Below are 261303 nucleotides of genomic sequence, written 5' to 3'. Positions count from 1 at the left end.
CCTTGGCCACCATTCTGGAGGTGTAAATGGCCACCATTTTGGAGGTGTAAATGATTGAATTTCTTATTTGACTAAACAAATGGAAACATGTAAAAACAAGTCTGATGAGAGATCTTTATTTGATCTAAGTGATGAATTAAGCAATTCTTAAAGAAATTAAAATTGTTCAGAAAGCTACTTTTTCTGAAGTCTATTGGTCAGTATAACTAGTTTAATTTGGCTGATCAATGATGAAATTAGTGCATGTAGACCTCATGGGAAATAAGTCTGGCTCAAATTGTGTCAGTCAAAAACTATCTATACAACATATAATGTTCCAAGTGTTGAACTAGTCAGAATAATATAGTTCAACCAAAAAAGTAAAAGATGTTCATTGAGGAATATTTCAGCAGTCTTTTCCTCTTTTAATATTGGACAATACACAATTGTCTTCAGATACTTGATATCTAATATGATAATCTATTCAGGTATTTCTATGTAGTACAATTCAAAGTTGTATATTTCTGAACTCTTTTTCATCACACAGTTACAAATGGGAGAGCATTTAAGATTACAATTTACAGGTTACTTGTTACTTGGATAATTATCAAATGTTATAGTTTGATGATAACTCTTCAGAAGGTTTTCAAATTTATGTTGATTATTAGATGGCCCCTATTTAGACAGAATAGTTAACTATTTAGATATGGATCACTAACTCTTGACCTTTCCTGTACAATTCAATAGCTTTCAGCTCACCTGTCCTTTGCCATTTTTTATGACATTACATCAATGGTCCATCATCCATTTGCCAGGTTTTATACTGATTTTCAAATCTCTAATTATACAAATCTTTTCCTCTAAAGCCACAATCAGGGGCGGATTCAGGCGGGGGCGTGCGGGCGTGCGCCCCACTAAAATTTGCAAAGCACGGGTTGTCCTCAGCTTAATAAAGAATATTTCGATAATTTTACCTCAAAAATATTTTCGCCTCGCTCCGCTCTGCCAAAATTTAAGTTTGCGCCCCCCTAACCTAAAATCCTGGATCCGCCCCTGACAATCATCATTCAGTATCTAGCTCCAAAATTATTTTCAATGAAACCAAAATTCACGATGGTCCTATTGTAAATAGAACATTATGAGTAAAAGAGGTATGTATGTGTTAATCATACTCCTATACAACAATAATAAATAGACACGCCTATTATAGTAATCTCAGATGACTCCAAAAGGGTATTTTCTCAGGATTTCAAATTGAAAAAAAAAAAATTAAATGTCAGTTTCTAATTCTCTTTGCCTCTTTTATGTCAGGAACCATCAATATTCAGATTAATAAAGGATTTTAAAAACACATTTTTTGTCTCGCCTGCAAATTTTCGTGGCAGGCTGCAAGACATAGGGATTACTATCCGGTGGCAACGACAGGGTAAACTATTTGTTTAAAGCTTTTTATTTCATAAGGTAGAAGACCTTTATTCTTCATTCCTTGTATGCAGATGCCTTATGTTACAAAATTTTTCCTTGACATCATTTTCAAGGTTCAACTTTTTTTCAGTTTCAATTTTCTTAGAAACCCAGGATCCCAGGTAGTTTATCTGGGTTTCCAAGAAAATTGAAATTGGAAACACTAAACCTTGATCCAGAACTTATGTAAACTAAATGTTCACATAATTTATTAAAGTAGTTTCAGCAACAAGGTCTGTGTAAACCAAAGGACCAATCCCATTATAGTATTAATAGATATGCAAATCATATAAAAATTATACCTAAATGGAAAATGCAGACACACAATTTCAAGAGGAATAAAGAAACCAGTGTTCTCCCCAGGCCGATATGACGCTGCGGTGCCGCAGCGCCTTCATAATATTTTTGTAAATCCCGCAGCGTCTTAATTGGCCGCTGTCCCTTGATACTTGATCCCGCAGCGTGTTAATTTTCACATTTTCATTATAAATGTTGGTTAAAATTGTCAAGTTACTGATCACCGCTGATGGGTCGGTCAGTGTTACGCAATAACTGATAATTAGTTTTACCTGAGCCACGCTTATCTCAGCCTTATCGGACTATGTTATCAGGTAATAGCTTAAATGATCATCAAGAAGATAGATATTTTTTGAAGAAAATTAAAAATTTTAAAAACTTCAGTGCAGAAATTGAAGAAATAGATCGCAAATACATTGTATTTACGCATCGTGTGTGTGATCACTTGACCATTTACATAACGAATTTTTTCATTGGTCTAGAAGAAGAATCTATTTAAACACGACCAATGAACGTGTTGAATACACATGATAAATTTGAATACACATTGCTAAAGATATTTACGATGAAAACTATGAATGACAGTATTAGTAGTTGAAAAAATTAAAATAAAGTTTGATTAAAGATAACGAGGAGTGATTTACTTTAATAGAAAGTGAAAAAATGTTGCTTGCAAGGTAAATTCGTCTGAAACTTGTCATATTTTTAGAAATAAAATGATCATTGAACATCGATCGTGAATCCGTGCGTCGGGAAATATGTGACAATCAACACGGGTACAGAATCGCCGCAGCTTCTGTATAATGTCACTGGTAAATAATTTCAATGGTTTTAACTTTAACGAATTTGTAAAGTTTCGTTTATATCTATCTGCCAAAGATAGGATTAAACAATAATACGCACGGAAGCGTAATGTGAAACTACGGAAACTGGTCAGCTGTTCATTTATAAAAAAAATTTGTTTTAAAAAGTTGTATACCAAATATCTTAACCATATTCGATTTTATTAATTCTGAATGAACATGTTCTCTGCAAATAACAAAGGGGTGAATTATAAGCAAAAGGTAGATGATGGAAGTAGAAGTTTTTTTCCACACCAATGACTTCTAATGAAAAGTGGAATACACCTCCGTCTACACTGTCAGTATAAGCAGATTTCATTGCTTCTCCTAATCCCAACCAAGCTCAAGTTTTAGCAATTGATAAAAGCAAGCACCATGTTTCTGGTTTCAATGACAAGTGGCTGACTGAGTTTTCATGGCTTAGAAATGTTAAAGGGGGGTATAAGCAAAAGTTATTGTGAGTGGGGGTTTAATTTTTAACCCTGAAGAGGATAAAGACAAAGTTGGGGAACAGACTGTCCAACAAAATAACACTATCTTGAAACAATATCCCTAGAAGGAGCAGAGAGTAGAGATGAATATTTATATTTTGACTTCTTTAATTGACTGAATATAAATAACTTTTGTGTTTAAAATCAATTTATTTCATATATATATTCTTGTAATTCATTAATACTCTGCATTATTAAACACATAACACAAAGCATTATAATTCATATTGCATGTCATGATTTATGACTTATTGCTTCAGATCACAAACGTTCACTCTAAAAAAAGAGTTACGCGCCCTTGAATTTTGCGCCTTAAAAAAATCCTGGGGAGAACACTGGAAACAATATGCATACAAACTGAGGCTACTATAACACACATAGTAGTTTCAGATACAAATAAGACTAACAAGTCAGGAAGCTGCAGTTTTAGCTCTTTGCCAAGAGACATCTGTATATACAAGATATTAAATATCCAGATCTTTAGTATGAGATTGCTCACATGTCTGGTGGCCATTTGTAGGACTTGTGGGAGTTAGGAATCCTTGTATACACATGTCTTATGATGTGATGTTTCCATATGTCAGTTGTCCACAATTGCTTAAAAACTAAATAGTTTTAGTCTCACCAGGCCTGAAGAATCATTGATGTCAATTAACTTTTAAAATCTTCAGCTGTAATCTACTTAGGTAATTGGAACAAAACTTGGCAACAATCATCCTAAGGGTATGTCGTTGTGTTTGATCATCCCACCTGACAACTTAGATGGCACCAATGGATAAACATAAACGATTGGGGTAATACAAATAATTGGCTTTACCTTAAAAAAAGAGTGACAGAAAGAGAAATTCTTGCAAATTGTTGAGAATGTTATGATCTACCATCTGTTAGTTTCAACCATTCTAGTAGTTGTCAGACTTACATGGACCTTAAATGAATTTTTAACAATTTTCTTTTAGCTTTTTGGTTTTTATCATGAAAGTTACAAATAAAAGAGAGAAACATTGAATAGTGAAATGATCAGTACGGTAGATATAAAAATATGTCAACATGGCTAAAATTGTCAGTCTACTCCTTTAAGGAAGTTATTGCCTTTAAATGCTGATTTTCACTCTTTTCCGAGCTTTTAAATATAAGAAACAGAACTTAACTTTGAACTATGAGGTGTGGATTTATTCAAACTTATTATATTTCAGGACCTCTATAATTTGTATTCAAGTTATCCATAAATCATTTTTGACTGAGGACCTCCTGAAATATAAGTTGACCTCCATAATTCTAATTTAGGATATCGTGAGTTCTAGTAATTTCATTGCCTCCATAATTCGATTTCAGGATCTCAACAAATAATCTGTCAAAATATCTTTATTTCAGAAGGTCCTTATATTTTTCAGGATTTTCTTTATATTTATGGAGATCCATTATTATATATCTCTGGACCAACACAATTCAATTTCCGGATATCCTTAAATATTTATGAAGGACTGCAATTATTTCAGGACCTCCACAATTCGATTCAAGAAAATCCATAAATTTCAACCTTGACATCACTTTCATGTTTCATGGGTCAATGAGTAGTTTTTAGTGATTGGGTCTGTTTCTTAGATACTATCAGTAATAGGTCAACTATTTTCTGTGTATAGAATGATTGTTAGTTGTGGATAGCGTGACAGGGTTTATCTGACCTTGACCCTATTTTCAATGGTCATTGAGGACTGTTTCTCATAGATTAAATATTTTGAGTGTAAAGAATGATTGTAAGGCGTACATATCTGTCAATGAGAGGGTTCATCTGAACTTGACCTGGTTTTAATGGCTCTTAAGTCTAAGTATTGTGATAATCGGTTTTGTCCATTTCTCAGATACAATATGTAACGAAGTTTCAGTCTGGCAAACGGCTGTTGTCCTTGACCTCATTTTCATGATTCAACGACTCCTTAAACAAACTTTGATTTGGGTTTTTTGTTCTCACCGTGTGATTTTTCTTAATTATTATGATTGTTAGGATAGCTATACTTGGTATATATATATACAGAGACATATAATACAAGAGATTCGCAACTCGGCGAAATCCCGTAATAACACGCGGCCACTAGTTAAACCTCGCGAGATCTCCTTAGGTAATAAAGTCATTAATAAAAGTATTAAAAGTACTCGAAGTAAGGACGAATGTTTAAGCATAACATAAACTGTTTCAGTGTTAAATTTATCATAATTAATTAAATTTAATTTGAGTACATATATAATTATTTATTTTAATGTAATTTTGATTTTAGATTTGTATTATTGAAAAAGAGACATAATTTGATATTGTATAAAAAAAAAACCTGATATTTAATAATTAACACTTGATAAATTGTGTCAGAGTTCATTTTATTTGATAGTTACATAATGGGTTTCTATTAAATATACACCTGTCTCAGAGACATAATTTCACAGTGTGACATGTATATTAGGTTTGAATTATTCGATGACCAGGTAAATCACGAACGTGTTATAAATAATGAGTTTTAATTGACACCTTGTAAACAAGAAGTTAATTTTGTCACACCACAGGTGTCCACACTCTTTCCAAAAATACAAGTCACAAAATGTATAATTAATTAATATGGAAAAAAACTTAATTTATTTGTTAATTAATTGTTAATCATGATAGGCTTTGTTTTTTATTCTTGATATTTATAAATTATTAAAATTTTATTTATTTTTATATTCCTCATTTATTGGGCTTTCATTGAGTTTTTTTTCTGTAGGATTGTCGGTAAATGTTTGATTTCTAAGTGTTGTTTGACAGTTTTATCATATAGGCTTGCATTGAGTTGTTTTTTTAAATGATTGTCGGTAAATTTATGGTTTCTTCATGTTCGAAGTGTGTATTGAGAATTAATATTTAAGAAAATTACAATTAATTTCTCATTTGAATAAAGCTTCATTCATGTGCACGCAATATGGAAAATTCCGATTTTATTTCGTGGGATGACAATCTTTATTTCGTGGGATGACAATCTTAATTTCGTGGGATGACAATCTTAATAGTTACGACTTAGATATACTCCTAGTTGAATAAACTGATAACGAACTCTTTGTTGATAGTGAAAAGGACGAAAACATAAGCGAGAGACCCACCAACCAAAAACAATTGACAATACTGCATACATAGATGGATATGTGTGTCCTCGAAGCAACAAAAAATCTATAAAAAAACACAGGTCATACATCAAAGCAACACGGAAGACACTATTTAAAAAGTATTTTATAACCTTGTTTCCACGAGACAATCATTTGTAGTGGTTTTTGTCTTTTAATCATTTGTTGCGGTTTTTGTCTTTTTATTCTGGGGTAAAGAGATGGCAATTTAAAAGTAAGATTGTTTATGTGTATACATATACAAATCCTTGGTGTAAATAAAATCTTTTATTATCAAATATATATATATATATATATCTTTTGCAGTCACCATTGAAATGTCCTCAATACGATTTTAATTTAAAAATGAATTAGGTTCATGTTTTGAACGAGAAGCGTAGTCTGAAACGACAACAGATGCATATGAAGCTCATTCATAATATTACGACCAGCAGAAGGTTTCCTTTACTAGGAAAATTTTACTCCTTTTGTAAATTTACTGCATTCGTTCATCTTTTGCACCCTAAAAAGAAGAAAAAATACAATGACTTCAGAAGAGGAGAAAATAAACAACTTTGCTATAAACAGAATGAAAAATGAATAAAATGTCTAACAAAATGCAGGCTATAAATTTCATAGTGCACAAAAAAGAAGGACTGATTTAAGGAAATTTGTCCATGAACAATTTCTATATTTAGCCAGTTTAAAAAAAAAATTTCGGGTATCAATCAGAAAAAATCGCCACATTGTTGGATCAAATTTTACGAAAATAGTCTTATTTTCACGAAACAACATTTGGGAGTACTATTGCCCATAAAATTATATATTTATTAGCATATTTTCAAGTTTTAAGAAAAAAATTGGGAGATCAAATGGTTTCTACGGCAATAGGTGAAGTAAAATGGGCCGAGTTTTAACTTTGTTTGTATTTGATTAATCTCATCATTAGAACACATTTTATCAATAACAAATTATTAGAATTAGTTTTTTGTAACTTTTAAATATACTTGCATGCTTTATCTGTGAAAGGTATCGGCATTATCCATTAGAAAAATCGTGAGGCGTAGAACCTTTTACACAACAATACGGGTTATTACCCATAAATCCATCGGATTAATCGGCTTTCCGGTGGCCACGTCATTTCATTGGCTGTTATATAGACTCTACTAGAGTTGCGAATCTCTTGTATTATATGTCTCTGATATATATAACCATTGCAAGGTCTTTATATCTTTCTAGCAGGGTTATATCGACATTGACCTCATTTAATGAGTGGATCAGTGATAAAAGTTAATTTGTCATGGTCAAGATCGTATCCTAGATACTAAAAGCGATAACGATTACCTTTATTTGATGAATGGAATGATTGTATGGTCAAAGTTAAATGTCAGTTTGATATGTTTCATCTGACTTTGACCTCATTTCCACGGGTCATTGGTAAACGTTTAGTTTTTGTGGTAAAGTCAGTTTCTCAGATTTTGTAAGTAATATATCAATTATTTGGTGTATGGAAAGATGTACGATGTACTGGGTTCATACGACCTTTTCCTCATTTTCATGGTTATTTGGTCAGCGTTAAATTTTTATTGTTTTGTCCTTTTCTCAGATACTAGTAGTATTATGAAATAGATATACTATATTTGGTGTATGGTTTTAATGTGTGCATGTTCGTCTGCCAGGGTTCATCTGACCTTCACTTCATTTTCATAGACCATTAATAGTGTTAAGTTTAGGACGTACCTGCAGTAGAACCTTTACCTTAAAGACTTTCAAAAATAATTACTTTAGTGTGTGCACACTTGTTCACGCTTTGACGCTTTTGTTTTGACGTGGTTAGATCAAACGTTGACAAGGATCATTATGCTTAAGCAAAATTCTTGTATGTCTCGTTAATATTCAATTTGTTTGACAATTAGTCTACCCAAGGAATTTAACCTTACAGAACAACAGTCAGCCCATACAAAAATAAACGTAAATATAATCTTGTATACGGACGGACAAGCAATTTACAACGATGACACCATTACCATACCTTTAAACAAGACGGAAATTTGAGGTTGTATAAAAAAAAGTGTAATCAATTTATATGAATAACTCAACACAATTTTTTTTCCCTTCAAAATATGAATAATTAACCAGCTCAACCCTGTCTCATGTGTGTTTAAACTATATAGTGTTAGGTGCTTTCATGGTTCTCTGTCATTGATTGTGTTTCTAAATTGTCTGTTGTTGCTATTGCTTTGTCATTTGACGAGTAAATTGGTATAGAATTCCTATCAACCTTTAAATAAGCATACTATAGAGTCAAAAGAACGATGGACAATTTATCATACTTTTGTATATATTACCAAGGGAGCACTATATTGATAATATATTAGCTCAAAATGAAAATAACAGTTAATAAATTTAGCGCATCCAAAGCGCTTTTTCTAGATTTACCTTCATCAGGAAAGCTCAAAGCAGAAAATTTAAATGCTATAGTGATGCATATGCACTTGCACGCGTGATGAGTTATCTGACTAAAAGTGGCCTAAAATGAAAAGCCAAACTGATCTAATGTCAACTTAGCTTTGCCTGATGGAAAGTACTATATATACTTGTTTATTTCATATGGTACATACTCTATCTGGGAATGAAGCCATGCACAAGGGAGTCTCAACATGCGATTTTGGGTACAGACGTGCTGGGATTTGAAAAAAATCCCCTTCATTTGTTGAAATCTGGTGAAAACCACGACCCATAAAATTAATATATATAATATTTCATTGCAAAGTCATAACCTATTCATATATTTCTCAGTTATCACTTGTACATTTTTTTAATTCTTGATTTGGTTTAAAAGTATAAAGCAGGATATATACAAATATCTAATATTGCTGACCCATTGACATTTTACATTGGTGAAAATGAAACCATTGATAATCTTTGTAATGAAATTATGTTTTGTTTTTCCTCCCCAATAAAAGTGACATCTGTATTCCTGTCGTAAAAATAACAGAAACATTTAAGTCTTGTATTAGAAGTTTTATATTAGAAAGTTGATGTTCAAGCCCCCCACCCACCCACCCACCCGGAAAACTAGAAATACATCTTAATTATAACATTTATCCATAAATCTAGTAAAGAAAATATAAATATTAAATGCAGGTAATTATAAATAATATTGCCATATACATAGCTGCACCCTTGTGAAATAAGACTTTTTTTTTTTGACTACTGATTTCCTGGACGAGAAATTATAGTTCCGTAAACCTCTATGTTTTGTGACAGAATTTAGTAACAGTTTTGACCAAGTTATGATGTATCCTGTATCACAAATCTAGTAATGGACATGTAATGTAAGAGCAAACACAAATCAAAAGAGTAGATACATTTTATAGATTCAGATACAAATCGAAAATTGCAGTTACGTTTTATCACGGAAAAACTCCCAAAAAACCCAGAGAAGAAAATTTCAAAGCAGTGTATGTCGTGTATTTTGCGGTTACCAATTTCCCCATACCCATTCAAAAGAACAATGCAATATATATGTATTATATATCGTAGATCTGTTGTAAAAATAGCAGTTAATATAACTATAAACTTTAACAAAAAACGGGTTTGATAAAACGGATTTGATTTCACTCGATTCAGTAAATTTTGTTCGAAACAATGCAATCTTGATCAAGGTGTAACCCTATCGACCATTATAGGCTGGCTATAAACAATACAAGAGTTTAAGTATACATTTAATATGGAAAGTGGCGAAAACAAGTAAGTTTTTTTCAGCAAGTTCTATCATTTCTAATAAGAATTAGATTTCATTATCGGCCATCGACTGATTAAGTTAGAAATAAGGAGATGTGGTCTATTGCAAATGAGGCAACTTTCAACCAGAGACGTAAATGGCGTTGATGTGTTCACGTGAAAAAGATTAAACAAAATATTTACCGATTAAAATTCGATTTATAACCCCAATGTTATTATCATTTTTAAAGTATTTTATAAAATGCGCCGAAATGCATATTATTTTACAAGTTACATAATTTATCCAGAGAAAAATGTATTAGAAGCATTTTACAAAGATGTTTCCAAAGAGGTTCTCTTTGAAATTGATAAAAACAGATTAACATCAAATTTCAGGGTGAAGCCGTATAAGCATAAAACATTTTCCCAGAAACCATGTCAATATTCAAAATCTAAGCTTTAGTCAGATCTATATTTCTAATATTGAAGAGGAAATTGGTATTAACATTATATGATAACTCTTTTTCATTATAACTATTTTCCTTCAAACGTAGTTTGTGAACTTGTATTCGATAGCGTCCTTGCGTAGACCATGTCAAATACTGAAGCGTTACTTTTGGAAGGGAAACAAATTTTGTCACAAGTTTCTACAGCATGGATCGAATCCGTAACGTACGATTTTATGTAAATCTTCAAGGCCTTATGTATTCAAGGCCTTTTTTTAATTAAAATCCTTGATGCATTAATTTTTTTATTTGGAATCCCATGTTTACAGTTTACGGATGCATGCATCAAATAACGTACTCTAATGCAAGCTACACTTTGATCCTTAAAAAGTATACATTTTTTTCTTCAAAATTTCAGAAACAGGAGACGAACAGGACTACGAATCAGTCGATAAAACAGATGATGAACATTTAAAAAACGGTCAATCTGACGAGGAAACAAAAGAAAATGCGGGAGCTGATAATAAGTATTCTATTGCAAGTACTAGAAATCAAGATAACGTGTTTAATACTGAGGCATTTAATGATACCCAGTTTAAGTTAATCCATGTTTTCCAAGTCGAGACAGAAGACAGGGAACCATGGATAAGACACATAGAAATTTTGTCGGATGGTAATATTTTACTCGGAGACCGTTATAACAAACAGCTATTGCTGTATGACTGTAATGGCATTCGGTTAAAACATGTGAAGATGACGAGTGGACCTTGGAGCATGGCAATGACTAACAATAATTTGGTAGCAATCACACTTCCGGACGACAAAACTGTGGCTTTTGTTTTTACAGAAACCCTACGAGGCAGTCATAAATTTCTAGTAAGAGACGACTGCCGTGGAATTGCTTGTATTGGTAATAAACTATTTGTAAACTGCGTAACAAATGGTCTTAAGCTTTTAACGATGAAAGGCAGAACTCTGAAAGTTCTCCCACAATACGTAGGCTATATGAGTTTAGCTAAGGGTCCAAACGAAAGGTTGTTGGCTACACTGTTCGCCGAGGATCGGGTTATTTGTTTGGACCTAAAAGGGAAACTCAGATACGAATTTACTGACAAATCTGTCAGCGGTCCTTCTGGTTTTGCCACTGATTTGGTTAACGAGTATTTATATATCGTTGGTCATCATGGAAACAACATTCATATGATCGGAGACAAAGGAAAGAAGAGTAAAATCCTGCTGTCGAAGAAAGATGGCATTGACCGACCTTGGGCTGTGAGTTATGATTCATGTGTCAAGAAATTATTCATTTCTACGTTCGGGGGAAAGAACATAATGGTTCTGCAGAAAGTGGAAGCAAAGCCAGACTTTGAATTTAAAAGTTTATCACAGAAGAAAGAAGAAAGATGACAATAAAAATACTAAGGAAGTCTAGTTTGTTTCTGGGTTTTTTTCTCTCTTGTGTCTTATTTTATTATTTTTACCATAATGGTCAAGTCTTGTAAATTAAATATACATTACTTGTACAGATAATGATAGAAAATGAAGGAACTGTACACCTTGCATAATCGCAAGATACAATATCTTCAGAAGATTGATTTGTGCGTTTTCTATCCCACTGAAGTAATTCCTTATTTTATCTACAGACTGAGACAACAAGCAGTCCACAAAAACAAAAAACAAAGAGGCCATGCCAAGGTGCAAAGTTAGGAACCAAGACACAGTTGGCCGATCGTAGTGTGATTTGAGATTTCAAAAAATTTTAAGTGGCTTTCATTTTTTTTATAAAGCTGGGTTAAAAAGGTGCATACCTAGCTTATAACTTCGTCCTGTAAATTATAGAACAAGAGTGCACACGCTGAAATGTCTCGCCTTCTTTACTAATCATTGATATTATGTTGATAGTCCTAAATATAAAGCTTTATTTCAACTGTCTCATAAACTTAACATTAACTAAGTAAACTAAACATTGCCCAATGAACCATGAAAATGAGGTCAAGGTCAGATGAACCATGCCAGGCAGGCATGTACAGCTAACCATTCTTCCATACAACAAATATAGTTGACCTATTGCTTATAGTTTAAGAAAAACAGACCAAAACACAAAAACTTAACACTGAGCAATGAACTGTGAAAATGAGGTCAAGGTCAAATAAAACCTGCGCGACTGACATATAGATCATAAAATATTTCCATACACCAAATATAGTTGACCTATTGCATATAGTGTTAGAAAAAAAGACCAAAACTCAAAATCTTAACTTTGACCACTGAACCATGAAAATTAGGTCAAGGTCAAATGACACCTGCCAGCTAGACATGTACACCTTACAATCATTCCATACACCAAATATAGTAGACCTATTGCATACAGTATAAGAAAAACAGATCAAAACACAAAAACTTAACTATAACCACTGAACCATGAAAATGAGGTCAAGGTCAGATGACACCTGCCAGTTGGACATGTGCACCTTACAGTCCTTCCATACACCGAATATACTTGACCTATTGCTTATAGTATCTGAGATATGGACTTGACCACCAAAACTTAACCTTGTTCACTGATCCATGAAATGAGGTCAAGGTCAAGTGAAAACTGTCTGACGGGCATGAGGACCTTGCAAGGTACGCACATACCAAATATAGTTATCCTACTACTTATAATAAGAGAGAAATTAACATTACAAAAAATGTTAACTTTTTTTTCAAGTAGTCACTGAACCATGAAAATGAGGTCAAGGACATTGGACATGTGACTGACGGAAACTTCGTAACATGAGGCATCCATATACAAAGTATGAAGCATCCAGGTCTTCCACCTTCTAAAATATAAAGCTTTTAAGAAGTTAGCTAACACCGCCGCCGCCGCCGCCGCCGCCGGATCACTATCCCTATGTCGAGCTTTCTGCGACAAAAGTCGCAGGCTCGACAAAAATTAAAACTGTATAATGCCGATTGAGATTACAATTTTTGAAATCTTAGAAGAAAGGCGTCAAGAATATTCAATTGAAGGCGAAATTTGAATGTGACGTCAACAAGAGATAATTGCTAATGTTAAGCAAAAGGTAAATAATGCTTTAGTCGAGAATTGTGCTTGGTGTATATTATTTGTAAGCTTATTTTTTTTTAAATAATGTGCAATTCCGCCATTTTTTCTCTTATCTAGACTGTCATTTCATTACTATTCAACCTGTGAAAAGAAAAAGATCCTTAAAATAATTTATAATTAAGGAATATATCTCCCTCGTGCATATCTCTATTTCTTGACCGGGTTTGCCTTTACTTGTTGTTTCTTATCGGTGATCCCATCTCTTCAAAGTTTGTATGAAGGTTTACATTTTCTATAATATGTTGTCCTCGAGGATCAATGAAGAGACATTAATTGTCTAAATGCGCACCTGATTCAGTAAACTTGGTACCGTTAATGTAATTTCATACAGAATTGTGGGTTTCAGTCTTAAAATACAAGATTTAGTTCTTAAGAATGAGAACATTCTAAATTACATTTAATTTAAACCAATTAAGCCCCAAGTGTACCCTTTCCCGGTTACACGAAACCGTATTACTGTATTCCTTTAAGATACGTTCCGATATATGTTTAACATATGTCCACACTGAATTTTTCCTAATTGTGTTTCAATATGTGATGCAGGTGTAAGTATTTATCTTTTAATTGTCACTTTGACTCATTGTCTTTTTCTGAGTGGCGGATTTAGTCAACATTGTTGTATTTAAGGAGCTCCGGAAATAGTTCATGATCTCCATAATTCGAATTTAGGATATCCATAAACCATTAAATTTCAAGACCTCAACAATTCGATTTTAGGATCCGATTTTAGGACATCCTGAAATATTTCAGGACCTCCACAATCCGATTGAAGGATAAAAACTATCTAGGAAATGCATGCTGGCATTTTTAAAGAGGTTAGATAAGTTTTCATTGGTGTTTTTTATACATCATAATATTGTTTAAACTTCTGTAGATAAATGGATAATTTTAGTTGTTCACTTTTCAACATAACAGATGGACATGAAGTGACACTAGGGATTACAGAATGAGCATACGAGACTCCAAGGAGCATGTATCGCTCAGCTGGCATGTTTGTATAAAAATTGATATACTAAGATTATTTCTGTTAAATGGTAACTGTGTTGGTAAAAGTCTTGTTGTGTTTGCTGATAATTTTTGCTGTTCAAAGTTTCAATGTACCTGTAATATCTTTCATGATATATAATGTTAAAACCCTAAATTTTGTCAAATATCATTATTTAAGGACAATGACTATAAGGAGTCCACTTTAAGTATCAACCATTTGAATTATTTTTTTTTTATCTTTTAGTGCTTAAAAGTTTCTATATAAAAACTTTTAAAAGTTTCATCAATAATCACAAACTTATACAATGTAAACTAAGTGAAAGTTTCAAAGTCAGTAGACCATGACTGAGGGGGTCGGGCCAAACAATCTCCATGGCAATGAGATATGCCAATGTTGATACAACTGCATACCAAATATCATTGACCTACCACTAGTGGTTCCCCATAAACTTACATTGTAACACATCACAAACTAATACATGTAAACTCATAAAAAGTTTCAAAGTCAATAGACCATGACTGAGGGGGCGGAACCAAAAAATCTCCATGGAAATGAGATGTGCTAATGCTAATACAACTGCACACGAAATATCATAGGCCTTACACTAGTGGTTCCCCAAAAACTGACCTAATCACAAACTAATACAATTGTTGACGCTGCTAGAAACAGCATACCTATGTCTAGCGTTTTGACTTCGTCAAGCCGGGTGAGACAAAAAATGATAAGAGGGTAACAATCGCCAAAGAAGGTCAATAACTCCCAGAAGTGGCTTACTGAATAATTAAAATATAGATTCTGATTTCGATATGCTCATCGAACAAGCGAGTTACGATAGATCTGAATTTTTATCAGATTGCGGTTTACTGATGATTTCTGTTCTGTCAATGGTAGATCTTGTCTAGGTGATAATTATTGGCTGTCTTTTGTTTCTCTCTATTATAGTTCCCCAACCCCACGCACACTAAAACAAATGGGGTAAAAATTGTCATTGAATGGGAATTATACTCATTTAAAGAGTCAACAACAATTTCGATCATATTGATTTATTTGTAGATCTCATTTTGGTGATCACTTTTTCTGGTACAATATCTCGAACCAGAAACACAATTATATTACATGTATTATATTGTCTCTGTTCAAACTATTATAATAGTTTCTGCCGTAAAAAAACATATGGTAAAAGCTGTCATGACAGGGCATTAATAATAACTCCTATAAGGATTTGATTGTTGATTTATACCATTTGACTTATTTGATTGATTGAGGTTTGATCGATGTTTTCTTAATGCCCAGTGGCAAATAGCTCATTATTGTTTAGGACAACACATAAATAATACTTACTATAGAAAGATCCTGTAATAGGAGACGAACGGGATGAAGGACAGGACTATGGCAAGCCGTTTTACTATTTATTCTAACTTCAAGATATCTAATAAACTTTATAAGATATCTCATATAGTTTATAAGATATCTTATATACTTTATAAGATATCTTATATAGTTTACAAGATATCTTTTATAGTTTATAAGATATCTCATAAAATTTTCTTTATAAGATATCTTATAAAGTTTATAAGATATCTTATAAAAACTGCTTCGCTGAGCGCAGCTGGATACCCCCGCAGAGGTCCAACCCTGAACAGTGGGGGCAAAAATGGACACAATATTCAAGCTTGATACAGGTCTGAATTTGGATTGTAATTAAATATTTGATATATTATAGGTTTCTGAATAAATGTAGTAAAAGAACTTGAAATTGGTTATATGAAAGATTTCTTGCTGTTGTGCAATACACTGTGCTGTTGCGTAATACTTAGTAAATCTGTTGTCAGACTATAAACAAATAAAATCTTATAACTCGGAAACATAAAATCGAAAATTTATAAAAATCAAAAGGGAGCTTACAAAAATAGATATAAACAATTTACCAAAGTTTCATAAAAAATGCTGAAAGCATTTTTGAGTTATTGACCGAAAACTGAAAAATCCCCCTTTTTGTAATGAATAAAACCCCATAAATCGGAAACGTATAGTCTTAAATTTATAAAACTCAAAAGGGAGCTCACGTCAATGGATATGAACAATTCACAAAAGTTTCATGCAAATTGTTGTTTTTGAGTTATTGTCCGAAAACTGGAAATTCCCCCCTTTTTTAATGAATAAAACCCCAAAACTCGGAAACGGTAAATCTGAAATTTATAAAAAACCAAAGGGAGCTCATGTCAATAGATATTAACAATTCACAAAAGTTTCATGCAAATTGGTGAAATTGTTTTCAAGTTATTGTCCGAAAACTGGAAAATCCCCCCCTTTTTAATGAATAAAACCCCAAAACTCGGAAACGGTAAATCCGAAATTTATAAAAAACGAAAGGGAGCTCACATCAATAGATATAAACAATTTACTAAAGTTTCATGCATATTGGTTAAAGCGTTTTTGAATAAATGTCTGACATGTTGACGACGGACGGACGGACAGACGGACGGACAACGGTATACCATAAAACGTCCCTGAAACGGACGTATAAAAACTAGATTATATAAGATATCTGATATATTATATGAGATATCTTGAACTTAGAATAAATAGTAAAACGGCTTGCCATACAAGACATTCAGACTGCCCCTGGAAACAAGGGTAAATTGGAAAGGGACAGAAATTAAGCCTTGCAGCAGGCCACCTACAAACCCCTCAAAGAGTTGTTGCAATGGTTCATAACGTGCAGAGAGCATTGCACTCTATTTAAGGATTTTTCTTGTTGATCAATTTTACTCAATCTTTTATATTTACCAAGATTAAAGCCAAAAAAAAGGGTAAAAATTATCACGAAAGGGGAATTACTGCTGTAAGGAGTCAACTGATGGCATTGGCCATGTTGACTATTTTTGTAGAGATCTTGTCTTTTTAATCTTGTTTTGCTATTCAATCTTCTCTCTATCTGTTATAGTTTTCAAAATAATGGTTAGAAACTCCAAAATTGGTAAAAAAAATATTTTGAAGGGCAAAAACTCCTATAACGAGTTGTTTGACAATTTTTGTCAAATAGGAAAGTAGTTGATTTAAATTGACAGTCTTCCCATTTTTGCTGTTGACAGATTTCCTCTTTCTATAAAAGATTTCCAGATATAAGCAATAACTTGCATCTTACCTCTATGTTTTATTTTGAGCATTGATGGCCATGAAATTATTATGCATATCTTTTTTAACTAGATACTGCAAGGAATATTGTGACCAAATTTGATTGCATATAGTCCAGTAGTTTTAGAAATGAATATTATTTGTAGAGTAAACAGACAACAGACAATGACAGACACCAAGTGATGGCATAAGCTCATACTGGCCCTTAAGGCCATGTCAGATAAAAACTTGCAGTTCTGTATAGATACATTCTTACAGTAGAACACATTCATACTGCAGTTCTCTATAGATACTTCCTCATAGTATAATTTATACTGACCTTTCATATTAGGGATGGTAATTGGTGAAATATACTAATCAGTAACCTTTCATTATTCATCTAGTAACTGGTTGTTCAGAAAGTATCAACTGTGATATAAAAATGTAATAGGCTTGGAAAGAGGTAGAGAGTATATCAGTACAAAAGAATGGGAAGCTTACAATAGGAAAACTGAAAACATAGTCCTGTGTATTTTTGTCATAGATCCTTTGTTTTGAGTCATCAATTTATGTAAATTTCTTGACAAATATCTATTAAAAGAGCAGGCTCTTTGGTCCCTATAGTAACTGTTAATTTCAAGTACAGAAATAAAGATTACTAAGTGCAGGGAATTTTACTTATTTTTGGTATTGTATAAGGAAATGTATAAATTCCTTTCCATAGAGTTTAAAATAGAATAAATTACTACAGAATTTCAAATTAAAATAAATGAAGAATGTGTCCATGGGACAGATGCCTCTGCTTGGAAATATATGGCAAATTCTGCAATTTTTCAATTTACAAAGGACATAACTCAAGAACAGCGAAATTATGCCACACAAATTCTACCTTGAACTGTGCTTGGTTGTTATAAGCATTGTATGACCTATAGTTGTTAACTTTTATGTCATTTGGTCTCTGGTGGAGAGTTGTCTCATTGGCAAACATACCACATCTCCTTACTTTTATATAGTGTATAAGTTTCAAAAAATTTGGTTGAGGCAAATTAAAGTTAGAAGGCGGAGACGGTAAATTATTAATCTTTCCATATTAAAGGGACATAACTCATTAACAGTGAAAGTGAAGTCACGCAAATTCGAACTTGATCTGTGTTTGGTGATAAGCATTATGTAAAAGTTTGTAACATTTGGTTGAGGCAAACTAAAGTTAAAGAACGGAAACTAATTTTGGGACATACGGTCAGACGGACGTACAGACAGATAAGGGTAAAACTTAATGCCCCCTCCGTATAACATACTTCCTCTCAAATTTAGCTCAGTAAGTGTAAGATCTGTTACCACAAATAATAGTCCTACCCTCAAGGGGCTTTGAACCTATGCTTCTTTGATATCTTAGAAACTCTGCCTGCACTGTGTCCAATGACCTAGACTACTAGGCCAACTAGGCTTTAAAAAATGTAGCTTTTGTTAATCAAGTGATGCATTTCCTTGACAGCTTTTTCTCGGTCTGTAATCCAGTACATGTATGACCTTGATATTTTTGTCAATTGTAAAGGTTGGCATATACTTACCAGTTGATATTGATTCAATGTATAATGAATACTGATTTCCAATCTTTAAATTTATTATTCAAACTTCACACATAAATATTATAAATAAGTCAAGATATTTAAAAAAAAAAATAACATGAGTATAATAACAAATAAAGTAAAATTCAGAAACCAATAACTTCATTTATAAAGTCAAATTTCTAAAAACTGACATAAATGTATGTAACTGTGTGTACTAAAATATTGTGATTGACTCATATTTTACCATGATACAATAGAAAAGGAATAAAACAACTTTTATACACAATGAAGCAAGTCTGTCAACTTCTAGGATATAACAAAATATAATTTGGAGTGATATTTTTTGCCTCTTCACCATAGCTGCCAAAATAAACCAAAAATATGAAAATGGTGAAAATATCCTAATATACTACAAGACATTAAAAAAAATAGTTTGTGGAATGAAAATAAAATAAATGGAGAATGTGTCCATGGGACACAGATGATGCCCCGCTTGCATATAACAATATAAAGGGACATAACTGAAGAACAGTAAAAGTGACACTACCCAAATTTGTACTTGATCTGAGTTTTGTGGTAATAAGCATTGTGTATAAGTTTCATAACATATGGTTGAGGCAAACTTAAGTTAGAGAACGGAAACAAAAAATTCAGCAATTTTTTCGTTTGTAAAGGGACACAACTCTAGAAAAATATAAGTGGCGCCACCCAAATTTAAACGTGATCTGTATTTTGTGGTAATAAGCATTATGTATAAGTTTCATAACATTTGGTTGAGGCAAACTAAAGAACGAAAACCAATTTCCAGACATACGGATGTGCGGACGGATGAGGATAAAACTTACTGTCCCTTCCCCTACAGCGGGGACATAAAAATTATTAAAGAGAAAAAAGTAGTCAGTGCAAATGAACTAATAAAGTTAGGAAATGATTTTTCCTTTAAAAGAAGATAGCTCTTTTTTTCAGGGGAGGCAATAAGCAGCTAATTTTTTTTTTGAAACACTCTATAAGGATTGACAATGGATAAATGCTTTTTTTTCACAAATAATAAATTAATGGTTTGGACAAAAAAAGGAATACTTTTATCAAAATTCACCTTTCTTATATTTAGTATCCTTAATTTCATAAAATATTATTCAACAGAATTAAAATACGTAGTAATTAACATCTTGTTTCTTTTATTTTTACTTATGAATTAGATTTCAGAATAATTCATTATTTAGTACCTAAGGAATCAAACTTATAGAATTTTTCAGCATTAGCATTAAGAACCTGTGCAAGACTGATAGGAGATTTATTTAAACATGAGGCTAAAAGTTCTAATACTATTGAAAGTCCTGCAGGTTGAACATGTTTCAACTTGAAATCTTCTTCTTTATTACTAGTATCAAATAAATTTATACACTCTTTATTTACTTTTTTGAAATCATCACATTTTTTAACCTCTGATAAGAAATCTGCATCTTCATCTTTTTTCCAGCATGATAAATATGGTGCATTACTGCAAAGAATTATTCTATCAGTTGGAACTGTTTTTATTAATTCTGGAATCCAGAAATTCCTTTCGTTAAAAGCCCACACAGCACCTGAAACATTAAACAGGGTTATTTAAATACAGTCAACTTTAACATCATCTCACTAAAAGGTTACATTAATTGTAACCAAAGATTGTGTTCCTGGTATCTATTGATGGAGAAAGGCCTTCAATTCTCATCAACACTAAGGTTTTACTGTGACGTAATGAATATCTAAGTTTGCTTGTGCTTTTATTATTGTAAATGAATGTGAATGAAATGAGATGAGGAACATCAATTAGTGAGACTGCAGCCAAACAATACATATATCAAAAGACATTTAAAGGTCAAAATACTGTCTTCAACTGTAGAACACCAGAGTAACTGAGGCTGAATTTTAAATATAAAATCTATTTTGAATTATCATTATTCTGCAAGTCAAATTTATATTTTCTCGTGAAAAAGGTTTTGTTTGTAGAATTTAATGTTTTCCAGTTATTCTTTAATCAAACATCAAATTTGCAATAACAGTTTGTGTACTTTTGAATTTTAAAAGTAGTTTCTTGTTTGTTCATAGAATGTCATATTATCTCAATTAAAGTAATACAATTCACTGTACTAATGCTGAAAGCTTACAGAATAGTGGCTGTTACTGAGGAATTTTTAAATGGAAATGTTCACACAACAGTAACCAGCATGAAAATAAAAGGTTTTATCTATTTACCAGTAACTCCTAAGTAATGTCCTTTTTTGATCCATTTTGAAATAGCTGTATCTTCTGGTATTTCATAGCCAATTGTTAAACAAGCTAATACATCTGGGAAATCTTTTAAAATATCAAGCATTTCATCTACACCTCTCCTGGACCTTACCAGTAAAGGTTTTTTAAAATGATTCGCAAGCTTTACCTACAATGACAGAAAATTAATTAAATTATATTATTCATTTCCTCTGTTCTTGTTTCAATAAAGTATAAATTACTTCATTTCTATCAACAGTTATACAAGATGTGAACTTGTAAAGTATTTTTTCTCTTTTGCAGCCAGTCCAATTTTTATACAGACACTGTTTGTGTTCATATATTGCTTTTATCCTGCAATTTAATATTCATGGTTTAATGTTTAGCTCTATAACTCCCTGAGGTGTTTATTTTTATAGTCCTGCCACAAAGTGGTCGGGGCCATATAGTTTTACCCTTATCCGTCATTCTGTCATTCCGTAACGAACAGTTATACTTTTTTTCTAAACTCCTTCACATATTGAGCTGATTTTTAGTATGTGAGTCTACTATGATGAGTTACAGATCGAGTTTACATTTGGTTCTGCTCCGCTGATTTTTGCCGAAATTACAGCTCTGGACTTTGAAAATTTCATGAAAATAACAGTTATAAGGATTTTCATTCTCAAATTTTCACTCCTAAAAATGGATTCAAGCTTTTTTTTGCAAGCAGGGCCATTCGTGTTGTTCCGACACATCTAGTTTTTAAAGAAATAAACATTACTTGAAAACAAACTAATATGAAGAGGAAACCAATATGAACCATCACCTAGATTGTAATTTGAATATTACCGTTCACTTAGATAGAAGCAAACCACTGCTCTTTGTATATCTTACAAATATTCCATAAGTATATATTTGGTTACTTTTATTTGTCTAATAAAAAGGCAGATTGCAGGATAAAGCAAAATTCTATTGTTGCAACAATAATGAAAATAATGAAACATCAAAATTAGCCTGGCAAAACTTTGATGACCAATATGAACAGATGATGACAAACCAACTTTGTATTTCAGTCATAACAATCTATGGTGGTTAAAATTAGACCATTTAACAAAAGAAAACTGTTTTTTTTTTTTTTGTATTTATTTATAATTTCAATGAATATTCCATATATAACAAAATAATTACCATATCTTTAAAAAGACTGATTTGTTTTTCAAGTGATGGTAGATCTACGTTTGCCTGTATTGGCTTGGAAATACCACATTCACCAATGGCTACTATATATTTACTGTTGTTTTGATGTTCTAACTGATTGAACAGGGCTGTGTATGTATCAGGCTTATAACGAGCTGCCATCTGTGCAGAGCCACCACCTAAAACAAAAGTAAACATTTAACATTGATATCTTGGTAATTTTGGTTTCAGTTTAATTAGATGCCCCGTATTTATTTCACTGTAAGTTAAACCAATTGAAACAGATCTCTATTCCATTTAATTTCTATTTTTGTACTGAATTTAATTTCAATTTTACACCTTAGGATCTTTCATTTAAATGGAAATTTCAGATTTTTTTCTTCTGTTTTAAATAACAAGTTTTGATTATGATTTTACTATCTGTTCGGGGCTTATAATCAAAAACTAGAACCAATAAACCATAATTTGTAAAACATAAGTACTTACATTTTTTTTGGGGGGAGGGGGGGGGGGGGGGCATTTTCAAGTAATTTACTCTATCAAGACAACTTTGGAAATGTTAATTCAAACTAAACCTTGTTCAGTGTACACCAAAATATTTCAAAATTCTTCAAAGATTTTTAGAAATACCCCATTACCTAATGTAGTATACAGATAGCCAGGGTAGGTCTTACACAATTCTATTTCTGATGTTAACATATTGTCTGGATTTCTCATCTTCATTACAATTCTATCAACACCTGAAAGTAATTCAAGATCAAGATTATTTTACCATTAAAACTAATAAACAAAACTTTTGATTCATATACATGTAGCACTTCCTGTTTTCCCTATAGCTATAAATGTAAACAAATAAGCTGTTAAAATTCTATTTTGTATCTTTTTTGTTGATATATTATTTGAATTTAAGTTGAAGTTATAACTAATTGTTTAAAGAATCCCAAGAATAATAATTAATTAATGATAATTCCATCTTACACTCTGTCTTGGATTATTGTAATTGTAGTCATTAATCAGCTGTAATCAATTACAATTTTTCAAGTAATCATTGTTATAATTAATGAAAAGCTAGAACAATTGGACAATCATCAATGGTGTGAAGACATTTTCAACGACCGTGGTACATTAAACGGAAACAAACTCCGTACATACAGACTATACAAACAAACTGTAAACGTTGAGTCATATGTAAAAATGAACATTCCACTTAACCAAAGGAGATATATGGCTATGTTTCGAGCCGGCTCGTTACCTCTGGCCTTGGAGACAGGTCGCTACTCCAGGCCGCAAGTTCCAATTGAAGATAGACTTTGTATATATTGCGATCTCGGACATGTAGAGACTGAAAAACATTTTCTGATGGAGTGCCCTTTATATGCAGACATAAGATATGATTTATTTTGTGAATGTAATTATTTAATTGAGAATTTTGATACAATGCATATGGACGATAAGTTTATATTTATAATGAGATCCGAGCAAATTCAGAAATGTCTATGTAAAATTTTACAGAAATGTTTTATGAGAAGGAAATTATTTACATTTGATTGAAGATATATACAATGTTTTATTTTGATAGCCTAGTTTTTGTCTAAGTTTTAAACATTAAGCATATTTGTTTTTCTCAAATCTTTAAAATAAGGCAATTTTAGTCATTGAGATTTATATTTTTATTATATTTATTTCTATTTTAGAAAACAACTGATAACTTTTTTTTAATAAGAACTCTAATAGTGTATTTTATATAATTAATAATAACATTTTATATTTGATTGTATTTGGAAAGCGATTTTAAAAAAAAATAATTTATTAGATTTTTAATTCTAGAAATATTTTACAAATTAACATGCAGTTTATTGTATATATGTACATGTATGTTTTTAAAGTGTCTCATAAGTCAAATGTTTGGCTGGGCATTGATTGAATTTTAAAGATATTACTTAAATTCATTTGTATATATGTACTGTATCAATCAATGTGTGACACTCAAATAAAATATATTTATCGTTATCATTAATCAGCCAAAAATCTGATTACATGTAATTTATTTAATCCATTACTTTTCAAAATACCTTTTAATCCTAATTTCTTTTTGATTACATTCTGATTAAAATGAACAAAATTGTCAAAGTGTGTTTAATATTTAATTTAATCATACAATTGACTAAGTAATTGTAATTTAATCAAGTACATTGAAAGTAATCCGACCCATCTCTATTTACAGTTTTGGGTGCATGTGGCAATTTTTGCAGTCTTTTGACAATTATCATCCATAAACAGGAACCCAAAATTAACTGATGATGAGTCAGTTTATACAAAGTTTATAACAAGAGACATTATTCTTAAATTTCCTATTTAAAGCATTAACAAACACTCCATTAAACATATTTAATCTCTTCCAACATTGCTGATTGACATTTTGTTTTCTGGAATCATCAATGCAATTGGTCATGTATATTATTAAGCAATTAGGAAATACTAAATGCATGTCAAAACTCAAATTTCATCAAACAAATATTCTCCACAAGCTGAATTTGTTACTGAAGATTATGGTGACTGATTGATGTTTGTTTAATGCCCAGCAGCAAATATATCATGCATATTCGGGTCAAATATTATAATATAGTAAGGTTGGTGTGTGTTGAGTAGTTTTAAAGTAGTCTTAGATAAAAGCAAGTGTGAAGATTTTGCAGACAAGAAGATAGTAACTGAGGATACTGAACATTATACAAGTGTATGTTAACCCTGATATGCAGGCAACACAATAAACCATATTTATATTGGTATTACCTGCTGCAGTAGCTAATTCAACAACATCATGAGCGTCACAAAATTGTATGTAAGACCCTCCATCTATCAGATAATAGCCATACTGTGTTGTCACATCCTGGAGAAGATTGTTGTATACCTGGAAACGTCCACGGAAACCTACATGGCTGTAATTATCTGATGATAACCAGTTCATTTGCTTTTTCAGAAGTATTTTTCTGTTCTTCACTTCTCTTACTTTAATAACATTGCCATTGTAAACACTACAAAGACAAAAACAACATACTTATGTTACATAAAAGATATATATCTAACATGAAATCAAAATATCCAAAGAAACAACCAGAGTTCCAATGTCCCCCGCGTTACACATATTTTATCTATCCAAGATACAAGCGCAATAAGTAAATAAATAGGGAATGTGTCCATAGGACACAGAAGATGCCCCCGCTTGCATATATATTAATAAAATGCTCCGCAGGGCGCAGCTTGATACGATCGCAGAGGTCGAACCCTGCATAGGTTTCTGACACAGAATGAATGTGGTCTAAGAACTTAAAAATTTTAAATTGGACATTCACCTATTATAGTCCAATATCCAAAATCTAAATACATGGTTAGATTCAGCATATCAAAGAACCCCATATATTCAATTTTTGTTGAAATCTAACAAAATTTAATTTTGGACCCCGATTTGGACCCACTTGAAAACTGGGCCCATAATCAAAAATCTAAATACATGTTTAGATTCAGCATATCAAAGAACCCTAAGAATTCAATTTTTGTTAAAATCAAACTAAGTTTAATTTTGGACCCTTTGGACCTTAATGTAGACCAATTTGAAAACGGAATCAAAAATTAAGAATCTAAATACACAGTTAGATTCGGCATATCAAAGAACCCCAATAATTCAATTTTTGATGAAATCAAACAAAGTTTAATTTTGGACCCTTTGGACCTCAATGTGGACCAATTTAAAAACGGGGCCCAAAATCCAAAAACTAAATACACGGTTAGATTCAGCATATTAAAGAACCCCAAGAATTCAAGAATAAAACCCCATTGAAATTGGTCAAGAAATAAGCAATTTATAGGAAATATCTTCTTTTGCACAATACTGTGCAATTAAATATTTCTTGCTTTTGCGCAATACTGTACAATTGACAATTTCTTGCTATTGCGCAATATTGTGCTATTGGATATTTCTTGCTATTGCGCAATACTGTGCAATTGAAGATTTCTTGCTATTGCGCAATACTGTGCAATTGAAGATTTCTTGCTATTGTGCAATTGAAAATTTCTTGCTACTGCACAATACTTATTATATAATAATTTACACATCCTGTTTGGTGTGTATCTCCTACCATATCATTATTATTTGCTTTTTTAATATAAATCAGAAATAACCAACTTAAAATGGAAAATTTTAAAAGAAAAAAAAAAAGGAAAAAAAAAAAAATCCCCCCCCCAAATTTTTTGAACCCCCTTATGATTCATCACCCCCAAACTCAATCCCAGCCTTCCCTTTGTGGTATGGTACCTTGCAGTACAATTTCAGAGAGATCCATACACTTGAACACAAGTTATTATCTGGAAACTAGAAAAATGCTTATTTTTGCCCCCATTATGGCCCCAAATTCCTAAACGTTTCGGGCAATTACCCCCAAACTCAAACCCAGCTTTCCCTTTGTGATATGGAACCTTGTAGTACAATTTCAGAAAGATCCATACACTTACACACAAGTTATTGTCCTGAAACTAGAAAAATGCTTGTTTTTTGCCCCTTTTTGGCCCCTAATTCCTAAAATATTGCGGCAAATACCCCCATCATCAATCCCAGCTTTCCCTTTGTGGTATGGTACCTTGCAGTACAATTTCAGAGAGATCAATACACTTGAACACAAGTTATTGTCTGGAAACTAGAAAATGCTTATTTTTGGCCCCTTTTTGGCCCCCAATTCCTAAACGTTTTGGCAATTACCCCCAAACTCAATTCCAGCTTTCCCTTTGTGATATGGAACCTTGTAGTACAATTTCAGAAAGATCCATACACTTACACACAAGTTATTGTCATGAAACTAGAAAAATGCTTTTTTTTTTTGCCCCTTTTTTTGGCCCCTAATTCCTAAAATTTTGAGGCAATTACCCCCAAAATCAATCCCAGCATTCCTTTTGTGATATGGAACCTTGTGGTACAATGTCAGAGAGATCCATACACTAACACACAAGTAATGTCTGGAAGTTACAAAAATGCTTATTTTTGGCCCCTAATTCCTTTACTGTTGGTACCATAACCCCCAAAATCAATCCCAGCCTTCCCTTTGTGGTATGGTACCTTGCAGTACAATTTCAGAGAGATCCATACACTTGAACACAAGTTATTGTCTGGAAACTAGAAAAATGCTTATTTTTGCCCCCATTATGGCCCCAAATTCCTAAACGTTTCGGGCAATTACCCCCAAACTCAAACCCAGCTTTCCCTTTGTGATATGGAACCTTGTAGTACAATTTCAGAAAGATCCATACACTTACACACAAGTTATTGTCCTGAAACTAGAAAAATGCTTGTTTTTTGCCCCTTTTTGGCCCCTAATTCCTAAAATATTGCGGCAAATACCCCCATCATCAATCCCAGCTTTCCCTTTGTGGTATGGTACCTTGCAGTACAATTTCAGAGAGATCAATACACTTGAACACAAGTTATTGTCTGGAAACTAGAAAATGCTTATTTTTGGCCCCTTTTTGGCCCCCAATTCCTAAACGTTTTGGCAATTACCCCCAAACTCAATTCCAGCTTTCCCTTTGTGATATGGAACCTTGTAGTACAATTTCAGAAAGATCCATACACTTACACACAAGTTATTGTCATGAAACTAGAAAAATGCTTTTTTTTTTGCCCCTTTTTTTGGCCCCTAATTCCTAAAATTTTGAGGCAATTACCCCCAAAATCAATCCCAGCATTCCTTTTGTGATATGGAACCTTGTGGTACAATGTCAGAGAGATCCATACACTAACACACAAGTAATGTCTGGAAGTTACAAAAATGCTTATTTTTGGCCCCTAATTCCTTTACTGTTGGTACCATAACCCCCAAAATCAATCCCAACCTACCTTTTGTGGTATTGAACCTTGTGGTAAAATTTCATAGAGATCCATTCACTTAAACTAAAGTTAGAGTGCGAAAAACCAATGTGTCTTCGGACGACGCCGGACAACAACGACGCCAACGTCATACCAATATACGACCACAAAAATTTTTTTGCAATTGTATGAAAAGGGACATAACTCAAGAAGGGTAAAAGTGACGCTACCAAAATTTGTACTTGATCTGAGTTTTGTGGCAATAAGCATTGTGTATAAGTTTCATAACATTTGGTTGAGGCAAACTAAAGTTAGAGAACGGAAACGAAAATGAAAAGTTCAGCAATTTTTAACCGGATTTTCGAAGTAAAAATTGGTTATTGATTTAGGGATGTACGGCGGGCGGGTGGATGGGCGGGCGGTTGCCAAACAGTGTCTGTTCATTTACATGAAAATACTTTGAAGAATTTTTTTCAAATTTAGATCTGTTGTTTCCTGTGACTAAATGAAGGTCAAGTTCAATTTTCACGATTATAGCTTTTCTTGTTGTTCAGTTATAGCCCTTTCCCAAAAATTCAATTTTTGATACATTGTATTAATGATAAATGACATTTTGGATTTTTTTTTTCTTTTCTTTGGTAAATTGTTTGAAGAATTTTGTGGTAGGTTTGTTGGTTATTCTGTATAAACTAATTTTCTGAATGCTATATATATTTTTTTTTTATGAAGTGAACTCCTTTAATTAGATAATAATCTATTTTTATTATAGGATATATTTCATTACATTTAATGTTGTTGACATTGATCACAGATAAGTTGCAGATCTGTATTAGTTTGTGACAAATGAAAGAATAAATATTAAATGGGGAATGTGTCCATGGGACACAGATGATGCCACCACTTGCATATAACGTTAATAAAATGCTTCGCTGGGGCGCAGCTTGATACGACCGCAGAGGTCGAACCCTGAACAGTTGGGGCAAGTATGGACACAAAATTCAAGCTTGATACAGCTATGACTTTGGATTGTCATTAAATATTTGACACAGCATAGGTTTCTGACACAGGATGAATGTGGTGTAAGAACTGGAAAAAATTTAATTTACCTATTATGGTGGAATATCCCTAAAATAAATTGTTTGTTAATTTCAATATATCAAAGAATATGTAGAATTCAATGTTTGATGTAATGTAATAAAGTTGAAATTTGGACCGTTTTTGTTCAATGTGGACCAATTTGGTAACATGTATAAATAATCAAAAATCTAAATACATGGGAGCCCATTTAAATACATCATAAAGGTATTAAAATAGAAAGTGACATCATAGTCATGGCTAAAAATAAACAAAAATCCTTAATCAGCAACATTTAAAGTAATATCTAAAAATAAAATTCCTTTGTAACCATACAAGCCCATTTAAATACATCATAAAGATATTAAAATAGAAAATGACATCATAGTCATGGCTAAACATAGCAAAAAACCCTTAATCAGCATCATTTAACAGTAATATCTAAAAATGGAAATTACATCATAAAGGTATTAAAATAGAAAATGACATCATAGTCATGGCTAAAAATAAACAAAATCCTTAATCAGCATCAGCAACATTTTATAGTAATATCTAAAAATAAAATTCCTTTGTAACCATAAAAGCCCATTTAAATACATCATAACAGATATTAAAATAGAAAATGACATCATAGTCATGGCTAAACATAGCAAAAACCTTAATCAGCATCATTTAACAGTAATATCTAAAAATAAAAATTTCTTTGCAACCATAAAAGTAAAATAGAAAATGACATCATAATCATAGCTAAAAATAAACAAAATTTTTTTTTATTGGCAAATTTTAAATGGAGTTTATTATACTAAAACAATAAATTTGCAACCATAAACATGATAAAACCCCATTTAAACACATCATAAAAGTATTAAATAATTCAACTATATCATAAGGCTATAAAAATAGAAAATGACTTCATAGTCAAGGCTAAAGGTAAACAAAAAACCTTCATCAGCAAAATTTTATATTGGCAAATTTCCAATGAAGTTTATTACACTAAAATTGTTGGCAAATTTCCAATGCATTTATTAACAATAAAGTTATTGGCAAATTTCCAATTTACATAATTTAAAAGCAGTGTAGATGAGATATTTAAATGAGTTTGAATTACCAACCTTACACTGCTTTTAAATAATGTTCTTTACTCAATTATTTGTCTATTAAAATGGAAACCCTTGTTTTTTAACCTTTTTTCCCCTTATTCCTTAAACATTAGAGCCATAACCACCCCCCACACATTTTTTCAACCCCCTTTTGATTCACCATCCCCTACCTCAATCACAACCTTCAATTTGTGGTATGGTACATTGCAATACAATTTCACAGAGATCCATACACTTGAACACAAGTTTTTGTTGCAAACTAAAAAAATCCTTATTTTCGACCAATATTTGGCCCCTTATTCATAAATGTTTGAGCAATTAACCCCAAAACTCAATTCCTACTTTCTCTTCGTGATAAAAAATAACTAACTTAAAATGTAAATTTTAAACAAAAAAAAAAGGAAAAAAAAAATTACCCCTTTTTTCACCCCCGCCCCCTTATGATTCATCACCCCCACCCCCTTTCCCCCCAAACCAAGCTCAATAACAGCCTTGCCTTTGTGGTATGGTACCTTGTAATAAAATTTTAGAGAGATCCATACACTTGAACACAAGTTATTGTCTAGAAACTAAAAAATGCTTATTTTAAACCCCTTTTTAGGCCCCTTATCACTAAACATTTTGGGCAATTACCACAACACTCAATTCCAGCTTTCCCTTTGTGAAATGGAACCTTGTAGTAAAATTTCAGAAAGATCCATACACTTACACACAAGTTATTGTCATGAAACTAGAAAAATGCTAGTTTTTTGCCCCCTTTTGGCCCCTTATTCCTAAAATTTTGAGGCAATTAACCCCAAAATCAATCCCAGCATTGACCCTTTGTGATATGGAATCTTGTGGTACAATGTCAAAGAGATCCATATGCTAACACACAAGTTATGTCTGGAAGTTACAAAAATGCTTATTTTCGGCCCCTTTTTGGCCCCTAATTCCTTAACTGTTGGTACCATAACCCCTAAAATCAATCCCCACCTTCCTATTGTGGTACTGAACCTTATGGTAAAATTTCATAGAGATCCGTTCACTTAAACTAAAGTTAGAGTGCGAAAACCATTGTGTATTCGGACGACGACGCCGGACGACGACGACGACGACGACGACGACGACGACGACGACGACGACGCCAACGTCATACCAATATACGACCTCAAAATTTTTTTGCGGTCGTATAAAAAGGGCCATAACTCAAGAACTGTAAAAGTGACACCACCAAAATTTTGAAAATAGATATACATTGTGTTACATCATATCTAATTTTAGAGAACTATGTTAAACCATATTTCTGTTCAAAGGGAAATAACTCAAACTTATTCCATGAACACATGATAACATCAAAATTTCTTTATAACTATTTTATTTTCAGTCATGTGTGTTATGAAGGTAGATGTCACAGTTGTTATGTGGTATTTTATTTTTGTTGTGTGTGTTAATGTTTAATTTTTACATGATCCTGTTTGGGGTTCAGATTTGCAAATATCATTTTGATTATTAATTAGATAATAATCTATTTTAAATATTCAATCACAATCCAAATTCAGAGCTGTTTTTAGCTTAAATGTTGTGTCCATACTTGCTCAACTGTTCAGGGTTCAACCTCTGCAGGAAAATCCGGTTTGCTGTCACTCGACAGCCTCTTGTTCCATTTGCAATAGGGCATAACTCTAGAACAGTAAAAGTGACGCCACCAAAATTAAAACTTGATCTGTATTTTGTGGTGATAAGCATTGTGTACAAGTTTCATAACATTTGGTTGAGGCAAACTAAAGTAAAGAACGGAAACGAAAAATTCAGCAATTTTTCCATTTGTAAAGGGGCTTAACTCTAGAACAGTAGAAGTGACGCCACCAAAATTCAATCTTTATCTGTGTTTTGTGGTAATTAGCATTGTGCATAAGTTTCATAACATTTGGTTGAGGCAAACTAAAGTTAAAGAACAGAAACAAATATTTCAGCAATTTTTCCATATGTAAAGGGGCATAATTCTAGAACGGTAAAAGTGACGCCCAAGAAATTCAAACTTGATCTGTGTATTGTGGTAATTAGCATTGTGCATAAGTTTCATAACATTTGGTTGTGGCAAACTAATGTTAGAGACGCAAAATTCAGCAATTTTTCCATTTGTAAAGGAGCATAACTCTAGAACATTTAAAGTGACAACACCAAAATTCAAACTTGATCTGTATTTTGTGGTGATAAGCATTGTGTATAAGTTTCATAACATTTGGTTGAGGCAAACTAAAGTTAGAGAACGGAAACGAAAAATTCAGCAATTTTTCATTTGTAAAGAACATAACTCTAGAACAGTAAGAGTGACGCCACCAAAATTCAAACTCGATCTGTGTTTTGTGGTAATAAGCTTTGTGGATAAGTTTCATAACATTTGGTTGAGGCAAACTAAAGTTAGAGAATGGAAACCAAACCTCTGCTACGGGGGGGCATAAAAAAACACTTTTTTTTTTCTTTAAAACTTTTTATAAATATCATAGAGAAATGAAGGCTTCAGAGCAAATGCAATGTGATTTCCGTTATAATTAATATTTCCAAGGAGCATAACTCGTTAAAAATATTTGAGCAGCACATATTTTCAAAAGTGTCAAAGACATTGCTGATATGAACCTATGATATAAGTTTCATAAAATTCTGGCAAGAATTGTAAACATGAGAGCCCTAAGAATACAATTCTCCATATAATTAATATTTCCAAGGGGCATAACTCTTAAAAATAATTGATCGGCACTGATTTTCTAACTCGTCAAAGACATTGCTGAATTAAACCTATGAGATAAGTTTTATAAAATTCTGGCAAGAATTGTACACATGAGAGTCTTAACAATTCAATTTTCCATACAATTAATAGTTCCAAGAGGCATATATATATATATAATAGCTCTTTTAAAAATAATTGATCAGCACTGATTTTAAAACTAGCCCAAGACATTGCTGATATAAACCTATGATATAAGTTTCATAAAAATCTGGCAAGAATTGTACACATGAGAGCGCTAACGATGCAATTTTCAATATAATCAATGTTTCAAAGGGGCTTAACTCTTTTTTTAAAATAATTGATTGGCACTGATTTTCAAACTCGTTCAAGACATTACTAATAGAAACCTATGATATAAGTTTCATAAAATTCTGGCAAGAAATGTTCATACGAGAGCGCTAATGATACATTTTCCTAACCCGAATAATTCTGTTCCTCCCCGTAATCGATCTCTCCTACTTGCGAGGACCTGAATTCCTAACACACTAAAAACTCTTCACGAATCCTGGATTTTGATTGGTGTCCTGTAGAAGAGGTGACCAATCAGCAATCAGCTCTATTTCATCGAGATAGGTGAATCCTGAGCAAATTCTGAATGATTGATTGATTTTTCATGGTCCATGCATTTAGACGTTAATGTAGTAATCGTAGATCAGCGGAATATAACGACTGAATTATTCGGGTTACAATTTTACATATAATAAATGTTTCCAAGGGGGATAACTCTTTTAAAAACAATTGATCGGCACTGATTTTCAAATTCGTTCAAGACATTACTAATAGAAACCTATGATAGAAGTTTCATAAAATTCTGGCAAGAAATGTTCATACGAGAGCGCTAATGATACATTTTCCTAACCCGAATAATTCTGTTCCTCCCCGTAATCGATCTCTCCTACTTGCAAGGACCTGAATTCCTAACACACAAAAAACTCTTCACGAATCCTGGATTTTCATTGGTGCCCTGTAGAAGAGGTGACCAATTAGCTCTATTTCATCGAGATAGGTGAATCCTGAGCAAATTCCAAATGATTGATTGATTTTCCATTGTCCATGCATTCAGACTTTAATGTAGTAATCGTAGATCAGCGGAATATAACGACTGAATTATTCGGGTTTCAATTTTATATATAATTAATGTTTCCAAGGGGGATAACTCTTTTAAAAATAATTGATCGGCACTGATTTTCAAACTAAACCAAGATATTGCTGATATAAACCTATGATATAAATTTCATAAAAATCTGGCAAGAATTGTATACTTGAGAACGCTAACAAGACCGGACAGATGGATGGACGCCCGGTATTTCTATGTCCCCTGCAACGCATTGCGCGGGTGACAGAAATAGATTTTCACATACAAAAAATAATTTAAACCTTCAAGTCTTAATAAGTTGTACCGGAAAATGAAAATTGTAAAATCATAGATTTTTCATGGTTTTTAGAAGTGAACATTATGAACAATGTGTTATCTCTGTTACTAAATTGTTACCTTATATGTCAGTCATGTGATCATCATGATAACTGTAGGACATCACTTATTCATTATGATTAGTATTAAATTTTTAAGTAATATCTGGAAAATGTGTATTGAAAGAATAACAGTACTGTAGCTGAAGAGTTGCTGCTGCACAACTAACAGGATAACCTCCAGCTTAAAATTTTCATTTGAATGATGTCATGTATTGCTGTGACATTCACGCATCAAATTTATTCATGAAATTTAACGGAATATTATTTTATCTAATTTGATAAATTTTTTCAAGTTCCAATGTATTATTTCTTTTTTATATGCATTGGAATCAGAATAACAATAACAATAATACTGTAGTTGAAGAGTTGTCACCGTCAATTGTGGATTTGTTGGTCACAGATGCAGTTTTACTGGCATTGCGTAGCATAGACATCTGTGATTGTGACAATATCTGGGCAGAAAAAGTACCTGTTATGTTTTGTGAGAATACCACTATGATTGAGACAATATCTGGGCAGAACAGCTACAGCTAAACCTGCACAGGCTCCTTTCTTGTCTGCAGCCACTGAAAGTTGCATTATTTTTTTTGCATACACCATTTCTCTTAATTGAAGACATTTTACAAGATCTTTGGCTGTGGTAACTTTAGGTAAATTTTCTGAAATAAAAAATAAAAAGTTGTAAGCCTTAGTATACATGTGTGCCTATAGAAATTAGAGGCTGATCAGTCATCACAACATAAGCATCATTTCATTACTAACGTCCATAAGGCCAAATCCTGTTTAGGTTCAGTTTTAACTTTATAAAGCACTATAATGTATATGTTGACACAAGTTATCAAAATGTGTGTACAAAGCACATGTAGCCTAACTTGTATACACTAGGGCATGTATAAAAGATAATTTCTTTTCCCTTTTGATAACAAAACAAGAATGTGTCCATAGTACACGGATGCCCCACTCACACTATCATTTTCTATGTTCAGTTACCCTGAAAATGTGGTTAAAACTCTAATTTGGCATTAAAATTAGAAAGATCATATCATAGGGAATATGTGTACTAAGTTTCAAGTTGATTGGACTTCAACTTCATCAAAAACTGCCTTGACCAAAAACTTTAACCTGAGGCTGGACAGACGGACGAACGAATGGAAGCACAGACCAAAAAAAAACATTATGCCCCTAGGTGGGGCATAAAAATTTCTTACATAGCCATGAGTGCTAGATATTTAGTTGGTAGTTTCTGACAAGTAGAACAAATATAATTGTGTAACTATAAATGACAATTTAAGACATAAACTGAGACAACTGTTACTTAAATTGTATGGTCGGGTATGATTTTAATAGTACGAAAAAGAATTTAATAAATAGGATACATATGGCCCTTTATATTAAATAATTGTTGTCTTTAATAAAATGCTCCGCTGTGCTCAGCTTGATACGTGTGTGGAATAAACTAAGTAAGTCAAATATGTACTTTGCGTTGTGTTTACTTTGCGTATAATATTTACAATGGCGAAGCCCATACAAGGTGAAAGTAACGTCACAAACATGTGAACGTAAATACGAGAAACGTAACGTTATTACTTCGTACTATTCTCAACAATACGACCGCAGAGGTCGAACCCTAAACAGTTGGGGCAAGTATGGATACAACATTCAAGTTTGATACAGCTCTGAATTTGGATTGTGATTAAATATTTGACACAGCATAGGTTTCTGACACAGAATGAATGTGGTCTAAGAACTTAAAATTTTTCAATTTACCTATTATGGTCCAATATCCAAAATCTAAATACATGGTTAGATTCAGCATATCAAAGAATCCAAAGAATTCAATTTTTGATGAAATCAAACAAAGTTTAATTTTGGACCCTTTTGACCTCAATGTGGACCAATTTGATAACGGGGCCCAAAAATCAAAATACATGGTTAGATTCAGCATATCAAAGAACCCCAATAATTCAATTTTTGTTGAAATCAAACAAAGTTTAATTTTGGACCCCAACTTGGACCAACTTGAAAACTGGGCCCATAATCAAAAATATGAACACATGTTTCGATTCAGCATATCAAAGAACTCCAAGAATTCAATTTTTGTTAAAATCAAACTAAGTTTAATTTTGGACCCTTTGGACCTTAATGTAGACCAATTTAAAAAACAGGACCCAAAATTAAAAAATACATGGTTAGAATCAGCATATCAAAGAACCCCAATAATTCAATTTTTGATGAAATAAAACAAAGTTTAATTTTGGACCCCAACTTGGACCAACTTGAAAACTGGGCCCATAATCAAAAATATGAACACATGTTTCAATTCAGCACATCAAAGAACTCCAAGAATTCAATTTTTGTTAAAATCAAACTAAGTTTAATTTTGGACCCTTTGGACCTTAATGTAGACCAATTTAAAAAACAGGACCCAAAATTAAAAATCTAAATACATGGTTAGAATCAGCATATCAATGAACCCCAATAATTCAATTTTTGATGAAATAAAACAAAGTTTAATTTTGGACCCCAATTTGGACCAACTTGAAAACTGGGCCCGAAATCAAAAATCTAAATACATGTTTAGATACAGCATATCAAAGAACCCCAAATATTCAATTTTTGTTAAAATCAAACTAAGTTTAATTTTGGACCCTTTGGACCTTAATGTAGACCAATTTGAAAACTGGACCCAAAATTAAAAATCTAAATACACGGTCAGATTTGGCATAACAAATAAATAAATGTGGTCAAAGATTTTACAAATCTAATGCGCCATACTGTGCAATTAAAGATTACCTCTTGAAATTTTTCAATATTTGAAATTTGAAAAAAAAATAATATTTGAAGAATAATTCTTTTTAATTTCTGAAATTGACCCCCCACAATTTCTTTTTACCCCCCCCCCCCCCCCCCCCCCCACTTTTTCCCACAAAAAATTCTTTCCCTCAAGATATGGTCATAATCTCAATTCAAATTTCCAATGGAATTTGCAACCATAATTACCCATTTAAATTTACCATAGTGCTAACTTAATCTATTTTATAATAGAATTTAAAATATGGTGTCAAATCTTTCATTAGGATTTTTTTGTAAAAAAAAAAAAGATGCAACATTTGCAGATATTTTTACTGGTCTTCCTTTATAAATATGCATTTCTTTAAACATAATTTAAAAGCAGTGTAAGGGAAGTAATCAAAACGTTGTATGTGGATTACCTCCCTTACACTGTTTTAAATTGTCTGAATTGTTCATTAACCATTACTTTATACATAATTTAAAAGCAGTGTAAGGGAGGTAATTCAAATGATGTATTTGATTTATCTCCCTTACACTGCTTTAAATTATGTTTTGTACTAAAGTATTTGTCCATATAAAAATGCTTGGTTTTTGCCCCTTTTTTGGCCCCTAATTCCTAAAATTTTAAGGCAATTACCCCCAAAATCAATCCCAGCATTCCCTTTGTGATATGGAACCTTGTGGTACAATGTCAGAGAGATCCATACACTAACACACAAGTTATGTCTGGAAGTTACAAAAATGCTTATTTTTGGCCCCTAATTCCTTAACTGTTGGTACCATAACCCCCAAAATCAATCCCCACCTTCCTTTTGTGGTATTGAACCTTATGGTAAAATTTCATAGAGATCCATTCACTTAAACTAAAGTAAGAGTGCGAAAACTAATGTGTCTTCGGACGACGATGACGACGACAACGACGCCAACGTCATACCAATATACGATCGCAAAATTTTTTTGCAGTCGTATAAAAAACAGTGTAGCGCCACAAGCAAATGAGCACTTCTCTTTACAGTCGAACCACTTCTCCCTAGATCAGTTTCAAAAAGCGGTCCGTTTTCCCTCTTATTCTGAAATAGTGTGAGCCCTGTAAATAATTATATAAAATATTGGCATTTTTGTTTTCTGACTTTATCAGCAAGAATATCAAGTGAGGCCACTTCATATTAGTAATTTAAAGCCCACTCTCCAATTCTGTTGAATAAAATGTTTAAATATTGCAAATTTTACATAATGAACTAATTTGTGTATAAAAGACAATAAAAAAAATATAAAAAAAAAAAATAAATAAAATATAAAAAATATTTAAATTAAAATCACAATTATAGGTTTCCCTTTCCATTAAATTTTAGTTTCCGTTTCCTACAAATTAATTACGTTGATGCAAAATAAAAATATACTGTCAGTCTTGAACACTCTTCACTCAATCAATCTTCATTTAGCCATCAGAATGCCCAACATGATCATACTGAGAATTAACACACAAAAATCCAGATCTTGGAAATTTTATCAACAAAGATCACCTGTAAAGTGGCACTTGCCGTATTTTAGTAATTTTATAACAGTATCTTTTGCTTTGTGACATAAAATATTTCATGTGACATCAAAAGTTTATATCCTCGATGATTGGAAGTTCGTTACCCTAACTTGAAACTGAAGAAAAAAATCACAACCTTGTAGCAAATTTTATCCACTGTGGATGTAAATATTCTTTACTTATTTGCCATCAGTCTGATACATTCAATTGATGAATAGCTTCAGAAACATGGTCAATCTTTCTATGTTTCGTATTGTGACCCGATTCCGTAAAATAAGTAGACATGCTTGTAACTTCGTGACCTTTGTCTTGGACGGTGGCTTTTGGGCATGTGCAACAATATATAGGCCAGGCCTTTGTATTATGTATTTGAACATTACAGAATAAATTTGAGATCAAATAACAAATGAATGTCTCAAAAAAAAAGAGAAATTGGGACATACTTTTTATTCTCCCTACAAAGATTATTCTAATTTTTACACGTGACTTTCAATGGTCAATTGGAAAGTCCAGAATTTATATAATACACTTTAAACATGTTTAAGATAACTATTAAGATGTTACAATGTCATTAATGCATCAAAGTATTTTTTCATTCAATGGCATAGGATTAAATTACTTTTACGAGCCAATATTCGGCAGGTTTTGTTTTATCAAAATATATCAAATCATTTTCTGATCTTAAAAAATCCGCTCACATACAGACTTTAAAAAATAATACTCTTGGCCTTAAAAAAAGCAATAAGAGGCCACATAACCTACAAAATAGATGATGACTCATTGTTGAGATGTCAATAACATTGCTGAAAGGATTTTCCCAAGAATGCAACGAAATTCTAGGAGAGGAATAAAACATACAGTACTAGTGGAAATAGACGTTTAAACAAATAATATGCTAGAACATACACAACTTCTCTTTATCAAGCCAATATTAGTGAAAATGCAATGAAAAATATTTTTTTTGAAGTAGCACGTTGCCGATGATAAATACTTTTGCATGACGTCACGAATAAAGTGGAAATCCCCAAATGTCACGAACTTGCTAGCATAACGAACTTGCAATCATCGACGACAGTGGAATGTCTGTGCATGATCTGGGACTATTACATTGAGCATATGTATCTATCAGTCCCCAGCAGTGATGCTAAAAATGTGCAGATAAATTTTACAATGTGGTACCGTATTAGTTGCAAGAAATTTATTTGATTTAATAATTTTTGTACTGAAACTTACCGATCACAACAACAGCTTGACAGTTTACTTTTGGTGTTATTGAAACAGTCTCCGACAAAATTTCTACAGGTTTAAAATATGGAAACCATTTTCTTAATATTCTAGAAATATGTTGCTTAACTATCCAACGTCTGTCATATACTGATACCAACATAGATTTTACATATAAAAACAGTGTCTTGGGTCCCACAATAATTACAGCAAATATCAACATTCCTATCACAACCGTAGCAAACCAAGTAACACTAAAACGTTCGACTATAAAGACTCTTGTATCTGTACCCATTTTGTTGTTTTTTTACGATATCGAAGTAATAGAAAACTTCCCTATTTATAATAAATTGATTTGTTTAGACTTGCTTACCAACCTGTTGTGAAATACGGAAACTGTCATATGAACTAAATTTAGAACAGACGTCGGGACGAACTTGCTAAATCTCGGATTTTTCTCTCCTATTTCAAAAAAAAAACTGTCGAATTGAATAAAATTTACCCCTGTTTATACTATCCTTATTCTTTCTATACGAATATCAAAACAAACATTACTTCCTGAACAACATAAAAAACAGATCATATGTTTTCGTACGTCATATGAATATTCGTACTATGCATGCTTTTTTCAATGGAAATCATGACGTCACAATGCATTCTTAATAGCACGAAAACCCATGAGACGAGGATATGTATTGTAGTAATCGCAGATCCTGTTTTCATTTTCAAACACCGAACATTTTGCATTGTTAGATTGTTTGTCAATTCCCATGTTGAACAGAAAAATGCCTCAAAAAAATTACCACCAGCAACGTTAGTATAAGTCACCAAAATTCATAATATTCAGCAATTGTTTCTCTTTCTTATAAGTCAAACATCAAATACTACGCTCGCGTATTATTTTACTTGTAATTTTGTTGTTGGGATATCCCATTATATATCAGCAAATTTAGGTCTATCCTCGGTTACTCAGTCGTCACGGATGATTGTCCGCTATCCTGTAATCAATAGCAGTATTGCATTTTGTGTGTGCTTAATACTGTCGACATCGCGATATTAACAGCGTTAACATGATATCATGCCAACATCGTTAATATTGTTAGAACTCTTTTTTTTTTTTTTACCTCGTTTACACCGTTAACATCGCGATGGATACAATGTAGTCACGATATCGTGTGAACATCGCGATATTAACAATGTTTACACGATAGTGTGTTAACGTCGTTAAGTTGCGTTTTAAGACACTAACGTGCGATTTTATAAGTCGGGTTGTTGAGAAGTAAGTCAGCAACTCGTTATATTTAACTCGTGAAACGGAGAAAATAACTCACAAAGACACGGCACATATACGCTTCCGTACTCCTACATACAGTTTTATACATTGTTGCCATTGTTAACATCACAATGTTTACAATGTGGTAACGATATCGTGTTAATATAGCGATATTAATATCGTTTACATTTTAACAACTCTTGTATACTGTTTAAATCGCTAACATAACGATGTATGCAATGTATTATCAATATCGTGTTTAAATCGTTTACATTGCAGTGTTTGCGATATCGTGTCAACATCATTTATTTATATTGTACGAAAACTTATATATTGTTTACATAGTTTACATCGTTAAGTTCGAGATATTTAGAATGTATTAACGATATCGTCTTTACGTCGTTTACATTTATGACTAATTATAGGAGTTATTGCAAATTAAAGTCGACTTTCCTCGTTAATTTTTCAATTATTGCTTATCAAAAAATTATATCAAATTTTTAAAATTATTATTTTTGGTAATAATATTGCGGTAAAAATGCCTTAAGAACATAACTATTTCAAGAATTTGAGTATTTCAATTAAATGAATTTTTTTTTTTATTTTCGTACGCACAATACTTTTACAGATAAATAGCAAATGAACACAATCAATTTCATAAGTATTACATAATGATCGAAATTATTATTAATTTAAACCATTGAATTAATTATTATTGAAAATATCGTCATTACATAAGTTTAGCTAGGGGACTAACACAAAAGTAAAAAAATAAAATTATATTATTAATATACAACTAGAACACACCCGCGACATCGCGGGTCCATGACTGAATTAAAGTATCTTTGAAGAAATGAATTTATAACAAGCGATAAGGAATGTAAGTTTGCACTTGGTGATGTCTACGTATTCATCATGTTTATAGATCGGTTAAAAACCCAAAACGAATGTTACGTAATGGAAATCTAGGCGATAGCAATACATCGGAATGCCCTCACGGTCATCCGCTGTAAAAATCCAAAAATGACAAAATTCAATTGAGTTGTCATATGATAAGATATCGTCTCTGTACACAATATAAACACGATGTTGAAACGATATTGTTAACATCGCGACTTTGAAGAGGTTAATGATGTAAACACAAAACTAAAGACTCGTTTTACATTATAATATAAAAATAAGAAGATGTGGTATAATTGCCAATGAGACTGACAACTCTACACACGGTTTCGACACGATATTGTTAACATTGCGAAGTTGACGAGGTGGAAGATGTAAACACACATATATAGTCTCGGTATACGATATTAGTCAACAAAGCGATGTTTACAATGTCTATCATCCCTAGTGAATGGAGTATTGTATAGAATTGTATCATGTATGTACATTATATTCCACCTCACATAGAAACTAAAAACTCGCACTTTGGTTCAGATCATTTCATTTAAATCAACAAATGCTTGAAAGAACCTAAACATGCTCAAAACCCTGGCATTTTATTCTTAGATACATGATGTTTTAGTTGTATTTGGCTTTCAACTAGCTTTCACTTGGTCTTCATTCGACCTACAATAAAACCCTTGCCAAAGTTAGGCGTTCATTTGGCGCGGGATGTATGTATACGCAGTTACGTCTGGTCAGAATGAGGGCGTAAAATACGATGCCTAGTGTAGAGAGAATGCCACGCTCTCTTCACGTTAAGAACTCTTGCAACAACTCTTTTAGGGGTCCGTAGGTGGTCTGCTGAAAGGCAAAATTTCTGTCTCTATCCAATATAAAACCTTCATTTTCCAATGGCATTTCCAATTTCAAAACCTTCATCCTGAACAGGACTCTCGGATCTACTTGTAATGACCATGATTATTCATATTCCTTAGCAGGTAGTAGTTTTACAGTACAGGATAACAGAAAATATGAATTTCTTGAATTTTGTTAGATAGTATGAACAGAACAGAACAGAACCGAACTTCTGGATTAGGCATCGACTGTTTGTGTGGCCGGGGGAGGGTGAAGGTTTAAGAATCAACAGATGAATGGTCGATGCCTAGCCCAAATGATAGTATGTATATATTACATGTAGTCTCAGTATTATTTTAATGAAGGATCGTCAATATGTACTATCAATTGACGTATATATCAATTATATCCTCAATCAGAAAGGAATAGAATTTAGTACCTTTTACTTTAAACAGTTAAAATTATGTTTATTTGACGGAATACAATTATATTTAAAGTATACTTGATTTGGCAAATTTAACTTTCTGTATTAGACTCGTAATTGTTTCATTGATATCTAAATCGTTTTGTAATACCATATAAGACTTAAAATTATAATCTTCAGGTATTTAATGTCTGAGGACCTGATTTTGTGACACACATATGAATTATAATTTTTCTTACACCTTTGCCAAATTGAAACTCCTACACATGTTTCCATATATAGTTACTGGTAATTCGTGACGTCGTTTACCCACAAAAAGTAGTTCTTCTAGTATATTCAAAACTGACTATAATTTAGTCGCTGAATTTAGTATGTACCATATTTTGTATGATAGTTATATGTTTATTTCCAATGTTACATCAGAAACTATATTTAGATATATCGTGTTTGTTTGTCTACCAGTGGCGGATCCAGAACTTTTTATAAGGGGACCACTGACTGACCTAAGGGGGGCCCTCTCCAGTCATGCTTCAGTGATTCCCTATATAATCAACCAAATTTTTCCCACAAAAGGCCCCCCCCCCCCTCCCCCTGGATCCGCCTATGTCTACCTATTAGTATCATACAAAATGTTTTGCTTGACAGACGGAGCGAGTGGGAGTAATAGCCGATACTAATTTCTCAGCGTCACAGATGATCACGAATGATCCTCTTGTCCTCGTGCACAATTTACCAACGAATACGATATCATCAGATTTTTACTTGCCAATACCAACAGTACGGAAAAAGATTTAACCTTTTTTGGTATTTTTGATAGTTTTGATCCTCTTGCTGTTATTATTACCCGAAAACAGATTTTAGGTGAACAGAGACATAAATCAAACAGAACTTATTGTTTTATTTACAAATGTACAACAAAAACCAAAACAAGCCTTATGCGTCAATTTCCAACTAGGTAATATCATATGTCGCACGCATACGTCTCCAAATGGGTCGATTTTTTTACTTGCAAGACAATAATGCATCAATGAAGTTTTAAACTTATTTTGACAACACTGAACCAAACCGACTGCTAAAAGCAAATCATACTGCAGCTTGAACGTTTCCTGTTGTCAACATCTGCCAAAAATAGTAACACAGAGATATTTAGTACAATGTCAATTTCATGTCACATTACATTTATTCACAATATGGAGTTCGTTTAGGAATGAAACATGCTTTTCATTACTTTAACATTCTCATAGCTATTAGATTATAAATATGGCCAGTTTTAGCTGCAGTATAAAAAAAAACTGTAATAGGTCAATGTCAGAAAAATGTCAACTTTTTTTGTATTGCGCGGACACGAAAGGTTGAAGGGTTCGGTATAAACCTCGACCTTCCCCCGATTCTAAGCCTCCTACAAACAAATTGATATTTGTCTGACATTGACATAGTATTGCATATTAAATATTTTAAATTTCGTTCTTCTAAATGTTTAGTGAAAGCTAAAAACAATATCTTTTAGTTTTCTAAGAACCTCTGTTGTACTCCACCATGATTTAAATTCTATAAGCCTTTTTTTTTAATTATACAACCATGAATTTCAGTTGTTATAAATATTGCTGTACTGATACAGAATCAGATAAAAACAAAGTATTTCCTACTTATTCCGACAAAACCGTACATCATGCCGCTTAACAAAGGTTGCCAATTTAATTTATCAGTATACCATTACAGAAATTTTTATGCCAAAAATATGATATGTTGCCATGCGTATATAAAGTTGTTCTTTTTAAAACATGCAGACTGGCACAGATTTCTCTCTCTCTCAAAACGGTAAACTGTGGATATAATATTCAATAAAATGAAAATCTGAATTCCTTATCAATTAATTTAAGATACTATTTGCTTTTATTACTTATCAATTGTGTTTATACGATTTCATCGAAACTTGATAATTTGAATAATTTGCAATGTTTGGATGATTGATATGGAAGGTGTGGCCTTTCTCGGTTTTTTTAAAACGACAATATATGAATGTATGAAAACTAGTGGCAAATAATTTCACTTTCAAACAATAAAATTGAGAATGGAAATGGGGAATGTGTCAAAGAGACAACAACCCGACCATAGAGCAGACAACAGCCGAAGGCCACCAATGGGTCTTCAATGCAGCGAGAAACTCCCGCACCCGGAGGCGTCCTTCAGCTGGCAAACCTGGCCGTTCAATGTTTGACACATTCTTCGCAACACTATCGGGTTTTATAAAAGACTTTTAAAGAAAAAACACAAACGCAAATATCAATTTGCCGACAGCCCGTCGTATTTGATGGACGCCGGATCTAATATCATGATAAGAAATGTAATATTGTTTAAAACAGCAAAAAACAAACATGTCGTATTTCTATGCTTCTGTACATTATAATAGAACATTTTTTCTCTTTAAAGAAAACAAAACCTTTCGAAAATAATTACCTTACTGATGCAGGCCGTCCAGGAAAAAAAATGTTCATTGGAAACCTGTATTCGACGACAATGCGCAAGCCTATCTCAGGAAAAAGGTGTTCGGACCTCACCTACTATTATGAAAGAGATGACGTAAATGCAAAATTCTTGCTACGAAAAATTACTATAAAAGTATATATATGAATTTAAGTGATGCCTGTACCCGGATATAAACAAACCCTCTGATTAGACCATACGCATATTGCTCATAAGGTCAATCCAATATTTTCTCGCTTAATTTCGAATCACAAGACAATATTATTATAAATTCGCATTTGAGTTTTTGTTAATAAAAAATTCGTTATCAAAAATCCAAATTTAATTTTTGTAGTTAATGCCTTTTTTTTTTTATCACAACAGCCATTCCATTGTCACATATTGTATCATTCAAATGCAAATGGCAATCTATTGACCAAGATGAACTTCTTTCATAAATTCTGCTGTCAAAAGTATAAATGTAAATATTATTTTACTTGGTGACAATTATCAAGTGGAAGAGGAATAATTGGTGAGTCGAGAACAAATTACTAGAAAGGTAAATAAAATATTTGAAATATACAGGCAGTACTAATGCATATTGTTTTACTTTCATTATTATATAAGAAGCTTGTTAAACTGGTAATAATTTAATTCTGAATGTAATACGTCTTCTGATTGGCTGAAAGTTTTTTGTCTATCAGCTCATAGACATAATTTTGTCATGTGACCGTGGCGTCATCACATTTTTTTCATAATTTACTCCTTAAAAATGGAATGTAGAATTAAATTATGAGGAATGGTTGTAATATTTTTTTTTGTCTATTCGAAATAACCTCAAAAATGTGGTGCCCACTTTTAAATAACACGCTACGCGGGTTATTCAGTGTGCACCACATGATTTATGTTATTTCTACATAGACAGAAACAATATTACATTCATTCCTTTATTAAAAGTAAATTATATTTCAGTGATGTACATTTTTGTATATTGCGAGGCATATTGATAAAAGAAATAGGAGAAATAATTACATACATAATTTAAAGATCATTCCATGCAGATACCACTTTTCAGATTATTCCTCATAGTCCTGACTGACTTCACTTAATATGCACATTTTCTAAAATAGTTATATAAAAAAAAAACGATACGCCTATTTCTATGTATTGGAAACCCCCTTTTTTTGACGATCAATGCTTTTGAATGGGGATAAATGGTTGGAACCCCTCTTTTTTTTTAAATGGCTGGATCGGTCCCTGGTGGTATGACGTAAATATTACACGGAAGCTAATTAGAATGAAATGTTTAGTTATTCTACATTCAAGTGTGCTCCAGAGTCAAATAATATAGACAATCATGTCTTTACCACATCTTAGTTTTAAGCATCTTCTGAACATTAATGGTTCCTACTATGTTTTGGCTACATTCAATCTTAAACAGAAGTAAAATATAATACATTATACGTTTCTGCATGGTTTCAGATCTTGAGAAATCAAGTCAACTGTGATTTGAAAAAAAAAAATGTTTTGATCCATTTGCAAATGAATTTTGCTGACAAAGCTATCGTCTTGAATTTCAGGATAAGACATTAGTTCTACAGGTAATCTATATAATTGTAGATACGTTTCATTTGAGAAAATAAAATAAATTCTTGCTATTGATATAAAAATAAGAATGTGCGGCATGATTGTCAATGAGACAACCCTTCACCAGAGATCAAATGACGTAAATGAAAGCAACTATAGGTCACCGCATGCCTTCTACAAAGAGCAAAGAGCAAAACACATACCGTATAGTAAGCTATAAAGGGCCCCGATATGACAACATGTAATACAACTCAAACGAGAAAACCAACGGCTTAATTTATGTACAACACAACAAACGGAAAACAAATATGATACTAGTATATTACAGCGATCAACGACAACCACTGCAGAATTGCAGGCTCCTGACTTGGGACATGCACATACAGAATGTGACGAGCGCTTAGACTTGCTACATGTCCACTCCTTATCATATTTTTTTACCCTAATTTTAACCCCTTAAATAAAATAAAATTAAGTACTATAACAAGTGTTTGCCATTATATACCTGCAGATGAATTTCTCCAAGCTTAAGGGTAATCAGGTCTTTGGGGCAATCAGTACCATGCATAAGAAGGAAATACTGTAGCAAGCCTTGAGGGCGCTATTTCCTCCCCTAAACCTGGGAAACATCACGGTCTATGTGCATATTCAACAAAGAACACTATCCAATATTGTGGACTAGAATAGAATACATGACAATAATCTCTTTTTGATGATCTTGTTTTGCTGATATTTTTTTCTGTATACAGTTTCTCTCTATCTTAAGAGGGTAAAACAATCGTTATTTAAGGGCAGCAAACTAACTATATCGGCAAATTTTGACTTGCTTGGAGATCTTTTTTGCTATTAAAGTTTCAATCTATCTATTACAGATTTTAAGAGATTAGGTTTCAATTTATCTATAACAGATTTTAAGAGATTATGCGAAATCGCAAAAAATTGGTAAAATCATCATTAAAGGGCAATAACGTTAAAAAGAAGTCTTCTGACGATTTCGGCCTTGTTTGACTTATTTGTAGATCTTGTCTAGTTGATCATTTATGCTTTTTAAATTTCCCTCTATCTATTATAAATTTCAAGATAATAGGCAAAAATGAAAAAAAAAATCGGTATTTAAGGGCAATAACTCCTATCTAAGAAGTCGTCGGACAGGTTTGAAGTACATGGACAATAGGTAGAGATTCAACATTCTGAACATTTCTGCCCCTATCAGATATTCTCTATTTATAGCGGTTTTCAAAATAATACACAAAACTTGCATTTTATCCCTATAAGCTCTTTTTTTAACCAAGTCGGCCATCTTGTTTTGTAGGCGGGGCCATCGGACACTTTCAAAATTACATGTAAATACCGTAATGATGATTGTGGCTAAGCTTGATTAAATTTGGCCCAATAATTTCAGAGGAGATGCTTGTAAAAGTTAACGGACGACGACAGCGACGACGGACGACATCGGGACAGTCAGTCATTAAGTCGCCGGACACAAAACAAATCGTGACACACACACATGAAACCAACTTAAAAAGACGAAATACACACTGTTCCGACTTAAGAGTACTCGCAGTTACTGAAAGCTTGTTCAAAACCAATAATATATTACAAATCATGTTTTCTGGACTAAAACATCAGTCAGTATACCTCCAATGGCCTGATTTAGTACAGATAAAGACGTCATTATGGCATTCTACTCTTTTCACATATCGGATACAAAGCCATGGGACAACTAACATATGTTAATAATTATGTCCTCGAGATTTATATATCCCATGTTAAAACATAGAGTAAGATGCATTATTCAAGTATGTTGGTCACAGTAAAATCCCATAAATTGCACCAGAGACAAAATAATTATTGTCTCTGCATGATTGGCAATTTGCACCTATGTCCGGTGGAAAGTAAATATAACCCTCTGATTAAAAATTCAGAACAATGGTGATCCCAGAGTTCTGTTCCTCTTTGAAGATTTTCAATACTGTGTAGCCAATCAGATTATTTGGAAAGCCAGAAGTCAATCGATAATGGAACTATATTCTACGCGCAAACACAATGTGTAAAATAATTTATGAATGAGAAGTCATGTGACAGCCCGGAAGTTACTATCATTCATAAACATATATACAGTCGTGTGAATGGCCACAACGAAACACAAACTTTCGTCAAATACACAACGAAATACCATGTTTTCGCGATAGTATTGTATCAGCTGCCAAGTTTTCTTAATGGATAACATTCCTGCGAACTCTGTGGAACCAGAAGAACTGGTAAACCATATAAAAAGCCAACCAGAATGCACTTTGATCTTGGACAGCCGTTCATTCATGTCATACAACGAGAATCACATCGTTCATTCAGAAAATGTCCATTGCCCACCTATAGTAAAGCGGAGATCTGGTGGATTTGTAGCACTAGAAAATATTGTACCATGTGAAGTTAAACGAAAACAGTTAGAAAGTGGTGTATTCAGGAAAATAATTGTGTATGACGGAGACACGTGTGACTTAACCTCAGCATCGAAAGATTCTAATTTATACTCAGTTCTGAAGAGTTTAAGACAACAGTTGGTTGATAAAATTGATTCTGGTGATATATGTTATCTTAAAGGTTTGTATGTGATTGTTGAAAATGTTTTTTTTTACATTTACGTGTAACTATATGTACCTATATATTATATACATGAATGGGTACTATCTGCATTTATGGGTATTATACCCCAAATTGGGTATCAATTTACAATGATAATAATCAATTTTGTATTCCTTCATGTAAATGGCCTCATTTCCCCCTTTAAGACCATAGTTCAAATGAGAACTGAATACAAAGATATACAAATAAAATCCTACTTTTTGGAGGCTGTTAACTTTTCTCCTGATAATATTTCAGTCATGGTGTCTTTAGGTAAAATGTTGTTGAACAATGTTCTTTTATACCCAAATGTTTGCACCATGACAGAAAATATCTGGAAATCCAAAGTTTATATTTTTATCACTAAAAATTGATACCTATTTCATGTATTTTGGGGTATAATATCCATTAATGAGGATCCTCCCCATCCTGTTCAATATAGGTTTACAAATACAAATGTATTAGACATTAGAATTATAAGGTCAGCCTGGAAACAATATCTAATGTACATGTACAAAATGTATCTTTATTATAATCAATGTTTTGTCTCCATAAAATTCCCCCAAAAATGTATCTGAATTTATTAAAATATTGATATTGTATCCTAATCATGCAAATGTTGATTTTGCATATATATATATACATACATTGTACATGTACATGTATATGGAAACAAGGATTTGTATAGTCTCACTATACAAATCCATGATGGAAATTAAAAGAATGCATGGAGTTTTAAAAATAACAATAAATAACCCCCCCCCCCCCCCCCAAAAAAAAATAAGAAAAGTAATCAGTACATTTATGCATACAAGTGAACAGTGAAATCAGAGTGAAAGTCATACATTGTAATATGCAAAGAAGGACCGAAAAATATTAGTCACAGTGGCCAATGGCATTGTAAAAGGTTCATTCAAAATTACTACATTTTATGTTTACATGTGAAATTAATTACCAAGGAATTTACCTTTAGGGCATGTAAGCATGAATGAATGAAACTTAGCTTCCCATGATTTCCTGGATAATATAAACAATAGTAAACACCTTTACATGATGATTAAAACTTACCCCTTACCTTGGTATAGAAAATGTATACATTGTATCATATGTAAGGATGAAAATGATTTGAACTGATAGACAGTGACAGACCAAATACTTATTAGCACATCAATATATTTAATTCACATATTTACTTTAGAACTTTGTTACAATTTAGTTGAAATATTCCTGTGCTTTGAATTAATGATTGTATATATGTATGCATGAAGTCATGACTTATCCCTTTTAACCCTCTTCATGTACACAATGTATACTTATTGCATAAACAGTGTCAGAGGGGGTTCAGAAGGAAGTTTTCCATATTGTAATAATGAAGTTGTAAAAGTGTACAGTCCTCCTCATGTGACATTTAGCATGTACAATGTACATGTATGGAAAAGAGTCTAGAAATATAATAATTAATAATTTACAGCTTAACTTGGGTGAATTAAGAATTATAAATATATTAAATACTTTAGTTCTGTATACAATGTACATTGTAGTTGACTGTAGTTTGAAATTATTTAGATTTTGTTCTATAATCATGATAACTGTGACTTATTATTGAATTGTAAGTGTTCCTCGAGCTCTCTACCGTTTGCAGTTCATTCAAAATTCTGACCTAATTGATTGTAATTTGTTTCTTTAAATCAAACTATTCTACTGGTCTCAAATTTGAACAATCTGCTGTACATGTACCTTATGTACAAACAATTTTTTCAGGATGGAAAATTCATTCTTTTGCTAGTACAATGTACGTCTTTATTTTCCTTCTTGTACATGCATTGTGTATGTATGTCCTGCATTTTGTATTTTGTTGGAGAATACATTCATTTACATTCTGTCTTGGGCAAAGTTACACAAAGTTATTTTCTTTTAGGGATTCTATCATATTAAAGATTTATCAGGTGTTGGTTCACTTGTTTATAAAATTTATTTTCAGATATTCCCAGGCAACAATATTCATTTCCAAAATCCTCCTGGCCTGCAGAGAATATCAAATTGTCATATCCCCTAATATGCATATGAGTTAAATTATTGACTTGCAAGTTAATAATACACCAGTGATGTTGGTTTTTTAGCTTATTTTGACAAACTTGAACCAAACCGACTGTAATAGCAAACAAATATTTCTTTGGGAAAAATTTATAGAGAAACTTGTTTTGGTCAATCATATTCTACTTCAAAAGGAGAACATTTTTTACTGCATTTTTATGATACATTGTATAGTACACATACTTGTATTATGAATTTGGTCCTGTTTGAGATGCTTTAATAACTCTATCTTCAATATACCTCAGGGATTGACTAAGGATTTTTACGGCGAGTCCTGGAGTCCAGGGACTAGTCATTTTTGTCCAACAGTGTGAAGATGAATTAAATTGCTACACAATTTGTTGTTTTGGTCTCTCTGACAACATAGATTAAAAAAATTACATTAAATTTAGATAATATTTTAACTTTTGTTATAAAATGATGATGGTTGTACTTAGTTGATATACATTTAACAATCTTCGTGCATCTTTGGACTCACCAGTTTTGAAAATGATGAGTTCAGGACTCTTGGACTCGCCTTAGTTGTTGATTGCAATTAAGATGTATCAAATTAAAACCATAAACTACATGCACACACATTCAAATCAAAATGGGTGCTAGAGTAGATATACATGTAACCTAGTGCTACATGTAGGACAAAAATCAAGTACAACATACATTTTGTACATGTAGAAGACTTCAGCTTCAACATATTTTGTTTAATGATATATAAAATACATGTAAAAAAATGTAGCACATAAATTTCATTTTAAATAAATATACATGTTTTGATTGTAATTTTTTTTAATATCGATTTAGGTTTCAACTTTTCTACTTTATTTTAAAGTCATATGATCATATGATACATTTTGTACTTCAAATTAAATACAGATTAAAATTGGCATGCATGTATAAAATGTATAATGCTCATGTACAGTATGTTTTTTATACTCAAATAGCTTTTCCTATAAAACATGTGTACTTGAAAATCTTTTATCCTATGAAAATCTTCAGAAATGTACTTAGTCCTTGAGGAAAATGTAAAAACACCTTACTCAAAAAATTTGCTACAATATAAATACTTGACACTGCTTGAGAAAGGCAACTAATTTGCATCCCATAAAAATACAGAATGATAAAATTAATATCATGTGTACGAAAATAAAGAATAATAAAATTGAGAATGGAAATGGGGAATATGTCAAAGAGACAACAACCCAACCAAAGAGCAGACAACAGCCGAAGGCCACCAATGGGTCTTCAATGCAACGAGAAAATTCCGCACCCGGAGGTGATCCTCAGCTGGCCCCTAAATAAAATTGTGTACTAGTTCAGTGAAAATGGACGTCACACTAAACTCCAAAACATATAAATGAACTAAAATTAAAAAAACATATAAGACTAACAAAGGCCAGAGGCTCCTGACTTGGGACAGGCGCAAAAATGCGGCGGGGTTAAACATGTTTTGTGAGATCTCAACCCTCCCCCTATACCTCTAGCCAATGTAAAATATAGAAACACATAGCAATACACACAGTAAAACTCAGTTCAAAAGAAGTCCGAGTCCGATGTCAGAATAGGTAACAAAAGAAACTAAGCAAAATGACAATGAAACATAAATGAACAAAGGACTACTAGCAGTTACTGACATGCCAGCTCCAGACCTCAATCAAACTGATTGAAAGATTATGTCTTCATCATATGAAAATCAAGTACAATCCCTCCCGTTAGGGGTTTAGTATCATACCATCATAAAATATATGAGAAGAACATAACCCGTATCATGCCAATAACTGGTTTTAGAATAAATGTGTTTATTTCCGATGCAAAGACCCTATGAGTGAATCAATATTAATACCAAAATATGCAATCCTTAATGACTTGACAACAGTATCGTAACTATATCCTTCCTGAATAAGTCTGTTTAAAGGTTTGGTTAGCTTTTGAGGGGAATGCCGACATTTTTGTGCTTTGTAAAGAATATTACCATAAAATATTGGATGTGAAATACCCGAACGTATAAGATGTCTGCATGTTGATTTATATTTACGAATGATGTCCTTGTACCGATGATAAAATTTAGTAAATGTTTTGACTAACTACATTGTTACTGATACATATAGATGGATTCTCATCTTTTGACATGAATAAATCAAAAATTCTATTTCAATCTTTAAACAAAACTTATTCACACTAGGTAATTGAAAAGGGACAAGAACAATTTATCTGAACAGGTAAAGTTTTGATGCAGTATGTCATTTACACACCTTTTTTAATCAATAGATAAAATCAGTGCATCTCTCCAGGTAATCCAATTAGAGTGACCACCAGCCCATGGTTTACGACCCCAATAAATGGCCAACATCCCAAGTTTTATTACCCCCAATAAATGGTCACCATTGGATGTTGAACATAGCAGATGGTGAACGTTTTTCAGAGTATGTCACAGGTTGTACTGTATATGTACAGTATGTTTTATTTACTCAAATAGATTTTCCTATAAAACATGTGTACATGAAAATCTTTTATCTTATGAAAATCTTCAGAAATGTACTGCTATTGAATTAAAATCTTCCTGTACCGTAATTCACTGACAGCTTTTATGTATGCAGTGACAGACCTTAACCAGGAGAACTCTAGATAGAAAACACTGTATCTTTGACTTCTTCGCCCCTGGTACATGTAGCTTGGGCTCTGCTGTTAGTGCTCTAGTCCTATAGCGTATTGAATAATATGAAAGCAAACTGGCATTATGAGGCACAGTAGGAACCACATCGGAAGTCTTGTGGTAGAGTTCTCGCATCAAGTGATGAGGGTTGTGGGTTTGAACCCCAGCCAGGTCAAACCAAAGACTTTCAAATTGGTATTTGATGCTTCTTTGCTTAGCACTCAGCATTTATAAGTTACAGCAAAGACTGGTCAGCTTAGAGTCAGAATAGTGTGTCCGGGAAACATGTCTTCTTGCAGACTGTTACCTTGACAATATGTTTCAGAAAGTAAATATGGGAGGTTGTGATGTCAAGAAAAAACTCTTTACAATCTGGTTGCTCAAAGTGACTTTTACATTTTTGCTTAAGCAATATGACTTTTACTATGTACATCCTCTTTGCTTAACACTAGGCATTTAGAAGTTACAGCAAAGGATAGTCAGTTTAGAGTCAGAATAGTGTGTCTGGGTAACATGTCTTCCTGCAGACTGTTACCTTGACAATATGTTTCAGAAAGTAAATATGGGAGGTTGTGATGTCAAGAGAAAATTCTTATATAATCTGGTTGCTGAAAGTGACTTTTACATTTTTGCTTAAGCAATATGACTTTTACTATATACATCCAGACCATTCATGATGATTCAGTACATGAATGTGACAGTCTCTATCACCATCTTGATTTGTGACATACATGAGGGAAATGACATGCTTTGGGATGAGGGATCAGGAAACTAGACCACTTAGGTCTATGTGCATTATATACAACAAATGGAAGTTTTTAACGACCTTGACTGGCTATACAGCCCTTGCACGGTCGGTTGCATTATATAAATCAACAATGGACTCTCTCCAACATTGTAGACAAGAATAGAATTCATGACAAAATTTTTTTTTTTGATAGATTTCTGATATGACATTGAGGAGTTATGGAAATTTATTCTTTGAAAAAGTGACGGGCATATCATGACCTCATGGCACAGCTCTTTATTACCCATGTCAGTCATCTAGGTTGGCAGACGGGTCATCGGACACATTTTTAAAACTAGATACCCATGATGAGCACCCCATAATCACCCCTCATAAATAATAGCATGTCTCAATTCAATAGCTTGATGATGAAAAAACTCAATACTTTCAGAAATGTTGTGGTGTAAAACCCAAAATATTTAGGAGGGTGATGCCAGGTGAAAAGAACGTAATCGAATTGTATTTCTTAAAACTTTGTAATTTGTTTAATTATACACATATATTGCAGATATACAAAAAAAGTTAGGAATGTGGTTAAAGTTTGATATCCATTGAGATATTTCAATGTATACATAATACTGCTTTACAACATAGAAATTTGAACTTGTTTCAGAACCACCTAGTCATTGTAGGTCCTATTACGATTATTAGATTTATAATTAGCAGATATAGTTAAATATGTCTCATGTATATCATTAAATGTGTCAGGAAGCTTAAGTTTGTCAGCGGTTTCCTTTTTCCTTGAATTGTAATTTTTAGAATCTGACCTGTTTTTTAAATTTGTCTCTGTAAGCTCAAAGCAAACTAGAGCTTCCCATTTGGTAAAGACATTAAACTACATATAAATGTTAAAGATTGTAGTGAATAATTCAGTAAGGAACAATTCAAAGGCACTTGATAAAATTCAATATAAAACTTATCATTTCAACTCATTCTTCATAAAGACTGTGATTCACTGGAACCAGCTGGATGAAGGTAAAGTATGTTCGAAGACAGTGGACAGCTTCAAATCAGCTCTCCAACACCGTTAATTGGTGCTCTCTCCTATCGAGTAAAAGCCAGAATTGGTATCTTAGACATACACATACAGATATAGAACATGCATTGGTTGTCTTTTCTTTTTATTGTGTGTTGATTGGTTGCTGTCCTATTATTAAGATTTACTCAAACAAAAATAAAACCTTTTATTCCTAACACTGACTGGTCATATTCAACATGGTACAGTTGTCAACATATATATTCAACATGGTACAGTTGTCAACATATATAAACAGAGTTCCTCTGGAAACTTTGTAATAACAATGCTAAAATATCTGTCCCTGTTGAAACAAACATTCTAGTTACCCGTAATTCTGTTTGGAACAATTACTGTAATATTTTTTGCCATTTGGAACTTAAAATTTTAAAGGAACCATCTTTTCCATGACAAAGTAGCCTGAAATCTGATGTCTTTTTTCTTATTGTATTTTTATTGTCATGTTACATGTACAATGTACATGTATTTATGTTTCACAAAATTTTAGTTATATTAAAAACATATATATATATATACATTGTAATATATGTACAATTGATTAAACAATCACACTGAGTTCCTCATCATGTTTCTTTCAATGTAAGTTAACATGTCTATTTTTAGACTGTTACAGATATTTTTATATCTGTTAGTGTCCTAAATAGCACTTCAGATGAATGTGATGTATATATATATATATGTAATCAAACATTATCTAAATAAATACCCACTCCTTCTGAACATGTGACATGTCTATATTTAGACTTTGAGGATTTCATTACTATTGTGATTTTGTAATAATGTTATAAACAGCCAAACATTATCAAAATAAATACCCACACCCTTCTGTAAATGTGACTTGTGTTTTTTAAATGCTTTTATGATATATGATTTTGTCAGCTTTTTACAGTGGTGATAATGTAGATTTGCAGATGCATGTACATGTAGAACAACAATTCTGCCAATTTGACAGTCATTAGTTTATCAAGGATAAAACTATATTTTTTCTTCTTTAATTTGATTAGAATTAAAAGGAATGGCACTAATGTGACTCGTTTCAAAAGTATGCCTGGGGTATATGAGTGAAGGGTGGGGAGGACATTTCCATAGAACAGCCCTGTCATTGGGGTTCCACCTCATTTAATGGACATGTATATGAATAAAAAGAAATGTGAGGTATATTTAAGTAAATAAGACCTGTTCATGAAAACAAGAACACAAAAACCAAAACAACACACATTTATGTCATTGTATATATGTAGAGGTCAACAAATGGTCTTTAAGTGTCCATGACATTTGGCAAGTTATAAATAGCTCATAAGCCTGGACAAGTTGTGAATAAAATATTCTGCCATCAACTTCTCGAAGCACAAAAAAGTAAGATATAAACTAAAGACTACCACTGAGGCACTTACAATTCCCAGTGCATTTAATTGAGAGTGACACACGGAAGCAATTTAAGCTCCTACATGTTATTATAAGTTGACCCAATCTACAGTTCATGTTCTTTTTGGTTTACTGGAAGCTTTTAACATTGACATATAACAATTTCCTGTCCTATTCATATGAAGAAACAAAAAATATTATAGGACAATGCAAGTAACAGTATTTTAGGTCTAAAATAAGGATAGAAACCTGGTAATTTTTATACATGTATATATTTATTATAGGTACCAGACTGTAATATTTATTAAAGGTACCAGCTTGTATAATATTATAAGCATCAGACATGCTGCTTCATTGAATGATACATATACTGTAAATTCAGAAATTATTGCGAGGTTTTTATTAATGCGAATAATGCGACTCCATAAGTATGGCAATAATAAGAACTCGCATTCTGAAATCTGATACACATATCTGTATGCAGATGTTTCTGAAATCGCAATAATTAATCTCGCATTTTTATTCATTCCTCAAAAATCGCAATAATAAATGCAGCTATAATTTCTGAATTTATAGTATTCATGTTTTGTTTTTGTTCTGACATACTATTACAATGTAATTGGAGAACACTGATGTGTAATAATAATAATTTTCCTAATCTTGGAACACTCTTTGGTGATGTCTGGTGGTGATAGACTATATTACTGTGGTTTTGAACTATGTCTGATTGGTGCAATACCACCTGCACTTATCTGTAAACAAACAGAGGAAATGAGTTACAATCTATTTATACCAGGAGTAAACATCCTCCTACGCACTGTATATCCGTGCATTGTAGTTATTGATAAAAAATCAAGGCTAATCAAAGACGTGGGGGATCATCCTATGACAGATCTTAAGAATGACTTTGTATTGGAAATCACACAGATGTCTTCTCTCAATTCCATGGTCAACTAAAATATATATATCCATCTTTAACATTAATTTAATGTTGCACTAAATTTGATTTTAAATACTTTGAATTTAATGTGGGTGGGAAAATTTCCTTTAAACCACTCTTTCAAATAAGACTAAATTTATTTATAATTTCCCAGTAATCAAATGGAAACAATGAAGTGGGCATAAAGGTAAAATTGATTTTTAAGAAAGAGTGGGAGGATGTGTATAAAATATATGTGGAAGTAGTATCACTGTGCTGTATAATCAAAATGTATATACATGTATACAAAATCACTAAAAACTAGTTTAACAACAACATATATTCATGCGCCTGTCCCTTGTCTGGAACCTCGTCAGCAGTTGTCTTATGTCATATCTTAAAGTTTTTTTATTACATTTGTTATTTGAGAATTGGATGTTGATTGCAACTTTTTATTCATTTTTTTTTTGGTTTAATTTATTCACAACTTAAAAAGACTTGAGACAATTTATAGAGCTTGACATTTTGTATATAGGCAGCTGTGTATTATTGAAGACTGTACATGACCATGTATGTTGACCTTAAAATGTCTTTGGGTAAATTTTGTCATTGGGTTGCTGTCTAATTGATTTATACCCAATATCTCATTTCATTGATACATGAATTATGTGTATTTTTATTGAAGCATACTGTAACTTTTAATACACGGTTTTGGGTACATGTCTATATATAAATGGCAATAAGACAGCAAACCAACAATTAAGAAAAAAACACCAAAAGACATGTATCTTAATTAAGGTTAACAAACAGCTTACAGATTGTGAATCTTTAATGTGTTCCTAGTTTAGAAGTTATGAATAAGATTTAACAGAGAGTCCGAGACAGTCAAAGAAGTGCAATCAGTGCTAACTTATCTAAAGGAAAATAACCACTGACTTTAGAATAGTGAAATTTTAAAAATGTTTATTTTTTTTTTTTTACTGATAAATAGCATTCTTGAAACTTTGGCACATATTTTTATGATTTAGAGATAATGCTTAGCTTGAATCCAAATTTTGAAGTTACCATTGTATATTTTTCAGTCTTCCATATTTTACTGATTATAAAAAAAGTTGAATTAAGTTTTTTTGTAGTTAACATTTACAAACAGTCTGTACATTACATTATTTAAACATGAACAACTGTTTAACCTTCATGAAATGTTTTGTAATTTGGAAATAAGTTTCTTCAAGATCAAGAAATAGCATCTGAAGAAAATTGTCAAGTTTATATGATTTTGTCTTAGCAAGAATTGTGGCGGATGCGTCAACAATTGTTGTTTTCTGCTTAAGTTAGTTTGATAGGAACTACTGGTGATAGATCATTGATATTTTCTATAAAGTTGCATTACTATCAGTTCATATCAGGTTGACAACTATTACGAGGCCCAGCTTCCTAGGTAATAGTCCAGTGACTTTGAATTAATTAGCAATTTTCAATGTTAAGTTTACTGCTTTAGTTTGTTTGAAAGGAACTACTTGTGATAGATCAATGATATTTTCTATATAGTTGCATAACTAGCAGTACATATCAGTTTGACAACTATTATGAGGCCGAGCTTCCTAAGTAATGGTCCAGTGACTTTGAATTAATTAGCAATTTTCAATGTTAAGTTTTCTGCTTTAGTTAGCTTGATAGGAGCTACATGTGATAGATCATTGATATTTTCTCTAAAGTTGAATTACTATCAGTACATATCAGTTTGACAACTATTACAGGCCCAGCTTCTTAGGTAATGGTCCAGTGACTTTGAATTGATTAGCAATTTTCAATGTTAAGTTTTCTGCTTTAGTTAGTTTAATAGGAACTACTTGTGAAAGATCAATGATATTTGTATAAATTTGCATTACTATCAATACATAACAGTTTAAAGACTATGTGGAGACCCTGCTGCCTAGGACATGGTCCAGTTACCTCATTTCATGGATCAGTGATCAATGTTAAAGTTACTTGATTAGGTCCGTTTCTCAGTAGGTCTACTATATGTGGTGTATGGATTGAATGTAAGGGGTACATGTCAGATTGGCAGTTTTCATCTGACCTTGACCTCATTTTCATGGTTCATTGCTCAATGTAAAATTTTACAAGTACTATAAGCAATAGGTAAACCATATTTGGTGTATGGATGATTTTAAGGGATACATGTCAGTCTAGACTATTATCTGACCTTGACTTCATTTTCATGGTTTATTGGTCAATGTTAAGTTTTTGTGTTTTGATCTGTTTTTCAAAAACTAATAGAAACAGGTCAGCTATATTGGGTGTATGGAATAATTGTATATAGTGCAACAGGTCTGTTTGGTAGGTATCATCTGAGTTTGACCTCATTTTCATGGTTCATAATGGTCAATGTTAAGTTTTGGGTTTTGGTCTGTTTATCAATTACCACCAGCAATAATATGTATGATAAGTTTTTCACTAATGCTCTGCAAAAGTTATAGAAAAATAACATAAGATGATTAGTGAATTAATCAGATAACCCAATCCTGCGTCTTCATTGCTTTTTTGCAAGCACAGGTCTAATATTTGTTTTATTATTTCAGGTGGATTTTGTGATTTCCAAAGGGTAGCTCCACAACTCTGTGAGGGACAATCTCATTCTTTCCAAACATCACATTCATTGAAACCAGACCAAAGAGTTATTGACTGGATCACAGTAAGTATACATTTGGCACTGGCCCCTGTCTCACCAAAAGCACAGGGATGCAGTTATTTAAACCAGACCAAAGAGATATTGACTGGATCCCATTTATATAAAAAAGAAAATGTGGTATGATTGCCAATGAGGCAATTCTCTACAAGAGACCAAATGACACAGAAATTAGCAACTATAGGTCACTGTAAGACCTTCAACAATGAGAAAGCCCATACTGGGTAGTCAGCTATAAAAGGCCCAGAAATGACAAACTTAAAACAATGCAAACGAGAAAACTAACGGCCTAGTTTATGTACAAAATGATGAACGAAAAACAAATATGTAACACAGCAACAAACAACAACCACTGAATTACAGGCTCCTGACTTGGGACAGGCACATACAGAATGTGGCGGGGTTAAACATGTTAGTGGGCGCCCAACCCTCCCCTAACCTGGGACAGTGGTGTAACAGTACAACATAAGAACAAACTATAAAAATCAGTTGAAAAAGGCTTAACTCATCAGATGGATACAAATAGAAATAAATCTAACAAAAACACAGAGTAGACGTGGACGGGTACTTGTACATCCCAACAACAAAAAGACACTTAAGTACAGATCTGAGAGTACTCACAGTTACTGACAGCTAGTTCAAAGCCAATATTAACTAATAAAAAAAATCATGCATCTAAGACTAGTATACATTTGCCACTCTCTATTGTCTCACCATGCATCTAAGACTAGTATACATTTGCCACTGTCTATTGTCTCACCATGCATCTAAGACTAGTATACATTTGCCACTCTCTATTGTCTCACCATGCATCTAAGACTAGTATACATTTGCCACTCTCTATTGTCTCACCATGCATCTAAGACTAGTATACATTTGCCACTGTCTATTGTCTCACCATGCATCTAAGACTAGTATACATTTGCCACTGTCTATTGTCTCACCATGCATCTAAGACTAGTATACATTTGCCACTCTCTATTGTCTCACCATGCATCTAAGACTAGTATACATTTGCCACTGTCTATTGTCTCACCATGCATCTAAGACTAGTATACATTTGCCACTGTCTATTGTCTCACCATGACACATGTGTACAATTACATGCAACAGTGATTGATTTGATAATATAATAGTATGTTGTTAGTATAATGTCCAGCAGCAAATATTAAAGGCATATTCCGGACTAGAACAAGTTTACAATAAATCAGATCGATAGGTTCTGTTAGTTGACCAAGATTGAAGAAGAATAGGACATTTTAAATACCAATGTAAAAAAGAATGTGTTGAATAGCACAGGGCAAAAATATTGAGGGCAATAGATTTAATCTCGCCATTATTTTCCTTGGCAACGTTAATGATGTAGGTTCATGATGTCATATATTTTTGCATTTCCTTTCTAGATGACTGAGGAAAAAATGATATCGCTTGAGTAGAGTGATATGAAAAATTATCACAAAAAAAATCCAAGCAAAACTTTAGAAAATAGTGATAAATACCAAATACATGGGCAAAATCATTTGCCCAGTGCACTTGTTCCGTAGCTGACTCTCAAAAATAGATTCATGGCATCTTATACAGAAATGGTTTCGATGAATATTTCTCACTTTTTGAACAGAAATATCAGTTTATAAATACTAAAATGTGAGTGGGCACTGGTACTTTTGCTTAACATATTATTTTTAAATGTCAAAGTGAGAATCAGAATAAGATACAATCAATAAAAGCTCATTCACAAGAATATCAAATATTCTATTGACATGAGAGAAATAGAAAAAAATAGAATACAATTTATGTCAATCATACATGGAACATTTTGGTGTAATTTCAGGACCAACCAGTTGAAATACTACCTCATCTATATCTTGGTAATTTCCAGCATGCATCACAATTAGACATTCTGCAGAGACTTGGTATAACCTCACTGATGAATGTTTCTAAGAGCTGTAAGAATTGTTTTGAGGATATGTATGAGTATATGACAATACCAGTGGATGATAATGATTCTGCTGATTTATCCTCCTGGTTTGACAGTGCTATTGCTTTTATTGGTAAGTATTTGTGTATCCTCCTGGTTTGACAGTGCTATTGCTTTTATTGGTAAGTACTTGTTTATCCTCCTGGTTTGACAGTGCTATTGCTTTTATTGGTAAGTATTTGTGTATCCTCCTGGTTTGACAGTGCTATTGCTTTTATTGGTAAGTACTTGTTTATCCTCCTGGTTTGACAGTGCTATTGCATTGCTTTTATTGGTAAGTACTTGTTTAAGGACAACTGTAAACTCATTTATTTACACAACTTTTGCAAGTAAAAAAAAAAAATTGTCACAAATATATTTCAAACTTCTCTTAAAGGGGCATTAGCTGTCAAATTTATGTTCAATGATTTGATTTAAATTTTCTTATTTGATTTATAACATACTAAAACGTATATCGAAATTAAAAAAAGTCTAAAATAAACAATTAATAATGCATGGACTCGATAATATGTATCAGCATTTCATGTGTAATTTTTGTCCAGACGTCATCTAATTAACCGTCGCAATGACCTCGGAAGACTGCTGATGGTCATATAACCCGATATAAAAATAAATATAAATATAAAAAGATAGCAACCAGGTGCAATTGGATTTTTATAGGTCTGTTTGATTTCAAATTGTAATTTAAAAAGTATGTTTATCATCGTTTTTACTGTATAAGAATGATTTTTTGTGGAACAAATTAGTCACCAAATAGTTCATTCTTGTTTCACTTTCAATGTTGACATTCTTTTCCTTTTAATAGCTGAATACTTGCATAACCCATCTCCAGCTAAGGGGTTAAATGGAAGGTCACATGAATACGGATTCAATGAGGTCGAATTCATCAGCGATGTTTCTTAGCTTATTTTGACAAAACAGAACAAAACCGGCTGATAAAAGCGAATTATTATTTCACTATTTCACTTTCATTAATGATTGAACCAAGAAAAATCATATTTTATTTTTTTTATATCTCGTAGCTAATGCCCCTTTAATATGAATACATCAACAAAATGAGTAAGTCACTAGAATGAATGGTTTGAAGTCAGCTTCATAATTCTAATCGTGAAAAAAAATCATATGCGAAGTAAGTAGGTGTACAATGTATATTCTTTTTTATCTGTAGATGCTGATGTTAACAAGTAGATGTTACTCTTGTACAGTTTGTGATTTTGGATTACTTACATTAATTATAATCCACAGAAAAAAATTGTTGACTGTTGTCCTTCTGTCTGTCAGTCTGTCTGTTTTAATACTTTGTTGTTGCATTGATAGCTATTTCATTTGCTGTCTGACCTGGGTCAACTTTAAATGAATGTTAACTCTTCTTGAAACCATGGATGAATGCAATTTGTTTAAAGTTGTTTCTTTACAAGAATTTTGTATTAACAACATGTGCAGTATGACTAGCTAGTATTATCTAAGGATAACAGTAGAAATCTATTCATTTTGACAGAAGAAAAGTATGGAAATATTCTCTTTACAAGAGAGGGGAAAGATACCAACGGGATATTCAAACTCAGAAGTCTAAAACAAACTGACAATACAATGGCAAAAAACCAAAAACGACAAAAAGACAAACAACAGTAACCAAAACACAACATAGACTGAGCAACAGGAACCCCCCCCCCTATGTAGGCTTGGGGGATTTATTATACCCCACGCAAATTTTTTGTGAAGGGTAAAATGTTTTTGACCCGTCCGTCCGTCCGTCTGTCCGTCAGTCCTGTTTCTTGTTATCACAACTCCTCTCAAACCACACAACAGAATTTCATGAAACCTTATCAGATAATAAGGACATACTATGTAGTTGTGCATATCGACAGGAAATTACGATTTATTTTTTTTTCTAGGAGTTACGCCCCTTTGAACTTATTTGCTTCAATGTACTACTGCAACAGTTTGTCATCGCAACTCCTCTGAAACCACACCACAGAATTTCATGAAACCTTTTCAGATAATAAGGACATACTATGTAGATGTGCATATCGACAGGAAATAACGATTCAATTTTTTTTCTAGGAGTTACGCCCCTTTGAACTTATTTGCTTCAATGTACTACTGCAACAGTTTGTCATTGCAACTCCTCTGAAACCACATCACAGAATTTCATGAAACTTTGTAGATAATAAGGACATACTATGTAGATGTGCATATTGACAGGAAATTATGATTCCATTTTTTTTCTTACACTTATTTTATTTCTCTAATGACAATGTGGGGAGGTGGTTTATGTGAGCAAGCTCACTAAGGTTCTTTAATTTGTGTATATTCAATTTATTTCTTTTTTATGGAGACTTCTGTAGAAACTTTGTTTTAGTTTTTCTTGAGTTTTGAAATTGATGATGATGAATGGATGGTTTTTAATGTCAAGTTATAATTTGTTACATATTCAAAACAAGAATTTGTACATGTTAAATATTGAAATTGACTCTAAAATTATATTAGGAAAAGAGTTTTTCCCCTTGATTGACAAGTACTGGTTCCCAGCAATAAAGAGTCAATGATTAGCCGTTTTTACTCCATCTTAATTTGAATAGAAGATTTTGATTATATGAGAATGCTGGAATACCAAAGTACCCCCTGTAATTAATAAATTTCTGTTTATTTTAGCATTATTTTGTATGGCCACATACAACTACTTTTTTCCCAGTTATAACTGAAAAATGAGTTAAGCAGTTGTTAACATCTCCTTTATAAATGTTCTATTATAGATGATGTAAAAGCTAAAGGTGGTAGAGTATTGGTTCACTGTCGAGCTGGGGTTAGTCGATCTGTCACCATCTGCCTTGCCTATCTGATGTTTACCGCCAAAATACGATTAGAAGCTGCGTTTGAACATGTACGATCAAAGAGGAGTATGATCTCACCTAGTTTAAACTTTATGCGTCAGTTAGAGCAATTTGAAAAAGAACTTGATTCATCTATAAGTTTGAGCACATCATCTTCAGATATCTCCATGGCTAGCTCTATGGACTCGTCCCGTGATATAAGCAGCTCTGACTCATGCTCACATACAGGGTTTGAGTTTACCATGTCTGGTTCTATTACGTCACCTACAACACCTCTGTTACTACCAAGTTAACCAACAAGATTTGTAGATTAATGTTCTGTTGCTGGCAGATCATGTGATATCAGAAAGCATCCTATGTTATTTAGTAACCATAATTTGTTGTCTTCTTGTTTCTGATTAAACAGTTAATCTAAAGGCAATTAAATTTTGTATGTACATTTTCATCCTCCTATCCTAAAAGAATATATTCAAATTTTTATCTTTTTTATTCTACTTCTACCAATACCTAAATCTTTTTTTTTCTCTCTACATTTCAGGACTTTTTGGTTTATTATCAATTTGACACAACATCTTTGATAAGATATACAAACTAACTTAAAGGCTACTCTGTTTTCAGACATGGATATGGTTAATATTCAGAAATTGTAACCTTAGAAATAAAAATAAAATTGGGAGTCAATTTTAAGGTGAGGAGGATAATGTACATACAATTTTAAAGGCTTTAATTTTGTATTTGTTAATAACAATCTTGTTCTCATTATATATATATAGTTGGTAACTGGTAATACATGCCAGTGAAAAAGAAAATATTTTATAAAAAGTAATGTTGAACCTTATATAGAAGTTTATGTTAACATTTTTGTAAATTATATTGGTAAAAATTGTTTTAATCAAAAGTATAATTTTTCAAATTAAAGATTTTTCCACCTGAAAATGCATTGTTACAGATTGTCGATATAACTTTCATAAAAAATCTGAAAAAGAAATCCACCTGGAACAGATTATTATTATTATTACTTTACTTAAATGTATTTTTTTATGTTATTGAAACTCACCTAAAAAGATCTACAATCAAACTGTTTACAATTAATTTTTGTTGTTAAAATTTTTGTTTATTTAGTGTATTTATAGATGTTGATATGTTTATTTATACATTATTTGTATATCTTCAGGTAAAAATACATTTGTATACAAACTTTATTTCAAAACATACCGGTTATTGAGTATTTTATAAATATGCCAAAAAAAATGTGTATTATTGTGCATAGTTTTTTGTATCCCCATATTTAATTCAAAAGGTATTTATTACTGAAGTTTTATTTACCTTATGCAGTAAAGAATACTATTCATTTCATGGAAATCAATACAATGTAAATTAATGCCATTGAAGTAACAAACATTGCAATGTATACTAATGTCATTGGAGTTACAATATTACAATATATTCTAATGTCATTGAAATAACAACATTACAATGTATACTAATGTCATTGCAGTTACAATATTACAATATATTCCAATGTCATTGAAGTAACAACATTACAATGTATACTAATGTCATTGGAGTAACAACATTACAATGTAAACTTATGCCATTGAAGTAACAACATTACAATGTAAACTTATGTAATTGAAGTAACAAACATTACAATGTAAAGTAATGCCATTGAAGTAACAACATTAAAATGCATACTAAATTCATTGTCAGAAACAACATTACAATGTAAAGTAATGTCATTGACACACAACATTAAAGTGCATACATATGTCATTGAAATAACAGCATTAAAATGCATACTACGTAATGTCATTGAAGCAACAAAGTTACAATGTAGACTGGTGAAATAGGAAAAAAGTACTTTCTTACATTTTGTTGAATTTTTGGTGAAAGGATTATTTGGCTCTTTTGTCAAAGACCAAGGATCAATTTGAAATAAATGTGATGGGTCATTTCCAGGATTAATTTAATGTTGTATCTTTTGAAAAGAAATATGTAGATTTTACATTAACATCCAAAGGCATTCCAGTGGCAGAAAAGGATAGCGAAATAAATCAAACATCACATTCCACACAATCAGGTCATCTAAAACAACAATGGAAAGTTTGTCTTTTCAATCAGTTGTGCAATCTTTTTTTTTCTTTAATGTTCATATAGATTTTTCTAAGAAATTGGTATCCTATCATTACCCCATGAGATTTAAATTAAAACGGACTTATTAAGATTCACTAAACATTGTTTTGGTTGTTATTTTATTGACATTTCCTATGTACATTTCATTTACATATACATGTATCATGACAGTTTTCTAAGGAATCAATTACCTTGTACATTTATAACAAAGGATTTTAAAACATTGGTTTAAAGGAGTGGGTATGTTAAGAGTGTTAATTGGCCTATGAAATGGTGTATTAAAAAATCATCTGAATTTTGCATTGTAACTCTTGATAGATGCAGACAATTTGAATTTTTTCTTGAAACAGCAAAATGTCTTATAATTTAGTTTGGCCTATATTTATTTATAATTGAGAAATATCAAACACATGCATAAACCATACAAAACTAAGCAGAGTTGACATATTATAAACAGTCACTACAATTTATGTAATGGTTGGTTCAAGGTTGTACTTTAATTTGAAAAATTAATAGCAGAAGTATTTATTTTTTTGAGAAAATGGTTAAAATGATTACAATTATTTAACCTTAAATACAAGCATAAAATTAATCTAAGATTAGAAGTACAAATTTCAATGAAAAAAATTGGCCAAATAATGCTTTATCACACCTACTTTAAAAAATACATAAGAAATCATGTCATCTCTAATGGAACTATAAGTTTACACATGAATAATGTAGTTAAGTATATGGGTCTTAAGTTCAAATGAAATTTAATGTTTCAATTCTGATCATTATTTGTTGTTGTTGAATGGACACAAATGTTAATAGAATTCAAGTTTGTTGTTAAAAATAAGGTTTGCTTTAAGATAGAACATTCTAGTGCAACTTCAATAATTTAAACAGTTAGTTCTGTTCCTTTGACCTTATCTGAGAGATTAAAACTTTCATAGAATAATCTTAATGTTCGTACATCTAATGTTTATAATTTAAACAGTTCTACTCACAAGTTTTCATTGTATATATTCATGTATATTTCCATGTTCTTTTAACATATATGTACACATATATTACTTTTTTGTAAAATTTCATATTTCACTGTTTCTTGTGGTTACATATCAAAGCATATAAAGAGTTTGTTTATAATGTCTTTACCATAAAAGAAGCTTTATTTGACAAAGGCAGAATACTTATCTTCTTTAAATATTTTTATTTTTTAAGATATTTTTCTTTTATGAAGCTTTACAATCAAATAATGTCTGTATGTGATAAATTATCTGATAATAATACTGTAAAATAAGTGTTTTTTACAGTGTACCAAGTACTGCTATTTTCATGGTACTATGTGTGAAAATAATTCTATATATAAACTGCACTCAAGAGTTGTAATACATGATATTGTATAAAGCCATAAAAATAAATACACACAAATATGCTATGATAAACAAGGATGTAAAATTGGATGTGACAAAAACTGATATGTTTACAATACTATGTGATAATTATTAAAATAAATTGTTAATGTATTAAAATACATTGGGTAAATAAACGGTGGAAGCTATACCTATACTATAACTTATTCTTCATATTTGTCAAAAAGGACAATATGAGAGAAATTAAAAAGAACAATTTTTCATAACTGAAAAAAATTTCAAATCCTAAAAGTTGTAAATATATTGCTTAGATATATAAACAACCACTTTTTTATCATTAAAAATATTAATAAAAACTTTAGAGCACCTTTTCATACATATAAGGTTTTTTCGACTTTTATTTGTCCAATTCTGCTATTATGAATAAACGCAATGCACCTTGGTATCAATATTTTGCTTCAGATCCACATATATTATTTTTACTAAGATTTGCCTTGATAATGTTCCTTGTGGGAATGTTTTTGAGGTCATAGGTCAAAGTTATAGCATCTATAATTAGTCTAATATTTTAGAAACACTGTCCTTTGAAATCTACATGGGGTCTCTTCAGAATGTACCAGATTTATCCTACTGCAAGAAATACAACTACATATATACATATTGAGGTCAACACATGCCTAATGTAACTGAGATACTTTTGGAATATTTTACAATTTATTTTAAATCCGATTGTTGACTTAAAAGAAGCAAAATAGGACTAACATTTTTCTCATGCTCAAAATATTTAAATGATCTCAGAATCCATTATTAGATCTCAAACATTTTTTTTCTATTGTTCCATGACAATATAATAATATTTTCAGACATTTTAAGCCTGAATTATTCATGTTTGTCTTCAGACATTGTAAGATTTTTCTAAAGTAATATTGAAACTTCATACCAAATTCATTTGAATCTGTGTTTTACAGAATGATTTTGAAACAGCTGATGGAATACAATAGAAATGTATGTCCATTTTCAGTCTCGTAATATGATGATAGGTAAATTGCAAAATTTGAAGCAAGAGTTCTTCTTGTATACACCAAAATATTTTCTTTGAAAATTAAAATTTCTCCGTAAACTTTAACTTCATTGATTGATAGTGATACTGTGGATTCATTTATTTTTTGTGGATACAAATTGTTGTTGGTTGAGTGAAAATTGTATTTTCGTGGATATTTGATTTCGTGGTTTTACAAAAGATTGTACACAAGTCTATAGTAAATTTATAGCTGTGTTGGAAATATAAAATTAATGGTTTACCTTTACCAAAGAAATCAACAAAAATTGGCAACCTGCGAATAATAATTGAATCCATAGTAATTGATTTTGTTTTGGGTGTAATGAATTAATTTCTTCTCATTGGATGCAATGAATTACAGCATGTTTGAAAGTTCTTTATCTTAGTGAATAAAAACATAAATTGTTAGGATTGATAAAGTTTTTATTGTCCATGATAGATGTGCCATTCCTCTGGCAATCCAATGATGACAGTAGGAACTTATTCAATCATTGGTATAGATGGTTAAAACCACACACTGTGATCAGATCATGAACTTTCACTGCTATTTTTAAAAGCAGTGTGATTGGTCAATTAGAGTTTGATGTTATGAGAGGATCCATTCTAGCAAATCTTGTGACATAATTTTGATATCAACAGATAATTATATTATGTTATAAGTAAGACAAAATATATAATATATATTGCCTGTTAGAATGTTTAGTTACTATATTTAGTTTGTATGTTGTTTTTGTAAACAACAAAATGAGGCACCTCTTACGTTATATGTAAGTGTATGTGTATTTTATATTTTCTTCACCAATTGAGTTTTGACAACATCATGCAAAGTTCATGATAATTGTATGTGAATTAACATGTGTTAGACTGGTTGCATTTAAAATGTGGAAAATTATTGTGTTTTTTTGTTTAGTTTTGTAAACTGGGTTTTAGTTTATAATAACAATTGTTATATGTGTTTCTATGATAATAGTGGATAATTGTGTATTAGATGGGTACATGATTGCACATAATACCTATGTATCCCATATAAAAGATAGATTTTTGTCACCATTCAATTAGAATAATTTAAAATTGAGAAAAATTGTCAGTGAAAAAAAAGTACATAGTTTTGCATTTCCTGCAAAAGAAATTTTGACTTGAAATATTTTATTCACACATTTAGAACTATTAAAAAAGGATAGTTAAACAATTTTTACATTCACACAAATATGTGACTTTGATGTTTTCTGTTTTGTTTAAAACATTGCTTATTTATAACAATGGAAAAGAACTACTTGTGGGATATTTTTTTCTGCAATAATTTTTTCGTCTAAAAATATTGAGTTTCAGAAGTGTTAGCTATCAATAGCCATACAACATATATACAGTACCGTTACATTCCAGTTTATAAAGACATTAGTTTAAGTCTATTAGTACAGAAAGGCAAATTTCTTTGGACTGAGGCCATTCATATTTAAGGATCTTTTTCTCAGTTATCAAGAATACCTTTCAAAAGTGGACTAAGGGTTCTTCTCAATACCCAAGAATAACAGTTTATAGTGGTCATATAAACATTTTTTTTTATCACATTTGACATTTGGTAATATCCTAGTGTAAAGAAAAATATGTTTTATGTATGCTTAGCAGTCTCATATAATTATCTCTGCAAGAATAATTAAGTTATGGTATATATTTGATGGATCTGTGTGACTGGATACTGTAAAATCAGAAATTATTGCAAGGTTTTTATTAATGCTACTGGGCAAGTTTAGCAGTTATAAGAACATGCATTTTGATATCTGATACATATATTTGTAGGCAGATTTTCTTTGAATTGCAATTATTAATCTCAATTTTTTTCAAATTTTCATAAATTGCCATAATAAATACTTGCAATAATTTTTGAATTAACAGAAGATGGAGGACAGACAATGACAAAATCCTATAATTTCATTATAAACTAAAGGATTCTGGGAAAATAAATTAATGAAATACTCTAATGTTACTGGGTTTTCAAATGAAAAGTAGTCCTTAGATAACATTTTTTTTTTACTTTACACTGCCTAAGTGAGTTGTCATCATGTTTAGGTCTACTGAAGTCCAATAAGATTGTTTTATTGTAAATATTTCCATTTGAGTACTACCTCTAGTTAAACAGACTCACACGAGTTTATAACAAATTCATATCATTGTTACAGCCATGTTATATCTGCTGGTAGATTTTGATTGGCTGGTAAAATATTATAATTAGAGAGAAATAACATATATAAATTTATTTAAATTATTGTTTTGTAAAAAGTGATAAGAGAAGAAAACAGAAGGAAAATGAAAGTATAATATATATTATTGTTTGGAGAAAATTAAATGAAAAAAGATTAAGTTCATATTTATATTTTCTTTTCATAGAAGCTTTATTAAAGAATAAGTTTTTATTTAAAAATTAAAAGTATGGTTTATTTCGATTATCTTAGCTTCACATGAAAAAGAAAGTTGAACAAATAGTAAGAAGAAAAAATATAGTGATTCCATAGAAAAATGGAAATTGATGACAAATTGTTTATAAAGTTGTTGTTTTATACAGTTAGATAATAACAAGTAACAAACTCACACTGAATTATACCAGCTGACAATCTAATACCATGATATTTGTTTATCCATCAACTGGAATTTCTCATACATGTACATAAATATAATCCAAAAGATATTTTAGTAGTTTTAATATACATGGATATTTGTTGAAACAGTTGAGGTATGTTATTAATATTGAAAGCCCAATTGATTTGGAAGCAAGACTTTTTTTGAGTTTATTGTTCCAGGTATTTTTGTCTGTTTTATAAGTATTTATATAATCTTTTGTTTATTTTGATTTATTTGAATCTCTGGATGAGACAGTATTTAAAATTGCCACTTCAAATACATAGTTTACATTATCTAGAGTGATTATCTCCCTTGTAAATCTGTTTGAATTATCTCCAGTTTAGCATAAAAATAAATTTGTAATGATCATTTTCAAACTAAATTCAAAGTATGAAGTTAACATTTAAATCTTAAACTTTTTTTAGCAACTGACTAAGTCACTTTCCATTAAATTGGACATCTTGTAAAGGGAGATAATATTTTATTGTTTATTTGTGGTTACCTTAGTTTTTTTATCAAAAAAAAAAAAAAATCAAAAGAAATAGTATGCCTTACCAAGAAAGGGATATATAAATAAATCAGATCTGAGCCAAAATCACCACAAATACAGACATTTATCAGTATCTCAAAACATAAATTGACAGTTTAGTATGGAGGCTGATAAAAATATTTTCATAAAAATAATTTATGAAACAAAATTATAAAAGATAATGTAAACTATGTTTGTTATAAATATTCTTTATTTTTTTTAAGTGCCATGTTGTACAGAAGTTGTTAGCACTCTTAGTTCTATGATTTATAATTTGGTTTTGTGCCATTATGTATAAAAGTTAATAGTCCTTTGATGCCAAAGAAATGTACTTATTTTGATAAATAACTAATTTTGTCAAGAATATATTGAAGATTGATGACAAATGTTGTTTTGTTATTTATTTAAAGCCTATATTTCAATCAAACTTCACACATATTGATCAAGTATCACGCAAATTGTCAATTTTATATTGATTTTACCAAGGGCTTTGTTAAAAAAGCCACATGTTGAAACCAACATTACTTAGATGGAGCTTGGGCAAAAAGAAGCGCTTCAATATATGCAATCTTACAATTAAATAAACAGGTAAAATTCAATTTAAAATGCCAGATGCAAATAAAACTGTACATACACACATGATTTCATTTGTAACACCACTGTTAAAAGACTGTAAAGAAATAAAGATACCATCAGTTAAATATGACATACAACACCATGGACAAAAAAAGAAAGAAAACCTTCAAATACTATGCAAAAAATAGGTAACAATAGCCAGAACAAGGGCAGATAATGTACTCCAATGCCTTTAAAAGGTATATAATCATATCTGATGTAAATTGGACAATCCAGTAGGAGCTAGTTTTGGGATGAGTGATTGATTGATAGCTGCTTAATGTCCAGTGGCAATTACTACAAGAACATTCATGATAATTACAGATTTCTCTCTTAAGATGATGCACTTCTTTTTACTAGAATAACATGCTGAGCCTGCATTTAAGCATCCTACCCTACTCTAGGGACATTACTCTAACTCATAGTTGATCTATTGTTGTTCTTTAATGCCGAGTTATTGATTGAGAATTAGAAGATACAAATTTTTATACGACTGCAAAAAAATTTTGTGGTCGTATATTGGTATGACGTTGGCGTCGTTATCGTCGTCTTCTTTGTCGTCGTCCGAAGACACATTGGTTTTCGCACTCTAACTTTAGTTCAAGTGAATGGATCTCTATGAAATTTTACCATAAGGTTCAATACCACAAAAGGAAGGTTGGGATTGATTTTGGGGGTTATGGTACCAACAGTTAAGGAATTAGGGGCCAAAAATAAGCATTTTTGTAACTTCCAGACATAACTTGTGTGTTAGTGTATGGATCTCTCTGACATTGTACCACAAGGTTCCATATCTCAAAGGGAATGCTGGGATTGATTTTGGGGGTAATTGCCTTAAAATTTTAGGAATTAGGGGCCAAAAAAGGGGCAAAATACAAGCATTTTTCTAGTTTCATGACAATAACTTGTGCGTAAGTGTATGGATCTTTCTGAAATTGTACTACAAGGTTCCATATCACAAAGGGAAAGCTGGAATTGAGTTTGGGGGTAATTGCCCAAAACGTTTAGGAATAAGGGGCCAAAAATAAGCATTTTTCTAGTTTCCAGACAATAACTTGTGTTCAAGTGAATGGATCTCTCTGACATTGTACCACAAGGTTCTATATCACAAAGGGAATGCTGGGATTGATTTTGGGGGTAATTGCCTCAAAATTTTAGGAATTAGGGGCCAAAAAAGGGGCAAAAAACAAGCATTTTTCTAGTTTCAGGACAATAACTTGTGTGTAAGTGTATGGATCTTTCTGAAATTGTACTACAAGGTTCCATATCACAAAGGGAAAGCTGGAATTGAGTTTGGGGGTAATTGCCCAAAACGTTTAGGAATAAGGGGCCAAAAATAAGCATTTTTCTAGTTTCCAGACAATAACTTGTGTTCAAGTGTTTGGATCTCTCTGAAATTGTACTGCATGGTACCATACCACAAAGGGAAGGCTGGGATTGATTTTGGGGGTAATTGCCTTAGAATTTTGGGAATTAGGGGACAAAAAGGGGCAAAAAACAAGCATTTTTCTAGTTTCAGGACAATAACTTGTGTGTAAGTGTATGGATCTTTATGAAATTGTACTACAAGGTTCCATATCACAAAGGGAAAGCTTGGTTTGAGTTTGGGGTAATTGCCCTAAACGTATAGGAATTTGGGGCCATAAAGGGGCCTAAAAACAAGCATTTTTCTAGTTTCCAGACAATAACTTGTGTTCAAGTGTATGGATCTCTATGAAATTGTACTGCAAGGTACCATACCACAAAGGGAAGGCTGGGATTGAGTTTGGGGGTTCAAAAAATTTGGGGGAGGGATTTTTTTTTTTTCTTTTTTTCCTTTTTTTTTTCTTTAAAATTTTCCATTTTAAATTGGTTATTTCTGATTTATATATAGAAGCAAATAATAATGATATGGTTTGAATAGGTAAATTGAAAATTTTTAAGTTCTTAGACCACATTCATTCTGTGTCAAAAACCTATGCTGTGTCAAATATTTAATCACAATCCAAATTCAGTGCTGTATCAAGCTTGAATGATGTGTCCATACTTGTCCCAACTGTTCAGGGTTCGACCTCTGCGTTCGTATCAAGCTGCGCCCAGCAGGGAGCATTTTATTTCGGTTTAAAATGGCAGGAATGAAACCTACAACCTTTCAAGCATCACCCATCCAGAAGACAACATACAGCCTTTTTGAAAAGTGAGATTCTGTGAAATTTCTTGTATTTTGAAGTTTTCATAGCTTTTAGGCAACTTAATATATTGTAAATGTCCAACAGATTTTTTTTGAAGGCAAAAAAACATATGTTAAAACAAGAAATTGAACTTCTATCCAGATTTTTTATAACACATCACATGAAAATAACTTCTGTTCCTTAAATTTCTTCAAATGATTACTTACTAGTATTATGATGCCTACAACTTTTTGTAGACTAGGTTCAGTCTATTGTTTAGTTCACCCAAATGGCCAATTGAGCTATTCTCACCACTTAGCATCCAGCTTTGTCCATTAACTTTACAAAAGTCTTTTCTGAAACAACTGAGCAAATTGGAACCAAACTTGGCCACAATCATAATTTAAATATTTAATCTAAAAATCTAGTTTTAAAAAATCCCTGCCTGCCAATCTACATGGCTAGAAATAGAACACAGGGGTAAAATGCAAGTTTTGTCTATTATCTTGAAAACCGCTATAGATAGAGAAAATGTGACAGAGGCAGAAATGTTTAGAATGATCACATCTTCCTACTTACATTTCATCAACACTGTCAGACGTCTTCTTATAGGAGTTATTGACCTTCAATAAGTATAGCTTATTACATAGCTTTTTTCATATCAGACCAAGAGCCGAAAGGCAATGAAATAACAGAGGTGGACAGGGTCGACTGGTTGACAGGGTTGACACAAGTTGACAGGAGAAGACAGTGTCAACAGTTTGTTAAGTCAACCTGCCAACCCAGTAAACCCTGATAATTGGCATAGTACTAGTAATCTCATTTAATACTTTGGAACTATTTTCCCCTTTACCCAACTTGAATATAACTTGCCTGAAGTGTCAGGTGAAGACACCTCTCATGGGGGAAATACTCCATAAAGCAGTAAAGTTAGGTCTGTTGAAGTCCTCTATTTCGTTTCCAACATGATCATTCTGGCCAAGTTTAGTAAAATATGACACAGGTCCTTCAAACAAGATAAACTGCTCATGTGACATTCAGGCATATCAATGCTGGGTTATTCCAAATATTCAATAATAAACTGTTGACACAGAGATATGTCTTGCCTGTTGGCATACAATTAAGAAAAAGACAATCTGATGGACAGCAACATTGCTTATTAATTCAAAGTCACTGGACCATGAACTAGTGGACAGGGTCTTGAAATGTTCAACAAACTGAGATGTACAGACAATAACGTAACTTTATAGAAAATATCGTTATCTACACTAGTTTAATTGAAAATCAATGGACCATGACCAATGGTGACAGAAAGTTGAAATAGTCATCAAAAAGATATATACTGATATTAATGCAACTTTATAGAAAATATCATTGATCTATCACAAGTTGTTCCTATAAAAGTGACTTAACTGGAAAACTGAACATTGAATATTGCTAATTAATTCATAGTCACTGGACCGTGACCTAGGGTGCAGGGCTTCAAAATAGTCATCAAACTGATATGTACTGATAGTAATGAAACTTCATACAAAATATCATTGGTCTATCACAAGTAGTACTTATCAAAATAACCGAAGCAGAAAACTAAACAACTGTTGACGACGACGACTTTGTCTTTGCCTAAAAAGAAATACCTATGTCTCGCCTTTTGTGACTTTCTTCACAGGCAAGACAATAATCAAACATAACACTACCATTACAGTACTAAACAATATAAAAAACAAGGCAATGTGATATTATTGATAATGAGACAAATACCCTCCATGGGCAAACGCTTAGGATATGAAAAACTACAGAACACCATACAACCTTTGAAAATTAGCAAAACCCATACTGTTTAGCAAACAATAAATGTTCCAGGATGACAATATGTAAAACTCAAAAGAGAGTGTAGGGCATATTCTTTGAGGTTTCTTGATATTTTTTATCTGTGTCAGTAATAGAGAAAGGAGGTTTAGTAACTGCCTGATTCCATCTGTTGGTCCATTCATCCATCTGTCTGTCTGTCTGTCAGTCCTAAAGACCTTGGGAGAAAAATTAAATCAAATGTTTCTAGGCTTCTATGAAAGGGAATGATTTTATATCTAGTCGGCAGCTTGATATGTTAAGCTGTAGAACGTCAGCCAATTTTTACATCCGTCGTGAAACCACTTCCTATTTGCCAATAGTTTGGAATTTAACAACATTAAGTGTACAAGGAAAAGTTTCATCAAAGCTTTCTTGGTTTCAATGATTTTAGGGAATGATCAGTTATGTTTCAGTATACATGTTAACTCAATAAATTGCATGCAGTCACGCAGTGCCAGACATGGAATTGGTTTTGTTTCTTCTGGTTTGGGGCCAACAAGGGCAAGCAAAAGGAAGCCAACAATTTAAATGAATTTTGTATTTACTTTTTCATTTCATATGCCAAACCATATTAACAACAATCTTTAATTTGCATATCATAAATATTCATAATCTAACAATAACTATTTAAGGATTCACATTTTTACAGAGCTTTGTAAAACTAGATACATCAGGCATAATCATACATTTATTAAATACAATATCCTTTTATAAATCTTAAAAATATTTCTAAGACATAAAAATGATTTTTTTTATAAAAGATTGAAAAGAAAGTTTTTGTCTGTTTAATGTCATGGTGTATATGTGATAAACTAAGAAATCATATACTGTGGATTCAGTTATTTTCTTGGGTACCAATTTTCTTGGATTAAGCTAAATTGTATTTTCATGGATATTCGATTTCATGGTTTTGCCCAAGTCTGCATTCAAGCATATAGAAAACTTGTACTTTGTTAAACATTTATACGTGTGGTTCACGTTTACCCACAAAATCCAAGAAAACTGATACTCCAGGAATAATAATGAATCCACAGTAAACTATAAGGGAAAAACTGGACAGCATTATTTATCAAGTGTAAAATGAACAGCATATTTATCAAGTGTAAAATGAACAGCATATTTATCAAGTGTAAAATGAACAGCATATTTATCAAGTGTAAAAATTCGTAAGGGTTCCGCGGAACCCAGTGTCTCGCCTACTTCTGCTGTTAATCACAGGCTCAACAAAAATGAGGAAAAAAATTAATAAAAATATTCCTCTCTATACTATCTTTTGATTGTAAGTAGCTTCTGTCCAAGTTTGGTAAAAATCCAGGATAGTTTATGAATCTAATAAATGTTTTAAAATAAAAACTTAAACTGCAGACTGTTATGTAATGTTAACTGGAAGAAAAACTAAGTCCATTTATAAGTAAAATACGGAAAAAATGGAACAAAATTTTAACAAAATTTCCTTTTAGATACTAGCTTTTAATCATAAACAAGCTTCTGTCTTAGTTTGGTACAAATCCAGGATAGTTTAAGAAAGTTGTTAAAATTTTAAAAACTTTAACCACAGAGTGAATGTAATGTTAACTGGCAGAAAAACTAAGTCCATTTATAAGTAAAATACGAAAAAAATGGAATTTTTTTTTACAAAATTTACTTCTGGATACTATCTTATGATCACAAACAAGCTTCTTTCCAAGTTTGGTACAAATCCAGGATAGTTTCAGAAAGTTATTAAAATTTCGAAAAACTTTAACCACAGAGTGAATGTAATGTTTCCTGGCAGAAAAACTAAGTCCATTTATAAGTAAAATACGGAAAAAATGGAATTTTTTTTTTACAAAATTTACTTCTGGATACTATCTTATCATCACAAACAAGCTTCTTTCCAAGTTTGGTACAAATCCAGGATAGTTTCAGAAAGTTATTAAAATTTCGAAAAACTTTAACCACAGAGTGAATGTAATGTTAACTGGCAGAAAAACTAAGTCCATTTATAAGTAAAATACGGAAAAAATGGAATTTTTTTTTTACAAAATTTACTTCTGGATACTATCTTATGATCACAAACAAGCTTCTTTCCAAGTTTGGTACAAATCCAGGATAGTTTAAGAAAGTTATTAAAATTTCAAAAACTTTAACCACAGAGTGAATGTAATGTTTCCTGGCAGAAAAACTAAGTCCATTTATAAGTAAAATACGGTAAAAATGGAATTTTTTTTTTACAAAATTTACTTTTGAATATTATCTTATGATCATAAACAAGCTTCTGTCCAAGTTTGGTAGAAATGCAGGGTAGTTTAAGAAAGTTATTAAAATTTCAAAAACTTTAACCACAGAGTGAATATTTGTGGACGCCGCCGACGACGACGACGGAATGTAGGATCGCTATGTCTCGCTTTTTCGACAAAAGTCGAAGGCTCGACAAAAATGGGCAACATATTAATCAACTGTAATCAAACAAAATTTAATATTTTTTTGTAAATTTCATTGTATCCATTGTAACTGATTTTTGCAATAATATAAAGCATTCTTGAATTCTGAATAAAAATTTGGCACAATACTTGAGATTCAGATAATCTTAAAAAAACATGCTAAAAATAAGAAGTCTAAATCTTTCAAATATTTGGACACTTTCTAATACTAGTCCAGGTTAAAATATATAACATTTATCAGGGAATTAACCATTAATTATACAGAGTTCCAGAAGTAATATACTGATCTTTTAATTCACAAAATACTAAAAATAATTCTGTACACAGAAAAATGCATTCAAATTGCTAGTAATGCGTAATTTCTACTGTATAACATCTAAATGGGCTGTTTAGAAAAAATTAGATGGCAGAGTTAGAAGAATTTCCACCTCACATGTTACCTTTGGACTTGCAATGAAAACTGAACACATAACAATTCTGTCTTAAGGAATAAAAATCAAAGTACATTTCTGCATGATTTGATTTGATTTCAATCCATCCACCTGTGTTTGTAAATAAGATAAAAGTCTAACTTCCTTTAGGATTTCAATGTAAACTTTGCCATCTGTTGACAGCTACCTAGAATTTGATTGATTGATTGTTGCTTGTTTAACATTCAGTGGCAATTCCTAGAATTTGCAATTGATATTAGAGTAACAGGATTGGTCAAAGATTTTCAAAAGAACATAATTGTAAAAGACAAATGATACGATTTTCATGAACCCTACATAGCTTCTGGTATAACTTCATCAGACACGCTCCCATAAAGTTTGGTACCAAGTTACATTTCAATGATTCTGTTTTTAGGAAAAGTTTTTCATTAACCAAGTCAATTAACAGGAATAAGCCAAGGCAGCTATGGTTGTTAGCATATCTACACCCAAGTAATAACATTTGGATAGAAACTTGTAAAAAGCATTCTGCAAGTTTTATTTTCATTCTGTTCAATGGTTCTGAAGAAGATCCACACATGAAATGTCCTTGGAAGGATGATGAAAGCCTAGTGATAACTATAGTGTACATGGCATTTAGCCAGGTCACTCAAATGATTGAAAGAGATAAAATAAAAATGACAGAATTTTTTGTTAAGCACTAAAGTTGGTACCAAAAGTCTAAATGAAGCAACTTTTTTTCAGACCATATAAAAGAATGCACATGAATCCACAGAATATGTGTTTATTTAAGGAATGACTGTAATATTTTTTCTGTCTATGAAGAAATAACATAAAAAATGTGGTGTACACTGAATAACCTACGTAGCGGGTTATTTAAAAGTGTGCACCACATTTTTTAGGTTATTTCCAATAGACAGAAAAAATATTACAGCCATTCCTTATAATTTAATTCTAAATTCCATTTTTAAGGAGTTAATCATGTAAAAACACAGTGATGACGTCATGGTCTAATGACAAAATTATGTCTATTAGACGATAGACAAAAAACTTCCAGCCAATCAGAAGACGTGTTACATCCGAAAGTAAATTATACAATAACAGTTATCGTATAAAGAATCAGGTGACATAAAAAAAAATAGTCAAGAAAAGGACTGAGTTGATCAGTCACATGTTAAAATTACAAAAAAAAATGAGAGAAAAAAACAGCAAAAGTTATATCATGAAGCAAGACAGAAACATCCAAAAACAATACAACCTATTGAATGAGGTTTCACATAATCACAATAATACAAAAGGCTATAAATAGGTGGGGAGTTAGGAATTTGGTAATAAGAAACCTTATAATTTACTTTCATATTTAACTGGCTTGTTTAGCAAATCTTAAAGGCAAGTACACTGACGATCTGAATGATTGATACCTAACAGGGTAACACAATACATCCACTTCATTTGAACTCTGGTGGATAGATGTCTCATTGGCAATCATACTACATCTCCTTATTTCATACTGTTTGTATAACTTGTAGTAGACTTTAGCCCTGTTTAGCATTCTTATGTAAGGTCATCAATACATTTAGCAATAACTGTTCTATTTTATATGGTACTTAGACTAGGTCACTCTATTTCTGACAAATACGATTTTTTTAATTTGATTCATAGCTTTTCAAAGTTGAATCCCAATGTATCTTATTTACAACCAGAAATCTTTGCAAATATTGCATTTAATATAGTTCGATTATATTCAACTATTTTTTCTGATGTAATCTGTATCAGGAGGTAAGGGAACAAATATACCCATAAAACAGCTTAAATTTTCTAAAGGATAAAAAAGACAATAAAAGCTTCATTATAAATCACAATAACATATAATATTCACATGTAATTACAACTATTTACATTGTGTATACTTTTAAAATTTTACAAATATAAACAACAAAATGTACATTATAATAAATAAATACATGTAATACAAGTTGAAAATGATTTAATGTACATAAAAGTTTACCTCAAGTCAAACAGCAAGTTTTTTTCATGAAGTGGAAGTTCAAAAATGTGATATTTTGTAGATAAACTTTGTCACTTGTTTAATCCAAGTTCATCCACAAATATTCCTCAATTTAATATTATTGTGTATTAAAAAGTATGAACATGTCTAATAGTGAATTTAACCTTATTCATATAGTGTCAGGGCTCTCATGTATTTAATGCCTTTTAACATACAATTAGGGAATTTACCTATCCCTTGTATTTATCATTGAACATATCAATGATCTGAAACCAAGTCATGAAAACTTACAAGTCAATGTTATCAAATTGGTACAAGATTCATACTTTTGGGAAGTACAGCGTTTTGTATTTTAATGTGAAGACTTAACTGTAATGAAATACAACATTTAACATAACTGTATACATTTGGTTAAACTGAGGTAGATTTTCTTCACTGTGGCCTATGTATGATAATGTTGGTATTTCTGCTGTAATGTTTGACATTCAGGAGTTGCTTCCCTTTAACATGTATGTAACTACCTATGATAACGGCAGTCAATCTCTGTTCAATACAAATATATAAAAGCACAACAATTTACAGGAAATTGTTTACAACTTTGTGTCACAATAATAATAAAAATAAACAATAACAATAACAACAGCCATTTTGTTTGACTTGAAAACAAAAGTATATTTCTGTACCAATAAACAATCAAAGGTTTCAGTTATGACCTTATGACCTTAAAATGTGTCTTCATTCTGACATAACATGTATTCTTCTCTGATATGTTATAATGTCAAGCCAGCAACCCGAAATCTTTGGAGGATCACGCCCTCCTTCCCATTGTCTGACAATCACATTATGTCGTCTGCTGCATTTTTATCTCAATATAAGATACACATATGGCTAACATTTTTTACATCCACACCTTCTAATTACAGGTAAGTTATGTACATACGATGAACCATTTTTACAATATAGTCTCACTTTCCGTGTTTTGATTTTTTTAGGCTTACAACAGTCTTTTCCACAAGATCCTTCACAAACGCGGAATTTTATTTTTGTCCGTGATTGACAGTCTGTTTTTGGATCAACATAAATGTTTTTGAAAACTTTACGTGAACATGATGGTGCTGAAAAAAGAAGAAAACTATATAATTAAATTCATCATATAATCAACTTTTATCATTTGTTTATAGCATCACATAAGGACTTAAAATCATTAAAATGAGATGATTGAAATTGATGAAACAAAAGCAAAAAACAATGCAAGTTGATCTTACTTACCGGTACACAGGTTTCAACCATCCGAGTTCACTTGAACCTCTAGAGTTAACCCCTATTACCCCATTTCCAACCCCCACTGAAGCAAGGTTTAACTCGAGCAACCCTTAAATGACGTCAAACCATTCAGATTTCTTCATTTTTTTATGCTTGGTAGGGGCAGCACCCTAGTTTTACTTAAGAGTTGTTCTGAATAGCAACTCAAGTGTGTTCATGTGATACTCTTGAAACTCTGAAGTCGACTCTATAGTTTCAAGTGAACTCAGCGTAAGTGAATTATTGATGTTGGCAAATCATTAGCTATAAAGTTGTGCTTTGAAATTATATATTTGTACAAATACATCAGAATATAATTTCACTTCTAAATCAGGAATAAACTCTTTTTGAATTAAAAAAAAGAAGCTTATAACAATATTCACTACTCTCTACAACCTGATCAAACCTTGGAAAATAATTGAATAAAAATAATGTCAAAGAAAGACTGAACAATAAATAGTCTTTCATATGTCAATTTAATTTCACCACAAAATCATATTACAAAATACATGATGAGGATAACTATTCTATAATAGAATCAATATTTTACTTTTTAAGTTTAGCACATAGAATTGTTCAATTTAAAATCAATCATTTAGGAATTCTTAAATACTGGGTAACCCTGGTTTTTTTATATAGAAGCATGTGACATGAATACAATTATTAAATAGCTTACCAATATCACAGAATTTTCCTGAATATCCTCTCTTACATTTACACCTGTAACCTCCTCTCTTTTTCCTTGGTTTACAATGTCCCTTTTTACATCGATTGTTATGGCAAACATCAACTTTACATCCTGGCATTACTTTGTGGTTATAAATAGATGCAGTGAAATCTAATACTTTTCCGTTCACAGATACTTCTTGGAAACAACCTAAGAATGTATAACACATGGTTACCACATCATAAAAAAACTAACGATTTCTTAATTCTTTTATGCTTCAATGTTCAATCATTCTATGCAATAATGTCTCAAATATGCAGAACTTAAATGTTAAATAAACTTTTATAAATACTTCAAAAAAAATATTTATTTTTTCACAGGTTTTGGGAGAACTGTTGATGTATCATGTCTGCCTTCTTTTATATGAAAAGCTACTAAAATAATTACTTCACAAGATTGATAAATATGAACTTATAATCTCATGTCTAAATTTGTATGGTGACATATAATTACTTTTATCTTTGTCATTTAAACTCTGGAGGATAGTTGTCTCATTGGAAATCATACCACACCTCCTTATTTCAATAGTCAACTGTTACATGCAATATTTTATTTCTTAATTGAGTCATTTAGAACTATCGAGCTTAAGAACCCTTATAGGTTGTTCTGTCATTGGTTAGTTGTCTCCCTTGATGTATACTGTACATCACCTTTTATTCATGTCATGTACTACTAACCTTTGAAACTTGCAAGATTACGTGTGTGGAATTTATCTTTTGCAGATTGTCCTACATCTTGTGGCATTCCCCCAAGGTAGACATCTTCATCGTGATTTAGAAAATCATTGTTCCCTTGGTTAATAACGCTTTGCGGCTTCCCATCATCAATCCTCATGGTAATATTACGTCTTTGTACCATTAACTGTATTTTATGAATCTTATCATCATCAATGGTAACAAAACTGTAAATATAACTGTACATGGTGGAAGCATGATCATCACCAGTGTAAAAACTTATTTTCACTCGACCACGGAACAATTCCACAGCTAAGTGGGGTTCACTTCCTGTGTAGAAGATAAGTCCTGACTTTGATTCGGTCTTCAGGGAAATAGTGATATTAACTTCTGACTGGAAATCTATCTTGGACATTTGAATATAAGAATCTTGTGCTTTAAATGTCACACTCTTTAACTTCTCACATTTTTTACCTGAAAACCCTGAGAAAAAGAAAAAAGAACTTTATCAAAACTAAAGGTTTTAACATATGGACTGGTAACACAAAAGTTAAATAATAATTAAACAAATGTTATAAAGATATAATTTATATTAATGCAAGTAGATTCATATCTATATATATATATATGAATCAATCAAATACTTCTCTGTTTTCTACAGAACCAAACATTTATGTAGATTAATTCAGGCAAACTTTCTTTCTGAATAATATAAAATATATCTCCATGCAACAAGTATTTATCATTATATATACATGTTACTGTAAATGCAGAAAGTTATGGTGATTTCAGGAAATGGTGCAATCAAAATAAGTTAAAAATATTTAACAAGCATGTTTTTAGTTTTTGTGATACATGTATCTATCCTGCTGTAATTTTAGCAAATCAAGAACATCCCGATTAAAAAAAAAAATCCAGTAATCAGTTTGTCATGTGGATGAAGTAATATTTACCTGACACACATTCACAAGAGTATTCTCTATTGCCTTTCTGTGGATGACATACAGCATTGTTCTGGCAGTCATGATGCTGACAGGGACCAGCAGCAGCATAAAACTGTTTCCTTGCTGGAGGTACGTCACAGTATTTACCCGTATAACCTTTAGAACAGAGACAATTATATGTCCCTACACCATCTATACATCGGCCACTATTCTGACAGATGTGAGTTTTACAATCGTCAATGTTCTCAGTACAATTTTTACCTGACCAGTCTTTGGTACATTGGCACCTGAAATATACACATATATTTATTGAAACGGATGAAAGTATTGCCAGTGATACATTTTGTTTCCATGTATTTGTAAATTTGTATGTGAATTTTTTGTATGAACTATAAAATATGTTTAAATTATGTTAATATGACAAACAAATTTACGGATTCAAGATTGAATGAAAATAAATCCAAACAAATTCGTTTTACATACCTATAATCATGCTCTGTGCTGATACATTTAGCTCCATTTTGACAAAAGTTGTAAACACCTTGACAGAAAGGAATCTTGGATTCACAATGTTTACCTAAAATAGCAAAAAAATCTCATACATTGAGAACAATTACTCACAATATCGCGAAAAAGACCAAAAGCTCTGAGAATTGAAAGGAAATTTGAAATCTTTTTTTCCAAATGCTTATCAAACCAACAATCAAAACTAAGAACTGTTTTTCTGTGATCGGTCAATTCAAACTAAGAAGGTATAATATCTAAGAATTGTATATATCAGAGGTGTTCTAAGAAGGTATAATATCTAAGAATTGTATATATCAGAGATGTTCTAAGAAGGTATAATATCTAAGAATTGTATATATCAGAGATGTTCTAAGAAGGTATAATATCTAAGAATTGTATATATCAGAGATGTTTTAAATGTTTATATTTTCATTGTTATTTACTCTATTTTAACATTGCAATCACTGAAATTATTATGACAGTTAGGTAATATGGGAACACTAGCAAAAGTATACATGCTTACCATTAAATCCTGTGGCACATTTACATGTATATGTCTGTACTCCATCAACACATGTGGCATTGTTCTGACATCTATGTTGAACACAGTCATTTATATTTTCTTCACATCTCTCTCCTCGAAAACCATCAGGGCAGGCACACCTACAAGATTTTTTTTCAATCAAACTTTTTTTCATAAATAACAAAACAGTAACAGAAATGTTCATGGTTATTTACCAAATCACTCATATCATATTACTTATGTATGAAGTTAGAAATTAAAAAAAAAATTCATCTGAACTTCAGTTCACATTTGTCCTGTCAAGGCCTTTTATAGCTGACTATACAGTATACAGTATTGGTTTTTCTCATTTTTGAAGGCCATACAGTGACCTATAATACCCGGTACCTTTTATCTTCGTCATTTGAACTCTGGTGGATAGTTGTATCATTGGCAATCATACTAAATCTCATTATTTTTATCTAGTATATATAATTGGTATAAACATTATCTTAGTTACTTTTCACTGTAACATTACAGTAAAGCCGTGTTTATAAATGAATTTCCTATCCATTAAAACATCAATGACTTACTGAAATCTCCCATGGTGTAACACACTGCACTCTCCATTATTCACACAGGGATTCCCAAAACAAGCATTGATTTCATTTTGACATGTGTTGCCATAGTAACCAGGTGTACACTGGCAAGTAAAGTTTTTGAAGTCTTGAAGTTGGCAGGTTCCATCATGGAGACAGGGGTTTTTGTGGCAGGCATTACATTTACTGAGTAGTCCTGAATCTTCTTTAGCTAGAGAATAATAAAATGAAATGCTTCATAAGTTTAAAAAAAAAGACAATATTTTATAAATCATACACAGATAGCCACTTTGACATGACTATGTAATTAGCTTTAAATATTGTCATGTCTTGTCTTTATATCTATTAGGCAATACTCTAGACATTTGAATAGGAAAATATACCAGATTCATTTATGAGTATATGTCTACTCTGTTTTCCCTGACTGTTACGTAACAATACAGAAGATTACGTATTCAAACTGATTTACAAGGTAATCCATATTAACAGATTTTTTTAAAAGGTCATTTCTATGTGAAATTATAAGAGACTAACATATACTTTATTTTACTATTTTATTATTTCTAATGTGAGAATACTTACTATTACACTGGAATGCTGTAGAATCTGTGGTCAAGATCAGTTTATTGGTCATCTGTAGAGGTCCAGCACAGGAGGCTATACCTGACTCTACGTAGTCTTTCTTGATATAATCTGACAACCATTTTAAATTACAGTCACAATAGAAAGGGTTACCTCCCAAAGCTCTGAATGATAAAAATAGCACATTTAAATGATTTCTATATATACAAAGAAAAACACAGACTTGGGGCAATTTAAAGCTTGAAATAGGGTTCAGACACTTGTCTATTGAAGATGACCTTAAGTTGACCTTTTTATGGCTTTCCTGGTTTGTTTTGTTATGTTTATATAGTTGCTGTCACTTGATCATACACCCCAAATTTCTTTTATTCATATGCAATTTTGAATCTTAATATATTGAAATAGTTAAAAAAAATATATTTTGTTGGTCTTGTATGAAAATTAATTGACGTCAAATAATATTCAGTTATGAATAATAAGTTTTTTTTAATTAAAGAAGGTTAGCTGTGTTCAATTTACAAACATGTCTAGAATTCAGTAATAATTTCAAGTTTGACTATATACTTGAAAAACGTAACATCAAATTATGAATTTAACTCTGAACATGTAACACATAGAATTAATTACAAGAGACATTTTTTTCCAAATATTTCACTATACATTTATACTTACAAATGAGTGAGAGAAATGAGATCTTTGAAGGCTCCATATGGAATGGTTGAGAAATTATTACCATGTAATGATCTGAAAAAAGTACATTGTTCATGGTTTAAGAATATTTATGCAATTCTTATCTTTTATGTAATTTTGTATAGGCAATGAACATTTGGTTTATGGCTGTATCAGAAATGTACCAAAAAAGTAAATGTATAGACTCTTGACTGCAAATTGCAAAATGTTAGATGTGATTTTTACAATTTGTCACTTTTAAAAAACAGTATTGTGACAGTGGTAATACAAGGCTCAACTTATGGATTCCCTACTTTTATACATCATCAATCTTAACAAAAACATATAAATAAGATCATTATTGTATCCTTTGAGAAATATTACGATGAAAACAAATTGCAAAATATTCAAACAGTTACCGGTACATGCTTTCTTTTTCTTTTTTTATAAAATAAATTGGTAAATACTTACAGAACTCTAAGTCTTTTAAGGGAGGATAAAGTTGTATCTGCCATACATTCTAAATGGTTATAACTCAATATTCTGTAACAGATAAATATACATTCTAAATGGTTATAACTCAATATTCTGTAACAGATAAATATACATTCTAAATGGTTATAACTCAATATTCTGTAACAGATAAATATACATTCTAAATGGTTATAACTCAATATTCTGTAACAGATAAATATACATTCTAAATGGTTACACTGTAAAAACAAGTGTAATTTTAAAAACATTTCAAACACTTGTAAGAAAATCGCAAATGTTTTATTTTAGACGCAAGTGTTTTAGAATAAACATGTGTGCTTTTGACAAATTTCTTCTGTTTATCGTTAAACACTCGTGTTTTATTTTAAACAGTTTATAATGACGGTAAAGAAATGGCCCCAATGTATTGTTTAGCGATTTATCAACATAAAGTCGAGTGATCAGCTTCAATAGCAAAGCCGGACACTTTAAATAGTAAAAAACGTCATGTAACTAAAGCTTTAAACCATGCAATTCAGATAAAGAAAAGTAATTCCTGGTCTTTTTTGTATATGATTTCCTATGGATTATAATTGAAATTTGGTTGAAAAAAACTATAAGTACTGAAAAAAGGGTAAAATTAAACAAATACTAGACATGATCATCCGGGGGTGCAGCAATAAATATTGACAGAGGGTCATCGCTCAGATATTGTCAAAACGGATAAGCGTTTTTGACATATGAAAACTAAACACACAGAAAAACACTCGCGTTTTCGTAATATGATACACACGTGACCAGTCTTTAATACCGCCAAAGGTATCCAGTGTCCTAGCTGAAGCTGAGAGGGAAATGTACACAGGGCTAGAAGAATCATGATTACAATCTGGATTAAAAGGTACGTTTAATTGTTATAAAAATTATTGTCATCTAATTCGTGTTTTACTTTTCTTGTTTAATTTCATTGTGGAATTATCCTCGGACAAGCAAATTAGTATTAATATTTTAACCGATGTGGAATGTTTTGGTCGAAAGCCGCATCCCAGATTAATTTGGCGGCCATTTATTTACAAATGCTTTTACACGACTGACATAAGCGTTATAATATTTAATCCTAATATTTAATATAACTCTTTCTTTTGTGATCATTTAAATAAAATTGTTTTAAGTTAGGCTTAACTGCTGGGGTACAGCAAGGATTTTCATAGTAGTAAATTCTTCGTTTAACGAGGATAAACAGTATATCTTCCCATGTGATATAGTGATAAGCCTGACTAGTTTTCGTATGTGTATTCACAAAAGAAAATCTAAGAAACGACTGATTTACGAACGACAATACTCGACAAATTGTATTTTTGTTCATCTGAAAATCACCCCATTTAGGACCCCAATATATTTAGCAAGATAAGTTTTCTCCCTTGAAAGCAATCTTCTGTATTATTTTCCCGTAGTTTTTCAACAGACACACAAGTCACAACAAAGATGTTAGTTAATTTTTGTAAGACTATAATATTAACTATAAGATTACAAAATGTAAATTATGCTTCTTAATTGTTATCTCATAATCAATAGAAAAAATACATGACATCATGTCGGGTTAACTTAAGGTGTTTCACTGTTTTTGTTCCTGTGTAATCAGGGACTTTCTATAGTAAGTACTTAGTATAGAAAGTCCCTGGTGTAATACTAATCATGCTAATAATGTAGTTTGTTGATTTGTGGGTATGTATGTGTATGTGTCTTTTGCATGTAAACTGTTATTAAAATTGAAAGAAAACAAATGAAAATCGAGATATCTACTGACAGTACAGTAGCAAATATAGAAAATTTCAGTGGCGGATCCAGAAATTTTCATAAGGGTGGGGAACTGACTGCCTAAGAGGGGGCCCGCTCCAGTCCTGCTTCAGTGATTCTTAGATAACCAACCAACAAATGGGGGCCCCCTACCTCCCCACCCTAAATCCGCCTCTGTTTTTTACACCTGAGACCTGGGACTATTATACTAACTTTAGTATAATAGTCCCAGCTGAGACTATACATGTACTGTTATAGATTTATATAGTCTCAGTTCATATGTACATTCTGTAGCAAGGACTAGGTCATGCTAGTGATTTAAATATTTATATTGAAAAAAAATCATGATTATGTTGCAACAATTAACCTGTTAACTGAACAAATATAAATTTTTCAGGATAAAATGTACTTCTGTCTTCAGAATTCCATTTTATTTAGTATAAGTTGTTGTACAAATGTAAGACTTTACAAGGAGGTAGAATATCAGGCTAAAGTTAAAGATTGTAAGACAAATTAGGTTTATGGCCTGCAATCATAATTGTGTTGCCTATCCAATTTAACTACCTCATTTGTCTATTATATTGTATCATATTTTATTTTACTGTTTTTCAGCAGTGAGTACATTGGACAGCATTCAAAAGAAAAAAAAATGAAGAACGCAGAAACAGGCAAAAGAAAAAAAAAAGAAAAAGAAGAAACACCTGAAATCATGGTATGTTATTTTTATGCCCCGGCCATAAGTGGCAGGGGCATACGTATAGTGCTACCTATGTCTATCCTTCTGTGACTTCAATATTTCCAAACAAAACAGTTGTCTTGACTTTGTTTTGAATAATGAAACATAAATGTACATATACTGAGTCATGTTAATATACATACATAAGAAAAACAATAGTTTTGAGATATTTGTATTTGTGTGTTGCAGTACATATTATCAGGGTCTACCTTTTAATTTAAAGTCAACATTTTAACCAGAGCATTACATGTAAGCTTAAGGGTCCTCATATGACCATGATTTCATTGAGAAGAAAACAGAAAAAAACATTGAAAATACAAACTTAGATTTATTGGTAGAGTCATGCCAAACAAAATAATATGTGTTTCAGGTTTCAGTCATTTTGTCGGTATTGATTACAAAAATGGGATGTAGGTACATATAAGAATAAAATGTAGTATGATTGCCAATTAGATAACTCTCCATCAGAGACCAAATGATGTAGAAGTAAGCAACTATAGGGTACTGTATGGCCTTCAACAATGAGCAAAACCCATAACCAAAAGTGCAAATGCAAGCTATCAATTCAAACAATGTACATTTTCGTACATTGTACATATAAATTATACGATTGCAGACTAAATATCATAAAAAAAAAATATTTCTGTTCCAGATATTGGATGAATTTTAATTTATCAAGATGCTGAAGTATAAATGAATATGAAGGTTATAGGAAGTAAACCTGAAAAAGTTCTGAGGTGTCTTACCAAAGATAAACAAAAAAAGAATTGAAGGTATGAATAGATTTACATAGTAACATGTATTTTTCAAGCAACTCCTATTTATAAAATCATTTTTATTCGTTTAAGATATTAACAAGATATGATAATTCATTTTTTATGACAGATATCATCAATATTTTGAGTATTATAATGAAAATAAACTGGTGTCATATATATTACCATTAAAAATTCAATATGACATAATATCTGTACATCAACATAGATGTATAAAAAGAAGATGTGGTATGATTGCCAATGAGACAACTCTCCACAATAGACCAAATGACACAGAAATTAACAACTATAGGTCACCGTACGGCCTTCAACAATGAGCAAAGCCCATAACGCATAGTCAGCTATAAAAGCCGGTCTTAGACCCCGAAATGTATCTACTGTGGACTTTATTTATAAGAGTAATATAATTGGTTGCTTATTAATAGAATGGTGTAACTAAAAAGATGTATAATGTTAACCCCATATGAAAGTACAGCTGAATAATTGCTTATCAGTTAACCCTTTTATAATGGAAAAGTGAGGTTTACCACTGATCTGTTAACCATTATTATCAGGGAACAGTGCAGCAATTCTCAGATTTGTTTACTTTCTTTTTTTGCGCACTCAGTCTTAACATTTGTCCATTAGTTTTCAAGGTTAAGGTTTTTTTTTCTCTCCAGAAAATCACTTTGAACACAATAAATTTGGTATCTGTTGATTTTTAATGAACTTTACACATATATCTGCATATGTTTTGTAATTAACTGTGCAATGTATAAATAGATTTTATTTAGAATGACAATATATCAACTCACAATTATTTTCAAGAAAAGGGGCATCTAGATTCAAGTATATTAGGTAGTAAAAATTCACCTTTAAGTTATAATTTAAACTTTATTACCTTCAAAGGCCATACATAAATGAATTGAACAATATTTCAGGAGGCAGAGTACAAATTTCTTCCTGAAACTGGATACTCAAAGGCAAAGGGAAGAAGTCGACTACTTTCATATCCATACATGAAAATGATGTTGAAAACGAAGTGGATAAGTACACAAAAAGCCACCATGAGAAGGGACTCAGATCAGCTTTATATTTGAAAGGAACAAGAACAATTAGAAATGTCAGATATAGCGACTGAAACTTTATATTATTTTACATGTTACATCTATTATACTTTATCAATCTTGGAAAATATTTGTGATTTTATAAAGAATAATTGCAATGAATAAAATTTCATACATTTTTTTTTATTTCTCATTATTTATGATGCCTATACAAAATTTTATATTAGTGTAGGAGATTACTCTTGGTATAACATGTACCTTGTTTTGGAAACAAACAACTGGTTGCACTATGCAGGGTATTTTTTAGTTCGAACATTAATGAGTAAATAATGACAAAATACTCCAGTCATGAAACCTGACAAGTTTAAAATATTTGGGGTATAGGAAACTGCAAAGGACAAATTTTAGTGGTAAGATTTTCTATACAAGCCAATGATACAGATCCTGTCATTTGAAGAGCAAAAGGAACAATACTAATGCTTAGCTAAAACACATTTTAAAAACACACATTTCAAAACATACAATGCAAAAACACTTGCGGTGTACACAAAAAATCACACATGTGTTTAAACAAAAACATATCTCATTTATAAACACTTCAAAGTGTTTTAAAAGTGTGTCTCCTTCATAAACACTTAAAAGTGTTTTATATTAAACGCTGAAGTGTTTTAGGTAAAAACAAGTGTTTCAAAATAAAACACTTTTAAAACACATATCAGACACAGTTTTAAAACACTTTTAAGTGTTTAGTTCTAAGCACTTGTGTTTTATATAAAACGTTTAAAATGTTTTTTACGTTTTAAACGTTTTATATAAAACACAAGTGCTTAGAACTAAACACTTAAAAGTGTTTTAAAACTGTGTCTGATATGTGTTTTAAAAGTGTTTTATTTTGAAACACTTGTTTTTACAGTGTATAACTCAATATTCTGGTCGATGAGTGGCAGGGGCATAAAAAGCAACAAGATAACCACTAAAAACAAAACAAAACAACTTCAGTATATAACAAAAAATTATTATTTTGAAACAACTTTTACATCTTACAGCAACCAAATTTATTATAGCAAGATTGATATGCACTTCAGAAAGTAATCTCTTTTTAAACAAAGCTCAATACATTGTAGTTGTTGTCATAAAGCAGTTCTTGTACACAATTATTCATTAAGTAGATTTATTTCATTTTGTTTTTATGTTGTATTATTTTTGTATACAAATATTTACCAATGATAGATTGTTTATTTTTTATTTTTTATTTTTTTTTTTGTGACATGAATTATGAATGATATCTACTGTCACTGTATACTTACAATGCAGTTAACTGTGTACAGTTACTGAAGATATTCTCAGGCAAGGTTACCAGTAGATTGTTACTCAGATCTCTGTAAATAGAACCAGTTGAACTTAAACATCAGAAAAAAGTTCATTATACAGCCAAATTCACATGCTTTTTTTCCATTCATTAACCAAACAGGATTTTTTTCATTTATTAAACACCAAGCTATGTCCATTTAAATTGGTACAACAAAAAAACATATCTCATTCAATTAAACTTCAGTTATGTGCTAATTGGCTTTAAAAAAGAACTAACAAACTAATTTGATGAAGGTTAAAAGACAAACAAAAATGGTAACTGAAAAAAATCACTTCAAACTAATAATAAAATACAAGCAAGTTACTTACAATCTTCTGAGGTTCGTCAGTGAACCTATTTCAGGAGTCAAGTGAGTTATCTTGTTTACATCCAAGTATCTGTTGAAAATAGGAAAAAAACAGATATCATAAATGTTTTTACAGTAACAGTTTTGTAACACAAAGTTTATAAAACATCTTTCGTCTGCAAATCAGCTTATTTGTAAAAAATAACTTGAAGCATTTAAGATAATGTAAACTTTACATACATCTGTACAATCAGCACATAATTCATAAAACAGAACAATACATAGATTGAGATAAAATATTAAAATCTATGGAAAGCTCTTAAAACCAAATCACATTATTAAATTTCGCACCACATATTTAGAGAAAATTATTTGAATTTTAGAAAAAGCAGTCATCTTCAATAGAAAATTAATGATCAATTTCAGAATTTTACAACCATTTCCTGCAAATTGTGCAATTGGCTCACAATTTTTTTAAAAATTGAAGCCATTTCTATAGACTTTTTGACAATATCGTATTCTAAAGTAATGTCAGCAAAAGATGTCTCACTCAGAGAATTCAGGAAAACAGGAAACAGATTTTTGAAAGAATATTTCTGTTATATAAAGTTTTTAAAAAAAATTAGCATTTACAAAGTAGACCTCTAAGTCTACTTAAATCTCTATGTTCTTGTTGAAATAAGAACTTTCATAACAGTTTTTAGGCAGGGTTTTCTTTTTGCAGTTCAAGTCAAGTTGAGTCTAATTCTGTAAAGTGGCTTAAAAAAAAAGAGACCACTTCAATGGTCTCTTGGTAGCATGTTCCCCTGTGTATAAAGTTGTGTGTTCGAACCTGCAAGTATTCTTGCAGACTGTGAATTAGCATGTTAAAAAATCCGGCTCAGCGTGTAAGTCTGGTACAAAGCAAGGTTAGTACTCATATAACATCGATAGGTCCTCATCCTGAATAAGATTTTAATCAGACATCCATCATCATCATTTAAAAAGAAGATGTTTTTTTTTACATCAAACCAATGAACTATCAGGTAAGGTAAACAATAGAAGTAACTCACAATTCTGTCGTATCTTGTGGTATACCACTTGGAATCGTACTCAAGTTCTTTCTGCTACATCTAACTACAGTACCAGTACAGGTACAGCTCTGTGGACAAAAGGCTCTAGGGTGACAACTGTCAACTGATTCTGCAAATATAAAACTACATTTAACTTTCACTGTACAGCTGCACTTGAAGGCAAACAACTCTATTATAGGGCAGCAGATGTGTCTTGGCAGTTAAATTTTAAAAAGTGAATACCTAACAAAAATGAAATCTTGGTTGTTGGAGTAGGCATATTTTATGTAGCTTTCCAAAACTACCGAGAAATATCTGTAGATGCAGTTAAAAATAAAGTAAAAACATAAGTGTTTCAAGAGTCAACTAGTAAAAGCTGAGAATCTCATATCTTTCAATACAAATTATTAAGTAAATTACAATGATTATAACATGAAATTTTACATGAAGTGTTTTGAAAATATTCTTTGTAATTCATGGACCTTCTAAGCACAGGTGTTAATGAATTTTTGGAGGATCACTTATCTTAGCCAGCAATAAACCATTAACAAAAAAGTATGATAATTACACACAATAGGATAATGTCTAACATACAAAAGAATATTGCTAATATAACAATAATTATAATGGATACTTTAATTACTTTCTCTAACAGCCTCACTCAATGAAGAATTATAAATGGACCATTGCAATGCTTAATTACAGACTGCAACAACAAGCTCTGCCTATACAGTTTACGTGTTTGACAATAAATTTTAGATAAATGGAGAATTCATGACAAAATTCAGTTTAGTATCACATTTCTGTTAGTCTTTTGCACATGCTTCTTGGAAATATATAGAAAATAAAGCAATAACCCTACAACAGCTGGATACACTCCCATTCTTTAATACAATGGTACAACACAGGGTTAAAACATTTTGTTGTCTTAGTTCAGTTCATGTGTGAATGCTTCAGTTTTAAAACTCTAAATAAAATTACAATAAAATTCAACCATGCCAGTAAACTTTAATTATAATACTGTGCTCATATATAAATGGAAATGACCACTCCCTAGAGAATCTGATTAACATATGTATGGAATATGGTGTTACACATTTTGACAATTACTTACCGAGTGGACCATCACTACAGCAGGGAGGTATACCAATATTGCATCCTCTATCACTGCTCTCTGTAATAAAGATGAGGCATTAACATTTAAAAGGAATTATATATGTCACTTTCAACATTAAAACTATAGAATTAACTAATTTTTTTTAATTACCAGTATTAAAATGAAAAGTAGGGAACTAAAATGGATAAAATACAGAAAAAAGAGATGATAGGGGAAATTACAAGTAATAATTTGTTTACCTAATTTTTAACTTGTTTTAAGAATTCATTTCAGTCCTTGACTCATATAATTTCATGGATACCAATTCTCGTGGATTGAGGGAAAATTGTATCATTGTGAATGTTTGATTTTGTGGTACTGCATAAGTCTGCAAACAATCATATAGAAAATATGTGCTTTGTTGAACATTTAAATTAACAACACGAAATAAAAAAAAAACTGGTATCCCACGAATAAAAATGAATCTACAGTAAACATTTTTTTTTAACTTATGTACAAAATAAACATGTATGTTACAATATGTGGCTAGTGACTGTGATAACATACACGTTCAGAAAATGTCATAATAATCAACACTCGTAACACATAAAATATTTCACCAAATTAAGTCTTTCAAATGATGATAGCTTAAATTACTAACCTTCACAAATAAAATCTTTTGCCTTTAGATCTGTGATAGCAGAGTCCTTAAACTGATGAGGTGCATTACAAGTTGGATTACCAGTTATAATGTTCCTCATACTTAACCACTCAGGTAACCAACCCAGATGACAGTTACAGTTAAATGGGTTACCTTCCATGTTTCTGAAAACAAAAACACAATGTTCAGGCAATTGTACCATAATACACCCACCAGGGGATCATGAAAAAATACCAGGATGTACTCTAGTTTAATTCAGCTAGCTTAAGAATAAATATTTCAGTAGTATACTGTCCATACATGAAAAGAATTCATTCTTTATGTTGATTTCACATGTAGGATTGTGGGTAGTAATTTGGTAGATTATCTGAATAGGATCCAGTATTTCAGGGACATGATGAGGACAGACTTTTGACTTAGGAGGGGTATTTGTAATCCAAGTGATTTAAGCATGTGAAGAATACTTTAGGTCATACAATGAAATCTTTCTCCTTAAAAATAACTTTAATTTGTGAAAATTTAATCTTTCAATTTTGATTTTAAAAACTATGCACTGGAATCACTATAACAATTTCATAAAAGAACCAGTAAGAAATTTGTTATTGTTGACCACTTAATTTAATAAGTAAACAAAATGTGTATGCTTTTCTATGAAATCCCTTAAAAAATAGTAGTATCAAAGTTACCAATAAACTCATCATAGATACCAGATTAAAAATTATGTATGCGGCAGTATGACACGCACAAAAGACTCATCAGTGATGCCTGAAGTTAAAAAGGCCAAATAAAGTACGAATTAATAACCAAGTAAAATCTATTTGTTAAATATTGTAAAGCTCTAACATAGGATTAAACTGATAATGCAAGTTTTTTTTACTAAAACACTTAGTTCAGAGTTTCATGGCTAGAACAAGTAATCAGCATGAATAGGGTTAGCTACTACTGCAGAGTAACCTATTTGTATACTAGAAATTCTATTGTTTACCAGGACCCTATGCTTAAGAGAGATTTCAATGATATCCCCTTTACGTAACTTCAATGACTTTCAAAGGTACAAATAAAATAGGCAGTACTTAAGTCTAAATTTTGAAGAATGAAATAAGTTTTTATATGACACAATCTAACTTTACATGTTATTGATAAGGTGACAATTTATCACAATAACACTAACACTTTTATACACTTAATTCATCCTGATTAACTTTGATTAATTATGTATTTAAACATTTTGATAAATGTGAAGTATTTTTAAGTATTTCTTTGTAAAGGAAGGATGAACTGGTCTAGACAGTTAAGTATCTATTTATTGACTGATTAATGGACTTAATAAAAATTTGAATTGGAAGTCCTTGAAGTATATCTGAGGACACCTGGTATTCCAAAAAAATCATTGACATATAGAATGAAATCTAATTATTTATAGAATTCACTAGCAGCCAATCAATTCAAAGAGATTCAACGCTATAAACATAAAGTTTTAATACTTGGTGAAAGTAAAAGTATACAGATTCATTGAATTCTATACATGGATGGAGGAGATCGTGAAAATTATATATACTCAATGAAATGCAGATATTCCAATGGCTATGACTTGAATTTACAAGTCAGAAGCAACAATTTCAAACTCCCATCAAACAATGATTTTCCTAACAAAAATAACCATAAAATTTGCATCCATAAACATAAACCAATTCTCATAGTATTTGATATATCTAATATCAATCATGTTAAAATGCAACATTCTACACAATATGTAAATGTTGCAAAGAAAGCATGAATAAGCCTACAGGATGAATAGTTCATTTTAAAAGTAAACTATAAAAAAGATCAAGAGAAAACTTACAAACGTGCTAAATAATGTTGTTTATCAAACACACCCTCCATCACACATCTGATCTGATTATTAAATAATGACCTGAAAATAAAGAGAATATTATAAGTAAATACTTCTAAGGAAATTATATTCTATGAATAAGATAGCAATATGGTCAAATCTTAAAATTCAAACATATCAGAAGTACACAATATGTATGGCATTCTGGGAAATCTATGTATTCAGGAATATCGCTAAATTTGACTTCATATTTTTTATTATAATGATACAAAATGGCAAAAATCATAAATGTTAAGCATTCATTTATTGGATTTTTTTTTTATCTGATAACAAAATGTTCTTCTTGATCTTAATAAGATTTAACCAAATAAAAGAAGCAATGGTATAACCTGTTGAAAAAATATTGATGCTTTAAATAAATATCTGAAGCAATGATTTTGCCTCCAGGAAACAATCAAATATATTTCTTGGCCTCACCAGTAACATAAACACTAACCAGACAGTAGAAACTATGCTATAGCCTCCAGAAAACATTAAAGATTATTTATTAATTTGAATAAAAGATAGATTTATCTTGATACATCAGTAACAACAGCCAGAACATTTACACTGCTTTATATGCAGATAATTATCTAATTTTCCTGTAGCTGCTTCTGATAATTCGAACAAAAACATAAAATCATCACTTTCATACAGCTACATAACATCATCACTTTCATACAGCTTTTAAACTTATTACCTAAATGTATGTATCACCCAAAACTTGTTATTATGCTACGTTATTACTACATGTTATTTCATTAAGTTTTCCATATCACATCACTAGTTTTACATAAAATATGACATGTATCAACCTTGAAATGTAGTTTGTCACGATATCTTGATCAATATTTATGCTATAACAAAATATTGTAAAAAAACAAGAAATTTTAACCCCAAACTTTACATATAAATATTAACATGGGTAAAAATGACTTTCTGGGGAAATAATCAGCAACCATACCCAAGTTTATAAGATAGAAAAGGCACCATCAAAACTAATATAAATAATGTATATAAAGCATCAAAACAAACTGTATATGTATTTGCCTCTTTAAGGACAAGTTACAGTAAATGGGCTATGGCACAGATTTTGGTAAAACTTTGGCTTGTTGAACTATAACTGAAAATGGAAAAAAAAATGCATTTATCTCCTTTTCTTTTTTTTTTTTTTAAATATTACTGATTGAATTCTTTCAAAATAGATTAAAGGGGCATTAGCTACGAGATATAAAAAAAATTAACATATGATTTTTTTTTTTTGTTCAATCATTAATGAATTTCAAAGTGAAATAAAGAAATAATAATTCGCTTTTAGCAGCCAATTTGGTTCAATTTTGTCAAAATAAGCTAAGAAACATTGCTGATGAATTATTCACTTGCAAATGAATAATTCAACCTCATTGAATCCGTATTCATGTGACCTTCAATTAAACCCCATAGCTGGACCTGGGTTATGTATGTATTCAGCTATTAAAAGGAAAATAATGTCAACATTGAAAGTGAAACAAGGCTGAACCATTTGGTTGACTGATTTGATCCACAAAAAATCATTCTTATACAGGTAAAAACGATGATAAACATACTTTTTAACCTACAGTATGAAATCAAACAGACTAAGAAAAAATCCAATTGCACGTGGTCACTATCTGTTTATATTTATATTTATGTTGATATCGGATTGTATGACCATCGGCAGTCTTCGGAGGTCATCTCGATGGTTAATTAGATGACATCTAGACAAAAATACACACGAAATGTTGATACATATTATCGAGTCCATGCATTGTTAATTGTTTATTTAAGACTTTTTGTAATTTGGATATACCTTTTTCTATGTTATAAATCAAATCTGAGAATTTGAGTCAAATCGGTGAACATGAATTTGACAGCTAATGCTCCTTTAACATTTGTATAAAAAGCAAATAGAAATTTATGTATCAACAACAATTATTTTTTAAGAAAAAAATCTATGGAGATTTGATGATTCTTAAATAAATTTAAGAATGTTTTGCACCAATTCTATGTGCTTGAAATACATTATTTTTTCAATTTTCAGTTATAGTTCAACGAGCCAAAGTTGTATGCAAAATTTTACCAAAATCTGTGACATAGCCCATTTACTGTAACTTGACCTTAAGCAGACTTTATATAAGCTTCCATATTCATACTCAAAATTACCCTGCATGTGTTTCCCTTATTTTAAACAAGGTACCATTTAAATATTTTAAAAAAATAATGTATTTCTAATTTTCCCTAAATGTAACAACAAATGTGTGAATCTAAGTGAGATATTTTGAAGCTTACTTAACTGTAAACACTTATACACATTTCATACTTTGATGTATTTTGTATAATGGCTATAAATTCTAAAAGATTAAACAAAATCATTTACAGTTTATAGGAAAGAATTTATCAGCTATTATCAAATTTAATATCAGCTGGAAATAGCTTTATGTTTTCATTTTAAAGTAATACTTAATCCATTTACTTTACAAACATAATTCTTGTAAAATATTCTGTAATATGTAACATTCCACATTAAGGAAATAATAACAAGCATTAGCAGTATGAAAAAATAAAAGAACATTATAGACATTCTTCTTTTGAGTTTATTTCGATACACTTAAATATAGTACAAAAAGATACAGATCTTGCTGTATAGTTTAGTATTGTTCAATCATACTTTGTACAAAGATTTCATCAAATGTAATTGGATATCCTGCATTAATCATGCTTTTACCATAAAATAAGTTCAAAATTCTGAAAGTCTCCCCCTCCTAAATTATTGAAATCTGTCCTTTTCAATTAATCATGATATCTTTGTATAAATTAGATACTGTCAACCAATTTATTTTTGCGGATAGTTTATTTCGCTTTTAACACTTTCTAGTCCACTTCGTGGCTGTTTAATTTTCGCGATTTTCTAATTGAATGGATGTAGTTTAATGAGGAAAGATCCAAGTTTAACATATTCGCGACGATTTATATTCGCGTAATTTTTCTACTCGCGAAAGTCGTGAAAATTAGTTGGTTTACAGTAAACTAAATCGTCCTAACACCCTTAAGGGTGTGTATCTAATAAACAAATGATGTAGAGATCTATTCCAAAATGGTTGAAAGACATTTGACAGGTGACAGGACCATAGATTGACTACGATGGATTCTACTTTATCCTAGATTTACCAATACAACAACCTGTCGCCAAACTACCCCCTAATCCTGACCCTCTGCTATAGGGTAACACTGTATACTTACAAGTGACGGATATTTGGCATCTCTGAGAATGTTGTATTACTTATACATGTTATCTGGTTCTTGTCCAAAGAACTATAAAGAAAATGTTTAAAAGTAAAATGAACACTTCATAAATAAAACATTTACAATTGGATAACAACATATCACTTACTAGACACAGTTTACTATAATCTGTGGCATATAGCAAAGAACTTTAAAGAGGATCAATTAATTTTTAGACAGTAAACTAATTCTTTCTGGGTCTGTTGGATATTAAAGCTGATTCTACCTTGTAGTGAGTGACAAGGTCATAAATGACCATATAGATATTTTTTGGTTGTCTGGCATCATTTGGATGTTGTCTCAACCTTTACACAGCATCTTTTTTTTTAAATCGTAATAAATACTGAATTTTAGCAAAAACATTTTGTCTCGTTCTGCTGCTAAATCAGCAATATGTTTTGATCTGTATCCAAACTACCAATAAACTACCCTGATTTATGATAAATTTGATAAGAAGTTATAATAATAATAATAAAGAGGTCCTTGATTTTGGCAATAGATTTGGTATAAAATCACTAGATTACTGAAGATTCTGGCATTGTCTAACAATAATTTTGGCAATGATTATAATAACAACAATGAGGAAATAGCTGTCAATAGTTTCCATATTAATCTGATTTATATGTCTAGGTTAATATGTAGGAGTATCAATGATAGAAAACAAGTCATTTTGATTCACAGAAGATAAGTCACATGCAAACTATTTTTGGATTTTGTGGTAAATTTGCAGATTTATTTGATGTTATCAAATGATGATTTTTCTGTCAAACATCGATAAAGTTTCTACAATACTGTTGTTTTCTAAATCTTTCTAAACAGTACAGTTGAAATTCTATAATAATTTTACAATTTATACTTGGTGTATCAGAATTGAAATGTGATTTTATCAATACATATTTTAATGTCAAGCTGAAATGGACCAAGTCCAGAATGAGCTCAGTTCATTGGAATTTACTTTGTGTTAACATTTTTTTATATATGCTGAAGCAAAATAACAGAATAAACATTGAAATTGAGTGCTCTGTCTGATTTAACATACTACAGCTGCTCAGTCTGATTTAACATACTACAGCTGCTCTGTCTGATTTAACATACTACAGCTGCTCAGTCTGATTTAACATACTACAGCTGCTCTGTCTGATTTAACATACTACAGCTGCTCAGTCTGATTTAACATACTACAGCTCAGTCTGGTTTAACATACTACAGCTGCTCAGTCTGATTTAACATACTACAGCTGCTCAGTCTGATTTAACATACTACAGCTCAGTCTGGTTTAACATACTACAGCTGCTCAGTCTGATTTAACATACTACAGCTCAGTCTGATTTAACATACTACAGCTCAGTCTGATTTAACATACTACAGCTGCTCAGTCTGGTTTAACATACTACAGCTGCTCAGTCTGATTTAACATACTACAGCTCAGTCTGATTTAACATACTACAGCTCAGTCTGGTTTAACATACTACAGCTGCTCAGTCTGATTTAACATACTACAGCTCAGTCTGATTTAACATACTACAGCTCAGTCTGATTTAACATACTACAGCTCAGTCTGGTTTAACATACTACAGCTGCTCAGTCTGATTTAACATACTACAGCTCAGTCTGATTTAACATACTACAGCTCAGTCTGATTTAACATACTACAGCTGCTCAGTCTGGTTTAACATACTACAGCTGCTCAGTCTGATTTAACATACTACAGCTCAGTCTGATTTAACATACTACAGCTGCTCAGTCTGATTTAACATACTACAGCTGCTCAGTCTGATTTAACATACTACAGCTCAGTTTGATTTAACATACTACAGCTCAGTCTGATTTAACATACAACAGCTCAGTCTGATTTAACATACTACAGCTGCTCAGTCTGATTTAACATACTACAGCTCAGTCTGATTTAACATACTACAGCTCAGTCTGATTTAACATACTACAGCTCAGTCTGGTTTAACATACTACAGCTGCTCAGTCTGATTTAACATACTACAGCTGCTCAGTCTGATTTAACATACTACAGCTGCTCAGTCTGATTTAACATACTACAGCTGCTCAGTCTGATTTAACATACTACAGCTCAGTCTGATTTAACATACTACTGCTCAGTCTGATTTAACATACTACAGCTGCTCAGTCTGATTTAACATACTACAGCTCAGTCTGATTTAACATACTACAGCTCAGTCTGATTTAACATACTACAGCTCAGTCTGATTTAACATACTACAGCTGCTCAGTCTGATTTAACATACTACAGCTCAGTCTGATTTAACATACTACAGCTCAGTCTGGTTTAACATACTACAGCTCAGTCTGGTTTAACATACTACAGCTGCTCAGTCTGGTTTAACATACTACAGCTGCTCAGTCTGATTTAACATACTACAGCTGCTCAGTCTGATTTAACATACTACAGCTCAGTCTGATTTAACATACTACAGCTGCTCAGTCTGATTTAACATACTACAGCTCAGTCTGATTTAACATACTACAGCTCAGTCTGATTTAACATACTACAGCTCAGTCTGGTTTAACATACTACAGCTCAGTCTGGTTTAACATACTACAGCTGCTCAGTCTGATTTAACATACTACAGCTGCTCAGTCTGATTTAACATACTACAGCTGCTCAGTCTGATTTAACATACTACAGCTGCTCAGTCTGATTTAACATACTACAGCTGCTCAGTCTGATTTAACATACTACAGCTGCTCAGTCTGATTTAACATACTACAGCTGCTCAGTCTGGTTTAACATACTACAGCTGCTCAGTCTGATTTAACATACTACAGCTGCTCAGTCTGATTTAACATACTACAGCTGCTCAGTCTGGTTTAACATACTACAGCTATGCTATTGTTCTTTTATTTCATTCTTTGGATTAGTTTGTTTGCATGTGATCGGTTTTTTTTTTTTGGGGTGGGGTGAATATCATAAGAAAAGGAGTAGGTGCAGTATGGACCTGGTCTGGTCTGCATTATTTAAGATTTACATATTTCAAGTTGATGCATAACCATGTGAGTAAATAAAATAGACTGATTTTTGTCTATAGCTTATTTTCATATGACATTGACATTTACAAACAAAATAAATTTTTTAAGTCAGATAGATTTCTTGCAAAAAACATAATGTTAAAGGATTTTTTTTGTCGACATGTGTGATGTTTCTGGTCCTCAATGTCAATGGAAATTGACCTGTTTTTATTTAATTTGGTGGAGAACTGAAATTTATGTCAATTAAGATATCAAAAATAGACCCTGATATTGATGAATTTGTGGAGATTTGAATGTGTCAATAAAAAATGCTGATACCAAACCTACTCCTTCCAGGATAAAACTAATCTTTTTCTGAATACTTTATTTTTTGTTAGATTCAAGGTAACCATTTGGTTTGTTTAATGTTGATAAATACATGATATCATAAATAGAACCATTACTTACATGGTATGTACTGATCTTAATCCATACAACATCTTCATCGAAAGTTTACTAAGTTTGTTGTCGGCTAGATTTCTGGAAAAACAAAAGATTTAATTAAATGATTAATTAAAAAATAACAGGCATGTAAAAGGAAATGTTGGTTATACATCAATGGGACAGAAAACCAACATCACAAAAAAAGCAAAAAGACATCTATCATATATAATAGCTTACTTCTACATCATTTCAACTCCGGAAGATAGTTGTCTCATTGGCAATCATTCCACATGATCCATATCCCTTATATTTTTATTTTGAAATGCAAGACATTAAGACTATTATTAATAGTATACTTTGAACAAATTATCAAGATAAAGCAACATATTTCAAATTAAACAGCATCCTAAAACATGAACAGAACATCCAGACATTGAATTAACAGCCTCCTAAAACTTGCCAAACTCAAAGTAAGATAATTTGTCTAAATATATTCTACATCATCTTATGAAATGCATGCTGGACACACAATGAGCCACTTACAACTGATCGATGATATTTTTTAATGTCATATATAAAGGCTGAAATTATTGCTTTGTAGATGTTTATAATCTCTGATTCAGTTCCACCCTGTCTTCAATTCCATATTATTTTTTATACTTACATTTCTAATAGTTTATCTGCACCATCAAAAGCCATATCTTGTATGAAATCTATCAGATTATTACTGAAATCTCTGAAGGAAAAAAAATTACTGATCAGAAATCAAATGTACAGAAATAAAACCACAGATTTATGAACAAATAACCCACTTACCCCGATGTATGTCATCAATCAGGTCTGATTAGATATAACTACCTGTTTAAAAATACTAAAACTTTATTTTTATGTTTTTTAATAAATGGTATAAAAAGGTGTATATTTTTTTCCCTCACTTAATGGATACCATGTGATCATAGACATTAACTTTTTCGACACTGACAAGATATGATACACATAGTATAGTAGCATCACACACTTAGTAATGTTGAAGATCACCAATATCATATCATAAATCTTGTCTTTTTACTGCAGAGGCCAAAACAAGTGCATTAGTTCTTAAATCCAGTGCTACTGTTGATGTTGATTTGTTTTATTTTATTCAAAAGTCACAGACTTTTTTGTCAATAACTAAGTAGATCTCTGAATTTGTTATTAATATCTATAAAATCTAAGATATGGCATTGATAAGAACACATATAATCATTTCTATTTTATTGCAAAACAGCCAATTTTTTTTCCACGGAGCAAAACAGATTTCTTTTAGCTCAAGGAAGACAGACTTAGGAAAATAACATTTATAAATTGAGATCAGCTTTTTGCTATTTAATGGTCAAAATGAAATTCTGGGAGTACTAAATTACTGTTCTTGGCCATACACTTTGTTTAATCTTAGGTTAATATTCCTTCTTATACTTACATGGATCGTAAGCTATCTAACAGGGTCAACATTTCAGACAGAGAATCTATTCTTGTTAGCTTGTTTTTGTTCAACTTCCTGTTAAAAAAGAAAGTAATTCTATGTACTTCAAGAAACATTACTTAAATTACATGTAAATAGTGAAATGGGCAGTTGTGGTTCCCTGTAGTTAGAAACTTAGAAAGTTGTAGAGGCTAGATATTCTTTATGTTACATCCCGACAGGTAGAAATCCAATGTATCTTTCATGAACATTTAAGTCTTTTAGAAAATGTGTTGGTCAACACTAGAGGTAAAACTAATTTGCTCAAATACAAATATTTAAACCATTTTATGCTTCTTTCTGTTTATTTTTTTTCTGTTACATTTTTTGTTTTTAATGTCACTATCTCATCCATTTATATTTCATTTCCACATTTTGATGAAAAGCCAACTTACAATGAGGTAGTGTAAGTCGGAATGCCTTTGGGTATAGCTGTAAGTCCTCGTCCAGAACAGTCTACTACAGTACCAAGACACACACAGGAGTCAGGACATGCCATGTCTACCATACAATTCCCAGCATTCTCTGTTCTATGATTTTCTGCACCTACAATTATTTACACAAATTTAAATATAATTGAACACTTACAAGATACTTCTATAAAGTTACACTAGTTATTAAAACTGTAAATAAGAGTTCTCTCAAGAGAGTGGATATGTTTCAATAGAACACAGATTTTACTGCATATATACATGTATCCTGCACAATTTCAAGCTGTTCATACAAAAATACAATTATTCTGGGACTTTTTATCCAGAGTTCATAGTCTGAGCAGCTTGGACAACATTGGTTTTAATTTAGTATTTCTGGCTGCATGGGTCATCATTACCCAGCATGAATAGGTAACAATGCAGCTCTTAAAGTAAATAATTAATTTTGTATTACATCTAATGTGTTGAATCAATTCTGAGAGTATACCGTATATGTATAATATATACAGCTAAAAGTTAAGTAACTAATAAAAATAAATAAATGAGCGATGCCAATGTTATTCAGTATCAATGAAAAGATCACATAAAACTTTTCACTGATTGCAATGCAAACCATTCACAAATGAGGAGCCCAATTTGAAAAATGGTAAAACCACAAATAATATATAACCTCTATGTGTTCATTCTGGGAAAAGTTATGGCAAAAAACATTTACATTTACACAGGGTCAACTTAAAACAAACCTCATTTACACAGGGTCAACTTAAAACAAACCTTTACATTTACACAGGGTCAACTTAAAACAAACCTTTACATTTACACAGGGTCAACTTAAAACAAACATTTACATTTACACAGGGTCAACTTACAACAAACCTCATTTACACAGGGTCAACTTAAAACAAACCTTTACATTTACACAGGGTCAACTTAAAACAAACATTTACATTTACACAGGGTCAACTTAAAACAAACATTTACATTTACACAGGGTCAACTTAAAACAAACCTCATTTACACAGGGTCAACTTAAAACAAACCTCATTTACACACGGTCAACTTAAAACAAACCTTTACATTTACACACGGTCAACTTAAAACAAACCTCATTTACACAGGGTCAACTTAAAACAAACCTCATTTACACAGGGTCAACTTAAAACAAACCTCATTTACACAGGGTCAACTTAAAACAAACCTTTACATTTACACACGGTCAACTTAAAACAAACCTTTACATTTAAACTTGCTGACTTTAGCTGTAGCTATTTTCTTTCTCTCCATTCTACGGGGACTTTCACATCGAGCACCACTGGTCTCTATGGGATTCTTAATCAGATACTCAACAAGCCATCCTAGGTTACAATCACAGATAAAGGGGTTTCTTCCAAGGTGCCTAAAAGCATAAATATATTCTATAGGATTCAAATTCACACATAACAAGACCATTATATTGCCTCAATAACAAAATCAATGATCTTCATAATTCTGAATGACTTACTTTTGAATACTCATCTTGGTAATATTTTTAGGTTATGACTAGCAAGTTTTATAGTTTATGGGTCCCTTTCATAAACTTGGGTCAATCTATTGTAAAATCATTTGAATATGGCTGATTTCAATACCAATCAGATTTTTTAAATATCTCTTCATAGAATTTTAATTTAACTGACCAGTTGTATGAAAATTGAAAACACACGAAGGAACTATGGTATAAAAAGTATCCTGATCTTTCTCTAGTTGTAAATACTGTTTTTACATGTTTCACAAATTTTCTGATTTTGTATGTCTTTATATCTCATACAACTATTACTAGGATTTTTGTTTACCACATCAGACAATTTTACCTCAGTTGTGATGTAATTTTTTAATATCTTTTGATTCTTAATTTATCTGTCTTGACATGTGATTGTTTTTACTATATAATGGCTATCACTTTTAAAATATAAAATGATTTATAAAATAATACTTACAGTGTCTGTATATTCTGTAGAGGTTCAAATGTTCCATTGCCAAGTGATTGGATCTGATTATCATATAAAGATCTGAAAAAAAACTACCCAAGTCAAATACAATATTATTTTATTGTCTCCTCAGATGAGAACAGATGAACTTTAAATTGTCATTTTAAATATATATTTTAGTGCCCCTTTAATACAGTTTCATTTTCTGCATATATTTCATCACATCTAATTACAACCTGTAATTTTGCTTTCTTGAAATAGGAACTTAAAATGCCATCTTTAATTATCTAAGATAAATGTGAGTTGTAAACTTTGTTGATCTTTAATAAGTTACAATGTATCAAAATCAGTTTCCAATAAAGCTCGAGATCAGACAAAATCAATTGTCTTACAACACAAAATATAGACATTGTTATTAATACATGTCTGATATCCAGATATGAAAGATAAAACTCACAGAAGATTAAGGTTATATAGGTCTTTGAAAGCATCCTTCCTTATACATTTGATCTTGTTTGCATTTAATAATCTACAAATAAAACATGCTATTATTGCAAAAATAAAAACAATGAATGTCTGCAATAAATGTTAACAAGTATAACCTTTTTTAAAGCAGTTTTCCAGGTAACTAGGTGTTCCAGTTGTTAAGAAGAAAGAAATTCAGTCGCTGAAATAGCTTGGTTAGAATATTTTTATTAACTGTACTTGCTCTTTACTAACAACCTTTCACTTAAGCAATTTACTAACAGTTATCATCAGTGGATTAATTCAAATTGCTACTTTGAAAAAAAATTGACCATTAGGTTTTGTGTAAGTGTAAAGCCTTTGTAAGCATAGTAACACTTGTACAAGTTTGGGTGTATAAGAAGAAGTAATTGTGTATTGCAAGTGTATCTCAATTGCAAAATCTCACTAATATGATTTAAGTGATATACATTTCCCCAATCATTGAATGAAGGTCCATTAAAAACAAAATATAAACATTAAACATTGTATACAACTTACAATAACTGTAGTGACGAAAGACCATTAAATACACCGTGTGGTAGGTCTACTATTTTGTTACCATAAAGTACTCTGAAATGAAAATACAATATATTAAAGGATCTCAGATAACAAATCTTTTCTTTTTGAATGATAAATATAAGAGATTTTTATAATATAGAAAATTCTCATTATGGCAAACTGTAAAGATTAATATTATAACTGCATGTTTAGAACTCCACTCAAATTATCAAAAATTTTGTGTGTATGGAGATCATTCTTGTTCTCTTTTCTAACATTACTTTTTACTAAACAGAATTATGACTTAAACCTACATTTAAAAAAAAGCTTTCTAAATAATTATACTGTTGTAGCTAAATCTATAAACTTACAAAGAATTGAGAAATAACTGTCCAGCAAAAGCATCAGCATGGATCTTGGATATTTGGTTGTTGCTGAGGTCACTGGAAAATAAAGAAAATCTATTTACAATGTCAGTTTACAAACTATAAATACATAAAACTATGGATTCTTAACTACAGTTAGATATATATTTATACCCGTAATGTTTTAATATTTTTCATTATTTGGATAGTTGGACGTGGATGGCAGTTCCCTGATGCTTCTGTAAAATTTTTCAAAGTTTTCATAGAACATTTAGAGCTAGACATATTGTGTGGACACCTGCCTATTGTTGAAGACTATATGTTACCCACTACATGTCTTTTGGTTATTTTTGTTGTCTGGTTGCTGTCTAATTGACATACATCCCACATCTTCTTTTATCTATAACATCCAACAATGGACAATTGGCAACCTTATAAGGCAAGCTCTACATTGTCCTAAATCTTAGACAAGTGCAAACCTTATAAGGCAAGTTCAATATTGCCATAAATCTTAGACAAGTTCCACCTTATAAGGCAAGCTATATATTGTCCCAAACCTTAGACAAGTGCCAACTGTATAAAGCAAGTTCTATATTGCCCTAAATCTTAGACAAGTGCAAACCTTATAAGACAAGCTCTATATTGCCCCAAATCTTAGACAAGTGCAAAACAAATAACCAAATAGCTGACACCAAATTCTCAATATTCAGAAAAGTCATAGAGACAAGGTCAACATTTTCCGTATGTTAAATTGAGGCCTAATTTAAGTTTTTGTGGTAACAATAATACTACAAAACCAAGTATAATGGCAATTCTTCTCAAAAAAGAAAACTAATTTAGAAATAATTCTTTTATGCTAATTTACATCATACTGACATGTAAAAGGTCACTATAAATTGACCTTTCTAGTGTTGCAGAAATTGAGAATTACTTGAAATGAATGGTTGTCATGCAAATATTACGTAATGGATGTACAGAAAAAGGATATCGTTCGTCAATAATAAGACAAGATTGTAATCTTAATTACTCTAAATCCTCTCAAATATGCATTTAAATGAAAATTTCTGCAGATTTCTTATTCAATAGTAAAATGGTCACATTTTACCATAACTTTAAAATTCAAATTCCCACACAAGTACAATTATAAGGTCAATAATGGAAGGTCCAGACTTAGTCCATTTATTGCAACAGACTAAAAAATTAAAATTAGAGATCTATGAATATGTAACAATTAACATATTAAACATTATTGTAATATATACATAAATTATTATTTAAAGTGAATGTTTGTTCCAGAAATATGGCCATGTGTTCATGTAATTTCTAAACGTGCAAAAGATTCAACAAATCACAAAACAGATGCCAAGTCATGAAGAACCACAAATTCTATCCTTTTTTTTCTCTGATGATTTTAACAACACCTTGTTAAAACAATAAACTAATTCATATGTCATAATAATTTTTGTAAACATCATTTTTTATAACTCATACAATGCTTCAAAGAAGTTAATTTGATTTACAGATTATTGGGAGAAATTAGTATAATTTCCAGCCTTCCATACATCAGTTATACTAATAATAAAATGATGAGAATATTTATGACAGATCAGATGTTCTGATACAGGTGTAAACATGAACTTCAGCATAGCAGGTGCTGTGTTTTTATCCATGCATGAGATATGTTTTAGTGCAAGATATAAAGATTGGTCATGAAATGACCCAACTAAATCTTTAACTAAGATTTTAAATATCCTTTCAATTTTAATGGACTAAACATTTAAAACAATTTCATTTCTCTAACTGCCTGTTGGGTTCCTCATAAAAATAAGTAATTAATTTAAACAACTGAAGTTGACTTTTTTCAGTACAATAAGGCATAGACTCCATTTACAAAAAAAATCAAAATTCCCAGCATCACATAGTATTGATACAGTTTAGCTGAGTCAAAGTATGTTCATAGTTATTCATTGTTGTAACCAATAATCAATGGACAGAGTGTACTTATAGTATGCTCTCTGATCTAAATACAGATTTTTTATGGTTTTTTTTCATGCCAACAAAATAGCAATAAACTGATGACATAGAGTAATGTCTCTCCTATATGTATGGCCAAATAATCTCAATGGAAATGAGATATGCACATGCTTTTACAGCTGCATACCAAATATCTTTGACTTAATACTAATAGTTCCTTCAAAAAACGGACCTAATCATAAAATTTTACATGAAAACTATGCATAAGTTTCAAAGTCAATAGAGGAAGGAAGGGCCAAATAAATTTCATGGAAATGATATGTGCCAATGCTAATACAAATGCATACTAAATAGGTTTGTGACTAAGATTTGTCATGTACTTTACAAGCACAGTTTGAGGACGGTCTCTGGCATGAATCAGAAGTCCAATATATCACCTGTGTACTATCTTATCCACAGGTGCACCCTGAATAAACACCCTTCTGACAAAACATGATTCTATAAACCTGGTAAATCATTTCTATGATGGAACCATTGCTTGGGAATCAGTTTAGAGATTGGAACATAGCATGAAAAGTACTTAAATCTCTTCAGGAAACCTCATTATATATCTCCAGGAAATCTCATTACCTATCTCTTGGGTGTCAACATGTTAGACATTAATCATATCAATCATACTTAAAAACTTAGAAATATGCTGCTCAAAAGACTTTTGAAATTTAGACATTAGGTAGGAGTGACTGACCCAGGACACAGGGTAGTATTTTCCATTGTTCTCTAGCTCTTTTAACAAAGATTTAATAGGTCATAAGTTATACTGGATTGTTCATGACTTACAAGAACATTTTTAAAGAAAAATGCTACAGATTGTCAAATGTTTCTTGACCTATAAGGGTACTGTCTAGTGAATCTTTGGAATTTCTCAAAAGACTTTTACTCTCAGAAAAACAGGATCCTTTTTCAGTATCAACATTAACAAATTATCTGTCTTACATTGTTTGATATTTGACAACAAACTGGTAACAGAAACAACTACATTTCAATCTTGAAGATTATATACAATACATACATTGAATTCTTATAATCTTTACAGTATTTAATGAATAAATTAATGTTTCAAAGTATAACCTTTCAAGAGTAAATTAGCATAGACTAAAATCATACAAGAATGTTATATCATATAATTCAAAAAAAAATATGTGTTAGATCAAATTTAAGACTAGATATTGTATCACATTTTAGGAAATATTGTGTTTTCAATTATTTCTAATTGTTTACATTTTCTGAAGAATTAATATAAATGCTGAATTTCATGCAAATAAACATTTCTGGTGGTATAAATCATGTAATTTCATTTGTATGTTACATATTACATGCTGTTATCACCAATCTAATATTTCTAATGGCTTATAAAACTTATATTATATAATGATCAGAGGTACTCAAAATGTTTATCATATTACTTTAAAAATATGAAATTACAATAAATTTTGAATGCATCAAGGCATCACCATTAAATACATAACTAATAGATACCACCAAGATGCACAAAAATTCAACAAATTTAAGTTGAAATATCATCCTTGTTTTCAGGATGTAATTTTCTTGGGAAACAGAGTAATGTAATCGCAACAAAGAAGATGGATCAACAAATCTCTACAATTGAGGACCTTGGTGAGAGGTGGTTGTATAAAAGGTAGAGACTACCGTATGGTTGAAAATCTTCACTATGGCTTTCATTTTGCTAGTTTTTGTGATTGCGATATTATCATTATAAAATCTACTTGCATAAATATGATTTAAAAGATCAATATCAACGACAAGAAAAACATGGAAATAAAACCTTGAAAACAGGTTTAGCCCATGACTAGCCAATATAAAGCTTTTTCTAGGTATATTTTGATATACATACATTCTTCTGAGTCTCTTCATGTCACTAAAGGCTCCTGAAGGGATGTGGACTATATGGTTCTGTTCCATTCGTCTGGAAAAAAAAAGGAATTTGTATACTGTAAAAGTATACTAATTATCAGCATTGATTCAGGTGTATTCATTTTCAAGTTTTATAATGTGAAACATTATTAATACTTTTGTCAAGGATTCATTTCTAATTCTTGAAAGGTTCTGCATATACAAGGATAACCTGAAAACCAATACTTTAACCATTTCCTGATCTCTGTGAGAACGAAACCTACACCTGAACTTATTCTTTTCCTTCTTTTATGAATGGTGTGGTATTTTTCTAACACTTCTGGTTATAATACATATATTAGCATATCACTAAATGCATTTTATACAAATTAATCACATGACAATTTCTTGAACCCTATAATTGCTACCAAGATAAATACATGTTTTTTAAGATGTCATAGTTATATACATTCTCATTTTACTATAATTACACATGTTGAACCACATGTTCCAAATGCATGTTGTCTTTCACAATAAATATTTACACAGTTGCATGTCAGTTTATCTTCTCTGAGGTAGGTAATACATGATAGCAGTGCAGTTTTTACCTGGGATTACACCAAGAAAAACACCAACTTTTTATCATGGTGTTAGACCTCAATGAAGTTTCCTATGTTACGGTTTATTTTGCGTTAATTGTAGGGTTCTCTTTGTAACTGTGTCTCAAATTATAGGTGTCGGCAGGACACAGTAGATTTTCTTACAATAGTTGAATGAAATAGATCAGTTTTCCCAGTGGGTCACTCACTGGTTGGTTAAGAATATATTAACAAGTCAGTAAGCTAGAGAAACATCTGACTTTATAGTATTATTGATGTTTTACTGGAAGTTTGGAATTTATTTATTAATGCAAATTAGTATAAGTTGACTGAAATGCAAGGCAAAAAGATGTTTAACTAAAAAAATATGCAGCAACACAATTGTGAACTTAAATTATCTATTATTTCCCTAAAGACATTAATGTACAAGAATAGCAACATTTAAATAATTCCCATTCATATTCTCATTCAAAATTAAGTATAGAAATAAATTGCTATTGGTAGATTTTTTTCTAACATCCAGGGGTAAATAGTACATGTATTTTCAGGACAAGATTTTAGAGTATAGGAGAGTCATGTAAGATATCTGATTATTTTTTCATGGTTTATCAATACCATTAATGATGTTGAATTCAAAAAGACAAAACTCACATTTCAATGGTGTCTTCTGGTAGATTAGTAGGGATTGCTGTCAGTCCCAAATCTCTACAGTCGACCACACCCTCCATACATCTACATTTACTAGGACACCGGGCCTCCACTCCACATTTTGGCGCTTTGTAACTGTCCATGCCTAAAAAGCAATTATAGAACATTTGTTTGACAGCTTTATCAACATCAGGCTGTTGTCATAATATCCAGATCTCTTTCTTTTCATTGTTGTTAGCTGTTTCATTGACATATATACCACTTCTCCTTTTGTTCACATTGATATTTCTTTAGTTGCTACTGTAAACTTAAATATAAGCCCATAAATTATAAAAGCTGCAGATACTAATTTTTAACAATTAATGAACAGATTCTGCATGAAGTTGCTTTTTCCCACCTATAATTTTTTTTCTAGTCACATAAAAAATTTGAGAAGTTATGTTTATACATCTATGATAATGTCAACCTGCTGAGGCACAGCTACAATCTGAATAGAGGTCAGTGCACTGTATGACCTCTGTTTGACCCCAGAATGGTCTTACCTTGACATCTGAACTGTGACTCTGGAATATCTACCATCTCTATGGACTGAAGTCGAGATGGTGAATCACATTCAGTGTAGAGACCGAGGCCTCGATGTGACCTCAGAAATCTTGGCAACCAAAGTAAATGACAATCACACATGAATTTATTGTTGATCAATCGCCTGAAAAAAAATGGAGAGAATTTAATTCTTCGGCATATTTCTTGCAACCATGCAGAAAGAACTGCAATACCTTCCAACTTAAACATATCCAACACTTGTTCTTAACTAATGGCCAAACACATTTGATATACTGTAAACACAATTTTTTTAATTTTTTTGTGTTTCTATGTAGTTAAGTATGTTTGTAATTTTACATCCTATTATTTCATGTATTGTACTAATAAGACAATTTAAGAATGCCAATATTTTTCACATATTTAATTACAATGAAAACATTGGAAAATTATTCAACCAACAAAATTACATCTCTTACAGTTTCTAGGTTGTATCTTTATCATGTTTTGGTGTATGGCTTTTAATTTTTTTTTTTATATTCTACTCATATAAGAAATGGGAAATAAAGTTAAGCTGGGAAATACAGACAAATGTACTATATCAATAACCTGTGTATCTACACCAGACATTAAATGTCAGAAAGTAAACATTAAAAGTAAAAACTAAATGTTTATACATTCATTAATGGCTTAAACAACTTTAGTTAGAAACATTTAATATGGAAAAAAATCTAGATAACATGTCAATCAAGAAAGTAAACCATATCTAATTTGCTATTTACCTACCAACAGTCAAGACTGGTGCTTAAATCATAGTGATGTCATCATTTTATATCATATGGAGCATTTCCAATGTCATTTCATTAAAACAGATTTACACACACACAAAAAACCTTAAAAAATGGGAGCTAAACTTTTTTTTGGAATTAATCCAAAAAATTTGGTCTATTACATCTATAAAGATAATAGCATTTAAGAATTTACAACTGTACTGTTTTCATACTCTAATTTTGTTTGAAGTTAAAGAATTGTTATTAAACTATCTTTGTATATTTGGTGTATAAAATATATTTTTACTGATAAAATTTCAAAATGAAGTGTTGCAATGATAAGATGATAAGTATACATTCAATCTGTCATACTTGTAAAATGATCTAAAGAATTATTTCACCACATGTATGACTGACTTTTGACCTGTATATATTAGTCTTGTTTATCGTCTATCATTCAAAACTGCTGTATTCTTTTATCTTCATTCCATATGTCAAAATTTAACTCTTCTCAAACCTTAAATTGTACTGTTTCACATTATCCTAATGCCTTCTATGCTTGAAGGCACAGCAGGGACAGAATGACTTTGAAAAATGCAGTCCAAATGTTCATGTTTTTATAAGTTTGCTAACCACTGTTATGGCATTTGACCACAAAGAAGAATAGGGAGTTACCCTCTTAAAATTACAATGGCAAAATATTACAAGATTTTCTTCCAAGCTTAGGCTAACTTTGCTATCATAGATTTTCTTCCAAGCTTAGGCTAACTTTGCTATCATAGATTTTCTTCCAAGCTTAGGCTAACTTTGCTATCATAGATTTTTTAGTGTATTCTCTTAAAGAAGAAATATCTTTAATGAATCAAAAAATTAAAACTCTAGGCTTAAGCCAAATAGAAGATTACCTAGAACATTTGGCACAAAGTTAGTAAATTGTAATAAATGAAATGCAGTCAAAAGCTGCAAAAAAGCAGATAAAAGTCACACAGACAAAATTAATCCCAAAGTTTTACTCAAAGGACTCTTTAACATGGTACAAGTTTGTAAATAAACTTATCAATCAGACTTATGTTTTCTTGGCTTGGAATGTAAAATGACTGATTACAGGGATAAAAAAACCAACTTTTGATAGATGTAAACTTGTACCTGTATACTTAAGTAAATATTGATAAGGAAATACAACACTTCTAATATTACTTGTATAAACATCATTAAAGCTACTTACTCTTCACAATGCAACCAAAATTTTTAATATCATTTTAAAATTTCTGACACGAATATTAAAATAAGACATAAAGAGATAAAATGCATTTTTATAAACAAGTCCTTAACATAGTAAAAATGACAACAAATCAATTGACCCCTATAAAGGTCAAGTACGAGCATGCAAAAACTTTGTTTTTTCTGCAGTGCTTTAAGGTAAAACTTGGTATTTCCTATCAAAAACTTGCAAATATGCAATTGCATAATGACTCAGTTAAAAATATCAAAAATTTGTTTCAAAATGGAATAATAAATATGTGGCTTTGAGCAATGACGTTATATCACTTTATTTTTTCTCCAATGTTATTATAGAATGCTAATAATGAGAGTTAATTAAGGTATATCTTAATAAAATTATCGACCATTAACTAAAATAGATATAACCTCAGATAAAAGTTCAAAGTCTTCTAAAATAATTAGGCATATTCAACATATAATGTTAAAAATACATTGCTTTCTATATATGAGGCTAATCAAACTGGAATGTTAAATGTTTTAACAAAAATGCAGTTATAAAAAAAAAAAGAAGGTATTAACACAGTATTTGTCTGCTGTAGTGTCGATGTTTTCTAACTATGAAAAGAAACTTTTTTATATAGAATAAGGAAATGTGGTATGATTGCCACAACTATCCACCAGAGTCCAAATGACGTAGATTTAAGCAATTATGGGTCACAGTACAGCCTTCAAAAATGAGTAAATCCCATACATCATAGCTATAATAAAAGGACAAGACAAAATGTGAAACAGTTCAAACTCAAAAATCAACAGCCTGATTTATGGCAAAACAATTATTTGGGTTTTTTTTATCTATATTTAATAGGTCTGTTTGTTTTCTTGCCTTTATTAACTTTTATAAAACATCTTATTATAAAATTATAGAAAAAGAGGAAATGATTGCTAAATAATAAAGCTTATGTACTTTATAACCTGGTGATAAAAGATTTTTTTTAAATCACGTAAACCTCATCAAATGTTTAGACCATCATAACATTAAAAGTTGTTAAATTACAGCATTCATTAGGTTACAGTTATAACAATATTGAGACCTTGCTTGTCTGTAAAGTATTAAATTAAAATCTACATTTTAATTTACACATGCAAATGAATCAACCTTAAAAAGTGAAGATCATTGAAAATGTACTTTAAAAAAAATGAAAAACAAAATATCAAAACATAATTAAACTTAATAGATTTCATGAGAAAGACGCAAAAGAATAGAATTATTTGTATATAATAGAACGTGAATGACCGACCTGTAAACAGTATTGTAAACATTATAGAATTATACAAAGGTGTTAGACATCAAATATTTACTGGTTAAATAACAACCATGTAATAATCTATTAGCTTCAGATTTCTCATATTCAAAACCTAACAGGAATTATAATAAAGACCTCTGATGAGGGGCGATGTCCTTTACTTATACTAAAATATGATGAGATTTTACCACCTTAAAAGTTAATATTAGCTAGGTGTGGTGAGAAAAGCTTCAGTTTTTTAATCTTTCTATATTAGCAGATAGAATATTGTATTGTTATTCCTGGGAATCTGTGACACTGCAAACATTTAGTTATAGTACCAAGTAATTATCTTATTTGGAAGTTTTACTAACTCAATATGTAAAACTTTAAAATATTTTCATAATCTACATACAATCATGGAAAAATCACAAATCAATTGATCGTCCTGATCATGCATGAAATATTTGTCACTGGACATTAAGCAACCAACAATCAATCACATTAATTGAAATAAGGAGTTTCACAGATTTTTTCTAGTCCATGATTTCAGAACTCTTAATTTTCCATTTACAAGGTTTTTTGTTTGGTAGTCTTTTCTCCCCCTCTGGCTGACTGTCAACTGTGGAAGATAAAAGCATTCCAACACATTGTACAACAGCTTTAATGAAAGGAACACAGCACAGTCAAATACATTTGTTAATTAGGCCTCGCTGATGTAACCAAAGGTATCAAATGTGTAAAAAACATTTGTACCATTAAGATTTACATGATAGTAATACAGAGGTGTAAACATCTATTCATCATTTTTATCAAAGGTTGTTCTCGAGAGGGGATTTGTTGAACATACATTCAGAAAAAAATTATTCAGCTATATAATGACATTAAATGGAAAAACAATAAAATATTCTGTTTCATCTTAACCTATTTTTCTAAGCACAGATATTCAATCTAAACAATAAATGGTTTGTTATCATTGCTCTCATGGCATTTTAAAGAGGAAGATAGCTTTCTTCTTCAATCCTCAACCACTTATTATGCAGAGTATATTACTATTACCAATTTTAGAATAATGAATTAGGCCTAAATTCAATGACAAACAGGCCAAAATGCTTGGTGTACATAATTTACAAAGAAGTTAGCCTAAAAAGAAGTTATAAAAATTCTAAGTAAACTACCAAACTTTTAATGTTTTTTGTGTCCACAGAATTTCTGTTCTATGACACCTGTCTAGTTCTGTCCAGGTGAGTACCAGAGAAAGCTACTTACAATATTCTGAGATTTTTCATGTGATCAAAGAGTCCTCGTGGTAATGTGGTTAGGTTGTTGTTATTCAAAGTTCTGAAAAAAAAACAAAAAATTATCGTCAAAATTCTTATTATTTTCAATGACACCAATGGTGTCTACAGTAAAGTAAAAAGTAGTATCATGGACTAATTCTTCTGGTCAGTAGGACCCATGATGTATAGATATTCAGCTCTCAAGTTTTGTGTTAGGGCAGTGTAATACTATTTACAGGTTAAAGAACACTTGATATTCCTCTTTGAAGGATCCATAGTGATGTGTTGCAAGGCAAAATTATTTCTCCTTACCAACATTACCTTTGACCTAGATTCTCTTAAAATCCAACTTATTTGAATTGTAAGTTTTATCTATTCTTATCCTTAAAAAAAAAAGTATGCAGAATATTTGAAATGAATGTAAGAATTACAAAAGCATACAATAAGTAATTTTTGAAACAATATATGATAAGATCTAATTGTAGGCTGGGACAGGGGAGTAATTGAACTAGCAGTTCCCACAATAATTTCACGATTGTTTTTTTTTTTGGTTGGGTCTGCTTTTAGAAATTGTGTGTTGATGGTTTTGGTTTCCTTTTGTTTGTATTGTATAAATGTTTCTTTTATTTTTTACACTTATCTGACAACTTAAAAAGACCTTACAGTGCAGTTTGTACTCGACTCTGAAGCAACTGCTTTCTACACAAGATTTCTGTTAAAAAAAGTATGGTTATATTGAATGTTTTACTGTATTTCTAATTTTTATCATAAAAAGAAATTCTAGTACAATAACTTTATTACTTCGGTTGTTTCACAGATGGTCTCCTGGACCTAACCCTGACTTAACTAAACTTTAAACTAAATATCATACTTACAAAATTTCCATCTTTCTCAATGGTTTTAATGACTCTTCAGATATGCAGATTATCTGATTGTGGTCTAATTGTCTGAAATACAACAAAATACACTGACATTGATTGGTAAGTTCATGTTTTATCCATTTTCTACAGTATGACTACAGGGATACTCTTATTAGGTGTTAATTTCAATCCCCTTTTTTTTTATTTCCAGCTTTAGCAGAAAAGATTGATTGTGGAATTCAGAATTGAGCAAATTCAGAACTTTTTTGGTAAGAAAATAAAAAAAAACAATCTGAAGTTATTAAGACTTCAAGCAAGTTGAGGGTATTTTCAGTTAAGGACAATAGAAGATGTAACAAAGATGAAATATTGAATTCAACCACTCTTACTTTCAAAGGTAAGTATTTTGAAAAGATGAAAAACATTAAATTTTAATTTGGGGCAGAGTTTAAATAAATATCATTTGTATATATATGATATTTACTTCAGAATGAGGACCTTATATCTGTTTTGTTATATAAATATTCACTGTCCATTAAAATAACAATAGGACTTTACAAAATAATCTTTCTTTCCTAATGGTGGACAATGTGAGGAATCACCCTAAGAAGCAACTACAAGTGTATCATAAAAATTTTCTAGAGGAAAACATTAACAATTATACAACTAAAAAATACACTTGGTATAGTTTTTATATTATTGACAACAGCCTCACCAAAATGTGCATTAATGTAAGGGTAAGTTAACAGTGACTAATACTGTGTACCGCATGTCAAATAAACATTTGTAGGTACCAGATCTTGTTTCCTTAAAGTAAAAATGCCATGTATGACATTGTATACTAATGCAAACGACAATGATGATATCTTTTCTTATCAAATAATTAATCAACATAGACAATAATTAAAGATAATTAACAACTAATTAACACTAATTTATAGTGACAAATCTCATCAAATAAAATGTGTTGGTCCAGAAAATCAATTATACCTTGCGCTGGGTGTGGTTGTGTTACCAATAAATACTCAATAAAAGGTTGGAGAACCAAGACCCTATTTACATGATGAGAAATTTTCTATTTAGCTTTTAGAATACAATGTTAAAACATATGCTTTACAACTTAAACTCTGATCCAATCTGATCTGTAAATTCTTCTTAAGCTTCCAAATTATAGGATTTACAACATATTTTACGGCCTAGATCTGATTTAAATTCACAACATATCTCATATAACAAGAAGGCCTTTTATTACGGGACTAATTAATAAAGACTTGGTGATCCTTGGGTTTGTTATCTTTTGGTAAAGTGATATGGTGAATGACTTTCTTTCACTTTAATACTCAAAAGCTAAAGATATTCAACTGTCAATTCCTTCATTCAAACTTCTTTATCTTGTCTGTGAAAAAACACCAAATTTAAACAGTCCATTCACAAATCAAATTTTAAGTGTTCAACACTTTCCTTCATTTTTTGGTGGTAGGTCATAATGATTCCAGTTTTTCATCTGGTATAGCAATTTTGGATTTGACAAACTAAAAAAGTAACTACGTTTTAAAAAATTGAGAATTATCACTGCTATTTTTCATTTATTTAAACATATTTCATCAATGCCCAAAACCAACAATATTGTAGGCCTGTTATGGCAATTAAATTAAACAACTGAACAAGCCAACATATTTATTTCAAAATTCAAAACAATTGGTTTATATGAAAGTTTATAATTTCCCAATGTAACAAAAATTGAAAATACAACAATTGTTGATTTAATCGGCAGGCGTTATCAAATATTCTCCAATTATCTGTTCATTGGTTATCAATAGAAAATTAAGGGTGGATTTTATACCTAATTGTTAATAGGACAATAAGACAAAGACTAACAAGTTAATTTTATTATCAGATTTGGCAATAAGTTTGTTTTAATGACATTTACTTTCACGACACAGGATTTTTTGTCGGAGTCAGTTACTTCTACTAAGAGATTCTAAATCATATTTTTTCAAATACTTCAGGTTAAATTTCATTTTATCAGATCTTAGATATACTTGGTTTCAATTGTATTAGTAAAAGTGTGAATAGTTTTTATTGTTGTGTTTAAAACCATATTAATCATAAATCAAACAAACCCAAAATTATATTTCAAAGAAGCCTGATTTTATTGTTTTTTTCTCTATATCCAATTTATCAAACTTGCTTTCTTTCAATTTCAAAAAAGTTTATGTATCAATAATGATAAATATACTGAATTCTTTAAATCTATATTGTATTGAAAAGACAACTACTCATTTTCTTGATTAGCAAATAATTGTCTATACTTATGTTATCAACCTATAATACATTTTTGAAAAAAATAACCCTTATTAAGTGCTTGAAAATAAAACAAATCAAGGCAATATTTTTAGTAATAATAATTCTGAATACAATCACTACAAAATTTGAGAAGATAAAATCATAGATTTACTGTGAGCCAAAACCATTGTAACCAGAGTTTTCACATATACTGTCAGAATAGTAAAATTGGTAACAGTAAAACCAGTGTATCCCAAACTGTGTCTGACCAACAAAATGTCAGACAATAATTCATTTGTTCAGACAGAAATTTTTAGATTTTTTAGTTGAAAATATAGAAGAAAAGGGTCAAATTTCTTTTTCGGTCAGACAAACCCTAAAACAGTTTGGCACAGACAATAAAACCATGATTTATCTTCTCAAATACTCAAACATAAGACATTCCTAACTGTAAATCCCTAAAACAATATATTCTTTTGTAAAATATTAAACTATTGGCATATTATATATATATACTATCACAGCCTTACACCACTAACACTACATAAGCATGCACATCTGAAGCATTCATTGACTATTTTGTAATTATTTTTTTCTGAGTTGACAAATTTCGGCCGCAAACTACAAAAGTCTACATGTGCTGAATGTTTTTTAAAGAAAATGCATAATATAATTTTTTCACATTTGTATATCTGAAAACAACCAATAACACATTATCATGACATAAGTATAGAAGCATGCAAGTTATAATGTATACCTGCTAGTATAAGTCACAGATATCAGAATTTAGAAGAGTTAGTATGAGACGAATATTAGTTTGAAACTTACAAATTTCTTAAACTTAGAGAACCCTGTAGAGATTTTCTGTTGATAGATTCTAGTTTGTTGTAGCTCAAATCTCTGAAAATAAAGTCAAAACTAAAGCAACAACAAAGGAAGTGAAAAGCAACAGAAAACAAAGATGTGCATAAAGTAGAAACTCAGGAGAATGTATACATGAACAAAAGGCACAGAAAATTGTCTCTTATAAAATATTTCTTGGGTGCTTAAAGGCCTTCTTTCTATAGAAATAATGGCCAAATCATAAATTATTAAACTGAAACATTGTCTTTTACTTAAAAATTCATAGGCATGACATAATTAAACATCTATACATGAAAAAAACTTGTGTGCACAAACAATTGTTACTGGTTCATGATAAACATCTCATATCAATCAGTTTTGGTTTGGAGCAACAAGTACATACTGAATTCTTTAGCTCTATTTTTGCTTACAGTTTGTACATAGTTGTCAATCAAAATAAAAAATACAGTCATTTTCTAGTACTAACATTCTATATTTAACTATATTCAAAGTTCACATGTTCTAAAATTATTACAAAATAAAACATCATCCTCTACAATAAAACTGACACCAGTGCTTCAAAAAACAAGTTGGAGTCAATTACAGTGTTCAAGATTTCCCTGAGGTCTGATTTTTCTCGTCCCTATATATGCTACTAGTTTTTTTTTCTTTTTAATTGCTTATGTATAATTTTGAATCAAATTTATTCATTCTTTTAAATTATGACCAGGGCCTTATAAAATACTAAACTGACTTAAGTTTGCTGAAGAAGTGTAACCTTTGAACTACCTAGACAGAGCCTCTACTTCAAACTGTTAATAGAATGTCAAACTTATGTATTTCCTTCTATATCTATACTTTTTGTGTGACCATATTATATACATGTTTTGATTGGACCATTCACCAGTAGATTATTGATTCAAGTTCACTTAGTACAAATTTGTAAGATGACATTTTGACCAAGCATGTTTTTAGGAAGGTGACATATGACCAAGTACCAATGATAAGTTTTTACACCTGTGAGAATTTCATCAAAATAAAGTCATACTGACAGAATTGGTGACATTCTAACCTCTGAAAATAATAGTATCTTATATTATATGTGACAAACAAGTCATCTCTTCATATATATTGTGTTCTTTACTATCATTTCTTGGTTTTTTAAAATCATATTTATGTATATCTCTCAAGATTTATGCCTTATGACATTATATTTATGATAAAACCTCTACGTAATGTTGATAAATGCACAATACGTGACAGATCCAGGATTTCCAAAGAGGGAGGGTGGCATGGCAGTCTAACTAAGAAAAACGTACTAAAAACACAAATATTTGGCCCCGAAAAATGATACTGTTTCCTGTCCAACACGTTCTTCAATATTTTTTATTTTCTATAGACATTTGTATTCCCCAAAATTAATTCTGCAAGTATTTGGGTTAGATATCAATTTTTGTGAATTAGACATTTTAATCACCATGACTATTAAATTAAATAATGATAGACAAATTTCTTTCCATAAAGTATAACTGAAATGGCCAGTGTTGACCTAATATGTCAAATATGACGGGGACATCAAAACTGACAGTTCTGCACTAAAGCAGCTGGACTGCAACATCTCATTCCTTTATCATCAAATTAACAAACTTACAGAGGATTGAAGAAAATCACAATTTTTGTTATTTCAGGGACCAAACATCCTCTTTCCTATTCTTAATCTCTATTGTGATTTATTGTGTTTAAGAACTGGATTTGCTGATTTGATTAATATCATATTATAGATTGCTAGTGCAATTACAGTCAATCTCTCCCAAGAAGCAAAAAACAACCAGACCTTTAAAATATGACTGGTCATTATGAAAAACATAGATACGAAAACTTTAGACAAGAAAACAACGGTCATGAAAATGACACTTTCAATCTGTCAAGATACTAGACACCCACATCTTGTAGGGACTATGAAAAATGAAAGTCATGAACTTAAAACAAGGTTAAATGGATCATTTGACGTAGACTAAAACTGATGACCATTGCATTAAGATGACAAGTTTACGACAATGCCATTACTGTCCATATCTAATTGTTGTGAAAAATATGCAACATGACAAATTTACTCAAAATACGATTAATATCTGACAGTTATTTGTAAGTAAGAAAACAAAATCTCTTAAAACAATTTTCTTTTGCTGAATAAATTCATCATAGTTACCAAGCTTAAAATTATGTATGTCAGACGCACGTTTCATCTACAAAAGACTCATCAGTGTCACTCTTGAATTAAAAAGTTAAAAAGGCCAAATAAAGCACCAAGTTGAAGAGCATTTAGGATCTAAAATTCCATAAAGAACACATTGTAAGTAAACACAAACTGAAATCATTTCATCATAACTGTTGCTGTTCTTTTTCTATGAGGAATTGCAGCATGAAATACTGAGCCCTCAAAACAAAAAAGAACATCACTTAATTTCAAATTAAGGCACAGTTTTGTTGAAGATAGAATTTAAATCTGTTAGCCATAAAAGAGAGGAGAAAGATACCAAAGGGACATTCTAACTTATAAGTCGAAAACAAACTGACAATGCCTTGGTAAAAAATCGAAAAAAAACAAAAATCTTGATTCACTGGTAACTCAATACTATCATTCACCCATGTACTACAAAATCACATTCACCCATGTATCACAAAATCACATTCACCCATGTACTACAAAATCAACAGCTAACATTTTTTGAACAGAATGAAGAATCAAAATAGAATTGGCTACTATATAATAAACACAATGGGTGGTTTATGTTGTAACATTAGTTGTTCTTTATAATTATATCAAATTAGGGGTCAAGCAATAAAGAATTCCCAGTTTTGAAGTTCTTTTTTTAACAACCTCAACAAAATGGTCTATCTTAAGTACAAAGACAATTAAAAGTACATTAGTCAATTAATACAACAATTAAAGCTACTATCAGTAATTAACAAGCAACTTAATATTTTGTTATTTCTTTGATTTGTGAACTTTAGTCCTGCCGTCTCGACAACCGCCATGAATTGCAGTAACACCCTGAAATATCACCTCAGATTGGGCAGCCTATCTGTGACTTGCAAATATCAAACAATTACTTTAAACATTGTTAAAAAAGGGAAAAAGTCTTTTAACTTTTTAATATTTTGTTGATCTGATAATGTAGTATAAAAAGTTATTAATGTAATATTGAACTTCTGATTTACAAATCTGATCAGTGTCCTAACACACGATCTATTAAATATCTAAAGTATCCAATATTAAAGTCTGCGATGAACTTAGGATCTGAAACACTCCTGATAGCCATCCAATCAGATACCATGTAAATCGATACAATTTTCATGTTACTTTTTGTTCGCACCCAGACATTTTCAATATCAATTAAAAATCAACAATCAACAAACATATTAGGTGACTAAATTTACACAAAAAGGTATAAAAATCATTTATCGAATAGATTAATAATAAATAGGACCACAATTTTGTGAAATAATTAATTTCCGCTAATGTGTATATTGATGCAATCACTCATGATCAATCAAATTGTTTCATAAATTGCCTGAAAATGAAACATCTAATAAAACCATGGCTCATTTTTGTGACTATAACAGATTAACAAACTTCTCTTTAACACTGATATTAATTTTGTTTCTACATATTTCGTTGCAATTAATTTACTTCGCCTCTATTTCCATACTCTTTCCTCAAAAATGAATTCCGATAAAAGGGGAGACTAAAAATAAGTGTTAATTTCAGTTAATGACACATATATATACCCCACTAAACCTTGGATAGTAAATTTAGCTTTTTCTGCTTAATTTAATTTACATCAGTTTTAATCAACACATTGCCCAAAAATCTATAAAAAGTCTGTTAATCAATTAACTGGGACTATAGTACCATAGTAAAATTTCTAATTAGCTGTGCATCAAAGCACATGGGCTGCTTGTATATAAAGTAAGCAAAGCATAAAAAACACAAATTCTCTCACAGGGAATTAATTTCATCAATTTCCACTTGATTTTTTACTTTAATATTCAAAATGACTGTTTCTATAGCTTAACAAAAAGTTACCTCATACCATTAATTAAGTGAGAACCTTTATATAAATTAAAAACAGCTACATATTCTATTAACCAGAAACTTTAAACACAGAGACGAAAAATAAAATAAAAGTTAAAAGACGATTTCTGTTTAAACTATAAAAGTGTGCTTTGATAATAAATTGATTGATTGTTGGTTGCTTAACATCCAGTGGCAAATATTTCATGCATGTTCAGGACATTTGATAATAAATAAAACCATGTCAATGATTTGGTTTAATCATAATGGTGCAATCATTATTTTTGGTATAATGTAAAGGCCATTAAGCATAAGGGCCACCCTAAAGGTCTCACGTACTTTTGATAAATAAAAGTTACAAACTTTATCTGATGATACCACTCACTCCCAAAATTCTTTGAAAATATGAAAAGTTCAGTGAATTTTTGCATCTATCACTGACAATTTTGAAATATGTATCTTCATTAGAATGGAGATAATTGTATTATGTATTTTAAACTTTGCAAATATTTGTTGATCATGTTTAGCTAGGTAAACTCAATTTGCAACTGTAAAACCAATGACTTACGTAGGCCAAGCTTTAAATACAATACAGTTATCTCCTAGTTAAAATGAATAAGTATGATTTTGCAATTTAGAATAAAAAAAATGTTACTTTATGACAAAAAAGCTTTCAGTTTGATTGATTGCTATATTAGCTTCTTTAAAATGACACCTTTATAGTACATGCAATACCAAAGGAGGCTGAAATCTTCAAAATAGGATATTTCTTTTGGCAGGAAATTGTGTCAGAAAAGATATGAAATTTAACTATTTTCCAGTATTAATTTAAGAATTTGAGCTACAGGGACTTGTCTCTGAAAAAAAAATAACCTTATAACCCTATAACAGAATTTCAGAGATACTAAGTGCCTGTGATTTTAGCCCCAGTTTCAAAGATGACAGTCCAGCATACAGTAAAATAAGACAATAAGGGGAACTGTACATTGCAGATGAAGATACATTATAAAATGTCATTTTATGGGTGTTCTCCAGTTAATGCAACAGTGACATGGACACGTCAACACTGCAGGTTTACTATGTATAATGTTAATAAACTTCAGTATCACCTTGTCAAATCTGATATCATCACCATTATATTATCATAGAATTGAACCCTGGGATGGTTATCAACTGGAACATTGTAAAGGGATGGGATTTGGTGCTGAATTTTAATAAGACTTGTTGCATGTCTTTGTATCTGAAACGTAGAAAAAGGATTGTTGCTAAATTGTAAAAGTTTACTGAACCATCAAGTTTTAACCAAAATTAAAGTTGGTATTTTAGAAAAAGAATTTTGGCAATATGCACCATAAACACTTTATGTAATTGATCGACAGGACGCATTATTAGCAAGAAAAAGATATGCAGTTCAGACAGTAGACAATTTAACTTCTTGTTGACCCATTAAAGTATTTAAATTGTGTAACTAGGTCCCTCTTGATATGCTACACAATTCAATCTTCCTGTGTACAAAATCTGATTTTAAACATGTCTTAGACAGAAATCATCAAGCATGTTAAGGTCCAAGTTTATCAGCTTTCCGGTATTTTTAGCCTTTGTGTTAAAACCAAATATCAGGGTAGATCTACCCAGTAATTGTATCTTGTCAAAACTTCTATTTATTTATGACAAATCATGGAAAGATCGCATCCTACAGTTCATCGAAAGATTACCCCTTCTCTGTTCAAATGCTATACCCAAGTTTAAAGGTTGAAGACATTTCCCATAATCTTGTCCTACTCTAAAAGCATCAAACAATACATAAATTTTCAAATTCCAACTGTCATTGACAGTTCTAGATGAAGATAAACAGATGTGCAATTGCTAATTGTTAGTGTTAATTGAAAATTATCTGATTAATTAAAAAAAATCAGATACATGATATAGCATATAAGGTTTAATAGATTGCAGATATTTCACATACTGCAATGACAGTTTAATCATGGAAGTATTATATTAATTAAACTGACATAATTAAAATACTGTTAACACATGGGTCTAAATTTGTGGTTCTATTGATACCTATTACAGAACCAAACTTGCTATATTGACTTCTGCTTTACTCAAGTTCATTTTATGATCTATTTTTAGCAAACAAAAACACATGAAGCTTTTTTCAAAACACTATTTCATTGAATTCAAGCTCAAATTACTTATTGACAAAGTTACAGCTATTGAAGGAACTATTTTGTTTAAAATATTTACTACTTTCTTGCATGTTCTTTCTGACCAGGCTAAATTAATGGTTCTATACCTGTAATGTTTTGGATAATGAATTAATATATCCAACCCATTTCTCTTTTTCTCGCTTAAAAATAAAGGTTAAGTAAATCAATGAAGTAGAAAAGAACTGCAATTACAAGAAATTTGTACCTATGTACATTGGACAACATCAAACAATATGGTCAAAATCTGGTCTCCATCTTTAAGGTTAAAAAGAGAAGTTTCTTGCACATGATGTCACACTGCCAGTAAGTATACACTTCTAGTTTATCATTACGTCAGATACAATAGGATCTCTGTTACCAATTGCCATTCAAAACAACTGTTTTAGCTAGAGTGTACAGCAGATTTTTGTCTGCAGCTCCAACTTCTATTGCAATACAACAGATTTCACAATAGTGTACATCGAATTAGCTCTCGCCGCGATATAGCCTTTCTGTGCTAATGCGGCGTAAAGCAAACAACAATCAATCAATCACAATAGTGTACAACATATTTTGTTGTGATCTGTATTACCTGCTGCATATCTGCAGTACAGACAGACAGAAATAGGGTGTGATCAGGCTCCAGAACAAATACAAAATTATACCCTTTTTAAACAAGTCCAGACAACAAAGTGATAGTTCAGTGGGCATAGTTAACTTTTAAACTATCAGCAAACATAAATAGGTGATGGTTTCTAGACTCTAACCTTCAGGTGGAACAATAATAGTGAATTGTATTCCTATATATAATATTTTATGTCTGTTTTAACATTGTTTGTCATTACAGTACCTTAAAATCTGAGTGTTTATGATTGCCAAGAGGAAAGGAGTTTTTCCCTGAATTTTTACGAGAAGGTTAACATCAACAGGTCATTTTGATTATGCTTCACTTGTAAATTTAGTGGACTTCCTTTACCTCCATGAATATAATGTATCTTATACAGTAAGCTTTATAATCTACTTTTTAGTAATGATTTTGTAAAAAGTGCTGTCTAATTGTAAACTGTCAAAAAATCTTGAAAAGAAAAAAAATCACCATACGGATAGTTTTTGCAACATTATTTACTAGAAATTTTTTTTTTATCGATTATCCAGATTCTATCTCCTACATGAAAACTGACTACACTCCTTCCTTGTTATACCTAACAATTTAAGTTTAATGAAGACATAAATAACTATGTAATCTGGTGCATTTATCAACTGCATTTGATGTCATAATCGTTACCTGATCAGGTAAATAATATGGTACAAAACTCAGGTCTTTAATTCATAAGAAATCTGATGCAGATTTGTGCAGATAACTCTAGATCTAAGGAATGTAACCTCATGTTTACATGTTTTCTTCAAAAGTCAGACAGTTTGTTGACATGGAACGAAATTTATATACCATCAAACCCCATAAATAAAAAATAAACCAACTGTATCTGTTTCCAAACAAAACTTTAGTGTTAAATAGTCCTCTTTGTTGCAGTATGGTCTAATACTCATTATGTGTGGTAAGGGAAAAAATAGTTTGGTGGAATGCAAAATGATTTAAAGTGAGAAACAAAAAAAGTGGTTTGGAAGGAAGGTTTAGGTAGGTGGTTTTATATTGGTCAGAGGCAAGTTAAAAGAAATGGAAGTGGAGTTACAGAACAAGTAACTAGATCTGTAATATGTCTTAATACGTAGTCCTCAACAAATCTAAAAGAAAGTCTACAGTTTTACATTGTATTATTAGACACTATTTTGACTTTAAAATGTCTATTTTGTGTTCTTTTTGTGTTGTTAGGTTACTGTAACATTGATGTATACCTCACATCTTTTATTATGAGTGAGCTGAAATCAGATCTCTAATGTACTGCAAGAATCTGATGACAAGCTGTAATTTTTTAAATCCTTATGCACTCCATTGTACCAGTGGATAAGATTTAGACAAACAGCTCCATTTTTTTGTCAAAATCAGTTTCACTATCTTAACAGGTATATTGAATTGTGATTAAACAATATTTATTGACTGATAATACCTATCTGTTCAACAAATGTCAGAGATAAATACATCTAAACAACATTAGGAAGAATTTACACCCTAACATACTCACTTCTCTTATTTAAGGCCAAGTAAAACAGATTTATTTTCAAGATTCTGAATGTTAAATTACAAAAAGTGAAACAAAATTATAGCATACAAGAACGACTAAAAATATATCATAAATTGAACTTTTTGACTTGTTTTTCTTTGATGAAAGTATAGTTAATTTATTTGTAAATGTAGCTAGTTCTTTGGGATAGATTCAGTTTTGTTTACCCAATCAGTTTCCCAGAAATGATTGCCATATTTCATCTCATAGAGACACAACTAAGGAATTTTACCAGTATAAAAACAGTCAGAAGACAGTCAAACAAAAGAATAGAAATACAAACCCAAAATTGCTGAGAAATGGAAAACAAAATGTCAATAACCTAAGTTCTGAAGGGATGCTTTAATTGTTATATGATTTTTCAGGAAACTTCAAAGTAAATAAGGTATAGTTTGAGGTTTAAAGAGCATTTCTATGGGACATTGCATTAATTGTTTCTTACACAAGTGTGACTTTAACTTGATATGCAAATCACAAGGAAATTCTACCTACAATACACTCATTTAATCATGTTTGTTATTTGTATCAGATGTGTAAACAAACAAACAGCATGTTCTAATTAGTACCTACAAATAAACTAAGACATGAGGTCAACTTAAGTGGACATTAATAGTCTTCTATAAGATCATTTCAGGTCAGACAGCAGTGATAAGGATAATTATTGTACAGTTATAGGCTTTCTAAGGTCACAGAAAGGTGTTACATGAATGAAGTCTGCTGGCATCACTTTCAAAAAGCAAAACATGAACATAATATGCAATGACAAGAAGAGTTTATGAACATATATAAGATGCTGGAAATTTGGAACTATAAAAAGCTGATTCTATAGGGGGAAAACTGATAATAGATAAAAAAAAAACCAGTTTTGAACTTTTCACTGAAAAGAACATTTTTTTCGCACATGTATATCCCAAAAACTTTACTGAATATGTATTGGTGAATATTGTTGCTTTCAGAATATTTATAAATATCTACACAATTACCTTTTTTATCTACGCTTTTAGATTTATCAGCCTTTTTAAAGGTAAAGATGAAAGGAAAGAGAATAAAATGTATTTTAAAACCTTCATGATTTCTTTAAGATTATAGTGATCTGGTGGTTTGAATCCTTAAGACTAAAACTTTTTTAAACTAACAGCATAATTTGCTTGTCATTTTTAGCTTTTGACCTATAAATTACTTTTGAAAGTGAAATCATTTTATAGATTAACACAGAAGTAAATCATATTTTTGTTCTGACTTGTATCTGTGTTCATTAAGAAAATGGCCAGATGCCATATATTTTTATCAATAAAACTGAAACTCATCAAATTGGAATAAAATTCATTGATTTCTAAAGAAAAAAAAAGATTTTTATGAACTCTTATTACTTTGATCACTCTATATCAAAAATGTTTAATACTACAATGGTAGTTCAATGCCGTGAAGATTTGCATTAATCAAATGGTACAAGAGATCATAGTATTTCTATTCATTGAATTTACTACTACAATGTTTAAGAGGCTAATTATGAAGAGTTTACTCATTGTAGTATACATTAATATTTTATTTCAAATATGTCAGGCCAAAACATTTTTTTTTCCATTTTACTATGAATTTTGAATACTTAACTACATGTATTGCAATAGGCAAGCTCTATTGTTCATCTGAACAGAGGAAATATATAATATTAATTTTAAGGGGAGGTAACTATATCTAGATTTTAATGCTTAGGAGTCTTGTTGAAAAAGATCATACAAAAAATTTTGTTTAATATTTTAAAAAATTTCAGGAGACCCTGAATATGTTTTTTCACTTGATTCATGCGTTAGGACCAACCATATAGGACTTTCAGAAACTAAGAGAATCTGAAAATAATTTATACTTATTTTCTTCCAATACCCTATAATATTCCTTCTTTTATTTTTTCATTGTCTTAAAATTTTTACATTTACCTATGAAAATGATAATTCATTTCCTATATCCTGATCATAAAATTTAATAATCTATCAAAAATAGGAGATTTGCATCAGATACTAATAATTCATACATAATAAGTTCTTTAAAGTGGCAAATTTACGTAATAACTTTGTTACCTTTACAATTTGTCAACATTAAAACTGTCAGAAAATGAAGTTTTTTTGTTTATGACAAACAACAATGGCCACCAACGCAAGACAAAATGTTATCTGAGGAATGTTAACAGCTTCATTTGTCAAGCACCTGTCACCCAGAATGCACTTCACTTTGTGCAGCCAAAAGTAAACACAATCAGCAAGCTGATCTTTTTAAATTTACTTGTCAACCCTGCAGTGACAATACAAGTGTTGATTATATATCAGATTTCTCTTTTACATAAACCGTTTGCACCTTTTCTACTCTTGTCAAAGTAAATTAACCATATTTATATATTTTACACTAACACGAAAGGGAGATAATTCTTTTATTTAAGAACTTTTGCAATACTAATTAAAAATATAAATTTGATTTTTTAAGTACAAGAATAGAGAAAACTCATCTTAAACCTGTCTTAATAACCTCTAGGATTGAAAAAGTGTAAGGAAACATCAATCAATAAGACAGCATTCCAACAACACTTATTTACCAAATATAAACATCTAAGAGGTAACTAATTATCCATTTAAAGCAAACAAAATTAAAAAATCTTTAAAGGTGTCAATGTACAACCCTAAGGTACTGTAAAGATACAATTTTTGTAGCTGTATTAGAAATACACACAATAATTGTTCCTAAATACCAATTTAGGGTGGTCTTATAACCATGGTAAGTGTACTTGTAATGTCAAGATGTTTTTCAAGTGTTTACAATCTTCACTCAAAAAACTGCTTTTTTTTACAAATGAAGTTCAATTTATATCCATTGATTCCCACATACGAAATTCAATAATATAATAATTTGTGTTATCTGGATTTAAAATGAGTTGTACTGTCATGTCCCAAGACCAGGTGTTAAAGTCTGACATATTGTAATTATAATTTCATTAAAATTCCACTATGGTGTGCAACTCTGTGAAAACAATTTTTCATTTAGAACATTTTTCAAGCTGAATAAGCTGATCCCCTACATCTACAATTTTATCATGTAGGAGAGAAATCTATCTCTTCTTCAAATATTTCAAGGGATACTATGTATACAATGTTAAAATTTATAATTATCAACTTTGACATAGCAAGTTGGTTATAATAAGAACCACTTGGATTGTGATTCATATTTCTTCACATATCGCCTTACACGGCTGAAATAAAGGTTTTATAAATTTCTTGCAATATTTTAGCAATGGCAATGATTTAAAAAATCATTCATCTTTTTTTTTCATCAATGAAACCTTTTTGGACTAACAATTATTTGATATTCAAAACTGATGTTATATTTGATAACAAAGATATAAGTAGTTGATGCTTCTGTTCAAATTTAGGTGGAAAACATGTTCATACAAACACCAGAAAATAAATGTTCAGGGAAATGAAGAGGTGATTATTTTAATACCTTTGAAAAATACATATAAACGAGCTTAGACTAAAGGTGGACTTGATTAATACCTTTAACATTCATTAGTGAGGAGCCATTAATATCAGTAAAGTGTGATTAATTATAGAAGTTGAGACTGCATCCAGGTACCAACAATAGGTAACCAGATATCTATGTCACACACCATCCTGACACATAAATATTCCTCATAACAAATTACTAAGCCTATAATTAGGTGCTAGTAATATTAATACCCCTAGATTAAATACTTATATGATATCTGATACACATGCCTTTCAATTCCTTAATGTCAAAATCTTCTCTACCATAGATCATTGTGACGATTTAGAGTAGGAAAAGTGTGAAGTCATCTGTATGTTTTATGTGATGTGCTATATTCATACTGTTACAAACATTTCATTTAGATGGATAGCAATTAATAATAGATAAATTTTGATGAATGTTTGTGGATTGAATGGAATTAAAATGACATATACCTCCTGTATAAAATGTTCTTGTGACATAAATAATGTGCACAAAAGATGCCGTGACACTTGTCAGGGTGAAAACTTTCACATCGAAATGTGTATTAAAGTCAACAGTGTCAAAACATTCATTCACACAGGTATTTTGTGCAAGAACACCCATATAATAATGAGTAACAGAAAAAATGTATGTAATGAATGCACATTCTTAAGTGAAAATGAATATTCATCTTTAGATGTAATTTAGAGTCTAAAGGCCATAATATCATGTTTGACATCTTTTCTTTATATATATCTGTTTATCTTATACAATTATTCCTCTTTGAAATTCATTTAAAATTAAGTCATCACAGTAAAAATGATTTTTATGCTATTTATAAACCTCTCTCCTAAATTCTACACAGGTATATAAAACATTAAATTTTATGAGTTAAATAAACCACAAAATTTTCAAATAAATTAGCACATGATTATAAATCAGTAATGTGGCTTTTCAATGATGCGCTACTGTTCTGTATCAAACAATGTGAATTTGTGGGTTTCGTCTCATTATATGGATGGCTACCAAAGTTAAAGAGATTGCACTATGATGTATACAAGATACCTAATTAAAGAAAACTTATTACTATTATAAGGGAGATGGTGTTTGGATCGGAACTATAGAGAACAAAGATCTAACCTAAAAATATGTAGGACATTGTAAATGGTAATTAGGTGAATAAGCTGCTATATTATTTTTCCCTCTGTGTATCACACATTTGCATTGTTGCAAACTGTGATAATTCTAGTACCATAAACAACTATTGAAATGGAAACTTTAGGTATAAAGAAAGTCACAAAATTGAGGTCAGTTTGACAAGTCATTCTTTATCAGGTTAGTATATAACACTTTCATTTCTAATCTAATGAAAACCAAAACAGATCAACAAAAAGGAATTTGTTTTGGGTAATATTCTAAAGGTTTCTTGTGTAGATATGCATGGTGACAGTTGAATTCAAATATGAAAATTAAATTTGTATATAGACAACATTGCAGGCTACAATAGACCTTGAGAATGCTGAGTTATCTCTTCTGTAACATGTTACAGTCTATGAATGTGGAGTTAGCAAGTACTGTCTCATTAGAACTAGTGATAAAGTAATAAAATAATTATAGAACTTGATAAAAATACCTCCCTCCCCGACACAAATAACTCCTAGATAGAGAGGAGTAAATCATACCACTATTTTATAAAATTGGTAACAATCTCAGAGTGGGCAGTCATTTCCAGACATTCTTCTCGTTCTTTTGCCAAATTTCTGCCATGACAATATAATACATCATTCTTACTGCATTCATTAAGACTCTAAGTCTCCTAGAACTCATCCTGTACACTGGCTAGTATTTTGTAGCAGCAATATTCTATAATAAAATAACTGTTGCAAATCAATGCCTATAGATAACACAATAAATAAGCAGCTGTACTTCTAGAAGTCACACTACACATAGCAGGTTACCATTACATAAACTTCTTGGATGATAGTACATCTAATATCAATGCTGGGGTTTGAACACTACAAAGTAGATGGAAGCTCCTTGAACTAGGGGAATAGGCTGAAATATTATTTATTATAAAATTGGCCTATTAGAATCAAGGATTGGCTAAGGAATCATGTTTTCATCCAATCAAAAGCAAAAGAGGACTTCTTGTGGGACACCTTCCATCCATCACCTCTAAATATTAGTTCAAATCTGATAAGTGGTAAAAGAGAGGAAACTGAAAATGGGAATATTTTCAGAGATGATGATGAATGCTCAGTGCTGAAATAGCTCACATTTTCTCTCAGGGCTAGGTGTATTAATGGAAACATCACAACCAACTTTTTTTCATAAATTCACTGATAGTTTGGCAACATGTAAAGGGGCTTTCACGCGCCAGAACACAGAACAAAAACAGTTATAGACATTTGCACTACAAGACAAAACACAGATAAAAGTAAAGACAGTTATAGACATTTGCACTACAAGACAAAACACAGATAAAAGTAAAGTGACAATACTATAGAACATATACCTACTTAACTATCTAACATCACAAGATCTATGTGATGTACTTATGTAATATAATGTGAATGAGAAACAAGAGACATTTCCATTATTTCACATGCATACTACATTCCATTAATTTAAATGTAAAGTGCTCATCTTCTGAAGTTTCATAGTTGAATAGTAAAGTGCTCATCCAATAAATTTTTATGACAGACTGAGAAACATTGGTGCATTCTACTAACTATATGTCTCCGTAACTGTCTTATATGCCACATGAAAAACAAAAGAAACAAGAGCTACTTGAGGAAATTAGTGATTAGATATCTTGGTGCTCAAAGCAGGAACACAAGATATTATGTATTGAAGGCATAAACAAGTAATTGAATTACACTAGGCTTTTATCACACATTCACAATATCATATACAGATGAGAAAGAATAAGTCTGTTAGAAAAAATAAAAAGACAACTGATATTCTTTGAAGTTCAAAACAGTGTATACCTTATAAAAATAAGAAAAGGTTGTATGATTGCAAATGAGACAACTCTCAACCAGAGACCAAATGACATAGAAGTTAAAAACTATAGGTCACTGTATGGCCTTTAACAATGAGCAAAACCCATACTGTATAGTCAGCTATAAAAGGCCCTGAAATGACAAATGTAAAACAATTCAAACGAGAAAAACTAACAGCCTGATTTATGAACAAAACAATGAACGAAAAACAAATATGACAGACAGCAACAAACGACAACCACTGAATCAAGTGTTGTTTACCATACATGGATTTACTTGACAAAATATGCAGTTTTCAGATTGGAATGAAATTTTGTTTACTACCAACAAACATAACAATCTACAACATAGAAATAATTCAGAAAACTGGTGTATGACCAGAATTTGAAGAATGCACTTTTACTTTGCATAGGAAATAAAGACTGTCACATTAGTAATACTGGACTAAAAAGAAATTACAAAGTTTAGTTTTCAATTCAAATATCTCACATTTTATATAAAAAATGAATAATAAAACCCCAAACTACTGTCATAACAGGTAGTCTTCAAAGACAAGATCAAAGGTTTGATGATTACATAAAATTACAATACACAAGTAAAAAGACACCTTTAGATGAATAGATAAAATGATAATTTGTAGCAATTTAGATATAAGATCTGTCTTGAGCTAACTGTGGTTTTTCGCTGTACAATTTTAGGGTTAAATCTACTTGATCCTATTTTTATTAGGAAATCTTTATGAAAATTTTATATGTTTATTTCTTTATGCCACACTCATTTTTAAAATCTTGAAGTAAGAGTTTTAACCACAAGTCTGTCTGAATTACCAGTACAATCTGATAATGTAAATATAAAGTTTCAAGAGGTCTTGTTTTATTCATGTACCATTAATTTCTAGCAAGTATTTTCTTACATTCTTCATGACAGATTATTCTGATGTTCTCTCACTAAATAATTCAAAATTTGGTGACTATGTTGAATGCATCTATCCCATCGAACTAGAGATCAAGGATACAACAGATACAGTTAAATCTGCCTCATATCTTGACTTGCATCTAGAAATTGACAATGAGGGTCGTTTGAAAACAAAACTTTACGACAAAAGAGATGATTTCAGCTTCCCAATTGTGAACTTTCCATTTCTATGTAGCAACATTCCCGTAGCGCCTGCATACTAAGTATATATCTCCCAATTGATAGGATATTCCCGGGCTTGTATTTCCTATCATGATTTCCTTGATAGAGGGTTGCTGCTCACAAGGAAGCTATTAAACCAAGAGTTCCAAATGGTGAAGTTGAAATCATCCCTTCGAAAATGTTACGGACACCATCATAAGTTGGTTGACTGTTATGGAATATCTGTTTCACAGATGATAGCAGATATGTTCCTAATGTCGTTACTACAATCCTGTTCCCTTTTCACGAATGTGACCTACCGAAATTAGACTATTTACCAGGTTTGTACTAACATGAGCAACACCACGGGTGCCACATGTGGAGCAGAATCTACTTACCCTTCCCACCTGAGATCACCCCCAGTTTTTGGTGGGGTTCGTGTTGCTTAGTCTTTAGTTTTCTATGTTGTGTTTTGTGTATTATTGTTTGTCTGTTTGTCTTTTTCCTTTTTAGCCATGGCGCTGTCAGTTTATTTTCGATTTATGAGTTTGAATGTCCCTCTGGTATCTTTCCTCCCTCTTTTATACAAGGTACCCCCCAAAAAAAAATCAGTGTCTTATTGCTTAAAGAGGGAAAAACAACTTCTAAGCCTTTTTATGTCAAAGTAATATCAATGCTATTTGTAACTTAGCTGGTATGGTATCATCTTTAAATTCTACAAACATTTTTTTTTGTAAATAGGATTGTTACATTATCTTCTTTCCCTCTTATTGTTCCTTACTATAGAAAAAATATCAAAAAATCAAAGCTTAACTTTCTACAAGTACTGATTAAGTAGAAGATCCATATGTACCACTGTTTGTAATGTTATATTGACAAATATGTAAATTATGTCTGAAAGATACAATACATCAGAAGTCAAAATAAACAAAAGTTCAGCCTTATTTACATGTAATAAATCAGATCTGACAACTTACCAATGATAGATAATTTGAACAGAACCATTTTATTGATAAAGCAGGGAAGTAGTTAGCTTAAATCTTTGTGTACTTTACAATTAGCCCATTAAAACATAAGATGGCACAGTCTAACTAGTTTTCTGGTAAATAATGACTTCTTCAGAATTTTTAGAGTAATTATCTATGACTGAATTACTCCCAGCATCTGCTAATAAAGAGGAGCTTAGTATCCATCTTCAACCAGATGTGTACAGACAGACAGTCTAGGAAAGTAGTAAAACATGGACAGGTCTTCAAACTGTACTTTTCTTTACCCATTCTATTTTCTTAATACATGTACCAGAAAGGGACTTAAATTGCATATAAAAACAGATGAAAAAAGGCAAATATTTACTTTTTGATACTTTTATTTCAAAAAGATATTAATGTAAATTTAAATATAAAAAGTCCATGTATGGTGGAACAATCCATGCCATAACCCAATTTGCTATTTAGTAATGACCAATTCTCTGTGAAACAGCTTAATTTCTTTAGAGGTAAACTTTTCAGCCTTAATGCCAAAGACAGTTTTCTCCACCAGAGATGTTTTTATAATTAGTACATGAGGTTTTCACACCTAGATAGTCTTTCAACACAGTCAGACTTAAATAAGACAGGATAAGCAGATGTGTTGTGTATTAAACATTATGTTTGTTATGTATAGAAGTCACGAACAGTCATAATACACTGTATTGACGATCCAGTTTTCCTAAACAGACAACTGCTGAATTTGTCAACATTAAATTCTGAATTAAACCCTCCTGGTTCAGGCTGCAAACAATTATTGCCCTTAAACTCACAATACAAAATATTGTCAATCTTTATGACTGAAATAACATTTTATCATATCACATAACAATTCATAAAGGTACAGAAACCAAACATGTTACAGACAAAATGAGGTTTTATTGGCAAAACATGTAAATATTTCACATTTTACTTTGAATCTGGTCCAATTTTACTTCAAAAGGACAAGACACATTTAAAATCTTTATGTGGGTTGTCACAAGATTTATATAAAAACAATGCATATGCACTTCTATTGCAAACTGCCTGTTAAGATGACATCAGTTTGATTCAGGACATATTCTAATTTGCTGAGTCAGCATATTTAAATAAACAGTTAGATCTTAACCTGATATATCAAAGTCCATGATTATTTAGTTTGTTTTTTAAGTTACTGGTATGTTCAGCTATTAGGTTTTCAGCAAACAATTAAGAATAAGTCCCAAAATTATTCCAGCACACTTGTTTTCAACTGAAATGAACCTCTTTATGTTTCTCATGTAATATAACTTGGCTATTGTTAAGGGTGTCTGTCCTCCATGAATATGCTTCAAAGCTCTCAGTGTCTTCTAGGCTGTATTGATTTGGTTATGAAGACAAATTCCATAAAAGACATTCAAAATATCACCAAGTCACTAAATACCAGAAAGACATTTCATTAAGACACCATTAATAGTGTGGCATATGCCAACTGAATTTTGAATCATATAAACCACTAGATAAGAATGTTCTATGTTCTCCAGGTGCTCAATGGCCTTACATATTGCCCTTTTTTGCTGGTTTTTCTAAGTTCTTTAGTCAAACAGTCATCGCTCTAATCTTGCTAGCATGTATTTTATGAAATACCTTTGACAAGTAACTATTTGTGGGACTTTTTTCAAGGCTATAGCTCAATTTGTTGTGATTTATTACGTTCACACCTATTGCAAATCATGGAAAAACTGCTGATCTTTGCAAATGCAAAACTTAAAATTCTTGGATTATATTTCACAACATATAAACTATGTATTTTATTTTTTTACCACAGATGTTCAAAATTTTGGAAATAGAATTAAATCTTTCAAAATTGGCATTATCACCAGTATAAATCTGTAGTTAAAGGGAATTTAGATGAATAAACTTATCCGAATATTTACCTTCCCACACCTTTAACCAGCAGATATCTTATCTGTATTTTCTGTGGTTTTTTATTACCCATGTCAGAATCCAATGTCAAGTGCTATACAGATAATCTTGTATGATAAACCTTGTTAATCTGCATCATTCCCCTGATAAAGTTTGTTAATCTTCCCAATTCTTGCTAATAATATGAGTTGTTTATGACCGATTCCCTGGACTGTTACGTAAGACAGGTACTGGGAATGTTACAAAATCTCTCAGGTACATAAGTGCAAAAAAAATCCAAGTACTTATCAGTTAATGTTAAACTAGTAGCTCAACTGATAAAAGGAGCTAACTTAAAGGTTGCTCGAACTTCAACAGAAAAAGATCAAAGTTTACTAACACCCTATTCAGTTTACAGCAAAGTTTTAAGTAAGATCTGCAGGTCAGTGCCTGAAAGCTTATATATATACTAAATTCCTATTTTTTATAAAGACTCAATTAACAGATTTGTTTTTTACAAAAAAAAACAGTAACTCCCTCAGACAAAAATTACCAATAAATGATTTTGATAATTGTTTTTAAGCCCGTTTTGATATACATTCTACTTTTACTGATCTAACAATTAGCTCTGAGCATCCTTGATGAGAAGAGAATCCAGTAAAGTATTGCATTGTAACCAGGATTGAACACAGCAAAAATCTGTACTTTAATTTACAGTTAAAACAAGTCCTGCAAGACAATCTACACAAGTCTGTCCACTAACAGCAAATTTAATGGTATAACAACAACTGATTACTGACCAAGCCAATCTCCAACATCTGCTGGTCAATAGATAAGTGGACACACTGACAGAAAGATGTCATTGATAGTTGGCTGTAGGTCAGTTCAATACACAATGACTGGACAATTCAGGTTATTTGTCTGCATGTATAGGAGAGTGGAACATCCCCTCAGGATTCACTAACAGTTTATGCAAATACAGTATAAATCTGCTGACATGTCCCCCATTTTGTCTACTAAACATTGATTACAAACATTTTATAAAAAGATACAGTAACATTTAGTGTAATGTACATAAGACAGTAACATTAATTTTATGGTCTAACAAATTACTTTCATACTATAACCTCTAAATCTACTTGATGTGTGGCACAAAAACTAAAATATACAATACTTTACTGCTTAAACTATTATAAATCATATGTTTTTTTAGCAACAATTATGGCAAAAAAATTATACTTTTCGTGTAAGTGTTTTATTTTCATGTATCTGAAATTGGCCCTGTTCATGTTACAATGTCTTGTATAACATATCCATCAAACCAAACACCACACACACACCCAAAAATATCTTATTCTAATACATCCTCATTTCCTGGTTTAAATAATGGGTATTATATATTCTATCATGAAAAATCAAACAATATTGGCCCATGCAAAAACATTAATCAGAATGGACCTATATTGATATCTGTTAAACAAAGAAAAAAATATTAATATAAAGGGGACATAACTTATCCTTTCAAGGGGAATACAGAAAATTAATTATTATAAAAATTGAAAAATTGACTCCCATGCTTTATATAAAAAACACTCATGAGTAAATTTAAATTTGCCATTTATTTAGCTTTTGGTATCATTGCTATTTCATTCCCTTTGTCTTAATTTTAAACAAATAACTTAATTTTTATGTGTTATTTTTAAACAATAACTTCAATAACACTCTGTAACAGTAGACAACAGACTTGAAGAAATTTAGCCTTTCACATGGATTTTAACACTGTGCATTGTAAAAATTCACTCACATCAAAAATGTTTAATCTTAGCTATTTGCTGACATAGTTATATAAAACCTTTTTAAAACTTGTAACCCTAAAAGTTCATTCTGAATATCTTAATATGAATGGTCCTTTTTAGTATCTTCAATGAATTAGAAAAAAAAATAAACATCAATGATGGGCCATAAAATTAAATTAAGACTATTGAAACGATAAAATCTGTACATGATCCAATCAAAACTTCATCTGGTATCATTATAAAAATTCATTTATTAACCAAACATTAAAAGCATAATTTAATATAAAAATCTAATCAAAATTTAAACAAGAGTATAGTAAAATATTCAATAATATTTGATATAAGACTTCATGAAGGAGTAAAGTTAACAAAATTTTTGCTGTTTTCTGTCAGTAAAAATCAGATGCCATATTACTGTATTTCCCTATCGAAATCAAAGTAAAGGGATACAGAATTGATGTCAATAAAATGTGTTTTTAATAATTACATCATATTGTTGGCTTGCTTGATATCCTACAAAAGAGATGTGTTTTATGAGGATAGAAAAGATCAAAAGTAGACCTTGATGTGTATCAATACTTCACCATGATGTGATATTTAGGTTAAATATTTATATTGACAATCTAATAAATATTAAAGACTATAAAAATCATCAAATAAAAAATAATTTGAGCAGTTAAAAAGGACAAAAACGGTCTTTAAAATTTCTGAAATTCAGAGCGAAATAGTTTCAAATGAAATGATGTTATCAAAATAAACAATATATCTCAATGTAATGTGTCTCTTAAATATGGTGTTTAAGGTTTTTCTTTTGGATGAGTGACCACAAAACTTCAAGATTTAGGAAATAACTGACCATATTTTGAAGGGTGCTGACCGTTTTATGTTGAAACAACCTATCATGTAGATTCAAAAGTTCAAACTTAAGTAGAATAAGGGTAGGTGAACTTGGACATTTTATCATTTTATTCATCTTAATTTATATTGTATTCAAAATTTATTCTTTTGAACCTTAATCTGTCTTGTATAAAAACACTGGCCTGAGGTAAACTTGCCTTATTTATTCGCCACATGTTTTTTTTCTATACAGTCAAACATAAATTAAAAATTTCATTTATTCTTGGAAGAAAATTCAGCGAAAAACCTAATAAAACAATCTAAAAATAGTTAACCCATACTAAATGTTAAAATGAGAATACGAATTAAATATTAGTTAGTTTCTTTTTCTTCCTGTACTAATCCAATGTAGGCAACAAAACAAAATTTTGCTGGTGGTGATCCTGGCATGACTAACCATTCTAGATCATTCACTACAATTATCTATCTGGTAAAAAACAAGCATTCTGTGAGGATTGCATGGCAATTCATAGTCCCCTACCGGTTAAAAATTCATTGTACTGGAACAAAATTCTAACTTGATCTATAACTTGTGCATGGTGTAAACTATATAGCAAATATCAAGTCAATATCTTCAAGCTTGACGAAAAAAGTGTTAAAAACTGACTATTTAAGTGAATTTTCTAAGTCCAATGACCATAACTCTGCACAAAATCATCAGACCGGACCAAATTTGAACTTGATCTGTAACTTGTCATGATAAAACTATATACCAATTTTCAAATCAATATCTTCAAGCATGACGAAAAAAAAGGGCGGAAAACTGATTATTTGAGTGAATTTTCTAAGTCCAAGGACCATAACTCTGCACAAAATCATCAGACCGGAACAAAATTCAAACTTGGTTTGTAACTTGTCATGATAAAACAATGTACCAATTATTAAATCAATATCTTCAAGAATGACGAAAAAAAGTGCTGAAAACTGAATATTTAAGTGAATTTTCCAAGTCCAAGGACCATAACTCTGCACAAAATCATTAGACCGGAACAAAATTTGAACTTGACCTGTAACTTGTCATGATAAAACAATACACCAAATATCAAATCAATATCTTCAAGCATGAAGAAAAAAAGTGTGGAAAACTGATTTGCTGGACTGACAGACAGACAGACAGACAGACAGAGTGCAAACCTAAAGTCCCCTTCGTCGGTAGGGGACTAAAAACCAGTTGCAGCTTGAAATTGCAGGCCATTCCTGAAAACAATAATCCAATGGTATAGCTAGAGGGAGTAAAATAGCAAACAAACTTTTCAGTTTAAATGGCCCTACCCTTGGTATACAAGTGTCAGGTCGGCCATACCATTGGTATACAAGTGTCAGGTCTGTAAGCAGGAATTTATTTCAAATACCACCAATATTTTGTCTTTACTACATGCACAAAATCCAACAAACTATTGTAGATGTTATATTAACCTTGACAGAGTCAATGTTATGACTCTATAAAATCTAAAGTTATAGTAAATCTTTGGAGTTATTGTCTGTATTGTGTGACACAATACATAATTATAGGTGTTTCTAATATTTTATCTTAATAAATACACTGTACAATTGTGTCAAACTTGATTTCTAAAAACTACAGTACATTTTCACATAACTCGGTAAATATAGGTTTCAAGTTCCGAACTTCAAATAAAATCAAAATATTTACTCTATGTTTTGTGAATAGATGTCTATACTTTGTATATTGACAGTGCATTGTGCAATAAAGAATGAGTACCATATTTCAACCCAATTTTGTTTAGACGAGGACCATTCTTCAATACATTTCTTGTTTAGCCTGTCGTTTTCTCGCATAAGAACCTCCAAGTTGTTGACAGAGCAATTTAAAAGGTTACTGTATGAATGTAATGGTATACAATATAGATCAAATTTTAATACACTGTTTCAGATTCGGCTGGCGACAAATATCCTTGGGCAAGACAAATATCACCCATATTGCTTCTTATTTATCAATGAAACTTAAAGAAATTCAACATTTTTCTCATGATTAAATTAAGTTTGGGAGTAGCTACTGTATAAAATATTGTGTATTATACAATAATCTAATAGAGCTGTGAATTGTTATTAAAAAATAAAATTTCAGAAATCTTCTCAAGCAGATACATTATTAGATACCCCTAATAAGAGTACAGTTGGAAAAAACATTGTTGGGAATTTTTTTTCTTTTTCCTTTAGAAAAGTGATAAATGGAACTCAGCATCTCATAACAATGCCAGGAAATATGTATTTTCAAGTATTGTTTATGTAAAAAAAAATTGCAGTTTTAATTTTAGCAAAGTAAAAATAATTTCTTTTTCCTTAAGTTAACTGCATATACTTGAAGGTTAAACATTTTAATGATAGAAATGAGTAATAAAATAAAGTATATGTTCCAGAAATAATGTACATTAATATACATTAAAAGAAATGTTAAAAACTATAAACAAATGACAAATTATTTTAAAACTTTTATGATGTGATATGATTTAATGTCATGAATCATCATTTAATTCTTCAGGCAATATTTGTACATTTTATATCCCCAATCTTTTTGTAGGACACCTAGGTTAAAAGCTTTCAACAAATTTATGCAAGAATTTTATGCTGAGGATAAGTGCTGGTGGCAGGTGCATAATTGTAGTTGCATTGCCATGAGGTGTTTAGATATGTAACTACTCTGGATTCATTATTATTCGTTGGTTACCAATTTTCGTGGATTTCGTGGGTACAGGTGCACCACGAAATTATATGTTCAACGAATGCCAAATTTTATATAGGCTTGTATGCAGACTTAGGCAAGACCACGAAATTAAATATCCACGAACATGCCAATTTTCCTTAATCCACGAAAATTGGTACCCACGAAAATAAATGAATCCACAGTAAGACCAGGGGCCACTACAGATATGGGATATCAATGACAATATAATGTCAAACAGATGATCAATAATCTCAGATTGCTGCTGGTTCCCTGCCCTAAAGATGATTGGAACCATTAATTCCTATTTTCAACTCTGATTGACAGTGCAACCATGAAAATAAATGTTTGTACAAGGAACAACTCAATGATATGAGTAGAGGAGAGACTGTTAGTATATAAAGCTCAATGTTAATCTTATAACAAAGAACACACTGCTATCTGTTAAAGTCTAAAGAAGGACTGCAACTTGTAACAAAGAACACACTACTATCTGTTAAAGTCTAAAGAAGGATTGCAACTTGTAACAAAGAACACACTGCTATCTGTTAAAGTCTAAAGAAGGATTGCAACTTGTAACAAAGAACACACTGCTATCTGTTAAAGTCTAAAGAAGGATTGCAACTTGTAACAAAGAACACACTGCTATCTGTTAAAGTCTAAAGAAGGATTGCAACTTGTAACAAAGAACACACTACTATCTGTTAAAGTCTAAAGAAGGATTGCAACTTGTAACAAAGAACACACTGCTATCTGTTAAAGTCTAAAGAAGGATTGCAACTTGTAACAAAGAACACACTGCTATCTGGATAAGTCTAAAGAAGGACTGCAACTTGTAACAAAGAACACACTGCTATCTGTTAAAGTCTAAAGAAGGATTGCAACTTGTAACAAAGAAAACACTGCTATCTGGTAAAGTCTAAAGAGGGATTGTAACTTGTAACAAAGAACACACTGCTATCTGTTAAAGTCTAAAGAAGGATTGCAACTTGTAACAAAGAACACACTACTATCTGTTAAAGTCTAAAGAAGGATTGCAACTTGTAACAAAGAACACACTGCTATCTGTTAAAGTCTAAAGAAGGATTGCAACTTGTAACAAAGAAAACACTGCTATCTGGATAAGTCTAAAGAAGGATTGTAACTTATAACAAAGAACACACTGCTATCTGGATAAGTCTAAAGATGGATTGTAACTTATAACAAAGAACACACTGCTATCTTGATAAGTCTAAAGATGGATTGTAACTTGTAACAAAGAACACACTGCTATCTGGTAAAGTCTAAAGAAGGATTGTAACTTGTTACTTATAACAAAGATCACACTGCTATCTGTTAAAGTCCAAAGAAGGACTGCAACTTGTAACAAAGAACACACTGCTATCTGTAAAAGTCTTAAGTAGGGTTGTAACTTATAACGAAGAACACACTACCATCTGTTAAAGTCTAAAGAAGGATTGTAACTTATAACAAAGAACACACTACTATCTGTTAAAGTCTAAAGAAGGATTGCAACTTGTAACAAAGAACACACTGCTATCTGTTAAAGTCTTAAGAAGGATTGCAACTTGTAACAAAGAAAACACTGCTAACTGTTAAAGTCTAAAGAAGGATTGTAACTTGTAACAAAGAACACACTGCTATCTGGATAAGTCTAAAGAAGGATTGTAACTTGTAACAAAGAACACACTGCTATCTGGATAAGTCTAAAGAAGGATTGCAATTTGTAACAAAGAACACATTGCTATCTGTTGAAGTCTAAAGAAGGATTGTAACTTGTAACAAAGAGCACACTACTATCTGGATAAGTCTAAAGAAGGATTGTAACTTGTAACAAAGAACACACTGCTATCTGGATAAGTCTAAAGAAGGATTGCAACTTGTAACAAAGAACACACTCCTATCTGGATAAGTCTAAAGAAGGATTGCAACTTGTAACAAAGAAAACACTGCTATCTGTTAAAGTCTTAAGTAGGGTTGTAACTTATAACGAAGAACACACTACTATCTGTTAAAGTCTAAAGAAGGATTGTAACTTATAACAAAGAACACACTACTATCTGTTAAAGTCTAAAGAAGGATTGTAACTTATAACAAAGAACACACTGCTATCTGTTAAAGTCTAAAGAAGGTTTGTAACTTATAACAAAGAACACACTGCTATCTAATAAAGTTTATGTTACAGAACTACCTTTCAGTACAATATACTTTTTGAACAACAAAGTACATATGACTAACTGAAGATGCTAAATAAGAAGTAGATAGAACCTCATATCTGTATATTCACTTATCCTTCAATCAAGTCTCAATTTATCAAATTTAAACAGAATTTACAATCAGTTTTCACATTTATCTAATAATTTTTAATTTATTTATCAACAGTAATCCTAGATTTCACAGCTTCCCCTCAATCAAACAAGCACCTGCTAAACTCAAAACAACCAATCATAGCTGTATTCAAAAATGATCAATACTGTTGCTCAAGATTCCTTCAATCATACAAGTACTGGCTGAACTAAGAGCATGTCAACAACATTAACTGGTTCCCACGTCAGTCTGACACTCGCAGATATAAAGGCCTGGATTTCACCAAACATTTTTCTTCCTCACTTACCTTTACTCACAACAGGAAACATACCATTAATTTGTTGAATATAATGAGGTAAAATTTTTCATTGCAATCATAGATTTTTATTACACCACATTGGTTCCAAAAGCAATTTCCTTGGAATATCTGTGCAAAATGTGTGCCCAAATGTTTTGTGTCCAAATTCTGACACAAAACACAGGTACTGAAAACCAAACCATTGGCATCAAAGTTACTAAAATGACTAGGGAGAGAAACCAGTAACATTGTTCATATTAATCTGGGCAAATACAACATAAAACAGAAAAACTATCAAGAGTAGCACTGAAACCAGTAAGGAGTTTACAAAGTTAACCAACATGATCTACTGTCTGTTTTAACTTTTAAGTGCTTGGTCATTTATAATTCCAGAGCTGTGTATGTCAAGGGACAAAACACTATATTACACCTTCTATCTTGTATATTAAAGGTAAAACTTGACAAATGTTTAATTCACATTTATTTGTGAGGGGTGTAAATCAAGTACTTTACCACCATGTGAATATTTGGTATTAAATCAGCCAAATTTACATAAAATACATTACAAAGTGACACTAAATCTACTGGTATTAAAGTGGTTTCTCCTTCAATGCAAAGGAAATTTTATTAGTGTGTCCAGATATAATTAATAAAACTGATTTATATGATTTTGATCCCAGAGGGCTTTTCCTTATCATAACTGATGAATGATTCGACCATAAACTACCTGTATTTATTGATGTACAGGTGTGAACTAGTTATGATAATTCATATTTTGATGGATAGATTAGTCTTATTTTATTGTGATGTTTCAAGTGGTAAGCAAAGCTAAGGAATCTCCCAAAAATAATACAGAGGTCAAATATACATTCACGACTCATCGGTTCAAGTCGAATGGTCATAAAAGGGACAAAAATGTGGAAAATTGGATTTAAATTTCACAGATTTATCGAATTTGTAAATTTATAAAAGTTTTAATAGTACAGAAAATCATAGCAACTTCAATGAGGTTGGCAACCCATCAACTATGTGAGGATTTTCATGTATTAACTGCTGGGTAATGGCTATTGAAAAACGTTATAAACCTTAGAAATGATAAAATATTATCACTGGTAAAAGGATACCTAGATAATCATATCACATAGTAGCCTTACATTGGGTACACATTGATAAAAGTCTCATAACTATTCTAAATAATGATAATTTTATCTGTAACATGACAGTTCCATATTCCTTTTGCAGAAAAAGCTACTTATGATAACATTGGTTACTGAAAACTTTTTTTAAATTTAAGTAGAAAATGAATAGACCAAACTGTGAAATGAATTGATGGATATAAAAGTCATTGCACACATGATATGGGGTTACTCCTAAGAAATTACAAGTCTTGATTGACAATTCTAAGTCATTACAGGAATCTATCTAGATTCAATTTAGATTAGTTCCAGAATTTATCAGAGACATAGCAATACTGCAACAGAAATGATTAAAGATGGTAAAATACTGCACACCAGGATGTCCAATAGGACAAAAGTTCACATAAAGTCTATAGATGTTGGCATTATTGTACTCGGTATTGCAGTTTGATAATGCAGTACATTGTAACTTCTGTTGATAATAAATCATATAATCCTTAAAATAAACTCCCATTTTCAATCCAGAAATTGACCAGAATATTGCATGCTCCAACCATATTGCTATTGTAGAAGACAAAATATTGAATGTAGTCAAATATGTCTCAGAATCAGTGAATGATAAAAACAAAGATGAAAACCACAATTTTAATAAATTTAAAATAAATTCAATTAAATAAAACATATTTCACTTTTTATTCTTTTTATGCATTTTAATATTTGTATAGACAGAATCATTAAACAAGGGAAATCATAATTATCTAAATTTCATTTAGATTTACTAACAACATTTTACAGTCAATCATTAGTTGAGTTATTTTTACTAGGCTTATAAAAAAAACTATTTGATTCAGAATAAGGCCACAATACACTGTTCTTGCAAATATTACAAATAAAGCAGGAGGTACAAATGAAAGTATCATGGTTAGACTTTAGAGTACTTCCAGTTCAGAAGACAAAACGTTGATATTTCCACAATTGAAATTAATGAAAATAACAGCCTGTTATAATTTATCAATTAATAACCACTCATGAAAGGAGTTTAAAGTAGAAATACTTGATATCAATAAAGATGACCACTCAAATCTTTACCTATCATGTATTATATCTTAATTCTTGGGAAAGGATGAAACTTTTGAAAGACTGACCACAAGGTCTTTACTTTACCAAAACCCTAATTAGATCACTTATCTTCTTTGAAATGACGGTTTAAATCTTTTTCCTCTTAAATACACATGGAAAACGACCACTTGAATTGAATCATGTCAGGTCAGATAAATACAAATTGTCAAACTTTTGAGAATGTCTTAACTATTTGATTTACTTCAAGAGGACTAAAGTCTTGGTGGCTAAATTTACATGTCATAATAATAATATCTATAAATATTTATTTTCATTTCTAGTTTGATACATTTTAATTGTATATAATACAGGTATTTAACAGTCTGTAAATAAATAGGAACAATCTAAAACATGTAATCTTTCTTGAGAGTAAAGCTTATGTGAAGTCCATTAAGAAATTTAAACAGTAGCAGTTTAGAAATCAAACAAAAATCAAAGCACAAAAGTTCTCTTTCAATCCAAATATTGGTAAAGTCAGCTTAAGAATAGCAAAAAGTTAACATTATCCACAATTCCTTTCGAGCATGAATATAGTTGTTTAACGAAAGTCACTGTATATGAAGCTCAAATTATTAACCATGAAGAGACATTACACAGGGGAAAAATATGGAACGCCACAGCTGTCTTATGTGGAACTCTGATATTACTTTATGTTGTTTTATTATTACTTGATGATATTTTGTCTTTACTTAATATGGTTTTGACATTACGTAATGATGTTTTGATATAACTCAATATGGAATAGTCATTACTTAATGATATTTCGATATTACACGATATGGTTTTGTATTGACTTGATATAGTTTTGTCATTACTCAATATGGTTTTGTCATTACTCAATATGGTTTTGTCATTACTCAATATGGTTTTGTCATTACTCGATGTGGTTTCACCATTATTTAATGTGGTTGTGTCATTAGTCAATGTGGTTTTAACATTACTTGATGTGAATGTGACTTAACGTTATGTAGTTGTTTCATTACATGATGTGGTTTTGTTATTTCGTAATGATGATTTGCCTATTCTTTATATGGTTTTAACATTACGCAATGATGTTTCAACATTTGACGATTTTACACTACATGATGTGTTTGTTTCATTATTTGATGTGATCCTGTCATTCTTTGATGTGGTCCTGTCATTCTTTGATGTGGTTATCCCATTACTTGATGAGGTAAAATCACGTGACCAATTCGGAAAAAAATATGTTCTATTTTTAAACAGATTTCAATATATCGTTTGTTTAATGTGCTTTTGATGGGTATCGCTATCCATTGAGTTAAAGTTCAAATTAAAGTTCGAGTAATTGTTCAGAGTTATTTGGTATGAAAAAAGGGAACGGCAGACAAAAATAAGAAAAAAGAGTATTAAAAAGTTTACAGTATTTCGGACATAATTGGGATATCCCCAAACCACTTGGTCCTGTTGTTTTTATCATAAGGTCTTAAACGGAAGCAGTTTTTTTGTAATAAATTTGTAAAATATTCCACGGAACCCTGTGTCTCGCCTGATATTGCTGCTGTAAGTGTAAAAGCGTCATGTTGATCGGCTGTACATTTATCTATACATTTATCGGTATGATATTCTAAAAGTACAAAACTATGATGGCATACATGTTTAGTAACATGTATAATGAAAGGTTAAACTCAATAGAAATTAAAAAAATGGAGATGGAGACGCCGACGCCACAATCGACGACGAAATATAGGTTTGTTGTGTCTCACTGCCGCTACATTGATGTCGCAGGCTCGACACAAATCAACAGACTTGAACTTTATTGTGAACAAACGAAACACTTCAAATCAACTCACACTAAAGTTACAGGGAAACGGGGGGAGGGGGGCTCGGACTAAGCGACAAAGCATCAATACTATAAAATAAGAATTCTCCGAATTGTTTTTAGCGTAAATGATCATTTGAACTCAATCTTTTATTTGTAATCAATTGAATTCCCTGATCTACCTCGCACTAATTGAAAAATAAACTTTTGGAATATCTGTTTCACTGAAAGTTGGGGGGGGGGGGGGGCATATTGTTTTACCCCTGTCCGTCCGTCCGTCCGTCCGTCTGTCCGTCCCATTATGGGTATATAGTTATTCCGCATAACTCCTCCTACAGTTTGAATCCTAGGAAGTTTTCTCTTTACTGTCTGTTTGTACATATATTGAAGGTGTGCATATGGTCAGGGTTTTTATTTTTATTATCTTTTGCTCTTTTGGGAGATAATCGAACTTTTTTTTGTCAATTTGGGGTATAAGCGGTTAAATGAGTTGAGTGCGGGGGCATCACTTTGTCTAGTTTACATTTTTTTCTCGTGTTGTGCTGTTACACAAATGTAACAGTCCGATGTAAGGTTAGGATTTAGCGCTCACATACATGTTTAACTCCGCCACGTGCACTTTCTTTATGTACCTGCCCCAAGTCAGTAGCATGAAGTTCAATTGTTGTCGTTGTATAAATGTGTGTCTTTTTTTTGTAGATTGTTTATTTATAAATAAGACCGTTTGTTTTTTCGTTTGAATTTTTTCACATGGTGCATGGTGGCCTTTTGTAGCTGATTATACGGGGTGTTGAAGTCTGTACGGTTGCCTATATATGATTTCTTACATCCACTGCATTTAAACTCTGGTGGATAGTTGTCTCATTGTCAATCACACCACATCTAACTTTATTTCAACTTCTATGTTGCGTTTTGTATACTGTAACATTGTTTATCTTTTTTACGCATACCCCGGAGCCTTCTTTTCGGAAGCCCGAGCAAAAGTCCTTGTTCCGCGATAGAAAATTTAATTGCGAACTCATATAAGATAGCTCAAATTTCAACTCAAAATCTTAATTAATCTTAATGAGACTTAAATTCGATTCTTACTCAAACTCTACCTCAAAAAGTGACTCAAATTTAATGTTGTAACTAGAACTCTACCTTTAAATGTGACTCAAACTCGAATTCCAACTCGAAACTCAATGCTAACTAAAACTTTAATTCTAATAATGACTTGAATTCGAAATCGAAGACTAACTCAAAGTTTAACTCAAACAGTAACCCGAACTTTAATTTGAACTCTAATTCGATGGATGGCCACACTCATCCAAGGCACATACAACATGGAAATCTATCTAAAAATAGAACAGGTTTTTCCGAATTGGTCACGTGATTTTACCTCATCAAGTAATGGGATAACCACATCAAAGAATGACAGGACCACATCAAATAATGTAACAAACACATCATGTAGTGTAAAATCGTCAAATTTTGAAACATCATTACGTAATGTTAAAACCATATAAAGAATAGGCAAATCATCATTACAAAATAACAAAACCACATCATGTAATGAAACAACTACATAACGTTAAGTCACATTCACATCAAGTAATGTTAAAACCACATTGACTAATGACACAACCACATTAAATAATGATGAAATCATATCGAGTAATGACAAAACTATATTGAGTAATGACAAAACTATATCAAGTCAATACGAAACTATATCGTGTAATATCGAAATATCATTAAGTAATGACTATTCCATATTGAGTTATATCAAAACATCATTACGTAATGTCAAAACCATATTAAGTAAAGACAAAATATCATCAAGTAATAATAAAACAACATAAAGTAATATCAGAGTTCCACATAAGACAGCTGTGGCGTTCCATAGAAAAAACCTCCAAGAATATCCGGTCATTGCCTTAAAATCATAATTAAAAGGAGTTAATCATCCCAAGCAAGTACACCAAGTATTTATTATTAAGTAAATTATGGTCAAATAAATTTTGTAAGCAGCTGTGGTTTATCATTTATACTTTATGACAAATTAAAAATAATTTATGTACTTCAATACCTATAAGGGATGTAGTACTTATATAAGACATTTAATGACTATGGTTATACTTGAAATACTTTATATTTAAGGAGAAACTTAAGTACTCCCTAACAATTTGTTCAGCACAGTGGGGTACTTTTATACATAACTACCCACAAATTTCATAACCAGCAGTAGGTTAGACATTTAAACTTAACCTGTCATATTCCTCATAAGGTACTCCATTCAGTTTTACCATTCATTTCGTATTTTAATTTACATGTTTTCAGAAGTATCTTAATTCACATTTGTTGCTTTTAACACATGCAAATGAGCAGTAACTTAAAACTGTTAGTTAAACCATATGTTACAGAGAAAACTGGGTCTAAATCAACCAAATAAATCTACATTTGTTCCTTCACTGGTACTACTTAACTGGTGGAGTATTTTTTTCTAGTATTGTCACATTATTTCTATTGATATATTTTTTATTTTTTATAATGTTTTTAAATTTAGCCTTAGATTTCCATCTGTACCCATTTTTACTCGACCATGATGCTTATTACATATACTGTACTACATGTATTAGAAGAGCTATACATAGTGTAGTGTATATTCTTCCAACAAAAATATCCTGATTATCAAAACAGATATAGAATAAAATGGCTGCTCATCATTAAATTAATATCAGGCTGTGGAACAGATTGATTGAAGTAGTGGAAAGTAAAACACTTAAAGAAGGTCATTTCTTAAGAGATGAGAGTTCATTAGTTAATGGATAGTTTGTTTCTGATCTTCTAGTGATAACAAAAATGTTTTATTATATCCCTCTAGGCTCTGTACTGATACCATCTTTATTGGGGATATCAGTATTTTTTAATCTACTGTTTATCCAGTAATTGCTTTTTAAGGATCAGTCACAATGTCCAGCTCAGGCCAAACAAAACTGAATAAAATTCCTTGTTACTTGGCAGCCAATCAAAACAAACTTGTCCTTGCACATCAGAACAATTCCTTTCTTTGTGTCCACACAAAACAATAAATATTAGTTATCCATTTCTTAAAATAAAATTAAAGCCAACATCAAGGTTTAAGATATGGCCTACACATGTTTAAATGAACCATATCTGAAAAGGCCAGACATCCTGATAAAAACTGTACAAACACATCACTTGACCGCCAAACAATGACCATTACAACCTGCTTATTGTATACAAAATGCTTTCTTATATCTTAAATAAAATTCAACTTGCTGTTTTTTTTTTAAATGAACAGGTTTTATAAATTTTGATATCTTTGAGCAGAAACAAAAAAATATATAACTTCGATTTTTCTTTTTAATGTCAATGATGAATTCTAGTTTTCTTTACAAGTTTTTAAAAATACCAATACATCTAAAAGCTAACCTTTAATTCAATTACATATCTATAAGTTTTTGGAGAAAGTTGAATTTTGGTAAATTTGTTGGGTTGCAATTCTCAAAAATACAAATCTACTTTTATTATATGTGAAAAAAAAATGGAAAACACGAATAACCAAGGTTCACATTTTTACTATTAAAACCACATTGTTAGAAATATTTGACTGCTTAAGTGTGTTAAGCAATATACTTCAAGTGGCCTAAAATACAGTAAATATATTATGAATGGTATATGAACATTAACAATGGACTAATGGGCAGCTCTCTGAGGGGCCTGGTGACTATATTAAATACCAAATTAACAGAATGGTTTATTGAATGAATAATTAGGTTTTAATTCAGGGAATAATGTCCAGATAATTGGGGATAACAGTCTCATTGACAAACTTTAATAATAAAGGATATAATAATGTTGTGTAACAGGGAACCAGGTTGTTGTTCAGGATGACTAGGGAAAGTAAAAATTGGTAATGATATTTAAAATTAATGTCCAAATGGTGACATCAATGGTCACTTTATCAGATCAATAGCATAAAATGGACAGATTGACACTGGTGGATGTTCCATTACACCTCTCATTAAAATTAAAATTTTATTTTAATTTCAGTTTTAACTGGGAAAAGTTTTCCAGTGACATATTTGGTTAAATCTTGGTATGTAAACTGCTGAAATAATTATAGTACTAAGTCTTTACTCAGTTAGAATGGACTGTGGTGAGATTAAAATGTATCATCACAGTATACAGTAACACTACATGTATATGATTAATTATGGCATGTTCAACACATACATGTATAATTATACATGTTAATTCATTCACGTTTACACCCACAAGTTTTGATACAAACATATGTATAAACCATCATTCAAAAATCAGGTAATTGCTTCAAAAAATTTCAGTGGAATAAAACCTTACCGGTACTTACAAAACAAATAATTCTTAGTACAAAATTTTATTTTGAGAAATGGATAACTAATTTTCATTTTCATCCGAAATAACTTCTTTTTATATGAACCTAACATGAATGTACTGTGACGTAAAGATTTAATTTTACATTGATTATTCTGATATGAATTGTAAAGCCTCAGTAGATGAGTAACATAGAACTTATTGACAACACTCAGCTTAGGTCTTACACAAAAGTGATACCCTTTTTGTTGAAATCTTCATACCAAGGTTTAGTATTGTTACCTAGTTCTGAAGGTGTATCAAATGAGAGGTGAGGAAAGGGAATCAAAGCAGTTAATTATTGGCTATTTCTACATTCTTTCAACAGTTTGATAAAAAAATGTATCAATTTTCAAAAAAGACTGTTATTGGTACCGGTATGCTGAAAAAAAACCTACTCCTGTATGGAGAAATTATCAGAAACTATTTGATAATTGTACCACTGCTGTTCATTGATACCATATGGACCATTTTAGCCACTTAAGCATTTTCAATAATGTATTGAAGTTTATGCCTTTTAAAATGATACTATTTTCAGTAAACCTTTCGAAACATAAAATGGAGCTATTCACTATGCCAAGTTTACTTGTCTGTAACATTAAAATTGGACTTTTGGAGAGCTCTGTGCAAGGTATTGGTATATTAAGTAAGGATAATTATGTATATTTAGTGCATCTATCCCAAACAATTAGACAAAGTTTCCAGTGATTGTCATAGATTACTTGTTTTACCGGAATTTTGTTTGCTGTTTTTTATGTTAGATTGCATTCAGTTGTCTATATTGAATTTTTCACATTTTATTTGACATTCTGATACTGTATTCATTTCACTTAAAGACTTATGATAAAATATACCTGTAAGTCATCTTTTTATCATAAATAACTACAACTTTCAGTTGCAATATGTTTTGCACAAGAGCTTCTAGTTTTGCTCTTTTTTAGATCTGTATGATAGTTTGTACATGTTCACCAAATACTCTTTTTGAAGGTCTTTTGTGGATAATAGTCCCACATTTGATTTTTATGTTGCAAACTTGCAATCATCAAAAAAGATCACAATTACAAATTAATATTTTCCCCCATACAGTGCCCTCTTGGGTATCACTTCATAAAATATAAAGAAGCCCCAATCTTGGGACTAATACTTATGATTTCCAATAACCTGTATTAAGATTGGGTTTTATTTAATTTTATTAGTTTTGTGGTTAAATTTATCAGTCATTTTATTTGAATACTGTTATAAATCTGTCAATATAAATATGCAACAGCACTATATCAATCAATTGGAGGATAAAATAATTTCTAATTTTTAGACTTATTTGTTTAAATGGACCTAAAATCTTAGCTTTAATCATTTCTGTTTAAACAGAAAGTGAAATGAATTCAGTGAATTAATACAAAATCAACAAATCAGCATTCCAACACTTCAATTATTATAAATAAATTATGGTTTAGCTTAACATATTCAGAGTCATGGATCATCAGTGATCCAAATCGTTCAGTTGCTATATCTTGCAAATTAAGTTTTTTTTTTTATTTTCCAGAAACTTATCATAAAAATATGACAGTCTAGATCACAGTGCTCTATCATTTAAAAATCACTGATTATATCTTCATATAGAAACATTGACCAGAATGTGAGGATATATAAATTTGTCTTTTTATTTAGTAAGACTATATATACCACTTTTCTAGACTTAAGATAATTAAGAGCTTGACATATATTGTATATACACTTGTCTATGGAGAGGACTGTAGTAGTGTATGTTGACACCAAGATCTTTTTTTGTGTGTCATTGAGGTGCTTTCTTGTAAATGTATCTCCCTCATCTGGGCTTATACATATGTACATGTATATTGCTAAGTACAGCAATCTATTTACCTGCATAGAATAAATCATTTTGTAATCAAGAGAAACTGCTTTTTATCTCAGCTAAATTCAAGCAAATAACTCAAAATCTGAAATGTTTATAACCCACAGACATACTGTTTGTGCACACAAGTGAAATAAAAAACATAAAAAGGAAATCAAATGTTCTACTTACAATCTCTCCAAATTTGGCATTTCAGAGAACAGTTCATCAGGGATGTTGTCTAGTTTGTTTCTGTCTATTCTCCTGGGTAAAAATAAATTTTGAATGGAATGACATCTGTCTAAGAAGATGTTTAATATTAATATCCTGGCACTAGAAGTTATATGACAATTATTTAACACAGTAGCATCAGAGACCCAAAGATTAATTGATTTTTATTATCTTTATGTCCAGGGGCAAATATTTCATGCATATTCAGGATGAGAAAACATTATCACTATAGCCAAACTATAGTGGACTAGACATAAATCAGTGTGCTTGACTTTTTGTTAGGAATTGCTTTTTGGACAGAAAAATTAGGTAAATATTTTGAAACAAGTGCCTGTGCTCTATAAATTGTTACTTTCATTGAGCCAGCACTAAATTAATTTGTTTTCTTAATTTAGGGTAAATAGTCCATGCTTACAACATTAAGTAATAATCAGACATCGATGATAGATTGTATAATTAAAGATGACCATAAACCGGTATGAATGGAATGATTATATGTATCTGTTCTGAGATTTATACTATTACACAGTAAAAATAAAATGCTCCGCAGGGCGCAGCTTGATACGACCGCAGAGGTCGAACCCTGAACAGTTGGGGGAAGTATGGACACAACATTCAAGCTTGATACAGCTTTGGATTTGGATTGTGATTAAATATTTGACACAGCATAGGTTTCTAACACAGATTGAATGTGGTCTAAGAACTTAAAAATTTTAAATTGGACATTCACCTATTATGGTCCAATATCCAAAATCTAAATACATGGTTAGATTCAGCATATCAAAGAACCCCAAGAATTCAATTTTTGATGAAATCAAACAAAGTTTAATTTTGGACCCTTTTGACCTCAATGTGGACAAAGTTGATAACGGGGCCCAAAAATCAAAAATCTAAATACATGGTTAGATTCAGCATATCAAAGAACCCCATATATTCAATTTTTGTTGAAATCAAACAAAGTTTAATTTTGGACCCCGATTTGGACCAACTTGAAAACTGGGCCCATAATCAAAAATCTAAATACATGTTTAGATTCAGCATATCAAAGAACCCTAAGAATTCAATTTTTGTTAAAATCAAACTAAGTTTAATTTTGGACCCTTTGGACCTTAATGTAGACCAATTTGAAAACGGAACCAAAAATTAAGAATCTAAATACACAGTTAGATTCGGCATATCAAAGAAACCCAATAATTCAATTTTTGATGAAATCAAACAAAGTTTAATTTTGGACCCTTTTGACCTCAATGTGGACAAAGTTGATAACGGGGCCCAAAAATCAAAAATCTAAATACATGGTTAGATTCAGCATATCAAAGAACCCCATATATTTAATTTTTGTTGAAATCAAACAAAGTTTAATTTTGGACCCCGATTTGGACCAACTTGAAAACTGGGCCCATAATCAAAAATCTAAATACATGTTTAGATTCAGCATATCAAAGAACCCTAAGAATTCAATTTTTGTTAAAATCAAACTAAGTTTAATTTTAGACCCTTTGGACCTTAATGTAGACCAATTTGAAAACGGAACCAAAATTTAAGAATCTAAATACACAGTTAGATTCGGCATATCAAAGAACCCCAATAATTCAATTTTTGATGAAATCAAACAAAGTTTAATTTTGGACCCTTTGGACCTCAATGTGGACCAATTTAAAAACGGGGCCCAAAATCCAAAAACTAAATACACGGTTAGATTCAGCATATTAAAGAACCCCATGAAATCAAGAATAAAACCCCATTGAAATTGGTCAAGAAATAAGCAATTTATAGGAAGTATCTTCTTTTGCACAATCCTGTGCTATTAAATATTTCTTGCTATTGCGCAATACTGTACAATTGACAATTTCTTGCTATTGCGCAATATTGTGCTATTGGATATTTCTTGCTATTGCGCAATACTGTGCAATTGAAGATTTCTTGCTATTGCGCAATACTGTGCAATTGAAGATTTCTTGCTATTGTGCAATACTGTGCAATTGAAAATTTCTTGCTATTGCACAATACTTATTATATAATAATTTACACATCCTGTTTGGTGTGTATCTCCTACCATATCATTATTATTTGATTTTAAATATAAATCAGAAATAACCAACTTAAAATGGAAAATTTTAAAAGAAACAAAAAAGGAAAAAAAGAAAAAAAAGGAAAAAAAAAATAAATTCCCCCCCCAAAATTTTTTGAACCCCCATTATGATTCATCACCCCCAAACTCAATCCCAGCCTTCCCTTTGTGGTATGGTACCTTGCAGTACAATTTCAGAGAGATCCATACACTTGAACACAAGTTATTGTCTGGAAACTAGAAAAAAATGTGTTTTTTGGCCCCTTTTTGGCCCCAAATTCCTAAACGTTTAGGGCAATTACCCCCAAACTCAAACCCAGCTTTCCCTTTGTGATATGGAACCTTGTAGTACAATTTCAGAAAGATCCATACACTTACACACAAGTTATTGTCATGAAACTAGAAAAATGCTTGTTTTTGCCCCTTTTTTGGCCCTTAATTCCTAAAATTTGGAGGCAATTACCCCCAAAATCAATCCCAGCATTCCTTTAGTGATATGGAACCTTGTGGTACAATGTCAGAGAGATCCATACACTAACACACAAGTTATGTCAGGAAGTTACAAAAATGCTTATTTTTGACCCCTTTTTGGCCCCTAATTCCTTTACTGTTATTACCATAACCCCCAAAATCAATCCCAACCTTCCTTTTGTGGTATTGAACCTTGTGGTAAAATTTCATAAAGATCCATTCACTTAAACTAAAGTTAGAGTGCGAAAACCAATGTGTCTTCGGACGACGCCAGACGACGCCGGACGACGACGACGACGACGACGACGACGACGCCGGACGACGACGACGCCAACGTCATACCAATATACGACCACAAAAATTTTTTTGCGGTCGTATAATAAGTAATACAGTAAAAGGGGCATATACCCAATGTCTTACTCACTCAAGATCCCTAAAGTACATGACATGCATATGATCTATATCTGTGTGGATACCGTATGAATATGTTACTAGTTTGGCAAGAAAACCTTAAAGGAAATATCATGATTTACTTAGTACAAGGACTTGTATACAAATCCTTGCTTGCTTTATAATCGAACAGTCAGCTGCAGTAATATTCGAAGACCGGAAGTCATAAAACTAAATGTATTATTAAGTTTGAAAGGACACGAAAGTTTTCCGGGAAAAGACCTCGTTATTGAGATAATTTGTAGCCACACTGTCTGATAATTTATGTTTTGAAATGCCTGTGGAATTTTTATCCAGGTGTCAGATAGATTTAGCACTATATTACGTTGTCTAACCAACCGTTTGATCATAATCTAATTACTTAAAAAAATTAGTGATATGAATAGAAAGCCCCGAGGGTCAGCTATCAGATGTACAAATCAAAGTCGTAAATTTGTCAAAAATCAAATTGTTTAATTTTCAATTATCACGTATTTATCTCTAGCCACCAGCAAAAAGGCTTTCCCATGATGTACAACAGCATATAGAGAAAGGGTCTGTTTTAGTCCGAACCTGAAACTTCAAACGTTATATATTTTTTTAGAATCCAGCTTAGATCATTGAAGTTGTGTTACAGCTGGGAACAGTATATCTAACGTCATATATATATGTTCCTGGTTACAGCTACAATAACTACAAACATAGTGTTGCTTTCATATATTTTTTTTAAGTAAATGCATCTTAAACTTTTTTGTATTTGTCTTATTTCATTTAAAAGTACATACACAGCATTTATTGTACTTACAGTCTTTCCATGAGGACAAGGTCACGGAACGCGCCTCTTTCTATTGTCTGGATTTGATTTTCTAACAATTGCCTACAAAAAATAAAATAAAGGTGCAATGAAATTTTATCCAAGTTCGATTTTAATCTGCATGGGTGGTATATCTGTTAAATATGGAGAAAAAAGAAGAATTTTCTGATATAGATAAAGAAATTGCTTGGCCATGCGAAAGGGAGCGATTTAAACAAAAGCTTTAGAACTTATTGATAAACTTTTTGGTGTACATAATAACGACATAATTTTGAATCAACTCGAAGAACACAACGTGTCTGCAAGTTTTCTTTATAGTGGAATTTGCACATGACATATACAGTACTATATAAAATTCAGAACAGTACACAGTGCTCAACAGCTGATGTCGAATGCTTCAAAGTGGTGGTGATAAAAAAGTCATATTAAGCAGGGAAATTTTAGATCATAAAATAAACATTTTTGTACTACGTTATGCACATTAATGTTAAGACATGATATCCTCGTTATAAAAAATAGAGTTTGTTGATTACAATAAGGTCTGGTAGAATCATTAATATTGTATGCAACCGTGACTTGATATAATTTCTATTCTTAAACAGAATTCCACAACAAGATTATTTTTTTCCTTTTAATTGATATGTAAACATACATTCTGAGTAGAACTGCTTTATCATATATTTATGAACTTCAGCTTAGCGTCCATAATACAATACCGATATATTTATGTACACTTAGCTGACAACTATCATGGAAAAGTTGACGACCTGTTCGTGTCTTGTCTGTTTCATTTTATTCCCATTTGGGGTATCAGTGTTTGAAATTTATTTAATTGCCGCTAATAATCTATATATGTTGGTTTGTTTGTGTTGGAATTAAAGGTTATAAAACGAAGGTGTTAACAACCAAATCTATTTCTTTTGTATAATCACAAATGATGTAAGATTTTTATATAGTATATCACTTCAGAAATTGTCAAATAATCTGTGAAGAAAGACGGATTACAAAATGTAAATATAAATGTTTGTTTAATTCTTATGGCCGAAATATAACCTCTTTTCGATCAATTGTTCTTGGCTTAAGTAGATTTAGATATATAGTGTACACAACTCGAAAGATGCATGTTGGTGTGTGATCGAGCAGAAATGGGAATAAAAGAATTCACAGAATCGTATACTTTGTATGACATATGGTTTTGTTTCGGGTATTGCAAGGATGCTTCTATGAGGATTTCTACAATGTATATATATATTTCTCGACATATTTCAAGGGTCAGATGTATGTGTATAGGACAGATAAGTCACTGATATGAATAACTTAATGTTTAAGTCACATACTAGTACATATTTTATTTATGTCACTCGGATTCTAAACATGAGCCGAAGAATCTCCTGCATTCAGCATACATTTCAACTATACATTAAATGAATTATTCGACCTAAATAAATCGTGATTTTTGTACAGAAAAATAGGGATTGCACATGTCTATTCAACTAATGTATCATAACTTACAAAACTTTTAAATGTCTCAAACCCTGGAGGTCATTCTTCCTCAAAATTGTCAAATTGTTTCCTTGGAGTTCTCTGTAAAAATATAACAAACATTAAAGTATTGTGAAAGCAATAAGTGTTCTGAGTTTGACAAACAATTAAAGCACTTGAGTAAAACTTCGATAAATGTAAATATTATAAATGAAGGTAACATGTCCTGTAAATATTTGCCTGCAGGGATAAACAAAAAAGTTACTTTGTTATTGTTCAGTGTTATACATTGCACTAATATCGGCCAACATTCTACTTGACTAATTATGTTCAGAATAACCCTTATTTTGTTTGACACAAATTTGAAAATAACAAAAATTACCGGATGATGCCAAACACCGTTGACGTCCCTTTTTCTAACTAAATTACACTTTGGTTACGTGCTCTACAGGGAATAAAAATAACAATGAATTGCAGTATATGTGCTAGGCATACGTGCACAATTTGTATTCGTTTATTTCTTTAAAACTTGTGCACTAAATTAGTCGCTGTTAAACACTGAGTGATCTTATTTCATTGATAAACATGCTTCCTTTTGACTATCATTTAGCAATGATTTTATGTGTAATTCCTGCACTTTTAACATGTTCCGTTTTATTCCATTTCAATTATTGCATTTAAATTAAGACAAACAATATTATAAACATATACATATGCAAAAAGAAAAGAAAAACATGTCTTTGGAATGTATTTTGTCAAAAATTAACATCATGTGAAAATTTTACTTCAAATAATGATAATTATTTGTTCTATGTTTGTCCATATATCGTCCACCCTTCCGGGGTTACCAGACAAATGTCCCCGTCCATATAGTTCAATATCTAATTTATCACTTTGAGTATCTATAATCTACAGTATAACATATAGAGGTAACAATAGACTTGTTATGTTTAATCTGAATGTTAGGAAATATTGGCCGTGTACCATTGTGGCAACGTCGTCACGTTAAAGTCGTCCGTCGCCCGTTAGATAATGTGTGAAAACATAGAGTAACAAAATATCTCAATTACTTTATTGACTTAAGATTGTTTTCTTTGTGATACTTACCAGATAAGACAATCACTAAACGAGACTTATGCCTGTTTACTGATATCAATAAATCCAGACGGATTAATTTCTAATAAGCATATACTTTGAAATGTACAGTAATTTAATTTTAATCCGGTGCAGAATTTATGATAGAATTATAATACTTCAAAAGTTTAGATACTTAAAGTTCAATTTAAAACTGTGCACTATAAGCAAATCGTAAGATCAGTCAATCATAAACATAGAACGGAATTCTTCTTCATACAGCTTTTTTTAAATACTTTATATGCATTGCGCTTATTTCCTTGTGTGTGTGTGTGGAAAATGGGGGGGGGGGGGGAGTGTTTTAAAAGAGGCAATAGTCACAGATTACAGATTTGAATTATTTTTAATTTTCGAAATTCGAACAAGTTTGGCAAATGGATACCTGGATATTTTTTTTAGTGACAAAAACATTGCACAACGTACATGTTGACTTTCATGTACATGTACATGTAAATCTGTCATACTATAACAAGGTCTCTATATTAAACTTTTATATCTATTTTTAACAGTTGTTTATTTCTTTGGTAGTAATTTGAACCTTAGGTATCAAAGCTTCAAATGCCTTGTCATTTTATGGTTTCCCCTAATGCATTGAAAAAGAAACATTAAATCGATTCGTTGTCACATAAAAATGTAGACATAAATGTAGCCCCTGGAACTGCATTGTATACAGAGATTTACCCAATACATCACTATTTATCATTTAAAATCAGAATACTTACAACTTTTGAGTGTCTTTTGGAATATTAGTAGGTACATAGGACAGTTTTCTGTAACTACAATCCACATTTTTACCCTGACAAACACATTCCGTAGGACATCCTATAACACTTTCTAAATACACAATTAAACTAATTAAACAAATCCAATGGAATCTGTACTTGAACGGATATCTTCCACCCATTTTACAGTAAATATTTTATATTTTTTTCACAAAAATTTAAAACTCCCAGTATATAACAAAATCAATCACATTGCAAGGCTAGCCCTTTAAACACTCAGGTATTGACTATTAAACTTGGTATTCCTATAAGTTAATTGCTCCACGAGGTATTTGATAAATTTCTTCAATTTTTCAAACCACTTTCACCAATCAAAAATAATCCATTAAACAATCAGAACAAAAACATATTTTTATAATTTTTCACAAAAACTCCCAACTCCAGTGTATACACTAACATAGGTATGATCCATTCCACGAGTCAGGGGTGGGCGGGATTATTTTCTGTTTCGTACACCAATGAAATTAGCCGGTAGCGATTTAGACAGGTGATATACCACATCAAAAACAAATATTGTATTTTTTTTTTATTAATTATGAATTCATACATATGGTGTTATTCTAATGTGAGTCGACCCTAACATTATTGTGTACCAATTAAGCTCAAATACCAAAATGTCTCTGTCTGATTAAGGCGACAGTAACTTTTTTCTTAAAATTCATTACAAGAAAACGAAAAGAAAAAAAAAGAAGAAGAAAATGTATTTGGTGGTTACTTTAGACTGGAACCACCATTACACTGCGTAATTGTAGTCTCAGTTTAATATGATAAAAAAAAAAGAAAACAAAGAAAAAAGAAATGTGGTAAGAGAATGTAGATAAAAAGAGAACAGACAATTTTTCAAGATACGTGTCCTAGTTAAAAAAAAATCATATTGATTGAATCTAAATTTCATTTTCTGTGCATAATACATACAAAAGTAATTATATTGCATATAATAATTAAAATAATAGTAATAATCAAATGGAATTATGTTTTATATTCGAATTAAAATAAAAACCTTTAAGATCAATGTAAAATCTAAAGTATTTCATATTTGGGGCATATTGACGTTGTCTAAAATTTGGAATGCCATTAAATTATTCTATTTTTTTTTTTTTATTTTTAAGTATCGACATTTTCTCGGCATAAAACAGAGAAAAACAGGATTATTATACATAGAAGATCTACATATACTGAAATCTAGAACCCCATGAGACAACAACACTTTATTAATCCACGCTATCCGCAGACTTAGTGTCTCAAATCTGAAAATAAGAAAGATGACAAGAATTAACACCATTTCTCATGAGATATTCTTATATCAAAACTAACCATTGAGACAAAGATTTCTTTGGAATGACGAGAGTATGCTTGCCAAAAAGAAGTTTAAGGAAATAGTCAATAATTATGGTAACTATATAATGTGTGATATATTTGAGACCACGGTGGATTTATAGTGAATTTAGAGTAAAGTTAGTTGTGCATTTTTCATTTAACAAGACTTGGTGTCTTTATAAATTACATAAAACTATTTCAAAAATAGGTGCACACAATGTCAAATCTCTAGATATTACTTGGTCAATTTTCTGACCAAAGACAAAAAAACTGCAGTTGCAACGGTTATCGTATTTTTTCTTATTCGGTTATACAATCAGCATAGTTGCTTATAATTTATTAACGAGGGGGACTCGACTGCCAGAAAAAGACTCATTTACAATACAATGTATGCGGTAATTGACGTGAGAGGAAACAATTAGTCTTAACTGTCCGGGACTAGACACTAACGATGTCAGCGAAAAGACAACAAAATCGTCGGCTCAGTTTGTTATACAATAAAAACACATTGTGAATCGACTAATTAGGAGTAGAAATTGCTTATCTGTCCATTATCGGTATTCTTTAAAATATATGATGGACATACATTAGGTCCGGGTACACAGTTATCGTCCTTTGATTTTCGTTGTCACGAATATAGTCCCTAGTGTGGACAGTGTGTTACTTGTCGATTTTTTTTATACCCCTTCCGAATTTATTTCTCCATGTTTTATGACTCAAATAGTAAGTAGGGGGGTGAAATGACACTGTAAAAAAATTTGGGTCATGAATTTTAAAGTAAAGTAGTGATTTGGTCCAGCTGAAAAATGTTAAAAATTAGCACATCGGAAGCCGTCAAAAGATTTGAAGACCCCCTTAGCATGAAATTGTCCATATTTTGAGTTAGAGCCGATGAAGTTTTCTATAATTTTGATATAATTTGTCCCAAAAGTAGTACAACACACTGTAAAAATATTATTGAGAAAGCGCAGGTGGGATTTTTTTAATTTCCATTTATTGTCTAAAAGAAATGCACTACGAAATAACTGTGTACTCGGACCATTACATTTGGCAATACTATTATTTTGACTAGCTTACAGTACAGACGGGATAAAAAAATAAGTTTCATTTGTCATAGAACTGCTATGGTATCTTCTACAGTGTTTTGTCTGTCTTGCTATGAAACACTGAGATTTCTACTGTGGTAAATTAATGCAAAATTAACAATTCGTACAACGTTTTTAATAGACGTAAAATTGGTAACACATCTTCTTGTTGTGACCAGTTATATTATTCTCTAAGGTCAAAGACAACCGGGTGTTTAGCTTAATTTCAAATTCTTGTTGATAGTGGTGATGATATGTTTTATTTCCTGAAAAGCATGGATTGTCGTAGATATAGAGAATGCGATAAAATAAAAACAAAACAAAAACGAGCAGTCGTAAAATACAATTCCTTTGTTAACATATAACACACAACCTAATGCACTGAACCCATATTATCACAAAATCAGTGTTTTGTACCGATTTGGGTGGGTATGAAACTTCATATATTGAGTAGTGTGACTAGCATGCAATGCAATGTTGGACTTGTACAAGTTTGTTTTTTTTCTATTTATGTAATAAATGAAGAAGAAAAAAGAAAAACAAGTTTAGCTGTAAAGAAAACAAGAGGATCTCAAGAGCCTGAATCGCTCACCTGTAATTTTTTGCTTAAATCTCTCATCAATTATTATTTTTGCTTTTCAATACATATTAATGAGTGGCTTAAAAATGCCATTTCAATGTTCTTTGTATCTGTCATATTTTCTTCAAAAGCAAACAAATGCATTTTACCCCTATGTTCCATTTTAAGTAAGCAAACTAGATGAGATGAACAAATTGTGAAAAATTGTCTTTAAAGGACAATAACTCCTTAAGGGGTCAATTGACAATTTTAGTCATTGAAACTTATTTGTAGATCTTACTTTGCTGAACATTTTTGCTGTTTACAGTTTATCTTTATCTATAATAATATTCAAGATAATAACCAAAAACTGGAAAACTTCCTTATAATCACTAATTTAGTGGCAGCAACCCAACAATGGGTTGTTAGATTCATCTGAAAATTTCAATGCTGATAGAACTTGACCTAATGAACATTTTTAACCTGTCAGGTTTGCTCTAAATGCTTTGATTTTGAGATATAAACCAAAAACTGCATTTTACCCCTATGTTCTATTTCTAGCCATGGCGGCCATGTTTTTTGACGAAACAGAAAATAAAACTCAAACTTTATTCTAGATACCCTAAGGATCATTCAGCTTAAGTTTGGTTGGAATTGGTTTAGTGGTTTCAGAGGAGAAGGTGTTTGAAATAGTTTACACCGGACGGACGGACGACGACGACAGACGACGACGGACGACGCCGGACGACGACGGACGCCAAGTGATGGCAAAAGCTCACAGTTCCTTCTGAACGGTGAGCTAAAAATGGAATTCGGACACTTCCTGTTTATAATCAAAATATCAAAATTTTAGACAGACTAGACTAGATAAATCAATCGGAAATAAAACTTAAACAATTATGATGTAAAGTTTCCCTGAATCGGTAAATTTGTAAGTGCATTTTATTGTTATTCTGTTGTGTTATTTAATTTGTTCTTTGTCTGTTGCTTTACCCCTATGAGTGAAATATGAAAACGAATTAATATAAACTAAAAGTTGTCTTGACACAATGCGACTTTAAAGTAAACGTTTATGATTTCACTACAGAAAGTAGAAGACAACATGGTGCTTCTCATATTCTGAGATCGTCGTATTTACGTATACTGCTGAATAAACGTCTTGAATCTCGAAAATTTTCCAACTTAAACAAAACTAATGCTTCGAGTCATCATTGCTTTTGAAGCTAAAACCTACATTTCAGACAACTTAAATGAGTACCGTCATAAGATATAGAAACCATTTGACCAGACGTCCAATGTACATGCAGCGACTTGTCTGTCTATTAACTTTTTGATAATTGAATACACTTGTCGAACTCCTACAACTCTTACAAGGTGTTGGCCTTTCACACGACAATTATTTTATTGTATCTGTAAATCATTTGTTAATTTGATGAAGATGACCATTATAACTGTCCACTGACCAGTAAAACGTCATTCGTCATGACAAAACTTCACCTACGGTGACAATCGATAATCGTCATCTGTCCTCCAATGTTTATTTTGTTGTTATTTATGTTTATATGCTTGTCACAATACTGTCCTTAATTTGGATTTGATGCTCGTCGCTGTATAGGCAAGGAGACTTACACGTACATATTTACTGTTTGATTTCCCCTGTTACTGAATATGGCGGTCAATCTCACGTTCTTACTAAAACACGATTTCCACCGCACACACCAAGCTTGAACTACCATAGGACTGAACTTCTCGGGTGGGGGGTGCACTTCCTATATACAAGGTGATAGGACGTGCCGCTGGAATAAGTCACATTTTCCAGTTTGAAAATATGTGAATAGGTGGAGAAAACTATCAGAAATATATGATAAGGTCAATAAAATTCCCATTACTTATTATATGAAAAAGCCTGTATTTTTTATCACAGCCGAAAGTATCGCCGTAAGCAAACATTACATAAAGAGTCTGAGCCTCAGATCTGAGTTCCGAGCAAAGGTGATATTTTCTCGATTATGCCGGAATGTGATTTTCGTCCGCTCCTAGACTCATAATAAAAAAATTATCAATTTGGGAAAAGGTAACATTATAACCTACGCAGTATATGAAAAGGTATACATTTTTTAAATTCTAAATTATATGAAAAGGGTGGGATAACAGAACCCTTGCGGCACCCCTATCAATTAAGTATTGAAGTGCCTTATATTATGAATATGGGTTTTAATACATTGTTCTGTTATAATTAGCTTACTGGATATGACAGCCAACCCTGTTAATAACGTGTTCTTTTTTACTGGACGTGGTAATTTCAATTAACATGGCGATTATCACTTATAATTACTGTCCCACTTGGTTTTACGCTCTCAAACGTTTTATGCATGTATTCTGATTCCTTTTTGTATTTTCTCGAAGGTACCTGGTGAAGTTTACCTTCAAACACACGTCGTGCACACTGAACATGGTTTTGTCAAGTAAAACAGAATCTTCGCGTTTAAATTTTCTCTTACAGAAAGTTTATTGCTTAATGTGCATGGTTGTCATCACTGTTAAAGTTCCGTACTCTCAAATGGTATGGTTGCCTTTTTATGTTAATAAAGTCCCTCTAACTACACAAGACCATTAATATACACTGATCCTTACTAAGTCTCAAAGTTTAGTTACCTCCTAACGTTGCAGCGTATTTACACATTCTTGGCTTTCATTTCTTTGGTTTGATCGTTCCTGAAGAAAGTTAATAAAAAAAGCGCGTTGGACACACGGAATTTATAAAGTTTTCATTTCATTTACCACTTTTATATTCGATTCTTATTGGAAATTGCGGTTTCGTCATTCCTAATCTACTCTTACTTGAAACGAAAAAGAAGGGACATGTTGTATTTATTCATAACACAAATATTAACAAAACCAAATGAATATCCCGATGAGACCCTCAGTACAGAGCAGAAACTCACAACTCGCACATCACTGAAAATGTCCTATCACCTATTGATAGGATTTTTTTGATAGATTTGTGTTGCTCTTATTGTTAGAGGCGTATGGTGCAAATGTCCTATCACCTATTGATAGGATTTTTTGATAGATTTGTGTTGCTCTTATTGTAAGAGGCGTATGGTGCAAATGTCCTCACTGTCTTATGGTAGGATGTATATGGAATGTTTTTACAGTACTATTATTTATGCTGATCATCATGTTGATACAATGCTGTTTCTAGATTTTGTTGGTAATCAGTCTGAGTGTATATATTGTAATTTTACTCAGTATAGAAGTAATCACTTTCCCTTTTCGTGTTGGACCGCATTGTTTGATCTGATGACAGCGTTCTTACCCCGAATGCGGGAGGTCGTGTGTTCGATATCGGACTGCTTCATATCAAAGTCTTTTAAATTGGGTTTTTTATCTGCTGCTCCTCCGCCAATTAGGTGACATTTAGGAACAAACGCAGATTTTTTATGTTATCATTCTGAATATGCACTGATATTTACCACTGGACACGAGGCAACCATCAAACAATCAATCAGTAATTCGCAGGGATGATCTTTGGTGTCTACTATGAACTATCATAATTGTAGGTTGATGTTGCTCGTGGTTGAACTGGAAATGAAATGACATCGTCAGTTTGTGTTTATATGACTTCATGCTTTTCAGTGAAAATGATGACACCACAATACTATCTGAATACCACGAAAACACTAAAGTAAATGGTTCTGTTTGTTTTATTATTTGAATGTACTGTGGATTTAAAGGCGGTCCATTAATGCATACATAGCTACAACGAGGTAAAATAAAATTCCCCACACAACTGTCTATACTTTTTTAATTTGGAAGTGAAAAAGTGTAATAAAAAGGTATTTTATACTTCTGTTAAATGGTAACCTTACAAGACCAATGTATATAAACCTCGTCATACAACTCTCTGTCTTCAGTAGGTTTCCCTGCAATGTTGTTTTAACTGGCTTTTATCACCATTATGTAAACTGTAACTGGAAACTATTTGAGTTGTACTGTCTGTGTAATACGGTTCCTTCTAATCGACATGCTATTCACAACAATAGATCCCAATTTGCTTCAATTGAAAAGTTGTTTGAGTACATAACTGTTGCTGAACGGTAATTACTGTATTGTGCTCAAAAGAGAGCCATTGTTTCATTCTTGTTGGACGTATAAATTTAATCAAATAAACTGTATTTAAATAGATACGGTGTTGATTACTGTGTAATTAAAGAAAGAAGATGAACAAAAGACGCGTTTCCTGCAAATTAACGAAAATAACACGCAGGGACCTACTGAAAAACTCAAAAAGGGTTATTTTTCTGACTTGGTACAGGTATTTCGGAGAGAAAACGGGTTTAAGACTTACATTAGATTTTGTTATAGTTCTGAAGCAATTTCTTCACTATAATACAAACACTGATCCCCAAAAGAGATAATTAACGATAGAAATGTTTAAGCTTTTGCTTATCTTTTTGTTCATCAGGTTTTTTTTTATAACAACAGATACGTTACCATCATAAATTCCACTTGCAGCTCACATAAACGGCAAGCACATACTACAAAGGAAAATTTCCCTAAACAGTCTAAACCCAAAGTGGTGTATGCACCCCTTAAACATACATCACCGTTTGTCTTAACAATGAAAAACGTCAATAAGAAGTAATCGTTGGTGGTCAGGTTTACGACAATGTGAAGAGGACGACCACTTTGCATTCTTAGTATAATGCATACAATACAAGAGGTCTTTTGGTTGACCTTATATGTCTTTTGATATTGTTATAAGGTTCCTTTTGACCACAAAGCTCTTAACGTCTCTAATTATTTATACATCCCTGTCTTTTAATTGACTTGAGCATGACCGAGTGTCTTTTGTAGACGAAACGCACGTTTGGCGTACAAAAATTTAAGCCTGGTATCTTTGGTGAGTTTATTTAGATAAATAGGTTTTAGCGTTCCTGGTGAAGGTAAATCAAGAAAAGCCTTTTGGATGAAAGAAATTTATAAAGTCATTTTCATTTTGAAATTTCCATCTTGAATCGGCATTTGATAGTGCCACATTTTAAGACTGAGGCAAACAGATCTACCAGAGGATTCATTTACAAATGAATATGGACTTGCCAGACGCATAATTTCACATCCATACATCTCCCAGTTTCTGCAAATTACTGAGATTCGTACCTGAAGACAAGTCTACCACTTAAAAGATAAGCCTTTCCAGCTTTCTACGGCCTCTGACTTTTCCAGAGTATATCAGGTGATAGTGTTCCAGTTACACTCCAAGTCCATTTTCATGCATTTTTTATCTGGACGATTCCCTTTAAAAGAATATTTCTTGTTCCTTTTATGAGAGTACACACTTAGGAAGCTTTCTGTCTGATTCTTAAGTTAGGTTTCCTTATTTCACGAAAGAATTCAGAGATTGTTCCAAGTCAATACTTTGTTTTTATATGAAAACAGTACCACATAAATCTGCCTTTTGCTTTTTCTCCGGAAGAATGGCTTTCCATATATTGATGGACAGACTAGGTCAAGGATCCTAAGCACTAGCTTGTTAACTTTTATGACTTATGAGGTTTTCCCATATCAATAATGAATATATTTTCCCTGGTACATCTCCATTTTCGACTAAGTCAAAAATACTGAAGTTTGGCATCCAGTGTCTAAAGTGTGTGCGGCTCCAATTCCCTATTGCCGCGTCTGCTGCCTTATCTTTAGCGGTAATAAGAGAGTGCGAACATTCTGACGGGTTTCCCTTTTGGGTTCTCCCGGCCTTACAGTCATAAACTTTTTGTGTACAATTATCGTACTCATATTAAAAAATCAACCAATAAACATGCTGAATTTTGTGTTTCAAGCACAAATTTTGTACTCCGGGTGCTTAGTAAAGTACTGTCTGAAAGAGCTGAAACCAACCTGATACTGTTCAAAGACGCATCCGTTTCCGGATAGGGGTACGAGTATTCAATGAATGCTGGAAAATAGCAGGACGTTTGAGCCTTTCAATGATTTAAAGATGAAAGCAATTTTACTTTCACTGAATCATCTTAAATAAGTAATTCAGGGACAGTCTCAGCTATCAGATATAGCTACCGAAAATACAACCTTTGATGCATTTTAGTACTTACAGAATCATAAGAGAACTCATCCAATTTTCCTAAACCTATCATACAGGGAAATTATTCTGTCGCACACCAGTCTACAGACAGTTTTATCGATGAGAATGTTCCATGGAATCATACTCTGACAGCGGTTACATTTTCTTACTATACATAAGGAATGTGAATCGCATTCAGCTGTTTTTCAGGCTCGGACTTTAAAGTATGATCGTCTCCAGATATATCTGTTTGCAACAAGTCAAAATTACAAGCTGCAGACTGACGTTTCACCAATTCCAGATTCGAAGGCATTGTTAGTAGATGCATTGTTCTTTTCATCGAGGTGTTGAACTACAAGTCTTATCCTTTTCGTCTTCTTCAGAGAATATAACACCTCATTCACAGATTGGTGAAAGACCGTTCTTATTGCGTCAAAATGACAAGAAAGTCTTGGTTTCCGGATTTTCTTTTTTTTGAGTTGCTGTCAGATCTTTTAGATCAAAAAATATTCTGAAAAAGCAATGACGCGTTACAGTATCTCACGGGGCAGCCTGTTACTCAAAATGATCAATTTTCTGTACTTGGTGTTTGCCAATGAAATTGATTCATTCAAAGTTACTGCTCAAGAGTCAGTTAAATTTTTTTTTCAGTTTTCGTTTTAAGATTAGGGGTTACACCTTCTACCATCAAAGGTTACATCTATAACTAGAACCATCCACGTTTCAGGAAGACCAGCATTTTGTGATAATAAATTCTTATCTTTATTGATCAATAATTTCATTCTTGAAAGACATTGACAATGATGTGTACTGCATCATTGGGAGTTGGGTGTAGTTTTTTAAAGCACTACAGCTTTCTCTTTTTAATCCTTAGGATATTTTGTCGTTTAAACAATTATCAGCTTTAGGTCTTGGCCACTAGACGAAGAAGAAGTAGAACTAACACACTTTTTATTTTCTGAGTCTTTTATGTGGGTTTTCAGCAAACAAATCTTCAGTTTACTTCTTGCTAAACATTATTCCTTGTCTAAGAACGAGCTTCATGAAAAAGGTTCCTTACTAATTGTCAATTCTGCATTACCAAAAGAAGTAAAACAAAAATATCGAACTCCAAGTCAAATTCTAAAAGGGAGAGTCCATAAAAACCGACAAAATCAAACGGTATCAATCAACGGAACAAGTGAAAACAACTGCCATATTCCTGACTTAGCACAGCCAAACCTTCCATCTGTATGACTGTTGTTTATAATTCCTTTTTATGACAAAATTGGGTGAGCAACTCAAACAGACATAATAGGTTAATGCCACAATACTTGGGATCCAGCAGCCAAAACCGTGTTAACATAAATAGCAGACACAACTGACTAAAAGTTCAAACACACATACAAATAAATCTAACAAAGACGCCAACAAAAGGATTTGACAATGACGTCAACAAAAAAAGTGTTGGTCGATGGTAGTACATACCGTATAAGTATTCACTTTCTTGATAAAGTAAAAACTAGGTAAATATAAATACAAATACCAAGGCAAACAAATAGAAACAAAACTGTAAAAACCCTTTGAGACCGAATCGCACGTAAGGACCATCCTTCACCAGGAATGACCAAAGTCAAAAAGTCAAAAACATGGAGGTGGGATGCATAAATACCGAGTCATGTCAAAAGTCATACGATCAAAAGAAACATAATAGCACGAAGACATATAACGGGGAAACTAAAATAAAATAAAAAGGATACACAACTTCAGCACCTAGAATCTATGACTCAAGACTTTAATTATTAGGTCTTGGTACCTCCCGATTAACTTTTTAAGGAAAGGGACGAGATTCAGGTAATAAGATCTCTTTCTAGTGAAAAAAATAATTCTTTTTTGTTCAAGTCCTCCATCCTCAAGGTTCAAAAATAATTTTAAATTGATAAGGAACTCTGTCCCGTGAGAGAGCATTAGATTTTTTTGTTCAGGTACTCAAATTTTCAGAAGACAAGGTTTAAAAAGACATTTACTTGTCCCTTTAAAGAAGTTAGTTACATAGCATTTCATTGATATGTTATACAGTTCGTATGGCTAATACGACTGCATATTTGACCTTCCCAAGAATCAAGTTAAAGCTGATGAGTTTGGAGTAACATATTCCACTTGGAACATTTTAAGTTCTGCCTCAAAGTCGGAAATTGTATCAGTTGGTGATTTGAAATCTTAGAATATACATTTTATTTCCATTTCTCAGATCAATGTCTTCTCATGCAGAAAGACTCTACTGTTTAAGACCTTCTTAACCTGCACAGAAAGTTATCGTCCTCTTTGGTAGGACAATTTAGAGCTATAAATTTCGTTATCTAAATTAACTTTTGTTTTGTTTGGTTTGTCTGCCTTTTTAAAAAAAATATTTTTGACCTTGATTGTATTGATTGGGATATATTGAGCATATTGTGAAAGTCAAATTCTTGTGAAGTCAAAGAATTTGGCAACACGTTTTGTTTTTATTGTTCCATATTTAGTAGAAAACTGGAAAAACTAAAGATTAAACTAAAACGAATGAAATACAATAGAAAATAACGCGAATTAAAATACATTTTGCTTCAGCTTTAAGACATCATCAATTATATCAAAGGTTTCCAACATCGAAAGAACAATATCCAGATTGCTTGAGAGCACAGTTAGTATGCACACGTGCAATTTTCCTACAAATATGATTATGTCGCCATTGCAGTGTTTGTATTGATAAATGCGACCAAGATTGAATCAATGTGTTTGATATTGAAGCAAACATCTTTAATCTGATGAAATAAGGCCAAGTTTGTCTAATATCTGTCATCGTACATAAAGGACTACTTGTATTAATGACAAGTAGGAAACCGATTTAATACCAGTCACATCTTTTACAAGATTACTTACTGATATCACTCCGTGACAATTCATAATAATTCTAGATTTTAGTATATCAATCTATGATGAACCATCTCCCCACCTTGGTTATTGGTATTTGTTTGGGAAGTACGAACTATTCAATATTCTATTTACCAGTAAAATGTTCATGCAAATTAACTGTTATTTTGGACTACAAACATCTGCAGGAATCATCTCGTATAATTATTGTAAGGTAATTTTGGACAGATGAAAGAACCGCAAATCATTAGTGCATTTCAAACTGACCTTTTCTTTTCCGATTGATAATAATCCTTTTATTGAAAACAAATTCAACAAAAAGGTTAACTATCAAGAATTGAATAAGATTGAAGTTAGTGTAGCGTCGATTTGATTGGAAAATGTATCAATTTTTTTAGCATAGAATTATCTAAAAACATTTACGCATCGCTAAGCTCGGTGCTACTTCCGTTTTATGGATTTACGCCCCCAATAAAAAATCAAAATCCTGGATCCGTCCCTGACTCCCACCAATACTGTTTATCTGCAAGGTGTGTTTCATTGACTGAATTATCCGCAAGCGAATTGTCTGCACAGTACTGAATTTACCACCGTGGATTATAGGCATGAAAATTGACCGAAAGACTGAATATGCATAAATAATTTATTGCTCAGACTTTTCAGATGATGTTAAGATCAAAATGACCGTTTCAGACTAAAATTTATTTACTAGTAGTGTTGTCTTCTAAGACAAAATTTCAAGGTAGTTTCCCGATATCTAATTAATATATTATTTTTATATATCTAACGTCTATTTGAAATTATGTTTTACTATACTGTATGTTCTTTCAACTGCAAGAACCCTTTTAGTTGTATGTCTGCTGTATGTTTACGCAGTTATGGCTACTGGGTCCCATTTATTGGCACGTTAACGAATTATGTCTGTTTGGGTTGCTCCTTCAATTTTGTCAATATAACGGACCTATAAAAAACTGTTTTACAAGTGGGAGGTTTAGCTAACATTCAAACAGGTTTAATCCACTATTTCCCCCCAAAATGCCTGTACCCATTCAGGAATATGACAGTTGTTTTCCATTCTTTCGTTGCGTTTGATTTTTTGTTCGTAAGGTTTTTTGAAATTATCCCTGTTTGAATTTACCTTAAAGTTCGTTATCCTTTATAAGTTGCTACACCACGGTTTACCTCCGACTTTTTGTTTTTTTTTATTCCCCCTACTTTATTTAGACACGTAAATAAACAAAAATACTTCTTCTAGTTTGCTTGTACCCTTTCGGAGTTGTTTTATTCACAGATTATTGTTCTTTTTTATTAACTCTTATTCTTCGTCACTATTGTCATGTTTATCTCATGTCTTTCCCTTGGACAGAGTATCCTTTTCGTGACAATGTATCAGCCTTTTTCTATGGAAACTACAAGGGAAAAAGTAGACGGAAACAAGCCTTTACAAATTCATCTTTTGGTGTTAAGGACAAATCTAAGAGATCTGAATAACATGGGGTTCCGCTGTATATATTATGTTTTACTAGGCCTGATGGTCTTGTATAAAAACAAACCAACATAGCAAATGATAGCAAAAATATTCAGAAAAGGCTTACGAACATTTTATTTCTAATTTTGTAAAATGTTGACTAACTCGTTAACTACATGTACAGGGAAGTGCATAATACGAAGAACTTGAAACGTATTAGACAATATTTTCAATTTTATGATGTCATGATTACGTCATAAAACTCGTCAAAGATACCAGGTTTATTATTTGGTACGCCAGACGCGCGTTTCGTCTACATAAAACTCATCAGTGGCGCTTGTAAAACAGATGCAAAGTTAAATCGAATATTACGAAGTTGAAGAACATTGACAACCAAACATTCTGAAAAGTTGTGCCAAATAAGACTCAGGCTATCTCGCCATCGATTAAAAAAATCTTAGCGTTTTGAATATTGTAACAATTTATAAACAGTCAATCATATCAGTAATATTTCATGTCAGCACAAAAGTACAGACTTCTGGGCTAGTGATACCTTTGGAGAAGAAAGGTCCACCAGCAATGGCATTGACCCAGTGATGATTTTAAATACTCATCAAGGATGCCAGGCTTATAATTTGGTACGCCAGACGCGAGTTTCGTATAAATAAGACTCACCAGTGGTATTCGAATAAAAACAGTTACCAAGCCAAACCAATCCATAGACATGTTCAAAGCTACAAAGATTGATATCAAACTTATAGAACCAGAGTTCACATATAAAGTTGGCTTTGATTTTATGCTGATGAGAGACCAAGCTACTACAGTCGACTAGGTAGTTCAAAGAGCAGAACAGCTGAGCAAACTGTCGAAAGTAAACAGCTGGTAAAGGACCTACTAGGAGACAGCACAGCCTCAACAGAAGTGGCATTCACTGACGGCTCTTGTCAGGGTAACCCAGGACTCTGTGGGGCGGTAGTATAATCTGGCAATAGCCAAGGCTTCAGCTTAAAGAGGCCAGTAGCTAGCAGAGAATCAATACTACTTGCCGAACTTGTAGCTATCCTAATTATTCTTGAGCACTGCATTACAACAATTAAGGACCAGTTCTCTAAGGTCAAAATACTATCAGATAGCCAGACTGCTGTAGTCATTTTGACTTTAAATTGGAAATCTTCAAACTACATTACACAAAAAACAGATATTAGAGAAAGCATGGGGACACTCTTGAGACAAGGCATACTAATAATCCAATCGTGGTTCCCAGGTCATGCTAATATAGCCGGGAACGAGATAGCGGATTAGTTGGCAAAAGATGCTGCAAAGGAGGCCTCATTACTAAACGACCAATTTAATGTCATAACAATGTCAGATGTAAGGAGTGCAGTCAAGATGTCTACAAAGTTGAAATTGCAAAGTAGATGGACAGTTAGAGACACTGGGAGACAACTTTTCGATCTATTACCTATTGTTGGCAGGGATGTACAACTTGACACACCAAACCCCCAACTAGGAAGAATATTGTCAGAACTGAGAACAGGTCACAGCAGATTAAAGAAATACAGAAACCAAATAGGTCAATACCTCACGCCATATTGTGAATGCGGCGAAGAAGAAACAACAGAACATTTCTTACTATACTGCCCAAGACACACACAGGAAAGAAAAGATTTGCTAAAACAGATGGAAATACTGAACACCCCTACAGACATACGATCAATATTGTCACCACCAAAGAGAGGAACATACGAAGCAACAGCTCAAATCGTAGGGGAATAAAAAGCAAGGTCAGGGCGATTTCAAGAACTGGCAAGCCCTAAACCCCGATCGTGCACCTAAACAAATATTCTAAAGTACCACAAGAAATTACCATGAGCAACAGTGTACCATAAAAGGAAAAAAATAGTACAGAGAGACAAGTTGTGTCAATTTTGACCTTAACCTTAGGGTTATGGTCAGGAAGCCAAATCAAATATTTCACAGTTGGAGAGCATTGATAACCGAAAATTCTGAAAAGTTTTGTCAGAAAAGAGAAAACACACTTGAAAAGCGACTTTACAATGTACATTAAAAGTAATATTCTACAAAGGCTATACATTGTACACAAGAATGCCGTATGGATATAATGTTTACGTAAGGCAAATCGAGTTGTCTTTCTTCTTACAGATAATTGCTTGAACTAGCACGGTAATTTTAGGTAACGTATACATTACGAACGTTCACTTCTATATGCTGAAGACAAATTTATGAAATGAATGCTGATTAAATGCAGTTTTCCACTCATATTCTCTGAGTAAAAATATCGTTCACAGTCAGGAAACTCAGAAAATAATTTTAGAGAAGCTTTGCGGTTGCAATTTACAAAAAAATAAATATAAAAATAAGAAGATGTGGTATGATTGACAACGAGACAACTCTCCACCAGAGACCAAATGACATAGAGGTTAACAACAAAAGGTCACCGTACGGCCTTATACAACGAGCAAAACCCATTTTACATAGTCAGCTATAAAAGGCCCCGAAATGACAAATGTAAAACAATTCAAACGAGAAAACTAACTTATGTACAAGACAATGAACGAAAAACAAATATGATATACAGCAACAAACGACAACCACTGAATTACAGGCTCTTGGTTCGGGACAGGCACATACAGAATGTGGCGGGGTTAAACTAGCTTGCTGGCTTCAAAGCATCCCCTTACTTGGGACCGTGGTGTAACAGTACAACATAAGAACAAACTATAAAAATCAGTTGAAAAAGGTTTAACTCATCAGATCGATACAAACAGAAAAACCAGAGGCGGATTTAGGGGGGAAGGGGGGTGGGGGGGGTGGGGGTGGGGTGGCAGGGTCCCGGGCCCCCTTTTGTGGGAAACATTTGGTTGATTAAGTAGGGAATCACTAAAGCATGACGTGAGCGGGCCCCATCTTAGGCAGTCAGTGGGCCCCCACTTATGAAAATTTCTGGATCCGCCACTGAAAACATCTAACAAAAACACAGACCGGATGTGGCAGAGTATTTATACATCCCCACATCCAAAAACACTAATATAAAAGGAGATGTGGTATGATTGCCAATGAGACAACTATCCACCAAAATTCAAATGAAGTGGATGTAAGCAATTATAGACAACCATACGGCCTTCAACAATGAGAAAAAAACCCATACCGTATAGTCGGCTATAAAAGGTATGAGAGTACTCGCAGTCACTGGCAGCTTGTTCAAAGCCAATAACAACGAATAGAAAAAATATGCATCTTCGTTCTGTCATGAATTTGTGTACATGACTTTTAGATCCAAAGTATTAAGGTGACAGTAAACACGAAACTTTATTCATTACCCCTTTCAAAACTTCATTCTCTGTTCAATTGATGTTTGGAAACCACTGTTACAAACCCTCATTCAAACCAATACAAACTTACAGCTATCATTTCGGATATTGCAAGTCACAGACTTTTCAAACCAGTTCGCATTGGAAAAGATGAAAAAGAGAAAAGATCTTTTCTTAAACTTTCCTTTGCCAACAAAGGTCTCGATGGCGTCAACTTAGGCAATATCCTTCATCATAAATTAGTTCAGTCGAAAATACCTCCTTATTTTAAAGATCAGTCTGTACCAATAATTTCTTATACCTATACCAAACCAATTGCAACTAAAATTTTCAATTACAAATACGTTTTGCAGGATCTCAACATTGACGACTTCAAGTCTAAACCTCCTGATTGCACCTGTGCTAGTTCCCAATTCACATATAATCCGGCATGCCACGTTATTACCGGAGACCTCAACATTGTCAATAACACTTCCCTGCGAAATTTGTTATCCAAAGGTCCGAAATATCGATAGCCTAAATCCATCAATTGGAAATACAACTTCAAAATACTGATGGATTCAGTCGAGGATTATGCCAGGCAATGGGCTAAACACGAGAAAGAAGACGTAGTTACTCTTTCTGAATGGATTAAGGCTGTGAGGTCGTTGACACAAATCCAAATTAAGAAACTAAATGGGTCTATCAATACCTACGCTGCGTCAATTTTTAAAGACCCAAATGTTGCAAAACACTTGTCCTACCTCCATGACAAATATGTTGTTGTTCCCGCAGCTAAAGCCCCAAACAACATCGTTTTTGTGTGTAAATATCATTACATAAACTGCTTGATAAATGAATTAGGTATTGACAATCCATTTGGAAACTCAACATATACCCTCACGACACTTTCCAAAGAGGAAATCCTGGATAATCATAGGTCTGTTCTATGTTCCTTTGGAATTTCAACCAAAGATGAAGAACTGGATCTTCCATCACTGTATTGGATACCTAAACTACATAAGTGTCCTTACAAACAACGGTATATTGCTGGGTCTTCCAAGTGCTCCACGAAACCTCTTTCTAAATTATTAACATCTATTTTATCGGCAATCAAAGCCGGGCTCCAAAGTTATTGTGAAACTGCCTATTCTAGAGGTGGCGTGAATCAGATGTGGATACTAAAAAATTCCAAAGATCTTTTAGAGTACATACAATCTAAGACTCTCTCATCTTGCAATAGTATTAAAACATTTGACTTTTCTACACTTTACACAAGTATTCCCCATTCCAAACTAAAAGACAAATCGAAAGAGTTGGTATTACTTTGTTTCATTAAAAAGAATGGCGAACGTAGATACAAGTATCTTGTCTTGGGGAGGGATAAATCCTACGTTGTAAAGAATCACTCTCATTCAAACAAAAAATTCTCTGAAATTGACATTATCAAGATGCTTGATTTCTTGATTGACAACATATTTGTTACGTTTGGAGGACGTGTTTTTCAAAAGACTGTCGGAATTCCAATGGGAACCAATTGTGCCCCTCTTCTTCCCGACTTGTTTCTTTATTATTATGAGGCTGACTTCACACAGGAACTTTTTAGGTAGAAAGATAAGAAGTATCCTTTAACTTTACGTTCCGCTATATAGATGATGTTCTCTCACTAAATAATACAAAATTTGGTGACTATGTTGAACGAATCTATCCCATCGAACTAGAGACAAAGGATACAGTTAAGTCTGCATCATATCTTGACTTACATCTAGAAATTGACAATGAGGGTCGGTTGAAAACAAAACTTTACGACAAAAGAGATGATTTCAGCTTCCCAATTGTGAACTTTTCATTTCTATGTAGCAACATTCCAGTAGCGCCTGCATACGGAGTATATATCTCCCAATTGATACGATATTCCCGGGCTTGTATTTCCTATCATGATTTCCTTGATAGAGGATTGCTGCTCACAAGGAAGCTATTAAACCAAGAGTTCCAAATGGTGAAGTTGAAATCATCCCTTCGTAAATTTTACGGACGCCAGCACGAGTTGGTTGACCGTTATGGAATAACCGTTTCACATATGATATCGAATGTGTTCCTTATGTCGTAACTACAATACCCTTCCCTTTTCACGAATGTGACCTACCGAATTAGACTATTTACCAGATTTGTAGTAACATAAGCAACACGACGGGTGCCACATGTGGAGCAGGATCTGCTTACCCTTCCGGAGCACCTGAGATCACCCCAGTTTTTGGTGGGGTTCGTGTTGCTTAGTCTTCAGTTTTCTATGTTGTGTCATCTGTACTATTATTTGTCTGTGTGTTTTTTTATTTTTGGCCATGGCGTTGTCAGTTTGTTTTCGATCTATGAGTTTGACTGCACCTCTGGTATCTTTCGTCCCTCTTTTAATTTACCGATGTTTAAATCTCGTCAATCAGAAAAAAACTAACAGAATTGCATGCACTCAAAAAGTAGTGTGACCGGATGCATTGACAGGGTAAGCGCCACAATCAGTCAAAATGTCAAATCTCGTACGGACACAATCGGCAAACTTATGAGTCATAACAATATAATGGTTAAGAAAACATGTAAAACACAAAAAATCAAAACATTTACAAAATGTAAATTTCGTAAGGAGTTGTCACCATGGTAAATTTTACAAAACTCCTAGTACTGATGTCAATTTAGGGCAAATTCAAGATCGCATATAATGTATGTAAGTATGTAAGGGTTATGTCCCTTTAATGCATTGTTACGGACTAATAATCGTGACGTTACGTTACAATTGACTTCATTAGTTACATTATCATCCATGGTTGGAGAAAAATGTAGTGAATTAAAGGACTTTATGAGCATATTGAACTTTGATTTTATATATATATAAAGTGCCTAGAAAATCAACCTAACAATGTGAGAATAGATTTGATTCTTTACTTCCTCCCCGACCGGGACTGGAACCTGTACTTTTCACTTTATACTTCTACGACAACACCGCCTAGCATAATATATATATATACAAGTCTAAATTGAAAACAACGTTCAAACCTATATTTGCGTTGGATAAAAACCGCAATTTTTATACGTGTGCATGCAAAACAAATTTCTTGGTAGAGGGGTCTAAATACAGCACAAACAACATTTTCCAAAAGACCAAAATAGTGAAAAGTATAGTTTAACAAAACGCATTTGACTAGCAGGTCGACCAACTGATGTTCTTAAACCCTGCTGATTGCCATTGGCGATTGCCAAATAAGCGGATCACCAGATGTAACAAAATAGATCTAAACTTTTAAATTAATACCAAACAGAAAACAATAAACTTGCTGAAAAGATGGTATACCGCAAACAAAAGGTGCAAAAATTAGTACACCATATCCGGATTTCGACAATTAATGTCTCTTCAGTGATGTTAGGAATCGAAACGGTATTTGGTAGGCCATATAATTTACCTCAATTTAGGATAGATAGTTATCAAAGGTACCAGGATTATAATTTAATACGCCAGACGCGCGTTTCGTCTACATAAGACCCATCAGTGACGCTCAGATCAAAATAGTTATAAAGCCAAACAAGTACAAAGTTGAAGAGCATTGAGGACCCAAAATTCCAAAATGTTGTGCCAAATACGGCTAAGGTAATCTTTTCCTGGAATAAGAAAATCCTTAGTTTTTCGAAAAAATCAAAGTTTTGTAACAGGAAATTTAGAAAAATGAAAATATAATTGATATTCATGTCAACACCGAAGTGCTGACTACTGGGCTGGTGATACCCTCGGGGACGAAACGTCCACCAGCAGTGGCATCGACCCAGTGGTGTAAATAGTTATCAAAGGTACCAAGATTATAATTTAATACGCCAGACGCGCGTTTCGTCTACATAAAACTCATCAGTGACGCTCAGATCAAAATAGTTTTAAAGCCAAACAAGTACAAAGTTGAAGAGCATTGAGGACCCAAAATTCCAAAAAATAGGATAGACTCTTGAATTTTGAAGAGTCGAAATAGGATGAACGGATCATATAAACCCGAAGGCAAATAAAATACAAGCCGAAACGAAAAAATATAAACAAGTCTAAATTGAAAACAACGTTCAAACCTATATTTGCGTTGGATAAAAACCACAATTTTTATACGTGTGCATGCAAAACAAATTTCTTGGTATAGGGGTCTAAATACAGTGCAAACAATATTTTCCAAAAGACCAAAAACGGTGAAAAAGTATATTTTAACAAAACGCATTTGACTAGCAGGTCGAACAACGGATGTTCTTAAACCCTGCTGACTGCCATTGGCGATTGCCAAATAAACGGATCATCAGATGTAACAAAATAGATCTTAACTATTAATTTAATACCCAACAGAAAACAATTAACTTGATGAAAAGATGGTATACCGCAAAACAAAAGGTTCAAAAATTAGTACACCATATCCCGATTTCGACAATTAATGTTTCATCAGTGATGTTAGGAATCGAAACGGTATTTGGTAGGCCATATAATTTACCTCAATTTAAGATATCCTCTTGAATTTTGAAGAGTCGAAATAGGATGAACGGATCATATAAACCCGAAGGCAAATATAATACAAGCCGAAACGAAAAAATATAAACAAGTCTAATTTGAAAACAACGTTCAAACATATATTTGCGTTGGATAAAAACCACAATTTTTATACGTGTGCATGCAAAACAAATTTCTTGGTAGAGGGGTCTAAGTACAGCACAGACAACATTTTCCAAAAGACCAAAACAGTGAAAAAGTATATTTTAACAAAACGCATTTGACTAGCAGATCGACCAACGGATGTTCTTAAACCCTGCTGACTGCCATTGGCGATTGCGAAATAAACGGATCACCAGATGTAACAAAATGGATCTTAACTATTAATTTAATACCAAACAGAAAATAATAAACTTGCGGAAAAGATGGTATACCGCAAACAAAAGGTGCAAAAATTAGTACACCATATCCGGATTTCGACAATTAATGTCTCTTCAGTGATGTTAGGAATCGAAACAGTATTTGGTAGGCCATATAATTTACCTCAATTTAGGATAGACTCTTGAATTTTGAAGAGTCGAAATAGGATGAACGGATCATATAAACCCGAAGGCAAATATAATACAAGCCCAAACGAAAAAATATAAACAATTCTAAATTGAAAACAACGTTAAAACCTATATTTGCGTTGGATAAAAACCGCATTTGACTAGCAGGTCGAACAACGGATGTTCTTAACCCCTGCTGACTGACATTGGCGATTGCCAAATAAACGGATCACCAGATGTAACAAAATGGATCTTAAATATTAATTTATTAATATATATATCTTAAGATTGTGTCTTAAAATTGTTTTCTATCGGTTCAAAACTTCTTGGATTTTTTGTATCAAAGTGACAAGATGATATCATTCTATGCATGTTTGTTTATAACTGTAATTTTTTTGTTAGCAATCGTTCAAGAATTTCACTTTTTTGCAATCCGTTATAAGATATTAATTAAGGTCGTTGAAACAAAGCAGAATTTAAAAAAAAATACGCAAGGTGTCTATGAATATACGTGCTACATCTATCTTAAAGATCAAGATGTTGTTGAACACCTGTCCAACGGGAATGACACATTTTTTGTGTTTCCTCCGAGTCAAATTCTATATAACATCACTTTTCGTTGTTAGTGACAGTATATAAACTGCTTCAAAATGGAATAAGTTATTGATAAATCTTTTTAAACCCAATGTACATGGGCGTCCTTGTGGACAGCGTTATATTGATATGTCTGACAATTCTCCACAACACTTTTCGAAATGATCAACTTATATCTCATATATGTTATATTCTATATTTCGGCGTCTCAACTCACTAACAACATGTTTCACGATATAAGACCTTATGATACCATTATAGTTGTCTGATCTGTAATTTTACCAATTGAGTCCTATTGCCAGCTGTGACATTTTGACAAAGTGGGATGGCGGTGATACATGCATAGCAGGAAACGTTTACCATGTTGACGCACCCTGTTTCGTTTCGTTTGGATTTCAGGTTTTATTTGTTACCTTGATTTGTCTCTTCTTAATCGATTTACGCGATTAGAATATCAGTTAACTACTGTCGCCTTAATTTGCCCGCTATAAATATCGGGCATCAGACTTTATGAAACCATCTTCTCCAGGGTCGTCGTGAAGTAGATGCGGATAGTAAAAACTCAAAAGATCCCCTCTCCTTGTGTTGTAGTATAAACACGTTTGACTTCGCCACTCTTTACACAAATATTCATTATTCTAAATTTAGATCTAAAGAATTAGTCTGACTTCGTTGAATACAAAAAGATAGACGAACAAAGATACCAATTTCATCTTTTAGGAAGGGACAACTCTTATTTCATAACCTTCTCTGCCCAAACGAAGAGCTATCTGAATATGACTTTTCTAGACAGGTTTTCAAGAAAATAATCTACAGTGCCATTTGAACAAACTATGCTCCTCTCTTTGTCGACTACCTCTTGTATTCTCAGGAAGAATGGAAAAAAAACTAGCTTTGTCTTTTGATTTCAAGGAATCAGAGCTTTGAACGTTCCAATTGAATGTAAATTCAGAAAAGCGCGTTAGACGCATACAATTTATTCGGTGTTATCTGTATGCAACAAATACAAATGCTTCACATCTGGATTTACAACAAGATCAAGATTGCAAACTCAAGCCTTAAAATGAGATATCAATTGGGAAATGCATAAATCTTATATAGGCACTTTTGAAATGTTGCCACACAGAAACGGAAAGGTCACACCACGATAATCATTTCTTTAATCGAGGAACCTAGTTCTCAACTGACCTTAATTGTCATATTTCTAATGTGAATAGATCTCAAAAAGACGCAATTATCTATTGTTCATGACTGCAAGTGTATATCTAGATTGTGTCATAATGAATTTTATCCATAATGTTATTCTATTTATTAACAAAGAAACAAGCAAAAATAATTTTCTATACTTTAATGTGAAAATGCAAAACTACACATCACAAATATTATATCTGAGAGAAATTGAGTTTTTGACAGAAAGTTTTTTTAATTTAGTTTGTTTGGGAGCATTTAAGGCAAGGTAAAACCCTTTCTTAATATATTCTTAATATTCTATAATTTCAAAACAAGTTAATAGAAAGAAACACAAAAAAGTTAGAACATGGAAGATTTAAGTGTGTGCGCTCAATGTATCGTACAGCCACGTCGCTTTTTATCATTTATAAACCAGGAAACAAAATAATTGATGTTCTACGCTTTAGTGTAAAAATTACACTCCTCATACTCAGAGATTAAAAAAATGATGCATTACAGTTGTCTAAACCAAAAAGTTACAAACATATATTTAGAGAACACAATTATTTGCATGTATAAAACCATGCTTGGAAATCAAATGTTATAGGAAGTATGATGAAAAAAGTGAGGTAAAGATTGTTCCGATTGTATCAAAACTATTTCCAACACGAAAAACGTATACTTTCATCAGAAGAGAGATAATCAAAATCTGACTCAACAATTTAACTAACTCTAAGGAGAAGAGAGTCACTTCGATAGTGGGCAGTCGAGAATTCACACACATCACCTTGGACATATACCATTAAACTGTATATAAAGGTCACCCTTGGGACCAGGAAAATCTAACCCTGTAAGATATGTGACCTTTAAATTGAATTTCCAAATGCATAGATATTATTACAGCAGTTTGAAAAGAAGGTCACGTGAAAAGAAAAGTTTTTGCTTGATATAGGTGATCTTCACATTAGGTTTGACTGTACTAGTATTTCATATTTTATTGAATGGGACATTTCCAAGCAATATTAGATATTAAGGCATCATTGAAATTTGACAAGCATAATGATTTTTGTAGACCATACCTCTTCGATTCATAGCTTATAAGTGGCCAACAAAGTTACATCGATGCAGCTTCCAAAAAATATACAAGAGTTGACAAACTTCAAACCTATATATATAGAATGTATTACATTGTTTTATAGTTAATTTCAGAACGAAAAGCCGTTCATAAAAAGTAAAATAACAAAAATACCAAATTCAAAGGAAAATGAAAAACGAAAAGTCCCCTATCAAATGGCAAAATTAAAAGCTCAAACACACCAAACGAATGGAAAACAACTATCATATTCCTGACTTGGTACATTTCCTTATGTAGAAAATGTTCGATTAAACCTTTTTTTTTATACTAGCGAAATCTCTCACTTGTATGACAGTCGCATGGAATTCCATTATATTGACAACAATGTGAAAGCAAAACAAACAGACATAATAGGTAAAAATGTCAAAATTTGGGGTACAGCAGTCAACATTGTGTCATAATCTTAATCACTATAAAAACAAACAACTAAGTCAACAAAGAAAAACAAAATGGCATATAGACAAAGCATATAAGCAAAAATGAAAGACAAGACTACAAAACAAAATGACCATAGCACAATAACACAAAGGCGGGATGTATAAATACCGAGCCAAGCCAAAAGGATATTACAAAAAATGGACTAAACAGTAAAGGTTTAAAATATTCAAAGACAAAGAAAAAGAACCACTGACATTCATTAAAGCAAAAATCTGCAAATAAGCTAATTCAAACTTAAAATAAAAAAGATAATGTTGTAGAATAAGCTTGATATACTGTTAATTTTTGTTTAAAATCTAATTAAGGAAACTTGTTATCACTTTGTAGACATAAAAATACGGAGATGTGGTATGATTGCCAATGAGACAACTATCCATCAGAGATACACTGACGTGGATGTAAATATGTCACCATATTGCTTACAGCAATGAGCAAAACCCATAATCTATAGTAAGCTATAAAAGGCCGCGGCATAAAAAAATGTGAACAATTCAAACTAGAATAACCAATAGCCTGCCTTATGATAAAACAATAAACGGAAAAACAAATATAACAGACAGCAACCCACAATTAAAACGACTAATGACTTGAGAAAGACACAAAACGAATAAAGAGAGGTGACGAGGTTAAACATGGTTGTGGATGCTCAACCTTTCCCAAACCTAGGGCAGTGGTTTGGCAGCATAATATAAGCAAATACTGTAAACATCAGTTGAAAGGGATTAACTCATCAGATCGGCACAGGGCAAAAAAAATAAACCAATAAACAAACAAATCAAAATCAACTAACAAATAGGCAAAAGAACAAAATTCCGATCTAAGAGTACTAACAATTACTGAAAGCTATTTCAAAGCCAATAACAATTTATATATTAATCATGTTTTTTCTAGACTACTATATCATTCCGTATTCATCAAATGGATTTAGCTCAGGGCATCATAAACAGAAAAAAACATGCTCTTGTCCTATGTAAAGATATAAACACATTGTATCGATATGATATAGTACTAAGTGTATATGAAAACAAAATTAGTCACGTTTTAATTTATCAAAACAAAATCAATTTTGGTACTGATAAATATACAATTATATACAATAATGAATTTTGCATATTAATGCAACTCTGCTTGTAAAAATTCTAAAGTCTAAACCTGATGCAGTACTGTGGATATGCTTGTGTGTCATTAAAAATAACAAACTGAACGGGAGGTTTGCAATTATCAGTAGCCGAATCATAGTTCATCATGGTTCCATCTTGTCTCATTGGTAAGTATCGCATTCCGGCTATACCTTGTTTGTGAACACCAGTCAACACCTTACACATATATATTGTACGATCAGTTGTAGAGTTGTCGTCAGTGTCAATCCCTTTTAGAATTGTAAAGCCTGCTTCACTGCTGAAGTATACTCCTTCTCCCCAATTTTCTACAATATAAATTAATTTAAGGGGTAAATTCAGTAAATAAATATACGTCACCAGGGACCGCCCATTTGGGGGAGAGCTTTCTGTACAAAACTGAAGTCCTGTGCTCTTCTGATTGGTAGATAATGTTTGTAATAAATATTTTTTGATAGATGGATCAAAACTAGAGTTAAAAAAAATTAAAAAATGAATGCTGAATGTACTAATTTTTTTTTACTACAGGGTTGAAAAGCAATGGGGGTCAGTAAAGGAATTAAGTGCGAATCTACAGTGTTTGTAAACAAGGCCATGTGAATGCCCAAAAATGCCGCATGACCCTATGTTTTTATTGTTGCAAAAGATAGGGCTACATTTGTACTTTCAAGAATGATATATGAAAGCTTCCAATTTCTAAAGGTAAATCAGGTATAAATTTAATTCAAGACATAGATTAGCATTAAAGTCAATGGGAGATTTTTTACTGAATTTACCCCTATAGGAAAATATGCACTCTGTCACTGTACTTGTTCAAGGCCACACAATAATCACAAAACTCATTTCCTGTAAATATTAATGCAATGGAAGCCTCTTGGAACCAGTTAAAGTTGTTTTTATACAAATTTCTATGTTTAACCGCGGCTATCCAGGATGCTCTGAGTGTACTGTGGGAGGAAGCATGGGTATATGGTAAAAAATCAGTTTTGTGTCCAGATTGAAAGAAACAATAGAAATTACACTTGAGAGTTATGATATTATTAAAAGGCATAAATATTCTCCCCATTTTAAATCACATTTGAACATATTTCTCCTAATAATGTGGAAAATCATATGGAAAATCAGAATTACCTCCCTTTGACATAGTGTATTTTTTTTAGCTGTGTTCCCCATGTTAAGTTGTAGATCATGTTGTAAATAAGCACTTTTCAAGTATTTTAACACTCGAATAATCTGACCGTATGAAGATATTCATTTATTTTTTACATAATTCATTGCGTTTCTTTAAGTAAAAAAAAATACTAGACAACTTTTCATTATTATATACCCTTCATCTATAAAACTAGTGTTGAAATGTTTGTAATTGGATTGCTATGTTGAATAATTGCTTTTTAATATTCTAAATTGTTACTTTTATGTTCCAAATGCAAAGTTTGGTCATACCCAGTCTTATTTTTTTCATATTTGGCACTTTTTTCTACTTCAGTTTTGTCCGTCTAGTTTTGGCGAAGAAACCATCCTGATGTTGGGGTAACAGGAATTTCTGCAGAGTGGTTGTCAATGACATTTTGTGAAATTTACAAGTAATTAAAACACAGATTTAGTAAAATGAAACATAATTGTTGTTTTTTATGGTATGAAACTGCTTAAAAAACCTTTGAAAAGTCTTTTTGTGGTCTTTTTCAGGGTATTTAATTAAAATCTTCCATATAAGGCAAAATTTAACTAAGAGTACATCAAGACTTTAGTTCCTAGATGTACTTGCAATACTGATCAAAGCAAACACAGAAAACAATTCATATTTATTAAGCATAGTATTTTACACCATTCTTTTAAAAACAGTCAATGTGCAACTTTATATACCAAATATACATTGGCCGCAGTATGGGCTTTAGTATAAATTTTCCTCCCTCTTTACAAGTTCAGCCTTTATGAATGTTGTATTGAAACTGGTACTTGAAAATTGGATACATTACATGATTAATACAACAAAAATAGGAAAAGAAGTTAAAAAGTCCCTTATAGGGGTAAATTCAGTAAATAAATATACGTCACCAGGGACCGCCCATTTGGGGGAGAGCTTTCTGTACAAAACTGAAGTCCTGTGCTCTTCTGATTGGTAGATAATGTTTGTAATAAATATTTTTTGATAGATGGATCAAAACTAGAGTTAAAAAAAATTAAAAAATGAATGCTGAATGTACTAATTTTTTTTTACTACAGGGTTGAAAAGCAATGGGGGTCAGTAAAGGAATTAAGTGCGAATCTACAGTGTTTGTAAACAAGGCCATGTGAATGCCCAAAAATGCCGCATGACCCTATGTTTTTATTGTTGCAAAAGATAGGGCTACATTTGTACTTTCAAGAATGATATATGAAAGCTTCCAATTTCTAAAGGTAAATCAGGTATAAATTTAATTCAAGACATAGATTAGCATTAAAGTCAATGGGAGATTTTTTACTGAATTTACCCCTTAAGTAAAAGTACGTGTATTTACAACTATAGGTCATGGTATTACAATAGATCACCATATATATATATATATATATATATCTTCGCCGCAAGTTTATTGTTTTCTTTTTGGTATTAAATTTATAGTTAAGATCCATTTATTACACCTTGTGATCCGTTCATTTGGCAATCGCCAATGGCAGGCAGCAGGATTTAAGAACATTTGTTGTTCGACCAGTTAGTCAAATGCTTTTTGTTAAAGTATACTTTTTCACTTTTTTGGTCTTTTGGAAAATGTTGTTTGTGCTGTATTTAGACCCCTCTAACAAGAAATTTGTTTTGCATGCACACGTATAAAAATTGCGGTTTTTATCCAACGCAATCAGAGGTTTGAACGTTGTTTTCAATTTAGACTTGTATATATATCTATATATATATAGACCCCTCTACCAAGAAATTTGTTTTACATGCACACGTATAAAAATTGCGGTTTTTATCCAACGCAATCATAGGTTTGAACGTTGTTTTCAATTTAGACTTTTATATATTTTTTCGTTTGGGCTTGTATTATATTTTCCTTCGGGTTTATATGATCCGTTCATCCTATTTCGACTCTTTAAAATTCAAGAGTCTATCCTAAATTGAGGTAAATTATATGGCCTTCCAAATACCGTTTCGATCCCTAACATCACTGAAGAGACATTAATTGTCGAAATCCGGATATGGTGTACAAATTTTTGCACCTAATGTTTGTGGTATACCATCTTTTCCACAAGTTTATTGTTTTCTGTTTGGTATTAAATTAATATTAAGATCCATTTCGTTAGATCTGGTGATCAATTTATTTGGCAATCGCCAATGGCAGTCATCAGGGTTTAAGAACATCAGTTGTTCGACCTGTTAGTCAAATGCGTTTTTTTACAATAGACTTTTTCACTTTTTTTGGTCTTTTGGAAATTGTTGTTTGTGCTGTATTTAGACCCCTCTACCAAGACATTTGTTTTACATGCACACGTATAAAAATTGCAGTTTTTATCCAACGCAATCATAGGTTTGAACGTTGTTTTCAATTTAGACTTTTATATATTTTTTCGTTTGGGCTTGTATTATATTTTCCTTCGGGTTTATATGATCCGTTCATCCTATTTCGACTCTTTAAAATTCAAGAGTCTATCCTAAATTGAGGTAAATTATATGGCCTTCCAAATACCGTTTCGATCCCTAACATCACTGAAGAGACATTAATTGTCGAAATCCGGATATGGTGTACAAATTTTTGCACCTAATGTTTGTGGTATACCATCTTTTCCACAAGTTTATTGTTTTCTGTTTGGTATTAAATTAATATTAAGATCCATTTCGGCAGATCTGGTGATCAATTTATTTGGCAATCGCCAATGGCAGTCATCAGGGTTTAAGAACATCAGTTGGTCGACCTGTTAGTCAAATGCGTTTTGTTACAATAGACTTTTTCACTTTTTTTGGTCTTTTGGAAATTGTTGTTTGTGCTGTATTTAGACCCCTCTACCAAGAAATTTGTTTTACATGCACGCGTATAAAAATTGCGGTTTTTATCCAACGCAATCATAGGTTTGAACGTTGTTTTCAATTTAGACTTTTATATATTTATCGTTTGGGCTTGTATTATATTTTCCTTCGGGTTTATATGATCCGTTCATCCTATTTCGACTCTTTAAAATTCAAGAATCTATCCTAAATTGAGGTAAATTATATGGCCTTCCAAATACCGTTTCGATCCCTAAAATCACTGAAGAGACATTAATTGTCGAAATCCGGATATGGTGTACAAATTTTTGCACCTAATGTTTGTGGTATACCATCTTTTCCACAAGTTTATTGTTTTCTGTTTGGTATTAAATTAATATTAAGATCCATTTGGTTAGATCTGGTGATCAATTTATTTGGCAATCGCCAATGGCAGTCATCAGGGTTTAAGAACATCAGTTGTTCGACCTGTTAGTCAAATGCGTTTTTTTACAATAGACTTTTTCACTTTTTTTGGTCTTTTGGAAATTGTTGTTTGTGCTGTATTTAGACCCCTCTACCAAGAAATTTGTTTTACATGCACACGTATAAAAATTGCGGTTTTTATCCAACGCAATCATAGGTTTGAACGTTGTTTTCAATTTAGACTTTTATATATTTTTTCGTATGGGCTTGTATTATATTTTCCTTCGGGTTTATATGATCCGTTCATCCTATTTCGACTCTTTAAAATTCAAGAGTCTATCCTAAATTGAGGTAAATTATATGGCCTTCCAAATACCGTTTCGATCCCTAACATCACTGAAGAGACATTAATTGTCGAAATCCGGATATGGTGTACAAATTTTTGCACCTAATGTTTGTGGTATACCATCTTTTCCACAAGTTTATTGTTTTCTGTTTGGTATTAAATTAATATTAAGATCCATTTCGGCAGATCTGGTGATCAATTTATTTGGCAATCGCCAATGGCAGTCATCAGGGTTTAAGAACATCAGTTGGTCGACCTGTTAGTCAAATGCGTTTTGTTACAATAGACTTTTTCACTTTTTTTGGTCTTTTGGAAATTGTTGTTTGTGCTGTATTTAGACCCCTCTACCAAGAAATTTGTTTTACATGCACACGTATAAAAATTGCGGTTTTTATCCAACGCAATCATAGGTTTGAACGTTGTTTTCAATTTAGACTTTTATATATTTTTTCGTTTGGGCTTGTATTATATTTTCCTTCGGGTTTATATGATCCGTTCATCCTATTTCGACTCTTTAAAATTCAAGAGTCTATCCTAAATTGAGGTAAATTATATGGCCTTCCAAATACCGTTTCGATCCCTAACATCACTGAAGAGACATTAATTGTCGAAATCCGGATATGGTGTACAAATTTTTGCACCTAATGTTTGTGGTATACCATCTTTTCCACAAGTTTATTGTTTTCTGTTTGGTATTAAATTAATATTAAGATCCATTTGGTTAGATCTGGTGATCAATTTATTTGGCAATCGCCAATGGCAGTCATCAGGGTTTAAGAACATCAGTTGTTCGACCTGTTAGTCAAATGCGTTTTGTTACAATAGACTTTTTCACTTTTTTTGGTCTTTTGGAAATTGTTGTTTGTGCTGTATTTAGACCCCTCTACCAAGAAATTTGTTTTACATGCACACGTATAAAAATTGCGGTTTTTATCCAACGCAATCATAGGTTTGAACGTTGTTTTCAATTTAGACTTATATATTTTTTCGTTTGGGCTTGTATTATATTTTCCTTCGGGTTTATATGATCCGTTCATCCTATTTCGACTCTTTAAAATTCAAGAGTCTATCCTAAATTGAGGTAATTTATATGGCCTTCCAAATACCGTTTCGATCCCTAACATCACTGAAGAGACAATAATTGTCGAAATCCGGATATGGAGTACAAATTTTTGCACCTAATGTTTGTGGTATACCATCTTTTCCACAAGTTTATTGTTTTCTGTTTGGTATTAAATTAATATTAAGATCCATTTCGGCAGATCTGGTGATCAATTTATTTGGCAATCGCCAATGGCAGTCATCAGGGTTTAAGAACATCAGTTGTTCGACCTGTTAGTCAAATGCGTTTTGTTACAATAGACTTTTTCACTTTTTTTGGTCTTTTGGAAATTGTTGTTTGTGCTGTATTTAGACCCCTCTACCAAGAAATTTGTTTTACATGCACACGTATAAAAATTGCGGTTTTTATCCAACGCAATCATAGGTTTGAACATTGTTTTCAATTTAGACTTTTCTATATATATATATATAAGTCTATAAGAATCTACCAACCAGTAAACTTAATAGGTATTGGATCATCAAAATTGACAACACTACACAAACAGGGAAAATTATATGAGTCTAAAAGATTGTGTAACAATACCGATAATCGGTATTGTTACACAATCTTTTAGACTCATATATATATATATATATATATATATAACTGAAAAGTAACCATGACTTCTACGCCTAAATCAACATAAACCCTGAATAAGCAACACAAAACCCTACAAAAAAAAAGAAATAAAGAGAATCCGAATATTCTTAATGGACAATGGTAACGTGCGTATTTCCCAAATTATTATGGTAACAAAAAGGAAACAAGAAAACATTCAATATAATAGATATGCATATATGAACCTGATTATGCGTAACATGTCTCTAGTGGATTTAGACACAGACATATCATATCGGTAATTAATTCATGATGTTGACAGTAAACTTGTAAGTTAGTCTCACTCCTTTTGGAATTCATGCCATTTCTCTGGTTTTTTTTTATCATCATTTCTATCTCCTTAAATTATTCATGTGATTTTAGCATCAGTAAAATACTGTTGCCTCTAATTTATTGTTATTTAGTTTGTAACTCGGATTTGTTTTTTTCTCAATCGATTTAAGAATTTCGAATAGCGGTATACTACTGTTGCCTTTATTTATTGTCATAGAAAAGACATAAGTTTTCTCTGAAATTTTCATCATTTGACTGACTTGAGGCGACTGAAAGCTTTACGACCGTATGATCTTTGACTAATGGTAAGGCGATACGGGGAGCTGGAGATGAGTTGAAATTGGCGTTCTTTCATTTTTGTCCTTCGTCTTATTCAAAATTATACTAATTATCCAATGTTCAGTATTGTTCATGGCATTTTCTCATTGATTTTTGACTATTCGCACACCATGAATTACAAATCCACACATAACATCTGCTGTTCAAAGCACAATAAGACACGCAATGAATAGTTTTATCAATTTATACTGTGTAAACAGACATAGAACTTATCCGAAAAATTTCGATTACTAAAAAGGGGAAATGTTTATACAAGGTTCACTGTATCCTAATACAACAGTAAATTAGATTGTGTCTGGAACTATGAAGATATTTTACTCTTCAAAACAATACAATAAAATTAACAAATAATTAGAATAACTTCTTTCTGAATAGAAAAAAAACAGAAATAAAATAAGTTTTGCACATAAAGCAATTGGATCAACACAACAATATACGTTCATAGTTGGAAAGAAGGAAAAACGTACAAGATTTCGAAACAGATAGAAAAAACCTGATTGCCGCTGATTGATATAGTCAAACGTTTGATTTTTGTCAGCTTTTATGGACTTTCTCTTTTTCGAATTTACCTTTGGTTTGGTATTTTTGTAAATACATGTTTTCTCCTATTTCGTAATAGATACAAATAAATTTTACATTCTCTGACAATGAAAATATTGTTTTTTCAAAACTTTGATATACATAAAAGATTAACAGGTTTGAAACGGTATCTTTGAAATAAAGTTTTCTTAATCGATACAAGTAAATAATTGACATCTAGGTATTGAAAAATTCAACGACTCCACAGAATGACGGCGTTGTTGAATTTTGATTTAGGTCACTTTTTATTTTTGATAGTACAATTATGTTGCAATAAAGAATGATAATCTAACTGGTTTCTCGAAAGAATATTTCAGGTACTACTAATATGAGATGTTAAGCTTTTAATATGTAATTAGATAACGCGATCTTACTCTTAACTACTAGTACAAAAATTATACTACCTTCGTATGGGTTGTCTTTTGGATCATTTGACTTTTTATCACTCTTCTTTTTTAATTTAGTTTTTTGGTCTGCAATTCATAAAAAAAATGTAATGCACTAAATTGCAAATGTTATGCAGACCAGTTGTTTTAACCATCTTTATATTTGCAGTAGTTATTTATTTACAATAAAAAAAAAGTTTTTCTGTTGGACATATCACACAAATGACACCAAAGAAACATGTGAGACCATTTATATATGGTATACACTAGAATGCAGCTATCGAGTTTTAATCCGAAAAATGAAACATGTAACATAATTGTTCATCTTGAACATCATTAATCGACATAAATCTCATGAATGCAGATTTTTGGGAGTTTTAAATGATAAGAAATAGATTTATGTGGCATACTATTAAGGAAGAAGTGACTGGAATTTTCATACATTAATGCGTTTCGTTAATATAATTTATTACAATTTCACGATAATGCAAACAGCTATTTGTATGGCATACTAACAAAAGTATCATCGTTCACAGTAATATACCAAAAGAAGTGGCATACATTTTAAAATACATACAAATTCAACCATTTTTACTAGCATGTGTGTATTTCACACCCATTGCAAAAAAGAGGCGAAGTATACCAAAGGGACATAAAAGAGAGGCGAAATATACCAAAAGGGACATTCAAACTCATAAGTCGAAAATAATCTGACAACGCCATGTCAAAAAAAGAAAAAAGAGCAAAAGACAAACAACAATATACAAAACACAACATAGAAAACTAAAGACCATGAGCAACACGAACCCTTAAGCCAGGGGTGAAATGTAAGCACATGTGGCACCCGTCGTGTTACTCATGTAAGAACAAATCCGGTAATTCGGAAGTACACATCCGGGGAAAAGAGGACGGGCTTGTGGTTACGACAATAGGAACGTATCCGTCGTTATCTGTGAAACAGATGTTCCATAACGGTCAACCAACTCGTGATGGCGTCCGTAAAATTTACTTAGGGATGATTTCAACTTCACCATTTGAAACTCTTGGTTTAATAGCTTCCCTGTGAGCAGCAACTTTCTATCAAGGAAATCGAAATTGGAAATGCAAGTACTGGAATATCGTATGTTGTATCCTTTATTTCAAGTCCGATGGGACAGATGCGTTCAACATAGTCACCAAACTTTGAAATATTAAGTGAGAGGACATCCATTCGTTTGATGTGTTTTATCATTTGATTTTGCCATTTGATTAATGACTTTCCGTTTTGAATTTTCCTCGGAGTTCAGTAATTTTTGTGATTTTACTTTTTTCAACATAGCGGAAAGAGAAGTTAAAGAATAAGTCTAGCTTCTTTTCATTATTCCTTAGAAGCTATTGTATGAAGTCAGCCTCATATAAATAAAGGAAAAAGTCGGCAAGAAGAGAAGCATAGCTGGTTCCCATGGGAATGCCGTTTTTTTTTAAAAGACGCCCTCCAAACGGAACAAATATGTTGTCAATCAAGAAACCAAACATCTTGGTTTTTTTTGTTTGAAGTAGAGTGATATTTTACAAAGTACGGTTTATTCCTCCTTGCATCTACGTTGGCTATTATTTTAAACGAAACAAAGCAAGACCAACTCTTTTAATTTGTTTTTTTAGTTTGAAATGGGTAATACTTGTGTAAAGGGTAGAAAAGTGAAATGTTTTAATGCTATTGCATGATGAAAGAGTTTTAGATTGTATGTAACAGATCATTTGCATAAGGTACATGTACTATACAGAATGTTTTGTGAATCGACATTTCATATATACTACGAGAAATTAAGGGAGTTTACCGGTGTTCAAATTTCGTACATCGATACGAACGCGACAAACAAAGGTAAAAAACAAAAACCGAGAGAATCTCATTAATTAAAAAGGAGCGAAACCGGGTGCGTCGATACTCATACTTTAATAATGCAGTGGTGTAAGTGGAAACTCTGGTTTCACTGTGAATTTACATTTCTTTAGTCAGACATTCCAAATAATAATTTTTGCATATGGCAACACAATCTCCTGGAACAACAACATATTTGCCGTGAATTGAGGATTCACAACCTAAGGCTTCTTGAAAGGGTCAGAAACCATTGAGCTCATTGTATATTGTAGATTTTGAATATGCTTCTGAATGCATGTCTGAACAGTTTTGATCAATTCAGATAAATTGTTCAATATTGGTTGATTGGGCTCGCGCTTTACCCATTTTCTGGCATAGTCCTCAACTGCATCCACCAGTAACCTGAACTTCTCCTTCTAGTCGATATTTCGGGTCTTTGATTAAAAAACTATCTAAGTTGTTTATTGTTTACAATGCCAAGGTTTCCATTTATATCATGTTCAACGGGACTATATATGTATGGGATCAATGCATAAGAAGCAATCGTAAGGTTTGGATTTTGGATAAAGGGTAAAGGTCTCTTAAAATCCTCTTAAGGATGAAAATCTTGGAAGCAATAAGTTTGGTGTATCTTAGTTGACAGGTGTAATTTTATCAGTAATCAGGTATTGTTTTCTGCACATATTTTTGTGGAACCTATTGCTAATATTGATGGCATCCAAACCCTAATTATCAAATGAAAAAAATCTAGCCGAAATATTTTTGTTTTGTCGATGGATCTATAGTAAGTTCGAAAGTAAAAAACTTTACATCTTGAACCTGACTTTTGGTTCAGTATAGACCTAAACTTTACGGCAATTAGATGATTTCGAGGTTGCTGCTTTAAAAGAAGCTATCAAACCAATAGTTCCAAACGATTAAGTTGAAGTATTTCCCTTCGACGTTTTACGGACGTCACCATGATTGGTTCAATCTCATAGAATAGCTGTGTTACAGATGACCATGCATCTGTATAACCTGTCATAACCACTACCCATTCCTCTTTTATCCATATATATCTTCACAGAATGCGACCTATCACCAAAATTTGTACTTGCAATGAACAACACGGCGGATATTAGTTTTCAGTGCTGTATTTTGTGCTCTTTATTTTTCAATGTCTGTATTGTATCTACTGGTAAACGTTTTGTTTACATGTTTTATTAAAAATCCTGTTCCCATTTCAAACTTTCACATCTTAAGGCCAGACAATTTACACCTTCCGATGTTTTTTTTTAATTTGATGTTTGACCTGTTGATACTAATTGTATTGCTTTTTTGTTATTTAATGTTATTCAGGGTTATATCTGGTCTATAAACCAGCTTTGATAAGTGTTTGGTATTACTATAAATTTTCACTTCGTACTATGAACATCAAAATTATTTATTTTGTAAAATATTTCCTTTCTCTATTGGTACTGTACACGTATACCTAACAACAAAATTATTTTCATTTACCTGTGTTTAAAGTTATTGCAAATGGCTGATATTTTTGTTCGAGCATCTTGTTTTTCTTTAATTGTTTAACATTTCTTACCGATATAACATGTTACTTTTATTATTCTTCCCTTAGTTCATTTATTTTGTATTTACATTGTATCATACGTCAAATTTATTTGTTCAGTGTATGTTCAATGGTGTTAATATGTCCTTTGATTGAGTTAAGCTATTTCAGTTGATATTTTATAGTGTGTCTTTCTATGTTGTGATGTTACACTATTGTTTCAGAAAAAGGGTGAAGGTTTGGTACCATTAAAACGTTTAAACCCGCTGCATTTGTTTGCACCTGTCCTAAGTCAGGAATCTGATGTTCAGTAGTTGTCGTTTGTTGATGTGGTTCATAAGTGTTTCTCGTTTCTCGTTTTTTATATAGATTAGACCGTTAGTTTTTCCCGTTTGAATGGTTTTACACTAGTAATTTTTGGGGCCCTTTATAGCTTACTGTTCGGTGTGAGCCAAGGCTCCGTGTTGAAGACCGTACTGTGACCTTTAATGGTTTGCTTTTATAAATTTTGACTTGGATGGAGAGTTGTCTCATTGGCACTCATACCACATCTTCTTATATCTATTATCCATCCGCAATTGTCGTTTTTCTCTTGAGGCAATGGTATTATCTTGTATTTCTTTGGTCTAGGTCTACGGTTGTCCCGTAATATTTTCAATCTCTTTTTTTCAGTGAATGTGTAAAATAACAAACTTTACGTCTTATATAATAACTGATATAAACGTAAAACTGGTAGAACAATACTTACATAGATCTCCACAGTAACTCCTATTAAACCCATAAAGGTTAATGCTGACAACAGAGTCATCAAATGCACTATACCATAATTCCTGTTCATTTGCCGTGCCAGACGGATTCTGTTTTTCGATTAAACCTTTCTTTGCAGTATACATCTGATAAAGACTTAGATTCTGAATTCTCTCTATCTAGAATTATAAAGTATTACAGTTTCCCAGTTGGAAAACAAAAGAGAATTACTGTCACTAAATCATAAGTGTTTCGCTCCACCTTTTGCAGTTCATTAAGATTTTTTAGCGACTTGTCATTTTTTTTTATAAAATGAAACTGTTCAACAAATCAAATATTTTTAAAAACCGATATAAACGTTTTCGATATTAGAAAGGCGAGGTAAAAAGAAGCATTTTTACAGTCCTATTATGGACGTCATTAAAAGGGCCGTACTCCTTACACACAAAAAAGACTGCTGAGGAAGAACAACTGAAATCGACACAACATAAGTAGTACGGTTACCATCACAAATTGGCTGACCTAGACGACATATCGGGGTCTCAACTCACTAGCGACATATTTTCGTGGTCTTAACTGTTTAGGTACCAGTATGGTGATATAATATGTAATGGTACCGATTGTGTCCTATTCCCCATTGTAACATTTTGACTGAGAATGAATTCACATGGCGGGTGATGAATGCATAGTAGAAGACGTTTACCCTATCGTAGCACTAGGTCTCTCTTCTGTTGGTCTTCATGAAATACATTCACTTAATCGTTAGTTACATTGATTTGTCTCTTCTTAATCGATTTAAGATATTTTAATATCGGTTAACAACTATCGCCTCAATCTATTAGATTCGTTATCCACATAATATTTACAATTATCGTGTTTTTATATTTTCAAGAGATATTTATTGTAAAGTTATTTGTAAAGACAATATATTAATTTTTGCATTGCCATAAAATTTCTATTGAAATTATTTCTTATAATATACAATTTTTCTTCATATGTTACAGAATTTTCTTTAGATGAAACCTTAGATACTCCGTGAAATAAATCTTAGCTTATAATCGTGTTCATGAAGTTCCAATGAAAAGTATGAAAGTTCAATCTCTATATATACTTAATTTTCGTCCTTTGCCAATTTTATCTTTTAGCAAACAATTTCTTAAATATAGCTTTAAATAAACAGATTATTTAAAGAAAAGCTGTTGTGAGCGATATAAATTTGGAATTTTTTTTCACTTTAATACATAAGGTCCCATGGCTTTTTTTTGGTGTATTTTTATTTTCCATTCTTTGCGATTCCTAAAAATGTCATAAATTTTCCAAAATGTGGATAAAAAAAAATAAATTCCTTAATAGCAAACTTTTCAGGACAAATTCCTGCTTGCATGAAAATTTACTTGTCATGCTTTCATGAGAAAAATATGGGAATGAAATAAAAACCAATCACAGACAGCTAGCTATTTTCATCTCTATATCATGTTGCCTTCACAAATGACGGCGCCCATGTAACTCACTTTGTAAGCATCAAAAGGGGGTAGATGATATCAAATATTACATGTTTTAATTCAAATGTATGTCTCTTTTAAATGTAAAAGACAGTTTCAACGAAAAAGTATGAAAACTTAAATTTAAAATTAATATAGAAATTAAAACTGACTACATCCACTTTATTTGAACGTTGGTGGAGAGTTGTCTCATTCGCAATCACACCTCATCTCCTTATTTTATATCGTACCTTTGATAAGAATTTACAACTGATATTTATAAAGAAATGCATAGGTACAGTTTCAAAACAGAGGAAGTGGAGTTCAAATCTAAATGATTAGTAAGTATGACTTGTTGAACTTTGAAATACTAACATTGATGATTTGACTGTGGTTGTTCTACAGCAATTTGTTAATATTTCTTACAAGTTGAACAACCGCTTTGATGAAACAAATTACAATTGGGTCAGAGTTTTGAAGAACTGCAAAAGATTCTGGAGAGAAACAATAATGACAAACAAGTCACTGTAAATTGTTGTGTGAAAATACTAGATAATACAAAACAGAATAACAGTAATCATAATAACTTTTGACCTGCACATCATACCTAACCAACCTCTTACGAGCACCTGAGATCACCCCCAGTTTTTGGCGCGGTTCGTGTTGCTCAGTCTTTAGTTTTCTATGTTGTGTTTTGTGTATTGGTGTTTGTCTTTTCGTCGTTTTTCGTTTTTTGCCATGGCGTTGTCAGTTTGTTTTCGACTTATGAGTTTGAATATCCCTTTGGTATCTTTCGTCTCTGTTTTACGACCAAATCATCTGAAAAACAAGATCTAATATAACAGTCAATGAGTAGTTCATGTTACAGTCACCTTGCTCGCATGTCTTGAGAGACGAACCATCAATCGTAAGTAATACATGAGACATGCCGCCACTACTAAGAAACTATATTCAACAATCGCGATACTCAAGAATTTTACATTATATACCTTTGTTTATTGTGTACTTGCACTAAAATGGTTCTCACAATAGCTTCAAGGTGAAAACATATTTATAATCATTATTAAGTGTTTTTCATCTATACAATAAGAAAACATTCCCAATTGATGATGTTATAATTTTTCGGCATCTATTACTTATCAAAATACTTCTGAGTAGGCCATTAATTTGGTATAATTCAATAGATCGTTTAACTTTCAAAGCAACTGCCATAATTATCACACTTTTGACGTGACTTTTACCATTCGTTTCCATTCGACATCAGGATAAACACAGCTCGCATAGTCAACAATTCGAACAAAAAAAAATCGCCGAGTGTTTTTTTGGGGAGTGATAATTTCCGTTGATGAAGATAGATTTTGCCATTTTCTCACATGTTTGAAGCGGGATTATGAGTCACCAATTTTTCAATTGATCATTCACGTCACTGTGCAAGTTACATTCATTGTTGTTATATGATGTTTTGCATCTAGGAAATGAAGATCATTGAATTTATATTGTTTTATTGCTTTCACTTGACGCGCCATTTAAATAGGTCATTTTGTATACATCAAAATCAAATTCATACCTGCTAAGAAAGTTTAATGCCTCATATCGGGATCTTTGGTTACTGGTGTTTTGGTTGTAATTTTAGTACAAATGGTATTAAAAAAATACGTGCCTTTTACTTTTAAAAGTGCAGACGATTTGAGGTTACCATGCGATAAAAGAATATTATGTGCATCACCAACCTTTGTAATTTTTAAAGACTGTTTTTTGAATTGGGAGACCCACTCTTTTCTTCCACCAAATACAGAGTCCAAGAACATCTTCTCGATAGTTTTGAATTCTTGCGATGTATTCATCATTGTTACCACTTTAACGTTATCAGATCCTAGAACATCCCATTCTGATGGCGGTTTAAAAGATCCAGCATCTCCTAAAATCAAAAGTTATATATGAGATCTGTGATTGTTTTTTCATGGGTAAAATATGTATATGAATAATAAAAAAAAACCAATTATTCACAAAAAGGATGGATTACTACAATCTATATTTTTTTAGTAATATATGTCATTGTTAACGATGGATTTCTTAAGGTTACACTTATATCTACGATAGGAACGTTTTTAAATTGATGCGAGCTTTTAGCTTTCATCATTGACTACATTCTAGCAACTGTCAAGACGATTGACAGCAATAAAGCACTGTTCATTTAATATTTTACTGATATTTATACTAAATTTTTGACTGATACACATCGTTCAATTTCATTTCTTTTTCTATGTAAAGAGGAAAGATAAAAAAAAAATGCTTATGCATAAATTAGCCTTCTACAACTGTTTATATTTAATGGGCCATTCCTTGTGTATTTCAAATATTTGGTCAACAGAAACATTTTAAGAACGTGTTTTAGGGACTTCCAAATATACGTTCATTTGTTAAGAAGCTACCTTGTAAAAACAACCCTGTATGCAAAAAGTTAAATCACCAAAAAACTGAACTCCGAGGAAAATTCAAAACGGAAAGTCCCTAATCAAATGGCAAAATCAAAAGCACAAACACATCAAACGAATGGACAACAACTGTCATATTCCTGACTTGGTACAGGCAAATGATCTTGATAATAAATGAATGCACTGAAATTTCGTTTCCACTCGGAGATGCACTGTATAGCATTCACATATTCCATGACTGTAGCTTAATAGATATTAAAATGTCGCCATTGATAATTTAAAGTAATACATTTAGTGTCGTCATGATGAGCTCTCATCTTGTCCTAACTATCTTTTTACTCACCTTACATTAAAATATAAAGCTGACCCATCGCAAACCCATTGTTTGATTTTGAAAGTCATGAGGTGTGTAAAGGTCTTTCTCCTCATACATTTAAAAAGCATTCTTCTTTCGCAACAGATAGTTGCAGTCATCAGTTAAATGTAAAAAACCTAACTGTACTAATTGTGGAACCCGTTTGTTTTCAAGTAGAATGGGACATATTGACCCAACTACGATGAAAAAGGAAGTGTAAGTTATGGATTGTTAACTTTTAACCACATACACTTAAAACATAGTTTTAGCTGAGATTTGATCTCTATAAACTGAGTTTTTTTTAATGTACGAACAGTCAAAGACCGACTATCGACACTGTTGATGCAGTCATTGAATGTACCGATTTTACGTACGATGCAACAGAAATATCTTTTAGTTACAAACCTTGTAGCTTTTCTCTTCGCAAAACATCTACTTTATTAGACCTGTCATTCTTTAAATATTCAGTCATTTCTATTAGCACTATAACATACTCCTCTCCCTGATCATCTTTGAATTCCACTTCTGTCCGTCCAGAATCTCCTTTGTAAGCGTTTTCCAGATACATGTTTATCATATCAGGATATTTTTCTAAAGTAGGAAGTCCTTTATCATCAATATCCTACAATATTTAAGAAAACATGTTTTTCAAGAATTCTTCAACTAAAGACAATTGGATGTATTGCTGCTAGTTTAACATCCAGTGGCAAATATGTCATAAATATTAAGGACGAGAACATTATATATGAGACAATAAGTAGATACTGCCAGGCAGGTCGACCGAGGTGAAAGGCGGGGGAAAGAAAAAGGTTCGAATTTTGGATAGTTTAAAACTTTAACTTTACAACAGGCCATCTAAGTTGTTTCAATGATTCTTCAACGTGCAAAAAGCTTAACATTCATCCGGAACAAGTCATTGGATTTAACGAACATTCAGTAAATGATTATCCAGTATATGTTTATTCTCAAGTTATTTTAAGGAATAATGCTTCCTGAACTTTCATTACGTTACTGTAAAAATATGTAACCTAGATTAAAAAAAAAACTAGTGGTTCATTAATTGATAGATATTTCGGATCATGTAAAATATTTTTTTGCTGCTAATACTTAACTTTAGATACCACTGGACTTGTTCTTTGATAATTGCAGCTTCTGCTTGACAATGTCGAGTGTGGCTAAACTTTCTTAGGGCATCAAAAATATCTTGCTTTGCATTCATTACTTCGTCAACAAGACCTTTTATGATAATGTCACATTTCACCTTGTCTACTGTCATTATAACTGCATGTCTATTTTCAACTGCTTTTAAATAGTCGACCTAAAAGAGAGTTTATTAAATGCAAATTTTCAAACAGAATCGTCTAGCTCCTAAAATTGAAAAAAGTTGCATATGGAAAAATATGTCCTCTTTCTAAACTACTTTTGTTTTGTCGTCTTAAAGTGTAGAAAAAAATTATAATCATTTTATTACAATAACATCATACTATGAACTTTACAAACAAAATGTATCTTTAATCATGCAAATACAGAAGCACTGACTTTTGCAAGACAGATGGTTACCTCGGGAACAGAACGCCCACCTTTTGCGATATCGATCATGTAGAAGTTTAACCACATTACTTACTTCATTTTGTGTTATGTTTGCGATGACACCGTCATGTCGTTTCTCTGTCTGATACTTTTCTGATATTGCTTGTTCCAACATTGTCTTAGCCACACTTAAATCATTTCCGGATTGAAAGTAGATTATAAATGTTACAGACGACTGGTTAGTGTTCTCAACATCTAAACAGAAAATTACTATTATTATAAGTCAACAGTCGAATCAATGATAATTTTTACCCTAAGTTACTTCCCTTTATAACCAAAACGATTTTTTTTTTCAGCGGCATTTAATCAAGTTTATGTTTATTGTTATGTGTGTTTGTATTTTAAGACATTAATAATAAGAACGACATTTAACATTACCACCGCAAAATACATTGATTGCCACTCCGTTCTTGGTCGAAAACGGGATTGTCTGTAGTAAAATTAGCTGTAAGACATTTTTTTTGTATATGAAACTGTAAATGAAATTTTGTTGAAAGTTGAAGAACCGTAATAAAATCATTCTTTTTACCGTTTGGCTTACTATCGTCATGTGGTTATTATCGATATTCCATATAAAGATAGATGAACATTTTATACAATGTCTTTTTCCTTTCGTCCATTTCATCCTTAACAGTAATAGATGTTGGAAAACTCCCCCGAATGGAGAAAAAGATGTATGCAAATAGAAACCCCTAGAATGAATGAGATACAAAATCTTTTTACAGATGAAATTTTTTAGTCAGTTTTCGTATGTAGTGTATAGAATAGAAGATTTTGAATAAATCGAATTCCCAAAATTTCGACATGGCTAGGTGGTAATTAATATGTGTGTTTTTTCATGATTAGTCTGTACCCAGGGTAATAGACGAAATTTTTAATTGATTGTTTTGTCCAAAAAATTGAGCCGACACTGTTTTTGTCGGTATGCTACTTTCCCTTATATGGTCCTATATAATTATGTACTAACCTACAACTGGAAGAACAGGCAAATCTTGTTTTTGAACATTTTTCTCTCTAAAAGCTGAATTGCCTTTTGTCAATGTGTACTGATCCATTGTATCTGGTTTTAAAGAAAAACGCACTGCTTTCAACATAGGCTGCACCATTTTATCTTGAAATATGATTAAGTAGATGTGTTGTAAATGAGTCGTTTGTCCCTCTTTGACAAATTCTAAAATTGATTCTGCGATAACCTTCCCCATTAATTCCTCTCTTGGACCTTGTGCTCCTAGAATATGGATTCGAAGCATTTCTTAATACAATATGATGAGATACATAGCTAATTCGGATTTGAAATTATTAAAATTTAATTAAAATCAAAATTAAATTCTTTATTGAATTAGCAAATACTTGTACTGACACGCTCGGCAAATCGAGATATTCTTTACTGCTATTGTTATGCTTATTCGAGCATGTGAGAGTTTGCTGTAAAACTTCATGCACTTTAATAGTTCACATTCACTTTTAAACCAAGCTGAGAAGACGTTTGAAAATTAAGACACACCCTCCTCGAGCCTTATAAATTGAGCTTTGTTTGCTACTGTTATTGTTTATTTTTCAGATGCTCCAATCTTCATACATCTATCCGTCATGGTAACATCATGGAACACATATTTACACAACAGGAGCGTAATTTACCTTTTTTATGCAGGCTATGGATATCCTAGTTGCTACTTGTGAAAAATTGCTGACTGGACCGCCCTTCAGTACACCAGCTTTGGATCGCGCAGCTGTGATACAATGATTTGTTCAATCGTCGTCAAGATTTTACTTTGACTGACAAATAATTTGGTTGTGTAATGTATGTTGTGGTTGTTTTAATTTTGATTAAATGTTGCCATGACAATTCACAAGCCAAACCAAATCAGTGTTTGCTATTTGCTGTAGTGATATACACATACGTCATCCATGATATCTGTTCGTATAAATTTTGTTAATTGGGTAATGTACACCAAGTATATTATTTTAATAAAAGGATATATTCAATAAGCTACTATTATAATTAGAACAGTCATAAATACCAATAGTGGTAACAGGACATCCGTATATTCATATTTGATTATAATTCAATATTTTCCATGCAGGAAGATAGTTGTGTTTTCTTTAACAAGATATATTTTCTAAAACCGAAAGTGCTTTTTTATTTGCATAATATAAAAAAAGTACCTGTTCCGAAAGCAGGCAAGGAAAGCGTCTTCAGTTGTTTTCTCTCTGCCTTGTACAAGGATTTCTTTATGATGGATTTCCAATCATCTGGTCGATGTTTTGAACAAACATGGAAAATAAACTTTGCTGGTAGACCACAACCGGATGTTGTAATAATGCCATGCCATTTCATTTTACTTTCTATAAATATTCACATGCCAGGTTATACAAATTGCATACTTATTAGATGCGGGAGCTTCATAACAAATCTAAATGCTCTAAATCATATGGTAATTTAAAAAAATCAAGCTCATCATTAGGCAGTTTTATTTTTCAATTTTATTAAGGAATTTCATATATGTTCTTATATATGATGAAACATTGATTTATTTTGAAACGTTGTTGGATGAAAATTTACTTACATTTCATGTTCTTTTTTACATCATTCTTTAAAATGTACAAATGAATTGTCAAACATTGTTGGAAAGGCTGTGAATTTTCCTAACGAATATCATGCTAACAAGTTTAACCCTTTTGAAATGCACGGAGTGCTTCGTAGTATCATAAATTACAATAGTTTTTGTTTGTTGTGTTGGTTTTAGAGAGGGTAAATTGGGAACAAACGTCTGTATTGGGTTTTAAAACTACCTCCAATTCATATATTGGTGTATTCGAAAATCCCTACCCATAATGTTTTTTCAGAGGAAAATCAACACCCATTCATTTATTACCCAGCTATCAGATAAAAAGAGAATGCCCGAATGTGACCTACCGAATTAGACTTATTACCGGGTTTGTACTAACATGAGCAACACGACGGGTGCCACATGTGGAGCAGGATCTGCTTACCCTTCCGGAGCACCTGAGATCACCCCAGTTTTTGGTGGGGTTCGTGTTGCTCAGTCTTTAGTTTTCTGTGTTGTGTTGTGTTTTGTGTGCTGTTGTTTGTCTGTTGGCCATGGCGTTGTCAGTTTATTTTCGACTTATGAGTTTGAATGATCCTTCTGGTATCTTTCGCCTCTCTTTTATAGTTTTTACAGACAACTTAACAGAAGATGAATATTTATGACCCATTGGCATACATATTTATACCAACTGTTTTATCATCTCCGTGAAATTGCACCCCATATATAGGTGAAATTTAAAAATAGATACCATACTCGCTACATGTCTGCATATAACTTCATATAGGAAGAGACCCCTTCCCCCCTCGTACGCTTATCCAACAATGTGTTTTCACCACGATCCTAATATGGCAATACAATCATCGATTGGGTCTTAAATACGCATTATGTTATACGTCTTGTATAATTTTTTCCCCTTTCTGTAAGTTTCCCTCAATTCTGTAACCCATTTTCCAATCGAATCTACGCATCATCATCAGGATACCAGTCGGTATTAATTTTTTTACGTAATAATTTTATGAAACTAATAGCTTAAAATCGTAATAAGAATTAATAGATACACTCATATATTGTTTAAAAATATTTCTGTATCTTACTTTTGTTTGAACATTCAGACTGAAGCTTCTTTGTGTTGCACCTTCGGTTTAATTCTCTGGAAAGGTTACCTGAAGACATTTAAAGATTAGTTTAACTTCTCATCAAAGAACTAACAATATTCAAATTGTTTGTTTACAAAGGAATTTTAAATAGAAATTTTTTTGGTTTTAAAGATATAAATAGATCAGTATAGCACGATTCAGCACTAATTCAGATTTACAGCACGTTTCAGAAAACAAACATTTTCTTCTAAATCTTGTCTAATATTATTGCTTTTCTGATTCATTTGCTAGGTACCATAATTTTTTTTTAGGAAAATAAAAAAAATAATATTAGGTATATGTTAACAAGACACCAGCCCAATATGTTAAAAAAAAAAAGAATAGACATCTAAATAGATAAATAGAGGAACTTGCTTTGAATGGTCAAAAAGGGGAGGGGGGAGAAGATAACAAGAGGGGTAATAAAAACATATATTGAAGAGTAACAGACAACACCATGACACGAGAAAAATTACAAAACAAAATACAAAAAACTAAAAGTTGAGCACTACACACAATTTCAAAACCAAAGGGAAAGTGAAGACAAATGCTCCTAGTTCAATGTTTACAATTATGATAATTCATTAGGAATAGTTGGTTAAAAGCTACCTTGCAAGCATTACCTCTCTATAGAAAAGACAAGCCATTTAATATTGAAACAGCTGCGAAATACTCCATATGCAGCTGCTACTGGAATATTTTTACACACAAATGGAAATTTGGCGATTGGAACAGTCGTAAAGTTCTAGCCCTTCATCAGTCATTTCTAGATGTACATAATTGTATACTTTCTTACAGATTCAATGAGATGGGTGCCATAAACATAATCATGAAACCTTTAATATTTTTCTATGGGAAGACATTACCAATATAGTGGAACATAGATTATAAGGATAAAGCTTACTACTTCATGATCCCCTAAAGAAGTTTCTTGGAGAATATCAAAGTCACAAATCGGCATGAAGGCAACTGGGTTACTTCCCAAAGTAATGCCGTCTGTTTGTCAAAAATGCGTAACCAAACTTAACAAATATGTTATTATTAAAACATTCAATCCCCTAGGGTTGGTTGTCACACAGTAACTTTAAATCTTCATTTCGAATGCTGATAATAGTAGAAGTTAATAATGTGGAATAAATCTTTCGCGTAGCAGATGTATCAATATTTTTACTGTAAACGTTTTCAAGACAAAACAGTCAACTCAAACATGCCTGGACATAAAAAGGTGTACCCAAGTACCTCTTTTTGATAAAACTGTTCTGCAATTTTAAAATTTTCTACCAAAAAAATATTGCCGAGGGCAGAATTGCAAATTAATGCTTTAAAAAGATCAATATTTTATCTTTCTGTTGAATTAATACTTCTGCAAATTAAAAATCAAAATGTACTGTTTGAAAGTTTACAAATATATCGAAGCTCCTTATTAGAATTAGAGAATAAACACGTAAACAAAATGCAAAAACAATCCCTAAATTATGCACCTACTTTTAACTTTTAAAGGCCAAATAATCAGATGTAAACAATTCAAATATACCAACTTGGTCAGTTTTACCTCCTCTAATAAAGAGATTCGTTTTTATTGTTTAATTTCGACTGAATATCAACCTGCGAAAGGGACAGTGAATATAGTTGTTTTGTGGATTTATGGCCACATCAATTCTTCTTATACATGGCAGAAGGTCACATATATAAACTTTATGAAAATTAGATTATGTTAAATGACTATTACTCTAGATGCGTCTGCGTCGAGGAGCAAAAACAGTGTAACAAAAATACCGAACTCCAAGGCAAATTCAAAAAGAGGACGGTCATAAAAAATGCAAAAATCACATGCTATCTATCAACGGAACAAGTGAATACCATCTGTCATATTCCCGACTTGGTACAGGAATTTTCTGAAGAAAATGGTTGGTTAAACCTGGTTTTATATAGCTAGCTAAACCCACCACTTGTATGTCAGTTTTGTATAGCTCTGTTATATTGACAAAATTTGGCGAACAACACAAACAAATATAATAAGGTTTATTTATTATACTTCACGTAAAAATGCAATATTTTGATTGGCTTATACGAGGGTGTTAATTTACTCTATTCTATGGTAAATTCTCTATTACCCTTCACGGAGACGCTTGATCAAGTGTGCGCTTTATTAAATACGGATGGATGTTATGTACAAGACGTCATATTTTATTACTTTGAATTTGAAATTTAATCGACAGTAATAACATAATATTCAGAATAATAAATTAAATAACACATATCTGAGAGGGTGATCGAGCAGATTGTTACCCCTCGAAAAGACATTGTCAACCTTGGCTTCGCCTCAGTTGACAATGTTTTCTCGAGGTAACAATCTGCTCTATCACCCTCTCAGCTATGTGTTATTTATATAGTAACAATAATTGGGATCCTGCAGCCAAAACTGTGTAAACATACATCACTTACAACATAACTGACAAAATTCAAACAAACATATAAATAAATCAAATAAAGATGCAAAGTTGAAAATGAGCATTTCAATCACCCAGATGCAGGCGGGACTTGATTATATATCATTAAAAAATATTATTATTATATAATCATGTTTGCGGGCGCCCAAGCTTCCCCTTACCTGGGATAGTGATGAAACTGCACGCAATTAAGAACAAACTATAAAAATCAGTTGAAAAGCTTAACTCGTCAGATCGATACAAAGCACAAAAACAACTAATATCAACACTAAAGAATGATTAATATGTTGATTAAAATGTCATTTGCATTGTTGTAATTGTCTGATCTATAGCTGTTCATTCTTTTTGCTTAGTCTGCTCCTAAGTTCAACGACACTTGAATAAAAAAAATAGGGCGGTAGTAGTCACAAGAATTCCACAAAAGAGCAAGACCAGGTGCTTCGACAGGGTAAGCGTCTCCTGCTATGCATGCACATACCATCATGCAAATCCACACAAGGTTTAAGTATCACAATCGGGTAAAGGTTACAATTAGCAAAATTACAGATCATACGACTATACTGGTATCTTAAAATCTAAGACAGCGAAAACATGTCGTCGGTGTGCTGAGACACCGAATACTTCGTATCGGTAAACACATTTGCAATGGAGACCGTAAGACTAATGTAGTGTTAATTTCAGTCGTTCTTCCTCATAACTCTGTTGGAGCATTTTTGTGTGAAAGGCGTACGTCCTAGTGTTAATCAAGTCCGTACAGTGTTAAAATGTATGTGTGGTTTAATATGTATCCACCAAACTCAAGAAATATGCTGTCGATCAAGAAGTCCATCATTTTGATGATATCGTCTTCGGTGTATTTGTTGTGGGAATCAATGTGGTTCTTCACAAAGTATGATTTTTCACTGCGTTTCCTTTTTTTGTAGAAAACGCTCTGTTTAATGAGACGATGAAGTTATTACTTCATATAATTAGTTGAGAGTTGCAAGCATAGAAAAATCAAAGGTATTTGTGAAGTTTTGGTAATCAGTACAAAGATGGGAGATTTCTATTTTACTGTAAATTCCAAGTTCTCTAGTGAGACATTCCAAAGAATAATTTTACATGTAACTGCAATACTGTTTGAGGCTTTGTCTGCTGGAACAACAACATATTTGCCGTGAAGAGAGAATAAAACATCCAAACATTGGGCTTCTTAAAAGGATTACAAACCCGTGTAATCATTTCTGGATTAGTCCTCAACTGAATTCATCAGTATCATGAAGTTCTCACAGTTGATGGGCTGGGGATTTAGATATGGTAGGCCTTTGAGTAGCAACTAAGTCCTTCATTGTTGACTATGCTTAGGTCTCCTATTATAACATGTTCAGCCGTATTATATTTGTAAATGGATGATGCATAAAATGAATCGGGAGGTAAGAGTTATTACATACCTGAGGGTAAATATCAACAATATTCGTTCATTCACTATTGAGATGATCGAATATGCAGGTGAAAAGAGATTTGTTTAGTCACAGCTGAATTGAGCATTTGTTATCAAATTGTTACAGTAAACAAAGTAAACAAATATCTCATAGCAAAATAATACACAGCCGTGTGCGAATATTTGTTTTGATGATGAAAGATTAGAGTTGTTTATCTTATCTGGAGTTTATGGGATTCCAGTTGGTATTCCAGACAACGTCATGTCCTTGATGAACGTTTTATACTAGGCGACGTCCGAGCTAAAAATGTTTTCTTGTATTCTGAAAACATGTTTACTCAACAAGGCAAATTGACAAAATATAAACAAGCATTAACATCGACCAATTGGTAGTAAAAATGAAGTTGATACTAATTGACAATCAACAAGTTAAAGAATAGAAAATGCTATGACCAAAAGAAAATCGACGGAAAAAAACAAGTCTACAAAAAACTAAACAAAATATAAATATTGATCTTCCGATATAGAAATAATGCTTTCTATCGTTCTAATATTGGACACTGTATTTCGGACCGATTCTATCCCCGAAATTGTGTTAGATCAATTTTGAAATAGATAAATCATACATCGTTCAATTCCTGATTAATATTATTCCACAAATATGTTATCTTCAGTCACGTTCTTATCACCCGTAGCGAACACGAAAGTTCTATCTCTTTTATTGCTTCGTCTTTTCCCTTTCAAAAAGTTGTCACTTGACTGCGTTAGTTCATTCCGTGTGCATAATTTTTTGAATTAATGTATATGACCCCGGCAACCTGTACATATTAAAGAAGGTTTGCCTCTTCGTCTAGTCTACAGTATGCAAACGTAGCGCATGGTAGCCTTTTTGCATTAAAGAGCTTCAATGATTACAAATACTGTGAGAAAATCACGCCAGATCTCAATATTTTGTAAAACAATGTCGCTGAAGATGTTGGGTTTTGATGAGGATAAAGCTTTCGTTCTAGTCACAAGGGTTTTGTTTGTGAATAAAAGATACATATTTGTCGGGTAAAATTAATAAAGAATCGAGGATATATGCTTGAAAAGGAATTACAACGATTTCCAGACAAAATCTTACCGCTCCAAGTCTGGGCTGCCAAATACCATTCATGTTTTCTATATGGGCTGTTCTTTGACAATTTACGACCCATACAATCTATAAAAAGCCTGTCATTCGTCATGACAACCTAGGACTATTTTGCGTTATACTTTGAATAAGTGTCTAGTGTCTAACGTTTTTTATTGCAAAAAGTTAAATGAAAATACTCTTTTTGATTTCCTTAAAAATGCAATATACCTTTTGTAAAATCCAATTCTTCATTTGATCCATACAACAGGGCATCACACGTTTTTGATAAAATATCGCCTTTCTCTACAGATAACTGTAAATTTCCTACTTGAAACACTGAAATGATAGAAGAACAAATATAATGAAAATTTGAATGGTCAAGTTATGAGTCATAAGCTTATTTCAACATGACCAAACAGCTAATTATTTCAACAACCAAATAAAGTCTTGAAAAAATAATATTCGAATATAATTAAACAACACACTAACCATTGCCAGCTATAGACTTAACATTTACTGAATGTAGACCGGGTACTCTTTTTCTCTCTTCTTCTTTAAAAGCCTGTAAATGTAATAGCAAACATTTTTCATTCCAAGTTTACTTTTCATGTTTATGACAATGACAAAATCACATGACTGAATTTTGATGATGCCGAAATAAAAGAATCTTATCACCTATCTCCAAAATTGCTCAATAAATGAGTTACAAAGAAAATGGTTTGTTTTCTAAAATATCACGTAGATGACATATATGGTTATTCTGTTCAGAATTGTTGCGTATTTTTAAATAACATGTTGAAAATGTTATTATCCGAAAATTGTAGACCTTAATCAAGGAAACAGATTTCAAGGAACATTTTTGTTTGTCTTTTTGAGTAAAAACATCCACACATTCATTTCTTTAACATATTTTGACATTGAAATTTGAAAATTGAAACAAGCTTTGAATTAGATAGTGTTTTAAAAATATTGCTGGTTTGTAAGTGTTTCTTGCGTTATTGTACATGATATTAGATAAAACTAAACTATCACTATTTAATTGCAAACAAATCCAATTCACGAAAATCATAAATTAATCCAAAAAATTCGGCAAAATGACAGAGAAACCACATTTTGAGTATTTTTTTCTCTAAAACAAGCAAGTTCACCTAAGTTTAATTTCACACATTTCCACAGATATCATTTTAATAAACCAAATTACAAAAATATAAAAAAAATTGTTAAACTGTGTCAAATTATCTTTTGCATACCTGTATAACCTTTGAATCCTTTTCGTAAACCACAAAATATACATAAGACAATGTAGTTTTCTGTTTGTTACTGGCAAACTGTTCTACTATATCAAACATATACTTTGCAACAAGATGACATGGGTAGTGAAGATTGCCTGTTCCAAGAGCTGGGAAAGCAATAGATCTATACCCATCTTTTTCAGCAGCAACAAGACAGTTATTAACAAATTTGTAGATTTGCTGTAAACATATGAAAATATCGAATATGAAAGTATGTACTGTAAAACTACTGCGACCATAAAAAAGCTCAAAGAGTTGTTGTAGAAAACTTACAAGAGCTGAAATGTAGTAATTCTATGATTGTTTACTATTCAACAATCTGTGGACAGCAGATTTGAAAGTAGAAGAATTTATAATGCTATTCTTAAGAACTTCCATGTTATATTTATGTCATACCACAACCACATTGTCAGCTGAGTTATTGGTCAAAACAAACGAACACCAATCGATTTGCGAGTATCTGAAGTTTGTTTCTTATTATAGAAATAGGTGTGAGTGTAACCCTTTTAACGATTTCTTAATTTTTTTCAAAATATGATATATGAATGTCCACAATATTCATACATGTATTCAAAAGATTATACAATAGGATGGAAAGTAAAATAACAAAAAATACCGAACTCCAAGGAAAATCCAAAACGGAAAGTCCCTTATCAAGTGGCAAATAAAGGCAACAGTAGTATACCGGTGTTCAATAGTCAAAAATAGATTTAACTGAAACAAATCAGGGTCACAAACCAAAACCGAGGGAACACATCAACTATAAGAGGAAAACAACGGAACAACATCAACACTGAACTGCTACAAAAACAAACGCCAAAATACACAGGACTATTTGATAACAACTGCCATATTCCTGACTTGGTACAGGACATTTTAAAAAAAGTGGTGGGTTGAACCTGGTTTTATGGCTAGCCAAACCTACAGCTTATATAGCAATGTTAAAAATACCGCTAAAATAAATAATATAATTGTACATTGCAACATGTAAACCACAGAATAACAACGGACACCTCCCATTTACATCACAATTGAATTATGAACTGCACGTCAAACGAATGTATCAACGCCACAAAAAGTGACGTCACAGGTAAATTTCTATAAATAGATTATAAAATTGGGATTAAGTTTGTAATGGCGTTATTTTATGTATTTTCTAATCATTATAAGAATATAAATATAGAATTGTGTTAGTAATGGTGTAATTATTTGTATTTTCTAACAGGTTTTTCTTCTAAATCAAAACTGTAAAAACAAATAAATCCTGTGCATATAGTAGCTCTAAGCTATAAATCATATAAATGAACTAGCTGATTAATTATCTTAACTTTTACATACAAAATCGAAATGAAAACAACTGTCATATTCCTTGCTTGGGACAAGCAGTTCCTCATGTATTTCCTCATGAGTGTCCTCATGTCATCAAATAGTGTCTTTGGTGACATGATGACACTCTTTTCAATGATGGATAACGATATGTTGGCTCTATTCCAATAGGTTTAAACTCTCGGTCTTGGACGATGTTGTCCTCTTTTTTTTTTTTTTTAGCTCTTCAATGTTTGTATTATGTTTTTGATTATCACTTATGTTGGCGTCAAGCATCCCAAAGAGACATTTATTGTCGAAGTATGCATCTGGTGCAATAAAAATATCAATAAATTGCATAAAGGAACGAATCAATTACAAAGAAAACCAACGGACAGCCACTTTCTTTTACTTTGGATGGAAAAATTCTGCTCTACTATTTCCTTTAAATCATATTTTTGTGTGTTCTGATTTTAGATTTTAATTTCAGAACTAATGACCTAAGGGTACGATGTATTAATTTATGCATAATATAATGCACATAACAAACTTCAAAGCAAAAGTACAACAACTTAATTGTCGTTCTTCGTGATGACGTGACGTCAAAGTAAGAACTTTGAATACGGAGCAAAAGCTCACACTTTAGTGAAAGTTCATAGCACCAGAATGTCTTTGAATCGCAAAATCTTTCTTATAACATGTGTTTACAACTACAATGATTATTTCTCCATGGTTGTTATTCTCGGATCCAAAGGTAAAGAAATAATCATCTATTAGTCTTCTTACCTTGTCATTGTCTTTAACTTTTTCCTGTTCATTCCAAGCATTTAAGGATGTTAAGTAGAGAACTTTACAACACCCAATATGAGATGAAAGCTTAACACAAGCCATTTCACCTTCCTGAACACCTTTAGGGTATTTTTTCGTTATATCCTGCTGAATATCTACACCTAAGCTATGTAGAAGCGACAAGCCTGCACCTCCGGATTTTTCTAAAAAATAAGTTCTTTGGACCTGCTGCCACTAGAATATCAACCTATAAGAAAATGAATAAATACATAGACAATATTTTTCGAATAACAAATTCGATATTCTTTCAATTAATGAAAATTAATAAACACGAAAATAAATGGATCCAGAGTATTCTGTTGTCTATATAACAACTTTCTTTTCCAATTTTCAATCCGCTTTCAATTTATGACATCCTAATTGTTATTTATCATAATGAGAATTCGTTTCGTGTGTTTTTGGTCTTTCTGTCTTGTGTATAAATTCGTCTTATCAATTGCTAGGACATAAAAGAAACCAATGGGAAATTGAAAATCAAAAAGAAAAACGTCGAAAAGACAACAAAACAATCTATCTACCCGATATAAACAATTAAAAAATGATCAACACAAACATTGCTAAAGATATGGGAAATATCATGTGATCTGGAGCTTAAATGATATTTACGTCGTATTTTAAAAAAATGGTATAGACAAACACATTAATTCGAGGTGAACACAGACAACATCATAACCAAAAGACGATAAACAAACACAAGTCCACAAAACACTATAAACAAAACAAAAAATCGAAGAAAACGAACCGCTTGCAAAATGGCGGCTTATACTTGGAATTAGCATTTCTTTCTAAACTAAAGCACGGTTAGTACAATTCCGATGAGTAGTCGCATTCGGTGATGCAAATTGAAGTAAATAGGACTGAATTTTAGAATCGACAACTTATGTCTCCCCAAGGATGCTCCAGACCAAAGGATTTGAAAATCTAAAATATCATACAAAGCTGAAGATCTGATACAACTCAGATAACCAAATTACGGACAATGATTCAGAGTTAAGCATGCGGGAGATACATTCCTTAATTATAAGTGATCTTCCAAATTTTGTAACATCAAGTTTCAATGACGCAATGAAGGAGGTTATATATAAAACTGTGATCGTCCTTGTATATGTTCTATGTTTTAAATGTAGCAAATGTAAATTTACTGAATGACTGCAGGCATAACATTATAAACATCAGTCATATAGCATAGAATCATTTTAATTATTCTTGACTTTATCTATACGGGAAAAACATAGAGCTAAATGAAATAAATTATTGTCGTTTCTAGGACAGGAAAAATATAAATTGAGTAAATCACGAATCGTGTTTAGCTTTTAGACTAATATATGATATGATATATAAATAGTATATATATCGTGAATTATATGTCTAATTTTTTGAGATAACAGATTTTTTTCTTTTTCAAAAAATTTAACGTTCATGGGGAGATATTATATGTACTTATCCATTTGCCACTCCTATCCTTCCCCCAAAAAATAAAGAAATTACAAAAAAGACAAAGATAACAAAAAAAATTGCTAAAAGGAAATATACACCACATAAAAAAACACAAAATGTCTCTTCTAATGAAAATAATCCCCTTACACCCTGGTCCAGAAGAAAATAATGAAACCTTTCTTTGACACATTCGAGTTATAAACTTTGGTTTATACAAAAGCATCTTACAACAGACACCAAGTATTGTGAATATTGCAGATAAGCAAAAACTCAATTTCAAATTACAAGCTAGATTAAGATTTGATTTTTGTCTGATTAAGGAACCAACCTAGCAACTGCATTTTTATTATATTCTAACAGTGTTCTAGATCTTAAAAATTCTTAATATGAATACCATATTCTTCCCGAGCAAATTCATGCTATTGAAAAATAGAAACACGTTCGACCATCTACTAGATATTATACAAAAAAAGATAATATCGATAAACTCATCATAGAGTAGTAGTAGTTATTAGTTATAGCTAGAAATTTGCAGAAATTTTAGTACCCAAATTTAGAGAATGCATGTGGGCAGATAATCTCACAATAAGAATGAATTATTAAAAAGAATCTTTTATGCTCGAGACTGAGTGTTCTACAGTAAAAAAAAAAAAACTGTGACTCCTTCCTTTCTCTATTCATTCATCTATTATTTTTCTAAGATTGTACAATAAAAAACTATCGATGCAATATTGAGCATTATCACTTCACAATAACATGTCAGAGTAATTTGCACATAATAATGTGAGAAATTTGGATGGAAACATTTCGAAATGCGACCAAGCATAAGTTTCCCTCAATTCTTCGCCATCTGTGGTCATAATAAACAATAAACATTGCTTTTTCCTTTCTACTATATCTATCTGCCCTTTGACATTAGGAATTGCAAAAACGCCACAAATCACAAGATAAATACAAAATAGCAATATGTGTGATCCACCTTCCCTAAACTCGGTTATTTCTTGTATTTGGTATGCAGAAATAATCATTTTTAAGTATAAAAATCAAAGTTTAAACTACAACTATATTCAGTACTTTATTTTTTAAAATTTTTCTTTTTAATCCCCTGCTTTCAGCCTTAAATCAATAATAATAATAATAATAATAATAATAATCTACTTATTGCGAATCCAATGAAAGTTTTCCACAGAGTCATCTCTATCTGGTCAAGGTATTTCAACTTTTGTAAGTTCACCTGTCCTATTGAATAATACAGTAGCTATTGTTCTCTGTGTAGTTTATTCACTGGGACCTCGCAATTTTTTCTAAGAGAAATCTATCACTCATTGATTAATTTACATGAACAAAAAATTGAACTCTCAATGATAAAAATACATGTACCAATACTAAATAAGGACACACAAAACTATATGTGATGTTGATTTATTCAATATCTAATAATTTAGTAGGCTTTTGGAATGTATTAGGGAAAGTTGTCTGCATTGGCAATTTGCAATATTAGCCATAATAAACTGAACTACTTTATTTGCAATATTCACCAATTATTACTAAATTGTCTACAGCTTCTCATAATTTTGTTCCAAAGTTTTGATTTTCAATTTTTTCAACAACTATGATTATAAACAGAAAATTTAAGTTTTTGACGTTAAATTTTGCTATGTTCCTAAGGAAATTTGTGACTTTCAAATTATTTTTTTTTGTGTTGGACCAAAAAAACTTGGAAGTGACAATGCTAATATTTACTCTTATTATCCATTTAGAATGTCCTACATTTATGCTATATGTTACATCATAATCAAGCTTAGAGGTTTGTGAAAAAATGTCAAAATAAATAAACCAAGTCCTTTCAGACATTAATTTAAAGAAATAAATTATAGCATATTTATTATAAATGAAATAAAGGATCACCACTTATAACTTGTATTTGTTTTATACAAAGTTTGACTTTTTCAACAGAAGTTTGATGTTAAAAATTTTAGTGATAATTTCTAAGTGAAGATAACTCTATGTCATTTTGTTAAACTTGTGCTTGTTAGCTGGCGACAAAAGATAACATATTCATAAGTTTGTAAGGATTAAATGTTGAAGCAGTACACATATTCAGATTAATTGTTGATTTGCACTTTGTGGATTTACTAAAACATTTTTTTCACAAATACCTGCGGAGTATAGTAACTTGAAACCCTACATATTTAGCTTCAGTGATTCTGATGAACATTTCAGTGGAACATAATTAGGATTTAAATGATAAAGTGAAAAGTTTGATGTATAGTCTTAGTGACATGCGTTCAAAACTCAATGATACCGGAATAGTTATTATAAAGTTAATAAATGTGTTTGCTATACTGCTTTTATATTCATATATTTACTTTTATTAGACTATTAATTAAAGGTTATTATCAATGAAAGCATATGGGACAAAAACATATGAGACAATATCCTATTCAACAATACTATAAAAAATCACATTACTCTGTTGAAAAATGTATAACAAATGGCTTCCACAATTCCTAACTTCATAAGAAATGTAAAATTCATCATTATAATGGCAAAACTTCTATAAAGTTTTTGAAGATTGGAAACACTTAAAAGAACTCTATTTTCAATGCCAACAAACCAATCTTTTATCCATCACTGCATTTACCCCTATTTATTTAATGCAATCCAGCTGAAAGAAATACAAATAGAACAAAAAATATGTAAATATGTAAACCAACTAATTTTGCAAGCAATGTTGTGGTGTTGTGTCTTTTATTAAAAGAGTAAAAATAAATTGTTGTAAAAATGTTAAATACAGCAAGAAAATTAGAAATCTATTAAAATACATAGCTGAGAAGTCAACGTAAAAGGAATAAGTTAACATGAATAACTATCTGTGAAAATAAGTTGGTTTACAGTATTTAAAAAAAAGAAACAAAAAACACACATTATAATAACACACATAACTGGGGCATATATTGAAATGATTTCTGCCCTGTTGGCTTAATGATTAATTTCCATTCTTTTTTAATACTCACTATTGACATCCTTTCATGAAAATAAAAAAAAAAACAATAACAATAATATTGAATAAATACAAATGAGTAAAATTAGTATTTTCATTTATTACTTATGGAAGATGATTTTTTTACTCAGGTAAATTAATCAATGAGTGATAGATTTCTCTTAGAAGAAATTTAAAGGTCCCAGTGAATTAACTACACAGAGAACAATAGCTGTTGTATTTATTCAATAGGACAGGTGATCTTACAAAAGTTTAAATACCTTGACCATATAGAGATGACTCTGTGGAAACCTTTCATTGGGTTCGCAATAACAATCCAAATTATGAAAGAATACTATTTAAATGAGGACCTCATCATTACCTGTTGTGTTCCAATATTACCAACTACAACTGACACGGATATATTTTTCAACTGATAATAAGTAGGCTGACATGTCCATTCTGAAAATATAACTATCTTTGTTAATGGTTTGAGGTCGGCTTGTAAGACAACTATTCTGCTTTTATAAATAAAACGTTCACCACTGACTGTGAGAACGTAAACTCTTCAAAAAATCCAATTGAGTTCATAAGCGATATACTTTTCTGTATTTGATATGTTTCGTGATGCATCGAAAGAAAACGAAAACATGTAAAATCACATAGGTAGGCAAATCACATCATTGTGAGAGGAAGTGATAATGCATGGTTTACATTAATTTGTTTTATCAAAAAATAAACATAAAATCCTTGTTTTTTGGTCTATGGTGGATAGTTGTTTCCTGGCAGTTGTTGTCTTATGTCATCCCAATGTTTGTGATTTGGAGAATTCAGGCAGATCTTTGATAGTCAATATCTAATTTATTTCCATTCTATTTTAGACTTCATTCAGAGCTTGAGCTTTCCAAGAGACAGGGTCTTGCATAATAAACCATGTTAACCTGTATATTTTTTTTAATTTATGTTGTCGTTGGGTTTCTGTCAGATTAAAGTGCATCCCACATTTACTTTAATTATATTCAATAGATAAGTGCCAGGTTAAGAATCGGTTTACTGAATCCTACCTGGAAGCGACTCGCAATTAGGATTCAGTTGTAACATCTCTTCCCTTTCAAAAGCCTGAAAATAAAAGCAACAATAATAAGCATATGTTTCGCAGTAGAAGTAATTTTTTAATGTCGTTATCAGATAAAAAATATGTGTAATATACTTTTAAAAATGTGACTAGTATCAACATACTAAAACAACTTTATTACGACAGTAAATATAATTATACCAGGTTGACCAATTTGCAAATACCCATTCACTCAGACACTCAATTGTTCCAACAAATGTTTTTACTCTTCTATCAACAATAAATACAAATATGAGAGTAACGTGTACAGCATTTTGGTGTACATTTGGAATAGCAGCACGACTACGTTTCATTAAGTATACAAACACTGTGATGTAATTTAGCGCAGCAAAAGGAAAATCTGATCTCCAGCTATTTCTAGCTAAATCATAAGCACCCTTATTTTTTGTTTGAAAAATCGACATTGTACTACTCCAAGAATGTCATATCGAAATTGCAAGAAAAAAATCAACGGATTTTTTTTCTATGTGAATTTGTATTGGTAAGAAAATTGTAAACGGCTTTTTATTACGAATAACTGTATATTTTCTCAAAAACTTTATTGTATTCAGCACTCATTTTCAATAGGGACATCATTAAAGGCCTACATATTAAGTAGTATGTTGCAAAAACTGCTTTTCCCGTTTGAAAGTTATATTAAATTCTGGAAAGGTATTAAAACTTAAATGCTTGTGTTCACACCCGGTGTCGCTTCTTTTGAAGTTCATGCCATTCCCTCAGTTTGTGTTTGCTTCCTTGATTTCCCTTTTTCTAAGCGATTTACGAGATTTGAATATCAGTAAACTACATGTACTGCCGCCTCAATTTACATTAAAGCATGCACATGTAAAACTGAAGTATTTAAAATAGTAAGTCATTAAGGTAAATCGGACTTTGCATATCAATGGTGCACATCAAAATTGACCTTGAGTCAAAGTCTTAAGAAATATCAAGGGAAATCTTTTTTGAGGTGTATGCCCTCAAAAGTAGGTACAGAATTTTCATAACAATGAACAGATTTCATGTGTTTATAGTACACGTACTCATCAAGCAATTATATGTCAAATATCAACACAATTGATTAACTTATGGAGGAGAAAACTGATGAATATTTTCTCAAGATAATTCCTTTTAAATGATTTTTTTTTAGCCATTTCCGTTTACTATTTTCCTTTACTGCAATAAAATAAAAACAAAGCAAACGTATCTGCATTGTCAATATTATGTACAAATACATGTTCAATCATTTTAATTTGTTCGAGGAAACTTTTTTAAATACTAGCTTATTATGAGCGAGTTCAATTTTTTAAAATATGGAAAACATTCAAATTTTACTAAAACCTGTATATAAAAAACGATACAGTCATAACAAAATTGAATTTATATATACAAATGAAGTACTAAAAACACTTACTCCAATAGTATCGTTGTCATAACAGAGTAATCTGATATCTTTTAGAGACGTTTTACTGAGATCAAACTGATGAACACAGTCGTACATTGTCTTTGCAACAATATCTCGGGGATAGTTGAAATTTCCTGTTCCTAACGCGGGAAATACAATAGACGTGTATGTCGATGCTCTTTGTAAACAACTGGTGACACATTTTGATAAAACCTTTAAAGAAAAGAAATACAAGAAAGTCGTTATTACAAAAAAAATCGTTGTGATCACTTATTGACAATAAACAAAAACACTTACTACAGTTTTTACTTTTTTAATGAATCAGTTTTTAAATCACTGATTATAGCCAAAAACGAAAAAAAAAAAATACTGATACATGTTAACACTTATGCCGTTAAAAATCTAGACCCACCGAGACTTAAAGCATACCAGAATATTATTTGTACATGTTTCGCGAAATACAATTGATTTCACCCTTTTTTACTACAAACATTATTTGTAGGGATTGCATTTAAGTTTTTGAAATCGTATAATACATTATATTTTCACTTTATTGTTTTTATTTGAAACAAAATATTTTCAATCAACCATTTCCGAACTAGCTTGTTTAGTTATTATTCTATGAAAGACACTCAGCAAAGATACAAGGCTTATAATTTGGTACGCCAGATGTATTAACGATTTAGTTGTTATCACTTACTTTCTCAAAACCAGGCTTCCAATTAAAAAGAGCAGCTAGATACAGTTCTGTGCATTGTAGTTTGTATCCTTTAGCAACAGCAATATCACCATGTTGAATTCCACCTGTGTATTTGTTCTTTATTTCGGCTAAAAGTTCGCTTCCAGCAACTTTTACTATACTTTTGCCTACTGGTCCTGATAAATCTAAATCTCCGTTTGAAGAACAAACTATAACATCTGCCTAAAATCAAAATCCTTTGTTTCTTGTAATTTCAACTATTACAAATTGAACTAAAACGTTGCAATCGAAAATTAGCACTGTGATTGAATTGCATCCTACGCTTGACTATTAAACAAGCTGTGTTAAACTTTCTTTATAAATTTAAAATTTTCCATTACACATGGAACGTTCGCATTGAATGTTTAAGTTAAAACTGATAAAAATTCCTTTTATATTGCAAAATTACTCTAAAATGATGACATTTGAAATAATCACACAATTTGTAGTACGGACGATTATAGTACAACGTTTGAGAAGTTTTATTGTAAGAGGAACTTAAAATAGTGTTGTAACTAGCCTTTTGTTTTCCAAGATCTTCTTTTTTAATCAGATGCACTGTAGTTCCATTGCTGAAAACCACTGGACCTTTTTTTGACATCGGTTTATCTACTGTTTTTTTCTCTTCCGATTTTTTCTTTTCCGATCTTTTTCTGTCTTTAATTATATGAAAATATAAACAATTTAAATTTAATACCTCTGCCATGAAGTATATAAAAATGGAGAGAACTAATAAGTTTTTGTCACACTTTAAATGTAATTATCATAACGATATTACAGCCAAAACAAAAAATTCTGATCTTGAATCTATTTTTTTTTATGTGTAAATGCAGTTCAAATAATGTTCTCCATTATGAGACACTATACGAAATAAAACTGGCATTATGGCCCCTTTCAGAGAAAATTACTTGTGAGTTTTATATATAGCTCTATATCTAGGATTGGTTTCTGTCTTGTTATTTTTCTGCACGTGTATACGATCAGATTAATTGACACAAAGTATTGTACATTTGATGAACGAGAAGCTGAGATTATCCCAATCGGTGGTAAATCAAACCCAAATTTTAGGTTTCAGCAATCAATGATCAAAATAGAACATTGGATATTCCTTTAATACCTATTAATTTCATAATAAAAAATACGGGTTTACTCATCTTTATATATTCAAAAAGAGAGGCGAAAGAATACCAAAGGAACATTTAAACTCATAGGTCGAAAATAAACTGACATCGCCATGGCACCCGTCGAGTTGCTCAAGTTAATACAAACTGTTTTACGTTATATGTTTCTCAAAACAATTTTTAAACCCATAATAAATTACACTTGATTTTAAAACAGAAATAGTGAAAAATGTTACTTTAAAACGTTCACTAATTTTGGTTTAACATTTTACAAAAAAAATAGACAAGAAACCCCTCTTTTTCATCTGATATCTAAAGTATTTAATACCGTTTCGTTTCATGTCTTCAAATGCTTGGCGCATAGTGTATTCATCGTCTGTTTCTTTCAGCTTTGAGTTACTATTACGACTCTGTGAGCTATTTGTTAAATTGACTGCTACAACAGTTCTTGAGTCCTCATTTATCGGACTTAAAAAAGCACCGACTGTGTCAGGATCTTTAAACAGTAAATGCAAACCTGTTTTCGATACTTTGTAAAGTTCCTTTTGTATTTTACTTAGTTCGATGTCAATGTCTAATTTTGCAGTTTTTATTCCATCTTTATTGCCTTGTACTTTGATTGACTGCTCTTCAAATTTTATTTTAAGTATATTATCACTGTACTTAACCTCTAATTCTTTTAACCAGTCCTTGCAATGAAGCTTGAGAAATCTAAATTGGGATTCATCTGTTACTTTTATTGTATCTTCATCGGTTGCATGTTCTTTGATGAAGTCTTGAATCTCTGTAATGATATCTTCGCTCACATCATAAGTAGACGTAACAATAATTTTAATATCTTCAGAATCATCGATGGTGCAAACATCATTAAATAAATCATACAAAGCTGTACATTTTGCTTCCCAATCACTAAGTTGGAGAACGTGTTTATTTGAATCATCAAGTTGAATAGTACGTTCAACAACATGTTTCCTTAAGATGTCTTCAATTACGTTTTCATTTTCTTTTTCTGATGTACAAACAACTATCTCGTTGTGTTTAACATCAAATGTGGCAGATATATCAATATCGCTTAACTTTTTTTCAGCTGAATTTGCAACAACTGTATTTTGTAGCAATTCACAACAATGGTTTGAAAGATTTTTCATTGTCCAAATGTAGTAACTGTTTTTCTCTGTATATATTGTGTGTTTTGCCCTTTCAATGTCTTCTAATATGCCTCTAAAAGTAATGACCCCATTCACTTGGTCCACCTCATACTTGAAGTCAAATGCAATGTCATTGAGTTTTTCCAATTTGTTCTCTTTCAATAAAAGCTTTACTTCCGTCGGTTTAAGCATGACAGAACCTGATGTCAGTTTCTTTTCCCTGTTTATTGTCTCTTTTATATCCTGTAATCTATTATATACTTGATTGTAAAAGCTTTCAACGATATCACATTTGCCAATAAATATGATTGTCATCGAGACAGACTCTTTGGGAATGATAATTTTCAAATCCTCTGGCTTGTGCGCCTCTTTTGATTCATTGACATACCTTACAAACAATTCTTTTGTGTCCTCGGGAATGTGGAGCTCCCGTTTTTTAACATTGTTGACAATACAGTCTTCCCATGCCTTCTGTATGTTTTTTGTCCACTGTTTGACTTTTTGTCGTATGTCTTTCTCTTTAGAATTCAGGGTACATTCAATAACTATTTCGTCTTTTAATATCAAACGAGCATGATGCTTTTCCAATAGCTCATTGCATACCGATGTAATATCAGTTATATATGATATCATATGTGGATCATCGAAACACGGTTTAAATGGCACAGGAATGGAGACTGTATGTAGACTTTGATCCCAGAATGTGCCATGGCTACAGTTGTATAAGACCGATGTTGTGATACGGTTTCCGTCTATCATTGTCTTTGGAAATTTTACAAATTCATCAAGATCTGAAATATATGTCGTGTTAATTTCAATTAATTTAAAATCGTAATTAAAATCTTTTTTCGAACTTATGATGTTTTAATCAAAGATTCATTGAGAGAGGCAAAACTAATCCTTATATCAAAGCTTTTTAGACTCCGTATTGCTTAGAAAACATATAAAAGCTAAATTGATGAGTACTGTACTGAAACATTTCTAACATAGCTTTTTGTGTCAATAAGAATCAAGCTATTGTATATCCCCTAAATGAAAAAAGCTCATTGTTTTGAATTTTCTATTGGATAGTAATCATTATATCTAAACATTTCAACTAGTTGAATTAAATCAAAATTCAAGGAGTAACGCGTTAAACTTCTATTCCTTATGAATAAGAAATGCCATTTATCATGTTACATTTACATGCCCAATTAAGAAAAACAAATTCTTCTATCTTAAACAATAAAACACAACCTTGTTCGTTCTTAAACTTTACTGAATACAATCCTTGTTCTGTCTTGCGCATTCTTGAAATAACTAGATTCTTTGTGAGTATGTAGGTTTTGAGCGAATTCTCTGACAATGGCTCGTCATCAAAACTGATAATCGCACTCCTTGGAGGATCCAATTCCTCAAATACGAGAGAACATTTCTTTATTTTCCTCGATTCACAGGCTTTTGTAAATGCATTTATGTCTGCAATAAGACAGTAAAAAAATAATAAAACTAAAACAAACCTTTTTTGTCAGTTCGTGCTTGTGTCTTCAAATTGGTTTTTACACATTTCTTACATTATGTTTGACATAATGTGTTTTGGAGGAAAACAGGAATATATTTAAATGAGGAGCATCATTTACAATACTTGAAAAGTTTGAATTAATATACTTTAACATATATTGCAACTGCAAGGGAATTTATTATTCTTACAAAAATTACATCATTTTTTTTTCTTTCAATTAAAACATTTTTATTGATGAAAGAAAAATGATAAAAGGAAAAAAAGTGAAAAATCTGTGTAAAATACTTAGCACTACGAATGACATACTACTTTAGATATTAAAGTCATATGGAACGAGTTTCTTGTAATTTCAATGTTATCGGAATAATTGAACAGACGCATGCACATATACTTAACTAAGTCGTGTATGCACGTCTTTTTATTATATTAATAACGAATCTAAAACGTTTTATCGACAAATGATATTTCATTCAGTGATTGTTGATCGCAAGCTTATTAACTTTCAAGTTAGTTGCCGAGGTTTACCGGATCGTGACGTTGATAAACAATCAACACAGTGCACGTGGGGCACGTGACAAATAAGTTAATTTATAGAGACATGATATTTTTGTTAATCTTTCCATGCGTTCCCATGTAAATCTAAGTTTTCCCTTTGCAGTTGCGCTCTGAAGTGGCCGAAGTTCTAACAAGAGGTCTCGTAGTTAAGGTCACTCCTTACGGGAAAATATCGGCTAATAAGAGCACGGGAAGACAATACGTCAATAGAAGTACATTTATGAAGATATTGATAATATAAAGGATTTGCTTTTACAAGAAAGTTCACGTACACATGCTTTATATATAAACTTAGCCATTCAAGTATATTTAACCCATTTCTCTGACGTCAGTCTATTGTTCTTACTGTAGATTATTTTTCAAGAATCCACTGACCACAGTATTAACTTAAGAGAACTTATATTATAACTTTAAACTTTTAACTTACGATCTTTTATCCTTTCAAAAACGAGTGGCATGTGTAGGATTCGAACCCGCGCGTATTTTCTTCATAATCAATAGAGTCTTCAGTCTATGCATGATACCACTAGACCACGATGGCTGACATCAATCTTTATATGAATAGTACTCTTAAAGCGCTTAATTGTCAATACATGTCATTTAACTGTATTTCTGTCTCATTGATAATTCGCTTTTGTAATCTAATGAAATATATATATCTTGGTTTGTTCATGTTTATTGAATTTGTTTTATTTTGGGTGTTATTTTTTCTTTTTAAGAAATGGGTTAAAAGTACTTCTTTGACAGTAAAAACAGAAACAAAATCATCACCATTATATGAAAATGAAATATATAATAAATCTAAATGTTCTAAGATTAAAACAATATTTTGGTCTAGAAAAAAATTACAATGAAAAAAATTCATTCCGGATACAAGGTTCGAACTTTGCACTATTAATATCACCGTTATGACATTCGTTGCCAACGACTAGACGATCACGGCTATGAACAGCTTGATGGTAAATTGATGTAATCAACATATTAATTCATTGTACATCCGTAGTAAGAGTAATTCTGATGGGGATTCAGAATGCGTACCACAGATAAAACTAGTTTATTGACCGGTGAACGATATATGCCAAATGTAATAACGTCAAAATAATCTTAACTTAATGAAACAGAAACAGTTTAAACAACATTTAAATATAATTGTTCAATTTAAATTGTAAGCACATAATTTTAATACTTTAGGAAAGCAACATGAATTTGGGCATTATGAAATGGCAGATTTATTGCATCAACGCTATTGATATTTATTTGACTAAGAATTTTTTTTTTTATCTTTATTATTTTGACTAAGAATTGCTTAACGGTGTTTAGTCTTTATTATACCAAATTATGTTGCTAAATATTATATATATAAATTTTGAAGGTTCCAAATTTTGGTAATTACAATTTTTTAACTTTTCAAAACAAGATAAATAAATTCTGTATATTAATATATGTCTTTTTGAATAAATCAAATATACCAAAATCTATTCAATTTAAATAATTTGTAATGATTAAACATTAAATGATATATGTATATACAAAAATAAAATCTGGTGTTAAAAAGGGGAGCTAACACCCCATTTAAGTTATCTTAAACTTATGTCAAATGTCTAAATATAGATGCGAACCGTGTGGATATAATCATTTCCAGCTATTATAGAATAAAAAAGACAAAATACGAAACTATTTTTATTAAATATCGTTGATTCATTGTCAAAACGTAAAACAGACAGTCGTTTTACTAGAAATGGGTTAAGCTAGAGAATTGATAAGAAGTAGTGGATTCGGAAACGATAATCAACTTGCGACTAAAGTCGCTCGTTGATTATCGTTTACGAATCCACTACTTCTTATCAATTCTCTACTACATAACAACTTCAATTTTCTTTTTTAAAATTGAGGTTTCATATGACTTTAAGAATGAATTTCAACATACATTACTTCAAAGATATACGATACAGAAAATATATCTGATTGAATTTTTTCTTTAAAGTTTGGCCCAAAGTCAATTATAATATGAAATTTCAGAATATGAAAGGAAAAATATACCTTCATAACTTACTTTATATGATATTTCAGTTGCATATTGAATTTAAAAATCATTGAATAATGACAACTTTAAACGGAAAGAAATATATTCTTTGTCTTTACGAGGTGTTCTTAGAATTTGTAGAACTGTAAAATGAAGACTGAGTGATAAAATTTTGTGAAATCCTGGCAAAAAAAAGCCGGAGACAATTTTCTTGACAATACAAATGCGCATAAACATATTCTACCGTTGATTTTTTTTTCTCGCAATTTCTTAATAACAATATTGAAGTAGTACATAGTGGATTGTATAAGAAAAGCAACTGGGTTCGATTCGCTCATGATTAAGCAAGAAATAGAAAACCATGTGTTTTTTATATGGTGGAAATCCTATTTCTCTTTATGGCGCCAAATTCGTCGTGGTGTATTATGTATGCAACATCTTCATACAGCTATTAATGCCGCTTTACATCAGCACACTATGCTACTTAATATGTAACAAATTATTGGTGATAGAACAGAACAGTCTTCATTTGGCATGAATTGTATGCTTCGCATTGGATATCGCGTGATTAAATATACAATATGTTCGTTTTCCTTTGCAAATAATTTCAAATCACGTTCCCGATTTGATGACGTTAAAGATTTTCCAAGAGTTTTGTATGCTTATCATAAGTAATATAAAAATAAAGATGTGGTATGATTGCCAATGAGACAACTATCCACCGAAATTCAAATGAAGTGGATTTAACAATTATAGTCAACCGTACGTACGGCCTTCAACAATGAGGAAAACCCATACCGTATATATATATATATATATATATATATATATATAATCGGCTATAAAAGGCCCCGACATGAAAAATATGTAACAATACAATTGAGAAAACTAACGAAAATAGCACGTTGATTATGGATTCATTATTACCTCCCCTTGCTTCCGTATCATATGCCCTTAAACTGCAACCTTCATCAAAGGAAATTGATTGAAGCATTAACCTTAAATTCAGTATAAAATCTGATATTTCAAATTCCTGATAACCTTTGTGACTTTTCTTGTTATAGTTTTTAAATAATAACTTTCAAGACGTATATCGATGCGTGATCATTTATGAAGCTTATACTTGCAACCTTTAAACTATCGAAGTGGTTGACAACTACTAGGTTTATTTTAGTGACCCTTTTTTAAAACTAATTCTGAAACACTAACCTTGTAAAATCTATGCAACAGGAATACATCTATTTCCTAAGAAATTTACATAATTGGTTATACAGATAATACATTAAAAGACAACTACATGATAGGTCTTACCTTTAATATCTCGGAATTCAACAATATTTTGTTTTGTAATATTTAGATGTTATTATTGTTTATCTGTTAGAAATAAGAACTGTTTTATGGTATTTTTCGCCTTGGTATTGTCTCCGCCTTTTTTGAAAGAATATTAGACAGCAATGCATATTTACGACGTTTGGTTAGTAAGACATAAAATCTTAAGTGGATACTACATATCTTGTCTTATATAGAAAATCACCAAAATAGACAACCAAAAAATCTAAATCAGGAACTCTTAAAAAACAACATCCGCGCTGAGAATAAAACAAAACACTTTGCTTTATATTTCATTTTCAGACGGAGCCTATGATTTTTATGCATATAAATCATATACTTTAATATTACCAAATTTATCATGGAATGCAACGATGGCATGACCAAGATCATCTTCTGTCCTAAAATATTCTTCAGCAATTATGTCTGCTTTAGCACGTCCTTCTAAATACATCCTTATTGTTTCATTACATACATCGTGCGAAATACCAGTCACACACACATACATTTTCGTCTGTGGATAAATATAATCAATTAAGTTCCCAGTTCTTACATGTAACCGTATTCAAAATAAGTTTGTATCTTGGCTGTCCTGTCTATTTTCGCCATTAAAGTTTGTCGTACTCCTATTTTTTTTTGCTTGGGTCTCGAGTGCTCCCGATAAAAGTTTTTCCATCAACACATATTATGCGAACGGAAAATATATCAATCGCTTTAAGTAAATTTACTTTCCTTAACTTTTCTGGCGCAATTATTTGTTTACATTTTACCTGCAAATTTTTTACCAGAAGATGGTACACATCATGTATTGTGTCCGACTTCCTGATTAGATGGAACAGGGTTAGAATTATTTTTAAATCGAAAACTTATCCATTCAGGTTTTAAAAATCCAGAAAACTAAATTCATATTTAACAAGGTGTAGTTTATAATAGTTTATAAAAAATGGTGTTTGCATTTTCGGTCAACTTTTGTCGCATGACCTTATACTTGTTTTTGTTTTAATACAACGCTGAAATTTCTGGTTACAGAACCTGCAAATTTTTTTTTTCTATTTATTGTTTTCATTCTTCTAGAAATAAAATATGGGACACCACTGGTTCCCTTTTGAAAATTCATTACAAATAAATGCGCTCTTGTAACCTATCAATCTTATCTTAATCATCGTCTTAATCGTCGTCGTAGTTTTCCTAATTTATGTTATTCTGTTTCTGATGGAAGTGTACTTAACATTGACTTGTTTTTATTTATTTTTTATCTCTTATCAAATAAGTTATATAAGTACCATTTCATGCCAACAAAACAGAATATCAACATCAAATGCTGACCAAGGTCAAGCTCGAGTATTATCTATACGGCAAATATTAAAAAAAAAGGTTCCACTAAATAATTCTTTAAACAATAAAAGGAAAACAGTAAGTGAAAATAGTCATAATTTATTCGCATATGGTTGTTTAAAAAATATCATGTCGTAAAAAAGCATTTGTTCCTATTAGTAAAGATTTGTTCTTTCTATAAAAATCTTAATTACTTACCTTTTTACATTTTCTTTCTGTAACAGAATTGAACAATTAATTAACAATTACCGATTAATTGTCTTTAAGACCAAAGACTTTAAAACGGGGTTTGCTGCTTTTCCGCTAAGCACGAGCATTAAGAAGTAAGAGCAAAAACTGATCGGCTCCGCGTAAGAATAATGTGTCTGGGTAGGGTGACATGTGTTCTTATGGACTGATACTTATGAATTAGTACTTTAAAAATTCGTCTTAGCATATCAGTCTAGTACAATGCAGGGTTAATTTTCATATTACATTAACATGTTCTCGTTCTGAACATGCATTTAATTTGCCGCTGGACGTTAAACAGCCATCCATCATCATCACCAATACTGGTGGTTGTTTCCTTTCTGATGTTATTATCATTCCTTTAGTCAGCTTTCCTGATTAGTTTGGGGGTAAACTAACTGTTTATGAAATGTTACGTTATTCGATGCACTAAGGTTTGACTACCCCTGGGAGAGATGACCACAACCAGATTTGGCAATCATTGTTTATCAAATTCTCAACTTTGCGATTGATTTTTCCTCACAACTGTTTTGATATGAGCATCACTAATGAGTCTCATGTAGACCCGGCATCCGGTGTACTGAACCCTGGTATATTTACATCCATAAATACTTCATGCCTTAATGTCAGTGAGTTGTAACTCCTTTCGTTTGTTTTTGATGCAGTTCTTTTTACCTCCCACCTATAAATTATTTGAAAACAATGGTAAATTAGGTTCAGAATTAATTCCAGAACTTTTGAAACAACCTTAATTCTAAATATTTCCAATCTAAATATATTGTGCAATCAAAATTGAAAGATAAATGAATGAATACGTAAAATGTTCGTAATATATATGTATATCGTCTTAAAATTGATCAGCTCTTGAATAAAATAGTATTTACCTTCCATGTATGTTGATTTCTTCTCTTCATTATCTTGTTTTGTAGCTTGTGAATGTGGTACAAAAGTTTGTTTCTTTTTCTTGTCATATCTGCCTTCTGCTCCTTGTGGCAATGTCTTTTCTAGTTTTGTTCTAGGTTTTGCATTTTGCTTTTGTTTTGACTGAGAAATTTCTGTTCGCGAATTCTGGCTTCCTATCACATTTTGTTTGCAGTGGTCATTTGACCGATAAGGCCTTTGGTTTGAACCAGCTTGTTCGAATTGATAATTAAATCTTTGCAATCGTACATTGGGACCAAACGGTTGTGGAGGACAACGATATGGAGGATAATATCCTGGGCCTACATGCATTCCTTGTGGCGAAGGATAATATTGTTGGTACGGACCTGGTTGAAATTGCATGGGTTGTTGATACCGGGGATACTGCAGTGATGGTATTATTGGACTGTAAGGGTCATGTCCAAAGTACGCTTCTTGACCTCTTGGAGCATTATGTAGACCATCTGTATGACTCCTGATTCGTTGACGTGGTATATTGCTGTCGTAAAATAAAAATTCTGACCCTTAGGAAACGAAAAGTGTTTGGTGTATGCAGTTTTCCTGTTAGGAAATACTTGATCACTATAGTAATTTATCAAACCAAAAGAAAAAAATATTTAAACAAATGTTCTGTTACAAATGTATCATGTCTCTCATTTTCCCTTTTTCTGTAGTTTATTTTTTTTTTTGCTTGTTTATAGTTTGTTTGTTTGTTTAAGTTTGAATAGTTAGCCCTTCATACACAATAAATGCTAAAAAGCTTTTCTTCATCGTTTATAAGTTTTACGGTCACCATCACGAATTAGTTGATCATTTGAATGTGTTGATGTCTCAATTCAATTGCGACATGTTTTCGCGGTCTTAGATCTGGTCTGTAAATCTACCGATTATATCGTTTACCCGATTATGACATTCTGACTGAGTAAGGCGTTAGAGGTTGTATAGCAGTAGACAATTCCCCTGTCGACGCACCTGGTGTTATATACCTTAAAGATTCCACGACAAGAAAGAGAAAAAGTCACGTATAATGGGAAAAAACATATTGATTTTGCAAAATATTATCTTGCAGCATTTTTACAACTTTTTTAATAAGGAAACTTATGAAACTGCAATAGTGCCCTCTCAATAAAAATATTTGGCAAGATCTGGATAATTCAATGCAATTAATGACAAAATTGTCTTATAAAATTTGTTTTTGAAAATTCTGCTGCACTGCAGTTAGTCCATTTCATATTTAAAAATCATATCTTACCATCCATAAGATTCACCGGTTTCTGGAAACGGTTGTGGCAATTGAGTTGGTACATTATAATTACTACCGTAGGTCTGATGTGTTTCTAGGTCAAATCGATGATGGTAGTCCTGTCCTGTGCGTTGTTTATCTGAATCTAGGTGAGCAACAGGTTTTTGCATTATTATATTTGGAGCTGGTGGCGGATTCCATAGATCAACGGACTCCGATTCTGAAATATTACCTTCGGGATCAACATAATCCTCATCTGAATTGATTAAGTTTTGGTTTTCAGAATCCCTATCCATTCTACCAAAAAAGGAAACAAAAACCAAAGTAACATACAGATCTTTCATATGGTTTTGTTCAGAACTCTAAGAGTTAGATGGTTGCTAACAATGAACTATTTATTTTCAACTGAAAGACGTTTTATTGTTTACTCTTAGATACTCGAGCCAGTTCATGCAACGTAAGATTTTGCCAATTTGAAATGCAGAGTACAAGCTTTGTAGGGTTCCAATAAGCCGTTTAGAAGGTAACTGCGTGGATATATTTTTTTTTATTACTAGTAATACATTTATTTTTTATTAGTTTTTCTTTTCAATTATTTGGAAATGTTAAGCAATATATCTTCTTTCTTCAAATTATTAAAAACAAAATCACCAACTCCAATAAAAAACCTTACTTGATATGGAAACAAAAGGTATCAATTAGGGATTGGACAGTACATTTTTAAACGGATTAATATTGGACAGGTGTTTTGTACATAACAACATAATTCTTGAGGAAACAATTGGTATTTATGTTTTATCTCTTACTTAATATTTATTATTCTTCATTATTTCATTAGTGATTATAAGAAAAGTAACTCTTGAATAGCCTAGTGGATTTGCGGAGGAACTTATTCACTTGAAAACCGTGAACAAATTATTAATGGATTGATATCGAACAGAGAGCTATTTCAAACAATTTGTAGTCATAAGCAAAGAGAGGACGAACCAAACGGCTTCAAATTATTAGAAAGAATGAAAAGTTAAAAAAAGTATCCGGTGTAATCATCATTTGAAATATAGCAAAAATAAGAAAAGATATAGAACGGAACAAGATACAGCAAACCGCCTTCTGAAAATTAATATGTTTTGCTTAATTGTTGTTCTTGAAATTCATGGAACTGCATTATATGCTGGTTTGAAGTAGTTTGTGTCAAGAATACCCCTTCACATCATGTTATATGGTAGTAAACAGAGGACTGTGATGTTTTTCTTCGGTTATGATATTCAATACGTTTTAAATACCTTGCATCTTAACTGATGCCTTTATCCATATCATTATTAATATTGCTGGCTTTTAATATTGCCGACTTTTATTATTGCTGATTTTTAATATTATTATTGTTCATTAAATCTCTATATATGTATTAATCGCAGAAAAAAACGTTTTAGTGGTACATAGTCTACAATATTAAAAAAATACCACAGTTTTTCATATGACTTAAAAAAAATAAGGAGAGGAGAAGGATACCAAAGGGACATTCAAACTCATAAGTTGAAAATAAACTGACAACGTCATTGCTAAAAAAGAAAAAGACAAAAAGAAAAAAGACAAACAAACAACAGTACACAAAACACAACATAGAAAACTTAAGTCATGAGGATCATAATGAATGTGATATGAAGAATAATTCACTTCTTTGACTTTACAATTCATGGATATTGATGTTACATAAGTACTGTGGGAGAAATACTGATATGCATTGGATGACTAGGTATGAGTATGTAAGAAAGATTTTCGGACACCATTCCTTTGTCGTCAAGGACTTATCTTTTAACCAAGTTTATCCTTGATGCATGATATTTAATCTTCTCTGCTTTATCATACTATTTCTTTGGAGATTATATTTTGAACAGGTATATCATGTTTGTTCCCAGTCAAAAGAAGACAAATTTCCTGAGCCACATTTTAAGACATACATATTTGGCAAATAATATCTTTTTTATTTACATCGCACAACATAGATTTTATTTAACAGATATTTATACATTCATTTAATTCCATTATTCACTCGCTTTTAAGACGTAAACATAACAGCTGCTTTTTGTAAAACGCACTTATGATTAAGCGTCTCCGTGACAGATGAAAGAAGGCATATACGTTTTTGAAAATACCACAGCAAGGAGGGTAAAAAAGAGACAACCTTGTGCATATAACCACGCAGTGAGGAAATTTAGTTCATCGAAGAAAAAACATAAAAAAATACACTGACCATCAACCAATCAAAAATAAGATATTCATATAAAAAGGTGTAATTGATTAAATAATGCCAATACATACTACAGTCTTACTAATAGAAATAAAAATTAAATATTTAGTTTATATTATTTTATCTTTTGTTGTTCCAATCAAGCGTCTGAGATCACAAGAAACCATAATACACATTATTGTGTTTGAATACCAATATGCAGAATATAAAAAGGTAAAATAGCAAAAATACCGAACTCCATGGAAAATTCAAAACTGAAAGTCCCTTATCAAATGGCAAAATCAAAAGCTCAAACACATCAAACGAATGGAAAACAACTGTCATATTCCTGACTTGGTACAGGCATTTCCTTATGTAGAAAATGGTAATTAAACCTGGTTTTACAGCTAGCTAAACCTTTCACTTGTATGACAGTCGCATAAAATTCCATTATATAAACAACATTGTGTGAACAAAACAAACAGACATAAAAAAGGTAAAAATGTCAAAAATAGGGGTACAGCAGTCAACATTGCGTTACTATCTTAATCACTATACAACAAACAAATACATCAACAAAGAAAAATAAAATGGCATATAGACAAAGCACATAAGCAAAAGTGAAAGACAAGAATACAAAAAATGACCATAGCACAATAACACAATGGCGGGATGTATCAGTACCCAGCCACGCTAAAAGGATATTACAAAAATTGAATATACAGTAAAGATTAATCATTTCCAAAGACAAATAAAAGAACACTATAACACGTAATTAAGATGATTAGCAACGTCAGTACCTAGAATCTATACTTCAAGACCATCATGTATTATTTGTGAAGTTGATACGGAATATTTATCAACAAAGTCTTAGTATATTCCGATGAACTCTTTAAGAAAAAGGAGGAGAAATTCTTTGACATGACCCTGGTTCATCAACTTTCTGCTCAGACACTGGAGACATTTTATAAAGTCTGAATAGCAGCTGCAAGCTCTTGAATACCGAGTGAATTGGGAAATGTATATCTTATATGCAGGTGAAGTTAGTATATTGCTACTAAGGTTGGGAAAATTGATAATTTCAAAATTAAAATCGTCTCGTTTGTCATAGATTCTGATACATTTGTCATGCTTTTGTGCAGGTTCGAGGACTAAGTCAAAACGGAAAGTCCTTTATCAAATGGCAAAATCAAAAGCGCAAACACATCAAACGAATGTTAAACAACTGTCATATTCTTGACTTGGTACAGACATAAAGTGTATACTATATACTATATACTGTATGTACTTTCAAATACAAAGACTTTTTTGTTGGCGTCTTCGTCAAATCTACTATCAACTACAAAAACTTTTTTGTTGGCGTCTTTGTCAAGTTTACTATCAACTACAGCTATTTTTTGTTGACGTATTTGTTTTATTTATTAGTTTGTTTGGTTTAATATTTTAGTCAGTTGTGTTGTATGTCTGTGATGCATGTTTACACAGTTAGCTAGCTATAAAACCATGGTTACCCTACAATTTTCTTCGGAAAATGTTTGTCGTAACTACAATCCCGTCCCCTTTTCCCCCAATGTGACCTACTGAATTAGACTTATTACCGGGTTGGTACTAACATGAGCAACACGACGGGTGCCTCGTGTGGAGCAGGATCTGCTTACCCTTCCGTAGTACCTGAGATCAACCCCAGTTTTTGATGGGGTTCGTGTTGCTCAGTCTTTAGTTTTCTATGTTGTGTTTTGTGTACTATGGTTTGTCTGTTGATCTTTTTCTTTTTTAGCTATGGCGTTGTCAGTTAATTTTCGACTTATGAGTTTGAATGTCCCTATGGTATCGTTCGCCTCTCTTGTACCAAATCAGGAATATGACAGTTGTTTTCCATTCGGTCCGTTGGTTGATATAGTCTAGCGTTTGATCTTTTCATATTTTATTGGCTTCCTCTTTATGAAAGTACCGTTGAAGTCGGTATTTTTATTATATTTAAAAAAAAAAATAGATTTAAACCCTTAAACGGACAAAGCTTTCATTAACCTTAAGTGTAATTTGTGCCTTAATCTTCTTGTTGCTTCATAGGGGAAAAATAGTTATAAAACTGTTGCTTTGCATTTAGATGATGTCCTTGATTGTTTCTGGTGGGTATGTACACTGCTTATAATGATGACTATGTAAACACTGAATACAAAGAAAACATCATTTCAAGGGTTTACGCATACTATACAAATAGACTTTTCTTCAAAGAGAACATATAAGATAATAAAAGGCATTCAAATAGATTAACCCATTTCTGTAACGTCTGTATATTGTTCTAAATGTAGATTATAATTTTCAAAAATCAAATGTCAATTGAAGTTCACATACAATCTAACTATTTTGTCTTTTAGTTTACAAACTTTTCACCACTCAAAAAAAAGAATGCCGTGGTTCGGACCGATGGTACCACTCGACCACGAATGCTGATATACAACTTATGATAATTTACTGTCTTAAAGCGCTCCATTGTTAAGTTTTGTACTTACATGTACACATATTGTGTTGCTGTATTTGTTCACAAATTGCGTTGTTGTTTTTTAACCTTTTTTTTCAGTTATATCCAACATGTGTTATGCCTCGGTTCTTTTCAATCTTATTTTTCATTTTTATGTTATTGCTTTTTTGGGGTATTTTTTTTAAAAATCTTTAGAATACATAGGAATAATATTACATTTTATCTATTTATATATAAAGATCAAACAGTATATTCATACAGGAATACAAAAAAATAAAAAACGACAAAATTTTCATAAAGAGAAGGAAAAATGGATCGAAAAAATGCCTAAAAAAGATCAAATCTTTTACTCCTGATGCCAGTTTGAACATTGTTAAATTTTCAACATTGCTGTGTGATATGTTGGACGGTAACGCCGACGCGCTTTTCGTCTACATAAGACTCATCGGTAGCGCTTTAACAATTATTAAAATTACGTCCAACATATAACACAGCATTGTTGAACATTATTGTTTAAGTGCCACTGCTGTGTCTTATGAAGAGAAACGCGCGTCGGCTTACCAAGAATTATAAGCCTGGTATCCTTGATGAGTGTGATACATTTGCGGCGTTTTTCACCACAGTTATAAAACCTAAAAATAAACATCGATATATTCACACGACACTTGTAACATTCAAACACTTTCGATTTGTTTTTCATTGTATCAAATGTTTCCTAATACTTTTAGTTTTATGATATATGTTATCAATCAGTCTTGCTTTGTTTGGTTATAAGTGCAGGCGGAAACCTAGTTGAAATTAAACAAAAGATATGGAACTCTTTGTTAGAGAAGGGAAAAAAGGCCAAGTTGGTAAATTTGAATTGTTTCTATGGGCTTTAAAATTTTAATGAATATGTTTAATTTAGGATTTTATGCACCTTATGTATGTGTTTGTACTTGAATTATGGTATGGAGCTTCGAGGTATTTGTAAACTTTTAAATTATAGACAAATTTTCACAATTCATAATTTTTTGTGTGTGTTATCTAGGGTAGTTAGTCTTCAACCTGTGAAAATTTTTAGTCTGCCCTTCCACGAAATATATAATTAGAATTTTTTTAAATATTTTTCAACTTTCGAAAATTCCCCCTGACAACCGATCAGACAATAGTTTTAAGTTGACCAAAAGCATAAAAGTACATTAAATGATGCTCAATAGTAATTAGTAGATACATTTGTCATTTCAAATACATCTGGCATATAAGGATCGTAACGATGTTACATTGTATGTGAATAAATTTATCAGTTTTCAAGAGCTAAAATGACAACGCTTTATCACTACAATAGCTTCCATTTTTAAGATTATAAAAATTAGGTGGCGTAATGGGGAGGTAATTTTAACGAAGTAGAATCCTGACTGAAGTGGTCAAATTGAACATCACGTCAACATTTACAGAAAAATGGAGACCGAGTGTGTTGAAACGTTTCAGCTGAATTCATTAGAGTTATTACATAAAAGTATAAAAGAGAATAGAAACCATAGACATAAGGCATCATTAAAAAGATGAATTATTTAAAACAAGTAATTAATGAAAACATTGTGCATTATGTCCAATCAATATCTGTTTCTAATTATTAAATCTTAACTTACGTAAAAAATATTTACATTAGTTCCTATATGTATCATTTGCCGGACTGTAATATCAGACAACAAACCTATACAATATGTAGGACACAAGATAAACTGTGATTTTATATGATTGAAAAGATTATTGAAGATACTCACAATTCTCTATATAAATAATGAAAATAGTATGTTATCAATTTTCGCAGAAAAATGATAAGTAAAGTACACTTTATTCATTATATCACAACCAATCCGGAAGTTTCTTTTTTCTATAAATGTAATAATTGTATATGTATAACTAATTTTGATAAGACGTAGCCATTATTGAGGTATCAACGGTGCATGCAATATTTGTTGTTTTCTATACGCAAAGCCACTTAGTAAGTGGTCGTGTATTGTGTCTGAGATACATGTATTTAGCTATCAATGGAATATAGAATACAAGTATCGTGGATTGGTCGGTTTGCTTGCAAATATTTCAACCTTTTATATAATTGTTTTATGGGGGGGAAGTAAAAAATTATCTTTAATATTTCTTTCAAAATAAATGAAAGAATTCTAACAATAATCCAAAATCCACATTTTAATACAGTTAGAGGTCTCCACTGTGTTAAGTCCTCCCTTTCGCTACTTAAAAAAATGAACTGTCACCCATTTTTGTTATTGTGGAATTCATTCAGTGAGAACAAAATCATTGATTAACCATGTAAACTGGTCCTTAATGACATCACAATATATCTGATAAAAGCTCTGTATTTAAAAAAAAATTCGGTAACATTAGTGTCTAACTTGCCTCTGCAATATATTGTTAATTTGTCAGATCATTTTGTTAATGCAATCCCTTTCTCCCTTTGTGCACTGCAATTGACGAACATACAGTTCAAGCAGTTCAAATATCCACCTTTGAAGACGGCAAGAAAAATAATTTTCATTTGCATTCTGTAAGATAACACAGTATGTAACAGAATTTAAAAGTTTAATCTTGCACAACATGACATTTTATCGATTGGAGTACTTCATCAGATAAATGCTGATATGCTTTAAAGACTCAGATATTTATCTATTAAGTGCAATTTTTAGGTATGACCAGATATCATGTTTTTACCTGGTTGAATAAAAATACTTTTGAATGTGAAAAGGCAAACAGGACAATATTCTCTTTCGCAAATCAAGCATCAATAATTATGGTATCAAATTGTTGTAAGCTTTGAAATTTACAAATTGATCTATGTCCATTTTGGTTTTATCAACTCTTCAACGTTGATGTGATTTTTTTAATCCGAATTACGCATCTTGTGTAATAAAATTGGTACCGTTAATGGTACTACTACTTTTAACCATTCGGAAAGCGATGAAACCAATTGGTCTCAATGAAACAGTAACGACAAAAAATTCAAGATTACAAGATTGACAAAACTAAAAACAGAAAAATGCCATTAACAATAAACAATACTAACGTTTGAGAACTAACAAATGATATGAGCTGTGAGATCATATGCATGAACTATACTATAAAATAATCAGAACAATAATATTTGCGCTGTTCTTTATCTTCATAAGTCGTTTCACTAAATATTATATACATCTACCCTATACGTGTTGTATTGTATATGAGAGGGAAGAAACAAGTATTAAATGAATACGCTATGTATTATGTAACGTCATATTAACATTTTGGAAATATTAAATCTTGACTGGCTTTACCATAACTTACATATTCTTTACATGACTGTATAATCAGACAACTAACCTATCAATACAAGTTGTGCACTAGTAGGACAAAAGATAAACTGTGCTTTTGGTTGATTTAAAAGATTATTGACTTACTTACATTTCTCGTTATAAACCTATAAATAAATGTCATCGGTTTTCACAGAAAAATGATAAAAACATTTTATTTGATGTATAACCAAATCCGGAAGTTTCTTTCTTCCTATAAATGCGATAACTGCATATATTACCAAGTATATGATAGTACGTAGAAATTATTTTTTCAGCAGGTTTAAATAAAAGCAATACCTGTTAACATATGGACACATTTTTTTATTTATAAAAATAAGTACTTTTTACATATGTTGTTTTCTTTATGCAAAGAAATCCAAATCTGTGTTTGTTGCATATATGACCTAAAAATGAAAATCAGTTACACAAATTACAAAAAAATTACAACTATGACACTCGTGTGTTTTTTTACATATTGCAAATTTTAGTTAGCGAAACTGTTTTAATTGACTCATTTTTACAAATACCTGTGAAACAGTAATCAGCAAAAATCAACTATCAAAAGATTAATAATAAGATTACACGAGATGTTCTTTTATTCATCACTGGTTTTCAAACATTCGACTTTGGGCGTTCCTGATGGAGGTTGATCCAGAAAAGCGCTTCGGACGTATGAAATTGATGAAGTGTTGTATTCAAATTGTTTTTGTGATTGTGAATATGTGCTGAACTGAATAATTGATGGAAATGTATATACTATGAAATTAGGTGCTCGTGACCCGGCCCCTCGCACTTAGTTTCATAGTATATACCTTTTTGTTGACTAACCGTTACATCTATCATTAGTCTATACGAAGGGAAGAATGAATTAAAGAACAAAATATATATATATATATATATATATATTGTTAAAATCATTGACACTGACGAAGGCTATTTGTTAAGCCGAAATATTTGTCAACACGATTTATAACATCATCTTCGTATATTACCATCTGATATTAGTACCGTTGTGTATATCTTTATATCTTTAGACTTATATATATATATATATATATATATAGAGTCTATAAGAATCTACCAACCAGTAAACTTAAAAGAAAATTAATATAAGATAATGACGGTTTCAATTCATCACTTTTACTAGCGCTTTCACTGCTTTCACAGATCTTCAGGTAATGTGACTTGTATACATAAATGTTATAAAACAATTGATTGACGTTAACAATAGTATGTCGTTAACAAATACAAGGGAGACTACTAATGTCATTTTAAAATTGGAGTAAATTCTTTAAAATGTTTCGTAAAAATTAAAATATTATTTATCATTTAATCCCGGATTGAGAATGTTTATAAATAATTCTTCTTTCTTCTTCCGGAGAAAATCATTTTGACGATTGACCATATACAACGGAAATATTTTAAATCGTCCATTAGAACAACGATGGAAATGGTCGTTAGCCCTGATGATTGTTAAATCTTCATGGTTGGTTTGCTGTCTATGTACAGTCATTCTAGTCCGCAGTTCTGTTTTTGTCTCTCCAATATAAAATTCCTCACAATTTGAACATATGAGAGAATAAATGACGTTTGAACTTTTACAAGACATATTTTGTTTAACTGTGAAATGCTTTCCATTTTTGAAATAAATTGAACTTTCTTCTATTAAACGATGTATGACATGTCCAGATTTAATAGAAGAAAGTTCAATTTATTTCAAAAATGGAAAGCATTTCATAGTTAAACAAAATATGTCTTGTAAAAGTTCAAACGTCATTTATTCTCTCATATGTTCAAATTGTGAGGAATTTTATATTGGAGAGACAAAAACAGAACTGCGGACTAGAATGACTGTACATGGACAGCAAACCAACCATGAAGATTTAACAATCATCAGGGCTAACGACCATTTCCATCGTTGTTCTAATGGACGATTTAAAATATTTCCGTTGTATATGGTCAATCGTCAAAATGATTTTCTCCGGAAGAAGAAAGAAGAATTATTTATAAACATTCCCAACCCGGGATTAAATGATAAATAATATTTTAATTTTTACGAAACATTTTAAAGAATTTACTCCAATTTTAAAATGACATTAGCAGTCTCCCTTGTATTTGTTAACGACATACTATTGTTAACGTCAATCAATTGTTTTATAACATTTATGTATACAAGTCACATTACCTGAAGATCTGTGAAAGCAGTGAAAGCGCTAGTAAAAGTGATGAATTGAAACCGTCATTATCTTATATTAATTTTCTTATATGTTACCAGCATACGGATTCTATTTGACTTTTTTCTATATATATATATATATATATATCTTTTCCGCAACTTTATTGTTTTCTGTTTGGTAATAAATTAATAATAAGATCTATTTTGTTACATCTTGTGATCCGTTTATTTGGCAATCGCCAATGGCAGTCAGCAGGGTTTAAGAACATCAGTTGTTCGACCTGCTAGTCAAATGCGTTTTGTTAAAATATACTTTTTCACTCATTTGGTCTTTTGGAAAATGTTGTTTTGCTGTATTTAGACCCCTCTACCAAGAAATTTGTTTTGCATGCACACGTAAAAAAATTGCGGTTTTTATCCAACGCAATCATAGGTTTGAACATTGTTTTCAATTTAGACTTGTTTATAATTTTTCGTTTGCGCTTGTATTATATTTGCCTTCGGGTTTATATGATCCGTTCATCCTATTTTGACTCTTTCAAAATTCAAGAGTCTATCCTAAATTGAGATAAATTATATGGCCTTCCAAATACCGTTTCGATTCCTAACATCACTGAAGAGACATTAATTGTCGAAATCTGGATATGGTGTACAAATTTTTGCACCTCATGTTTGCGGTATACCATCTTTTCCGCAAGTTTATTGTTTTCTGTTTGGTAATAAATTAGTAATAAGATCTATTTTGTTACATCTTGTGATCCGTTTATTTGGCAATCGCCAATGGCAGTCAGCAGGGTTTAAGAACATCAGTTGTTCGACCTGCTAGTCAAATGCGTTTTGTTAAAATATACTTTTTCACTCATTTGGTCTTTTGAAAAATGTTGTTTGTGTTGTATTTAGACCCCTCTACCAAGAAATTTGTTTTGCATACACACGTATAAAAATTGCGGTTTTTATCCAACGCAATCATAGGTTTGAACGTTGTTTTCAATTTAGACTTGTTTATATTATATAAACAAGTCTAAACTGAAAACAACGTTCAAATATATATATATATAAATATACAAGTCTTAATTGAAAACAACGTTCAAACCTATGATTTCGTTGGATAAAAACCACAATTTTTATACGTGTGCATGCAAAACAAATTTCTTGGTAGAGGGGTCTAAATACAGCACAAACAACATTTCCAAAAGACCAAAAAAAGTGAAAAAGTATATTTTAACAAAACGCATTTGACTAGCAGGTCGAACAACGTTTGTTCTTAAACCCTGCTGACTGCCATTGGCGATTGCCAAATAAACGGATCACAAGATGTAACACAATGGATCTTAACTATTATTTTAATACCAAACAGAAAACAATACACTTGCGGAAAAGATGGTATACCGCAAACAAAAGGTGCAAAAGTTAGTACACCATATCCAGATTTCGACAATTAATGTCTCTTCAGTGATGTTAGGAATCGAAACGGTATTTGGACGGCCATATTATTTACCTCAATTTAGGATAGACTCTTGAATTTTGAAGAGTCGAAATAGGATGAACGGATCATATAAACCCGAAGGCTAATATAATACAAGCCCAAAGCGAAAAGATATAAACAAGTCTAATCCGTGTAAACTCATCGAACCTTTAAACAAACTTATTAGTAAGGGTTATCGTACCAATGTTGTAATTAGATCTCTGAATATAGTTTACATTGGCATTTATATCGATTTTGTCATTTGCAAATTAAAACATAACTAAATTTGTATTTTCTTTTCACACGGGATTTATAGAGACACACACACGTTCATTTTTATCTATAAAGAAGTCACTCCTAACTATCCTACTACCTGTCGATACATTTATTTTTGGCATTGCACAAGTCATGTCTTCTTTGACTGTTCATGACGTTAAAATACTAAATCCCTGGGATGTATTTTAGTTGATTTTAGTCTTTGATGCATGATTTTTTATTATTAATTGTTTTGGCTTTTAACTAGCTGTCAGTAACAGCGAGTACTCTCAAATCGTACTTTCTTTTTAATTTGACCTGTTGATACTATTTGTAATGCTTTTTGTTATTTAATGTTAACATGGATCTTGTCTATATACCAGCTTTGATTATTTGGTATTACTACAAATGTTCACTTCTTCGTACTATGAACATCAAAATTATTTCATTTTTCCTAAGATGCTGTTCTTGGACCTGTACAGGAAGTTTTATCTAGCACTAATTGTATAGTTTTATTGTTGATATTCACCCCATATGTACCAAGTGTTAGATTAGTTTTATTGATATTAAAGAAATTTCTTGGTATTCCTAAACGGAAGATTTTATACACACAGAAGAAGAAGTATACTTAACAAGAAAAATTATTTTCATTTACCTGTGTATAATATGACGCAGGTTTCTTCAAAAGTGATGATTTTCTAAAAATTGTTTGACATTTCACAGTGATGTCATACTTTAACTTTGTTTAAACCGGTTTATTTACTTTTGACTTTAATTATTTATTCCTTGAAATTTTTTATTAACTGTGTATTTGCATTCAGGTGTCACAGGTCAAATTTATTCGTTCATTGTGTGTTAATTTACGTTTTTTGATTGAGTTAAGCCTTCCAATTGATATTTTATAGTGTGTTTTTCTATGTTGTGATGTTATACTATTGTTTTAGAAAAGGGAGAAGGTTTGGTACCATTAAAACGTTTAATCCCGCTGCAAATGTTTGCACCTGTCCTATGTCAGGAATCTGATTACAGAAGTTGTCGTCTGTTTATGTAGTTCATACGTGTTTCTCGTTTGTCGTTTGTATATAGATTAGACCGTTGGTTTTTCTGTTTGAATGGTTTTACACTAGTATTTTTTTGGGCCCTTTATAGCTTGCTGTTCGGTGTGAGCCAATGCTCCGTGTTGAAGGCCGTACCTTGACCTATAATGGTTTACTTTTATAAATTGTAACTTGGATGGAGAGTTGTCTCATTGGCACTCATACCACATCTTCTTATATCTACTAAATTGAAAACAACGTTCAAACCTATGATTGTGTTGGATAAAAACCGCAATTTTTATACGTGTGCATGCAAAACAAATTTCTTGGTAGAGGGGTCTAAATACAGCACAAACAACATTTTCCAA

The 261303-nt window shown here is 31.6% G+C and overlaps 5 protein-coding genes and 1 long non-coding RNA gene across 10 annotated transcripts; 2 read left to right on the top strand and 4 right to left on the bottom strand.

The window, feature by feature from the left end:
- Nucleotides 1–19188: 19188 nt before the first annotated feature.
- On the bottom strand, nucleotides 19189–40793 carry LOC127734154 (uncharacterized). Its single transcript, XM_052243867.1, has 7 exons — nucleotides 40781–40793; nucleotides 35323–35512; nucleotides 25376–25617; nucleotides 23224–23325; nucleotides 22577–22764; nucleotides 21392–21575; nucleotides 19189–20739 (listed from the first exon to the last, which is right to left on the bottom strand). The coding sequence occupies exons 2-7, from the start codon at nucleotides 35451–35453 to the stop codon at nucleotides 20369–20371; spliced, it is 1218 nt and encodes a 405-aa protein (XP_052099827.1). The 5' UTR covers nucleotides 35454–35512; nucleotides 40781–40793; the 3' UTR covers nucleotides 19189–20368.
- Nucleotides 40794–49975: 9182 nt separating this feature from the next.
- On the top strand, nucleotides 49976–74941 carry LOC127734157 (dual specificity protein phosphatase 1-B-like). Its single transcript, XM_052243873.1, has 4 exons — nucleotides 49976–50492; nucleotides 61944–62056; nucleotides 63882–64101; nucleotides 66785–74941. The coding sequence occupies exons 1-4, from the start codon at nucleotides 50111–50113 to the stop codon at nucleotides 67153–67155; spliced, it is 1086 nt and encodes a 361-aa protein (XP_052099833.1). The 5' UTR covers nucleotides 49976–50110; the 3' UTR covers nucleotides 67156–74941.
- Nucleotides 74942–82433: 7492 nt separating this feature from the next.
- Nucleotides 82434–172957, bottom strand: LOC127734142 (protein slit-like). Of its 3 annotated transcripts, none has more exons than XM_052243826.1 (36): nucleotides 172478–172957; nucleotides 170652–170723; nucleotides 169131–169202; nucleotides 165316–165387; nucleotides 127895–127966; nucleotides 124796–124867; nucleotides 123910–123981; nucleotides 119369–119532; nucleotides 118830–118971; nucleotides 117581–117652; nucleotides 113701–113772; nucleotides 113330–113401; nucleotides 112782–112853; nucleotides 112334–112405; nucleotides 111593–111756; nucleotides 110325–110475; nucleotides 109888–109965; nucleotides 109093–109164; nucleotides 108453–108524; nucleotides 104964–105035; nucleotides 101676–101747; nucleotides 99833–99996; nucleotides 99190–99249; nucleotides 98076–98205; nucleotides 97046–97114; nucleotides 96673–96744; nucleotides 91011–91082; nucleotides 90543–90614; nucleotides 89871–90034; nucleotides 89283–89499; nucleotides 88711–88850; nucleotides 88164–88257; nucleotides 87690–87967; nucleotides 86740–87219; nucleotides 86012–86212; nucleotides 82434–85148 (listed from the first exon to the last, which is right to left on the bottom strand). In XM_052243826.1, the coding sequence occupies exons 1-36, from the start codon at nucleotides 172657–172659 to the stop codon at nucleotides 84922–84924; spliced, it is 4401 nt and encodes a 1466-aa protein (XP_052099786.1). In that variant the 5' UTR covers nucleotides 172660–172957; the 3' UTR covers nucleotides 82434–84921. The 3 variants fall into 3 exon arrangements, with proteins under 3 accessions (XP_052099786.1, XP_052099787.1, XP_052099788.1); XM_052243827.1 differs by having other exon boundaries at nucleotides 111599–111756; XM_052243828.1 differs by lacking the exon at nucleotides 127895–127966.
- On the top strand, nucleotides 91448–95544 carry LOC127734171 (uncharacterized). Of its 3 annotated transcripts, none has more exons than XR_007997452.1 (4): nucleotides 91448–91911; nucleotides 93420–93519; nucleotides 94196–94316; nucleotides 95240–95544. It is a non-coding gene; the product is annotated as an uncharacterized LOC127734171 (long non-coding RNA). The 3 variants fall into 3 exon arrangements; XR_007997453.1 differs by lacking the exon at nucleotides 91448–91911 and adding an exon at nucleotides 91918–92497; XR_007997454.1 differs by lacking the exon at nucleotides 91448–91911 and adding an exon at nucleotides 91918–92511.
- A 23296-nt stretch (nucleotides 172958–196253) lies between the features above and the next one.
- LOC127734163 (protein mono-ADP-ribosyltransferase PARP15-like) lies at nucleotides 196254–217988 on the bottom strand. Its single transcript, XM_052243895.1, has 7 exons — nucleotides 217732–217988; nucleotides 216799–216959; nucleotides 215580–216492; nucleotides 214115–214302; nucleotides 210905–211082; nucleotides 206774–206842; nucleotides 196254–199057 (listed from the first exon to the last, which is right to left on the bottom strand). Exons 3-7 carry the CDS (start codon nucleotides 215749–215751, stop codon nucleotides 198771–198773), a joined length of 894 nt encoding a protein of 297 aa, XP_052099855.1. The 5' UTR covers nucleotides 215752–216492; nucleotides 216799–216959; nucleotides 217732–217988; the 3' UTR covers nucleotides 196254–198770.
- Nucleotides 217989–221790: 3802 nt separating this feature from the next.
- Nucleotides 221791–248260, bottom strand: LOC127733424 (protein mono-ADP-ribosyltransferase PARP14-like). The gene is made up of 7 exons (XM_052242788.1): nucleotides 248197–248260; nucleotides 245771–245787; nucleotides 236522–236743; nucleotides 226687–226908; nucleotides 225926–225998; nucleotides 225665–225772; nucleotides 221791–221798 (listed from the first exon to the last, which is right to left on the bottom strand). The coding sequence occupies exons 1-7, from the start codon at nucleotides 248258–248260 to the stop codon at nucleotides 221791–221793; spliced, it is 714 nt and encodes a 237-aa protein (XP_052098748.1).
- Nucleotides 248261–261303: the final 13043 nt, after the last annotated feature.

Source organism: Mytilus californianus, unplaced genomic scaffold (assembly GCF_021869535.1).
Source record: "Mytilus californianus isolate M0D057914Y unplaced genomic scaffold, xbMytCali1.0.p SCAF_3, whole genome shotgun sequence".
NCBI lineage: Eukaryota > Metazoa > Mollusca > Bivalvia > Mytilida > Mytilidae > Mytilus > Mytilus californianus.
This window is presented reverse-complemented; position numbering and strand designations above follow the sequence as displayed.

Excerpts from the sequence above, each read along its gene's own strand:
- LOC127734154 (XM_052243867.1), bottom strand. The coding sequence starts at position 35,453 with ATGGTGTATGCAAAAAAAATAATGCAACTTTCAGTGGCTGCAGACAAG. Across the intron at positions 23,326-25,375 it reads TGAATTAGCTACTGCAGCAG|GTGTTGATAGAATTGTAATG; the intron begins GTAATACCAATA and ends AATTACTTTCAG. Across the intron at positions 20,740-21,391 it reads ACATTACTTAGGAGTTACTG|GTGCTGTGTGGGCTTTTAAC; the intron begins GTAAATAGATAA and ends TTAATGTTTCAG.
- LOC127734157 (XM_052243873.1), top strand. The coding sequence starts at position 50,111 with ATGGATAACATTCCTGCGAACTCTGTGGAACCAGAAGAACTGGTAAAC. Across the intron at positions 50,493-61,943 it reads TGATATATGTTATCTTAAAG|GTGGATTTTGTGATTTCCAA; the intron begins GTTTGTATGTGA and ends TTATTATTTCAG. Across the intron at positions 64,102-66,784 it reads CAGTGCTATTGCTTTTATTG|ATGATGTAAAAGCTAAAGGT; the intron begins GTAAGTATTTGT and ends GTTCTATTATAG.
- LOC127734142 (XM_052243826.1), bottom strand. The coding sequence starts at position 172,659 with ATGGGTGGAAGATATCCGTTCAAGTACAGATTCCATTGGATTTGTTTA. Across the intron at positions 165,388-169,130 it reads CTTGTCCTCATGGAAAGACT|GAGAATAGACAGAAACAAAC; the intron begins GTAAGTACAATA and ends ATTTTTACCCAG. Across the intron at positions 86,213-86,739 it reads TAATCTTGCAAGTTTCAAAG|GTTGTTTCCAAGAAGTATCT; the intron begins GTTAGTAGTACA and ends ATACATTCTTAG.
- LOC127734163 (XM_052243895.1), bottom strand. The coding sequence starts at position 215,751 with ATGATAAACATGTATCTGGAAAACGCTTACAAAGGAGATTCTGGACGG. Across the intron at positions 214,303-215,579 it reads GCGAAGAGAAAAGCTACAAG|GAGATGCTGGATCTTTTAAA; the intron begins GTTTGTAACTAA and ends TTTTGATTTTAG. Across the intron at positions 206,843-210,904 it reads GAGTTACTGTGGAGATCTAT|ACCAAAAAACTAAATTAAAA; the intron begins GTAAGTATTGTT and ends TATGAATTGCAG.
- LOC127733424 (XM_052242788.1), bottom strand. The coding sequence starts at position 248,260 with ATGGATAGGGATTCTGAAAACCAAAACTTAATCAATTCAGATGAGGAT. Across the intron at positions 226,909-236,521 it reads GGAAGCCTGGTTTTGAGAAA|CAAATCTACAAATTTGTTAA; the intron begins GTAAGTGATAAC and ends ATATGTTTACAG. Across the intron at positions 225,999-226,686 it reads AGGATTCAAAGGTTATACAG|GCTTTTAAAGAAGAAGAGAG; the intron begins GTATGCAAAAGA and ends TTACATTTACAG.